This window comes from Pleurodeles waltl, chromosome 11 (genome assembly GCF_031143425.1).
Source record: "Pleurodeles waltl isolate 20211129_DDA chromosome 11, aPleWal1.hap1.20221129, whole genome shotgun sequence".
NCBI lineage: Eukaryota > Metazoa > Chordata > Amphibia > Caudata > Salamandridae > Pleurodeles > Pleurodeles waltl.
In genome coordinates, this window is record NC_090450.1 from 426,878,510 (window position 1) to 427,166,867 (window position 288,358).

General features: G+C 46.5%; 1 long non-coding RNA gene across 3 annotated transcripts; it reads left to right on the forward strand.

Annotated features, from left to right (window-relative positions):
* Positions 1 to 23,821: 23,821 nt before the first annotated feature.
* On the forward strand, positions 23,822 to 161,272 carry LOC138266628 (uncharacterized). Of its 3 annotated transcripts, none has more exons than XR_011199583.1 (5): positions 23,822 to 23,959; positions 112,260 to 112,316; positions 112,573 to 112,765; positions 145,664 to 145,796; positions 159,408 to 161,272. It is a non-coding gene; the product is annotated as an uncharacterized lncRNA (long non-coding RNA). The 3 variants fall into 3 exon arrangements; XR_011199585.1 differs by having other exon boundaries at positions 23,828 to 24,116; XR_011199584.1 differs by having other exon boundaries at positions 23,828 to 24,111.
* Positions 161,273 to 288,358: the final 127,086 nt, after the last annotated feature.

The window sequence follows — 288,358 nt, forward strand, 5'->3', positions numbered from 1 at the left end:
TTGAGAACTGTGTAGCAGTGGCTACAAAGCTGTTATTCTGACTATATATGGTTGGTTTCACATGGACCCGCAAACTTCGTAGAATTCTCTTCGGATTTTTTTTTTTAATCTGTTTATTAATTTTTGTCATTGTTTACATTAAGCTGAGCATATCACCACATTGTTATATCAATTTATCTTACATTTGGTATGTCTCTGTAGTTTACATGATGAATCAACAGATCGCTCAGTCTATATCCGATTAATAGTAAAACAGAGGAGAAAAAGGTTAACAATAAAAAGAGACGCCATAGATAAATTGAATTGCTCATGTATGGTTTCAGTCTGTGTCCAGTGATGTGGGGAGAAATAGCCCGGGGGGGGACGTGGGCGAGAGCAGAGAGAGGAAGGTGGGATGCGGGGGGAGAGGCAGGGGAGGAGGGGGGGAGCGGCGGAGACGATGTATAGAGCTAGATAGAGAGATAGAGGGGGGGGGCGTAGTAGTCAAGGGGGGGCCAGGTGATGGGGGGCGTGCGACCCAAGATCACTTGAGGAAGTGAGTTATCTGTTTCAATACTATCTTAGCGACACGGAGGGATGGCACAAGGGTATATCTACTCACGGGAAGCCATAGCTCTAGTTCAGGGTGGTCGGGTATCGTCTTTTTGTTCCAGCTGCTCTGTGATGGAGTCCCATATATCTACCCCTTTGACTTCCACCCCGCTGTCGCACAGTGTATGTAGCACTTGTGTTTCTGCTTTAGTCCAGTGTAACATCTCCTGTGTCCAACGGTGTATGTTTGGTACGCTGGGTGATTTCCACTGTATGGCTATTAAGCGTTTGAGTAAGATGAACGCGAGGTCAGCGCATCTGTGTTTTTGTTTGTCTTCCCCCTTTCGTGTGTGCACCCCTAGCAGGCAGGACTACGGGGAAGGGATTCGGGGTAATCTCGACCAGGTAGCTGTTTGTGTTGTTGCTTCCTGCCATATGCGATGTACCAGTGGGCAACTCCACGCCATATGTAAAAAATCTGCTTCCGGCAGCCCGCATCTCGAGCATTCCGGGTTAGACTGTGGGAACATACGTTTTATTCTAGCTGGAGTGAGGAAGGTCTGGTGTAGATAATTGAATTGCGTTTATCGGAAACGGGCATTACCCAATACCTCTTTTGTGTTTGCCAGTGCTGTGTTCCATTTTTTTGTGGGCAGAGGTGCGAGTAGAGTCATCTCCCATCTATTTTTTGCTTGTGTTTGGGCCTCTTCTGGGTGATTCTGTAGTATCCGGTATATCCAGGATATAGCTGTTTGCGTGCCTGCCCCTATCAGTAAGTGATGAAGTACTGGTGCGGTATTAGGTTCATTGTTGCCGTTTCCCTAGGTGTTGCGCACCACTTGTTGTAGCGGCCTGTGTGTAAAGAATTAACCCTTACCTAGGTTGAACCTGTCCGCTAGTGCTTCATATGATAGGAAGTGTCCCTCTTCGAATATGTCTCCAATTGTGTTAATACCTTTAGCGACCCAAGTTGCTAATTTAAATTGTTGTGTTATGTTGTTTAGTCCTGGGGTAGCTAGTAATGGGATTCTGGATGAGTATGGTGGTGTACGCCCCGTCGTCGCCACGTATCGACACCATATCCAGTCCGCCACTCCCAACAAGATATTGCTTTTATGTACTGGTTTGTCTTGGCCAATGAGCCAGTTTATAACGTCCGATTGTCCCAGCAAGGTACTCACCATTTGCCCTTTGAGCCATTTGGGTTGCATATCCAGTCCATCACCCAGTGTATTTGTGCCGCTGCATAGTATAATTCGAACTGGTTCAATTGCCAGTGCGAACAGTAAAGTTGACAGGGGGCAACCCTGTCTGGTGCCTCTGCCTATTTCAAATCTCTCCGATATCATACCGCCTGTCTTCACTCTTACTTTTGGGTCTGCATTTAAATGTTTTTATCCATCTTATGAATGTATTGCTGAAGCCCATACATTTTAGGGATCTCATCAGGTATGGCCAGCCCAGTGTGTAAATGCCTTTTCTATGTCCAGTGAGACCACTGTTCGTGTATAGTCTGACTTTGGGGTCTCGGCTATTAATTGTAAGAGGCATCTGATATTCATGTGTGTGCTGCGGCCAGGTATGAAACTGGACTGATCTGGGTGGATTAGTGTTGGCATCAATGGGAGAAGACGGTTTGCCAGTACCTTCACTAACAATTTACAGTCAGAATAACCTTTGACCCTGCTTCTGCAGGCAGGTCGCTCCCCGCTCCGCCATCCGCGCCACCTCCACTTCCTTTTTCCTAGTCCATTTTCCCGCTGCTGCATCCCCTGCGGCCCCTCTCCCCTCCCCATCTCTTTTTTCCTCGTTGTCCTTTTTCCTTGTTTTTCCCCGCCGCTGCGTCCCCTGCGGCCCCTTCCCCCTCCCACCTCTTCCTCACCGTCTCTTTTTTCCTCGTTGTCCTTTTTCCTTGTTTTTCCCCGCCGCTGCGTCGTCTCCCACCTCCCCCTCCTCCTCACGTCTCGTTTTTCCTCGTTGTCCTTTTTCCTTGTTTTTCCCCGCTGCTGAGCCCCCTGCAGCCCCTTCCGCCTCCCCCCCTCCTCCTCACTGTCTCTTTTTTCCTCGTTGTCCTTTTTTCTTGTTTTTCCCCACCGCTGCATCCCCTGCGGCCCCTCCGGCCTCCCCCTCCTCCTCACCGTCTCTTTTTTTTCTCATTGTCCTTGTTCCTTGTTTTTCTCTGCCGCTGCGTCCCCCAGTGGCCCCTTCCGCCTCCCCCCTCCTCCTCAACGTCTCTTTTTTCCTTGTTGTCCTTTTTCCTTGTTTTTCCCAGCCGCTGCGTCCCCTGCAGCCCCACCCCCCAGCCCTCTCATTCGTCAAGCCCTCCCTCCTCCCAGCTGCCACTCCCACCCTCTCCTACTCTTATAGCAGCCACGGGGTGGCGGCGCAGCGGACGCGCGCAGCAGGCGTGCCGCTGCAAGCCAGTCTGCGCCCGTCCGCACCAAGACTGCGTCCAGCACCAGTCCCCCTGGCCCTCTCAGACACACCTACTCCCCCCTCACCCTCCACTCTCTCAACCCAGACCCCCACCCCACATGCACCCCATCTAGCACCACACACACTCATGGCCCCTTCACCTGCCACACCTGTCACTTCTCCTGCTCCTCATCCCTCACACCACACACCAACCATAGCAACACCACCCTCAACAAACACAACACCCCCAGCGCAAGACTCACCCGCACTGCCCCCACCAACCAACCCCGCCGCACACCAGCCCACAACCAGAACACACCCCGCAACAACACCCTCACGCACCTCACCAACGCCGCCCACCACAACCATCTCAACTGCCTGCTCCTCAACACCCGCTCCCTGCACAAACATGCCACAGAACTCTGGGACCTCATCACATCACACTCACCTGACATCGCCTTCCTCACGGAAACCTGGACCAACCCCTCCTCAGAACCCGACATAGCCATCGCCACCCCCAAGGGATACAAACTCCAACACAAAGACCGCTTCAACAGGCCAGGTGGTGGCATCGCCATCCTACACAGAGACACCATCAAAGTCACCACCAGCTCCAAAGACACTATCGACAACACTGAACACATGCACTTCCTAATCCACATTAACAACAACTCCACCCTCAGATGTACACTTTTCTACAGACCACCAGGACCACGCCCCACCTTCTGCGACACCATCACCGACAGCATCAGCTCGCACACCCTCACCTCCACAGACTACATCCTCCTCAGTGATTTCAACTTTCACTTAGAAAACCTACAAGACCACAACACTACCTCCCTCATAGACAACCTCACCAACCACCATCATAATTCATCACCAACTTATACGCACCGCCAAAAGAGATCACTACAAGACACGCCTTGACAACAACTCTCAAAACAGCAAAGAACTCTTCACCATCATCAATGAACTTGCCAACCCAAAGCCAGCAACATAGACCCTGCACACACACAGCCCCAATGTGACGCCCTTTCCAACCACTTCCTCCACAAAATCCTGGACATCCACAACAGCTTCATACCACACACGCCCACCACACACCCCTCACCCACCCAACCCAACCTCCACGCATGACCCCCCCACCACACTCTCCACCTGGACCCCCACCACACACGAAGAAACCGAGAAAACCATGAACTCCATCCACTCTGGTTCCCCCTCTGAACCCTGCCCACATCGCATATACAACAAAGCCAGCCCAACCATCGCCGCCATACTCTACAACATAATCAACTCTTCTTTCGACTCCGCCACCTACCCAGACCCCTGGAAGCACGACGAAATCACTGCTCTCCTTAAAAAAAAAAAAAGCCGACCCGGAGATCCTCTCCAACTACCGCCCCATCTCTCTCCTCCCTTTCCCCGCCAAGGTTGCAGAGAAATTAGTCAACGCCCGCCTATCCCACTTCCTCGAAGCAAACAACACTCTTGACCCCTCACAATCCGGGTTCCGCAAGAACCACAGCACGGAAACCGCCCTCATCGCATGCACTGATGACATCAGGACCAAAGTCGACAAAGGCGAGACCGTCGCACTCATCCTCCTAGACCTCTCTGCAGCCTTTAACACCGTCTGCCACCACACACTCCGCACACGCCTCCACAACATAGGAATTCGCCACAAAGCCTTAGACTGGCTCACCTCCTTCCTCACCGACAGGACTCAGAGAGTCCGCCTTCCACCCTTCCACTCCAACACTACCAAGATCACCTGCGGAGTCCCCCAAGGGTCCTCCCTCAGCCCCACACTCTTCAACATCTACATGACCCCCCTAGCCAACATCCTCCGAGCACACAGAATCACTATCCTCTCCTATGCAGATGACACCCAACTCATCCTCTCCCTCACCCGCAACCCCACCACCGCCAAAACCAAACTACACGCTGCTCTCCTCAACACCGCCAACTGACTGACCACTAACCACCTCAAGCTCAACTCAAACAAAACTGAGATCATCATCTTCGGCCCCAACAAAACCACATGGGACGACTACTGGTGGCCCATCGCCCTGGGCCCCGCACCCACCCCAGGCAAAACAAGCACGCAACCTCGGCATAATCCTAGACCCCTCCCTCTCCATGACACAGTAAATCAATGCTCTAGCGTCCTCCTGCTTCCACACACTCTGCACTCTAAAAAAATCCTTCAAATGGATTCCCTCAGAAACCAGGAAGACAGTCACCCACACACTCATCAGCAACAGACTGGACTACGGTAACGCCCTCTATGCTGGCACCACACTCAAACTCAAACGCAAACTCCAGAGAATCCAGAACACCGCTGCACGCCTCGTCCTTGGCCTCCCCCGCCACGAACGAATCTCACCACACCTCAAATCCCTTCACTGGCTCCCCATAGACAAGAGAATCACATTCAAGATCCTCATCCACGCACACAAATCCCTCCACAACACCGGCCCAACCTACCTCAACGAAAGAGTGAACTTCCACACTCCCACACGCAACCTCCGATCATTCGACCTCGCCCTAGCCACAGTCCCCAGCATCCAACCCACCACCACAGGAGGCAGGTCCTTCTCCTACCTCACCCCCAAAACCTGGAACTCCCTCCGAACCGACCTTCGCAAAACCAAAGACCTCCTGGTCTTCAGAAACAACCTCAAGACATGGTTGTTTGATCAATGACCCTCCCTGCCCCCCCCTTGACTCTCCCCCCAGTGCCTTGAGACCCTCACGGGTAAGTAGCGCGCTCTACAAAATGTTTTGATTGATTGATTGATTGATTGAGAATTTAATAAAGACAAGGGTCGATAGGACCGAACATCTAGTGGATCACGCCCTTTTTTGTGGAGAACCACTATAATTGCCTCGCGCTGTAATTCTGGGAGGTGGCCTTTTTCAAATGCTTCTTGTAGCATTTCTAGATATGATGCTGTTATTTGCATTACGAGAACCTGATAGTACTCCGCCGGGAGCCCGTCGCCCCCTGGGGCTTTATTGTGCGCCATTTGTTTCAGCGCCTGTTGAATCTCATCCAGTGCAATGGGTTTTTCTAGGTCTGACAGCTGTTCTTCCATCAACCTAGTTAATTGGGGTGTCTGGAAGGATTCTCTTATTTGTTGTTGGTGCAGGGGGTCCTGCCTTGTAGAGAGTGGCGTAGTATTGTTTAAGGCCTCATTGATTTCTGACTGTGTATTAACTATGTTGCCTTCATCTGTACGAATGGCATTTATGGTAGAGTGTTGTTGTTCGCCTTTCATCAGCCAGGACAACAACCTACTGGATCGGTCACCTTTGGCATGTAGTCGCGCTGTGTAGTGTCGGTAATCAAATTTTCGTAAGAGCGCATCGGTTTCAGCCCATTGTTTTTTCATCTCAATCTTATTTCCCTCACCCTCCCAATTCAGTCCAGCTACCCTCTCTGCCTCCCTCAGCCCCTCTCGATGTCACATAACTCCTTATGTAATGTCTTACGGACTCCGCCTGACGCCGACACACTTGGACCCCTTATCACCTTCTTGTGCCCGTCCCATTCCATTGCCCTCGACGACGCTGTGTTTGTGTTTGCTTTAAAATATGAGTCTATCCCCTTTGCTAGTTCTTCTCGAAAGGGGGGGTCTCGTAATAAGGATGGGTGTAAGCGCCAGATAGGTGCGCGCGTGTGCGATCTACCCCATCTCACTGTAGTCACTAGTGGGCAATGATCTGATATAGTTTTAGCCAAGTAAGATGCCTTGACTAATAATTGAGTGAGCTCACTCGTATACAGCTGCAGATCTATACGGGTATGTAGTTGGTGTACAGGAGAGAAGAAGGAGTACTCTCTGTCCGTGGGGTGTAAGCTCCACCATACATCATGTAGTCTTCTATCTGACATCCATTTCCGTAGCGTTTGGGAGAGTCTTCTGCTCGAGGATCCCCCTAGTGGGTGGTGGGATCTATCCATGTTAACGTCTGGTACACAATTGAAATCTCCCCCCCATGCTGGATATCAATGGGTCCCATGTTAGAGCTGTATAAGTGGACAGCAGAAAATCCCCCTGTCTAATATTAGGTGCATATATTCCTGTGATGCTCAATTGTTTCCCATCTAGTTCTCCTCTTAAGTGGACATATCTTCCATCTTTGCCTATTTGTGTGTACTTAACTGTGTAGGGGACACTGGGGGCTATCCACATCAGCACTCCTCTTGTGTACGTCGATATGCTAGTGCCGTATACCTTTCCTGACCATTTCCTGTCTAATTTTCTCAGATCTTCAGTTGTGAGGTGTGTCTCCTGCAATATTGCTATGTGTATTGTATGGTGTTTAAGGTGATTGTATATTCTGTTGCATTTGGATATATTGGCCATCCCTCTCACATTCCAGGTTAAAATAATGTATGTAGCCATAGTGTTAGTTTTGCCTTACTTGGTAGTTTCCCCGCAGTGGTTATAAATCTCTGTTGTTTCAGAGCCCTCCCCCCGTATCCCCCTCCCCCTGAGCATATCAACTGTGACACCTGTCGGGATGTGTGTATTGGCGTACTAAGACTAACAATAACCAAAACCATAACAAAATGTGTGGCACAACCAGTGACATCGTTTACATTACTTAATCTTGGGTCCATTCGGTGATCCCTTTGGATGTTATGATGTGGTCAGAGAGGATCTAGGTTTATTAATGTTCGTGGCCCATGTGGATAATCCTGCGTCCCTGCTCATCTCGGTCGTCCAGTCTTGCATCTACATCGGGTTTCTTTAAGGCCAGTCTATTCTTGTTTGTCATTCCAAGTGTTAATCTGCTATCCTCTCTTCTGGGAGGGTGTAGCCTGTCCTGTGTATTTATTTATTTATATTAGCCTTGGGCTGCCCTGGATCGTTTAGATCTCGTGTTATTCTTTTGTGCCTCTGTAGATGTAGTGCCCTAGCATTTCCAAGTCTGCCTGCTCGGTTTCATATGTCGTCTGCTGCGCGTGGAGTCAGGGCGGGGCCAAACATAAGTGGCAACGCGGGGGGGCTTGGGCAGCTACGTGAAGAGTTTGAGTCTGTGTCCCTGGTTTCTTTTCTGGACAATGTTTGCGCCGTTGCGAATATGGTTGCCACTTTGAGGACCTGTGCCTGCACATCTGCGACCTGAGACTTCGATGGTCGGGTTTTGAGCCTGATGTTGACTGTATTTTTTCATCTAGGGCGTTGTTCCAGCCATTCACTGTGTCAATCGGGTTCCGTCACTGGGTCCACCAGTCCCTTAGCATGTAGCCATATCCACGCATCTGGACGATGGAAAGAAAAGAGTCCTGTCACCATCTATCACCCTAGATCGGGCCGGGAACAGGAGAGAGTAAGCGATGTTCTTGTCTCGAAGTATCTGTTTCACCCTGATGTAAGTGGCACGCTTGCGCTGAACTTCCATCGTGCAATCAGGGTATGCTGTTATCTCGGCGTTCTCCATTTGGACAGGGCATTTATTTTGGAAGCTTTGCAACACTTGGTCCCGGTCTCTGTAGTTTAGGAACCTTGCTATCAGTGGGCGGGGTGGGGCACCTGGTCGAGGTGGTCCGCCTGGTACCCTATGTGCTCGTTCTATACCAGCATCTGTGATGTGGCCTGAAGTAGCACCGTGTCCCTGAGCCATTGTTCTAAATAGTGTTCGGCATTTGGGAGTTCCGTTCGTTCCGGGACCCCCAGGAACCTTACATTATTCCTACGTGCGCGGCTCTCAGCATCTTCAGCTCTGCATTGTGGTGATGATATTTCGCTTTCCATTCGCTGAATTTGAGCCTTCATCTCGGCTATTGCCGGTTGGGTCGTTTCGAGTTCTGATTCAGTGATGGTGACTCTTTCTGCCAGTTTCCATTGATCAGTGCGGAGGAGATTGACTTCCAGCACCACTGAGTCTATTTTCCACTCTAATGAGGTCTTAGTGTGCAGTACCGCTTGCAGCACTTTGTCGAATTCTGCTGAGTGAGTGGCCAGGGTTTCAGACATCTTTTGCAGAGCGTCAGTTTGGGATCCTGTTTCTCCTTCGGGGAGAGGGGTCCCGGCTTCTGTATTTGTGTGTGCCTTCTGTGGTTTTGTTTTGCGTTATTTATTTGGTAAAGCATCAGTTGTCCGGGTCTCACCGTGTATTGTGTTTCATTTGATTGTCATAGCAAGACACAGAGTTCTCTTCAGGATCCCACACCCCACTTCTTTACCACTTCGTCCTGTTTCTCTTTTTCTCTCCCTTTTAATTTCTTTCCCTTTCTTTCTCATTCGCGTCCACTGCTCTGGTGAGGTCCTTTATATGCTGGACTGTGGTGCTGTTAAACGTTTGGGGAGAGTCTGGGTGGTTGTGAAAACGTAAGTGGTCAGCAATTTCCAGGGAGGTAGTTTTGTTCGTCTTATCTTAACGTTGGGGTCCTTTGGGCTTCACTGTTCTGCCCTTTTCTCCATTTTCCCCTTTCTCCTTTTTTTTTCCTTTCTCCTTCCCCTTCTTCCTTCTTGCTTCCGTCCTTCCCTTCTTTCCTTCATCCTTTTTCTTCTTCCCCCCCCCCCCAAAAAAAGGGGGGGGGAAGTCTTGGTGGTCCATCCGGGATGGTGTTTCCTCAGCTCACCTTTTCTTTGTGGCTCTTGCTTGATTTTTCTTAATGGTAGTCTCAGTCACATTTGTCACTTATATATACTTTTCTCTTAATGCTTCACTTTCTTGGCTTCTCTTCCTGTTCCCCCTTCTCTCTTCCTCTTGTTCTTCTTTCTCGTTCTCCTTCCTTCCTTTTCTCCTTTCCCTTTCCTTCTTTTCTTTCTTTCCTCCTTCTTTCCTCACTTTCTCTTCCTTCCTTCTTCTTTCGGCCCTTTTCCTTAGGGACCCGTTCACAAGGGGGGAGGGATTTGCCGAGGGAAACTCCACTTGTCTCCCCCCTTCGCCGCTGTGTCCGCTGGCCGGGGAACCGGCTGACACTCCCTGCGCGCGTCCCTGCAGCACCCGCACGCAAGGGTCACCACCAGCACCTCGCGAGTCCCGCGGAGGACAGCGTCTGTTTTGGATTGCCGCCTCACCTCCTCGCCGCGGCCCTGCGCGGCCACGTCAGGGCCCATCGCTGCTCTCACCGGTGAGCTCTGCCGGAGGGGGAAGGCCTCTCCCCTCGTGTCTGGCCTCAAGCGGAGCGTGGCGCATCCCGCACAGGTCGTCCCGAGCCTCGGGCAGGATATCGGTTGTCGCCGGAGACTCCCGGTGTCTCCGCGCAGCCGAGTCTAGTGTCTGGGCGACATCCATCTGGCAAGAAATATGGGTGACCTCTGCAAAACAATTATTTGCTAAAATGCTATGCAAAGAGCTATTGAGTTTTTGAAAGTATTGTCCTCCAAAGTTGTTGTTTTGTTTGTTTTCATAACTTTGTCCTACAATATACCTTCGCAAGTAAGAAGAGGTAAACAAAAGTCACTGATTCAGCTTGTTTTAAGTAAAATCTCAATTCAAGCAAAGCACAGAAGCTCAAAATGACACCAACAGGATTTTTAAAAGGTTCAGTAAGTATAAAACAGACAATGTGGCACTGGTATAAAGTTTAATGAACGTTAATTTTTTATCGTATAAAATCAATTGGCACTCGTAGCAGTAGAAGAAAAATCAACCAAGAAAACTACATAATATCGGAATGTCAGCATTGAAAAGGGACGTTCCCACATAAGGGAAACATCGTGTGTGTTGCTAGGGAGATGCATGCCTCTGTTCAGTAGGCAGTGCCTTGGTGCTGTTTTGTTTAGCAATATTATAATCAAGAGCTGAAGTAAGCATTCAGAACGTTCCTAAACATGCTTGCTACACAACTCGAGAGTGACAAAAATAATCTAGAAAAAACACCCCATCATGTGAGCTATTCAGTAATCTGACGATTTGAAGGCATACATTTATTGTCTCAGGGTGCCTCCATAAATCAGGGGATTCCTCCTTTTAGAAATGGTAAACACATAGTGCCGGGTTTATACTTTTTTAGCACCGCATTTGAATCATTTTTTGACGCAAAAGCGGTGCAAATTTACAAAATATAAACGAAATTTGTAAATTTGCGCTGCTTTTGCGTAAAAAAATGATGCAAATGCGGCTCTAAAAAAGTATAATTAAGGCCTTTACTTTTGGCGTCCCGAGGTGCAGAGTCATGTGGGAGGAAAGTGCATTATGGGAACTGTAGTTGTAGCTGGTAATTATGCTCCAATACAGCCGATCGGGGTTGCGCTGTGTAACTTCAAAACGCCATTGCGTGCGAAGGGCACAGACAAAAGGAAAAGTAGTTTGCTCTCGCTAAAGTATATGGTCGATTTTGCAATAATCCATGTAACAGTGTCTGTCCGCTAAAATATATTGGTGATCGTGCAATAATCCATGTAACAGGGTCAATCTCCAAGGTGTAACAAAACAGTCTCAAGGCGGGACAAACGTAAAGCCTTTAACAACAAAATGAAGATAAATTTGAAAAACAGGCTAAGGAACGAATAAAAGTGATGGGCATGAGATGGGCGTGCTAAAGCCCACTGAGTAGATTACATCACGTGGAAAAGCAGCGCTTGCACGCTGCTATGCTCAACCTAAAAATTATCTCCTGGTCGGCACCCTAACTGCAGAGGCAGTTATTCATTGTAGGTTGGGGCCAGGCCCTGCACCCTACCTGCTGCATTCCAAGCAAAGCCAGACACTTATTTTAGTGTTTGGCTTTGTTTGTGCTTTACATTTTTACAGTGTCTGAAAGTCGAAGTGATTTATAAGTTACACATAAAATGACCGTCAAGATCAGCACCTAAAATGTCTGCTTGCAAGTTGGCTTCGACTCATGATTTGCTCACAGAAAACTGTACTTTTTCATGATCTGAGCTGTCAGGTTTTGACATAAAGTGCCACATAAGAGAGTCTGGTAACATACCACAAGGAGGGGGGTGGAAAACAGGACAGTTGAGACTACTTCCATAGAGGACAATAGTTTGCAGCGTCTGGTCCAAAGTATGTTGCTTCTGCCTCCTGAGGATTGGAACTTGACTTTCTTTTTAGAGAGTTCAGAGCACTCACTGTAAAGTGGTATTGCACTCTTTTGCTTCATGCTATAGTTCGCAAATGTATATCTGTTCTTTCACCTATATTGCAGTTTCTGTTTATCTGTGCCATCGGTTTCCCTCATCCTTTCCCCTGTATTTACCCTTGTTTTTTCGTGGACTGATACTTTGTTTTCAAATCAGCTATAGTTTTATAGACTCCTGGCTTCCCCCCAGGATTAGATTTAACAACTTGGAACATGTTTATGTACATGACTATGGATTTATCATCTTTGGTTTGGCTTCTATGATTGTACTTTCCGGTAAGGAGGTGTTAATTTCATCTTCAGTTCTTAGGCAACTCTAATGGGAGAAATTAGGATTCCAATTGTTGTCCGTCAAGGCACAATGAAGGGTCATGACATGGGTACCCAAGGTCACTGCTCTAGGCTTGAGTTTTTAAATGGAAATATTCAAACGTTTTGACCCTTTAAAGCATGCTCTGGACGTTCTTTAAATGCTAATAAATCAAAAACTACTGAACCACATTTCTTGTTGTCTGATATTCCATCACATTACTTATTGTCTTTGGTGTAGTCACACGAGCTTCCGTTGCTTCAGAACATCACACTTTTTCAAACAAATACATTGTGTTGCTTGAAAACGAGAGAGAGGGACACAAGAATGCAGCAAGGGCATATTCTGTAAAAAGTCCATGCTGCCAAATCAGACCTTTTTGCACTGTGCACACAATAAAATCTGGCACACCAGGACATGAATTATGACATCAGCAGTTGGGCCAATGTCCAGGGTGTATACATATATTGCTTCCTGTTTGCTTCAGGTTTAAAAATATTTCGAGCAGCACAAACATATGCTATTCCTAGATTAGGTACCCAAGCTGATTGAAGCTTGTAAGCATTGTGGAACAGCTGCGCCCTCCAGACCTTAGCTTTCTTCTTATACAACCTTGTAACTAGTCTCAACATTGCACTCATCTGGGGCTACAAAGTAACCACTGCTAAGTACACAAAAGAGAGTTTTGCCTTTGCATAAGACACAGTCTATGTAAATGAAAATCTGGCAGGGCAAAATAACACTTGAAGGAATTATCTTCAGGCTCACATTGTATCGAAGAAAGAACCTAGCTGCAGCTTAAGTGTTGGACCTGGCCATTTTTGCAGGGGCATCCCCAATCTTGTTGTCTCCTTCCTCCTATGTTTTTACCAGTTTTTGTTGGCTTTAGGACTCTGGGCACTTTACCACTGCTAACTAGTGCTAAAGTGCATATGCTCTCTGTGTAAATTTGATTGGCCATTGGATATCCATGACTGGCAGATTTGATTTACTAGTAAGTCCCTAGTAAAGTGCACAAGAGGTGCTAGGGCTAGTAAATCAAATGCAACTAGTGGGCCTGCAGCACTGATTGTGCCACCCACATGAGTAGCCCTGTAAACATGTCTCAGACCTGCCACTGCAGTGTCTGTGTGTGCAGTCTTGCACTGCCAATTCGACTTGCAAGTGTACCCACTTGCTAGGCCCAAACATTCCCTTTTCATATATGTAAGGCACCCTTAAGGTAGGCCCTTGGTAGCTATATTAGCAGGGTTTAGTGTATGTTAAAGGTGGGATATGTACTGATGTGTTTTACATGTCCTAACAGTGAAATACTACCAAATTAAGTTTTCACTGTTGCTATGCTAATCTCTCTCATAGCTTAATTTGGGGGCTACCTTTAAATAACATTTAAGTGCAGATTTCATTTGGGAACAGATAGAAATACAGAGTTTGGTGTCTCTGAGCTCACAATTTAAAAATACATCTTTGGTAAATTTGGTTTTTAAATTGTCAGTTTGAAAATGGCACTTTTAGAAAGTGAGTTTTTTTTCCTCTTAAACCATTCTGTGACTCTTCTGCTTGTGTATTCCCTGTCTGGGTCAGACTGACAGTTGGGATGTTTGTGAATCCCCTCTAGACAGTGAGACAAAGGGAACTGGGGAGTAGACTGCATATCCTGATCGGCCATATGAACTAGAGTGGGGGGAGGAGTGGTCACTTACACCTGAAAGGGTTGTGCCTTCCCTCACACAATGCAGTCTCCAACCCCCTGGTGTGAGTCTGGGGCCAGGCCTGGGCAAGACAGGATCTTATGAACAACAGAGACTTTTGTTTGAAGTTTGCTAACTTCAAAGGCAGAAAGGGGTATAAGTAGTGGGCCTGAAACCCCACATTTTCAGATTACTTTTGGGATCAAGAGGAACCTCTGACAAGGACAGGAGCTGAGGAGATGTGCTGCCCCTGCCTGTGACTGTGCTTTGTTGGTCTATCCTGCAGTTGCTGCTTCTGCCTCTGAAGGGGGACAAAGACTTGACTTTGTTGTGCATTCCTGATTGAGAAGATTCTCCAAGGGCTTGAACTGAGCTTGTCTCCTGTTTTGAAGTCTCAGGGTCATCAAAGATTTCCTCTGTCAGCACATGATTCTCTGCTGAGACTCCTGCCCTGCCAAGTGGTGTCCTATCCAGTCCCTGGGCCCTTGAGAGGTGAAGTTGGCAGAACAAGGACTGAACCCCACGCACAGAACACAATGCAAGGAAATGTTTGATGCACTACCTGCAATGCTGCAGAAAAACAATGCGCCACCAGCTTTGCGGCAAAAATCGATGCTTCACCTGCATCACAGCTGGGAGATTGACACATTGTGGCTGGAGAAATGATGCAACACCTGCTTGCGGCTCCTGTTAACAACACAAACCCCACATAGTGCGGTTTTCCACCACCGTGCGGCCAGATTTCACATGCATCATCGCTGGGCGTCAAAAGTCAATGCAAGCCTGTGCGCATCTGAGGTGCCCGTCTGGAAATCATCACATCGCTCTCTTGCAGGAGAGAAAAATAAAGCATCGCCTACCTGATCGGAGAAGAAAATGAAGCACGGTCTCACTTGCAAGTGAGAAATCGATGCATCGCTGACTTTTTTGACGCACGCTTTTCCGTGCAGCTTTATTTTCAACACAAGCCAGGTACTTTGTGTAACAGCAAAGTTTCCATTGTTTTCTATGGAGTGAGATTCTTATTCTTTTGAAAATTTGTATCTTGACTTGTGTATGTTGGATTTTTGTTGTTTTGGTCTTGTTTAATTTAGATAAATATTACCTATCTTTTCTAAGCTGGTGTGGTGTCAATTCTATAGTGTTTTAATAGTATTACTGTGTGTTGGTACAAATACCTTACACATTGCTCCTGAGTTAAGCCTGTCTGCTCGTGCCAAGCTACCAAGAGGGTGAGTGGGGGGTAACCAGGTATGTTTCTCCTTTGCCCTGAATAGAGTGAGAGTCCTTGCTTGGAAAGGGGGTAACCTGACTGCCAATCGAAGACCCCATTTCTAACATTAGGTAATTGCAAAACTGTGCCAACCCACCTGTTCTTGTGTTTGATGCATGTCACAGAATTGTGAAGCAGCTTGAGCTCAAGGTCACAAAGCATGTGAGCTCTCTCTAGACCACTGCACTATGAACTGATGTAATGTCAAGTTATGTTGAAAGAATCAAAAGGTGACACAGTTTTAAAGTAAGACACGCAGTCTCACTAGGGGCTTCATTTGCAAGGCTCGTGGCTCAGGGTGGTGCATCATGTTCCTTGTTGCAGCTCCCTGTACCACCAGGAAAAGGCAGAAATTAGCTATATCTATAGGATACAGTGCATTTCTGTCCTCTTCCGCTGTGCTGGTGCACAAATTGCTGCCTATGCTAGCACAGGCATCCTTGTCCCATGGTGCAAAGGTGCCTCTGTTATGGGGATCATTGTTTTTGTGCAGGAAGGCACACCTTCCTTAACCAAAACAACCACAAGAGGTTTTTTCCTCTTTCTATGTGTGCTGCAGAATGTAGCACACATAGAAAGAGGAAAAACAGGGTGGTGTAGGAATCTGACGCATTCCCAGACTTGTAAATCTGTGAAAGCCTCAGATTCCTTAGGGTTCTACGGGTGTTGCTACGCTACACCCCAAGCAACACCCATGGAAAGCCCCTTTCACTCAGTGGTATGCATGAATGTGGTCCTTATTTACATGGCCATGAAAAGCCACCAAGGTGTGTGGCCTTGTAAATATGGGCTGGCACGCAGCACCACCAAAGCGTTATTTTATTTTTATTTTATTCCAGTGGCATAGTATTCATATTTCACCAAACACATAGATGTCTTCCGTATTTGGAGGTAAGGGAATGACAGGGTTTTAATGGCATAGCCTCAGTTGGCTCCTGTACTGGAAATCCTCGACCCACCTCCAGGTCACAGTGGCGGCCAAGCAGTGCTTAATTTGTAAATAAAAAAGTGCCGGTGCCCAAAGTCCTTCTCTTAAACATGCGGCTGCTGCGATTAAATGTGCGAACATGGAAATCTGAGGCACCGCAATCCTGAGGCCATCTCGGGTCTGTTCAATCCATTTAAAGCCCCTCCCTGCCCCTTCAGCTCACTCTTGCAGCCTTCTGCTTTCTCCCATTGTGACACTTTTTCGTTTTTCTCTTCCTCCGTCTTTCCCATATGTGTCTTTTGCTCGCAGTAAATGCTTGAGGTAGAAAAATAAGTGCTGGCCCTCAAAGATAACTGCTGGTGCTCCGCACCGGAAACAACAAGCACAAATTAAGCTCTGCTGTCAAGCCACCAAAATGCAGGGAGACTGTCACTGGTTTTGCGTGCCCGAATCTGTAACGAGTGTCATGATGAACCTGGTCAGGGAAAGCAACCAACAGCTCTCTTTGTGCAGGGAAAAAATGCATCTTTTTTGTTTGTTTTAATTTCAGTAAAGCAACAAATAATAATTCCTGACCAGCACTGTCTTCAGCAAATCCACAGCACCGATTTAGGCTCTGAAGACACAAGAAACACTGCATTAGGGGCAGAGGTTAAATTATCTGCTAGACTGGATGGCCACCAGACCTCCCCCACCCCATTTGTGATGTGATTTCTCTAAAAGCCAACAATAGCTATATTAAGTGTGTTGTCTACAAACCCATAAAACGTGAGTACCTTGGCCTGCATTAGATAAAGGAAACAGTGAGTAAATTGAAACAGTAAGAAAACAAATTATTTGCTAAGCAATACTTTTATACAGTCTTAAAAGGTTGAAGTAATGTGCCCACATATAGAAAAAGTCAGAAGGTGAGCCAAGATTACTTTCCCACAAGCAAACTACAGTTTACCAGATGTGAAGGGTTGGAGGGGTCACTTGTTCGGGGCACAGCAATACTCTGCCACATTCAGAATAATCCAAGTGAAACTATGGCACTACTCCTTCACAGAGGGCAAAGGCAGAACCATAACCATTGGGGAAGAAGCAGATAATGTTCTCAGAAGTAGGGAATCCATGCTATATATTTACACTTGTATGCCATCAACATTATAATGTGAACATTTGACCATTGGTGATCTCATGTAAGCAATTCTGACTGAGTGTCATCTACTAATTCCAGGAACTAGAATCAAGCCTTACTAGCTCTTTACACATACCTGGCATGGGAAGCATCAAGATAACCCTGGATACCATCTTATCTCCCTGGGATCTGGACAGTGGAGAACTAACTGGGAACTTTGTTTAGAATACTCCCAAATCTAGGCTATGCCTCACCAGAGAAGAACTACTGACATCGAAAAGAAGCTGAATATCAAACTCTTCTTGGCATTCAGTGTGAGGCAGTTCTGAGGTAAATCCTGAACTTAAAAGGTACAAACGTACTCCTTCCTTGTGTCGTGGCATGGCAGACACTACTGGTGGTGACTATCGGGCACGTTCAATATCAAATGCTCTCCAGCTGGAGGCTCTTGGTAGGTGGTTAGCATCAAGTGAGGGAGGAGGGTATGACAGTTGCCCTCTAGATCTACAGGCCTTCCTTACACAGTTGTTACAAATGCCTGAAGGGTGCCTGGGCCGGAATAACCACCCTTAGAATGTATTGAGGCACCAACAACTGCTCCTCATTCAGTACTGAAAAACAGAGTCCTCTACTTTCTTTGTTCAGTGTATGTCATTGTGCATGTTCCCTGAAAGACATTTTTCCATCCAGTGCAGATCAGCAGACATTATTTGAGCCTTTTGAGTTCCTTTGACTGGGCAGGAAGGCCTAGGAGGAAACCTTAAAACCATAGAATTGTGCACCAGCAGACCTAGACTACTGGGTAGAGTCTGGAGGGTTTTTGATGGTAGGAATGAGTATACAGGCCCCAAACAGTGACAATGTAAGGCAGTATTATGTACTAGTAACTGCAGGAAACAAGTTTGGAAATCATTTTATCGAATGTTGTTTTGTGGAAAATACATTTAGGGTCAAATTATGACATTTTGAAAAATGCCTCAAAAGGAGGGTCAGGTATCCTTTTCAGAAGTGCAATTACAGAAAAATTGTCAGTAACAAAAATAGTGCTAGATGGAGAGAGTACCACAAGGCCACCTGAATCTGCAGTCAAATTTTCATAAGACTGGTCTGGGTGGAGTTGGCGGAGTTCCACTCTGCGGAATACCGTGCAGTTCGTAAAAAACTCGGTGGAATTCTGGAGGTGGAGTTCCGTATGCCGGGGAGTGGCCCCCTCTCCTGAACGTGCCTGATCTCAGAAGCGCTAAGCAGGATCTAGCTGGTTAGCCAGGCCCGACCCTGCTTAGTGCTTCCGAGATCGAGTGTATTCAGGAGAGGGCCGTAGGCAGTGAAAGTTGCTGTTTCAGGCCTCTTGTGCACCAGCCTATCCTGTGTGCACTGCATACAGGACAGCCTGGTGCACAAGAGGCCTGAAACAGCAGTTTTCTTTTGCTGCCTAGGGTCCTGACCTGAATTCAGGCCGGGCTCGTAAGGCAGTGAAAGCTGTCTTTTCAGGCCTCTTGTTCCCCAGTGTGCACATACAAAAAATAAAAAAAAAGAGAACTCACCTGGGTCCTCGTTGCGGCAGCCTGGCGCTCAGCCTTCCTCTGCTCCTGGGTCTGGCCTGGGCTACTAGCAGAGGGAGGCCTGGAGGATCTGGTCCAGAACTGGTGCCAGCAGCAGCCTCATGCTGCTGGGCCACCACCAGGCCGAGAGTGAGCACTGCAGCCCAGTTATGGGCTGCAGTGCGTATTTGGCGAGCTCCGCTCCACTGACCGGGCTAGTGGAGATTTTGGACAAGTGCCAAAAACTCTGTTAGCTCTGCCAGCAGAGTGGAGCTCGCCGCCCACCCCTATATAAAACGCAGTTAGAGACCCTTGATGTCCAGACAAAAGATACTGGAACTAGTTTGAAATGCTTGGTTACTGTAAAGAATATGGGGACATATTTACAAGCCCCTAGCGCCATCTTGTGCTACCCTAGTGTCATTTCTTTTATGCTAAGGAGGTGTCCCCTGTGCCGTAATTTCAAAGTGGCGCAATGCTTGCATTGCGCCACTTTGTAAACCCTCGCTGCACATTATGCCTGCGCCAGGCATAATGTATTCAAGGGGGGGTGTTACCATATAGGGAAGCCCGAAAAAATAGTGCAGTGACATTTTTAACATTTCACTGCACCATTGTTTTTGTCATTTTTAACACCTGCTCAGAGCAAGCGTTAAAATGAGGCACCCATTTAATCAATGGGCCTCCCTGTGCTTTGCTGCACTAGCATCAATACTTTGATGCTAGTGCTTCAAAGAACCACATTAGGATCAAAAATGTTGACGTCATTGTCCTAACAACTGCCATTGTGCGCCATATTGTCAGCACAGCGCAACAATGGTGTCATTAGGTGGGGCAGGGGCGACGCAAGAAAAGTGGCACATCAGGATCGATGTGCTACAGTCATGTAAAAATGCCCAAAGGTGAGCACAAAATGTCTGACTTCAATGTAGGTATTATACTCTAAAGTAGAAGGAGGGAGATTTACAGGAAAGTGGTGCATTGGTCCCGATACACCACTTGTCTTGCGTCCCCCTACCGCCACCTAATGACACCATGGTTGCGCTGTATTTATAATACTGCGCACCATGGCAGTCGTTAGCGCAACAGAGTCAAGAAATTTTATGCAATTGTGACTCTTTGCTGCATTTGCATCAAACCTTTTGACTCTATTGCAGAAAAGCACAGGGAGGCCCATAGGTTATTATGGGTGCATCATTTTAACATCTGCTTTGGGAAAGCGTTAAAACTGAAGGAAAAAATGGCGCAGTAAAATGTTGTGAATTTCACTGCACCAATGTTTCGAGCCTCCCTATGTGGGAATGCCTACCTTGCATATATAATGCCTGACACAGACATTATGTGGCGCAAGGGGTCGCAAAATGACACAATGAAAGCATTGCACCGCTCTGTAAATCTGGTACGGGGAAAAGGATACGTTAGCACTGTCTTAGCATAAAAAAATGATGCAAGGGCGACACAAGGTAGCGCAGGGGGCCTGTAAATATGCTCCTAGGTTTTGAAAGGAATTTTGAAAAAATATTCCCTATCTCCAAGTACCAAATACCTGATTTTCATTAAGAAGTCTTGTTTGCCTGCTTGACAAGGATGCTTCTCTGTGTCTACTCTAGATAAGTTATTTTTTCTGGTTTCTTCCTGTACAAGTTTATATTGTTAGGATATATGCTGTGTAGTGAATCTGCTTTTGCTGTCCTCTTGTGGTCACATCAAGAACCTGGCCTTGCCCAGCAGGTTGATATTGTGTGGGTCTGATATTCGTTTAGAATACTGTGACACTTAGGGACAGATTTACAAGAAAGTGGGGCATCGATCCTGATGTGCCACTTTTCTTGTGTCCCTCTACTACCACCTAATGACACCATGGTTGTGCCTTATTTATATGGCGGTCATTAGCACAATAGCATCAACATTTTTGATGTTATTGTGGCGCTTTGCTGCACTAGCGTCAAAAAATTTGACGCTAGTGCAGCAAAGCGCAGAGAGGCCCATAGGTTATTATGGTGCGTTATTTTAACATCTGCCTTGGGCAGGCATTAAAAATGACAGAGAATGGTGCGGTGAAATGTTGTAAAATTCACTGCAGCATTTTTTCAGGCCTCTCTGTATAGGAACATCCTCCTTGCATACATAATGTCTGACACAGGCATAATGTGACGCAAGGGGTCACAAAGTGGCACAATACAGGCAATGTGCCACTTTGTAAATCTGGCGTGGCGAAAAGGCCATTTTGGCACTGCCGTAACTTAAAAAATGGCGCTAATGCAACACAAGGTGGCGCAAGGAGCTTGTAAATGTGCCCCTTTGAATCCTGTGACACACAAAGCCTGAGGCATTAGTATGAGTTATAGATTCTCAGGACCTCCATTAATAACCATTTAACGAAATCCACTCTCTCATCTAATATGGAATATTCAGCTCAATAACACTATTACGAAGTGTTATCTCAAGGATTTTTGGGGCCCTGGGAAAGACACATGTTGGGCCCTCTAATTGGATGGGTTGACCAGATTTTGAGGAGCAAAAACTGGGACATGTCAGACATATAAGAAGGACTTAAGAACATTACTCTCATTTTATATCTGGCCTGTCCTGTTTTTTTGCACAGCGTTGTGAATGTGTGTCTATACATGTGTGTGTGTGTCTCACACATACACACATACACACACATTTACAAGACTACGTACATAAAATTAGCTATGGCTTGACCTCGCGCCCTGCACCCCCAACACGCCCCTGTCCACCTCACTCTGCTCCCCACTCAGTCTCTCTGCTGGGAGCAGACAGGGGACTGTGTTGCCTGATAGTAACAGATAAAATACTTTAATTACTTCATACTTTGTAGGTGTCTTTAACTTATGCTTTCCTAGATGATCTGACCTTTGTCCCAGAAACCGGGACATTTATTTCATAATCTGATCTTTGCTCAAAAACCGGGACATTTATTAAAAATTAAGAGAGGCGTCGGGACACCGGGACAGTCCTCTAAAAACTGGGACTGTCCAGGGAAATCGGGACATCTGGTCACACTATATTTGGAACAAATTTAAATTTGACTATCCATTTTCTGCATTCATTGTATCTTTATGTTTCTGAGCTCTGGGGTAAGCAGCACATGGACAAACGTGGAGAATTTTATTGTAAATGCATGGGCTGTAGTCAGAGAAAAATGCACGTACCCTTCTGCGGCAGTGTAGTGGAGATTAGGTAACCCAATACGGCCACTGGTTTGGGTGCTACTCACGCACCAAGTTAAAACTGATGCCCCAGGTTTCAAAATTCACCAGGTGCAAAGAGTAACACCAGTTATGAGTTTGCCTCTTCAAAACGAGGCATACCGTGGAGGTTGGTGCTCAAAACACAAAAAAAGTCCTGGTAATTTCAGCAGGTTTGATTTACGGAAATTTGAAGGGGTACAAATCTGGACTGTGCCCAGTTTATCATGCCACTAGTAATTGCGATACCTGCGGAAACAAGTAACACATATCTCGCAATGTACAGGTCACTTATAATTGTAGCCTTAGGGAATTCACTGTGAATGTCCAGACCGGTGCCACTAGATCCACATCTCCACGTAGGAAACAGAACCACATCAGAGACAAGGCTAACTCTTGTATTGATGGTCTGTGACATTACATACACTCCCTCAGACTAGGACATCCCAACTAAGAAAAACACTCAATTCTCTGTAATTCAGGTGAGTGCTAAACCGGGCAAGTGCTCCCCAAAGATGTGAGTTAGAGTGCCTGGTAGGTAGCCAGTTTAGTGTGTATCTTTGGTTCTGTGTCCTGCTTCCTAGTGAGGTGAGTTTTAATACAGTCTTTCTGTGATTTATAAAGCTCTAAACCTCAGTGGCTTTACCTGCTCTGGAAGAAAGCTTTGGAATATTTTATTGGACTAGAACATAAACTGCTGCACCTGCAGGTGAAACACCTGAGTGAGTAAATCCCTCAAGGCTGAAATGCCAGGGCAACCTGCAGATTACAAGCCCTGTCCGTGGTAACTCAGCCTTTCTTCCTTTCAGAGTCCATACAAAGAATAAATCATTTTTGAGTTGTGTAATTGAAAATGTATTTCCTGCGCTATGATATGTAAACCTGTGGTGCCCTATGCCATAGTATTAGGCAGGGGCAAAGCTACGGGGGGTGGGGGGTGGGAGTGTCTGCGATGTTACACCTCCCTAATAAACGTGTTCACTAGTAAATAGTTGGGTACAGGGGCTTTCAGTCAGTTATGTTGAATGCCTGTCGTATTTCACCTAGGATTTTTATAGGCATACACAAACAAAAACACACACTCTCCTCACTGTTTGAAGTTCTTAAAACTGTTAGTTATTTAAAAAAGTGTCTTTTCAGTAACCCTAACAATCTGTACTATGATATGCCGGCGTGATTGTTGAGACATTTTAAGACCACCCCTCCTTGAGCTAACTGACCAATCTACGCCCCTGGTAGGAAAACATTTTCTTGTTGAAATTGCTGTCTGGCCTCGAAGAACCATTCAAAATGCACAGGTCTTTATATTTTCCTGCATTTTTTAAGATTGTCTCCAATTTAAGTTTGTGGCAACTGTTCTTTCTTTCATGTGATGTACTCCACCACTCCGAAGCCAGAACGTTTTACCACTTTGTCGCTTTACATTACGTTTTGGCACAGCCAATTTTCATGTATATATATATATATATCGCACTAGACTCTACCGGCAGGCAGGAACAGAGCCCCTAACTCGTGCAATGTGCGTGGTGTTATGTGGACGTTTGTCCGCAATTACTAAGTTTGTATTTAACTCCTCAGTCGAGAGGTGTGGGGAGCAGTGACAGTTAATGTTTACTTCCTCAACCTTTCGGATCCAAAAAGTCAGCATTTTGGTGTTCTGGTGCCACATGTGCAACTGCCGGTTTAGATTACATTTTACGATGATCCTGAGGAGGGATAGCCGGGCCCTTTCTTTATGTGGTTATTAAAAAACACAAAGCAGGCGCCACATGGTCGAGCTTTGGCGAACTCCGTGGCTGAAGGCTTTCATTTTGTGCAGCATTATATAACGACATGTCAGAGGTTCTTACCACACCTTGCCACTGAAGAAAACTGAGAGAATGGTGAGAAAAGACGAGGACAAATAAAGCATGAAAACGAAAACTGATTTGTGCAATGTGCCCTAATAATACCGTTTCGCCTTCAAGTATGAATCAGACAGGACTGCTGACTTGCCTCTCGCGGTGACCCCAACCAGACGCGCAAGCAACGACAAGTAAGGTGATGTGTGCTGGGCGGCGACGGGGCCCCAATTACACCCACTTACGTTATTGCATTTCATCCAGAGGTTACAGTGTGTAAAAACAAGCATTGGCTATGCCAATAGGTCTCGCATTTGTGAGAGTTAGAGCTACTGGTGTTGTAAATTACAATGTCTTTTATTTACGTTTTTGGTTTGGAGTGTAGTGGAATTTTGTGTTGTGTAGTGGAATTATGCGTTTTGTTTTGGAATTGTTAGTTGTGGAGTTGTGTGTTGTGTGTAGTTGATTTGTGTAATGGTATTATGTGGCTAGATAGGGTGAGATCTACAGAGAATAGATAGGAAAAGAGATAGTGATAGTTTGTGTATGAATTGGTGAATGATTGTAAGATGTAGTAATAGAACGTGTGTGTGGAAGAGTGAAAAAAGGGTAGGGTATGCAACGTATAAAGTAATAGTGTTTGTGTATGTGCAACTTTAAGAAGAGGAGTATAGTGTGTGTTTTAATGATGTTAAGTTTGAAAATATATAGGAATGAAAGTGTGTTTGAAATTTTGATTTACATTTTTTGAGAGAGGTGGGAACAGAGTGTGAGAGCGTGAGAGAGTATGAGAGAGAGAGACTGGTTTTGTTAATTAAATTGTATTAACTTATAAAGTTAGTGTGTTTGTGCAACTTTTTGCTACTTGTTTTCAACTATGAGAGAAAAAGTATGAAATGGTGTGTGTATGTTGTTGAGGGTGAGATAGTAAGCAATATATTTTTAGAGTGAGAGTTTTTCAATGACAAAGCAAATAAATATTTGTGCTAAATTAATTAATACAAAGAGTACAGACAGGGAGGGCTGCTTCAGGGAGTGGAGAGAAGAGAGAGGAGAGGAGGCTACTGCATGTGGAGGAGGGGAGAGAGGGATGGGGGTTATTCTGCAAGGAGCAGAGAGCAATGTGGGGGTCCTGCAGAATGGATAGTGTAGCTGGGAGGGTAAGTGAAGAGACGGACGATTTCAAATAGCGGGGGTGGGGAGGGGAGCTGCTGCTGTGGGAGACATGGCTGTCATGGGAAGCAGAGACACTGACTTATGCAAATCAGAGAAGCTCTGAGCGAAATCCATCAATATTTCAACCACAGCTGTAAAAATGGAATCACCATGTGTACTTAATGTTTGTCTGCCTACTATTAAAAGCGAAAGGAAGCCAATTGTAATATGCAGCTTCCCATGGAACAATAAAACATATTTATAATACTAAAACTTCTCTTAAAACAACGAAACTACAAGCCTGCCGGTAACTCTTACGCATGTGTCCTTTTACTCAGAAAAGGGATTCCCATGTATCAAGCTGATATGGTGAGCTGTACAATACAGTTAGCCGTGTTCCCTTTTAGTAAACTGTCCGCATACAAAGGAAGGTTATCTATCTACAGCTGCGGTTAAAGTACTGACGGATTCTGCACAAAGCTTTTATGTTTTCCATACTGACTTATTTTAATGTTCCTAAACAGTGGGCAGAAGTAACTAACTATATCCCGAACTATCAGCCCTGCAAAAAATAATGACTTTTACATCACAAACTGAACATCAATATTATTTACTTTTAGTAAATGTTATATTTGCTTTGGCATTAAAATGTGCTTACCGAGTTAATAAGCAAAGTGACTGATTTAGTCTCAACAGTACCAGTCCTTTGTTTTTACAACACGTTCACAGTAATGATTATTGGTTGCTTTACATTACGTTTAGCTGCGTTGCACTGTTAGTTGTCTGCAGCTAAAATGTATTAGAATAAATACACATTGGGTAGATGCTTGCGAAGGTCAAAGAACATTTACAATGGCAACCATATGGAGTTAACAAAAGTTAAGACGATCTGCATCTTGCTTTTCATTGTTTCCCAATTAAATTACATTAATTAGTGGACCATATGCCAAAGCAGACGAACAACCAGACACACCCTTTGATTGTTCCGTCTCTTTTCAGGAGGGGGTCGTCTCCATCCTAAAGCACCCTGCTCTGAATGGCAAAGAGGTGCGAACAATTTACTTTAAAGTAAGGTGAGAATAAATCCCAACACATTTTCCTGCCTCATAAACCTAATGCTGAGCGTGTTAAAAATAGAAAGAGCTAGAATGGATGGGTCAAATGTAAATTATTTTCAAATAGGGAACCGTATTTAAAAAAAAAAACTGAAATATGTCATTATCAAATTCCACAATATAATGGGCTAGAGTCTATCTTATGGGCAAAGATGTTTTCTGAAGGACTAGTGGGGTTGGCACGTAGTAAGTTCCGCTGTACATCTAAAAAATGAAACCAGAATAATTGGCCCTAAACTAACAGAGTTTCAGCCTTTTAGACACAAAAACGTAGTATCTACTCCTTTTGCTAACCCAACGTGTAACAAAATGTAAACACTAAAATGTGAAACCGTTTATTAAATGGAAGAGATATCACGTTCCTACCCCTGAAAGGCAGGAAGGGCTGGGACACTGTCAGTAAATCGCAAGTCACTGCCACACTGAACCTTTGGTACAGATCACTTGCTATGTCCCAACTCCATCAGCCATTCACAAACACCTTGCTTGTTTCTTCATGGACTCTCCAGCAAGATTTTTCACATTTAGTCAGTTATAAAATGTCTTTCTTGTGAAAGAGCACTTCCCTATTTAATAAGTAAGGTGATGCAGGCTCTTCCTCAAGGGCAGTACTTGGGCACAGTTATTCAAAGCACATTTTGGGTGAAGAGGAATGAAAGATGACAGAGGAGAGTGAACCCCTGAGCCTCTGCTTGCATTTAACTTTGTTCAGTGGTCTGTCACCAGAGTCAAAGCAAGCATTTTATGTATACTGCTGAAAAAACCTTCAAAACCTGATGACTTCCTTTTAAAGCACAAGGAAAAAATTAGCAATAGATCTGTTGCAGACAGTGCACAGTCACCACGTTAAATGCCCAGTGGAACTGCCTTTGTAATACATGATTTTTTCACTGAGATATTTGTTAAATGTTCTTTTAAAGCTCCTACTTGTCATTCGTTTTCCCAAAATGAATTGGTGGGGTTTCTGTCCCCAAGCACTTCTGCATAATTCATATCAAGTTGTTTACAAACGGTGTCTCCCTGGAAAGTGAACCCACGTGCTACAAACTTGCTAACGGTGCCTTTTAGCGCGGACTACACACACCAGCACCACTCTGTTAAATTCTATGTTTGCTCCCATTTAGTAGGGACAGGATGACATTTTATTGGCCGAAAACAAAACAGAAAGATGTTCGCCAAATTACCGATTTATCCTTGAAACACCGCTGCTTTTAATGATATGCATTTATTTACATTTGTTGCAGGCAAACTGTTTTGTTATAAAAACAAATCAACTTGAGATACAATATAATTAGAGAAGTAGCTAAAAAGAACAAAATATTCTGCAATTATTTAGTTGCCCTTTCAACTTCTGGTATATACATATAAAATATAACGCACACATCTTAAACAAGCATTTGCAATGCAATGGGTCTCGCGTTTACTAGAGTTAAAGCTATTGGCGTTGTAAACTCCTAGCTGGACTTTTCTTGCCACATATACTAAAAAGTAAAACAGTTTCACATAAGCGAGCCTACGGCCGCCATTAGTGCAAAGCAAACACACAAAAGGAAACAGAAGTTCCCTCGCAGTAAAATATATCGTCAAAAGTGCAATTATCCATGTAACCGGCAAAAGTGCAATTACCTATGTAACTGGAAAAAGCGCAAAAATCTATGTAACAGGGTCGATGTCATGCAAATTGCTCTACTACTGCCCAGTGAGATTGCGCTGCGTATGAAATAAAGAGAAAAAATAGTGTAGAAACTGTACGGAAAATATGGAGCCTCGTATGTTTTCAGTAGTTGACCAGGGCGCTCGAGGCAAGCTAAGCAAAGGAAAAGGCATGATGTATGCATGTCTTTCACTAATTAATGCACATGCATACGTCAAAAGGCAGTGTAGACAATTTTTGAATGGGTTTCCTTTAATAGTAAACCCGTTCCAGGACTGCCAGCTACGCATGGGCATTTGCTCACATGCCACTGGCAACAAGCTCTGGCAAAACAAATAGGTTGGTCTTTCAAAGCTGAGACATATTGGATTTTCCAACACTTGTTTTGTAATTGCATGAACTCCGTGTCTACCGAGCCCTAAAAATTTAACTTTTCTTTCTCTTAAACATTAACTAATCACTAACCATGTGTAATATTTTGTTTTAATGTAAACTCCCACACTTAAACTAATAAATCTCTTCCCTTTCTCACCAGATTGTTTAAATTACGCATTAAGGGGGGATAACTTCGGAGGCAGGCATAGGGCCATTTTCCTGAGCCCAATTGAGAAGGAGCACTGTCCTTCCTACACTAGAGTGTTGATGCGCTTTGACATTCACGGCCATCCGGTAATATAAAGTGCACAAAAACAGCTAAGGTCATTGTTAAGAATATATAACAGACTGCAAACAGTCTGTTGTGCAAAGGCACCCCTCAAAGGTACATAGCAAGGGAAAATTGTTACCAGGGTATTATAACACTGAACATGTTCGTCAGGAAAGAAATTCACACATGCGCTAATGTTCCCAGCAGAGTGATTTGGAAAATAATGTTATTTATAGAAGCCAGCCAGCACTTCTAGAACCGAGCAGACGCTGCACCGTGGTCTGCTGTCTTCATTCTACTAATCTATGCACTGCACTCGTAGTGTTGTCTGTATGTTTTTGTGCCTGTTTAACATTTTTTACAGTGTATTTAGTTTCTGTAAATATATTGCAAGTTGAATTTTCGCTGTATTCAAATGCAGGCTTGTGGGATCATACTCATACAAACATCGCACATTCAGTCACTAATCAGCAGGGCTCACTTGAAGCAGCTCCATACAGAGCATAGCAGCTGGTCTTTTACCGCTGAAGGCAACGAGAAAATTAAAGCTCTCCATTACAAGCCAAACGTGGGAGCTAAAATAAAGAAGGGGGACTTGAAAAACCCCTCTCTGCTGTTGATTTTGTTTGCAGAAGGAGCTGGTGGGGAGGAGGGACTGACCAGGCACCGACAGTGTAAGACCAACAGGCAAATTCTAAAGAAAAAAAGTCCCCTAGAGAAGAGATAAACAGGACATGGCGTAATTATATAGTACTTGGTGCTGCTCCCAAAGAGCAAAAGGCAGGACAAAGAGGCAGAACTGACAACTAGCAAGCAAGAATTTTTGAAGGACACTGGAACCAACAAATGAAATTGCTTGAATTTGCTTGAACCCATATTATAAGTATACTAAAAGTATACAGCACGTCAAACGCTATGCTTGACCTAATAAAAAATAAGTGCATGGTGAAGTAATCATTAGGAAATTTATTATTTTATGTTATGATAGCTGAAGTGACAAATATGATCACTCCTGATGTCAGTCAGTTAAGGGTTCTTTATTCACTACATTTCTGTAGCATAAAAGCACAAATAAAACAGCACATCATTAATCATACTAGGCAAGGGGTACCCTTCCCCCAGCTAATAAAAGCTTAAGAATGACACAATTTCAGCTAAAAACATCATTTCACTAAAATAAAATAGCACACAATCGAATTTCAATTGCCATTCATGACATCAAACTTTCTAGCAGCTTATTGCAGCTTAAGTTAAAATCTATCATAGAAAGAGCACATTAGAGTAGCAGACCAAAAGCAGTGCAGTTATTGTGCTTGTAATGCAGTGCCATCCTATCACCTATCAGCATAGGGTACACCTCCTTAGTTTTAGAATCTGTCATATAAAAGAGTGACAGACCAAAGGACAATGCAGTTGCTGTAGAAACAGCAATGCTGGTCTACACTGTTGAAATTTGCAGACTTTAAAAAGTGGCAGAATATAATTTCCTCTAGGGCCCTCAGTGTGGTCATCAGTGATAAATATGCTCCTCTTGAAGGGTTTCAGGGCTGTGATTGACTGGTCAACCCCCCAAATATTGAGCCTAGCAGCATTCGGGGAGGCTCCCAGTCTCCTGAAATATCCAGCATGAATGGTATTAACTCTTGCCCAATCAAGCTCGTATCTTGGAACAGTGCAGGTTTAAGGAATATGCTGGGAGTTCCCAATTGGCTGGAATTAGTGGCACATTTTACCACATTATATGTCTGCTAGAAACCTGGGAGGTTAATCTAAGGTATATTGATGAGTACAGTATGTACCACATGCCGGCCTGCCCCTCAAAAGCTGGCAGGGCCAAGGGGGGATTAGTTATCTTATTGTAAATACCTTTCCCAGGGAAGTAATCAATATTGGCATATTTCCACTACTGTTGTGTGATAACGTTTTGAAGGCCTGGGATCTGTTAATTAACTACTATAATAATTGCTTTGGCTGGAATGCCTCACAGGTGGTGGCAGCTCTGGAGGCAGTTACCCAGCAGATATGTAACGATCAGTAAAAACCAGTGAAGATGCTTTGGGTTTGGGATTTTAATGGGCATCATTGCGCAAAGTTTACAAAACCAGTCTGTGGTCTGGCAAGTAATAAAGAGGAAACCCTGGTGCACTTTTTACATGATGATTATGGCAGTGCCACAAAAAAAGTCTGGTGAAGCTTACCCCGGTGATGGTGAATGAGCTGATGGATTCAGCAGTTGGTCTTGCCCCTGTTATATTCTAAGTACGGACTCCTTAGGCACTCTAGTGGCTGATTTTGAGTCTGAATTTACAGGTTTCAGTGATCAAACTAATTTGTGTTGTAGGTTGAAGTTGGAGGGTGTGACCAAGTCCCATCCCAGTGTGGTGTTTAGGCTAACTGTAGGAAGGACAAATGTGATCACCATTAAGTGAGATAAGGTGGACAGGGTGAATTTCCTCTCTACTGTTCTCCATGATAAACAGGATGAGGTTGCTTTATGTCTGGATCCAGGAGCTGAGTCTTTGCAAATCATTGTGGCTTTTTCTGGCATTACAGCAAGTGTAAGGCAAGCTCTGACATGAGAAACCTGCCTCGTAAAGAACATTGTCGGGGTTGATTTGACTCATCCTGCACCAACTCCCTTGAAAAGTTACATTTGGGGTTACGCACTGAGCCGAGAGATAGAGCACTTATTAGAAAAGCACAGGCAGTATACAAAAAGACCCAGGAGGTGAGGATAAAGGAGATCAGGGAGAATGTGTGGGAGGCTTTCCAGACAGTTCATCCAAAAATGACAGCTCCACCTCTTAATTTAGGGAAGCTGCAGATCCCTCAACAGATGTACTTATTAAGGAATCAAAATGGGTGGAATAACTTTCTACTATCTATGCAAGCAAGTCAGGATCGCAGGATGAACTGACTCCCGTCCCAAGTTGAAAGTGGAATCCACCCCCACAGTCTTTGTTCTAGCAGAGGTTCTGAGGGCATTTGGGTAACGCTGTAGAGGAACTGCACCACTGCTGGATGGGGTTCCCGTTGATGTGTATTTAGACTGTCCGGCTTTGTGGGGATCCTTGATTATGGATGTTTCAAAGTCATAGTAAGGGGTGGTCCTCCTGCCACCTGGAAAATTTCAGTAATTGTCACAATTTATAAAAAAGGGGAGAAAACACAACCCAAGAATTATAGGCCTATATCGCTCCTGGATGCCACATCCAAGGTTATGGGACACATTTTGCTGCACAGATTGGAGGACTGGGCAAGTTAAAAAAACATTTTAGCAGACACTCAAAATGGCTTTAAGAAAGGGTTAGGTACTAATGACCAATGCTTGAACTTCAGCTTGCTAATAGGCAAGTAAGCTGTTGCCAAGAAGGGTTCCATCTTTTTGGCATTAATGGACTTGACGGTAGCATTCAACTGTGCCTCACAGTCTAAACTTTGGGTAATTATGTCTGAGATGGGTATAGAGGAGGGCATCATTAAATTCATAAGGCAGCTATACTCTGAGGCAAACACCTATGTAGGTTATGGAAGGAATGGTGAATGTATGGAAACATTTGATATAAAACTGGGAGTTAGGCAAGGTTGTGTGCTCGCCCCATCCTTTTCTCACTATATACTAACAGATTCGAATCTGCCCTTACATTGAGACCTAAAGACACTCCGTATCTGGAATCTCACCCCTTCCAATACTCCTCTATGCAGATGACACAGTTTTAGTGTGAGAACTGAGAGGGCGTTTCAAGGGCTAATTGAGGATTACATCATCTTCATGTGGGAGCTAGACCTACAGGTTAATGAAAGCAAACCCTTCACCATGACATGTGGAATGAGGTCCAAGAAAAGACCAGTGCACTACATTAATAAGATCAGTGTAGTTGAGGCTGTTTCTTTCTCCTATTTGGGGGGTCCGTTTTGAAAGCAAATATTCATGGAAACCGATGGTTTCAAACAGAATTGCTATGTTGTAAAAGACAATTTTGGGGCTGCAGAGTTTCTGTAAACAATTGAGCTCCAAGCCTGTGAGAGAGCTTCTGACCATCAATATATTGAAATCGGAGGTGATTGCAACATATGGAGGAAGCATCTGGGACATGGTTGATGCTCATGCCATACACACAGTGGAAAATGTTTTCAAAAACATTTTTAGCAGTCCCTCGCAGCTGCCTAAATGCTATTTGCCACAGTGAGTTGGGTGCTTCCTATATTGTGGAGAAAATAATACTCGCCCCACTTCTGCTCTGGCATTCCATGTGGTCAAAGGAGACTGCACTATTTAATCGACTTAGCGTTGAGGATTTCTTGAAATTGCATGCATCCCTTGGTATACCTTGGTTTGCTTATGTGAAATCGACTTTGGAGGAGATTGGGCTACCTGAATTAGTTCTCCACTCCAGATGTCTGTTTCTGTACCCAGATAGCAAGTCTATGACTGAAATCACTTTGAAAATGCAAGTCATTACTTTGAAATAGTATTACACTTACTATATGATAGGCTGCCACAAATTATATGGAGAGGCTTTAGTGTGTGCGTTTAAAATACATATTTGTAGTCATTCTCAAGCAGACTGTACTTACAACAAATCTTTTTTTTATGTATACGTTTCCATTGGGAGGATTATACATTCAAGAACTGAGCTGGTAACATCCTTACATTACCACTCAAATACAAAAAAATCTTTGTTTCCACAAAACCAGAAATGACTCCATTAATTAAAGCCAAATTCTGGTGCCTAAATGGCCTTTAGATTTACTGATTAGTCAATTGAACACATTTAATTTTTTTTCTGAAAGTAGGCATCCTGGTGAGAAGAATAGGGGTGGGCGATAACCTCCACTCCGCTGGCACAGCCAACGTAATTTTTGGCACTCCACAGTCCACTTGGAGCATGGAGTTTGACCAAAAACTCAGCCAGGCCTGCCAGTGGAGCGGAACGTGCACACTGCAGCCCACTCTGAGCTTGAGCCGTGTGGCTCATAACTGGGTTGCAGCGCACACTCTGGGCCGGCATGGAGCTGCTGCCTGCGACGGATCCAGGCCTCCCTCTGCCAGCAGCCCGGGAGCAGGGGAAACAGGGAGGCAGACAGCCAGGCTGCTGGGAACGTTGATGACCCCCTGGAGGACCCAGGTAAGTCCTCAGTTTTTTTTTTCTTTTGTGCACACTAGTCCACAAGAGGCCTGATATGGCAGCTTTTGCTGCCTATTACCCTGGCCTGAATTCAGGCCATGGCCAGAGGCAGTGAAAGCTACAGTTTCAGCCCTCTTGTGCACCTGCCTGCCCAGGCCTCTTGTGCACCCACCTGCCCCGTGTGCAGTGCACACGGGGCAGGATGGTGCACAAGAGGTGTGAAACAGCAGCTTTAGGCTGCCTACAGCCCTGTTCTGAATGAGCCTGATCTCTGAGATCGGGCACATTCAGGATTGCGTGCCACTAGGCCTGGGCAGGTGGCAGTGGCACTTCGCCACTCACGGACCTACGCCTCCACGGAATTCCACAGAGTTTTAAGTCAACTCAATGGAATTCCATGGAGTGGAACTCCGTGAGCTCCTCCCACGCCTAAGGAAGATGTGTTTCTCCTTTCGCTGTCTGAAACTCCCTTGGCTTCACAGCACAGATAGAGGAGGGTTAGCCAACAAATTAACAGGAAAGACAAGCCAAAAGTCTTGCTAGTCCCTAAGATCCCACACACAGACCAAGATTAAAAAATGTTTGGCCTGTTAATCAAACAACAAACATCATGCAAATATTCAAAATGTGTATTTCTTTAACATGCAGAAACTTTTCATCTTAGTACAAAAAATTATATAACTGCATTGAGAGGCATTTAGTAAAAGAGATAGTAATAATTTTTTAACATCAACTTTAAAGCACACCTTCCTTGACGCCAATGCCTCAAGAGAACCAAGAGGCACTTTAGTAGTCATGTGTGCCCTATATGTGCCCTTGAATCTTCTTATGCATGGAGCAACATTATAGTCTATTAAATCAAACACAAGAGTTTTTTCGTACATCACACATCCTGAACTCACACATTTGAAGATTCTCTCATATCTAATAGTGAAGAAAAGGAGGCTTGGTGAAATAAAATATTTGCCTACAATCACACAGTTTGGTCAAGCGGAAAAGTCAAGATTCATCCCAGGTTTTCTGGTTTGACACTGCAGTTGAGCCACTAGATTGATATCTCTTTTTCTCTCCTTTTTATTTACATTAGAAGTGACTATTTTGCTGTTATTAAGTTTTTTGTGTCTGAGGTAAGAGTGTGGTGGTAGGTAGAAGCCACGTGAAAGCTTGACTTGCTTTGGGATCAATGGTGCAAGAGCACCCTGAGATGAGCCGGAGCTTTATCCCTGCCTGTAGATACCATTCTATATTTTCGACGCCTGTACCCACCAAGCCACACTTCTGATATGGTCCTTCTTTTTTGTTGTTTCCTCTATTTGGAATGAGGCAGACAGCCAGGTTGCTGGGAACGTTGAGGACAGGCTTGGCCTGTGCAAAATAAAGGACCATTCCATGTTTAGCAAGGCTCTGATATTTGGTGAACGAGGTTACCAATGCAAAAACATTGCATATGAAAACAATGCTTTGTGCACCACTTGTTACAGCGTTACAATGTCAAAATTGGGTTCATGTTGTTTGCCTGGCGTCTCTTTTGTGCTCCATTCAAGGTTGTGCCTTTCTCTCCCTAAGCCTGGCTAATTGCTCCAATAAATATATACATTTAGGAATAAACAATATAGGAAATATGGTCATTCTTCTCAAAGAAATGTGTATCAAATTTTGCATTTCATTACGCCCACTATCCCCACAGGATTTAAAAACAAGATTGATATTTTAATGGATTTGACACATTATCTGCTGGAGGATTCAGAGCACAATTGAAAGTATGTGATTTTATATTTTTTAACACATTTTCTTAAGAGGCACAATTTCTGTCGTAGTGACCTCCTTGTGTGACCCTGATCTCATCAGCCACACATTCTATGTGTTCTGTAGCTTGAAGGAGTATTTGCACACTTCACATGCTAGAACACCATTCATTGAAAAGTTATTTTAAGGCAACTACATTTTTTGACTGTCCTTTAGGCATGTGGCTTTCTGCATGGATGTAGCTCACTCATTTCATAAGAGAACTGCTCTAAGAGGGGTGCTAACAACAAATATTTTTTTTTTTATTTAGAGTAACACACACCCCTGCCAGAGCAATTATCAGGCACTAATATTGTCAGGTGATTGTCACTCACTTTTTCAATCTCAGGATGAATGAAAACTTCATTAGGGATAAAACTCACGACCTGTCAGCCACAGGTGCGGAAATCTGTATGTTAACACACTAAGTTCTATAGTCTGAAACCTGTACATGTGCACAGCCTCAAACATGCATATGATGCAGTGTCTCAAAGAAGAGAAAGCATCTTTCCTTTCTGAAGAAAGAATTACAAATATTTCTTGAGCTCACTATCATCTCATAGAAGAAACTGGCATAAGGTTGTCTTGAAATAGCTCTGCAAAATTTGATTTTAAAGTGCTTTGTATTTGAAGTCCATAAAAACTGCTTAAAACAGTTTTTAAGCAGCGGGTGCACTGGCCAAGAGGGTTGAGAAACCTACCAAGACAGCCAAACATGGACTATGGATGTTTCACTATTTTCAAAAGTTCTGGCACTGTCACTTCTGAAAGCAAGACAGTTGCACTTACCGGTGTTAGGCACTCATAAACATACTGTATCAAATGGAGATACTTTATGGGTTTGAGTTATTGAAATTATTAAGGTAAGGATGATTGTGACATTTGCATCTGTATTGTCCAGGCTGAGTATTATTTGCCATCGAGTTTTCTGTGCTGATGGCATGTTATAAGGTAATGGGCTTTTGGGCAGCATTCATTTTCATTCAGTACAGGGGAGCATATAACACACCCCTACAGTGAGTGGCAGTGGGACCACCGAAGAATGTGTTTGGAGAGTTAGTTAATTCTGTCTTTTCAATAGCTAAGTAGTGAACTTTGTAAACTACATATAATCCAACTTAATTACTTAAGCTATGGGGTTTGGCACATTTTTTATGTTTTCATAGATCTTGTTTTATTGTTTTAAATTTTTTAGAGTACCTGGGCATAATGGTTAAAGAGTCATTGGTGTTTTCCGACATCTTGTATGTTTTCTGTAAGTTAAAATGTATCTTGGGCTATGGATAGCTTTTTTGGACTTTATCTAATTGAAGGCTCAAAGTAGGGTTTTGTGATTTTTTTTTAGATCGTGGTACACAAGGGACCCTGTTTCTCAGGTTTATTGGAACTATTATTTCAAAACAATTTATAGGTCATTAGACCCTGGAAAAATAGTATGTATGAAAACTCCATGGTGTAAATAATATTAGCGTCGGGTATTGGGTGTGCGTTTGCATCCGATTATGTTCTCGGTGATAACTAATGTGGAATAAAAAATTTTTTCAACCCTTCTGCCTACTTATTGCCGTTTTCCATTGGCAGTTTCCACCAGCTAAAATACTGTAGAAACTGCCTGAACAAAAGCAGGGGTGCAAGCCCAATTTGTGCTGAGCTCCTAACAGAAGCAAGGACTAAAGTGGCTCATACATATTACATGAACCCATGTCAGCATCTAATCAGGGTATACATGACCTTGTTACCGGTGCTTCAGCACCATTTTTTGACTCGTGTAGCTTGTAAATGTGTTACCTATTTGAAATACTGAACAGATAATGTAGAATCAAACTGTCATACAGTGAGATGTTTCACTAATAAAAATAGTATATTTTTTATTTTACATGTGACAAAAATATAACGATTATTACCATCACAATTTTCTATAGCTCTATTATCGAAGTTCCCCTCCTCCCCCTTGAGCAGAGATTTCATGAAGACTAAGGGTGACTGATTGCTTCACAAGTGTCTCACGAAATCAATGCATCTCTACTTACTAACAAGCATTTGTAATGCAAAAGGTCTCGCATTTGTGAGAGTTACAATTATTGGCGCTGTAAATTACAATGTCTTTTATTTATGGAAATTTGTGATTTGTATTTTAATTGTTACTTGTGGAATTGTGGAAATGTGCAGTGCGGAATTGTGTGGTCCAGAGAGTATTTCTGTTGTGGAATTATGTGGCGTAGTGAATATATATGGGTGAGCGCTGCATAGAATAGATTAAAAGGGCGATACAGAGGGATGGGTAGTTTGTTTGAGAACTGGTTCAAAATTCCCTCACACAGAAGGTACAATGCAAGCTTCCCTCACAGGGAAGGTACAATGCAAGCTTCCCTCACAGGGAAGGTACAATGCAAACTTTCCTCACAGAAAAGGTACATTGCAAGCTTCCCTCACACACAGCAGATACAGCATAGCAGCAGTGCTAGCTTCCCTCACAAACAGCACAGATACAGCACAGCAGCAGTGCAAGCATCTCTCACACACAGCCAATACAGCACAGGCAGAAGCAGTGCAAGCTCCCCTTACACATAGCAGATACAGCACATCAGCAGGGTAGCGTCCCTCTATGAGAATGTACAATGCAAGCTTCCCTTACACAGGGAACAGATACAGGACAGGCAGCAGTGCAAGGTTCTCCCACACACAGCAGATATGACACAGCAGCAGTGCAAGCTTCCCTCACATGGAAGGTACAATGCAAGCTTCTCTCACACTGAGGGTACAATGAAAGCTTCCCTCACAGTGAAAGTACGGTGCAAAGGTTCCCTCACAGAGAAGGTACAATCCAAGCTTCTCTCACAGAGAAGGTACAATGTAAGCTTCCCTCACACAAAAGGTACAATGCAAGCTTCCATCACTGAGAAGGTACAATCCAATCTTCACTCACACAAAAGGTACAATGCAAGCTTCCATCACTGAGAAGGTACAATGAAGCTTCCCTCACAGAGAATATACAATGCAAGCTTCCCTCACATGTACCAGCTATTAAAAAAATAAAAATTGTGAGGGACTCAACACTGTGTGTGTGCTGCGGGGCTAGGGATGAGAGTTAGCAGATGCATTACCCACACTGCCATGAGGCCGCAGCGTTATGACACTGTGGCTCTCTCAGTCAATCCTTCTCATGCAAAGTATCCACTATAGCTTTATTATTCTTATTGGTAATATGCTTGTGCAGCACATTAAGGACAGCATGCTTGTGACTTTGTTGCTTTGTAATTATATTGCAAATGTTTCATTCTGTTGAGATGGTTAGATATATATGTGCAAAATGTTGCATATGTGTGATTGTGTATGCAGTTTGTTTCTATTATAAATCATTTTTAGGTTGAGCATAGCAGCACGCAAGCACTGCTTTTCTGACATGTTGGTATGGATCTGGGCTTTTAACCATGCCCACCGCATGCCCATCACTATCACTCATTCATGGGCTTGCCTTTCAAAAATCCTTTCTTTTCGTTGGTAAATGCTTTACATTTGTCCCTCCTTAGGGGTGGTTTTGTTACCGCCTTGGCCATCGCCCCTGTTACATGGCTGATTGCACTTTTGCCAATAACTTTGACTGCGAGCAAACTTCTTTTTCCTTTTGTGTCTTCTTTGAATCGGCTAGTTTAATTACCTTGCCGATCAATCGTGTTTCCATATGTTTTGTTGTGACCACTCCCGTCTCACCTAGTTCAAGCACTATTTAGTAAAGGGTCACCTAACAGCTCAAGTTCCTCACACAGAAAAAAAACACACTCCCTCTGCTGCAGCTACTAACACAAACAGTGTTTACTTAACAGATGTGAGAACATCTGCAGATGTCACTCACTCAGTAACGTGAATAAAATATACATGTTGACACAGAAGACAAACCTGAAGTGCTTGCTGTGCAACCCTTGCTTTAAACAAGATCAAGTTTAGGCGTGCACCACTCTTGTTTTGTGCTTGATGCTAACTGAACATTTACAAGTGTGCCTGAAAGAAGACCCCCTCCACTGGTCCTAACGTGGTTTGTGCTAATGACACTGCAGCCCAAACAGACCAGGTTCAAGCAGGTAAACATGCACATCCCGCCTAGTTTCAAACTTCAGGCGCTTCCCTCTCTCTCTTTTTTTTAACCTAAGAGGGAGTTGCACTCTGGGACTTGTAGTTTCACTTTTCCCATTGTAACTATATGCTCCAGCATCAGGCATGCAAAGCGCTGTTTGTTAAACTGCCAGACTGACTGTAGGTAGGTAGTGACGTAAGAATACTTAAGGAGGTCCCCCTGCAATGTACCTTCAAGGGGCCTGCCACCCGTGCACACTATACTGTGCTGAGGGGGGCCCTGTAGTTTCCCCCCCCCCCCCCACCTGGCACCGTGGGGGCAACGGGGTCCTTTGTTACACTACACACTGTATCTCTTTTTCATAGTTGTCAAATTGACCTGTTTCCCGCGTGACATTTTCAGCACTCCTTGTCTTTTAGCCAACATTAGTCTGAATGCTGGGACTTGTAAACACACAAGTGTGATGGATCCGAACATAGAAACTGTATTTGGCATAAAAACAAGATTGGTAAATGCATCAGTAGTGACCATGGGGGCAACTTGATGCAGTGTCTGTTAAGGGTTAGTGATTACCTGAAGCAGTCACTTAAGCAGACAAGAGGGCTTTTATTTGGAGAGACAGAGTTGCGGTTTGTGCCTGAAACATAGGAATGCTTGGTGACCCCTTTGTCCATGTCATCCTAGGACCCGCAGACCCCTTAAGTTTCCCAGGTAGCTCAGCAAGTCCAGATTTTGAATCTGCATTCTAGTATTTGCAGTCCTGCTGAACCCAGTTTAAAACTAGGATTGCTAGTCCTAGAATGGAAAGAAAAGTCCTCAGCTAATTGTGTGACTCGTTCATGGGCCTCGGAGAGCTTTTGAACTGCACAAAGATTGTGGGGCTCTGTTTGAAATATCCTTGGCTGTAGGAGAGCCCCTACCCCAGCCCCACCCACTTTACATAGCCGCCATTTCTCAGTATGACATTTCCCATTAAAGCATTTCCACATACTGAATCTTGAGTGGGGGATTTCTGGCCACCCCGCGGTCCCCTCGTTTATGGCATACACCAGCTCTCTATTCCAAAATAACTCTAGGTCTTACCCACACTCTGCAACCAGTACTGGGCATTCCGTTGCAATTGTTTCCCATTGAAATGTGTAAGAACCACAAGTCGCAGAATGCACTAGCTTCATGACTGAAAACCCGCAGCTAGAAGCATGGCGCCTGACAACCCTGCGATATCTGTGTTCTTCCAACATATCACCAAGGGAACATTTTCCAGTCCTCAGCTTTTCACCTGCAAGTCATTGCTATAGGGAGTGCTAGTCTATTTTGATGGACACAAACCAAGACTACAATTCCCTGAACGCATTAGTCTGACGCACAAAACATCCCAGACTGGACACTCTGTCCATAATGACATGGAGTGCCTATGCCCCCCTAACTGTGATCCTTTCTGCCTGCACATTCTGCTCTCCAGCATCTGGATGCGGTTTAAATAAGTTAATTTGGACAGTACACAATGAACGCCAGCTGGCTCATGCCAAATTAGGTACTTTTACAGAAAATAGGACAAGTGTGGGGCTACAAGCACCAAGATGAAAAGAAAAAGAACTTGCTTGGTGAGTTAGTGACACCCGGTATGGGATAAGTGTTGAACTTGGCATACATTCACAACACCAGTAGCAGAATGCAAAGCAGTGTGAGCTAAACAGACAGGCTTACATGTGACAGGGAGCTTCTTGAAAGCCATGCCATCTGGTTGGATTGGGGTTTGCCTCTGCTGTAGGGTGGTCAGGCATCCCGGATTTGCCTGGACCGCCCCTGTTTTTGATTGTCACCGGAACGTCACTTTTCGTGATGCTGCGCTGGCGCTAACCATTGCTCCGTATTTACAAGGAAGTGTAACACCACTTTTTATGGCATTATGCCTCCTTGTAAATATGGGCCCCTCAGTTGCAGTTTTCTGCATCAAAGGGGCTTGCAATGGGTGTTGCTGTGAGATTTCCACTGCAACACCCATTGCTTTTGACACTGCCCCATATTTATGAGAAATCATAAATCTGTGGCAGCACCAAAAACTAACGCCACCCCAGGGGTGGCATTAGCATGGTGCAACCAGGAGAAATACTTGTATCCCTCCTTGTTTTTAGGGTTGAGCGCTCAAGCACTCTAGCCTGTTGTAATCTCTCTGTGGGCGTTTAACCACACCCACTTGTGCTATTCATTCTTTGTTGTGCTTTTCTTAAATGCTTCATTTTTAGGGTTAGGCCTGCGTTGCATACGCTTGCGCATGAGTTTCGCTTGCGAGACACTTTAGGAGTTAGAAATGGGGTCGGAGCCCCGTCCATGTCACGTCAGTGTCTTTCATTGGTTTGTGGGCTTGCCTGTTAAAATCTGCTTGCTTTCATTAGTGGAAGGCACGCATAAGTCATGCCTTTTCCGGTGGTTAGCCCACCTCGAGCGCAGCGACCAAGTACTGAAAAACATGCGAGGCTCACTGTTTCCTGTCAGGTTTGTGGACAACTTTTTATCTTTTTTCGCAGCTCGATCTTGCTTGGCATAAGTCGAGCGCTTTGCATAACATCGACCCTGTTACATACATAGTTAATTGCACTTTTGCCGGTTACGTAGATAATAGTACTTTTGCAGATTGGTTTCACTATGAGTGAACTGTAGCAGAACGATCGCGCTGTTTTTTTCCATTTTATGTGGCAAAAAAAATCCGCTTGCTCTAACTCGGAGAAATGTGAGACCCTATTGCGTTGCAAATGCTTGTTATTGGTGCATTTTGTGAATTGTCCCTCCTTTGTGTGGTGAGTTCTTTCCCCAGGCGATTTAACTAAGTGAACATTTCTGTTGGCCATCACACTACTTCACGCTTCCTCCTGTTACAGCATGTAATGGCCCCTACTCTGGTTTCAGTTTGCCTTTCATCCCAGCCGCATTCCTTTCTAGACATTCACACAGGATACCAATAACTCTCGTGCTCACGCTCATGAGGGCGATGGGCCTTTGAATCAGCTTGCTTCTGTCAACTGTTTAACTTTTCATTTTCAATTTATGTGGCAAGAAAAGTATGGTTAGGAATTTACAACGCTAATAGCTCTAACTCGAGCAAACGTGAGACCCATTGCATTGCAAATGCTTGTTTGAAGTTGGAAAGCGATTGTGTAGGCACATTGGTTGGGTCAATTGTTTCTCATTGGGGAAGAGAAACAGGCTGTCAGCATGCAGGCTGTTTGGTAAGCGCTGACACATTATTGTATTGGGAGTGAAAGGGTGCGACAAAGAGGGAGGGGTGGTGGAGGAGAGCTGAATAGGTTCTGGTTCAGTTGTGAAAGCAGACACATAGCTATAAAGATTACTATTGCTCTCTGCATTCGGTTTTATTTGGGAATGTTAACCTTTACTGGATAGTCCGCAATTACAGGATGGGAAACTTCCCACTGAGCTAAGTTTGGTGAAGCTAATAAACCACATTTGGTGTGTTTTACTTATATTTAAGTCTTTGTAAAGTAAATAGTTAAGTGTTTCCTGGAGGGGAACGTCCTTTAAGAGTATGTATAAAACTGCTTCTGTTTTCCTTTTTTTTTTTTTTTTTTGCAAATTAGAAGGAAAAGATAGGCTAGCTTTTAGATTCCCCTAAAGCATATTACCTTACAAGCATTTGGAAAAGAGACACACAACTTTTTAAATCGCATAAATGCACTCTAAATTGTGTAAAATTTAATAAATATGCACAAACTTTGTAGTAAAGCATAAACATAATGGTGAATGAAAATACTGTAGCAGTTTAGCAAACGAGGGAAAGAGACGCTGCCTTTCTATTTGCATCCACTTTTTGAGTTAAAAGGCAGGGTGTCTCTCGTGTTTGCTAAACTGCTACCATATTTTAATGTTATGTCGTGTTTGCACTTAATAAAACAGGTTTTTTTGGGGTGTATTTATGCAAACGGAAAGATGACGACTGGCAGATGCAGTGCAGGGCTGTTTAAAAATACGACTGAATGTCAGAGCGAGAATACTTTACCCAAAATTGCACCACTGAGGAAAGAAAATGAGAGATAAGCAGATAGAATTAATGTGCATTAGTAGCATGTGAGAGGCTGCGTGTCTTTCTGTTTTTCTTTATCTATGATTTTAATTTGCAAGTGATACATACCTAGGCAAGCACATTGTTTAAACAGTATACCTACATATGCAATATTTTCAATCTAAAAACATCACTTTGAAGGAAAACACGTTTCTCGGATATGGAGTGAAAATGCTCTTGCTGATTAAAAAAAAGCAAAAAAAAAGCAGGAAAGTGATAAATAACAAAAAATAGCCACTGACAAAAAGAGACACACCGCTATGTATAGGTGCCCTTGTGTGATTTGAAAGGAGGTGGCAGGCTTGGAACACGAGCAGCAAACTAACCAACCTGAACCAAGCAGTGTTATGGATCGCACTTCAGAAAACAAGCAGGAAAGTAATTAAACAGAAAATTAGCCCTGGTAGAGAAAGAAAACAGTCAGCTTGGCTGGTAGATGGAAGCAGAGTTCTGAAAATGAAAATTCAAGTAAAGGCGAAACACTGCTGTTAGAAATGGGCTTTTTGGTTGGCAATCAGGTTACCCTCTGTCCAAGCAAGAACCCTCACTCTAGTCAGGGTAAGTCACACACAATCCAAATTGTCCTGTGCCTACCCTCTGGTAGCTTGGCACGAGCAGTCAGGCTTAACTTAGAAGGCAATGTGTAAAGTATTTGTGCAATAAATCATACAATAACAGAATATAGCACCACAAAAATACACCACACAGTGTTTAGAAAAATATATCATATTTATCTGGATATTTGCAGGTCAAAACGAATAAAGATGCAATATGAAATTGTAGAGATATCACTGAAAAGGCCCTGTTTTATACCCAAATGTGCCTTTGAAGTGGGGGAGACTTCAAAGAGTGGCTAAGAAGTGCACCAGGTCCCCTTTCAGTTCAATCCTGTCTGCCAGGGTCACAGTAGGGGGTGTGGCAGTCCTTTGTGTGAGAGCAGGCCCTCCACCCTCCCAGCCCAGGAAGACCCATTCAAAATGCAGATGTATGCAAGTGAGGCTGAGTACCCTGTGTTTTGGGTGTGTCTGAGTGAATGCACAAGGAGCTGTCAACTAAACCCAGCCAGACGTGGATTGTAAGGCACAGAAAGATTTAAGTGCAAAGAAATGCTTACTTTCTAAAAGTGGCATTTCTAGAATAGCAATATTAAATCCAACTTCACCAGTCAGCAGGATTTTGTATTACCATTCTGGCCATACTAAATATGACCTTCCTACTCTGTCTTTAGTCTTTAAAAAGCAAACAAAGTATTTTTCAAGCAAAAAGTACCTGGTTTAAAGTGGAAAGTCTCAGCAAAGGGCCGCAGAGGAGGAGATACGTGAAAAAATGGTGTGTGCGTCGGTTTCGCCCCTTCACACATGGACTTGCATTGTTATTTTTCACACGGGAAAGTCGTGCGTCATTTTCCGGTGCGCGGACAGTCTCCTTCTGTGGTTCGCAGGATTACCAGATGCCCCGGGGTCTGTGCGTGGAATCCTAGGCTTGTTTTCCGGCTGCGCGTCGTTCCAGTGGGCTGTGCGTGGAATCTTCTCCCTCACGGCAGGCATTGCGTCGATTTCCTTTCTGAAGTCGGGCGGCGTTGTCCAGGCGAGGCCGTGCGTCGAAGTTCTGGTTGCACCACAGGCGTCGCTTCGAGCGGCGTTTTTCCGGATCGGCGTGCAGTGGATTTTTCACTGCGGAGCAAGCTGTGCATCTAATTTTTCGGCGCACAAGGCGTCCAAATGAAAAAGAGAAGTCTTTTTGGTCCTGAGATTTCAGGGAACAGGAGGCAAACTCTATCAAAGCCCTTGGAGAGCACTTCAGCAGCAAGGCAGCAGGGCAACAGCAAGGCAGCAGTCCTTTGTAGAAAGCAGTCAGGTGAGTCCTTTAGGCAGCCAGGCAGTTCTTCTTGGCAGGATGCAGGTTCTGGTTCAGGTTTCTTCTCCAGCAAGTGTCTGATGAGGTAGGGCAGAGGCCCTGTTTTATACCCAAATGTGCCTTTGAAGTGGGGGAGACTTCAAAGAGTGGCTAAGAAGTGCACCAGGTCCCCTTTCAGTTCAATCCTGTCTGCCAGGGTCACAGTAGGGGGTGTGGCAGTCCTTTGTGTGAGAGCAGGCCCTCCACCCTCCCAGCCCAGGAAGACCCATTCAAAATGCAGATGTATGCAAGTGAGGCTGAGTACCCTGTGTTTGGGGTGTGTCTGAGTGAATGCACAAGGAGCTGTCAACTAAACCCAGCCAGACGTGGATTGAAAGGCACAGAAAGATTTAAGTGCAAAGAAATGCTTACTTTCTAAAAGTGGCATTTCTAGAATAGCAATATTAAATCCAACTTCACCAGTCAGCAGGATTTTGTATTACCATTCTGGCCATACTAAATATGACCTTCCTACTCCTTTCGGATCAGCAGCTGCCACATCAATACTGTATGAGGGCAGCCCCAATGTTAGCCTATAAAGGCAGCAGGCCTCACAGTAGTGTAACAACGAAGTTAGGAGTTTTACATTACCAGGACATGTAAACTACACAGGTACATGTCCTGCCTTTCACCCACACCGCACCTTGCTCTAGGGGTTACCTAGGGCACACATTAGAGGTGACTTATATGTAGAGAAAGGGGAGGTTTAGGCTTGGCAAGTACTTTTAAATGCCAAGTCGAGGTGACAGTGAAAGTGCACACACAGGCCTTGCAATGGCAGGCCTGAGACAAGGTAACGGGGCTACTTAAGTGGGTGGCACAACCAGTGCTGCAGGCCCACATGTAGCATTTAATATACAGGCCCTGGGCACATATAGTGCACATTACTAGGGAATTATAAGTAGATTAAATAGTCCAATCAGGTATGATCCAAGGTTACCATGTTTAAAGGGAGAGAGCATATGCACTTTAGCACTGCTTAGCAGTGGTAAAGTGTGCAGAGTCTAAAAGCCAGCGAAAACAGTGTCCAAAAAGTGGAGGGAGGCAGGCAAAAAGTTAGGGGTGACTACCCTAAAGCTGTCAGGTCTAACAACTGCCATTTTGAAAACAGACACAAAGCCATTTATTACCTTTGTGAGATTGGAAAGGGGAAGGCAACCAGATGCAGTTCAGGGCTGTTTCAAAATCCGGTGTAAATATCAGAGTGAGAATTCTCTTCACAGTAAAAGAAAAGTGACACGCTGATAGAGTCCCAATTACGGAGCCAAACTCGAAAAACAAGCTGGAAAATAATAACACGAGCAGGAAATGAACTGAAACAACGAATGCAATGTTTTTTTTAAAATGTTGATAGCGTGCATTTGGGGCATTTTAAAGGCAGGGTGTCCATTCTTATCTATACTTTTAAATTGCAAGTGTTATTACGTATGCCTACATACGCAATGTTTTCAATTTAAAAACATCACTTTGAAGGAAACACGCTCAGCCAGGGAAACGCGAGTTGGAATTAAAAAAAAAGTTCCTGAACAGAAACTTGAGTAGGGAAAAGCGGAAGCCAACAAGTCCTGGGGCGTAATTAAAAAAGGTGCATATTCACCATATCATTATCCCTTTTGCACGTAATAAGCCATTTTAGCTGTGCGTTGCCAAACTACACAATACAAGCCAGAAGGGTCCTGCGTGATATTTGTTAATGACACGAAACTCACTGAGGGGTAATCTAGCTAAAACGTTTATTTTCTCAGAAATTACTCATCCCGTGCTTAGGTATATCAAATGACACAGTACTACTTTTCAATATTTGTCGGGTAGTAAGGGCTATATAAATGCAACTTCAAAACTGAATATCAAGGATATGAATGTTGTCATACAAGAGTATGCCCGACATAATATTGAAGACCAAAACGTCGAAAGGTAAGTGCGTATAGAGAAAGCTATTCCTATCTCACATCTATGTATCTTGATGATATATATGAGTGGCCCGTTGGAAGGCCTGGAGCCTAAATGTGTTGTCCGCTTATTTGTTTACATTGTGGTTTGCACTTTATGAGAATTTATGTGGGTGCTTATTAAATAAACATTTTGTAATTTTTGGCAGCAACGCTGGTTTTGGTTTCAATATCTTGTCCCTGATTTTCTTGTATCATGATATTCCAGCCTTTGATATTCGGGGGGCACGCCACCACACAATAGTCTGCTTCATCATGTATGCACCTTCTTCCATTTGGTGCTAGGATTTTATGCACAACCAGGTCAAGCTATGTTAGTTGTTATGATCTTGCTTGGAATCCTCTCTGTGTTTGTACTGTTCCTATTCCATTAAACCCATTTTGAATACGTTAGCAGAGGTTGGCACTCCGTAACACAAAGAGTTATTTGTAGTGTGAGTGCGTCAACTGAAAGCGATGACAAAGGTTTGCACAAAAAAGTTGCTTGGTGCTGCCATTTGCACTGCAAAGTACACCTTAGGCCTTGCAAGCTTCAGTGCTAAATGTTAGTAAATCAGAGCCATAGAGGTTTACCTCTACAGTAGGCAAAAGCATTCTGTTAAAAACACAGTTGAACACAGCATCGTATCAGTAACTATTTCTTGTGAGAAATTATAATATAAGAAATAATGCTAATAAAAAAAAGACTTGCACAAACTCATAATGAAATGCCAAACCTACACATTAACTTCATTCTAATATTTTACACTCTATATTTGTATTCAGAGGAAATAATGAGAATCACCGAACATCACTTTTCTTTAAATTGTGTAGAAGAATAGGTCAAAACAATTCCCTGGAAATATTTCGCTTCTTCTGATAGTTTGATATTTCAAATCTTTATTGGGAAAATAACTTTACAAAACAGCACTGCACATTAGGTTTAGCTGAATTACTGTGGGGTATAACCATCAAATCTAGAAAGGTTAACCTAAACTCACTATGTTTGCTGTCAATTTTGACTTTTTATTTTATTGCAAATAAACAGGAAAGTGCAGGGCAGGGCATGAGTAAGTTTTAATACATGTAATTCTCATGGGTTAGAGGCTTGGGTCTAGTCAATTTCTAAAGTGGTATGATGTTTGCAGTCTCAGCGCATTTACAACTTTATAATCACAAGCTCTGTCATGTCACTCCTCTTGTTACTAACACACGTCATAGGCCCTTTTGCCTTGTAAGACTGACACTCAGTGGAGTTCCAAATGGCCTCCAAACTAGGCAACATCATCGCATCTCGTACTAGGCATCAATTACATGCTTGAAGCACAGTCAGTAACACTTTGGTAACGCCCCCCAACCAATCTGGGACAGATTTCTATGAGAGACAAGTGAGAGTACAAAATGTGTGGGTGGAACTGCAGGGGATGGTGTCAAATGCACATACAATTCAAAATGAATTCTAACAATGGGGAGAGTCGTGTCTTCTTGGTAAATACCATAGGTGCGTGTAGGTGTATGAAGAGGGTGGGACACAGGGGTGGTGACAGCTGGAGGTCATTGCAAGCGGTCGGTAAAAATGCTTGCCCAGAATTTTACTAGGAAAGCAAGAAAAGCGAGAGTCTACATTTTTCCACGGAGATTTTGTTTTTCAAACGTTGTGCCAAATAGTGCATTTTATCACACAAACTCACAAAATTGCTAAAAATCATAGGTTTCAACGTGCACTCCTGAAATATTGTAATTCTTCATAGTGTGCCAAGCAAACCAATACTTCCTACCCTCATAATTGTTCGTGCTTCACATGGAAGTTTTGAGAAAATGGTGGCAAAATGGTGCATTTTTCAGAACAAAAATAAAAATGTGAGTAGCCATAGGTGATAACGATAATTTAGAAAATGCATGCCCTGTCATTTGTTATATTTTATATCCTATTGTTTTGCTAGCCTACCCCTTCGAAGTATATTGTCAATTTTAATTATGACTAACAATTTCGTTGGAAAGGGGAGGATGGAAAAATAAAACATAGTCCTCCTGCAGCGACCCCCAAGTATGGATCCACAAGGGAGACGTACCTCTAGAAAGGAGACATTGCGATTACCAGGGCCATGATATTTTCTCCTGTTAATGACTTTGTCAGGTTTTTGTCTAGAATGCACCATGTAGAACTGCAAATGAATACATTTGAATTATAAACTGCTACTTCTGTTGCTGTGCAAAGGTACATGTGGATGTGGACTTTGAAGATAGAGAGTCATCAAATGAACGTCGGGTACCTATGTATGATATCCTTTAATTAGGCCAAGGATGACCTTTAGAGGACAATAGCGTTTAAGAGATTCCTAGTAAATCCCACAACAAAGGAAAATTCTCAGACTCCCCAAATAGAGGTTAGATCTTCTCCTGGTAAGGAAACCACCTCTGAACACCCAGTCGTCCTAATCAATTTCCATTCTACTACTCACCATCAATGCATGGAAAATCATTGAGAAAGTAGTCACCACCCAGCTATGAGAGCACATCAGCAACAATAATTTTCTACAGGGCTACCAATCAGCTTCAAACTACGCAGATTTGAGACAGCCACACTTCAAACACCTTTGCCTACTGATCTTGCTTGACCTCTCTGTAACTTTCAACACAGCCGACCATCCAGCTCTGACCGACACCCTAAAAACATGCATGAGATTTTCAGTCACTATTAATACCTTGAGAACATGCATGGGATTTTCAGTCACTGTTGTTAATTGATTTACATGTTTTTGTATTGCAATTCTTTATTATAAGGCAGAAATAGTACAAAGGAAGGCTAAACAGCCTGTAGTATAAGTTGAGATACACCACAATGGTTATAGGTGTGATGGATACAAATTAAGGCTTATAACTTTTCAAACCGTTGGGGGAAAAGCAGTGTATTCAAGAGGAAAAAGGGGGAGGGAGGGAAGGGGGAGTGGGAGCAGTATAATATTATAAAAGTCAGGAGGGGGCTTGTATGTGAAGGTATGTATTCATGGGCTGATGTAAGTGGGCGTCACTGTGTGGTGTATCACGTCCTGGAAACTATTGCGCTTGAGTGGTTTTGTCGGTCCTGATGTGTTGTTTTCCATCATGGCAGTAAGGATAATAATCATGGCGAGTGACTATGTATCCACATACTAGTTTTGGCAGTGAGTGGGTCGGTCGGCCTATCTACCATTGCAAACGCTAAATGCTGGCTATCAAGTAGAGGTGTAAGGGAGGCAGGAGGGCGTTGAGAGCAATAGTCCGCGTCAGAGTGTGTCAACAGGACATGCCCTCTGGCTCGCAGGACAGGTAGTCCGTAACAGGGCTTATGGAGATCACTTGGTAGGTTGAGGGAGGGTGAGGAAGGGAAAGGAAAAAGGGAAGAAAAGAAGGAAGAGGACAAGGAAATGGACAGTAGACAGGTGGGCAAGTAAGTAGGTGGATGTATTTGGAGGCTGCAGCTGGGATTCTGTAACTCGTTGCATGGAATGTGGATGGGGGAGGGAGTGGCTTAGTGGCTGTAGGTTAGTGTTGTTAGTTTCTCGGGAGGGTAAGAGAGGATATAGAATTAAGGGGGAAGGAGGGGCAGGCGGGCATGCTGATGTCCCAGCAGTAGTGGCAGTGCCTAGGAAGGATGAGGAGTAAAGGTGGTCAATAATAAGCAAGTTATTGTACTCCTGTAAGGAAGGAGGTCCAGACCTGAATAAATAGGGCTGCCTGGTCCTGTAGATTATAAATAACCCATTCATGTGCAGCTATTTGGACCATTGCTGTCATCTACTCTGCTGGGGTTGGGGCAGCACTTGACCTCCAATGCATACGAATGCAGATCTTTGCTGTTGTGAGCGCGGTATGTAGAAATCACTGTTGCAGTCGCAATGAGGTGGGGAGAGGCCCTGTGTCATATATGAGGATGAGCGAGGGGGTAATCAGGGATTGGAGAAGCAAAGAATCTTTTCAGAGTGTAGCACACTACTTCCCATAGGGGCTGGATCGATGGACATTCACATAGGATGTGGAGTAGGTCCCATCGGGTCTCCGAACAGCGCCAGCAGTCCGCGTGTGGTAGGAGTCCTGCTCTATGCAATTTCAGAGGAGTCCAATACCAGTCGTGAATAACCTTAAAGAGACAAAATTTCAATCGAAGTTCTCAAGTGCCTCTATCGAGGGTGTCTAGGATATCTGACCATTCTTCCACAGTATAATCTGTCTGTAGCCGAGCCTGCCATTTAACCCCTTCATCGCCATAGACGTAATGGTTATGTCCATTACGTCCTGCGACTGGCCCTCGGGGAAATCACAGAGCCTCCCCCATCGTGCTGGAAGCTCAGCTTCCAGCGCGATCGGAAGAGAAATGCTTTGTCTTCCGATCACATGGGTGAGGCCGAGAGAGGCTTCAAAGGGAAGGAAAGTTATTTCCTTCCCTTTGAAGTCTCTGTCTGCGTTTTGGCAGCCGGATTGAAAGCAATACAGCTATCAAAACGCCCACTAGACACCAGGTTTATTTTTTATTTTTATGAAACTGACATAAGGGAGCGACCCCTTGGGCACGGGTCGCTCCCAGAGGGGGGCATTTTTTTTTAAGGCCCTTTCTGCCCCCGGGGGGGCAGAAACCTTTAAGCACCTGGGATAAAAAAAATGTTGTTTTGTTTAGTTTTTTTGTTTTAGAGGTGGGGAGCGACCCCTTGGGCAAGGGTCGCTCCCATAGGGGGAAAATTTAATTTAGGCCATTTCTGCCCCCCTTGGGGGCAGATTGGCCTATTTTTATGAGGCCAATCTGCCCCCAAGGGGGACAGAAACCACTAGACACCAGGGAGTTTTTTTTTTTGTTCGTGAATTTCCCATAATGGGAGCGACCCCTTAGGCAAGGGTCGCTCCCCTGGGGGGCAAATTTATTTTAGGCCATTTCTGCAGACCAGCCTATTTTAATTAGGCCGATCTGCCCCAAAGGGGGGCAGAAACCACTAGGCACCAAGGATCTTTTTTTTGCGCCGTCACGCAAGGGGAGCGACCTCGTAGGCAAGGGTCGCTCCCCGGGGGGTGGGGGGGCACATTTATTTTAGGCCATTTCTGCCCCCCTGGGGGCAGATCGGCCTGTTGTTATTAGGCCAATCTGCCCCCGGGGGGGCAGAAACTTCTAGGCGCCAGGGCTAAAAAAATTTGTGTGGTTTTGTTTTTGTTTTTTTGTTTTTCTAGAGATGGGGAGCGACCCCTTAGGCAAGGGTCGCTCCCCTGGAGGGGCAAATTGTATTTAGGCCATTTCTGCCCCCTTTGGGGGCAGATCGGCCGATTTTAGGTCAATCTGCCCCAAGGGGGGCAGAAATCACTAGGCACCAGGGATCTTTTTTTTTTGCGCCGTCACGCAAGGGGAGCGACCTTGTAGGCAAAGGTCGCTCCCCGGGGGGTGGGGAGGCAAATTTATTTTAGGCCATTTCTGCCCCCCCCTGGGGGCAGACCGGCCTATTGTTATTTGGCGATCTGCCCCCGGGAGGGCAGAAACCTCTAGGCGCCAGGGCAAAATTATTATTATTTTTTTTTTTTGTTTGTTTGTTTTTTTAGAGATGGGGAGCGACCCCTTAGGCAAGGGTCGCTCCCCTGGAGGGGCAAATTGTATTTAGACCATTTCTGCCCCCCTTGGGGGCAAATCGGCCGATTTTAGGTGACTCTGCTTGGCACCGGGGATCTTTAATTGTTTGTGCCGTCACGCAAGGGGAGCAACCTTGTAGGCAAGGGTCGCTCCCCGGGTGGGGTGGGGGAATTTATTTTAGGCCATTTCTGCCCCCCTGGGGCCGGCTGAGCTAGAGGCCAAAATCCACAGTTAGGCTCTTTGCAAAAAACACCTCTGTTTTCTGTAAAATAAATGGGATGTGTCCACGTTGTGTTTTGAGCCATTTCCTTTCGCGGGCGCTAGGCCCACCCACACAAGTGAGGTACCATTTTCATCGGGAGACTTGGGGGAACGCTGGGTGGAAGGAAATTTGTGGCTCCTCCCAGATTCCAGAACTTTCTGTCACCGAAATGTGAGGAAAAGTTGGTTTTTTAGCCACATTTTGAGGTTTGCAAAGGATCCTGGGTAACAGAACCTGGTCAGAGCCCCACAAGTCACCCCATCCTGGATTCCCCTAGGTCTCTAGTTTTCGAAAATGCACAGGTTTGGTAGGTTTCCCTAGGAGCCGGCTGAGCTAGGGGCCAAAATCTACAGGTAGGCACTTTGCAAAAAACACCTCTGTTTTCTGTAAAAAAAATGGGATGTGTCCACGTTGTGTTTTGGGCCATTTCCTTTCGCGGGCGCTAGGCCTACCCACACAATTGAGGTACCATTTTTTTCAGGAGACTTGGGGGAACGCTGGGTGGAAGGAAATTTGTGGCTCCTCCCAGATTCCAGAACTTTCGGTCACCGAAATGAGAGGAAAAAGTGTTTTTGGGCCAAATTTTCAGGTTTGCAAAGGATTCTGGGTAACAGAACCTGGTCAGAGCCCCACAAGTCACCCCATCTTAGATTCCCCTAGGTGTCTAGTTTTCATAAATGTGCTGGTTTGCTAGGTTTCCCTAGGTGCCGGCTGAGCTAGAGGCCAAAATCCACAAGTAGGCACTGTTTTCTGTGAAAAAATATGATGTGTCCATGTTGTGTTTTGGGCCATTTCCTTTCGTGGGCGCTAGGCCTACTCACACAAGTGAGGTACCATTTTTATCGGGAGACGTGGGAGAACGCTTGGTGGAAGGAAATTTGTGGCTCCTCTCAGATTCCGGAACTTTCTGTCACCGAAATGTGAGGAAAATGTGTTTTTTAGCCAAATTTTGAGGTTTGCAAAGGATTCTGGGTAACAGAACCTGGTCAGAGCCCCACAAGTCACCCCATCTTGGATTCCCCTAGGTCTCTAGTTTTCAAAAATGCACAGGTTTGGTAGGTTTCCCTAGGTGCCGGCTGAGTTAGGGGCCAAAATCTACAGGTAGGCACTTTGCAAAAAACACCTCTGTTTTCTGTAAAATAAATGGGATGTGTCCACGTTGTGTTTGTGGCCATTTCCTTTTGTGGGCGCTAGGCCTACCCACACAAGTGAGGTATCATTTTTATCGGGAGACTTGGGGGAACATAGAATAGCAAAACAAGTGTTATTGCCCCTTGTCTTTCTCTACATTTTTTCCTTCCAAATATAAGAGAGTGTGTAAAAAAGATATCTATTTGAGAAATGCCCTGTAATTCACATACTAGTATGGGCACCCCGGAATTCAAAGATGTGCAAATAACCACTGCTCCTCAACACCTTATCTTGTGCCCATTTTGGAAATACAAAGGTTTTCTTGATAGCTATTTTTTACTCTTTATATTTCAGCAAATGAATTGCTGTATACCCAGTATAGAATGAAAACCCACTGCAGGGTGCAGGTCATTTATTGGCTCTGGGTACCTAGAGTTCTTGATGAACCTACAAGCCCTATATATCCCCGCAACCAGAAGAGTCCAGCAGACGTAACAGTATATTGCTTTCGAAAACCTGACATTGCAGGAAAAACTTACAGAGTAAAATGTAGAGAAAAATTGATGTTTTTTTCACCTCAATTTCAATGTTTTTCTTTTTCAGTTGTTATTTTCTGTAGGAAACCCTTGTAGGATCTACACAAATTACCCCCTGCTGAATTCAGAATGTTGTCTACTTTTCAGAAATGTTTCGGTTTCTGGGATCCAGCATTGGTTTCATGCCCATTTCTGTCACTGACTGGAAGGAGGCTGAAAGCTCAAAAAAATCTTAAAAATGGGGTATGTCCAAGTAAAATGTCACAATTGTGTTGAAAAATTGGGTTTTCTGATTCAAGTCTGCCTGTTCCTGAAAGCTGGGAAGTTGGTGATTTTAGCACCACAAACCCTTTGTTGATGCCATTTTCAGGGAAAAAACCACAAGCCTTCTTCTGCAGCCCCTTTTTCCCATTTATTTTGAAAAAAACGAATTTTTCACTGTATTTTGGCTAATTTCTTGGCCTCCTTCTGGGGAACCCACAAAGTCTGGGTACCTCTAGAATCCCTAGGATGTTGGAAAAAAGGACGCAAATTTGGCGTGGGTAGCTTATGTTGCCAAAAAGTTATGAGGGCCTAAGCGCAAACTGCCCCAAATAGCCAAAAAAAGGCTTGGCACCTGAGGGGGAAAAGGCCTGGCAGCGAAGGGGTTAAAGCACAGAATTTCAAGGAGGCGTTGTGAATAGAGATGGGGCGTTATTATGTCATAGAGGACTGCCATTATGCCTTTGTGGCAGCCCCAGGTATGTAGATAGGCAACCACAGCTGAGGTCTTGAGCTCACAAGTGGCAGCCCCCATAGATCGTTGTAGGCAGTGTTTTAGTTGCAGGTAACGCCGTTCTTGCCTGGAATGGAGACTACTCCTCTTGTAGTTTGTCAAATTATTTGGGTATCCCCTTTTCTGTGACCTGGGCTATGCAATCAATATCAGCCAGGCTCCATTGTGGCCAACTAAGGGCAGTTCCCGTAGACTGTTATGACCCCGTATGGGGGCCTGAGCATGTAAAGACAGGTGTATTCCTAGTGAGCAGTGAGCCCGACCCTATGCTGCACGCGCCACTGCTAGGATCGGGTTAGCTGGGTTGATCTGTGAGGGACCTTCACAATACGGGCCATCAAGACCGCCACGATGGGCGAGCAGCAGTTTCTATGTGGGCTCCCAATTGCGGCTGTTCCGGCGATCCAGGTAACATGTATGTCAGTTGGGATAGCTGGAGAGCAAGGGAGTAATGTTCCACCTAGGGAAGTCTTAGAGCCCCGCAGGAGCGGCGTGCTGCCATCCTTGTCAGTGTCAAACGTGGGCATGTGGGACCCCACACAAAGGCCCTCAGTGCTGCATCTATCAGCCGAAGGGTTGAAAGGGGCACCTGGAGGGGAAGCGTACCAAGAACGTATGCAAATCGCAGGAGTGTGACCATTCTCACCGCCAGTACTCTACCCCACATGGAGAGGCCTAGAAGTGACCACTTCGCAAAGTCCATTTTCATTTGAGCAATGAGAGGGTCTGGTTTTTTGCAACCATGCGTTCTAAACCCCAATTGATTAGTATATCCAAGTATTTGAGATAGTTTGGGGTCCAGCGGAACAGGAGGCCGTGTATTGTGGCCTTCATCGTCATTAGCGAGAGGGGCAGTGCTTCACTCTTGTCCAGGTTCACCCGGTATCCAGATAGAATCGCAAAACCATCTACGGTCTCTAGTAAAGCCGGCAGGGATCTTGTTAAATTGGTTAGGGTAAGTAATGCGCCATCGGCGTAGAGATAGATTTTTGATGTCCCTCCTGCAAGGGGTATTCCTGTATTCTGCTGACAGTGGTGGATTTTTGCCATGAGGGGCTCCATTGCTAATAGAAACAAAAACAGCTACAGAGGACAACCCTGCCGCGTCCACCTATTAATTGGGAAGTGTTCCGATAAAAAGCCCCCACAATTGACCTGCGCCATAGGGTAATCATAGAGCAGAAGGACTTTGGAGATGAATTGTTGTCCCGAATTTTGCCAGGGTGGCGAACAGATATGGCCATTCAATACGGGTATATCCCTTCTTAGCGTCTAAGGACAGGGCTAGAACCTCTTCCGGTATGTTCTTGGCCTCCCACAGAGTATGGCAAAGAGTACACAGATGATTCCTAGAAGTATGTCCCGGTACAAACCCCACTTGAGTGTGGTGGATTAGAGACGGTATGACTTTAAGCAAGCGGGCTGCCAAGACTCTCGCCACTATTTTGATATCCCCATTCAGGAGAGATGTGGGCCAATAGCTGCGGCAGAGTAGAGGATTCCATCCTGGTTTTGGTATGACATCTATTGTTGCTCTATTAGATATTGCACCTAGAGAGCCCTCATGACACGCCTCGCTAAGTGCCTCGTGGACAGCGCTAATCGATTTTTCACCAGCCCATTTATTAAATTCTGCAGGGAAGCCATCTTCATCCGGTGATTTATGGTAGGGAAGATCAGAAATGGCTTGCACTATTTCTGCCCTGCTTAACTCCTTCAAGGAGGGCGCAGCCTTCAGCCGAGATGCAGGGTAGTTCAGCCTCAGTGAGGAAGGCCTTGATTTGGGCAGAGTCAGACACTGTTTCCTGGATATATAGATGTTGGTAAAACGCCGTAAATTCGTTAACTATGTCCTGTGGGCGTGTGAGTATCTCCCCGTTGGAGGACATTAGGACCGGGATAGTTAGGGCAGCTTCTCTTTGACGGAGCTGCACCACTAATAGTTATCCACCCTTCTCTCCTTGCTCATAGTGCCATCATTGCAGGTGTTGCAGCGCATATTCGACCTGGGATGTGTGGAGCTCGTTGTGCGCCATACGGGTGTGTTCCAAGGAGCGGCGCATTGGGAGAGATGGCTGGGTGGTGTACTGCCGTGTAAGACATTGTATGTCATCCTCAAGGGTCTTCTGACTGGCTTTCCTGTCCCTATTGGCTATTGCCGCATCGCGCATAATTTGGCCTCTCAGGGTCGCTTTTGCTACCCCCAGAGGGTCCTCTTGGAGGCGACAGTACCAACATTGTCACACATGTAAGTAGACATGTGGATCTGCAGCTGTACCTTATCCTGGGGGGATCGGTAACGTTGGACAGTGAAGAGCCAGGGTTTGCGGGCAGGGGACGTTAGGCCCATTTGGATTGCTAACTGAATCGGAGAGTGGTCAGAAAGACCGCTTTCCATTATGCGAGGGTCTTGTATTTGGGCCACTATAGTGTGACACCAGGAAGTAGTCCAACCAAGGTTGAGTTCCGTGAACAGGTGATAGGGAAGTGTATTCCTTATTGGGGAGATGTGTGAGCCTCCAGTAGTCCACTAATCCAGTATCTGCCTGCACGTCAATTTGAAGAGCTCTGTCATGATTATTACCCACATCGAGGGGACCAGTCCTATCCAGTACTGCATCGCAGGCTAGATTCCAGTCTCCCCCTATTATATAGCGGGTTGCTTCTATTTCGGTCAGAAGACAGTTTAATTGTAGGAAGAATAGTCGTTTAGGACCAGTTAGTGCATACACGGAACCCACTCATATTAATGAGTCTCTCCCCTTTAATTTGGCAAACACGTACCTCCCACAGGGTCATCCCACGATTTAATGACAGTTACGGGCAGGGTTTTGCAGAGAAATATCGCTACTCCGCATTTTCGTGGGGTGCCGCCTCTTGGCTCCTGTGGTTTAGGGTAGCAGCTGAAAAGTACCTTTCCCACCCAGTCTTGGTGTAATTTACTGGCTTCTACGCTGTCAAGATGTGTCTCTTGAAGAAGAGCTAAGTCAGCCCGCTTGGATTGGAGAAAGGACAGTATTTCTTTTTGTTTTACAAAGTGTGTCAGGCCATTTACATTCCAGGAGACTATCTCTAAAAGGTGGGACGCATGGGGGTCAGATCCAGACCTGCTGGTGGAGGAAATAAGGTGGGGGGGTAAATGTATGGATATAAACTATGCAGGTAGAGATGGGTGCGTGCAGGGCAGTGCAGACTATAGCCAGGTGGACTGGTGGAAGGGAAGCTGATGGACGTCGGACCGGCCCCTCTGGGGGGGAGTGTAAAAGTAGAGGTAAGGAGGGAGGGGGGAAAGGGTAGTGTGGGTGGGATTGAGATGGAGGGAGGAGAAAAGAAGAAAGAGAAAGAAAAGAGAGAGTGAAGGAAAGAGGAGAAGTAGTGGTGTATCGCTGAATTGATTCACATTTTATCTCATCAACTAGTGCCAGCTTATACAAATAGGCTACACAAGATCACAGACACATCCCCTCTCCTGCAGAATACCCGAGGCTACACCTTGTCTTCCATCATCTTTAGCCTCTGCCTCTATATGGAACCTCTTGGATCCATTCTTGTGGACAGCAACATCGAGAAGCATTTAGCAGTTGAGACCCAACTCTACCTAAAAAAATCCTCATCCATCGACATACCTAGACTTCAATCTTGCCTCATACTCATCTAGTTTTGGATGCCACCTAAACTCCTGAAGCCAAACCCTACAAGGGCTGAATTCTTCCTGGTGGTTAAGAGCACCAAAACAATCTCAGGCTCAAGACTGTCTCTCTGACTTCAACCTAAAAGGCTTTCCCCACCAGCTGAAAAGCCCTGCACAATCTTTGGGAATCACACTTGACAGACTTCTCATTTAAGCAACACACTGCAAGGAAGACTAAGAGAACTTGGTATTAACTCTTTTGAATATAGTGAAAGTGTTTCCCTGGAAGATGAATTAAAAACAACTGTACTAGCTTCAGCCCTCTCTAATCTGCCGACTAAGCAAGTATCACCCAGCTCAGGGGCCTTCCTGATACAGCCCTACCACCTCTGAAAGGTATCCTATATGCAGCAGCATGGCTACAATTATGTCACCACCTTGTTAAAAGACTTACATTCCCTCCCCATTCCATCAAATATAAAGCCCTCAACATCAAGACATTAGCTTACATGCAGACAAACTAGCCACATCTAGCGGACAGCAGCAGCCCATGAGCCTGGATAGCATCAGACTGGAAACAAAACATCGCAAGAGGGAAAACACCAAAAAGGAAAGCATTCTCTTTTCTTGCTCCCGGGATCTGGAACAGATTAGTACCAACTGTCCTATAATTCACACAAAAAGAGGGAGACACTTCTCTTCAAGAAGCATACCCCTTACTGAACAGCCTACCTTTAAACTTTCCCCAATAATAGCATGGTCTCAGAGACCAAGCTTCCTATTCCAAGCCCTGTTGCTTTCAAGCTAGGTATGTATACATGAAATAGCAACACATACATACAAAATACATTACAGAGGGGGGTCCATCGCAGAACCCTGGGCCCAGGGACACCACTGCCATGGGTCAAAATGTGGCCCCCTTCTTGGAGCCATAGATGGCCCTGGGGACTGCCACCGCCCAGGACTGCCTCCTGCACCCCCTGAGGTGCCCACCCTCCGGAGGTAGCTGTTTCCTTTTGCTGGGTGGGAGTTGACAGCTCACGCCAAGCAAAAGCAAACACTCTGGTTTCAGCAAGCAGGAGCTGTAAAACTGCTCCAGCTTGCTGAAAGAGTAGTTTTCATCTCTTTCCCTGCCTGCTAACTTGCAGGCAGGGAAAGAGATGAAAACATTGCTCCAGCAGGCAGGAAGCTGCTATTTGCAGCAGATCCTTGCATGCAGGAGCAATGCCTGCTTCCACAGTATGTGGGGAGGCGGCTAGGACCAAGGGGACCTTGAGGCTCACCGCGGTCCTGTCACTTCTGTCTATCTCTTTAATCCCATAATAGAATAGGAGAGAGAGAGAGAGAGAGACTGACACTTTAATGGCCTCTCCATACAATGATTTCAAAGCATCACACTAGCAAGATATTTGTTTAGAAAGGTATAATTACCTTTTGATGCAAAGCAGAACAGAGTCACCTCTAGTGTATTGGTAAAGCCCTTGGACTGTCACCTCAATAGGTTGAAGGTTCAAATCCTGCTTTCTCATGGGAGTGTGTCTGATTATTTACTCATGTTCTGAATGTTATACATTCCTAGTGATGGAAGTCTTTTTACCATCACCATAGAGATGTCTGGAGAGAGCTGAATAGGGAGTCACCTGTGGCCTAGTGGTTAAGGTCTCAGACCCTTTCATAGATGGTTGAGGGTTCCAGTCTAGGTGTGTCAGTTGTTATTTCTCAGCTTTAAAATATTTTCAACATCAGAAATGTAAGGTACGTACAGAAAGGTGATCTCACTCTTTTTATTTGTCAAAGACATTTTTTTCAAGGCAAGGCCCTTAGCCAACACCTGCTGTGCATGGCTGAATGTTGGGTGGTGCTAATTACCCCAGATATTACAGCTAATTACTCCAGATATTACAGCATTCATAACATCTTTGATAACATCATAGATAATATCAATGTAATAGTTGCAGTAATATGTTTGATCAAAAAACTGTCCAACGCGGTGGCACGAGTTATAGTTACCTTAGGGCACAAGTTATAGGTACTTAGGATAGCTCTGTCTATAACAGGTGAATTTCTATGGTTTGGTATTCTTAAAATGTGAGCCTAACTATAATGTCTCTGTAACCATGTGGACGTTATAGATACGTTCCAAATTTACACGCACAATGCAATAGAAATTCAGCAGTTATAGTTATGGTTATTTCTAGTAACGATAATTCATGCTCAAAGCAAATAACTCTTGCCCCCACAATGCACAGTTTTCTCTTCAGTAATTTGAATGGTAATGTTACATTGATATTTTTAATGATGTAATAAAAGATGTCATGAATGCTATAATATGAGGGGCAATTAGCAGGGCATGGCGAGGGCATGAGTAATAGTTACCTTAGGGTGCGAGTTATAGTTACTTGAAATAACCATAACTATAACTGCTGAATTTCTATGGTTTTGTGCGAGTAAATTCAGAACATAACTCTAATGTCCCTGTAGCCTTTGGGTTTTTTTTAAGTGAATTTCTATGTTTTAAAAACATTCTATTTCCTAACTATAATGTCCCTGTAATCTTTCATTGTTCAGTGAATTTGTATAGTTGTTTAATGTGCAGTAATTTTAATTACTATGCGTTAATCCAAACACTGCAGTGCACGGCCGGGCACTGTGCCCAATCCCCCGATAACTATCCTATCCCGTGCCACATACAGCCAAAGGTGGGGGTTGGCCACAGGACCTGTCTCTCTGGGTGTGAGAATAGATGTGTGAGGGTTTGTCTGGGTGTGAGAGTGTGTGTCTGGTTATAAGAGTGGGTGTGAGAGTGTCTATGTGGGTGTGAAAGTATGTGTGAGAGGGTGTCTCTTGTGAGAGTGGGTGTGAGAGTGTCTGTATGGGTGTGAGAGGGTCTGTGGGTGTGAGAGAGGGGGTGTGAGTGTTTGTCTGGTTGTTGTAGTAGGGGTGAGAGGGTGTTTCTGGGTGTGAGTGCAGGTGTGAATGTGTGGGTGTGTGAGTAGGTGTGTGAAGTCTGAGTGGGCCTGTGAGGGAGTGTTTAAGAGTCTGGCAGGGTCTGTAAGTGGGTGTGTGAGTGTCTGAGTGGGCCTGTGAGAGGGGGTGTGAGTCACTGAGTGGGTCTGTGAGCATATGTGTGAGTGTTTGAGTGGGTGCATGAGACACTGGTTGGGTATGTCAGTAGGTGTGAGTGTTTAAGTAGGTGCATGAGTCACTGGATGGGTCTGTGAGTGGATCTGTGAGTGTCTGTGTGTGGGTGTGTGAGAGTCTGAGTGAGTCTGTGAGAGGGTGAGTGAGTGTTTGAGAAGGTCTGTGAGTGGGTGCATGAGTTAGTGAGTGGGTCTGTGTGAGGGTCTGAGTGGGTCTGTGAGTGGGAATGTCTCGGTGGATCTGTGCGCAGCATGGGAACCGCCCCCTGCACCCCCCGGGGGCCGCCACCTCCCCAGGGCAGATTGTCAATAAGAAATGGGGGAGGCCGCCTGGCACCTCCCACAGCCCTGGGGACTGCCACCTCCCGTGACACTAGTTGAATTCCAATGCAGGGGGGCAGGTTGGCCCCAGGCACCTCCAGGGACGACCTTCCTGGAGCAGATTTTGTGATATGGTTATAGTTTCCTCAGGGCACGAGTTATAGTTACTTGAAACATTTGCAACTATAACAGGTGAATTTCTATGTTTTAAAAAAAATGTAATTTACTAACTATAATGTCCCTGTAACCTTCAGTTTTCTCAGTGACTATGTGTATATATATATATATATATATATATATATATATATATATATATGTATAAATATATATACACACACACACATATATATTTTCATATATATATCTATCTATATATATATATATACTTATATATATATATATATATGTTGGAAAGTGGAATTATTGGTAAGGGCAGGTAAGTACCTACACCTAACAATAGGCCACTAACACCCACTTAGGTCCAGTTAGGTCTCAATAAATTAAACCGAGCTAAACCCTTGGTAGCTTGGCAATGAGTGACAAGCCTTAACGTAGGAGACAAGTGTGTGAAGCATTTAAAAATCACAAAACAGCAAATAAGTAAAACCAAAAACACAATAAAAATTTAACACCAATTTATACAAATAGATTATTTTTTTATCTTTAAAATGATACCAAAATGATTACAATCAGATAAGGGGAACCGGAGATATGAATTTTGAAAGAATTAATGTTTTCTAGTGCATAGAAGCAACTAGCACTCAAAGGGTTAAAAAAGGTCACATTGGAAAGGGACAAAGTCCAGAGTTCAGGCCACCCACGAGGTAACACTGTTGCACTTACTTTCAGAAGTGTTTCTTGATTCGGAAGAGTGGTACACGGCACCAGCCAAGGGTTCAGAGGCTTTGGTTTGCCTCTTGGGATCTCAGAATTCAACTCCCATAATGAACCTCTTCAACTTATGGAGTTGCTCCAAACATCTCCAAACTTCTGGATCGTCTTCCAGAGATCCTTTTTGAGAAAAGCTCTGTGTTGCTCCCTGGCAGTTGGGACTACAATTCCCAGAATACACTTGGTCAGAAACCTTAAATGGCCACCAGACGCTGGTCAGCTGGGCTCTGCTTGCAGGACTTGATGCAGGGGACTCTGGGCAGCTCCTTTGTACCTGTAGTAAGCAAGGAGTCCCTTCTTGAAGCAGTAGAAGACAGGCAAAGTCCTTTAAATGGTGAAGCCCAAGTGTTCAGCTGTTCAGTCCTTCAGATTGCAGTGTCCAGGTGCAGGTCAGAGGTCCAGTAGGTCAGTCCTTCTTCTCTGTCTTGTTCCTTGTAGGGATCTGAGGTGTGGGTGCAGCTCTGCCATATTTATCCTTGCTCTTGGGTGGAAAGCAGGGGGGCTGGTTATCCAATCAGAGGCAAGCTCCTTCCCCTTTGATGACCACTTCCTGGGAAGTGTAGCAAAAATCAATCTCAGGGAGCAACATTCTTCAAAAATCCAACATGGCTGAAAGTGATTTTTAGAGGTTAGATCTGGTTGAGCCTACCCACTGGTGTGGCTAAAACTCCTAAACACACCCCTCTCCAGCCCTCTTCTATCTAATCAAGAGGGCTCCTAGCTGTCTGAGGTTGCAGGAAGTGGGGGAGGTCATGAGCTGCTCCAAATGTCCTTCCCTGACTTTGAAGACCAGTTTGTCCGCTCCCCCGCCATCCTGCTTCACCATCTGCTGAGGCAGATCTCCTCCCCCAGGCACATCCTTTGTGTTCAGCCCAGGCCACTTCAGACTTCATCAAGGCAGCCTGGTCAGACTTCCAGAGGCTGGCCAATCAGAGAAGGGCACCACAGAGCTGAAGTTGGCAACTTTCAGGTAGAGTTTTAAAACTCTTTACCTGAACTAGTAAAATTAAATCAAACAATTGCAAGTTGTGGGATTTATTATAACAATTAATTTGATACCAAACACAAGGTATCTGGCACTTAAGGGGACTTTCTTAATTATAATAAAGTCTCCCCATTTTGAGGCCATTCACTACAGTTAGGGAAAAACTAATTTGGCTATTTTACCTCACCAGGGATTATAAAACAATTTTTATAAGATCCCTGCTTAAAGGTACATGGAACCCAACCATAGGGGCACATTGGGCAGACCTTAGGGGTGACTTATATGTACAAATAAGGTAGTTTAAGACTTTAGAAGTACTTTTAATTCCAAAGTCGAATTTGCATATAACCTTAGTTTAAAAGCAGCCAGCAACGCAGCCTGCCTTTAAAATGACCCTGGGTACCTCAGCAGTGCACCTATGGGTGCACCACCTATGCTGGGGTCCCTAAACCTACATGCCTTACCATATACTGGGAAATATAGGTAGGTTGACATAGCCAATTATAATTAGTCTAATTTGCATACTCATTTTACCCAGAGCACAGGCCCTAGGACTGATTAGCAGTACCCAGGGCACCATCAGAGACAGGAAAACACCAGCAAAAAGTGAAAAATGGGGGCAAAAAGTTGGGGGGTCTCTGCAATAAGCCCTGTTTTTTCCTCACAATATATATATATACACACATATATATACACATGTATTTATATATATATATATATGTAGATATATATATGTACACACATACACACACACACACACATATATATATATATATATATATATATATATATACATATGTATTTATATATATTTATATCGATAGATATATAGATATAGATATCACAAGGAAAAAAGCTTTGTTCACACCAGTATCACGACGAGAAGGAGCGCTAGACGACTGGAAGAGCAGCCAGTCAAGTAATTCCAACCAACAAATGAAAGCATGGGCTGGGCTGGTTTGAAAAAATCCATGCATGGGGTAAACACGCCTCTCCCTGGATGGAATTTATTGTATTCTGGGGAGGTATATTGATGATATCATTTTGATTTGGAATGGGTCCATAGAACAACTTACCTTTTATCATGCCTTCCTTAACGATAATCCTTATAATGTAAAACTCAGTCTCCATTACAGTAGGGACACTATTGATTTTTTGGACATAAGATTTTTCATACAACATAATTCTATTCAAATTGTTCTTTACAGGAAGTCCACTTCTTGCAATAGCCTCCTACATGTGACTAGTGCACATCCTTCTTCGGTAATTAATAGTATTCCTTTTGGTGAGATGACACGGGTGCAGCGTAATTGCAGTACCAATGACCATTTTTGTGAACAGATTGGACTAGTCAAACAGAGATTTATCAACAGAGGCTATAATCACAAGATCCTTTCTAAAGCAGAACAACGTATTATGAGTACATCTAGAAAGGACACCTTGACCGTGAAAAATAGGGTAACATACATAAAACATACAGAACACTTGTCCTTTGTGACTAGATACACGGTCCACAGTCAGGGTATTTATAAAATAGTCAAACGTCACTGGCAATTGCTTACTCATTTGTCTGGACTCAAAGGGTCCCTTCACAAAGCACCTCAGATCACCTACCTTGAGGCAGGACACTGAGGGATTATCTGTGCCCTAGTTATGTTTCTGTACCTAATGCTACTACATGGCTTCCTGCCAAGCCTTCTGGTTTCTACACATGTCATGAATGTAATGTTTGCGTTTTTGGTCTGGACAAAACCAGTACTTTTTGTTACAACAACACTGGGATTTACTATTAAAAGATTCATTAATTGCAACACCAAATTCGTGATCTACATTGTAGGGTGTGCATGCAATAAAATATATGTGGGTAACACTTTAAGACCTCATAAACACAGAATACAGGAGCACGTACATGCCATTAAGAATAATGACAATAGGTACCCACTGTCATCACACATGGCACTGGTCCAACTCAATTTGGTTCCAGGGGATTGACCATATTCCACAAAACCCTAGAGGAGGAAACAGAGAACTGCAGTTACGAAGGAGAGAGGCAGCTTAGATAAGCCGTTTACGAGCAGTTGAGCTGGGACACAATACAGACCATGAATTTCATTATTACTTATAAGATGTTTTTGGTCCACCATATATTTACACAATTAGGTCTATTTGATCACTGAAATACACGCCCCTTTTTATTTGACTGTTGTGTATTGGAGTCTTTTGCAATCAATTCATTTGATTGACCATATGTTTTATAAGATCTCTTTCTATGTATGTGTTAATAGAAATGTAAATTCAATAATGTTACATGTATCTTCTATTTTCATGTAAGTTGGAGCTTTCCATAAAAATCTTTTTGGGGTTAATCAAATAATTCTTCATTTATTCTATTTTCCCATTATCATGTAAATTGGCTCTCTCTAGGAATAATTAAAAACTGTATTGTTATTTGTTTTGTAATTTCATATTTCTCTATTGATTTGGATGATATTTTTATGATAGCATTGTTGCCTTGCTGGGACCAGCACTGTCTCTTTTACTCTTCATTTTGTGCTCTTTCCTATTCTGGGCTCTTTACTGCTTCCTAGTTCTCCCCGTTCCATCTGCTCTTTTACATTTCACTATTTCTATTATGTATTTCTCCGTTTTAGATTTTTCAAGTCTTTTTCTATTAATATTCCTTTTGGTGTACTCCTCTTGGGTACGTTTTTCTTACTCCAATGTGGCCGCCACATATCGATCACAATCGGATGACCGTTTTTTCACAGTCCGTCTTCTATTTTTACAAGTCTCTTCCTGGCTTGGGCGGGACTTTAAAGCAACCGGTGTTCTTTCCATTAAACCTCACTTACCTGGACGCTGATCTTTTACACTACCAGCGGGATGGGCTGCACATGGCCGGGCCCAGCTATACTCTGAACTCCAGCCCCAGATATTATTTCAAGTGCAGCGCAGCAATTTACTTAGATATTTTTTTCCATAAACGGTGGAACAGGCGGCTTACGACCGGGCCCGTCTGGCTTTTCAATTACCGGTCTTGGATATTACTTCAACCGGCGCGCAGCAGTGTATTGCAGGATTCTTTCGCAGGTAGGGCTGAAGTAGTCTTCACCTCTAAACGCGGCTAAAACCTAGCAACTCGAATTTGTCTGTCGATGGTGCTGTTTGCGTGTTTAATTTATGTTGATTTACTACACACTGGGGAACATAGTTTTTACAGTGGTCCCTCTAGTTATTACTGGCACTTATATATCTAAATGCCCGTACTTTTCGCCCTCCTTATTTCCTCCCTTTTTCCTTCTATCTTGACTTGCTTTTTGGAAGGATAATGCCATACAATTTTTGTCCGGTTTTGCAACTAGTGACTTCTGCTTTAGATTACCTATATTGTTATAGGTTTGCTCTTTTCTTTTCTTTCCCATTAGGATTACTTCATGTTTCCGAGCACTTGCATATTGTGAACCAAACAATATTTTGTCTCATTTGGAGTAAGACTTTGGTACGTCTTTTGACTTGAGAATAATTCTTGTTATTTCACATTGCTTTTCTGGCCACTAATGGGAATCTGGACCTTATGGCACTGGGATGTTTCTCTTGTTTCTCTATAACACCATGCGTGCTTCTTTCCTTATGAGAAAATTCGCTCTATTATGTTTTCGTATACAAATTTCTTACGTTGTACTTCTTGAACTTCTGACTCCTGCACTGATCCTTGCCAGTTCTGTCAATCATGCATGGTCGGGACTATTATATTGTCGATATTTTGTCTCTTTGTTTTATTGCTCTACATTTACAAAGTAATTTTGTGTTTGTTACATATATGCAAAGTAGCATTCTCTATGTTATAGTGTTTTTGTTCTTGTTACTCTGTTCATGTTATTTTTATTTTTATCTTACGTTGTTGTGGTTATATATCACTTTGCAGCCCTGAAGAAGCCCTTTTGTATTGGGCGAAACGCGTTGGCTGTTTCTTTTCCATGACCCTATGCTGTAACAAGTTCCTTACACTAATTAAAAGTCTTCAGGAAGAAATCTACAGAAGCCTCGCACTGTTATTTACTGAATACTATTGGACTTTTTACATTTACTGTATTTTATTGGATATTTTGGAGTGATGCACCGCCTACACATTCTGTATTGTTGGGGATCTCTGTTGCCCCTTAGGCTCTTTTTTGCAGCAGGGGGCCTTGGTGGAGTTGCACACCTTAGAGTCTATATAGCCACTATTGTTACACGTATTGTGATTCACTGGGTACGAATAGGGATTGTTGCGTTCTCTTTAGGCCTGCTGCAATTGGTCTTTTTAAATTCAACAAAAGAAAGCAGTGGCGCTCACACATGGAGGGTGAGGACCCTTTTTTATTCACTAAGGCCACAAGATGCGTTTAAGCCCAGCTGGGCTTTGATCAGTTGACTTCGTGTTACCCAGGTTGCCTCGAAATAGGCAAACAACCATTAACAGAAAAGAAATACACCCAATGGAAAAGTGAAATGAAACAAGCGCATACTTGAAGGGAGCACAAAGATGAAGATGAAATACAAAGCACATCTCCTGATTAAACACAACTTTTGCTAGTCACAAATGTATAATGTGCTTAAATACAAGACAATTGTATATATTTTTAAATTTTTTGAAACACTTTTATACATTTTATGAAATTATTTTATTTTATAAAATTGCCTTGTTTGTTAAGCACATTATACATTTGTGAGGTGAAGGGATCAAGGGCCGGCTGAGCCGAAACACTTCTTGTTGAGTAAAGACAGATTTCCTCCCCCTCCTGGGGTGAGCACTACTACTCTCTTTCTGTTGGTTAGATATACACATGCACACTTCTAAATCTGGTCCCTATTAAGGGCCAGATGTATGAAAGCATTTTGCATTCGCAAACGGTGCGAATGCCCATTTGCGAATGCAAAATGGCATTTCAGAATGTATGAAAGACATTCTGAACGCAATTTTAAGGAATCACTAAAATAGCGATTCCTTAAAGTTGCGACCCTGTTTAGCGAGTCGCAAATTGCGACTCTCTAAATAAGAAATCGCAAATAAGGAATCCTTATTTGCAATTCCTTAGCACATGTATGAAGCAATTCCTAAATGCGATTTGGGCATTTAGGAATCGCTATTTACCACCAAGTTGAACTTGGTGGTAACCATGTGCAAATTAAAAAAATGCATTTAAAATGCATTTTTAAAATTTACATGTAAAGCAGACATGCCCTTTTGGCATGTGTGCACCTTACATGGTGAAAAAAATAATGTTGGGGTGCAGCAGAGGGGGCCTTAGGCCCCCAGCACCCTGGGGTTTTGCATTTCCAAAATTGCGATTTCTAGTTAAGAAATCGCAATTTTGGAAATGCTAAAAATTCGCAGATATGGGCCAACAGGCCCATAGGTGCGAATGGGGCCAGTATTGCAATTTGCGATTCGGTAATAGCATTTGCTATTTTTAACCCCTTCGCTGCCAGGCCTTTTCCCCCTCCTGTGCCAGGCCTTTTTTTGCCTATTTGGGGCAGTTCGCGCTTAGATCCTCATAACATTTTGTCCACATAAGCTAACCAAGCCAAATTTGCGTCCTTTTTTTTCCAACATCCTAGGGATTCTAGAGGTACCCAGACTTTGTGGGTTCCCTTGAAGGAGGCCAAGAAATTGGCCAAAATACAGTGAAAATTTCGTTTTTTCAAAAAAATTGGAAAAAGTGGCTGCAGAAGAAGGCTTGTGGATTTCCCCCTGAAAATGGCATCAACAAAGGGTTTGCAGTGCTAAACTCAGCAGCTTCCTAGCTTTCAGGAACAAGCAGACTTGAATCAGAAAACCCAATTTTTCAACACAATTTTGGCATTTTACTGGGGCATACCCCATTTTTGCAATTTTTTGTGCTTTCAGCCTCCTTCCAGTCAGTGACAGGAATGTGCATGAAACCAATGCTGGATCCCAGAAACCTAACCATTTCTGAAAAGTTGACAAAATTCTGAATTCAGCAAGGGGTCATTTGTGTAGATCCTACAAGGGTTTCCTACAGAAAATAACAGCTGAAAAAGAAAAATATTGAAATTGAGGTGAAAAAAACATCAATTTTTCTCTACGTTTTACTCTGTAACTTTTCCCTGCAATGTCAGATTATGGAAAGCAATATACTGTTACGTCTGCTGGACTCCTCTGGTTGCGGGGATATATAGGGCTTGTAGGTTCCTCAAGAACCAGAGGAACCCAGAGCCAATAAATGAGCTGCACCCTGCAGTGCGTTTTCATTCTATACCGGGTATACAGCAATTCATTTGCTGAAATATAAAGAGTAAAAAATTGCTATCAAGAAAACCTTTGCATTTCCAAAAAGGGCACAAGATAAGGTGCTGAGGAGCAGTGGTTATTTGCACATCTCTGAATTCCGGGGTGACCATACTAGCATGTGAATTATAGGGAATTTCTCAAATAGATGTCTTTTTTACACACTCTCCTATATTTGGAAGGAAAAAATGTAGAGAAAGACAAGGGGCAATAGCACTTGTTTTGCTAATCTATGTTCCCCCAAGTCTCCCGATAAAAATGATACCTCACTTGTGTGGGTAGGCCTAGCGCCCGCGACAGGAAACGCCCCAAAATGCAACGTGGACACATCCCATTTTTTTTAAAGAAAACAGAGGTGTTTTTTGCAAAGTGCCTACCTGCAGATTTTGGCCTCTAGCTCAGCCGGCACCTAGGGAAACCTACCAAACCTGTGCATTTCTGAAAACTAGAGACCTAAGGGAATCCAAGGAGGGGTGACTTGCGGGGCTCGGACCAGGTTCTGTTACCCAGAATCCTTTGGAAACCTCAAAATTTGGCTAAAAAAACACATGTTCCTCACATTTCTGTGGCAGAAAGTTCTGGAATCTGGGAGGAGCCACAAATTTCCTTCCACTCAGCGTTCCCCCAAGTCTCCCGATAAAAATGATACCTCACTTGTGTGGGTAGGCCTAGCGCCCGTGACAGGAAACACCCCAAAGCGCAACGTGGACACATCCAAAATTTTGGAAGAAAACAGAGGTGTTTTTTGCGAAGTGCCTACCTGTAGATTTTGGCCTCTAGCTCAGCCGGCACCTAGGGAAACCTACCAAACCTGTGCATTTCTGAAAACTAGAGACCTAGGGGAATCCAAGATGGGGTGACTTGCGGGGCTCGGACCAGGTTCTGTTACCCAGAATCCTTTGCAAACCTCAAAATTTGGTTAAAAAAACACGTTCCTCACATTTCTGTGGCAGAAAGTTCTGGAATCTGAGAGGAGCCACAAATTTCCTTCCACCCAGCGTTCCCCCAAGTCTCCCGATAAAAATGATACCTCACTTGCGTGGGTAGGCCTAGCGCCCGCGACAGGAAACACCCCAAAGCGCAACGTGGACACATCCAAAATTTTGGAAGAAAACAGAGGTGTTTTTTGCGAAGTGCCTACCTGTAGATTTTGGCCTCTAGCTCAGCCGGCACCTAGGGAAACCTACCAAACCTGTGCATTTCTGAAAACTAGAGACCTAGGGGAATCCAAGGAGGGGTGACTTGCGGGGCTCGGACCAGGTTCTGTTACCCAGAATCCTTTGCAAACCTCAAAATTTGGCTAAAAAAACACATGTTCCTCACATTTCCGTGGCAGAAAGTTCTGGAATCTGAGAGGAGCCACAAATTTCCTTCCACCCAGCGTTCCCCCAAGTCTCCCGATAAAAATGATACCTCAGTTGTGTGGGTAGGCCTAGCGCCCGCAACAGGAAACACCCCAAAGCGCAACGTGGACACATCCAAAATTTTGGAAGAAAACAGAGGTGTTTTTTGTGAAGTGCCTACCTGTAGATTTTGGCCTCTAGCTCAGCCGGCACCTAGGGAAACCTACCAAACCTGTGCATTTCTGAAAACTAGAGACCTAGGGGAATCCAAGGAGGGGTGACTTGCGGGGCTCGGACCAGGTTCTGTTACCCAGAATCCTTTGCAAACCTCAAAATTTGGCTAAAAAAACACATGTTCCTCACATTTCTGTGGCAGAAAGTTCTGGAATCTGAGAGGAGCCACAAATTTCCTTCCGCCCAGCGTTCCCCCAAGTCTCCCGATAAAAATGATACCTCACTTGTGTGGGTAGGCCTAGCTCTGGCGACAGGAAACACCCCAAAGCGCAATGTGGACACATCAAACATTTTGGAAGAAAACAGAGGTGTTTTTTGCGAAGTGCCTACCTGTAGATTTTGGCCTCTAGCTCAGCCGGCACCTAGGGAAACCTACCAAACCTGTGCATTTCTGAAAACTAGAGACCTAGGGGAATCCAAGGAGGGGTGACTTGCGGGGCTCGGACCAGGTTCTGTTACCCAGAATCCTTTGCAAACCTCAAAATTTGGCTAAAAAAACACATGTTCCTCACATTTCTGTGGCAGAAAGTTCTGGAATCTGAGAGGAGCCACAAATTTCCTTCCACTCAGCGTTCCCCCAAGTCTCCCGATAAAAATGATACCTCACTTGTGTGGGTAGGCCTAGCGCCCGCGACAGGAAACACCCCAAAGCGCAACGTGGACACATCCAAAATTTGGGAAGAAAACAGAGGTGTTTTTTGCGAAGTGCCTACCTGTAGATTTTGGCCTCTAGCTCAGCCGGCACCTAGGGAAACCTACCAAACCTGTGCATTTCTGAAAACTAGAGACCTAGGGGAATCCAAGATGGGGTGACTTGCGGGGCACGGACCAGGTTCTGTTACCCAGAATCCTTTGCAAACCTCAAAATTTGGCTAAAAAAACACATGTTCCTCACATTTCTGTGGCAAAAAGTTCTGGAATCTGAGAGGAGCCACAAATTTCCTTCCACTCAGCGTTCCCCCAAGTCTCCCGATAAAAATGATACCTCACTTGTGTGGGTAGGCCTAGCGCCCGTGACAGGAAACACCCCAAAGCGCAACGTGGACACATCCAAAATTTTGGAAGAAAACAGAGGTGTTTTTTGCGAAGTGCCTACCTGTAGATTTTGGCCTCTAGCTCAGCCGGCACCTAGGGAAACCTACCAAACCTGTGCATTTCTGAAAACTAGAGACCTAGGGGAATCCAAGGAGGGGTGACTTGCGGGGCTCGGACCAGGTTCTGTTACCCAGAATCCTTTGCAAACCTCAAAATTTGGCTAAAAAAACACATGTTCCTCACATTTCCGTGGCAGAAAGTTCTGGAATCTGAGAGGAGCCACAAATTTCCTTCCACCCAGCGTTCCCCCAAGTCTCCCGATAAAAATGATACCTCAGTTGTGTGGGTAGGCCTAGCGCCCGCGACAGGAAACACCCCAAAGCGCAACGTGGACACATCCAAAATTTTGGAAGAAAACAGAGGTGTTTTTTGCGAAGTGCCTACCTGTAGATTTTGGCCTCTAGCTCAGCCGGCACCTAGGGAAACCTACCAAACCTGTGCATTTCTGAAAACTAGAGACCTAGGGGAATCCAAGGAGGGGTGACTTGCGGGGCTCGGACCAGGTTCTGTTACCCAGAATCCTTTGCAAACCTCAAAATTTGGCTAAAAAAACACATGTTCCTCACATTTCTGTGGCAGAAAGTTCTGGAATCTGAGAGGAGCCACAAATTTCCTTCCGCCCAGCGTTCCCCCAAGTCTCCCGATAAAAATGATACCTCACTTGTGTGGGTAGGCCTAGCTCTGGCGACAGGAAACACCCCAAAGCGCAATGTGGACACATCAAACATTTTGGAAGAAAACAGAGGTGTTTTTTGCGAAGTGCCTACCTGTAGATTTTGGCCTCTAGCTCAGCCGGCACCTAGGGAAACCTACCAAACCTGTGCATTTCTGAAAACTAGAGACCTAGGGGAATCCAAGGAGGGGTGACTTGCGGGGCTCGGACCAGGTTCTGTTACCCAGAATCCTTTGCAAACCTCAAAATTTGGCTAAAAAAACACATGTTCCTCACATTTCTGTGGCAGAAAGTTCTGGAATCTGAGAGGAGCCACAAATTTCCTTCCACTCAGCGTTCCCCCAAGTCTCCCGATAAAAATGATACCTCACTTGTGTGGGTAGGCCTAGCGCCCGCGACAGGAAACACCCCAAAGCGCAACGTGGACACATCCAAAATTTGGGAAGAAAACAGAGGTGTTTTTTGCGAAGTGCCTACCTGTAGATTTTGGCCTCTAGCTCAGCCGGCACCTAGGGAAACCTACCAAACCTGTGCATTTCTGAAAACTAGAGACCTAGGGGAATCCAAGATGGGGTGACTTGCGGGGCACGGACCAGGTTCTGTTACCCAGAATCCTTTGCAAACCTCAAAATTTGGCTAAAAAAACACATGTTCCTCACATTTCTGTGGCAAAAAGTTCTGGAATCTGAGAGGAGCCACAAATTTCCTTCCACTCAGCGTTCCCCCAAGTCTCCCGATAAAAATGATACCTCACTTGTGTGGGTAGGCCTAGCGCCCGTGACAGGAAACACCCCAAAGCGCAACGTGGACACATCCAAAATTTTGGAAGAAAACAGAGGTGTTTTTTGCGAAGTGCCTACCTGTAGATTTTGGCCTCTAGCTCAGCCGGCACCTAGGGAAACCTACCAAACCTGTGCATTTCTGAAAACTAGAGACCTAGGGGAATCCAAGATGGGGTGACTTGCGGGGCTCGGACCAGGTTCTGTTACCCAGAATCCTTTGCAAACCTCAAAATTTGGCTAAAAAAACACGTTCCTCACATTTCTGTGGCAGAAAGTTCTGGAATCTGAGAGGAGCCACAAATTTCCTTCCACCCAGCGTTTCCCCAAGTCTCCCGATAAAAATGATACCTCACTTGTGTGGGTAGGCCTAGCGCCCGCGACAGGAAACACCCCAAAGCGCAACGTGGACACATCCAAAATTTTGGAAGAAAACAGAGGTGTTTTTTGCGAAGTGCCTACCTGTAGATTTTGGCCTCTAGCTCAGCCGGCACCTAGGGAAACCTACCAAACCTGTGCATTTCTGAAAACTAGAGACCTAGGGGAATCCAAGGAGGGGTGACTTGCGGGGCTCGGACCAGGTTCTGTTACCCAGAATCCTTTGCAAACCTCAAAATTTGGCTAAAAAAACACATGTTCCTCACATTTCCGTGGCAGAAAGTTCTGGAATCTGAGAGGAGCCACAAATTTCCTTCCACCCAGCGTTCCCCCAAGTCTCCCGATAAAAATGATACCTCAGTTGTGTGGGTAGGCCTAGCGCCCGCGACAGGAAACACCCCAAAGCGCAACGTGGACACATCCAAAATTTTGGAAGAAAACAGAGGTGTTTTTTGTGAAGTGCCTACCTGTAGATTTTGGCCTCTAGCTCAGCCGGCACCTAGGGAAACCTACCAAACCTGTGCATTTCTGAAAACTAGAGACCTAGGGGAATCCAAGGAGGGGTGACTTGCGGGGCTCGGACCAGGTTCTGTTACCCAGAATCCTTTGCAAACCTCAAAATTTGGCTAAAAAAACACATGTTCCTCACATTTCTGTGGCAGAAAGTTCTGGAATCTGAGAGGAGCCACAAATTTCCTTCCGCCCAGCGTTCCCCCAAGTCTCCCGATAAAAATGATACCTCACTTGTGTGGGTAGGCCTAGCTCTGGCGACAGGAAACACCCCAAAGCGCAATGTGGACACATCAAACATTTTGGAAGAAAACAGAGGTGTTTTTTGCGAAGTGCCTACCTGTAGATTTTGGCCTCTAGCTCAGCCGGCACCTAGGGAAACCTACCAAACCTGTGCATTTCTGAAAACTAGAGACCTAGGGGAATCCAAGGAGGGGTGACTTGCGGGGCTCGGACCAGGTTCTGTTACCCAGAATCCTTTGCAAACCTCAAAATTTGGCTAAAAAAACACATGTTCCTCACATTTCTGTGGCAGAAAGTTCTGGAATCTGAGAGGAGCCACAAATTTCCTTCCACTCAGCGTTCCCCCAAGTCTCCCGATAAAAATGATACCTCACTTGTGTGGGTAGGCCTAGCGCCCGCGACAGGAAACACCCCAAAGTGCAACGTGGACACATCCAAAATTTTGGAAGAAAACAGAGGTGTTTTTTGCGAAGTGCCTACCTGTAGATTTTGGCCTCTAGCTCAGCCGGCACCTAGGGAAACCTACCAAACCTGTGCATTTCTGAAAACTAGAGACCTAGGGGAATCCAAGATGGGGTGACTTGCGGGGCACGGACCAGGTTCTGTTACCCAGAATCCTTTGCAAACCTCAAAATTTGGCTAAAAAAACACATGTTCCTCACATTTCTGTGGCAAAAAGTTCTGGAATCTGAGAGGAGCCACAAATTTCCTTCCACTCAGCGTTCCCCCAAGTCTCCCGATAAAAATGATACCTCACTTGTGTGGGTAGGCCTAGCGCCCGTGACAGGAAACACCCCAAAGCGCAACGTGGACACATCCAAAATTTTGGAAGAAAACAGAGGTGTTTTTTGCGAAGTGCCTACCTGTAGATTTTGGCCTCTAGCTCAGCCGGCACCTAGGGAAACCTACCAAACCTGTGCATTTCTGAAAACTAGAGACCTAGGGGAATCCAAGATGGGGTGACTTGCGGGGCTCGGACCAGGTTCTGTTACCCAGAATCCTTTGCAAACCTCAAAATTTGGCTAAAAAAACACGTTCCTCACATTTCTGTGGCAGAAAGTTCTGAAATCTGAGAGGAGCCACACATTTCCTTCCACCCAGCGTTCCCCCAAGTCTCCCGATAAAAATGATACCTCACTTGTGTGGGTAGGCCTAGCGCCCGCGACAGGAAACACCCCAAAGCGCAACGTGGACACATCCAAAATTTTGGAAGAAAACAGAGGTGTTTTTTGCGAAGTGCCTACCTGTAGATTTCGGCCTCTAGCTCAGCCGGCACCTAGGGAAACCTACCAAACCTGTGCATTTCTGAAAACTAGAGACCTAGGGGAATCCAAGGAGGGGTGACTTGCGGGGCTCGGACCAGGTTCTGTTACCCAGAATCCTTTGCAAACCTCAAAATTTGGCTAAAAAAACACATGTTCCTCACATTTCTGTGGCAGAAAGTTCTGGAATCTGAGAGGAGCCACGAATTTCCTTCCACCCAGCGTTCCCCCAAGTCTCCCGATAAAAATGATACCTCACTTGTGTGGGTAGGCCTAGCTCCGGCGACAGGAAACACCCCAAAGCGCAACGTGGACACATCAAAAATTTTGGAAGAAAACAGAGGTGTTTTTTGCAAAGTGCCTACCTGTAGATTTTGGCCTCTAGCTCAGCCGGCACCTAGGGAAACCTACCAAACCTGTGCATTTCTGAAAACTAGAGACCTAGGGGAATCCAAGGAGGGGTGACTTGCAGGGCTCGGACCAGGTTCTGTTACCCAGAATCCTTTGCAAACCTCAAAATGTGGCTAAAAAAACACATGTTCCTCACATTTCTGTGGCAGAAAGTTCTGGAATCTGAGAGGAGCCACAAATTTCCTTCCACTCAGCGTTCCCCCAAGTCTCCCGATAAAAATGATACCTCACTTGTGTGGGTAGGCCTAGCGCCCGCGACAGGAAACACCCCAAAGCGCAACGTGGACACATCCAAAATTTTGGAAGAAAACAGAGGTGTTTTTTGCGAAGTGCCTACCTGCAGATTTGGGCCTCTAGCTCAGCCGGCACCTAGGGAAACCTACCAAACCTGTGCATTTCTGAAAACTAGAGACCTAGGGGAATCCAAGGAGGGGTGACTTGCGGGGCTCGGACCAGGTTCTGTTACCCAGAATCCTTTGCAAACCTCAAAATTTGGCTAAAAAAACACATGTTCCTCACATTTCCGTGGCAGAAAGTTCTGGAATCTGAGAGGAGCCACAAATTTCCTTCCACCCAGCGTTCCCCCAAGTCTCCCGATAAAAATGATACCTCAGTTGTGTGGGTAGGCCTAGCGCCCGCGACAGGAAACACCCCAAAGCGCAACGTGGACACATCCAAAATTTTGGAAGAAAACAGAGGTGTTTTTTGCGAATTGCCTACCTGTAGATTTTGGCCTCTAGCTCAGCCGGCACCTAGGGAAACCTACCAAACCTGTGCATTTCTAAAAACTAGAGACCTAGGGGAATCCAAGGAGGGGTGACTTGCGGGGCTCGGACCAGGTTCTGTTACCCAGAATCCTTTGCAAACCTCAAAATTTGGCTAAAAAAACACATGTTCCTCACATTTCTGTGGCAGAAAGTTCTGGAATCTGAGAGGAGCCACAAATTTCCTTCCGCCCAGCGTTCCCCCAAGTCTCCCGATAAAAATGATACCTCACTTGTGTGGGTAGGCCTAGCTCTGGCGACAGGAAACACCCAAAGCGCAATGTGGACACATCAAACATTTTGGAAGAAAACAGAGGTGTTTTTTGCGAAGTGCCTACCTGTAGATTTTGGCCTCTAGCTCAGCCGGCACCTAGGGAAACCTACCAAACCTGTGCATTTCTGAAAACTAGAGACCTAGGGGAATCCAAGGAGGGGTGACTTGCGGGGCTCGGACCAGGTTCTGTTACCCAGAATCCTTTGCAAACCTCAAAATTTGGCTAAAAAAACACATGTTTCTCACATTTCTGTGGCAGAAAGTTCTGGAATCTGAGAGGAGCCACAAATTTCCTTCCACCCAGCGTTCCCCCAAGTCTCCCGATAAAAATGATACCTCACTTGTGTGGGTAGGCCTAGCGCCCGCGACAGGAAACACCCCAAAGCGCAACGTGGACACATCAAAAATTTGGGAAGAAAACAGGTGTTTTTTGCGAAGTGCCTACCTGTAGATTTTGGCCTCTAGCTCAGCCGGCACCTAGGGAAACCTACCAAACCTGTGCATTTCTGAAAACTAGAGACCTAGGGGAATCCAAGATGTGGTGACTTGCGGGGCACGGACCAGGTTCTGTTACCCAGAATCCTTTGCAAACCTCAAAATTTGGCTAAAAAAACACATGTTCCTCACATTTCTGTGGCAAAAAGTTCTGGAATCTGAGAGGAGCCACAAATTTCCTTCCACTCAGCGTTCCCCCAAGTCTCCCGATAAAAATGATACCTCACTTGTGTGGGTAGGCCTAGCGCCCGTGACAGGAAACACCCCAAAGCGCAACGTGGACACATCCAAAATTTTGGAAGAAAACAGAGGTGTTTTTTGCGAAGTGCCTACCTGTAGATTTTGGCCTCTAGCTCAGCCGGCACCTAGGGAAACCTACCAAACCTGTGCATTTCTGAAAACTAGAGACCTAGGGGAATCCAAGGAGGGGTGACTTGCAGGGCTCGGACCAGGTTCTGTTACCCAGAATCCTTTGCAAACCTCAAAATGTGGCTAAAAAAACACATGTTCCTCACATTTCTGTGGCAGAAAGTTCTGGAATCTGAGAGGAGCCACAAATTTCCTTCCACTCAGCGTTCCCCCAAGTCTCCCGATAAAAATGATACCTCACTTGTGTGGGTAGGCCTAGCGCCCGCGACAGGAAACACCCCAAAGCGCAACGTGGACACATCCAAAATTTTGGAAGAAAACAGAGGTGTTTTTTGCGAAGTGCCTACCTGCAGATTTGGGCCTCTAGCTCAGCCGGCACCTAGGGAAACCTACCAAACCTGTGCATTTCTGAAAACTAGAGACCTAGGGGAATCCAAGATGGGGTGACTTGCGGGGCTCGGACCAGGTTCTGTTACCCAGAATCCTTTGCAAACCTCAAAATTTGGCTAAAAAAACACATGTTCCTCACATTTCTGTGGCAGAAAGTTCTGGAATCTGAGAGGAGCCACAAATTTCCTTCCACTCAGCGTTCCCCCAAGTCTCCCGATAAAAATGATACCTCACTTGTGTGGGTAGGCCTAGCGCCCGCGACAGGAAACACCCCAAAGCGCAACGTGGACACATCCAAAATTTTGGAAGAAAACAGAGGTGTTTTTTGCGAAGTGCCTACCTGCAGATTTGGGCCTCTAGCTCAGCCGGCACCTAGGGAAACCTACCAAACCTGTGCATTTCTGAAAACTAGAGACCTAGGGGAATCCAAGATGGGGTGACTTGCGGGGCTCGGACCAGGTTCTGTTACCCAGAATCCTTTGCAAACCTCAAAATTTGGCTAAAAAAACACATGTTCCTCACATTTCTGTGGCAGAAAGTTCTGGAATCTGAGAGGAGCCACAAATTTCCTTCCACCCAGCGTTCCCCCAAGTCTCCCGATAAAAATGATACCTCACTTGCGTGGGTAGGCCTAGCGCCCGCGACAGGAAACACCCCAAAGCGCAACGTGGACACATCAAAAGTTTTGGAAGAAAACAGAGGTGTTTTTTGCGAAGTGCCTACCTGTAGATTTTGGCCTCTAGCTCAGCCGGCACCTAGGGAAACCTACCAAACCTGTGCATTTCTGAAAACTAGAGACCGAGGGGAATCCAAGGAGGGGTGACTTGCGGGGCTCGGACCAGGTTCTGTTACCCAGAATCCTTTGCAAACCTCAAAATGTGGCTAAAAAAACACATGTCCCTCACATTTCTGTGGCAGAAAGTTCTGGAATCTGAGAGGAGCCACAAATTTCCTTCCACCCAGCGTTCCCCCAAGTCTCCCGATAAAAATGATACCTCACTTGTGTGGGTAGGCCTAGCGCCCGCGACAGGAAACACCCCAAAGCGCAACGTGGACACATCAAAAATTTTGGAAGAAAACAGAGGTTTTTTTTGCGAAGTGCCTACCTGTAGATTTTGGCCTCTAGCTCAGCCGGCACCTAGGGAAACCTACCAAACCTGTGCATTTCTTAAAACTAGAGACCTAGGGGAATCCAAGGAGGGGTGACTTGCGGGGCTCGGACCAGGTTCTGTTACCCAGAATCCTTTGCAAACCTCAAAATTTGGCTAAAAAAACACATGTTCCTCACATTTCCGTGGCAGAAAGTTCTGGAATCTGAGAGGAGCCACAAATTTCCTTCCACCCAGCGTTCCCCCAAGTCTCCCGATAAAAATGATACCTCAGTTGTGTGGGTAGGCCTAGCGCCCGCGACAGGAAACACCCCAAAGCGCAACGTGGACACATCCAAAATTTTGGAAGAAAACAGAGGTGTTTTTTGCGAAGTGCCTACCTGTAGATTTTGGCCTCTAGCTCAGCCGGCACCTAGGGAAACCTACCAAACCTGTGCATTTCTGAAAACTAGAGACCTAGGGGAATCCTAGATGGGGTGACTTGCGGGGCTCGGACCAGGTTCTGTTACCCAGAATCCTTTGCAAACCTCAAAATTTGGCTAAAAAAACACATGTTCCTCACATTTCTGTGGCAGAAAGTTCTGGAATCTGAGAGGAGCCACAAATTTCCTTCCGCCCAGCGTTCCCCCAAGTCTCCCGATAAAAATGATACCTCACTTGTGTGGGTAGGCCTAGCTCTGGCGACAGGAAACACCCCAAAGCGCAATGTGGACACATCAAACATTTTGGAAGAAAACAGAGGTGTTTTTTGCGAAGTGCCTACCTGTAGATTTTGGCCTCTAGCTCAGCCGGCACCTAGGGAAACCTACCAAACCTGTGCATTTCTGAAAACTAGAGACCTAGGGGAATCCAAGGAGGGGTGACTTGCGGGGCTCGGACCAGGTTCTGTTACCCAGAATCCTTTGCAAACCTCAAAATTTGGCTAAAAAAACACATGTTCCTCACATTTCTGTGGCAGAAAGTTCTGGAATCTGAGAGGAGCCACAAATTTCCTTCCACTCAGCGTTCCACCAAGTCTCCCGATAAAAATGATACCTCACTTGTGTGGGTAGGCCTAGCGCCCGCGACAGGAAACACCCCAAAGCGCAACGTGGACACATCAAAAGTTTTGGAAGAAAACAGAGGTGTTTTTTGCGAAGTGCCTACCTGTAGATTTTGGCCTCTAGCTCAGCCGGCACCTAGGGAAACCTACCAAACCTGTGCATTTCTGAAAGCTAGAGACCTAGGGGAATCCAAGATGGGGTGACTTGCGGGGCACGGACCAGGTTCTGTTACCCAGAATCCTTTGCAAACCTCAAAATTTGGCTAAAAAAACACATGTTCCTCACATTTCTGTGGCAAAAAGTTCTGGAATCTGAGAGGAGCCACAAATTTCCTTCCACTCAGCGTTCCCCCAAGTCTCCCGATAAAAATGATACCTCACTTGTGTGGGTAGGCCTAGCGCCCGTGACAGGAAACACCCCAAAGCGCAACGTGGACACATCCAAAATTTTGGAAGAAAACAGAGGTGTTTTTTGCGAAGTGCCTACCTGTAGATTTTGGCCTCTAGCTCAGCCGGCACCTAGGGAAACCTACCAAACCTGTGCATTTCTGAAAACTAGAGACCTAGGGGAATCCAAGATGGGGTGACTTGCGGGGCTCGGACCAGGTTCTGTTACCCAGAATCCTTTGCAAACCTCAAAATTTGGCTAAAAAAACACGTTCCTCACATTTCTGTGGCAGAAAGTTCTGGAATCTGAGAGGAGCCACAAATTTCCTTCCACCCAGCGTTCCCCCAAGTCTCCCGATAAAAATGATACCTCACTTGCGTGGGTAGGCCTAGCGCCCGCGACAGGAAACACCCCAAAGCGCAACGTGGACACATCCAAAATTTTGGAAGAAAACAGAGGTGTTTTTTGCGAAGTGCCTACCTGTAGATTTTGGCCTCTAGCTCAGCCGGCACCTAGGGTAACCTACCAAACCTGTGCATTTCTGAAAACTAGAGACCTAGGGGAATCCAAGGAGGGGTGACTTGCGGGGCTCGGACCAGGTTCTGTTACCCAGAATCCTTTGCAAACCTCAAAATTTGGCTAAAAAAACACATGTTCCTCACATTTCCGTGGCAGAAAGTTCTGGAATCTGAGAGGAGCCACAAATTTCCTTCCACCCAGCGTTCCCCCAAGTCTCCCGATAAAAATGATACCTCAGTTGTGTGGGTAGGCCTAGCGCCCGCGACAGGAAACACCCCAAAGCGCAACGTGGACACATCCAAAATTTTGGAAGAAAACAGAGGTGTTTTTTGTGAAGTGCCTACCTGTAGATTTTGGCCTCTAGCTCAGCCGGCACCTAGGGAAACCTACCAAACCTGTGCATTTCTGAAAACTAGAGACCTAGGGGAATCCAAGGAAGGGTGACTTGCGGGGCTCGGACCAGGTTCTGTTACCCAGAATCCTTTGCAAACCTCAAAATTTGGCTAAAAAAACACATGTTCCTCACATTTCTGTGGCAGAAAGTTCTGGAATCTGAGAGGAGCCACAAATTTCCTTCCGCCCAGCGTTCCCCCAAGTCTCCCGATAAAAATGATACCTCACTTGTGTGGGTAGGCCTAGCTCTGGCGACAGGAAACACCCCAAAGCGCAATGTGGACACATCAAACATTTTGGAAGAAAACAGAGGTGTTTTTTGCGAAGTGCCTACCTGTAGATTTTGGCCTCTAGCTCAGCCGGCACCTAGGGAAACCTACCAAACCTGTGCATTTCTGAAAACTAGAGACCTAGGGGAATCCAAGGAGGGGTGACTTGCGGGGCTCGGACCAGGTTCTGTTACCCAGAATCCTTTGCAAACCTCAAAATTTGGCTAAAAAAACACATGTTCCTCACATTTCCGTGGCAGAAAGTTCTGGAATCTGAGAGGAGCCACAAATTTCCTTCCACCCAGCGTTCCCCCAAGTCTCCCGATAAAAATGATACCTCAGTTGTGTGGGTAGGCCTAGCGCCCGCGACAGGAAACACCCCAAAGCGCAACGTGGACACATCCAAAATTTTGGAAGAAAACAGAGGTGTTTTTTGCGAAGTGCCTACCTGTAGATTTTGGCCTCTAGCTCAGCCGGCACCTAGGGAAACCTACCAAACCTGTGCATTTCTGAAAACTAGAGACCTAGGGGAATCCAAGGAGGGGTGACTTGCGGGGCTCGGACCAGGTTCTGTTACCCAGAATCCTTTGCAAACCTCAAAATTTGGCTAAAAAAACACATGTTCCTCACATTTCTGTGGCAGAAAGTTCTGGAATCTGAGAGGAGCCACAAATTTCCTTCCGCCCAGCGTTCCCCCAAGTCTCCCGATAAAAATGATACCTCACTTGTGTGGGTAGGCCTAGCTCTGGCGACAGGAAACACCCCAAAGCGCAATGTGGACACATCAAAATTTTGGAAGAAAACAGAGGTGTTTTTTGCGAAGTGCCTACCTGTAGATTTTGGCCTCTAGCTCAGCCGGCACCTAGGGAAACCTACCAAACCTGTGCATTTCTGAAAACTAGAGACCTAGGGGAATCCAAGGAGGGGTGACTTGCGGGGCTCGGACCAGGTTCTATTACCCAGAATCCTTTGCAAACCTCAAAATTTGGCTAAAAAAACACATGTTCCTCACATTTCTGTGGCAGAAAGTTCTGGAATCTGAGAGGAGCCACAAATTTCCTTCCACTCAGCGTTCCCCCAAGTCTCCCGATAAAAATGATACCTCACTTGTGTGGGTAGGCCTAGCGCCCGCGACAGGAAACACCCCAAAGCGCAACGTGGACACATCCAAAATTTGGGAAGAAAACAGAGGTGTTTTTTGCGAAGTGCCTACCTGTAGATTTGGGCCTCTAGCTCAGCCGGCACCTAGGGAAACCTACCAAACCTGTGCATTTCTGAAAACTAGAGACCTAGGGGAATCCAAGATGGGGTGACTTGCGGGGCACGGACCAGGTTCTGTTACCCAGAATCCTTTGCAAACCTCAAAATTTGGCTAAAAAAACACATGTTCCTCACATTTCTGTGGCAAAAAGTTCTGGAATCTGAGAGGAGCCACAAATTTCCTTCCACTCAGCGTTCCCCCAAGTCTCCCGATAAAAATGATACCTCACTTGTGTGGGTAGGCCTAGCGCCCGTGACAGGAAACACCCCAAAGCGCAACGTGGACACATCCAAAATTTTGGAAGAAAACAGAGGTGTTTTTTGCGAAGTGCCTACCTGTAGATTTTGGCCTCTAGCTCAGCCGGCACCTAGGGAAACCTACCAAACCTGTGCATTTCTGAAAACTAGAGACCTAGGGGAATCCAAGATGGGGTGACTTGCGGGGCTCGGACCAGGTTCTGTTACCCAGAATCCTTTGCAAACCTCAAAATTTGGCTAAAAAAACACGTTCCTCACATTTCTGTGGCAGAAAGTTCTGGAATCTGAGAGGAGCCACAAATTTCCTTCCACCCAGCGTTCCCCCAAGTCTCCCGATAAAAATGATACCTCACTTGTGTGGGTAGGCCTAGCGCCCGCGCCAGGAAACACCCCAAAGCGCAACGTGGACACATCCAAAATTTTTGAAGAAAACAGAGGTGTTTTTTGCGAAGTGCCTACCTGTAGATTTTGGCCTCTAGCTCAGCCGGCACCTAGGGAAACCTACCAAACCTGTGCATTTCTGAAAACTAGAGACCTAGGGGAATCCAAGGAGGGGTGACTTGCGGGGCTCGGAACAGGTTCTGTTACCCAGAATCCTTTGCAAACCTCAAAATGTGGCTAAAAAAACACATGTTCCTCACATTTCTGTGGCAGAAAGTTCTGGAATCTGAGAGGAGCCACAAATTTCCTTCCACCCAGCGTTCCCCCAAGTCTCCCGATAAAAATGATACCTCACTTGTGTGGGTAGGCCTAGCTCCGGCGACAGGAAACACCCCAAAGCGCAACGTGGACACATCAAAAATTTTGGAAGAAAACAGAGGTGTTTTTTGCGAAGTGCCTACCTGTAGATTTTGGCCTCTAGCTCAGCCGGCACCTAGGGAAACCTACCAAACCTGTGCATTTCTGAAAACTAGAGACCTAGGGGAATCCAAGGAGGGGTGACTTGCAGGGCTCGGACCAGGTTCTGTTACCCAGAATCCTTTGCAAACCTCAAAATGTGGCTAAAAAAACACATGTTCCTCACATTTCTGTGGCAGAAAGTTCTGGAATCTGAGAGGAGCCACAAATTTCCTTCCACTCAGCGTTCCCCCAAGTCTCCCGATAAAAATGATACCTCACTTGTGTGGGTAGGCCTAGCGCCCGCGACAGGAAACACCCCAAAGCGCAACGTGGACACATCCAAAATTTTGGAAGAAAACAGAGGTGTTTTTTGCGAAGTGCCTACCTGCAGATTTGGGCCTCTAGCTCAGCCGGCACCTAGGGAAACCTACCAAACCTGTGCATTTCTGAAAACTAGAGACCTAGGGGAATCCAAGATGGGGTGACTTGCGGGGCTCGGACCAGGTTCTGTTACCCAGAATCCTTTGCAAACCTCAAAATTTGGCTAAAAAAACACATGTTCCTCACATTTCTGTGGCAGAAAGTTCTGGAATCTGAGAGGAGCCACAAATTTCCTTCCACCCAGCGTTCCCCCAAGTCTCCCGATAAAATGATACCTCACTTGCGTGGGTAGGCCTAGCGCCCGCGACAGGAAACACCCCAAAGCGCAACGTGGACACATCAAAAGTTTTGGAAGAAAACAGAGGTGTTTTTTGCGAAGTGCCTACCTGTAGATTTTGGCCTCTAGCTCAGCCGGCACCTAGGGAAACCTACCAAACCTGTGCATTTCTGAAAACTAGAGACCGAGGGGAATCCAAGGAGGGGTGACTTGCGGGGCTCGGACCAGGTTCTGTTACCCAGAATCCTTTGCAAACCTCAAAATGTGGCTAAAAAAACACATGTCCCTCACATTTCTGTGGCAGAAAGTTCTGGAATCTGAGAGGAGCCACAAATTTCCTTCCACCCAGCGTTCCCCCAAGTCTCCCGATAAAAATGATACCTCACTTGTGTGGGTAGGCCTAGCTCCGGCGACAGGAAACACCCCAAAGCGCAACGTGGACACATCAAAAATTTTGGAAGAAAACAGAGGTGTTTTTTGCGAAGTGCCTACCTGTAGATTTTGGCCTCTAGCTCAGCCGGCACCTAGGGAAACCTACCAAACCTGTGCATTTCTGAAAACTAGAGACCTAGGGGAATCCAAGGAGGGGTGACTTGCAGGGCTCGGACCAGGTTCCGTTACCCAGAATCCTTTGCAAACCTCAAAATGTGGCTAAAAAAACACATGTTCCTCACATTTCTGTGGCAGAAAGTTCTGGAATCTGAGAGGAGCCACAAATTTCCTCCCACTCAGCGTTCCCCCAAGTCTCCCGATAAAAATGATACCTCACTTGTGTGGGTAGGCCTAGCGCCCGCGACAGGAAACACCCCAAAGCGCAACGTGGACACATCCAAAATTTTGGAAGAAAACAGAGGTGTTTTTTGCGAAGTGCCTACCTGCAGATTTGGGCCTCTAGCTCAGCCGGCACCTAGGGAAACCTACCAAACCTGTGCATTTCTGAAAACTAGAGACCTAGGGGAATCCAAGATGGGGTGACTTGCGGGGCTCGGACCAGGTTCTGTTACCCAGAATCCTTTGCAAACCTCAAAATTTGGCTAAAAAAACACGTTCCTCACATTTCTGTGGCAGAAAGTTCTGGAATCTGAGAGGAGCCACAAATTTCCTTCCACCCAGCGTTCCCCCAAGTCTCCCGATAAAAATGATACCTCACTTGTGTGGGTAGGCCTAGCGCCCGCGACAGGAAACACCCCAAAGCGCAACGTGGACACATCCAAAATTTTTGAAGAAAACAGAGGTGTTTTTTGCGAAGTGCCTACCTGTAGATTTTGGCCTCTAGCTCAGCCGGCACCTAGGGAAACCTACCAAACCTGTGCATTTCTGAAAACTAGAGACCTAGGGGAATCCAAGGAGGGGTGACTTGCGGGGCTCGGAACAGGTTCTGTTACCCAGAATCCTTTGCAAACCTCAAAATGTGGCTAAAAAAACACATGTTCCTCACATTTCTGTGGCAGAAAGTTCTGGAATCTGAGAGGAGCCACAAATTTCCTTCCACCCAGCGTTCCCCCAAGTCTCCCGATAAAAATGATACCTCACTTGTGTGGGTAGGCCTAGCTCCGGCGACAGGAAACACCCCAAAGCGCAACGTGGACACATCAAAAATTTTGGAAGAAAACAGAGGTGTTTTTTGCGAAGTGCCTACCTGTAGATTTTGGCCTCTAGCTCAGCCGGCACCTAGGGAAACCTACCAAACCTGTGCATTTCTGAAAACTAGAGACCTAGGGGAATCCAAGGAGGGGTGACTTGCAGGGCTCGGACCAGGTTCTGTTACCCAGAATCCTTTGCAAACCTCAAAATGTGGCTAAAAAAACACATGTTCCTCACATTTCTGTGGCAGAAAGTTCTGGAATCTGAGAGGAGACACAAATTTCCTTCCACTCAGCGTTCCCCCAAGTCTCCCGATAAAAATGATACCTCACTTGTGTGGGTAGGCCTAGCGCCCGCGACAGGAAACACCCCAAAGCGCAACGTGGACACATCCAAAATTTTGGAAGAAAACAGAGGTGTTTTTTGCGAAGTGCCTACCTGCAGATTTGGGCCTCTAGCTCAGCCGGCACCTAGGGAAACCTACCAAACCTGTGCATTTCTGAAAACTAGAGACCTAGGGGAATCCAAGATGGGGTGACTTGCGGGGCTCGGACCAGGTTCTGTTACCCAGAATCCTTTGCAAACCTCAAAATTTGGCTAAAAAAACACATGTTCCTCACATTTCTGTGGCAGAAAGTTCTGGAATCTGAGAGGAGCCACAAATTTCCTTCCACCCAGCGTTCCCCCAAGTCTCCCGATAAAATGATACCTCACTTGCGTGGGTAGGCCTAGCGCCCGCGACAGGAAACACCCCAAAGCGCAACGTGGACACATCAAAAGTTTTGGAAGAAAACAGAGGTGTTTTTTGCGAAGTGCCTACCTGTAGATTTTGGCCTCTAGCTCAGCCGGCACCTAGGGAAACCTACCAAACCTGTGCATTTCTGAAAACTAGAGACCGAGGGGAATCCAAGGAGGGGTGACTTGCGGGGCTCGGACCAGGTTCTGTTACCCAGAATCCTTTGCAAACCTCAAAATGTGGCTAAAAAAACACATGTCCCTCACATTTCTGTGGCAGAAAGTTCTGGAATCTGAGAGGAGCCACAAATTTCCTTCCACCCAGCGTTCCCCCAAGTCTCCCGATAAAAATGATACCTCACTTGTGTGGGTAGGCCTAGCTCCGGCGACAGGAAACACCCCAAAGCGCAACGTGGACACATCAAAAATTTTGGAAGAAAACAGAGGTGTTTTTTGCGAAGTGCCTACCTGTAGATTTTGGCCTCTAGCTCAGCCGGCACCTAGGGAAACCTACCAAACCTGTGCATTTCTGAAAACTAGAGACCTAGGGGAATCCAAGGAGGGGTGACTTGCAGGGCTCGGACCAGGTTCTGTTACCCAGAATCCTTTGCAAACCTCAAAATGTGGCTAAAAAAACACATGTTCCTCACATTTCTGTGGCAGAAAGTTCTGGAATCTGAGAGGAGCCACAAATTTCCTCCCACTCAGCGTTCCCCCAAGTCTCCCGATAAAAATGATACCTCACTTGTGTGGGTAGGCCTAGCGCCCGCGACAGGAAACACCCCAAAGCGCAACGTGGACACATCCAAAATTTTGGAAGAAAACAGAGGTGTTTTTTGCGAAGTGCCTACCTGCAGATTTGGGCCTCTAGCTCAGCCGGCACCTAGGGAAACCTACCAAACCTGTGCATTTCTGAAAACTAGAGACCTAGGGGAATCCAAGATGGGGTGACTTGCGGGGCTCGGACCAGGTTCTGTTACCCAGAATCCTTTGCAAACCTCAAAATTTGGCTAAAAAAACACATGTTCCTCACATTTCTGTGGCAGAAAGTTCTGGAATCTGAGAGGAGCCACAAATTTCCTTCCACCCAGCGTTCCCCCAAGTCTCCCGATAAAAATGATACCTCACTTGCGTGGGTAGGCCTAGCGCCCGCGACAGGAAACACCCCAAAGCGCAACGTGGACACATCAAAAGTTTTGGAAGAAAACAGAGGTGTTTTTTGCGAAGTGCCTACCTGTAGATTTTGGCCTCTAGCTCAGCCGGCACCTAGGGAAACCTACCAAACCTGTGCATTTCTGAAAACTAGAGACGAGGGGAATCCAAGGAGGGGTGACTTGCGGGGCTCGGACCAGGTTCTGTTACCCAGAATCCTTTGCAAACCTCAAAATGTGGCTAAAAAAACACATGTCCCTCACATTTCTGTGGCAGAAAGTTCTGGAATCTGAGAGGAGCCACAAATTTCCTTCCACCCAGCGTTCCCCCAAGTCTCCCGATAAAAATGATACCTCACTTGTGTGGGTAGGCCTAGCGCCCGCGACAGGAAACACCCCAAAGCGCAACGTGGACACATAAAAAATTTTGGAAGAAAACAGAGGTTTTTTTTGCGAAGTGCCTACCTGTAGATTTTGGCCTCTAGCTCAGCCGGCACCTAGGGAAACCTACCAAACCTGTGCATTTCTGAAAACTAGAGACCTAGGGGAATCCAAGGAGGGGTGACTTGCGGGGCTCGGACCAGGTTCTGTTACCCAGAATCCTTTGCAAACCTCAAAATTTGGCTAAAAAAACACATGTTCCTCACATTTCCGTGGCAGAAAGTTCTGGAATCTGAGAGGAGCCACAAATTTCCTTCCACCCAGCGTTCCCCCAAGTCTCCCGATAAAAATGATACCTCAGTTGTGTGGGTAGGCCTAGCGCCCGCGACAGGAAACACCCCAAAGCGCAACGTGGACACATCCAAAATTTTGGAAGAAAACAGAGGTGTTTTTTGCGAAGTGCCTACCTGTAGATTTTGGCCTCTAGCTCAGCCGGCATCTAGGGAAACCTACCAAACCTGTGCATTTCTGAAAACTAGAGACCTAGGGGAATCCTAGATGGGGTGACTTGCGGGGCTCGGACCAGGTTCTGTTACCCAGAATCCTTTGCAAACCTCAAAATTTGGCTAAAAAAACACATGTTCCTCACATTTCTGTGGCAGAAAGTTCTGGAATCTGAGAGGAGCCACAAATTTCCTTCCGCCCAGCGTTCCCCCAAGTCTCCCGATAAAAATGATACCTCACTTGTGTGGGTAGGCCTAGCTCTGGCGACAGGAAACACCCCAAAGCGCAATGTGGACACATCAAACATTTTGGAAGAAAACAGAGGTGTTTTTTGCGAAGTGCCTACCTGTAGATTTTGGCCTCTAGCTCAGCCGGCACCTAGGGAAACCTACCAAACCTGTGCATTTCTGAAAACTAGAGACCTAGGGGAATCCAAGGAGGGGTGACTTGCGGGGCTCGGACCAGGTTCTGTTACCCAGAATCCTTTGCAAACCTCAAAATTTGGCTAAAAAAACACATGTTCCTCACATTTCTGTGGCAGAAAGTTCTGGAATCTGAGAGGAGCCACAAATTTCCTTCCACTCAGCGTTCCACCAAGTCTCCCGATAAAAATGATACCTCACTTGTGTGGGTAGGCCTAGCGCCCGCGACAAGAAACACCCCAAAGCGCAACGTGGACACATCCAAAATTTGGGAAGAAAACAGAGGTGTTTTTTGCGAAGTGCCTACCTGTAGATTTTGGCCTCTAGCTCAGCCGGCACCTAGGGAAACCTACCAAACCTGTGCATTTCTGAAAACTAGAGACCTAGGGGAATCCAAGATGGGGTGACTTGCGGGGCACGGACCAGGTTCTGTTACCCAGAATCCTTTGCAAACCTCAAAATTTGGCTAAAAAAACACATGTTCCTCACATTTCTGTGGCAAAAAGTTCTGGAATCTGAGAGGAGCCACAAATTTCCTTCCACTCAGCGTTCCCCCAAGTCTCCCGATAAAAATGATACCTCACTTGTGTGGGTAGGCCTAGCGCCCGTGACAGGAAACATCCCAAAGCACAACGTGGACACATCCAAAATTTTGGAAGAAAACAGAGGTGTTTTTTGCGAAGTGCCTACCTGTAGGTTTTGGCCTCTAGCTCAGCCGGCACCTAGGGAAACCTACCAAACCTGTGCATTTCTGAAAACTAGAGACCTAGGGGAATCCAAGATGGGGTGACTTGCGGGGCTCGGACCAGGTTCTGTTACCCAGAATCCTTTGCAAACCTCAAAATTTGGCTAAAAAAACACATGTTCCTCACATTTCTGTGGCAGAAAGTTCTGGAATCTGAGAGGAGCCACAAATTTCCTTCCACCCAGCGTTCCCCCAAGTCTCCCGATAAAAATGATACATCAGTTGTGTGGGTAGGCCTAGCGCCCGCGACAGGAAACACCCCAAAGCGCAACGTGGACACATCCAAAATTTTGGAAGAAAACAGAGGTGTTTTTTGCGAAGTGCCTACCTGTAGATTTTGGCCTCTAGCTCAGCCGGCACCTAGGGAAACCTACCAAACCTGTGCATTTCTGAAAACTAGAGACCTAGGGGAATCCAAGGAGGGGTGACTTGCGGGGCTCGGACCAGGTTCTGTTACCCAGAATCCTTTGCAAACCTCAAAATTTGGCTAAAAAAACACATGTTCCTCACATTTCTGTGGCAGAAAGTTCTGGAATCTGAGAGGAGCCACAAATTTCCTTCCACCCAGCGTTCCCCCAAGTCTCCCGATAAAAATGATACCTCACTTGTGTGGGTAGGCCTAGCTCCGGCGACAGGAAACACCCCAAAGCGCAACGTGGACACATCAAAAATTTTGGAAGAAAACAGAGGTGTTTTTTGCGAAGTGCCTACCTGTAGATTTTGGCCTCTAGCTCAGCCGGCACCTAGGGAAACCTACCAAACCTGTGCATTTCTGAAAACTAGAGACCTAGGGGAATCCAAGGAGGGGTGACTTGCAGGGCTCGGACCAGGTTCTGTTACCCAGAATCCTTTGCAAACCTCAAAATGTGGCTAAAAAAACACATGTTCCTCACATTTCTGTGGCCGAAAGTTCTGGAATCTGAGAGGAGCCACAAATTTCCTTCCACTCAGCGCTCCCCCAAGTCTCCCGATAAAAATGATACCTCACTTGTGTGGGTAGGCCTAGCGCCCGCGACAGGAAACACCCCAAAGCGCAACGTGGACACATCCAAAATTTTGGAAGAAAACAGAGGTGTTTTTTGCGAAGTGCCTACCTGCAGATTTGGGCCTCTAGCTCAGCCGGCACCTAGGGAAACCTACCAAACCTGTGCATTTCTGAAAACTAGAGACCTAGGGGAATCCAAGATGGGGTGACTTGCGGGGCTCGGACCAGGTTCTGTTACCCAGAATCCTTTGCAAACCTCAAAATTTGTCTAAAAAAACACATGTTCCTCACATTTCTGTGGCAGAAAGTTCTGGAATCTGAGAGGAGCCACATATTTCCTTCCACCCAGCGTTCCCCCAAGTCTCCCGATAAAAATGATACCTCACTTGCGTGGGTAGGCCTAGCGCCCGCGACAGGAAACACCCCAAAGCGCAACGTGGACACATCAAAAGTTTTGGAAGAAAACAGAGGTGTTTTTTGCGAAGTGCCTACCTGTAGATTTTGGCCTCTAGCTCAGCCGGCACCTAGGGAAACCTACCAAACCTGTGCATTTCTGAAAACTAGAGACCGAGGGGAATCCAAGGAGGGGTGACTTGCGGGGCTCGGACCAGGTTCTGTTACCCAGAATCCTTTGCAAACCTCAAAATTTGGCTAAAAAAACACATGTTCCTCACATTTCTGTGGCAGAAAGTTCTGGAATCTGAGAGGAGCCACAAATTTCCTTCCACCCAGCGTTCCCCCAAGTCTCCCGATAAAAATGATACATCAGTTGTGTGGGTAGGCCTAGCGCCCGCGACAGGAAACACCCCAAAGCGCAACGTGGACACATCCAAAATTTTGGAAGAAAACAGAGGTGTTTTTTGCGAAGTGCCTACCTGTAGATTTTGGCCTCTAGCTCAGCCGGCACCTAGGGAAACCTACCAAACCTGTGCATTTCTGAAAACTAGAGACCTAGGGGAATCCAAGGAGGGGTGACTTGCGGGGCTCGGACCAGGTTCTGTTACCCAGAATCCTTTGCAAACCTCAAAATTTGGCTAAAAAAACACATGTTCCTCACATTTCTGTGGCAGAAAGTTCTGGAATCTGAGAGGAGCCACAAATTTCCTTCCACCCAGCGTTCCCCCAAGTCTCCCGATAAAAATGATACCTCACTTGTGTGGGTAGGCCTAGCTCCGGCGACAGGAAACACCCCAAAGCGCAACGTGGACACATCAAAAATTTTGGAAGAAAACAGAGGTGTTTTTTGCGAAGTGCCTACCTGTAGATTTTGGCCTCTAGCTCAGCCGGCACCTAGGGAAACCTACCAAACCTGTGCATTTCTGAAAACTAGAGACCTAGGGGAATCCAAGGAGGGGTGACTTGCAGGGCTCGGACCAGGTTCTGTTACCCAGAATCCTTTGCAAACCTCAAAATGTGGCTAAAAAAACACATGTTCCTCACATTTCTGTGGCCGAAAGTTCTGGAATCTGAGAGGAGCCACAAATTTCCTTCCACTCAGCGTTCCCCCAAGTCTCCCGATAAAAATGATACCTCACTTGTGTGGGTAGGCCTAGCGCCCGCGACAGGAAACACCCCAAAGCGCAACGTGGACACATCCAAAATTTTGGAAGAAAACAGAGGTGTTTTTTGCGAAGTGCCTACCTGCAGATTTGGGCCTCTAGCTCAGCCGGCACCTAGGGAAACCTACCAAACCTGTGCATTTCTGAAAACTAGAGACCTAGGGGAATCCAAGATGGGGTGACTTGCGGGGCTCGGACCAGGTTCTGTTACCCAGAATCCTTTGCAAACCTCAAAATTTGTCTAAAAAAACACATGTTCCTCACATTTCTGTGGCAGAAAGTTCTGGAATCTGAGAGGAGCCACATATTTCCTTCCACCCAGCGTTCCCCCAAGTCTCCCGATAAAAATGATACCTCACTTGCGTGGGTAGGCCTAGCGCCCGCGACAGGAAACACCCCAAAGCGCAACGTGGACACATCAAAAGTTTTGGAAGAAAACAGGTGTTTTTTGCGAAGTGCCTACCTGTAGATTTTGGCCTCTAGCTCAGCCGGCACCTAGGGAAACCTACCAAACCTGTGCATTTCTGAAAACTAGAGACCGAGGGGAATCCAAGGAGGGGTGACTTGCGGGGCTCGGACCAGGTTCTGTTACCCAGAATCCTTTGCAAACCTCAAAATGTGGCTAAAAAAACACATGTCCCTCACATTTCTGTGGCAGAAAGTTCTGGAATCTGAGAGGAGCCACAAATTTCCTTCCACCCAGCGTTCCCCCAAGTCTCCCGATAAAAATGATACCTCACTTGTGTGGGTAGGCCTAGCGCCCGCGACAGGAAAAACCCCAAAGCGCAACGTGGACACATCAAACATTTTGGAAGAAAACAGGTTTTTTTTGCGAAGTGCCTACCTGTAGATTTTGGCCTCTAGCTCAGCCGGCACCTAGAGAAACCTACCAAACCTGTGCATTTCTGAAAACTAGAGACCTAGGGGAATCCAAGATGGGGTGACTTACGGGGCTCGGACCAGGTTCTGTTACCCAGAATCCTTTGCAAACCTCAAAATTTGGCTAAAAAAACACATGTTCCTCACATTTCTGTGGCAGAAAGTTCTGGAATCTGGGAGGAGCTACGAATTTCCTGCCACCCAGCGTTCCCCCAAGTCTCCCGATAAAAATGATACCTCACTTCTGTGGGTAGGCCTAGCGCCCACGAAAGGAAATGGCCCAAAACACAACGTGGACAGAACATATTTTTTCACAGAAAACAGAGGTGTTTTTTGCAAAGTGCCTACCTGTGGAGTTTGGCCTCTAGCTCAGCCGGCCCCGGGAGGGGGGGGGCAGAAATGCCCTAAAATAAATTTGACCCCCCAAACCCCCCCTGCCCCTGCCCGGGAACAACCCTGCCTACGGGGTCGCTCCCCCTGCATGACATTGGCGCCAAAAAACAAATCCCAGGTGCCTAGTGGTTTCTGCCCCCTTGGGGGCAGATTGACCTAAAATCGGCCAATCTGCCCCCAAGGGGGGCAGAAATGGCCTGAATACAATTTGCCCACCAGGGGAGCGACCGTTGCCTGATGGGTCGCTCCCCATCTCGAAAAAAAAAAAAAAACACAACAAAAAAATTTGCCCTGGTGCCTTGAGGGTTCTGCCCCCCCCCGGGGGCAGTTCGGCCTAATAATAGGCCGGAAATGGCCTAAAATAAATTTGACCTAAAATCGGCCAATCTGCCCCCAGGGGGGCAGAAATGGTCTAAATACAATTTGCCCCCCAGGGGAGCGACCCTTGCCTGATGGGTCGCTCCCCATCTCTAAAAAAATAAAAAAAATAAAAAAAAATTGCCCTGGCGCCTAGAGGGTTCTGCCCCCCCCCCCTGGGGCAGTTCGGCCTAATAATAGGCCGAACTGCCCCCAGGGGGGGCAGAAATGGCCTAAAATAAATTGCCCTCCCCACCAGGGAGCGACCCTTGCCTAAGGGGTCACTCCCTTTGCGTGAAATTCACGCAAAGAAAAACCTCCCTGGTGTCTAGTGGTTTCTACCCCCCTTGGGGGCAGATTGGCCTCATCAAAATAGGCCAATCTGCCCCCAAGGGGGGCAGAAATGGGCAAAATATAATTTTCCCCCAAGGGGAGCGACCCTTGCCTAAGGGGTCGCTTCCCACCAAAAAAATAAAAAATGAAACATAAAAAAAAATAAAAAAAAAATTGGTCCCTGGTGCCTAGAGGTTTCTGCCCCCCCTGGGGGCAGAAAAGGCCTTCCCGAAAATATGCCCCCCCTGGGAGCGACCCTTGCCCAAGGGGTCGCTGCCTTTTGTCAATAACAATAAAAAAATAAAAAAAATCCTTGGTGTCTAGTGGTTTCTACCCCCCTTGGGGGCAGATTGGCCTCATCAAAATAGGCCAATCTGCCCCCAAGGGGGGCAGAAATGGCCAAAATATAATTTTCCCCCAAGGGGAGCGACCCTTGCCTAAGGGGTCGCTCCCCACCAAAAAAAAAAGAAATGAAACATAAAAAAAAAAATGGTCCCTGGTGCCTAGAGGTTTCTGCCCCCAGGGGGGGCAGAAAAGGCCTTCTCAAAAAAATGCCCCCCCTGGGAGCGACCCTTGCCCAAGGGGTCGCTCCCTTTTGTCAGTTTCAATAAAAAAAAAAAACATCCCTGGTGTCTAGTGGGGTTTCAAAGGGAAGGAAATACTTTTCCTTCCCTTTGAAGCCCCTCCGGGCCTCCCAAGTGATTGAAAAAGAAATGCTTTTGCATTTCTTTTTCAATCGCGCTGGAAGCAGAGCTTCCAGCGTGACTAGGGAGGCCCCTGTGACAAATCAGCGCGCGCTCGCGCGCTGACGTCACAGGGGGGGGTGGGGGGGTGGGGGGGGGTCGGGGGTGGAAGGGGAAGGTCTTCCCCTTCCATCCCGACTTGGGGGGGGAGGGGGGTGCACGGGGGCGCGCTAGCGCGCCCCCAAGTTCCCCTGTGCCATGGACGAGATGATCTCGTCCAAGGCACAGGGGAACTGTAGCCTTGGACGAGATCATCTCGTCCAAGGCACAGAACCGGTTAAGAAATCACTATTACTGGTTCGCAAATGTGATATATTGCATTTTGCGAGTCGGAAATAGTGATTTCTGAAAAATCGCTATTTCCGAATCGCAAAAGGCCTTCATGATACATCTGGCCCTAAATATCTACTTTTTGCATTGCCACTCTCTTTTCCTTTTTCTTCCGCCTCAGAGATCTTCTACAAATTTGGGTGGCCTAGCGCACAGCCTAAAAGCAGGGATATATTTTGTGATGTCTCATAGTTGTTTAAGGATGTGGATAACATGGTAGTTGTCTAACGTAAAGTGGTTTCACAGCTGTGTTTTTGTTCAGCTTTGCACGCAATAAAACTTATTGAAGCACAGAGCACAAATATTTATATTTGAGGACAAACATGCTTTTTCCGGAAAATGATAACCTATGTTTGGGAGAACTGTGCTTACTATTCAGTGGCAGAACACCTGTATTTGCATATTTTAAGAAAACTTTAAGCTAATATTTTGTGCCAAATATGTGCATTTCCAAAAATATATTTCTGTGATTACCACTACTTGTATTTGAGACACTTGCAAGTAAGATTAGTGGATCCCCTGTAATGTCTGGACATGTACGCAGTCCTTAAACTGCTCAATAGACCTGATGTACGATCATTTAAAATCTGTCTGCTGCTGTTTTCTGCCTGGGATCTACCACTAGTGCCAGGATTTTTGTTTTGTGGGGGGAGCAACCACTCTGGGCATGGGCAAGTAATTTTCCCAAGAAAAAAAAAATATTGCTCTACTCCTTTGGGGAGGGGAATTTTTGAGAATCAACAATAACTCTTGGAGAAAGAAAGCACAATAGGTGCTAGGAATTTTGTTTTTGGGGCGAAGTGCTACCTGGCCACGGACAAGTTCTCTTCCCTCTCCCCACAAACTTCATATACATGCTTATCTTTCTTCCCCATGGGGTAGCAATTGGTGGCTTACCAGCAATATTCCTCCTTCATGGGAGCAGAAAGGGCACTGGTCATCAGAGAATTTAGAAAAAAATAGTGTGAGGGCAGCCTATGCAAGTTTTGGTCCTTGCCTTCTCCTCAGAGCAAACCCAGCAGTCATTCCGCACCACAGGAGGCAGATTGGGGGGTTACCTTCAATCAAGCCACCCATGTGATCTAACCAGTTTTAAAGTGCTTGCGCTTTCATAGTGCAGGGTACATGCTATTTAAAAAAGTAGGAAATATTTGCTTAAGTTTTACACTTCTTAACAGTGAAAACCCCCTAAAGTTGTTTTCACTTTGGAAAGTTTATCTCTCCTACAGTCTAACACTAGGTGACCTTAATACATTCAATATGTTAGACCTTCAGTTTGGAAACATATAGAGAAACACTTCTTCCACTCATCTGAATCATAATTTAAAATCCTCTTTAATGGTAAAGTCATGTTTTAAGTTACCATTCTCAAAATGCCACTTTTGGAAAGTTGTAATTTTCCTGCCTAAACCAAATGTGCCATTCTGCCCGTGTCCAGGGTCACATGACTTTGAATGGATCTCCTGTTGTGCTTTGTGTATTGCTTACAGACATGGGGACAACAGGGGTCTGGATAAAGAGGGAAAGGGACTTCCTGACAGGATGGCTGGGGATCAGTTATACCCTGCCCTGATTACACTTCAAAAGACCCTGCCTGCAGCACTCACAATGGAACCTGACACTAGGCCTCCACTTACCTTTAAAACGCTTGAAAGTTTTGAGGGAAACTCCAGGGAAGGGAAGGAACTGGTCAGAACTAGTTTGGGAATAGACCAGGGATTGCCCTCCCCATACACACAAAACAATGGACACTGGGTATAAGAATAGCACTCTCAGAAACTCTCATCAGAACCGTCCTGGACCTGTTGAAGATTCAGAAGAAAGATGAACCTACTGTCTGAAGAAGGAAGACTGGACCTGCTTGCCTTGAACCCAGGATTCACAGACGTGACCCTAAGGGTTAGTTGACTGATCAATCTGTTTCATCTAGAGGGACATATCAGAGGCCTCCCTACAACTCCTCAACTAACCAGCACCAGCAGGACTTGCCTGAGCCCTGCTGCTGGCCTCTGCTGGAGTGAGTCCTGATGTCAAGCTATGCCCCACATGTCCTGGATGCTTGATTGGCATCAGAGTGTACACCTCCTGCTTCAAATCTAGAAAGCTTACACTCCAGGTGAAATTTCAGACGTTTGTGGCTCTTTGCGACTGCGAGTGGACTCCTCACACCAGCAACCTTTTTCACATCTCCCACTAACAAAACTTTTCGATGGAGACCTCCTCTTCACGCCAAACAACATCCGCCCAACTCCTGCGAAAATATCCAGCAACAACCATTCCTCGCTCTGATATTGACCTTTTCGCGCCAGCAATAGTTATCAGCTCACCATTTCCGACATTAACCTGCTCTTCACTCCATAAAAAGACCACTTGCATCTCCAGCCAATGCACAGCTTCAGTGATGACTGCTTGTGAGAAAGTAGCCTCTTTCTAGTATGATTCCCCCCACTTTTGGCCTGTTTGTGAGTGTGTGTCAGTGTGTTTTCACTGTGTCACTGGGATCCTGCTGGCCAGAACCCCAGTGCTCATAGTGAAAACCCTATATGTCAGTGTGTTTTGCCTGTCTCACTGGGATCCTGCTAGCCAGGACCCCAGTGCTCATTGTTTGTGGCCTAATATGTGTGTTGTCAGTAGTGCTAAACTGTGTCACTGAGGCTCTGCTAACCAGAATCTCAGTGCTTATGCTCTCTCTGATTTTAAATGTGTCACTATAGGCTAGAGCCTTCATTTACCAATTTCAATTAGCACAGTGGATCCCCTTTATATGTCCCTAATATATGGTACATAGGTACCCAGGGCATTGGGGTTCGAGGAGATCCTTATGGGCTGCAGCATTTCTTTTGCCACCCACAAGCAGCTCAGACAAACCCTTTCACAGGACTGCCACTGCAGCCTGCGTGAAATAGTGCACACATTATTTCACAGCCATTTTCACTGCACTTAAGTAACTTATAAGTCACCTATATGTCTAACCTTCATTTAATGAAGGCTAGGTGCAAAGTTACTACGTATACATATAAGAGCACCCTTGCACTAGCAAAGGTGGCCCCACATAGTTCAGGGCCAATTCCCGGGACTTTGAGAGTGCGGGGATGCCATTACAATCGTGCACTACATATAGGTCAATGCCTACATGTAGCTTCACAATGGTAACTCTGAAAATGGGCAACTTAAGGTGTCTAAGATCATGGAAGTGTCCCCTCATTCCCAATCAGGTATTGGGAAGCCAATTCCATGCATCCTGGGGGCTCCACTATGGACCCCCAGTACTGCCAAATCAGCTCTCAGGTTTGCACTGCAGCTACAGCTGATGCCACCTCACAGACAGGGTTCTGCCCTCCAGGGGACTGAGCAGCTCAGTCCCAGGAAGGCAGAACAAAGCATTTTGTTTGGGAGCAGGGTGTTATACCCTCTCCCTTTGGAAATAGATGTTACAGGCTGGGGGGGGGGGGGGGGTAGCCTCTGGAAATGATTTGAAGGGCACAGATGATGCCATTCTTGCATAAGTCAGTCTACACCGGTTCAAGGACCCCCAGTCCCTGCTCTGGCATGAAACTGGACAAAGGAAAGGGGAGTGACCACTCCCCTGCCCATTACCACCCCAGGGGTGGTGCCCAGAGCTCCTCAAGTGTGTCCCAGACTTCAGCCATCTTGTTTTCCAAGAAATAGGGACACTCTGGAGGCCTCTGAGTGGCAGTGCCAGCAGGTGACGTCAGAGACCCCTCCTTATAGGTCCATACCTGATAAGGTAGCCAATCCCCCTCTCACAGCTATTCAGGGTCTCTCCCTTGGGTTCTTTTCAGATTCTACTTGCAAGTTTCCAGCAGGAAGCCTCTGCAACTTCTTCTTCATCCTCTGAGCTCGGATCAACCGCAGACTGCTCCAGGAACCGCTGTAACAGCAGCAAAGTATCCAGAAGGGCTACTTTTACGCTGGAACTTCAGCTACAACCAGCAACAGCTTCCATTATGTGCACGCTCTGGTGACTCCCTGTCTTCACCCTGCACCAGAAGGACTGAAGAAATCTCCTGCGCCTTCTAAGTCGACAACCGGTTCTCTTGGACTCCTCTCCTGGCGACGAGCATGCTCCTTGGAACAAAGAGGGTGGACCCCATCAACACAGACTGTCCTGAGGTCCTACTGTCCCAATTTGGAGGTGGTAAGACCTTGCCTTCCCCGAGAACGACAGTACCCCTTTGCACTGCGTCTTCTTCACCTCTTGAGGCCTCTGTGCACTATTTGCAAAATTCCTTCATGCACAGCCTGGCCCAGGTCCTCAGCACTCTATCCTGCAATGCTCAACTCGCTGAGTTGTTCTCCGGTGGCGTGAAACCTTCCTTTGTAGTGCTTCACCAACCACATTTTGCACCTCCTTTGTCCCCTTGCCCTGGGACTCCCAGGGGTGCTATCTGGTATTCTTCTGAGGGCTGTCTAAAGTGCTGAGAGCCCCCTCGTCCTCCTCACACAGAGTGAGGCCCCCAGGTCCCTCCTGGGTCCAGATAGCGACAACTTAATGCAAAATGTGACTTTGCTGGAACCAAGGCTTGTTGAAGGAATCCAGTGCCAAAACTCACCTGCATCCAACTTCTCTTTGTGGGAGATCCAGTGCACCATGCAGGAACCTGCTGACATCTTCCTTGGGTGACTTTCTGCAGTCTTCGTCCAACCGGGGACTCTTCTTTTGCACCCTCTTCTGGGTTGGCAGGGGTTCCTGTCTTTCCTGGAACTTCTTTCGACTTCTGGACTTGGTCTCCTTCCCTTGCAGGTCTTCAGGTCCAGGAATCCACTATTTGTTGTTTTCAGTCTTGCTTGTTTCTTGCATTAACTCTAATCATGACTAATGTGTCCTAAGGAAACTTGCAGTACTTTACTCCTGCTTTTTTGGGCTCTGGGGTGGGATAATTTATTTACCTTTACTGTATTCTTACTCTCCCAGCGATTCTGCACACACTACACTTGTGTAGGGGGGGATTCGTGATTTGCATTCCACTTTCTTAGTATATAGTTTGTGTTGCCCCTAGACCTATTTTTTCCAATTGCATTCTATAGCATTTCCTATTGTTTGCACTATCCTATATCTAATTACTTACCTTATTTTCGTGTCTAGTGTATATATTGTGTATAATACTTACCTCCAGAAGGAGTATTGCCTCTAAGATTTTTTTGGTACTGTGTCACCCAAATAAACTACCTTTATTTTTTGGTAACACTGAGTATTGTCTTTACTTGTGTATAAGTACTGTGTAACTATAAGTGGTGTTGCAGGAGCTTTGCATGTCTCCTAGTTCAGCCTAAGCAGCTCTGCTATAGCTACCTCTCTCAGCCTAAGCTGCTAGAATACTATTACATTTCACTAATAAGGGATAACTGGACCTGGTGTAAGGTGTAAGTTCCCAAGGTACCCACTACAAACCAGGTCAGCCTCCTACACTGCTCTTTGTGCTGACATTGACCTCCTCGCAAGCCCCACCATGGCGGAGCTCGAGCTGAGGTTCCTCGCATGGACCTGGGCTTTGAGAAGGTAAACTCTTCACTAGAGCAAACATGGCCTCTATCTCACACTTGCTCCATAGTGGTCTGCCGGAACTTGTGACTTTGCCCCAGCCAAGCGCAACCAGATAACTGCGAGTGGTGCTTTTTGCTTCTTTCTGTTATTTTTACCTGAAACTATAAAAAGTCATAATTACAAAACTACTGATTGGAGATACTTGTTTTGGTGTCATAAAATGTTACTCTACTTTTCTAAATTGGATGCAATTTTTCTTGTGTTGTGTTTTCACTTTATTGCTGTTTGAGTGCTGCATAAATACTTTATACATTATTATATTTTATACATTGCCTCTTAGTTAAGCATAATTATTTTTGTTCCAAGCTACCAGAGGGTTAAGCACAGGTTTATTTAGTGACTTTTGTGGTCCACCCTGACAAGGAATATGTTTTTTATCTGAGTTGGTCCTCCACCTCCAACAACTGATTACAAAGTTTCTTGCATACAAATATTCCATTTAATGGCAAAGTTGAATTTGAGAAAATATACATTATAAAAGGTATATTTTGCCTGCCTGAAACCTATGAGGTCTTTCAGTGCCTTCAACTGTCACCTAACAGCTGTTATCTTCCCTGTGGGAAAGTGGGAACTCCTTCCAGTAGCAAACAATAGGATGACCTGAATGAGCGGAGATGACCCATCTGAACCTGATAGAATATGCAGCGGACGCTGTGAGTATTCTCTTTTACATTAAAGTGACAATTACTGCTTGAGTACCACATCCTGCCTGACAGGTCTGCTAGGATTTTTCATATGACACTTGGGGCACACTTCAAAGAGGTGTCCCATGTTATAGGCAAATGTTAGCTAGCACTTAGGCAAGGCAATTATTTTGTCCTCTCAGTAAATTAGGCCCTAATCACAGTGGGACTCTCTTTGACATTACAGTGTCACAGCCTGTTTCACAGGTTTGTTGGGTCTAAATAGAATCTTTTGGGCCCACTACAAAGAAGGGAGCCGATATGATGAATCACATAGGTGGTAATTACAACCCTGGCGGTCGGTGTTAAAGCGGCGCTAAGACCGCCAACAGGCCGGCGGATAAAAAAATTGAATCACGTGGCGGAAACCGCCAACATAGACAGCCACTTTAACACTCCGACCGGTACAAACAAACAGCATGGCGGTCACCACCAACAGACAGGCAGAAGACAATGTACCGCCCACAGTATCACAACCTAGCAATCCGCCACCCGCCACCTTTTCCGGGGCGGATTCACCGCAAACAAAATCACGGCGGAAACAGGACTTCGAAGGGAAAACGCTCACCTCTACACACCCCAACGAGGAATCCGGACGCCATGGAACCCAAGCTCCAGATCCTGCCAGCCCTTATCTTCTTGCTCCTCTACCAGGAGCATGAACACCGGGAACGAAGACCACAGTGAGTACTGCACCTACGACACAGGGGAGGGGGGAGGGAAAAAACAGGGACACACACGCAACACCCCCACCCCCACCCTCACCCACTACAACACACACACTAATGCAGCATGATACATTACAGTTACACCCCCCAAACCCCCTGGAAGAATGCAAAGACACAAGCACATGAGTGTAACCATTGTAATATATTAAAACCCAGTACGCAAAAATATATATACACTATAAACAAATATATACACCAAGAATAGTAGTCCAGGTAGTGCTCCATTGAAGTCCGTGGAACACTGGGCCCACACGGCATGGGCGAGGCCCACACTCAATACCCGATCAAAACGGAGAGAACACTGCAGGGGCATCAGATAGCAATAAAACAGGCACCTCAGAGGGAAGGGAAAGGGGGGGTACCTCAGCTGGTTGAGTGCACGATGCCAAATCCATGAGTGGGCCAAATGCCCACTGTTCAATCCTGGGGGGTGCAAACCACAGTCTCTCAAGTCTCTACAGTGGGTGGGTTGCCCACTGTTCAATTCTGGGGAGTGCAAAGCCACAGTCTCACAAGTCTCCACAGTGGGTGGTTTGCCCACTGTTCAATCCTGGGGAGTGCAAAGCACAGTCTCTCAAGTCTCTACAGTGGGTGGTTTGCCCACTTTTCAATCCTGAGGACTGCAAAGCCACAGTCTCTCAAGTAGATGTCATTCTCCACTGGTTCTGGAGGGGGCCTTGTGCCCAGAGTGCTTCATCCTGCCAAGGACTGAGGTAGTGGATGTCATTCTCCACTGGATCTGGAGGGGGCCTTGTGCCCAGAGTACTTCACCCTGCTAAGGACTGAGGGAGTGGATGTATCTCTCCACTGGTTCTGGAGGGGGCCTTGTGCCCAGAGTGCTTCATCCTCCTCATGACGGACTCAGTAGCGTCAGTGCCCTTGGCGCTCATGGGCCAGCGGTGCTTGTTGCAGCAGTGTCCTGTTCAGCGGTGCTTGTGGCGGCGGTATCCTTGGCAGCGGTCCTTGTGGCGGTGGGGTCCTTGGCAGTGACTCAGCTGCTGACTGTCCTGTCTGGCCCAGCGGGGCTGGTGCTGGCGGTTCTTTGTGGCCCAGCGGGGCTGGTGCTGGCGGTCCTTTATGTGCTGGCGGTCCTTTATGGCCCAGCGGGTCTGGTGCTGGCGGTCCTGTCCTGGGCAACTGGGCTGTTGCTGGCGGCCCTGTCCTGGGCAGCTGGGCTGGTGCTGGTGGTGGCCTCCTGGGCAGCGGGGATGATGGCGGTGGCCTCCTGGGCAGCGGGGATGATGGCGGTGGCATCCTGGGCAGTGGGGCTGGCAGTGGCCTCCTGGGCAGCGGGGATGATGGCTGTCTTCTCCGCCGTGCTGCTCTTCCCAAACTTGCTGAGTCTCTTGTGTCCCTTCCCCACCTTGGAAGGTGTTGCAGCTGGCTCCACACTCCCACCTGTACCCCGGGGAGCGGCTTTGGTGGCTGGAGTCTTCCCCCTCTCCTGCCGGACACTGGCCAACTTTTGATGCTTGACAGGTGTGGGACTGTCCCTGCTGTGGCTCCGTGCCACACTGGCTGCCCTGCTGCCCGGTGCACTCCAGTTTCCGGTGACTACAGGAGGACAGAGTGGAGGCAGTGGATGTTGGTGTGTCTGCATGTGTGTGATGCTTGCGTGAGTGCCTGTGGGATGTGTGGTGCTTATGTTTGCCTGAGCTTCCCTTGTGTGTTGATGTGTGTGCATGCTGGTCTGAAGGTGTGCTTGGGATAGGCTGAGGTAGAGGGGATTGGGTCTCGGTGGTGGAAGTTGGAGGGGGGAGGCTAGAGACAGGGACAATAGCTGCCATCAGTGCTGAGGCCAGAGTCTGAAAAGCTCACTGAAGGGCTGCCTGACCAGAATGGTACACCCTGTTGGAGGGGGGAGTCTAGAGACAGGGACAATAGCTGCCATCAGTGCTAAGGCCAGAGTCTGAAAAGCACGCTGAAGGGCTGCCTGACCAGAATGCTACACCCTGGATGGCATTCAAAATGGTAGACTGCCCAACAGTGAGGGACCTGAGGAGGTCAATGGCCTCCTCACTGAGGGCAGCAGGGGTGACTGGGGCAGGGCCTGAGGTGCCTGGGGCGAAGGTGATGCCCACCCTCCTGGGTGAGCGGGCACGAGGCAAAGGCTGAGGGGCTGCTGGGAGGGCAGTGCTGGTAGGGGGGTGGCGGCTGTACCTGTAGATGAGGGGGCAAAGATGTTGCCGCCACCACAAGGGAGCTCCCATCAGAGGACGAGTCTGTATCACTGGTCTCAGCTCCTGTCCCCGCCGTGGAGCTCCCCTCGCCCTCCGTCCCACGGGTGAATTCCGAGTCCGTAGTCTCGCCCTCCAGGGCCATGTGGGATGCAGCTCCCTCCTGCTCCGGTGCCACTGCTCCTCCGCCTGATGATGCTAATGCACACAAGAACAGGGAGACCACAAAAAGGGGGGGAACGACAAAAGAAAGACATGTTGAGTGCATGCATTACTGCTAGCGTTGGCGGACACGACAGACACAGAAGCCCCCTGCACTACGCTGCACACTTGGGGTCCACTATTCAATCCCAGGGACATGGCCTACAAGGATATGGCCAACATCTGCACACATGGATGTCACAGGAGCCTGACTAGGTGTACTTGGAACTGTACACAGGTGGGGTGCCACAGGGTCTGCCAGAACAAGGAAACCTAACTAGCACACTCGCCCTGGCCTAGGGAAACCCACAGCCCACCTCCCCCACCCAGACACCTCCACTGCGCTCAAAATCAGCAGATTGAAAGTGTACTCACCCCCTTGTGGCTGCTGTGATGCCCTCAAGCACCCATCCAACTCCGGGTACACCACCGCCAGGATCCTGAACATCAGGGGGATCATGGTGCGATGGGCACCCCTCCCACGTTGGGAGGCCATCTCCAGCTGGGCCTCCGCCGTCTTCTTGCTCCTGCGGCGAATGTCCTCCCATCTCTTACAGCAGTGGGTGCTCTGTCTGTGAGAGACCCCCAGGGTCTGGACTTTCTTGGTGATGGCACGCCAAATATCCTTCTTCTGGTGGGCGCTGACCTACAGGAATAGCACAGGGGAAAAGGAGAAGATATAACCATCCGCACCGTCACAGTCATTGGCCCCCTTCCCCACCCTTGCCATGTGGCACATGCACTCACCGTCGTTTCATGCACACCTCAATCTCCCCCCCACATCTTTCATCAACCCCACTCCACAGAGGCATAGCACATACAGCATGCTCCCAGTGTACTTGTCTGTTTATCTGTAGGACCGTAGAGTGGCGTGTACTGGGGGAGGACCCCATCCACGAGTTTCTCCAACTCCTCCGATGTGAAGGCAGGGGCCCTTTCTCCAGACGCACGAGCCATTGTCTCTTCCAGACCGAGGTCACAGCAGCACTTGCAGTGTAGGTCCTCTCCTGTCAAAGATCAGGTATTGAGTGATTGAAAAGATAGAAAATGTCAGTCACGTCTGTGGCGGTGCGTACCGTCAGCGCCGGTGTACATCGTCATTGGCTCCTGGGACCCATAGGATCCAATGTTAACCAGTGCAGAATTGCGCCGCGGTCTTCGACCGCCTACCGCAACGGTGTACAACGCCAGTGCAGTTACCTCACATCCCATTGTCCCATGTTACAGGTCAGGCATCTGCCATTTCAGGGGCCCACATGGCTAAATTTTTAACTGCGTCACACATACCTAGGCCTTGCCTCAACACTCATACAGGCCAAATTTCGGTTTATGAATCGTGCTCTGTGTAAGCTGTGTGTACGTACCTCTGAGTTGTTTGACTCTGTGCTCGCTGTTGTCCTTCATAGGCACCATCCGCTGGGATATGTGAGGAGATGACGGCATCCTCCCGTGTACAGATCGCTGGTGGATCTGTCGACAATGGAGGAAAGACATGTGATCATCACCTACAGGCTTGATCGTGCCACAACCCTGGAACTGTGTGCCTAGCTGGAGCCAGACCTGATGTCAGCTATCCGCCATCCCACAGGAATCCCCGTTCTAGTGCAGGTGCTGTCAGTACTCCATTTTCTTGCAAGTGGGTCATTTCAAACAACAGTGGCCATAGCATCAGGGATGTCCCAGCCTATGTTTTCCAACGTGTGTCCAGAGTGTTGTCTGCCCTGCTGAAACACATGCAGAGCTACATCGTTTTCCCTCAGGTGGAATATTTGCCTACAGTGAAAGGTGACTTCTATGCCCTGAGACATATCACCAACATCATAGGTGCCATTGATGGGACACATGTGGCTTTGTACCCCCCCACATGAGTGAACAGGTGTACAGAAACCGGAAGAGTTATTATTCTATGAATGTGAAGATGGTGTGTTTGGCAGACCAACACATCTCCCATGTGAATGCCAAATTTCCTGGCTCAGTGCATGACTCTTACATCCTGCGGAATAGCAGCATCCCTTATGTGATGGGGCAACTCCAGAGGCACCGTGTGTGGCTATTAGGTGAGTATCTGGAAGCAAGTCAGTGGGAGTGGTTGTCTGGGTCTGAGGATATCCCTACAGGTTAGTGTGTGTCTAACAGTTGCCCTCGCCATTTGCAGGTGACTCTGGTTACCCCAACCTGTCATGGCTACTGACCCCAGTGAGGAATCCCAGGGCAAGGGCAGAGGAACGCTACAATGAGGCCCATGGGCGAAGTCGGCGGATTATAGAGAGGACCTTCAGCCTCCTGAAGGCCAGGTTCAGGTGCCTCCATATGACAGGTGGATCCCTGTTCTACTCACCAAAGAAGATGTGCCAGATCATCGTGGCCTGCTGTATGCTTCACAACTTAGCTTTGCGACGACAGGTGCCTTTTCTGCAGGAGGATGGTCCAGATGGCAGTGTTGTGGCAGCTGTGGAGCCTGTGGACAGTGAAGACGAGGAAGCAGAAGAAGAGGACATCGACAACTGGAACTCGGTTATCCTGCAATACTTCCAGTGAGACACAGGTAAGAATACAAACCTGCCTACTACATGTACTTTAACACTACTACCTCTCTACTGTCTGTCGTTTTCACCCAGTGTATGGTCACTGGGTTTTCACTTTCCCTTACGATTTCACAGATATGGGTCCCACTGTGTGACATCTGCTTTGTTTCCTCATGGACTAGAGCTGTGTGACATAGGTATGTTGACATTACAATTGAAAGAGCATTTTGTCCCTGTAATTGCTAATACACTATTTCGAAATCACAGACAGACTCCAGATTGTTTTGTGCTTTAAAGGTGTTTATTTAAGTGCTCAAGATTGGAGGGGGTTGTAAAATGGTGACGGGTGATGGTGGAGGAATGTCAATGGCAGAGTCCAGTCTATTAGTCTCACAGGTGCATTGCCCAAATGGGCATAGGAAGTGGAGCTGGGGCAGTTTGAGGATGGACAGGGTGACAAAGTGCGACAGAAGTATGACATTCAGGGTGGTCTCATTTCTTGCCGTGGATCTTGGCATCGTTCTCTGTCTTTGTTCTGGATCTCAGGGACCGTTTGCGGGGTGGTTCTCCCTCTGCAGGGGGTGGGGTGCTGGTGTGGTGGTCCTGTGGCTGTGCCTCCTGTCCACTAGCGCTGGTTCATCGTCCAGGCTAGTGTCAGGGGCCCCTTGTTGTGCCACAGTGTCCCTCCTGGTGTTGAGGACTTCCTTCAGCACCCCTACGATGGTGCCCAGGGTGGATTTGATGGATCTGAGTTCCTCCCTGAAGCCCAAATACTGTTCCTCCTGCAGGCGCTGGGTCTCCTGAAACTTGGCCAGTACCATATAGCTGTGGCTCTACCCAGACGATTTCCTCCACCATGACCCTGAGCTCCTCCTCAGAGAACCTGAGGTGTCTTTGCCGTGCCATGGGGTGGTGTGGGTGATGTGTGGGGTGTTGTGTGTAGTGATAAGTGGGGTGATATTTAGTGGTGTGTTGTGTGAGGTGCGTGGAAGTAATGTGGGTGATGGTATTGTGTGCCTGTGGATGCTTGGTAGTTGTTTGTAGTGTCTCTCTCTGGCCTTCTCTCAGTAATTTTGTCGTAGGGGTTTGTGGGTGATGTGGGTGTGTGTTTTATATTGTAATGGGTGTGTGGGAGTGGTGTGTGTATGCGTATCAGGTGTGTGTATTTGGAATTGTCCAATGTGGTTGTGTTTTGTAAATGTGTGTGTATTTTGAGCGTGGCGGTGTGTACCGCCAATGGAATACCACAGTTGAAAGACCGCCGCGTGGATTCATGTGTCGTGATAGTGTGGGTGTATTTCTGTTGGCGTGACGGTGGAGGTTTTGTTATCGCCAGTTTATCACTGACCTTTGGTGTGGCAGACTTGTGTGGGTGTCTGAATTTTGGCGGATTTGAGCAGTGGGTCATAATGACCGTGGCGGAATTCCGCTGCCCGGCGGTGTGTTGGCTGTATTCTGCACGGCGGTAAGCGGCTTTTACCGCCAATGTTGTAATGACCCCCTTTGTGTGTCCACTGTCTTGTTGCTGAAAGCTCAGCTTTCATTTTACCAGCCTTCTGTTTCTGAGTTTATTTGGGATGCAAGGACTGCCTAAAAATGTTAGTGTTAGTTGTGAGAGGACACCTGGATTACCATGGTGTACTCCTCACACACACCCAGCTCTCAGAGCCCAGGTTCAATGTGTCCAAAGACTTTGGCCTTCTTACACCATTTGTTAAGATGTCCCCAGGTGTCATGCCAACTCATTAGCTTGTGCCAATCATAAATGTGGTAATTATGGACACTCACTTCAGATCACTCCTGGATCTGTGGAAGGTCAGAAGAGGAGTGAACCTGATGTCTGAGACCTGATAAAAGCCTATTGGGCAGGACCTTCTCTCCTCCTTGTACCTAGGGCAAAGAAGTGGATTCCAAGGGTCATAAGGCTAAGAATATTTGCTGTCTGCCGAATACTAACACTCATTGTTGTCAGCTTGAAATAACAGCACAGATTTGAGCATGTGTTGGACAATTGTTATTTTAACAATGTACTATGAGCATCTTTGTTACAGTTGAGTTTTATGTATAATTTTTGTGATACCAATCATTGCCTATGATAAAAAACACTCAGTGCTTGGCACAATCTAGTTTCAAAACGTGAATCAAAGGTCTGTTATTTCCATGTTCAACTGTCACTGTGATGTAACAGTGATGACACAAATTACATACGAAAGTGAGCTTTAGTATATTAGCCTTGTGCTCTTAGTGTGGTTAAAACACTGAACTGTGTTCTTTCCGATAATAGCACGCTGTGCTGATTAATCCCTGAATATTTGAGATATCTAAATACTTAAGAATTGATTTTCATTCTTTTCACCTGTTATATGTCTATAATTGTGATTGTAATTGTGTTTTAGAAAGTCTCATCAAGACCCAACAAGCAAGACGTAAACTGAATTTCTGGAACACTTTAGGTAGGTCGTTCAGTGGGGCCACATTGACTTTGGAACAAGGTGTGAATACATGTAGATAGTGTATAGGGCTAAACATTGTATCTGGTTGCAAGTTCCATACTGTTTCTTGAAGATCCCTAGAGAAAGGGGAGAGCCATCAAAAGCAGGAAAGGGGACCCTGACAGGTACACCTAGTTTGTGGAAATTGGCGAAGATTAGTTTTAGTATATCGGTTACATGAAAAGTGTTATTTGACTAAATGTTTAATTCATCACAGGAGATATCTGCTCTTCGTCATCGCTAGCTATCCTGATCTTGCCACATGAAGTCCTGACTCCCTGTCATCCATCACCTTTCCCCTGGAAAGCTCAGCTGCTGATCTCAAACAAGGAAGTGGGAGGCATGCAACTTCTAGGTGGAGTTGGCAACAAGTAACTTGGGTCAGCATTGTGTCTCCGTGGGACGAACAGGTTAGTGCTTGACAGCTCCATTGCGGTTAGTGTCAGGTTACACCTAGGTACTGTTCTACTGCAACCATTGACTTTGATTGGCACTTTCTGCATCTTGATGCTAGTTTTACTTAAAAATTTAAAAAAATCATATCTTAGGTTCCCCTTATTGTTTTTTCCTCACTTTGATATAATTTTGTTTATTACATTTCACTTTATTTGTCTAGTTCCTTTTGGGATTTTCATTGATTTGCATTTAGATTTTATTACGGTTTTAGTAATGCATAAATACTTTACATATCACCTCTAAACCTGTCAACTCTGTGCCATAGCTACCTGGGGTTTGAGTTCATATATATTTAGTGACTTTAGCGGTCACTCTGACAAGGTCTGTGATTATTAGTTGAGGGGAGTACTTACCCTTCTCCCTCAACTAATAACACAATTTCTTACAACAACCTTGTGATTTATTCCTTTTCATTTATTCCTAACTTTACATTATTTGTTAATTCAATGGTTAGTTTCTGTATATAAACCATGAAAATTCTACATAAGATGCACCACGCTGAATTTTGCATGTTGTCTACTTTTAGAAAAGTATACGTTTCCCAGTTTGACACATGATTTCTATACCTATTTCCACCACTAACTGCAAGTAGAGAGACACTACAAAATAGTAAAATGCCAAGACTGTCTTAAAGAATATTGGTTTACAACTCTGCTTGTTTCTGGTAGCTGGGAGGAGACTATCCTTACCACATTTTTTGACACCATTTTTAAAAAACAATACACTTTAAAAAAAATCCAAAATGTTCCCATAAATTGGCTATTTTCTGCAGTTCATCAAGGGAATTAATAAACCCTGTAAATTATCAGAGGGGGGGAAAAGGATGCAAATTTTAAATGGGTGCTCATATGAAAAAAGTAATGAAAGTTTAAAGATCAAACACAGGCTCAGCACTGGGAGGATCCCTCTGAAGGGATTAAGGGCTGAATCCACCTGTTTCTTTCCTGGAACAGCTAATGATGCATCAAGGCCAGAGTGGATATATTTGACAGTTTCAGAAATATAGGGTCAGATTTATCATAGTGTTGCGTCGACTTTGCACCACACAAGAGGGTGCAAGGGCAACAGAACACTAAATTCAGATTCATCAAGCCACACAAGGCCGCCTTGCATGGCCCTGCCTGGCTTGATAAATGTGGAGTGACGCAATGTAGTGCAAATCTCTGCCTTGCATTAATCTGCCCTAGGGAGGCATCCCATTGGTGGAGTGCAGGTGTTCCCATGCATCCACCCGAGGATTTTGGCACATTCCCAGATTTACCATTAGTGGTAGACCTGGGACTGCATCAAAATGCTACGCGTCTCAATGCAAGAAGTAACAAGAAGTTTCTTTATTTCCCCTCCTTATCTTTTCTTTCAATGTGTGCTACGTTATGCCCCACACATAGAAGGAGGATAATTCCTCTTAGGATTGTTGTTGTGCGGGAAGGTGTTCCTTCCTGCACAAAAACAATCCTGCCTGCAATGCAGGCACTCTTGCGCCATGAAGCAATAGATAGCCAAAAGTGCGCCAGCACAAGGAAAGGACAGGCATACACCGCAGAATGGTAAATATGATACATTCCTGCCCTTTTCTTTTCACGCAGCGCATGAAGGTGGCTTGCTCCTTTGCACTGCGTGAAAGTATGATAAAACTGGACCACCTGTAGAATGTGATGTTGCATCAGTGACACAACTGGTGCACTGGGGTGAGCGACATGGCTGCTGTCTGCAGGGGTGAGCTACTAGTTTCACCCATGTTGTGGACTCCTGTGATTTAGCCCAGAAGTCACATGTTGATGTCAATAAAAGTAGAGTCCTGATGGGTGGGGTTAGTTAGACCCGATGAGTAATTACAGCACTGCCGTGTGTGACTGTTTATTTGGCCTCGGCCCTGCTGTGTTCAATTATGCCCCTGCCTACACCGCCTTTCGGGTACCACGGACCAGATGTTCCACGTTGGTTGCCAACTGCCGGTATCAGCCAGAAACACAACAAATTAGATCCATGGCACCCGTGTACGGTGGCTGCGTGCTCCATTAGGAGGCACAGTGGTCGTGCCGTGCTGGACATTCACACAGGAGCTGCAAACTGGTGGGAGAAGGAATCAACTGCATTGCAAGGCATGCAATGTGCATGGTGACCTCGCCAGTGGTACAAAGCACACCCCATGTGAGCATGTGAAGACAGCAGCAGGGTGCTCCAATGATCCTACTCACTGTGAAAGTGTGGTGGTAGGTGATACCCCATCCCTATAGCCATAGAGAGCCCCACAAGGGATCAAGGCCATCCACACAGCAGACACTGGCACAGAACACATACTGAGGGTAAGGCAGACCACACTCTGAATCAGCTCAAGGCCCAGGTGACCTACAGCAAGTCCCAGAGAGCAAAGCAGCAATTGGAAGGGTGAACAGCTCTCAATACAGGCGAGACAACAAGTTGCCCCTCTTGAGGACTAAGCCAAGGATAGTCTACCCCACGAACCACACCTGCACAGGCATTAGACTAGGAAGGCTGAAGGGAAGCACAAGCTGGTTACCCTCATTGCTCACACATGACACAGCAATACAAGCATACCACAATGACCAACATCCCTTCCATTGAGCCTTTCCTCATTGAAGGTGCCCCATCTGCACAAGCATGCAGGTGGAAGGACTGAGTGGAACAAGTTGATCTCTATTTTGATGCAATGAAGTTAGAAGACAATAGGAAACAAGCCATGATTCTTCACCTAGGAGGCAGGGCGCTACACTGAATCTCTAAAAAACTCCTTGAAGGGACCCCCAAAATGTGAATGACCCTCGTGGAGGTGCTCAGTTTATACTTTGCACCCAAGGTCAACCAGGACTATGAGTGATTCATTTTCTGGCAAGCCAGGCAACAAGCGGATGAGTCCCTTGACATGTTTCACACAAGGCTGAAAGAGCTAGCAAGCAAGTGTAGTTTCACCGATGAGTGAGAGGAAATTTGTGGCCAAATCACCCAGGGCTGTGAGTCAGCAAAACTGAGGGTGATCATACTGGAAGAATCTGGCAAATCCCTAGCAGATATTCTAGTGATGGGCAGGAACTAAGAGCTGTAGGAAGCTTGTGCCGCTCTCACATGGAGGCAGCCCTCCAAAAGACTGTAAAGATGGAACCAGTCAACACTATCATGTCAACACCTCCCGCAGGAAACCCACAGCAAAGGGGCCGGCACTGAAGTTCTGTGGATATTGTGGCAGCCCCACACATCAACCCACTGACTGCCCAACAAAAGGAAAAAGATGTGCTGCCTGTGGCAAGTACAACTACTTTGCAAAGGTATGCCGCTCAAACAAAAAAAGGCCAACCCAAGCCACAATCGATACAATATGTGACACACCTGAACCCCGCAGTGACATTGGTGTTGATTAAGAAGTCGAACACACAGTCCACTCAGTATTTACCGTGGGGACAGTGACACAAACTCCATGCCACCGCTCGCAATGTCACATACAAGTGGGTATTCACCGAGTACTTGCCATGGTAGAACCAGGAACATCTATTAACCTACTGCCCGCTGAAGCATACCAGAAGTCACGACTGTCACTGCTTCTCCAGAAACCAAGATTAAAGTCTTCACATATGGACAGCACCAACCACAAGTCATTCGTTGGAAGTTCTGCACACCCATCACCCATGGGACTGAGTCTCTCGATTACCTCATACACATCATGGAAGAGGGTCGCGACATGCTGCTGGGGTGTTGCACGGCTAAACCACTAGGGATCATCACTTTTGCCCTAGGAGTCCACCAAGAAGGAGCGCATGTACTTGAGTGAATAGGATGCTTAAAAGGTAAAGAAATAACACTTCACGTTGACCTGCCAGTGCAGCCGATAGCCCTGCGACACTGGAGAATAGAGTTTCACTTGAGGACCCAAGTGGAAAAATAACTTGAAAATTTTGAAGCAGTGAGGATAATAGAAAAGGTGTCAGAACCCGAAAGCTGAAACAACCAGGAGAGGTGCGCATACGTGTGGACATGTGGCTACCTAATGTAGCAATCAAAAAAGAGTGGCACCTCATACCCACTGTTGATGACCTGTTGGAGGAGTTGAGTGGAGCCTGTTGGTTTTTCAAGGTCGACCTCCGTTCTGGATACCACCAGCTCACTCTGGCAGATGAATCACTTATAAATCACCACCTTTTTGACCCATGTAGAACTGCGGCAGTATTTCAGGTTGAACTTTGGCATTTTCAGTGCTGCTGAGGTCTTTCAGAATACCATAGGAAAAATACTCTGTGGTCTTCCTGGTGTGATAAAAGTCAGTGATGACATTTTGATATATGCAAAATCGCTCCAAGACCACAACAAGCAACTACGAGTAGTCCTCCAAAGGATCAAGGACTCTGGACTCACACTTCATCAGAGCAAGTGTAATTTTTTAAAGCAAAGGATCAACTTTGTTGCATAACCTTCACCTTCAAAGGAGTAGCCCCAGACCGCAACAAGATACGGGACATCAAAGAAGCAGTTCCCCCTGCCACAGTGTCAGAACTTCACAGCCTCTTAGGGATGGTGAACTATTGTGGTCGGATCATCCCCACTCTGCCCACCCTAACACAGCCTCTACAAGAAACTCACAAAATCCGCCACTCTTTGGCACGCAGGGGGTGCACAGGAGAAAGCATTTTTAGCCACCAGAGATGCGCTGTCAGCTGACACCACCCTCGTGTCGTATGACCAACAAAAGGAAACCACCATTGTGGTGGAAGCAGGTCTGAAAGGACTAGGGGCAGTTCTGATACAATGGCGGGAGTGCGGAGTCTGGGCGTCAGTAGCATTTGTGAGCTCTCTGGCTCACAGATAGAAAAACAAGTGATTGCTATCCACTGGTTGATGCAGGCGCTTTCATTTGTATGTCTACGAACGGCATTTCGTGGTCACCACTGATCATAAACCCCTCATTCCCCTCTTCCAAGGAACAGCATTGAAGCCACCACTGAGAATATAAAAATGGATGCTGCAATTGCAAGAATATGACTGCCAGGTGGAGTACCGGACCAGCTCCAACAACCCTGCAGACTACCTGTCCAGGCATCCCAAGACGGCGACTCCAGGGGCAGAAGATGAAGCCAATGAGACAGAAGAATATGTCTGATAAGTGGCTGACAGGTCTTGTCCCTTGCAGATTTCAATGGAATAGAAACAAAGAGCCACTGCTAAGGATGTACGCCTGCAGTAGCCATTGGAGGCAGTAAGAAACAATTGATACAACCAGTTCAAAGACAGGTGGGCACAGAAAATGTCAGAGGCATGACACATCATGGAGAGTCTATACCATGTCTGGAGGATGTTTCTTTATTGGGCAGCGGTTCATCATTCTTGATAGCCTTAACGACCAGGTTGTGCAGCTGGCACACGCAGGCCATCACGGGAAGGTCAAGACAAAGAATTGCCTGTGCACAGAAGTGTGGTTTTCCCTCATGGATGAGCAGGTAGAAACCCTTGTAAGATCCTACCCCTGGGTTCAGGCCACTGGTCTCACCCTCGCCCCTGCCTCAGTGATGCCTGAAAGAGGAACGCAGCAAACCTGGGTATGCGCCAACCTAGACTTCGGCAGTCTACCCGATGGATGATGGTCATTGATGACTATTCCAAGTATCCAGAGGTGGAAATCATTGCATCCCAAGGAGCCCATGAATTGCCACTGAAGCTGGAGAAAATCATGGCTACACATGGATTGCTGCAAGAACTGAGAATGGATAGTGGTCTGCCATTTTATGGTGAAGAAGTAGCTGAGTACCTGAAGTCCCTGAACATTGTCCCTTAAAGAATCACCCCTTGCTGGCTGCAAGCCAACGGGGGGGGCAGAGCCGATCATGAGGACTCTGAACAAGGTGATTAGATTTTCTCATGCAAACCAACAACCCTATGACTGGACAATACATGCGTTCCTGCGCAAGTACCGCCAGGTGCCCCATTCCACTACATTCCACTACAGGACAGGCCCCAGAACAACTCGTCATGGGAAGAGTAGAGCAAGACTTTGTCCCATCATTCTATGAAGATCCCAACTCTGGTGGAAAACCAGTGAGTCCTAGCCAAGCGTCACAGTCCAATGCCCATGCCAGCCAACACCGTTGAGCCAAACAGTCCACACTCAAAGTTGCCTTTTGAACGATCCTGATGGGTCATTACCACATCCACAGCACAAAAGTGAACGCCCTGAGGGTTGATGAGGAAGTAATGAGAAACATTTGCATTTTAAAAAGTTCCATGCACCAAGCTACCCCGTCTCAGAACAGATGTTGGGAACAACTAGGACAGAGACGATGTCTCCCTTTCGGACAGCTCTGTAGAGTCAAGGAGTGACGAAGGTGGGGTGGACATCCCCAGTGATAGCCGGGAGGAGCAGGAGCAGAGGACGCCTCCTGTCATGCCTTGAGGTGAGACGAGCACACCTGACACCATCTGAGAAGCAACCCGGTTCCATCCTCTCGATTAAAAGACCATGTGGTATACCCATGAGTCAACCAGACAAGACTACTCTGTATGTGAGCCATTCATTCATTTTGAGTTGGTGTAATCATTCCAAAGTAAGGGAGGGATGTGATGTCACGCCAGTGACACACCCGGGGTGTGGGGGTGAGCGACATGGCTGCTTTCCGCAGGGGTGGGCTATTAGTGTTACCCATGTTGTGGATTCCTGTGGTTTAGCCCGGGAGTCATGTGTGAATGTTAAAAATAATTGAGTGCTGAAGGGTGGGGTTAGTTAGACTCTTCGTAATGACGAGTAATTACAGCACTGCCATGTATGCATTTGTTCATTGGGCCTCTGCCCAGCTGCGTGCAATTGTGCCCTGCCTACACCACATTCAGCCTACCGCGGGCCCAGATACTTTGTGCTGGTTCCCGGCCACTGGTGTCAGCCGGCTACACAATATCGGGCAGCTCAGTTTCACTTCCTTTCAAGGACTACATTGCTTGACATGAACCTTATTTTCTTATATTTTATGTGACTTTGTTCATTCAAACAATTTAACATCATTTTATAGTCCAATAAAATAGCAGCTACAGCTTTAATTGCCTATACATTTTCCTAAATATTTTATTGTTTTGTGCAGTGCCCACCTAACATTGCAGGTTTCATAGTGCTTTACAACACACAGAATCATTTTTAGATCTAATATGTGTAGGGCATCTGGCTTCTGACTTGCTGTCCTTTGATAAAATGTGGACATGTTAGGGCCAGCTACTAAAATGTGGGATGTGAGAGAAGTTATAATTTTTTAGAACCTTGAAAATGTTGAAGTCTGCAAAGTTATAAAAACATATAAGGAGGTACAGCTGTAGCAGGGAATTGTTCCTGCTGTAGCAAAGCTCATACATTGCAGCAGGTGTGTTATGACCCCTCACTGGCAGTCCCATATTGTCAGTTCTAGGCTCCACACTGGCCATGTCTGTTTCAGCTTCCCCATCGAAAACCTCCACCACCTGAGCTCCATCCTGCCATTTCCACCACCAAAACTGCATTCCCCACTGCCACTGTGCACACTTTCCAGTTGTGCTCCCCTCACTTCCCTACCTGGCAGAGAGAGGTTGCATTGTCTGCCTTTGGCATTTCATGCCACATGATGTACCACCCACAGGACACCTTGCAGCAGGAAATCTGGTACACAAGCTGACCTGGATTGTTTGGCTACCCCTCCTGTGAAGCAAATGTTTCCCTACCAAACAAGGTCAAACCCCTTCCAATCCCCCGAACAAAAAATGATGTTTCTCTTAGCGGTATAGGTTACTAAGAACAAGAAAGGGATGTTGGATTTAGGGCTAAGGCAGATGTTGCAGCACTCCTGATAATCTTGAAAGAGTGCAGATGAAGAATGTGCTAAGAAAAGGTCCTTGAACTGTTTTCTTCTGGCAACATATACTATTTTTTCAAAGACGGGCTACAAGGTCTCAGAGGACCTTTTCTGACAAAGAAGCTGTAATGTTTATTTTACTTGGGCACTTGCGTTTTATCTTATTAGAATTTGACTAAAAGATGAGGAACATTTGTACCATGAACCTAGTGATATCATCAGCAGTGTTAACGAGTGTGTGAAAGGCTCGGTCTTCACCATGACATGGGTTTGCTTACACCAGCAGCATGATACATTTTGCCACTTAACTCTAAAGTGTGATGGAGACAAAGATTTTAGTTGGATCAGATCAAGATATATAACATTGTGATGTGTTTGTGATGCATGTAAGAATAACATTGTTGATTGCTTATTTCTCTATTTTAATGTTTTCCATTTTTCATTTACAATGAATACAATTTCAGACCCAAAAATTGCTGGTTTTTACAAGAGGCAAGTCCTGTATAGCATTCACATACAGTGCCATTTACCTTCCATTAAACATATTGTCGCCTACTTATAGTGATGCTACCACACATATACCATTTGCAGTGGAACTGTTTGTATGATATTTTTTATTAATTCTGTGACATGGAAAGGAAAACAGTTAATTGCCAAAAAGAAGCATCCCCTATTATCACCTAGAAAATGCTGTATGTAGAATTAGAAGTTAAAATGTGTAAAAATTGTGATGCAGTGCTGATAACTGCTATGCCTTTTTTTTATCCGAAAATGCTAAAGTAGAAGGTAAAGCTCATATTAAATGTTATTCCTACAATTGGAGTTTGTCTTGTGGTTTAGCACTGTTCAAAATGAACACTTTTGTGTTTATCTTTTAATGTTGTTGCCTGGGATATTGTTGGAATCTGTCCATGCAGATTCTTGGTGCAAACTCAAGTACAAGCTGCAGTTGCCCACATGGACCTTTAGTCAGGGGCTGAGGTATAACATCAACAAAGCAACAATGCATCAATACCAGTTCAGCACATATGGCCACACAAGGATGACAGAGGCTAGTAGATGTGCAAACCGTTGAGGTTTATAAGCAGATTAGTGAAGTTTCATACTCAAATCATTCAGATTAATCATAGATTATTAGGTAAACATTGATGGTCAGTATAATTCAAAGTGATTTAAATATAGTAAATAGAAAGACAAACTGTTTAAAGTTTTCATATGCAAATCTAGTCATTTTTATTTTCCCCTGATGGAAAATGTCCTAATTATAACCTAGGAAATTAAAAGAATGGGGGAAATTGAGCAGAAGGTTTTTGCAGTTATGGCCTCTAAAAGGCAGAATCAAATGAATATTTAGTCAGTTAAATGAGAAAAGATATGATCAGGAGTCTAACCTTGTGAGCAGGAGTAAAGGCAAGTAACAAGCCTCCAGAGTGTGGAAAGGGGCATCTTTTCTAAAGCAAGTGGAAAGCATATCTAGACCTAACTAGATCAGCACTGCACAACTAAAACATACAATTCTGTACAATCTGCAACACTGACCACAGTTTCCAAGGCGTGGGGACTAATCAAGATCCATTGTTTCCAGATATTATGGCTTTGCCCTTCTTTCTAGTGATCAAACAATTGGAAGATTTCAGCTTTAAAAGACATCTCGTACTACGATGGTACATCATGTTTAGCTTGTTAAAGGCACAGGTGTGGAAATTCACTATTCAGTCTCTTATAGAAACCAAAACACTTGCAACAATTTTAATTAATTCTAACTACTCTAGCTTGGCTTCTAAAACAAGAGAAAGGGATGACAGAATCATAGCAGGCGAAATACATTTTGAATGTTAGCATGAATTGTTAAACTGAGGCCTACATTAACAATGGCTAACATAACTTGAACACACTTTAGTTATGGTCAACGTAACATGAGAATCACATTTTGAGTATATATATATATATATGTTATGCAAATTAGTATATGTTACGCAACCCACAAAAAATAGTGACAGAGCGTCACTCATTCTATTCTCTGATGAGTCGTGGTCATCACACAAAACAGTTGGATGTCCCATTGTGACTGATTTTTCAAATGCCAGTTGTTGACTTCTTCTGTGTATGTCTAGACTCCACTGCAACCCTCAACTTGTCATACAGATGACTCTGTGTTAGAAATTGGGTTTATGGGTGACCGAGGTATGCACCTTGATCAAGCAGGAACCACAGTCCTAGTCAGGGTAAGTCATAAGCACACTCCAAATTAGCTTACCTTCTGGTAGCGTGGCACAAAGCAGTCAAGCTTAACTTGAGAGTCAATGTGTAAAGTATTTGTGCAACACTTTAAACAGTAAAACAGTGAAACATCACACAAAACGATTCCTCACCTGGTTAGAAAAATAGAACTTCATTTAGTAAATAAAACAAGGCCAAAAAAACAAAACTCCAATAAGTAGAACTTGAGATATGATTTTTTAAATAATAAACTGTACAATAGCGCTTAGAAACAAGAAGCGCAAACCGGGGCTATCCGGTTGCTCCAGACCCGGACAATGTCAACAGTTCAGGTCGACCACAAAGGAGCTCTGGCTGGCTAGAGGGACCCCGTTGGGCCCTCTGAACAAAAGTACTGGTTGCGTTAACATCAAAGATGCAGGGAGCAGGCTAAAGAGATGCATCGGTGTTGATCGTCACAGTGGAGGTGATGAGTCAATCTTTCCCACGCAGTACTGACGATGTGTTGATTTTCTTCATGCAACAGCGGTGATACATCGGGCCTGAGATGCGGCGGTTCTGAAGTCGATGCCTCAAGATTGATCTGCGCTGGAGAGATGCGCTAAATTCTGACCCATGCAAGGGGGGCCGATGCATCAGTTCTGAACCTCACCAAACGGGCGATGTGCCGGTTCTGATTCAAGCAGCAGTGGCGATGCATCATTTCAGCTGCAGCAGACACCTTACTGAGCATCTTGTGTCATCAATGGCACCAATGGGTCATTGATGTGTTGGACCAGGACTGAATTGCAAGACAAATGCAAGGTCTCCAGATTCTTTTGCATTCCTTGACTGAAGATTGAGGGGCTTTCTGTGTAACCCTGTGGGACTCATCACCATGCCAGAACCTTATTTTTCAATCGGAAGGCAATAAAGAACTTACTGTCCCTAATTCAGAGGAATGGAAAAGAATGCTTGGCACAGGTGGATGACCATGGGTGACCTAGCATTTCAGGAGATTTGGAAGAGTATCACAGCAGGATTCGATACCGAGGGACAAAATGAGAAAACACTGTTATTGACCTTTCGCAGGTCCTGCACTATTCTCCACTTTTTATTTGGTTTCTGCAAACCCAATTGCAAGGACTACTCGTATCTCTTTTAAGATGCCTTGCTCTAACATGAAATCAATAATAGGGGTAATTCCAGCCTTGGGCCCGGGGGAAAAGTTGTATTGGGGTGTTTGGGATACACTGCATTCTGCTTGATTGATATTCTCACAAATTCAACAAATTTGATCAGCCCAGTATCTTTGCCGGGATAATCCCCGACTTCCTCCTTCATAGAGTCCTTTAGTCTGCGTACGTCTTCCGTCTTCAAAATCAGTGGAGCAATCCAGAGGCTTTTGTGTGCTCAGTTTAAAGTCTGAATCCTCACTGTATTTCTGAAGCTTGACACCATTCGATATATAATAGATCACACAATTTAACTTTTATAGGAGATCCCTGCCCAGTAGATTGCCTCAACTCAAATCACATAACACAGACTGATTGTCTTCTTCAAAGGGACCTATCTTCACAGGAAGTTTAGCCAAAACAGTATTCACAATCTGATTATTGGGGAAGAGTATAACTTTGACTTGTTTTCTCAAGAGGAGGTAGGTTTGGCACTTCTACAGTTCTTACAGTGGAGCAGACAGCACTTGATTCAATAAGAAAAGATACGGGTGGCCATTCACCTCTTCATCTACATATGGGCCACAGTGGATCATCTCAAAGACTACGAGAAGCATGCAGCCTCCCTATCCTCTGAGGCACCATCAGTGAGATTGAGCAGAACCTAGATCTCCAAAACTGTTGAAGACACAGAATTGTTGGAAACTGTCAGGGCTCATGCAAGTGGATTGCTGGACGTGGGAGTTTGGGGTTGCATTAAACTTTGGATCATTTACATTCAGCAGTATCAGTAGGGTTTGGGGCATATGAGCATGCTGAGGTCTTTACATGTGCATGTTTTGTATCAGCATCACTTTCATATTTGGAATCTGACCATCAATTTACATTGTATTAGTATTTAACCTACATTCCCACCTCCAGTGGTCTACCTTCTTACAATAATGACACTGAGTAGTCTTTTTCAACATTGCAATGTCCATCTTTGAATTTGGATCCTCTGACATTCCTTGTCCCCTACCATGAGGTATACCATCCCCTTTCTGCATCATCTGACCACTGCCATAATACCAACTCCCTGCATTCCTGCCCCACCAATAGGACCATAACCTGGGTTTGGCACTCACAGGCCAGTCTGAAATCCTTTTTGTGATAACCTTGTTTGAGTCAGCATAAATTTCTCCTTGATCCTCTTCTTTCTCGCTTCCAAATCATCACTGCAACACTTTGCATAAGGCAAAATTTCATACAAAGGCTTTGACTGCCAACAAATCACAGTCTGCTGAATATGCAAGCTAATCTTTAGGTGCAAACCAAGAATGAACTAAAACACAAAATTAAAGAGATTTCATCTTTCAGGATTTTTGATGCCATTATGTTGATGAAATGCCTGCATCAACCTCTCATAATAGGCATGCACAGACTCCTCAGACTCTGGGGTAGTCCTTGCTATTTTCAACCAATCAATCTCTTTCTGTGGAACTTTATTTTTTTAAATGTTAATCACCTGATTCTATTTATCCATAACAGTAGGAGAAGGGGTATTCATTTAGGCCACTCTTGACAGTTCCTCTCTTGGTCACTGCATTGATACCTTACACATGGCCCACATCTCTATGGACCACAATTATAAAACAAAGTGTTCAAATCCTCCCACAGCACCTTTGAAATTTACACAAACCGGTCAACCTGTGTGTATCAAAGGTCAGGATTTCCTCTCAGGTTTGGAAATGTATTTATAAATCTGAAAAGAACACTATGACTCAAAGGTACATGCACATCCACCCCATGCATCCCTCTCAAAGGGGGAGTTTTGATCTCTGCATCATTCTGGGCACCCTCCTCATCAGGTCCTCTAGAATTGTGTTTCCTTTTGGTTTTCTTCTCTTACTGAGCCCATTGTTCTTTAATCTTTTCAACATCACTCCATCTTTGGATGTTACCAACTAACTCCCTCAAGTGTAATTTTAATCCAGGCACTTGCATGTTGTCAAGAATCTTGTCACCTCTGAATATCCTGGAATTTTTCTTTAAACTCTGAATTTTGGACAATTGTTCCCAAACTCCATGACTAATTTTTCTGGAGTCTCATGAGCCTTTATGAACCGAATACCAGTTTTTCTTTAATACTTTCGTCAAAGCAAATGCCCAAGGCTCTTATTGGAGCATCCTCCTATGGGGTTTCTAACCCAGTGCTTTCCTCAACCTCTACAACAGACACACTCACAAGATATATTTAAGGTCATGTTCCTGAATCCAAGGTAGCACAAATGCTTGGTGTCATGGGACTGTCATAACTGTGGATGCACCTGCAGTTCCTGATGGTGGAAGTGGTGAAACAAGGGGAAAACCAACCTTAGTGAGTCCGTGATCAATAGACGCAGTCACAACTTCATTAAAAATAGCTGGGGGCCCTCCGGCTTGTTGAATCCCTCAAGCCTGATAAACAACTTAATATGGAGGTGTTTGAGTAGGCAATGGAGTCACTATCACGTGTTTCATCTTTATTTCTTGAATTCACCCCATCTTGTATTTCTTCCTCTCTGCACTGTCTCTTCTTAGTGTAGGATACATTCTTATACCCCCAGTTACATTCTCCTTCCATTCTTGCTGTTCTACATCTATTCTTGCTTGTATCCAACTATGGACCTTATTCTTTGTTTGGATCTGATACTTTTCCTTCTCTTTCACATGCATACAAAGCCTCTTATTAAGCCAGACTGGATGGGTGTTTCATCTCCTACAGCACTTTCCTCAAATTCTCTATTATTCTCAAGTTAAAGGTACCACGTGGGGGAAACTTAAAGAACACTTCATTCACAGTGATCTTATTCAATTGTTTAATCCTGATACTAGTGCGTAAACTAACCTTAGTTGTCATCTAATGTGTGAGTGTACTTTTGGGAGGAGGCTAATCTCCCCCACAGACCCGTATCCTGACATCATTACTAAACAAAGCTCTTAATTTCTTGAAAAATGTCATCTTTATTTTTTATGCGGCACAACACAAAATTCATGAGCTTCAACTGAAATATCCAGCAGTTCTAAGCAAATCACAATGCTAAAAGCATCAATACTATTCCTTAGTTGCACATGATGACTAAATACAAACATGCAAAAGTAGGCAGATCAAGGATTCATTTGCTACGAGAGTTTGTGAATGCTCACATACTGGACAGTTTGTTGTCATTCAATCTCTTTTCTCTGGCCTTTTTTATCCATCTTGAAAATGGTCAGAGAGTTGCTTCAGCAAAGGGCTTCTACTTATCCCATTCTGAAGAACGAAGGTGAAAATAACATCTGGAAGCTTTGTAGGGGTATAAGGGAAGGGATTGGCTAACATGGAGATTTGTTTTGTGGAGAAAAAAAAGCAAAAAGAAATTAAATGTGCAGTCATGCAATGGGTATTGTTGCTATCTTCTCTAACAATAAAATACAGAACTGAAGCCCCACCAAAATGAAAGTGACACAATATTTTGCAGCATTGGTTTTTTTTTTACAAAAGTAAGTTCATATACATACACAATGATTTAATTTTGTTTTTACTCACCACTTGTTACCACAATTGTGAAGTTTAGTAGCAATGTTAAAGGGAGATATGGTCACTCATCTCAGTGGTTTTAATGTATTTAACTAAGAAAAACAAAAGGTTCAGCAAGATTCAAATGTAACCTTCTGGTTCTCATCTGCTAAACACGTCTTGAACATTGATTGAGGTATTGTAAAGAAATATCTGTTAGACCACTGAACCTACTGCTATTATGACTTAGAGGTTTTAAAACACCAGCAGCAGAGATATTTGTAATCAATCACTCAATCCATTGGTCAGGATTTGTATGGCGCACTTATTACCTGTGTCAGCTGCGTGGAATCTAGTCCGGGAACCTAGTTGAAACACTAGGTCTTGAATTGTCTTCTGAAGTCCAGGATGGAGGAGGAGGACTTTAGGTGAATAGGCACATTGTTCCAGGAGTTTGCTGCCAGGTAGGAGAAGGTGCATCCTCCGTAGTTGATCTTCCAAATGTAGGGTGTGTGGGCGAAGTAGAGGGATGCTGAGTGAAGGGGTCTGGTGGGGTGGTGAAAGTTTAGCCGGTGGTTGAGACAGGCTGGCCTTTGGTGGTGCAGGGCTTTGTAGGTCAGGATCAGCAGCTTGAATTGGCATTGCTTGTGTATGGGGAGTCAGTGGAGGTTCCTGGGGTGTGGCGATATGTACATACTTCTTATGAGGTTATGGATGAGACTCGGTGCTGCATTCTGGATGATATGGAGTCCTTTTGTGAGTTGTGCTGTGAGTCCAGCATAGAGGACGTTTATGTAGTCCAGTCATCTGGTGATGAGGGCCTGAGTGAAGGTGTGCCTGGTGTCATTTCAGAGCCATTTGAAGATCTTTCATAGAAGGCAAAGGCCTGGTTGATGTTTCAGTAATCATAAAATATTGTACAGCATCAAAGTACCTGCTGTAAAACAGTGCCTGTAACCTGTAGACCACATATTCAAATTCCAGTATTATAGTATAGTGGGTTTCAGCGTTGAGGTACTTGTGCATCATGCAACTCACAAGGTCCTACTCTACTTAGTAATTAAGTGGGTTATGTGCCTGCTGAAAATATGTATTTTTAAGTTCATCTACAGTATTGTAAAACTCGATTGCCCAGAGTTATCCTGGTTCTATTACCCTGAAAAAGAAACTGTGCCCAATGCTAGTTAAAAAAAATGCTACTGAAAGAGCATTGTTTTCAAAGCTTTTTTCGAATTCATATAGGGGCATATTTATACTCCATTTGCGCCGAATGTGCGTCAAAATTTTTGACGCACATTCGGCGCAAACCCTGCCCCATGTTTATACTTTGACGTCCGACGCAGCGGGCGTCAAAGTTCCACCATGTGCACCATTTTTTGGAAGGGGGAACCAGCCTTGCGTTAATTATATGCAAGGTAGGCGTTCCCTTCCAAAAAATGACTTTAAGGCCTGTGCGCCTTATTTATACTGTGACGTCATTTTGACGCACAGGAGGGGGCAGGCCTTAAAAAACGGCGCCCAGCCTGATGGGCGCCGTTTTTTAACGCCTGGGTCAGAGCAGGCATTAAGGGACCTGTGGGCTCAGAAGGAGCCCAGAGGTGCCCTCCCATGCCCCCAGGGACACCCCCTGCCACCCTTGCCCACCCCAGGAGGACACCCAAGGATGGAGGGACCCATCCCAGGGAAGTTAAGGTAAGTTCAGGTAAGTTTTTTTTCCGTTTTATTTCCAGTTTTTTTCCTGTGGCATAGGGGGGCCTGATTTGTGCCCCCCTACATGCCACTATGCCCAATGACCATGCCCAGGGGACATAAGCCCCTGGGCATGGCCATTGGGCAAGGGGGCATGACTCCTGTCTTTGCTAAGACAGGAGTCATTTCAATGGGGGTTGGGCGTAAAAAAAAATGGCGCAGATCGGGTTGAGGCCAAAATTTTGCCTCAGACTTGACTTGCCCCACTTTTTGATGCTCAAGCTCCATTTTCCCCTACGCCGGCGCTGCCTGGTGTGAGTCATTTTTTTTGACGCACACCAGTCCGCAGCGCCGGCTAACGTCATTCAATAAATAAGGCACCCGCATGGCGCTTTGGAATGGCTTTAGCCGGCGGTAAAAGTTTTGACACACAACTACGTTGGCGCAGTTGTGCGTCAAAAAGTATAAAAAAGGGCCATGATATTTTATCGAGGTTCGATGGGTAAAGAATTTCAGAGGTTGGAAGTCTGTGAAAACAAAGTACAATGACATTGGTGTATCTTTTTTAAGTGGGTGTTCCCCAGTGGCGGCTGGCTTGTAGTTACAGTGGTGGGGCAGGCACAATACTGGTGGTACAATAATAAAAATAAAAAATATGGCACTTTCTGGCTTGCCGCATGGCCTCCTCCTGGTCTCTCCTCGAAGCTCCAACACGGGACCCAAGAAACTGAACTAAACAATCCTGGTGCTGCTGTAATGCTGTTAAACAGCATGAGACAAGTGTTAGGATTGGGGTAATGGCCTCTTTCAGCGCTCTTAAGAGTGCTGGAGGCCTGTGCATTCTCTAACCCAGCTGTCCTATGATAGATGGGTTAAAGAAGTTTAACATGCTCATGTCTAGCTGGCCGCCACAAAACGGCCGGCCAAAGGGACATGAGCACTTTAGACTTAAGTGCAGAACTTCCTGCAGCCACTCAGCAGCAATTGCCCCGCCACGCCTTGACACTCGGTTCAGGATGGGTTGCTGAAAAATAAAATGGTAGTAAATAAACTTGATTACTATTTTATTTTTAAGCTCTGGGTGCATTTTTTTAGCGGGCAGTTGAACATTTTAGTCAGAACCTTAAGCAGGAAAAAGAATGAAGTTCTGTGCCTCCTGAGTTTTGGGTGATAATTTATCATCAGAGTAAACTCGCACGTTTTTACTGTTTGAGAGGGAATGGCACAACGGCTTAAGGCATCCATGCACTAGTCGGATGGCCAAACTGCTTGTACCCAGCAAGACATACGTTTTACGTACCTGTAGATTCAGTTTGGATTCTATTAACAAAGCAAAGTGGGTCCATTTAGCACAGTGGGTGTATTTTTAAACGATCTCTTTGCAGCCTGAAGGTATATGTTTTAATTTTAATGCTAGCAGTGCTGACTCAGAGTCCTTTTTCGGACGTTGATGAAATGAGTGTCATTGTGTAGGGTAGCAATTATCATAGCAAATCAGATGCTGCTAACCTCTGTAAATAGATGGAATTACTATTACCATTATATTGCCACTCGCTTTACATCTCAGAAGGTCTAGGAGACTAAGTTTGCTTTTTCAGGGCTCAATCTTGGGACTGCACATCACCAAGTTTTCTCAAGTCATCCTCTCACCTGCACAAGATGCCAAATTACATTAAATATGCATGGCAAAACTTGTTATTTTTCATATAAAGACAAACAGCTGTAATGTTGCAGTCAGTTACTACTCTCTCACTCCAGTTTGTCTGGTGTCATCACAAACATTTTTAGTGGAAATCCTTTGCATATTTTAAAGAGTGTGCATAGTTTTAATATTTGTTTACTTATCCATCAACTTTGGACTTGAGTGTCCAAGGGCCTGGTGGGTGTGGAGGATGTGTTAGCATCAAGCTGCGCTGACACCCCTCTTGACCAAAGGCTCTGCCTACGAAGTGGACCCCAGGGGAGGCTTCGCAAACCCCCAGAGGTCCCCGTACCACAGGTTAGGAACCACTGGCCTAGCATGAGAAGCATTCTCATTTTTTATCCAATATCAATTTATCAAGGCCACTTCTTCTCGTAGCACCCTAATTCTTCTGGGGCTCATTTGTGTGGAATGAGAATTTTGTCAAATAATACATAATAATATTTCTTATGGAAATAAGTAGGTCTTTTGAACCTGCGAAAGACTAATGCTTCCAGTGCTTTGCTGAAAGTTTTGAAGTACATTGCAATATCCTGCTGTCTCTATAAATTCTTTTTTTTAAAGATTTGTTGCTGGTTTTATTTTTGTAGTTTTATATAGTGAGAACTCGGCCCAAGGTAATTTGAGCACTTTATATGAACATCAGTTTCATTACTGACCATCAGATTCATTAGGTCTTGGCTAAACAGTGCATGTGCTGTCTCTTTAAGACCATTGTATTCTTACAGTGGGCTTAGAGCCCACCCAATGCTTACCATTTGTTGGCATGCTTGACACTCATCTTTACAGCCCGTAATGGGTAATTGCAGACCAAGCATAATTTCCGTTTCTGTCTGAGGCGCAGGGACCAAGTATTGGTTGATTCAACACAATCAGTGCCCGTCTGCTGCTCCCCTCGTGATTGAGGGACTTCTTTTTAACTTCTAGGGCCCTGCAAACAGAAGGTGTGTGACTGGCAAAAACATGCCCAGCAGGACAAACACATTTTTTATTTTCTATAGCTAACTCGTTTCTTTTATTTTGCCAAGCCATCTTTTCTCACATTGCACTCATGTGTTGTTTTTGCTCATTGGCGCTATTCTCAAAAGATGACAATGACATTGTCTTATTCTGAAGGTTCTTTCATATGTGTAACTTCCAAAATAATGCTTTAACACATAATTGTGCAGTACACCCAATCCACCCCACTCCAATCCAAACCCCCACCCCAATCAATGCCAATCCTCCCCAACTCATCCACACACCAATCTACCCTCAATCCAATCCACCCCACTCAGTCTAATCAACCGCAGACTAATGCAATCCACCCATTCCAATACAAACCATTCACCCAAATCCACTCCAATCCACCACACTCCAATCCTCCCAAACCACACCACTCACATCTGCCTCAGTCCAATCTGCACCACTCCAATTCAAAACAATCTTCCCCACTCCAACCTGCCCTACACCAGTCCAAAAATCTGCCCCACTCTAATCTAAAACAATCTGCTCCACTCCTATTTACCGCACTCCAATCTAGAACAATGTCACACTACAATCCAAAACAATCTGCACCACTCCAATCTAAAAGAATCTGCCCCACTCCAAATTGCCCGACTCCAATCCATAACAATCTGTCCGACTCTAATCTGTCCCCTCCAGTTTAAAACATTGTACCCCACTCCAATCCAAAACAATTTTCCCCACTCCAGTCCAAAACAATCTGTCCTGTTACAATCCAATACAATCTGCCCCACTCCAGTCTGCCCCACGTTAATCCAAACCAATCTGCCTACTCCGATTGAAAACAATATGCCCCACTCTAATCTAAAACAATCTGCCCACTTCAGTCCAAAACAACATTCCCCAATCCAATACAAAACAATCTGCCCCACTTCAATCGAAAACAATGTGCCCCACTCCATTCCAAAACAATCTGCTCCACTCCAATCCAAAATCATCTGCTCCACTTTAATCTATCTGACTCCAATCCAAAACAATCAGCTCCACTCCAATCTGCCTCACTCCAATCCAAAACACTCTGCCAATTAAAAAAAAACAATCAGCACCACTTAAAACCTAAACAATCTGCCCCACTACTATCCAAAATAATCTGCCATACCATTATCTAAAACAATCAGCCCCACTCTAAACTAAAACAATCTGCCTCACTCCAAATCAGAGCAATCTGTCCCACTTCAGGCAGCCCCAATCCTATTCAAAACAATCTGCCTTACTCCAATCTGCTCCAATCCAATCCAATCCAATCCAAAATAATCTGCCCAGCTTCAATCTGCCCCACTCCAATCTGCCCCACTCCAATCTAAAACAATCTGCCCCACTCCAATTCAAAACCATCTGCCCAACTCCAATCCAAAACAACCTGACCCACTCCAATCTGCCCTACACCAATCTGCTGCACTCGAATCTACCCCACTCGAATCTGCCCCACTCTAATTCACCAACTCCTATACATCTAATCCAATCTGCCCCACTTTAATCCATTTCACCTCTCCACAATCCAATCTGCCCTAATCCACTCCAATCCACTTCACTCCACTCCAATCCAGTCCACTACAATCTACCCTACTCCAATCCAAACCAATCTGCCCCACTCCAATCCAAAACAATCTGCCCACTCCAATATGTCCCACTCCAATTCAAAACATTCTTCCAAAACATAAGCCCCTCTGCAAAACAAACTATCCCACTCCAAAACAATCCACCCTACTCCAATCCAACAAATCTGCCCACTCCAATCCTAAACAATCGTTCCCACTGCATTCTGCCCCATTCTAATCCAAAACAATCTGCCCCACTCAAAACTGCCCCACTCAGTTCAAAACAATCTGCCCCACTCAATCTAAAACAATCTTCCCCACTCCAGTCTGCCCCACTCCAATCTGACCTATTCCAATCCAGAACAATCTACCCCACTGCAGTCCAAAATAATCTGCCCACTCCAATCCAAAACAATCTGCCCCAGGCCAATCTGACTCACTCCAGTCCAAAACCACCTGCCTACTCCAATCAGCCCCACTCTAATCCAACAAATCTGCCTCACTCCAATCGAAAAAACCTGCCCCACTCCATTCCAAAATAATCTTCCCACTCCATTCTACCCCACTTCAATCTGACCCACTCCAATACAAAACAACTACCCCACACCACTCTAGCCCACTGCAGTCCAAAACAACCAGCCCCACACCAATCGGACCACTTCAATCCAAAACAATCTGCCTGACTGCATTCTGCCCCACTCCAGTCCAAAACAATCTGTCCCACTCCAATCTGCCCCACTCCAATTCAACCCACCTCACTCCAATTCAATTCACCTTACTACATCCCAATTCATCCCACTCCAATCCACCACAATCTTCTCCACTCCAATCCCATCCATCCCACCCAATCCAAACCACCCCATTTCAGCCCAATCCAATCTACCCCACTCCAATCCAATCCGCCTCACACCAATCAAATACACTCACTCCAATCTACCCCACTCCAATCCAATCCATATCAAACCACTCCCCTTTCAATCCAATCCACCCACTCCAGTCCAATTCACTCCACTCCAGTCCAAACCACCCCACTCTAGTCCCCCCACCTAACTCCAGTACACCCCACTCAAGTCCAATCTACACCACTCCTGTCAAATTCACCCCATTCCAATCCAACCAACCCCATTCCAAGCCAATCCACCATCACACAATCCACCCTCTCCAATCCACCCACCCACTCTAATGTATCCCACTCCAATCCAACTCATTTTATTCCACCCCACTTCAGTCCAATCCAGTTCAACGTAATCCACCCAAAACCAAACCACCTTAATTCATCCCACTCAAGTCCACCTCACCCCACTCCAATCCACCCAACTCCAATCCACCCCACTTCAAAAATTCACCCCATCCCAAAACATCCACCAGACTCCAATTCAATCCACCCTGTTCCAATCCATCCCACACCAGTACAATTCACACCACTCCAATCCATCCCACTCTAGTACAATCAACCACAATCCACCCCACTGAAATCCAGTCCACTGAAATCCAGTCCACACCACTCAAATCAAAGCCACCCCACTCCAATCCAGTCCAAACACACTCCAATCCCATCCACTCAGCATCAATCTAATCAACCCACCACACTCCAATCAACTCCCCAATCCAATCCAATCCACCCACCTCATTCCACCCACTCCACTCCACCCCACACAGTCCACCTGTCTCATTCCACCCCACCCCAATCCAATCCACTCCATTTAATCCACCACACTCATCAAATTCAACCCACTCAAATCCAATGTACCATACTCCAATCCATCCCACACTAGTCCAATTCACACCACTCCACTCCAATTCACCCCACTCCAATCCACTCCATCCCAATCCAGTCCAATCCAATCCACAAACTCCATTTCACCCCACTCTGTTCTGCCCCACTCAGGCCACCCCCCTAGTACAGCCCACTCCAATCCAATCCACCCCTTCTAATCCACCCCACTTAATTCAATTCAACCCATTCCAATCCAATCCACCCACCCCACTCCAATCAAATCTACCCCAATCCAATCCACCCCAATCCAATCCAATTTGCCCCACTCCAATCTAAAACATTCTGCCGCACTCCAATCCAAAACAATATGCCCCACTCCAATCCAGAGCAATATGCCCCACTTCAATCCAAAACAATCTGTCCCATTCCAGTCCAAAACAATCTGCCTCACTCCAACTCAAAACAATTTGCCTTACTCCTATCCAAAACAATCTACTCCCTTCAATCCAAAACAGTCAAACCCACTCCATTCTGGGCCACTCATTCCCAAAAACATCTGCCCTAATCCAGTTTGTCACACTTCAATCTGTCACACTCCAATCCAAAACAGTCTGACCCTGTCCAATATGCCCCACTCGAATTGAAAAAATCTGCCCCACTCTAATCTTCCCCACTCCAATCCAAAACAATCTGCCTCCTTCCAATCCAAAACAATCTGGCCTATTCCAATCTGCCCCACTCAAATCCAAAACAATCTGCCCTATCCCATATTGCCTCACTTCAATCCAAAACTATCTGCCCCCACCAATTCAAAACAATCTGCCCCACTGCAATCCAAAACAATGTGACCCACTCCAATCCGTGAACGCCATTCCAAAACAATGTGCCCCTCTCCAATCAAAAACAATATGCCCACTCGAATAACAAAATGCCCAACTCAATCAATCAATCAATCAGTGATTTCTAAAGCGTGGCTAATCACCTGTACGGTCTCAAGGCCCAGCTCCAATCTTCCCCACTCCAATCTGCCCCTCTCCAATAAAAACATTCAGCCCTCATCCAAAACAATCTGCCCCACTCCAATCTGTCCCAGTCCAGGACAATTTGTCCCACTCCAATCTGCCCTACTCCGATCTGCCTCACTGCAATCCAATCTACCTCACCCCTATTCAAACCCCCCACTACACCCCAATTCACCCAACTTCAATCTACCACAATATACAAATTCAATCCAATCTACCCACATCAATCCAAACTACCACAATCCTGCCCAATCCAATGTACATCACTTCAATCCAATCCACATCACACCATTCCGATACACTCACTGCACTCCACCCCAATCCACCTTACTCCACTCCACCACAACCAACCCTACTCCAATCCAATCCTCCCTACTCCAGTCCAATCTGCCAAACTCCAGTCCAACCCACTCCACTCTAGTCTAAGTCACCCCACTCCAGTCCTATGCACCCCATGCCACCCCATTCCAATCCAACCGACCCCACTCTAGTCCAATCCATCTCACCTACTCAAATCCACTTCACCCAATTGCAATCCAATCAACGCCACTCTATTCCAGTCCAATCACATCCAGCCTACCCCACTCCAATCAACCCAACTCCAGTTCACCCCACTCCACTCTGATCCACCCAATCCACTCCACCTCACTCAGTCCACCCCACTCCAATTCACCAGTTCTAACCCACCTCACTCAGTCCAATTAACCCCACTACAATCCAATCCACTCCACCCTTTCCAATCCAGCCAAACCCAATCCAGTCCACCCCACCCCACCATACTCAATCCAATTCACCAATCCAAATAACTCTGCCCCACTCCAAGAAAACCAATGTGCACCACTCCAATCCAAAACAATCTGCCCCACACCCATTCAAAATGATCTGCCCCTCTCTAATCTAAAACAATCTGCCTCACTCCAATTTAAATAATCGGCTGAACTCCAATATAAAACAATCTACCCACTCCAATCTGCCCCACTCTAATCCAAAACAATCTGCCCCACTCCAATAAAAACAGTCTGCACCACACAAATCCAAAACAATCTGTCCCACTCCAATAAAAAACAATCTGCCCCATGCCAATCCAAAGTGATTTGCCCCACTCGAATCAAAAACAATCTGCCTCACTCCAATATAAACAATCTGCTGAACTCCAATATAAGACAATCTACCCCACTCCAATCTGCCCCTCTCCAATCTAAAAGAGTCTGCCCCACTCCAATCCAAAACAATCTACCTCACACCCACCCAAAACAATGTGCCCCACTCCTATCCAAAACAATCTGCCCCGCTGCAATCCAAAACTTTGTGCCCTTGTCCAATCCAAAACAATTTGCCCTCTCCAATACAATACATCTGCTCCACTGCAATCCAGAACCAACTGCCCCACTCCAATCTGCCCACTCCAATCCACACAAACTGCCTCACTTGAATCTGCCTCCCTTCAATCCAAAACAATATGCCCAACTTCAATCTACCCCACTCCAGTCCTAAACAATCTGTCCCACTCCGATACAAAACAATCTACCCCACTCCAGTCTGCCCCACTCCAAACCAAAGCTATCTATCCCACTGCAATCCAATATATTCATCTGCAATCCTAAACAATTTGTCCCACTTCAATCTTTCCCACTCCAATTCAAAATAATATGCCCAACTCCATTCCAAAAACATCTGCCTCACTCCAATCCAAAACCTTCTGCTCCACCTCCATCTGCCCCACTTCAATCCAAAACAATCTGTCCCACTCCAATCCAAAACAATCTATCCCACTCCAATCTGGCCCACTCCAATCCAAAACAATCTGCCTCACTCCTGTATGCTCCTCTCAAATCAAAAATTATCTACCCCAATCTAATCTTTCAAACTGCAATCCAAAACAATATGCCCACTCCAATCTGCCACAGTCCAGTCCAGAACTATATGTCCCACTCCAATCTGCCCCACTCCAACATGCCCCATCCAATCTAATCCACCTCACCCCAATCCACCCCAATGCTTCCCAACTCACCCCACTCCAATCCACCGCAATCCACCCTAGTCAATCCAATCCACCCCACACCAATCCAAACCATCCCAATCCAGCCCCAAAATATCTACCCAACTCCAATGTAATCCACCTCATACCAATCCAATGTACTCACCCTGCTCTACCCCAATCCAACCCACTCCAAACCAACCCACTCCAATCCAATCTAAATCACCCCACTCAAGGCCAGCCCACCCTATTCCAGTACACCACTCTCCAATCCAATCCACCCGACTCCAGTCCAATCCATCCCATTCAAATCCAACCCACCCCATTCCAATCCAACCCACACCATTCCAGTTAAACCCACCCCACTTCAGACTAATCTAACCCACCCAGTCAAATCCATTCTGCCCCATTCCAATCCAATCCACCCCACTCAAAATCAGCCCACTACTTCTATTCACTCCACCCCACTCTGCCCTATTCCACCCCACTCCACTTTGCTGTATACCACTTCACTCTATAACACTTCACTCCATAACACTTTGTCACTGAATCACAGAACTGTATCCCCTCTACTCAACTCTACGACACTCTATTACCTCTATTCCACTCTATGACACTGTACTGTAATGAATCCAATATATGGCACTATTTCCCACTCCATGCCACTAACTTTTATCCATGCTGAACAGCAGCCACACTGGTGTAGAACATGGCAAAAACACATTGCCAAGCCAATAACTCATGTATAGACAAGACCTATTGCCTTTGGCAATGCTTGTTCTTTTAGGTACTGGGAGATTAGGGCCCTCATGCATGAAGCTCTTTTATGGTTGGTAAGGCTCAGATTCCTAAAATCAGAGCCTTACCAACCACAGATTGGCAGTTTTTTAAAAATTCACTAAACCCAATTTGCTATTTGGTACGATAATACTGAATCTTACCATGTTGCTAATTGGGTTTGGGAATGAATACCAATTTGGTATTTTGGGTGGAGAGGGTGTGTAAACAGCATCTCTTGCAGATACCAAATCTTTAAGTTATATATTAATGCTTTCAGACCAAATCTGGTCACAAAACATTAATATTTTACCACTTCCTTAGAGGAGGTAGTCAGTCATTTACAAATGGGAAGGGGTACTCTATGTGAAAGTTCACACCAATGTTTTTATAAGCAGACAAAGGTTCTTGAGCCCACTGCCTGCTCATAACAAAAGTAAAAAAGGTTTGTGTATTTTAAGTTTAAACACATCCTGCTTTCCTTTAAGGAAAAGAGGCTTTTTTTATTTTTTAGAAAAGGTTATTTTATTCTAAAGCAGTCACAGATATGATAGTCTGCTGGCCCCAGCAAGCCACAATGCCTGCCGTTGTAGCCAATCATAGTGGATATTAATTTACAGACTTCCTCATGCATATTAATGAGGTTGGTCGAACTGCAGCCCTCTTGAAACAGTATTTTGAGAACCGACTTATGAAAGCTCTAAGTATTTGGCTACTGCAAATACTATCACAGCCTTTGTTTCATATTTAAGGATTCTCGGGGCTTCCAATAATGTCTAACACTCAGAAGCTTACAGACCGCATTTATTAATTTTCTGCTTGGCTGTGAGTGCCGGGGACAGAAAAAAAGGAAATGATCTTCAGTTTCTTTTTCCAATGGGCAGAAATGACAAAACATTGAGGAACCTTGCTTATCCCATTTGGCTGTTACGGGTCTTAAAGGTAAGGACCCATATCTAAATTGAAGACACAACCGTTTGGCAGTGGGCTGATAAATGTCATCCATAAAATCTTCTTAAAGTGGAGAGCCTTTAACATTTAGAAACTGCCCAGTCAGATTCTCATTATCATAATTCAACCAAATCTGTTCCAGGGCAAAATTCCAATACACACGTTTCATTTTCTGAGTGGCTCACTTAGCAGCAACTGCTGGCGAATTTCAGAGATTTATCATTTCCAGCTTCTTGCACTGCATTTTAACATTTTTCAACCAGAGCGTAACTACCTGTGAATCACAAGAGATCAGATCACTTAGGAAGTCCGTAAAAGGTATCAACTCCTCAGTTGATCACAACCTTGCACAGTACAGTAAGGATTTTATAGCTACTACCAAGTTTATAGGATTAAGTGCAAAATCCAGCCTCAATGGGACCAGAGGTGTACCCTTTGATAACTTAAAGAAGCCCCTTCTAAAATTGTTCTCAACCATTTGGAAGGCCATTCCATCAGCAAATCCCCAGATTTCGGGCCCATAAGTGGCTGCCGGTAAAGCAGCAACTTTATAAATCTGAAGGACCGGGGACACCGCACCCCCACCCTTTGTCTTTTGTTTCCTACTGATCGGATAGGCTCTCTGCCTAAGAAGATTTTCACTTTTCTCTTTTTGATGGGTCCAAGTCTTTGTATTGAGCAGCCGGATCCCTACATAATCAAAATGTTTAGCCTGTTCGATTATGGAGCCATCAATTAACATTCTTCCCTTGAATGATTTATGGGTGTTTACATCCATACATTTTGTTTTCAGTGGGTTAATGTCAAGGCCCCACATCTTACAGAAAGCCACAAAGGAGTCCAGCTCAGCCTGATGACCCATAGGGGTTCTAGAAATAAGCAAGGTGTCAGCCGCAAACATTAGTATTGGGAGTCCAGTTCCAGCTAGCTTAGGAGCATCATGCATACACTGAGAAAGCCATTTAACTGCCCCATTTATATAAAGGCTGAATAATGTTGAGGCCAATACACAACCTTAATTTAACCGCCCTCCCCGATGAATCAGAATCTTGCCTGTTAGGTCCCCACCCATGGACCACCTCACTTTTGCAAAGGTATTTGTATGAAGAGCTCTTAAAATCCATAGTGATCGCATAGGACCCCAAAAGCTTCATGTACCTTCCACAGACTATCCCTTGGGACTAAATCAAATGCCGACCTAAGATCTAAAAAGGCAACGTACAAATGATATCTTTTCAGTGTAACATACTTCCAGCACAGCAGCTTAAATCAGAAGACCTGGTCAAGGGTACTAGTATTGCACCTAAATCCTGCCTGAGCATCCTCAAGAATGTGATTATCTTTAACCAAAGTTTGTAACTTTGCCAAGACCTGTCTGCAGAAAATATTTTGAGAGTTAACCAGCAAACTTTGTGGTCTATAGTTAGAGGGTAAGTCTTTTCTGCCTTTTTTATAGATTGGCACAATAACCGCTCCAAGCCAAGTGGGCAAAATGTCCTTACCCTTTAAAATGGCATTGCTAAGAGCATTAAGATAGGGAGTTCACACCTCTGGTTTAGATAGAACAAGGTCATCCGGAATACCATCGAGCCCAGGGGCCTTTTCCTTTTTCATTTGCCCTAATACTACCCTTGTTTCTTCCAGGGACAAGTAGGAGGACTCTTACTCAGTGTTAACCACCTTCTGTGGAGAGTTAGTTGAAACCACTGGAGCAACAAGACAACCCCATTTGATGTACTCCTCCTATACACTCCCATCCTGCTCCTGCTCCCTGTCACTGTACAAGGGCCCTGAAGTGTTCTAACCACCCTTCAGGCTGCACTACAATATCAAGATGATTGTCAATTATCTTTGAACTGGATGCTACCAATTTCCAGAAACACTTTGTATTCTTACCATTGAGTGCATTAGTAACCTCATCCCATTGGTCAGTCTCCAAACTTCTTTTTCACATTGGTTAGAGTAGCCTTATAATGTTTCCTTGCAGAGGTTATTTTTGTCTTAATGCCCAACTTCAGAGCTTCTAGGAGCCTGTTCTTAGCATTCTAGCATTCCTTGGTAAACCACCCTGGGGCAATTTTGGGGGGACGTCCTCTTTTCCTGATTTTTATGAACAAGGGTCTTAATTGTTCCATTAGTTGACAATGCACAAGGACCATGTCCATCTTACGTCCTCCCACATTAATTACCTCAGCTACGTTATCCACAAACAGCTCATAAATTTGAGTTTTGGATAGCTTTATTATCCATAGCTTCCGCCAATTTAACGCGCTTCCTACTGTTAATGGTCTCTACCAGACTCATATTGTCTACTGGATATAAGTTACAACTTGTAAACAAAACCAGTGCAAATACGGCACTTAAGGCACCATGGTCGCAATCCACTATAGAGACAACAGCCATGTCAACTAGAGAAGGCCACACATCCTGATCCACCAAAAGGTAATCAATATAAGATTTTACAAAACCTCTTTTAAAGGTTGGCTTAGGAGTGGTGTCAGAACTTGTGTTACCAATTGCATTTCTTAAGCCATTCTCAGAAATCAGATCTTCCAATTGGGCTGTAACCACACTCAAAGATTTTATTATTTGATCAGGCACCCTATGGCTGTCCAATGAACTAAGGGCATGCATTGGATAAGCTAGCCTCCTCAGCCTTCTTCCAAGTGTTGTATTGCAGTCATCAGCTATAAGTTTTAAAGTGCCACCTTTTAAACTCTGCAAGATATCAGAAAGGGGGGCCACTGTGGAGGAGGATACATTATGGGGAACAGATCTAATGTAAACATTAATAATAGAAATGTGTTGCACCCCCATGGGAGTTTTTACTTTTACTTCTAACCCCAGCAAATTCTTATTCCCCATTACAATTTTTTCCACTAACAGGAAAAGATCTATTTTCAACCAGATAAGCAGGCCACCAGAAGCTCTTCCCGAGGTGGAAGGAACAGCATTTGCAGTGAAAGTGATATACCCACATCTCAAAGCCAGAGCCACTGCCCACATCTCCTGCAGAGATGTAATCTGGTGAGCATCAATGAACTCTCCCCACTCTGGGTCTGCTAGCTTTCCCAGCACACCTGCCACATTCCAAGATAATCCTGTTATTACATATTCGCCAGATGACCCACTCGAACTCGTCAATCCCCGGTTACTAACACCCTGGACTTCCAGGATACAGTTCGCCTCTACATTTAAAGCAGTATCCCTTCACTCATTTCTCTTAACACCTGGATGCTTAGTCCTGTGTAATCGGTTCTCCAGGAAACTCATCCAAGTCACCATGTGATAGTTGGTTAAGGACGAAAGATGTCCTTATGTTTCCCTACTGTCAATCAACCTCTGTTAAGTTGGAACACTCAACTATGTTAGTAGACCAGTGTAAAGGAGCTGAAGAATTACGAGCTGCTTTAATCAGGTGGTCCCTTGTGGAGTTGGGGACAGTAAGTTTAAGTATTACATTCAAGCTTGAATTGGGCCTCAATCTTAACTACATATCTATCAACTCATCCACAACTTTGTGGTTCCTAAGTTGTAGCCCTATGTAATCAGTTTGAGATACTAGTGGGCTACAGTGAGTAGCACATAGGATATCATCATTAATTACAGATGTACATCCCCTGGTATGACGTAGCCAATGAATTGCTTTGTTCACGCAGGAATCTTGTGTTTCTCTACCTCCATGCGGGAATCTAAGGACATTTATCAAGTAGATGTCACTAGACATAAGCGTGACCTCCATATTATTACTTAAGCCATGGTACCGAGGGGGATTCTGGCCTCTCTGGCTGGTGGTTGTCTAGTTGGGATGTGTTCTATTCTGTTTAAGAGTATATCTTCCCTCAACAAGCTCACCTTTTTCAAAGCTAGAGGGCAATATGGATACTTTTCCAAGAAAGCCTTCCTTGCCCAACGCTAACTGAATCCATTTCATGGTATGAACTTGTCAGCAATTTTTTCCTACTATGCTGGGTCACTAGTTTGTTAACACCTACTTTGGTGCAAATGATTTCCATCAATACTGAAAGTTTGGCCACCTTCTGGTCTAAATCACTAAACAACCTGCTCATGCACTCACTCAAACCTTTTATCTCTCCCATTAGGAGCTGGAACTGTGCAAGAGATTCCCCTAATTTAGCCTGGCTAGCATCACTTAAATCTATAGACTTTGTCAGGTCAGGTGGGTCTTTCTCATCTGATAAATATGCTATTTCAGTGACTAGGGGAGGAAAGGAATTGGAGCATTCAATATTAATTACAAACATACTTTCCAACTGGGATTGCCCCATATAATGGGCTTTGCTAGCTACTGACATGCATTCTGCTGAAGGCTCTTCACAAGTAGCAGGGCTGGCATTCTGCCTTAGACCAGCCACGACTAGAGATTTTTTTAAAGTATGAATGAATGCCCTTATGTGGTAAGCCTCTCGACCCCTTGCGCTGGGAAAAATCTGAATTATTCAATGCCAATATACCCTTCACTTCCACTATTAAATCATCTATTTCATTTAGGGTACAGTTTTCTGCTGAATGCCTAGGCATCTTACTAATGCCTGCTGCCCCCGAAGGTTTCTCAATAGCTTTACGCTTGGCCATAATAAAAAGGGCACGAAACAATATCAAATATACTAAACACTAGCTCAATCAAAAGGTCCCTAACTAGTGTGTTCCGGTCACAGACAGTTTCTAGCATTAAATGTGAGATACCAACTTACATTCTTATACCCAAGCAATGCTAGCAGTCATTTGTAAAGGGCACCCGGACGATCAACAGTGTAATAATCTTCAAGACCGAGAGGATGATAATAATTCCTTGTTGCGAAGCAGTCTCGAAGTTAACAAAGTTCATAGGCAGCCCAAATAAACCTGTTCTGTTTCCTAAAGCGCTCAACACGTACCACTCACGGGGATACATACAGGAAAGGTGAGGGGGTGGCCCTGCCCTGCCTCTTTCTGTCACTGACGGGCGCAGGATGGGCCCGTCTTTGGCCCGGGCACATCCCGTGCTGGGGGAGAATGAAAGAGTTTTAATAGCGCAAAGTCAAGTCAGATGTGCTGGTGGGCAGAGGACCACCTCCTGGGGCCCACTGCCTGTTGGTTCATGAAGTCCTCACCCAAGGAGTGGTGAAGTAGGGCATCCTGCACCGCGGGAGAATGAAAGCGCTTTAATAGCATAAAGTCAGGTCATGTGTGCTGGTTGGCAGAGGACCGCATCCTGGGGCCCAGTTCCTGCTGGTTCATGAAGTCCTCATCCAAGCAGTGGTAAAATAGCGCGTCCCGTGCCACGGGAGAGTGAACGTTTTTTTAATAGCGCAAAGTTAGGTCAGGTGTGCTGGTCGGCAGAGGACCTCCTCCTGGGGCCCATTGCCTGCTGGCTCATGAAGTCCTCACCCAAGCAGTGGTGAAATATCTCATCCCACGCCGCAGGAGAATAAAAGGGCTTTATTAGTGCAAGGTCAGGCCAGGCGTGCTGGTGGTCAGAGGACCACCTCCTGAGGCCCAATGCCTGCTGGCTCATGAAGTCCTCACCCAAGCAGTGGGGAAATAGAGCTTCCCCAGTATACCAGTGGATACATGTTCATAGCAATATTCTGTCACAGAACAATTCTAGTTCTCTCTTGCAAATATAGTGAACTCCGAAAACCACCTGACACATACCCATCTCACTACTAGGAGGAAGGGATATAAGGTAATTGGGAATTGTGTCATCTTTATTGCTGCTCACTTTTTAGGTTGTTGAGTACTAAATACTTGTTATTGTTTTTCTGTAGACACTGAGAAGGCAAGAATCTGAAGTTGTCAAGTGACACCTGGAGTTCACATTACCCATCCATCATCCCTTCGTCCCAGTGAGTCAGACTAGATCAACTTTATGGTCTGCTGGGCTTGCAGGGCTGTGAAAAGGTAAGAGCCTGACATTATTTCCTCTTCAATTTGAATATGTACCTCAGTTCCTGAACTTTCCTACAATAGCTTAGAAATAGACTCACCAAATCTGCTAATTTTAGCATTTCTAGTTTGGCAATCAGTTGACAGTGCACCTGCTGCAGTACAAGCTTGATATATGTTTGAAAAAATAATAGACATCTAGTGCCCACAGAGCCTAATATTTCCAGGCAACTTGGCAAAATCAACATCTGCCACAATACTGACAAATTAGTGTATATTACAAAATGAGCTTTTGAGTAATAGAGATTAATGGCCAACACAAGTTTTATGACATCATTATCTGTCTTCATGTTATTGGGAATTGGGTAGACTTGAACATTTGTCATAGTACTGTGAGCAGAAAGGATTTTAGAATATTTATTGATATCTATTTAACTGCAAATTCCTATTACATGTGTTGTGACGTGCGTGACGTGTATTTTAGGAAGCCTGCAGGAGAGAACTGAGCCTTGATAGTATCTCTGGTCTGACAAACCCTTTAACAATTGCCTTTCTTTCTAAAGGCTTTGCAGTTACTCATGTAGACATGGCAGTCACCAGTATGCAGTAGTTGATAGCCACATTGATTGCGCTCCTTCCCTGAATTCTAAGAATAAATGTGAGTGCCTTTCACTAGTCATATTCCAAAGTGTCATTGAATCAGAGTTTTTCTGATGAGTCCTAATTTTCACCTGAACATTGGCAGAAGGCATCACATGTGTCAAGGCCAGAATATCTTCAAGTTCCATGGACATCTGATGCCATTTCTTCTACAACACCGATATTCACAAACTGCATTGATTTGTAATTTTAGAGCTTCATTGCATTTCTCGAAATCACAAACTACAAATAGGCTTTCAAACCCATGAACAAAAACGTCCACCAATTCCCAAAGACCTGACACATGGAGTGAAACATGAACCTCCCATACTCCAAATTGTCCTGGGGCTAGAAGTATTTAATGAGGCTGCCCTTGAAGTCCTCATACTATACAGTGTCTGAAGCAGAAAGTGCAAATACATTGTCTTGGGCAGCCCGTCCTACAGAGGATAGCTGGGGACATCTCTTGTGCTCATCATGCAGAGAGTAGTGGCGTATATGTTAAAATGCCTGACAGTCCAGGTCTGCCACAATTACCACATTTCAGAATTGCTGGTGTCAAAACAGAGAACCACAGCCCAGGGCCATTGTTTTGAATAGGATGGATGGACTGGCAACCTCATCTCTATGCTTCTTCAGCCCTTCAATGCTGCTGGTCAGTGGCACGGGGTCCTTCTTGGGATCAGGACCTCCATCAGAATCAACAAATAATACCTTCCTTCATAGAGCAGCAGGTACCTCTGGTAGAAGACTTTACACAGATCAGCATTGCAGTACGTTCCTGAACACAGGCACTTTCTCATTGCCAATGTACTGTCCTAGAATAAGTTGTTTTGCAGTCTACTGACACCTATGACTATTAACTATTTACGTTGACAGCTAGACAGATTGGTGATTTCATGTTTGGACTAGAAGGGAAAAGACAGTCCATTCTGCTGTTCAGTCTTAGCCTGTATGTCTGTGTTCTTTTTTTCCAAACTCTTCTCATGAGATCAAATATACTTGAAATTAGGATCCCTCTACGGACATGGCACATGCTTGTCACCCAGGACTATATAGAAGAAACTGTGCAATGGTCCTGGTACAGATATGCACTGGCGGCTGAGGAGAACTGCACTCTAGATCTGCAGTAATCTTCATTGAACAGTTGCACCTGCATAACTAAGCACAAGAGCTCCAGGTTGCTGCTTATACCTTAAATCTATATGCAGGAGCTTAGCGGCTACTATAGAGAAAGGCCTTCACATAAGCTTCTGCCAAGCCATGGCCACCTCAGCTTTCAGGGATTCTTTGTGCTACTCCTTCAGGGATAGGAGTAGCACAAAGCTGCATGAAAGATGATCATTGTTTGGTGCTGACAAGAGTCCACCTAAAAGAGTAAGACCAGCATCTGCTAGATCTCACACAAAATAAATAAATTAAACCTGTGCTCAATCTCTGGTAATGTGACACAAAGCAGTCATGCTTAAATTAAAGGTAATGTGTACTTAAGCCATAAACATTAGCAAAAGTCACACAAATCACAGTAAAACTCCACAGCTAATTTGAAAATAAAGAGAAAACGTTTATGAGTAAAATAAGACCAAAATGACAATAATCCAAAAAAAGGAACCAGAAACATTAATGTAAGTTGTTGTAGACTGGGACCACCGTTTAATTTCAGGCTGACTACGATGGAACTCCAGTCAGATACACCAAGCAGACTGGAAGTCAAAAAGTTCAAAAACACTTTTAAGTCCCACATCAGAAAAGGACTTTGTCACTTTCTTGAAAAAAAATGCTACAACTTCCTCTAAGTCCCAATGCAGAATGGGACTTTGTCACTTTTTGAGAAGAAAAATTCTCTCCAAGTGGGTCGCAGCTAAAACTGTAGTCCCATTGGTGCTCTGGAGCTTTTGAAGTTTCTTCCTGAAAATTTTGCAAGTGGCCTTCCAATGCCACATTAGCAAAGAAAAGAAATGACACTAATGCGGCGCAAGAATGGCGCTAGGACCTCTTCAGCTTTGTTATGTTCCTGGTGCCTCCCATGGTACATACCTTATGGCCCTCAGAGTTTTTTGTATTGTTGGATTTAAAGTGACATTGAGTTCAACCTTCACAGATCCTTCTTATGGGTCACAGATGCCAAGTGCAGTAGGTTTAGTCCATCGGGTATCCTTTCACAAGTCCAGCAGTGTTCACGAGGAAGGCTGGGTGGAGGTCCAGCTTTGTAGGGTTCACTACCCTGTGGGTGGGGGATACCCTAAGTCACTTCTAGTCCCTTTCTGACCAATGAAATAAATGTTTGTAGGGCCTAGCCTACCTACGTTTTCAGTGGTTTCTATTTGCCTGACTCCAAACAGGTACAAAATGCAGTGTAGCATGGCCAGTCCAAGATGGCCAAAGTTTTTAACCACTTTAAACCTGGGCTCTGAGAACTTGGATTGTGTAGAGGAGTTGTCGCGTGGGCTCTCATTATCCTAAATGAGACTACTGGATTTCTAGGCAGCAGGATCGATAACGGTGTGGGAGACTGAGTCTGACCCACGTGTAAGGAACTCTGTCACCCTAAATCAGTTTTTTTGCTCCGGCTAACTAGCAGTGCCTCATTTCTCCCACGAGGAAGAGATGATTGGGCAGCCGAGTGCATGGCATCTTTGGAACTTCTCAGGGAAGTCGTGGTCACTCAGATCCAAACCAACTCTCTCATTTACAGTATGATCTCATATACAAATGACAAAGGCAGTATAAGTTTTATATAATGGTTTAATAAAACGACTGCATTTTAGATAATACGGCGTGAGACGCAATAACCAGAACCATACAACACAGTAGGATTGAAATAGTCACCAGGAGAGTAAAACATAAGAACAAAGCTATCATCGTGTCTAATAGTTTCTACTCTCCCTCTGCTTGTTCTGTTTCGAGCACGGCATGTTAAGCGTCTAACTTGCCTTTCTGAATCACTGGGGAGACATCAGCCCTCATACCTGAGCAAAGGCCTGTGATCTTGGTTCAGCATCTGCAACGAGGCAGTCAGCATCTAGTTGTGGTTCCCTGGTCGGAATCTCCCTCTTGCGTGTATTGGGACAAGGAAGTGATTTTATAACTAACATGTCAGCGTGATCACAAATTGTCCCTACGCAGGAATGCCAAAGACTAAACTCCTACCATGTCTATCGGCAATGTACCAGACTGTATCCTTGACTGAAGCACAGAGTGAACAGGAATGTGTTATGGAGAACTCCAGTGCTGAAGTAGGCTAAACAGTGTGATATGAATAAAAAACAAGACCGTAGAACTAGCTATTTGAAAAATAACAGTACGAAGCGTAATAAAAAGCATTTAGAGCAAAGTGCACAGAGGCTCTAAGCTGCAAGCAAATGAATAAAATACATCCAGGGCAAAGTGCACAAAGGCCTAAAGCCTGAAGCTAATGCGCAAAGGATACGTAAAACTAACCACACTACAGAGTGTACTATGAAAACTACTAGTGTCCTTTCACATCTAACACTAAATTACAGTTTGAAGCCGGCTCTGAACCTACAACATAATATGGGACTATCTAGTAAGACAAAGCATGATTGTTTAGCAACCAGGCAGGGGATAATCAACAACTGTGATGTGGACCCGTTTGATCTCTATCAAAGGCGCAAAAGTTGTACATATGCCCCAGACCTGCTTGTCAATGCAGGATTTGACAATGTTGTGCCAACAGGAAGGGCAACAAACCTCAACCTGAATATTCTACGGAGCTCAGATGTGTCATTCCTGCCCATTAAGGTTAACCTGTCAATCAAATTGGTCTTTTATGTGGCTCCTGCGAGGAATTTGACACCTGATTACAGGCAGTGCAGCAGATACAGGCTAAGGCTAGTTAGCATACAGTGACTCAGGCAAGTCAATATAACTTTTCCTGAAATTATAATTCCTAACTAGTTAGAAAGAAACAACTTTACCAATGAATTGAATTTTGAAAAACAGTTAAGAAAGGTTCCTACACTCTTTTTGTAACTGTTTCCTACAGGATAATGCAGATGTAGTGATTTAATCTGCTTTACAAGTTTTTCCTATGGGAGCAGCTAAACCTAAAATAGTGAGCATAGGTTTTGGTGATTTATTTACTACATACTAACATTAATGTAGGCATGTACCACTTCTAGACACTCTTCATCCTACCTTATGGACAATAGGGTTGTTAGAAATGGGATCTTTGGTTGGAAGTCAGGTTACCCCCTGTCCAAGCAAGGACCCTCACTCTAGTCAGGGTAAAGGAGAATAACCCTCAGTTAACCCCCGCTCACCCCCTTGGTAGCTTGGTACAAGCAGGCAGGCTTAACTCCAGAGCTTAGATGTAAAGTATTTGTACCAACACACACAGTAATTCAGTGAAACACTACAAAATGACACAACACAGGTTTAGAAAAATATGAAATATTTATCTAAACAAAACAAGACCAAAACAATAAAAATCCAACATACACAAGTCAGGTTATTATTTTAAAGGCAAAAGAGTCTTAAATTCTTTTGTAAATAGGTAAAATACTGTTAGCGATGAAAAGTCCCTGGATAGCATCAAAATAACACGCACGGGTGAGTATGCGTCGAAAAAGATAAGCGGTGTGTCGATTTCTCACCCGCAAGAGAGACCTTGCGTCATTTCTCCTTCTCCAGTCGGCATGCGTAGGTTTTCCTCCGCAGGAGAGCAATGCGTCGATCAGGGCAGCACTCGGGTCTGGGCAGGCGTTGCATCATTTTTCCACACCGAGCAAGGTTTGCGTCGAAAATCCTGCCTCACGGTGTTAGCAAAACCGCGCTGTGTGGGTTGCGATGTTACCAGCCTCCGTTAGCAATGCAGCACATTGTTTCTCCAGTCACGTGCATCGATCTTCCAGCCGCGCTGCAGGCAGTGCGTTGATTTCAGCCGTGAAGCCGGTGGCGTGTCGTTTCTTCAGCCGCGTCTCAGAGGTTGCGTCGGAAATTTCCCCGCACAGCATCTGGTGCGTGAATTTTCAGTTTTGGTCTGCCAGCTTCACCTGTCAAGGCCCCAGGAACTGGATAGGGCACCACTTGACAGGGCAGGAGTCTCAGCAGAGAGTCCAGGTGCTGGCAAGGGAAGTCTTTGATGGCCCTGAGACTTCAAAAACAGGAGGCAAGCTCAAGGCAAACGCTTGGAGATTTCTTCACAAGCAGGAAAGCACAACAAAGTTCAGTCTTTGTCCCCTTTCACCAGGCAAAAGCAGCAACTGCAGGATAGCTCCACAAAGCACAGTAACTGGCAGGGCAGCACTTCTCCTCAGCTTTTCCACAGGCAAAGGTTCCTCTTGATGTCTAGAAGTGATCTAAAGTCTGTGGTTTTGGGTGCCCTTCTTATACCCATTTTGCCCTTTGAAGTAGGCTTACTTCAAAGGAAGTCTCTCTTGTTTGTGAAATCCTGCCTTGCCCAGGCCAGGCCCCAGACACACACCAGGGGTTTGGAGACTGCATTGTGTGAGGGTAGGCAGAGCCCTTTCAGGTGTGAGTGACCACTCCTCCCCTCCCTCCTAGCACAGATGGCTCATCAGGATATGCAGGCTATACCCCAGCTCCCTTTGTGTCACTGTCTAGAGAGAGGTGCAAACAGCCCAACTGTCAAACTGACCCAGAATGGGAATCCACAAACAGGCAGGGTCACAGAATAGTTTAAGCAAGAAAATGCTCACTTTCTAAAAGTGGCATTTTCAAACACACAGGGGGTTATTCCAACTTTGGAGGAGGTGGTAATCCGTCCCAAATGTGACGGATTTACCACCAGCCGTATTACGAGTTCCATAGGATATAATGGACTCGTAATACGGCTGGTGGTATATCCGTCACTTTACCGTCACTTTTGGGACGGATTACCACTTCCTCCAAAGTTGGAATAACCCCCACAATCTCAAAATCAACTTTACCAAAAGATGTATTTTTAAATTGTGAGCTCAGAGACCCCAAACGTCTATTCGTTCCTTAAAGGGAATCTACGCTTTAATCATATTTGATGGCAGCCCCCTTGTTAACCTATGAGAGGGATAGGCCTTGCAACAGTGAAAAACGAATTTAGCAGTATTTCACTCTTAGGACACATAGGTGGTCATTACGACCCTGCCGGTCAGAGACCGCCAGGGGTAATGTGGCATCCGTACCGCCAACAGGCTGGCGGTACGGAGGCCCTTATTACGACCGCGGCGGTAGCGCCGCAGTCGCACCGCCGGGGCCGGCGGTTTACTGCCGTTTTAGCCCCGGCGGTGATAATCTGCCAGGCAGCGCTGCAAGCAGCGCTGCAAGCAGCGCTGCCCTGGGGATTATGACCCCCCTACCGCCAGTTTGTTTCTGGCAGTTTGCACCACCAGGAAGAGGTTGAGGTGCTGGAGAAGTAGCTGACCTACTGGGTGGTGTACTCACCAGGTGAGGGAGGTGAGGAAGAGGAGGCAGTACAGTTGCATCTCCTAGCCTAATATTCTATGCAAACACAGGTCCAGTTTTGCAGTTGGGGAACCTTATCAGATTCAACATGGTTAACATGGACTATTACTTTGTAGGTAGTTTAAAGATGTGTCTGCTAGTGAGTGAATGTGAGGCTGAGAGCTCTAGCCCTTTTACCATCTCTCCCTCTTGCATATTACCAAACATCCTCTCACTCTGGACAATCTTGTCATCTCCAGCCACCCAAAGAAGGTTAACGATGATATAATTGTGTAATGTGGCCCAAAAGTACATACTTTCAAATAGCCCTTCTTTCTACCATCACCTCATCCTGAACTGCATAGCTTGTGAGCCAGAGTTATGATATACAAATACCAATACATATGAATTATTGGAAATGAAAACATGAAAACATGAGTAACACCTGCAGAGGACTAAAACAAGGGCCATTTAGTGTTAAGTGGAGTGGGAGTCGTGCCATAAACTGGTGGTCCTCTCACCCTACCAAACCTACCATTCCCTGACCTCATTTAGAGTTGGTGGAACCGCCACGTTTCCAACACCGGAGGCTCAGCGGGCTCCACTGTCGAAAATGCACAACTTTGCAACCTTTCTCCCACAGGGGCACTGGGCACTATTTAGAGTAGGGCTTCTGCCACTGATGATTCCTGCTCAGGATCACCCGGCAGCACTATCAGGAAACTTGAAAAATGTTCCTGAGTGAGTGATTTAATGAATATATGTGCCCAAAGGGATCTTGTTTCTCAGACTGACACAAATAGCACAGGGAAAAGAACAGATACAATTCTAAGGGACTTTCTAAACATATCTCATTTTTTTATTTTGCTCCGAGCAAGAGACACAGCTTCCAGAGAAAGAAAGCAAGACCAGAGAAGGATCACTTTCGTTACCTGAATTTCTTAAAGGCGGGACCTGAGAGGAGAAGGGAAAAAACAGAAAGAAGGAGTCACTCTGGTGTGTGTCTTAAAAAAAAGGATAGGAGCACCGTGGGTCTGCTTTGCTAAAAGGCTCTGTAAGCTAAACATAATGTTGAATACTTTGACTAGTCGCATCCAGGGCAGCATGTAACAGGCTTTGAAGGTAGTTAACTTTCAGAAGTTTGAAATAGCAGGATGAAAATGCTGTATTTATCTCAGTGATCACCCTGAGTCCTCTGTCTAACCAGAAGCCTAAGTTCTTTGCTTTGTCAACTAGAGTCGGTAGAGTACCCAGACAAGAAGGTCAGTAACTAAAGCGCCACAGAAAGTAGGCACCTAGCAGCATTGGCTTTGGTTTTAGAAGTATTAAGACTGAGGTTGTTCTTATGCAATGTAGAATAGCAGGAATGGGTGCATAGGGTGTAGTGAAACTCCCTGTTGGACTCTGCAACTGACTAGGATATGTAATAGAAAGATGCAAGACTCAGGGAACAACTTCCTTCATTGAGAATGTGGACAAATATTGGCCAAGATTCCTAGTAAACTACATCACCTGCACGCTGGACCAGAAGGTTGTGGTCCACCATACCAAATCTGGTGGACAAATCTAGCAGAATGAGAGGGGTGAAGATACCCTCATCCAAATCTTTCTTAAGCTAGTTTACTATGGCAGCCTGAGCACTTGGTACCTAGGCCTGACCTAAAGCCCAATTTTTTCTAAGAGTAGATGGTCATCAAGATGGCTTGTGATCCAACCCACAAGGAGCTTCTCCCCAAAATTGGAAGCAAAGACTGATAAAACTGTAATTTGCTTCAGTCTGAAGGTGCAGATTGTTTTTATGAACAGAAGGCTTTACCATCACGGTCTTTCTGTTACTGGATGGTGTCAGCAGAGAAGGAGGACGTGAGAACAGAGGTATGTGCAGGCATGATAAATACAGCCAGAGATTTAAGTATCGTAGTTGAACAAACACCTGTAATGGAACAGGATTGAAACAGGGAGTGTAGCAACCTCCTTTTGAGTAACACTAAGGAAATCTGTGAGCACAGCACTTTTAAAAAGCTTTAACTTCAGCTCCTTGTCAAAGAAGAGTGATGAGGTCTTGGCAATACCATTATGAATGGCCCTAGCTTTCACGTGAAAAAATGTAGCTACTTTGTCACACTAATGTTTGAGAGGGAGAGGTGGGAAGATCACTGCTGGATGCACTTTTGGCACCAAAATCCCCATCAGGCATTTGGGAATCTCTAGATATGATAGGTAGTCTTCTGGTGGAGGCGATGGCCTGTGCCGACCAGGTAGACTAGCCTGCTGGGCAATAAGTGAGCCCTTCAGTCATTCTTTTATTATATAGGGGGAGCTGAGGGATAAGCAGATATAAGGCAACAAGCAGTTTCCCAATCTCACATGGCACTGCACTGTTTTTTTTTAATGTGTTTATTAGTTTTCTGCGTAGTCAAGAAATCCAATTTGTGGCATGCAATAATAACACTCCGTATCAAAGGAAGAAAGCCCATTACATTTCAATGGTGTCTGATCATATTACCCTCTAATACAAAGCGTGGGGTTTGCCCACTTCCCAAACAAAACTCTTCTATTCCTTGGGAGGCGGAATGACCGGTCGGAGTAACATTAGACATTGGCTTATGACAAGCGTAAATCACAGTGTAAAGGAGAAGGCAACTGTAGTAATTACATTCACATTGCAAAATGAACAGCAAAAAAAACAGAAAACGCAAATGTACTACCCCTCTAAACATATGTTTGTGTGGGTGTGTAATCAGTCCTTGTCCCTCCCAGCATCCTGTTTCTCCTAACGCCCCACTCATTACCCAAACATGCATGACTGGATGTCTTTTCGGTAGCGACACTAGTTACGTCCCTTTGGGCCTCGCCGGTACTCATGTCCTTCTGACCCCTCACCCTTTCCAAGTGGCTAACCGTGGCGCTTGCGAGGTGCAGTCCCTGTACTCGTGGTGTTAGCTAGGTGCAGTCCCTGTACTCCTCAACTGCCTGGAGCAGGCTGCAGTGTTGTCATGGGGGGCAGTCATCTGCTTTCCCCTCTAATGTTTCTAAATAGGTCTCCCAGCCCCTTCTTGCGTGCAGTTTTCTGTGTACCACCAGTTCAGCCTGTGTCCATTTACACAGTTCAATCTGCCATGGTTCTGTGGCAGAATTCCACACCATAGTAATAGAGCTCTTGGCCAAGATCAGTGCCAGGTTTTGGAACTGCAACAGACCTTTTGATTTTCTTTGTGGCGTGCCCTACATCAAGTACACACCGGATAGTGTCCAGTGGAAACAGACAGCGAGTCATGTCTGACACCGTCTGTATGACCTTCAACCAGAAGGGGCGTATCACCCTGCATGACCACACCATGTTTGGGAAGTCTGCCTCTTCTTTTCCACACCTCAGAAATGTACTATTTGCTCCTGCAAACATCCTCCCACTCTTCTGCAGGGTGAGATATGCATGATGGAGATAATGGAACTTAATGAGGTGGAATCGGGGATTGTGTGTCACCTATATAACGGACTGAAGGCACCGGACCCATATTTTGTCTGGGATATCAATCCCAAGTGCCAGTTTCCACAAGTCTTGCAATTTCCCCAAATGGCTGTCGCTGCAGTATTGAGTATAGACAAGTGATGGCCTTGGTGGAGTGTCCACCTGTCAAAACTGTCTCCGCCATTCACAGTCTGACCCCTACATCTTTCGCATCACATCCCTGAGGCCTGAGTATAAGAGGAATTGTTACGGGCCTAGCCCTTGATCTAGTACAAGATCATCAAAGGTGTATAACCCCTCCTCTGGCACCACATCTGCCCAGGACCTAATCCCCGATTCTTCCCAATCCCTGGTGCGGTATGTCGCTCTCAGTCTCGCACACTCTGGCATGACCCAGATAGGTAGACTGAGCACATAGGGCATGGATCTCATGCCCTATCAGGCATACCATCTTGAGACATAAAGGGCCGTTCACAGTAGTACACTGTTCGAAGTCCTAGGGGGGAAGAGTCTAGGAGTCTGTGCAAGAGTTGTCATCCCGCCAGCTCAATTAGGATCCCTGAATATTTGTGTGGAGGTACACCCACTAGCCATCTCATTTGGCACTGTAATTCTTCTGCCACATAAAAAAACTTGTGGTCGGGAGCATTTAGTCCCTCCTCTTCCAAGTGGGCATAAGGGAGCTTGCTAAGGGCTTCACATCACCCACCGGTGCCCCATATTAGGCTCATCAAAATCCCTCTCAGTTCCCTAAAGAATGTCTTCCTCAGTACCAATGGGATGTCTGCAAAAGTAGTATAGCAATCTGGAAAGACCAGCATTTTAGAGATGACAATCCTGACCATTGGTGACAGTGGCAGCTCAGTCCAGAAGGGGAGCGACCGGCGGACGGAGGCCACCACTTCTCCCAGGTTCCCCTCCATTGGGGCATGGGGATCATAATAAACCTTCCCCCCCCAAATACTTGGTGGAGTCAAACTGGCAGGCCAATTCCATCTGTGGCAGCGCATCCCTCTGATTGTCTGGCAGTGGTGTGAAGGGGAATAAGCAGGATTTAGCCCAATTAATATGGAATTCTGACATCCTCCTGAAGTCATCAAGCACCGTCATAACCCCAGGCAATATGTTGTGGTCTGCCTTCACATAAACTAGTGCGTTATCTACAAACAGGAATATGATCTGGGGGTGTCCAATTATCATGAAACCCCCACGGCGCATATTCCTGTATCATGCAGCTCCATTTCCAAGATGAAGATCCACGGCAACAGAGGGCAGCCCAGTCTGGTACCTCTGGCCACTGGGAACAAGTCAGACAGCACCTCCCGGTGCGATATGTACGGATGCCATCCATCTGAGTTAGCGCTGTCCAAAACCCTTATGCTTCAAGACAGAAATGGAATAAGGACATCCCAAGGTGTCCATTGCTTTTTCTATGTCTAGGTATGCAGCCTAAACTGCCGACCCTGTGCTCCTCGCACAGTCCATAGTATGGAACAATCATCCTAGGTTAAGGAAAGTTTTACGCCTGGCATAAAGCCATTTTGGGAAGAATGCACCAAAGACGAAACTAACTTGGTAAGGTGATTGGCCAAGATCTTGCCAAGAACCTTATAATCCAAGTTCATAATGGACAAGGTGGAGATAAGATGTTACATTTAGAGGGTCATGAGCTGCCTTTGGGAGGACAACGATCACCTTCTCCCTCATGGAGGTCGGTAGGCACTTGTGGGCCATCGCCTCTTCATTTACCCTCAGTAGCCTAGCTGCCAGCTGGGCACTGTAATGTGCCTAAAATTTGATTGGTAGTTTCCTAGTGCCTGGAAACTTCATGTGGGCTATCAGTCCAATCACCTCCTTCATCTCCTCTAAAGTGATTGCTCTGTCCAACTCTTGTTGCTGTAGGGGACTAACCATACATGGCACTGCACTATTCACGTTAATGCTGCTTCCACGTGAAACTCTGTACTCTGCAGTGGTTATTTTCTAGATATATAACTGTATCATTAATTTGTTAGGAGGTCCATTGTGAACTCCTGCTGATGCATCTATGTAATGGACAGGGGGTCCACCTTCACTATATATCTTGTACATATTCCGAATAGTTTGCAGCACAAGCACCTCCAGCTACATAGTGATGGTCCAAACCCAAACCTAGAAAAATAGTTTGATGCCTAAAAAGCACAGCGACCCTTGAGGGAGTAAAATTGCAACAGGACGTTATACAATAAGACTCTGCAAACAGTGCTCTGTCTATGCTCTCAGTTTTGTCAGTCTGTACATGGTCAACTTCTATAAAGGACAAAATATCAATGACCCGTATCAAAACATCACACAGAGCATGCCTTGCACCCCTAGATACAGAACACCTCCTGATGTGAGACCACAGATGCCCTCTTGCCTAGGGATGCAGAAAATATAAGTTTGGATAACCAATACATCAGCTGCACGAGGCCTGAGCCAACACAGCCAGCAGAGAAGCATTATTCAGTGGTGGTAAATAACAAGGCAAGTAAGAAAATTAAAGAGTATGCTTACAAAGGTATGTGTGCCACCACTTTCAAGATTACATCTGGAAGGCAACCAGGAAAACTGCCATCTGGTCCAAAAGCTCACTCATGCAAGTTTCCCAAGCCAGAGGAAGGATGATTTCTGTATTCTCTAATTGGTGCTTAATTGCCAACAATTTGCTCCTGCCAGAAATTCCATTGGTCTTGAACAAGCACATCATTGACCTACAAACACAGAAGCAGACAACCTATGTGAACTGCTTTGCAACTCTTGTGCTTTCAGCAATGTGACTACCAATTTTTAAATGTAGGTACCTCTTTAGCTATTGCTAGCTTTAAAAGCTTATTGTCTGTGTCTGTCAATCACTGTTGACTGCTAACGTAGAGTTTCAATTGAAGATTGTTTAGAAGATAATGGCCAAGCATCTAAGTTAAATGGTCTGTAATGAACCTTCCGGTGATATCATCAGGCAGCTTATGACTTTTCATTGCCTACCCCAATCTATTCTGTAACATCAAGCTATTGATTGAGTGCAATTACTGAACTGCAAGTCTCTCTTTAAATGCTCTGGGATCTGAACATTTTCATACTTTTCAATTTCTTTGCAGGTGCACCTTGCAGCTGAATATGAACATAAGAAACGGGAGCACAGTTTCTGTGTTCAAGCTTTTAGGGTTTTCCGAGTCTTCAGATGTGCAAGATGCCCTGTTTGTTACTTTCCTGCTTGTTTATATCATCACTGTTTTGGGGAATCTGATCATTATTGTACTCATTACAATCACTCCAAAGCTGCATACACCCATGTACATATTTCTGTTGAACTTGGCATTCCTTGACCTTTGTGCTTCTTCAGTAACAGTCCCAAGAATGTTGGTGGATCTCCTGCTGAACCAGAAATACATTACTTTTGGGGCATGCCTTACACAAGTGTTTGCGTATATTTTCTTCGGTGGCACCGAAGTCGCTCTCCTCAGTGTCATGTGTTACGATCGCTATGTTGCCATCTCCAAACCCTTTCAGTACATGATTATCATGGGCAGAAGTTTTTAATTCCTATTACTTGGTGTCTCTTGGATGTCTGGTTTTATGATCTCCTTTATTCTCACTGTGCATGCCTCTCAATTACCTTTCTGTAGAGACAATGTAGTTGACAATTTCGTCTGTGAGATCCCCAATTTGCTAAAGCTGGCATGTGCCGACACCCTGCCCAATCAGATTGTGATCTATGTCCTGGCTGGTGGCATGTCTATGACCACCTGCCTGATAGTCTTCTTTTCCTATGTGCACATTATCAGGATAATTCTGAAAATTCCTTCAGTGGAGGGAAGGAGAAAGGTCTTCTCCACCTGTTCTTCAAACCTAATAGTTGTCTTTCTGTTTTTTGGGACTGGAATGGGAACACACCTCAAACCTTCTAGCAGATCTTTGGGGCAAGAAAAACTGGCGACACTGGTTTACACAGTTTTTACTCCAATGTTGAACCCAGTCATCTATTGTCTTAGGAATGAAGATGTGAGAGGTGCTGCGGAAAAAGTGTTATTCCAAACACAATATAATATGAAGTTTTCTGCACCATGTGTACCAAGGAAAGTGAAATAAAACCTCTTGTGTGACATGGGAACACCTTAGAATCCCCTGTTAAATTCAGATTTCTCTGAGTCTGAATCTTCAATGTTGTCTTTTCTACCCTTGTTCATGTAAATGATTTTGGACACGTGAAACCACCTAGATAACCTGCTTCTAGCTTTGTTCATGTAGATGATGTGGAATGCAGTGGGTTCAGGATTCTTTGAGCGATTTGTTTTTACTATTTGCATGTGTCTTTCTGAAATATGTTTGGTCTCTTCTTTCCGGTCTTGCTAAGGCAGTTTACACTCAGGATCACATCCATCTCGGAAATACAGAAAATAACAAGCCAAGATGACCGCTTCCCACTAGTGATTTTGTGAAATCTTGTGCAGCACTAGCAAAGCCAATCCTAGTACCCAACAAGCATAGGCCACGGAAGAGTGATTGCTTTGCCCATGCTTGTTGCAACCTGAGACTGACTTGTTTAATCACAATGTTAGCTCGTCATTTTATGTCTGTGTATTCAGTGAGCAACTTGAAATGCAGGTGAGTCACAGGAGAGACTCCTATTATTAGTAATGTTTTGAGGACTAAATGGCTGTTTGATACATGCTAACACATAACACCTCATTGTGAGTGGCTCAATGATGGAGAAAACAGGCACAAATCTGTATGACCAGGTCAGTGCGTAAACTGTAAAACTGTGCAAAAAGTGTCATAAAAACTGTACCAAAAGTTATTTCTGCTTCCCATTGGGAAACCAGAAAAGAGGGCTTCCACTGCCTGGGAAAATGTGATGACTTTGAGATAATAAATCATTCTAAGGCTGCACTCAGAATGAGACTATTAGCATGATCGGCACTCACAAAGTGTGTTAGTTGCTTCTAGACTGAACATGACCATAGTGTTTCATCATTTCCGTGACTCAAAATGAATTTTTATATGGACAGCTGTCTGGGCACCATACTCGGTGATTTTTTACGATACACAACAGTTTGCAACAGAAGATAATCACTGTAACTGTATATACTAATTGAGGATTCTGGAATAGCCAACTCAACACATAATTGCAGTTCATTCACTCTGGGAAAACAGAAAGGGGTCTATTCACAAACTGCTGTTTGTGGTATGTTTAGTTCTATAAAATGCAATTCACAAACATACATTCAGAGGTCTTCTTGCCCACCCACCCATAACTTTTCTGGAGAGAGATCTCCTCTCTGATTGTGGAGACTTCCACACACGTACGCAAGGTGAATACCAAAAGTATACTAAAGGAATAGAAACAAGTAAGGTTTTACTATGTTGCGTAAACATTGGAATGGCAGACCACAAGAAACCTACAGTGGAATCTTGGGTTGAAAGTGAACCTGGAATTCAGGGAGGAAGCAGGACCAATACCAAAAGGTAATTCAGAGGTAAATCAGAGTTCAGGCAACCATTCACTAAATACAGCCAATCATAAATCAAAGAGCAAGTCAGAATTCAGGCTACATGGTTAGAGAACCGAAGGAACCGAATGGAAACGAAGCAAAAAAGGTGAGGGACACAATAACATTGAACAAACTGTAGCAAACTGTAGCATACAACACTGAAAGTGACCAGGCACCTTCCTAAAGGAAGTGAATGTTTTATAAAGCCCTGCTACCGCTTAGGACCTGGATGCCTCTCCCCTTGACCTCAACCAGTGTTGAATTAGATGCCCCAACCTCCATACACTGTCCTACATAGCCTTTCTTTCTTTTTAATACAAGTTCTATGGTGACCAGTCCTACAGATGACTCCCCAAGTCCACATAACCCCCTTGTTTCTGACAAATGGACACTGGTTTTATATAAAAAATCGTAGAGTATTTTTTTTTCTTTTCATAAATGTGTTAGGGTAAAGATAACATTTTTTACAAAAGTTATTTGGGGAGTTTATCCTATTACTCTGTACAATACTGATGATGAGATTGAGAGTGTAGTTGTCTTGTGAGTGGTTACATTAGTGAAGGTTGAGTTGGTGGTGGAGATTGAGGTGATAGAGGTTGAGGTGGTTTATGTGGAGGTAGTGCAGGTTGTTGTGGGAGAGATGTGAGGTAGGTAGGTACAGTGTCCCTTTTAGGGGGTTTTGAGGTGCATTTGTATAGTTGTGTGCATGCATTGACCATGAACAGTGACACTAGTATGTTTTGTTACTGCCTTTATCACTTTCATGGCCAAGGCATGTTGCTTTGCACTTTCCTACCTAAAACTTCAAATATGATCTATGTACATCTTTGTCTTGTCTTTGTAGCATTTTTCAATGTTTTCTAGTGCATTGGTCTTTCTGTCAATCATTTGATAGAGTCCTTTAAGGGAGGTAACTATATCATGAAGAGTAGCCCCATTGTATGAATATCTGCTACTGGAAAAATAATCCTTTTAGGCAGCAGAATTAGACTATGCCAATCCCTCACTCCCATGCATGTGTGACCATGTGAAATGGCCAACAGATTGTCCAGCATCGAGAGGTGTGCCATCTGAGCAGTTGTGGGGAAGAGAATGATGAATGGTAGATTTGTGTTCCTTAGCAGGGGTGTTATGTCCCTCAGATAAATTAGAGAAGACAGGAGATGCTCCTTCATGAAAGGTCTGTATAGGAGAATGTACAGAGGTACCTATTGGTTGTGGGCTGTGTGGAGGTGAGTTGTGCATAGAAAGATAAATAATCCATAGCAGCTTAGCTATTTGCTGGAAACTGACAATCCTTTTAAGTGATTTTGGAGGAAGGCTGCTTCTTGCCCATGAAGTAGCCTTCTTGGAAGGGTTCTGTGTGGAGGCATCAATGTCCTCCTGCTCACCTTGGTTCTCCTCCTCCTCAATCATCTCCTGCTCCTCCTCATCAGCTCACACAGTGTTGGCCACTGAGATAATAACTTTAACAAGGATTGGACTCCTTGGATTGCCCACAGCCCTCCGATTGTAGATAGGTTAGTATCATCCACCACAGTGTCCCCTCACATATAGAAGAAGAAGGTGCAAACAGTTGATGTTCTTCAAATGCAGTATTGTATTTAAAGTTCAACACACAAAATCGTACAAGAAGATGCTATTTAGATGGTTTAAAAGATAATTTTGACACCCACAAAGATTTCTCTCTTTCAAGTTAAGACAAGGCCTAACAGACATCTTACAGTGCTTCCTCTACATTGCCAAGGTCAATTTTATAAGGCAGTGTATAATTTAGTCAACAATTTCACTACATATTGAACTGTGGGAAAATAATGATGTGTGACAGAAGGCATACAGCTACTGTTTGGGTATACAAATAAAGAGATTAAACCCATGTCCAAAGAGCTAACAAGGAGGGGTCATTATGACCCCAGCGGTCGGTGTTATAGTAGCGGTAGTACCGCCAACAGGCTGGCGGGACATACCTTCATACTATGACATTGGTGGTTTGGCAAAAGCAAACCGTCAATGTACCACACCGACTGCCAAGGAGATAACGCCCACCGGGCTGGAGACTGTGGTCTCCAGCCCGGCGGCCGTCATTAGGCCACCCACGGTAATATGACCCTGCTCACCCCCATGGTTTCCGTGGCTTTTTTACTGCCACGAAAACCATGGTGGTAGCCACTATCAGTGCCAGGGAATTCCTTCCCTGACACTAACAGGGGTCTCCCCCACATTCCTCCCCCTCCCCAGAGTCCTCCACCAACGCCCTTCTGACACCCTCGACATATGCACACCTACATGCACAGACATACACACGCATATACAGACACATACCCACATTCACCCACGCATTCATACATCCATGCACACACACATCCACACACACTTACATACATACAAGCATACACGCATTTGCACATCACAACATACGCGTACACTCACATCCATTCATGCACACACACATTCCAAATGCCCCACACCCGCATGCACGCACACAGAAACATGCACACATACACACAACACCCCCCCACCCCCTCCCCTTTCAGAGCACCGGACTTACCTGCTTTCAGGGGGTCCTCCGGCAGGAGATGGGATATGGTGATGCTGCCAGCAGCAACGTCCAACAGCAGAACACTGCCAGGCCGTATCATGGATCATGATATGGTCGTCGGCGGTCTACTGGCGTGGCGTTGCTGCTGGCAGCAGCGCCACCTTACTGCCGCCCGCCGCCATGACTGCAGCTGGAATTCCGCCATCCTTATGGCGGAATTCCCGCTACAGTCATAATATGGCGAACGGTAGGTAGCCACGGTGACGGTCTTGTGGCGGCCGTCGCCATGGCTGTAGGCGGCATTTACCGCCTATGTCATAATGAGGGCCAAAGTGTCTTACAAATCTCTGCCATCCGTGTGCTGTGTAGTGACATTTCGGGGTTTGGTGCAGTGCTGGAAGCAGAAGTCGATGTTGCGACAATTGGCGAGTGGGACAACAACACAGGGTCTTAAGAGGGTTAAAAAAGTGAGTATAATTTGGTTTAACAATATAAGTGTCAAGGTCAAATTTTACAATTATAGGTGATTACAAAACACATTGTAAAATCTAGTGTTAGGTTTTCACAAATCAAGTGATAGAGATCCCCAATAGTGCGTTAGTGATTTTTTTAAAACATAATTATATATCTGTGTGTGTAGGTGGGTTGAGTTACACGACTTGCTCTGTGTGATGCCCTGTTGCATTTGCAATGAGTGCTTGTAGGAAGGTAGCCTCTTTCTAGCCTTGTTACCACCACTTTTGGCTTGTTTGTGAGTATATTTCAGGGTATTTTCATTGTCTCACTGGGATCCTGCTAGCCAGGGCCCAGTGCTCATAGTGAAAACCCTATGTTGTCAGTGTGTTTGTTATGTGTCACTGGGATCCTGCTAGCCAGGACCCCAGTGCTCATAATTTTGGGGCCTATATGTGTTCCCTGTGTGGTGCCTCACTGTCTCATTAAGGCTCTGCTAACCAGAACCTCAGTGGTTATGCTCTCTCTGCTTTCCAAATTTGTCACTAACAGGCTAGTGACTAAATTTACCAATTCACATTGGCATACTGGTACACCCTTATAATTCCCTTGTTTATGGTAGTGAGGTACCCAGGGTATTGGGGTTCCAGGAGATCCCTATGGGCTGCAGCATTTCTTTTGCCACCCATAGGGAGCTCTGACAATTCTTACACAGTCCAGCCACTGCAACCTGAGTGAAATAACGTCCACGTTATTTCACAGCCATTTACCACTGCACATAAATAACTTATAAGTCACCTATATGTCTAACCTTCACCTGGTGAAGGTTAGGTGCAAAGTTACTTAGTGTGTGGGCACCCTGGCACTAGCCAAGGTGCCCCCACATCGTTCAGGGTAAATTCCCAGGACTCTGTGAGTGCGGGGACACCATTACACGTGTGCACTATCCATAGGTCACTACCTATGTATAGCGTCACCATGGTAACTCCGAACATGGCCATGTAACATGTCTAAGATCATGGAATTGTCACCCCAATACCATTCTGGTATTGGGGTGACAATTCCATGATCACCCGGGTCTCTAGCACAGAACACAGGTACTAACAAACTGCCTTTCCGGGGTCTCCACTGCAGCTGCTGCTGCTGCCAACCCCTCAGACAGGTTTCTGCCCTCCTGGGGTCCAGGCAGCCCTGGCCCAGGAAGGCAGAACACAGGATTTCCTCTGAGAGAGGGTGTTACATCCTCTCCCTTTGGAAATAGGTGTGAAGGGCTGGGGAGGAGTAGCCTCCCCCAGCCTCTGGAAATGCTTTGATGGGCACAGATGGTGCCCATCTCTGCATAAGCCAGTCTACACTGGTTCAGGGATCCCCCAGCCCTGCTCTGGCGCGAAACTGGACAAAGGAAAGGGGAGTGACTACTCCCCTGACCAGTACCTCCCAGGGGAGGTGCCCAGAGCGCCTCCAGTGTGTCCCAGACCTCTGCCATCTTGGAAACAGAGGTGTTGGGGGCCCACTGGACTGCTCTGAGTGGCCAGTGCCAGCAGCTGACGTCAGAGGTTTCTTCTGATAGGCTCTTACCTCTCTTGGTAGCCAATCTGTCAGATCTGTCAGGAGGTCCAAATTCTCGGGATCTGCACGATGCTGAGTAAGGGTCCCACTTCCAGGCAACACCAAAGTCAGATGCTGTTATAGCGCTGAACTAAGGAGGGGCCCAGCCGGGGGAAGGGGTTTATGGAAAGGGACTGCCAGGAAGGAGATCTGAAAAGGAAAAAGTTAATACCTAATCCAATAATAACTTTTACACAAATAACACATTGCTCAAAAAAACAATCTCACTAATATCTTTTTCCTTTTTGGAATGACGGGATTCTCCTACGGTTGATTTCTCCAGTTAAATTCTACACAAAAAATATTTCACAAGAAAATTGTCTCATTATCCTGAACCACTAAAACAACATAAATCCTTTGAATTCCTTTGTTATTAAAAGATAAAATATAATGTAGTAGTCTTTTTCTTAAATATTAAAAGAATCATTATCTTTCATGAATAAACAGGATTTATCTTAAAACACTTTCCTTTTAAAGAAACACACTGATATAATCTCTAGTAACACTCAGAAAACAGAACATCCATTTATCACAGTTCCTGGAAAGAACAATTTGGCTGTTCATTGACAAAAGCTTCAATTATTTCCACTAGCAATTCCTTTAAACAAAATCAATAACTCAGGACTACAAGGTTTATAGCGATTCCACTATAAACTAAAGAATGCAAGGTTTTACCAGAAACACTCAAGATAATTGCTTTGTAAATAAACTCCAAGAGAGGAGTTTCATGAAACTGACAGAAAATCAATAATTCAAACGGCAAGGTTTAAATCGTATTGCTTTACAAATAAACTCCAAGAACGGAGTTTCATGAAACTGACATAAAATGAAAAGCTCACCGCCGTGAGCCGGCTGCGAGCTTTTGATCAAACGAAGAAGTCTTGGAATCTCAACAGCAAGCCCCGAAACGAACTCCATGCAAAACGCTCTGAATAGAAGGCGTTTGTAGCGAGGGTGTGGCAGGTATTTATAGTATGGCCACACCCAAGACTAATTATGGCCACACCCAAGACTAATTCGTTTCTAGAGAAGGCTGGGAATTGTAGTTCTTCTGATTTCCTGATTCTTTTTAGACTCTATTTTATATTATGCTATAGGAATGTTTATTTCAATTATACCACCAATGGCCTGATCTTTTGGGTAAATGGCTTTTACCACACCACATGTATGATGCTAAAGAAACATTGGCAGTTTTATAGGACATCTTGCGTACATTGCGCGCATTACGCCCACGCATGACTGAAGTCTTGACAGTACACCCTCTCCCCAGGCGTGGGCGTGGACCTGGTTTGTTGGGATAACGAGCATGAAATTGACGTATCAATTGTGAAGCATGAATTTGTGAAGCAGGTTCCCAGGAGTCTTCCTCCATACCATAACCTTTCCAAGCTACTAAATACCATAAGGAATTTCCATGAAATCGAGAGTCTTTAATTGCTCTTACTTCATATTCCCATTGATCTTGAACAAGGATTGGTGATGGTTTTGTCTTGCTTTTTGTATGAGCAGGTTTTAGTAATGAAGTATGAAAGACAGGATGAATCTTCAAAGATGGCGGAAGTTTCAATTTGTATGTTACAGGGTTAACCTGTCGGAGGATTTCATAGGGTCCTATGAATTTTGGATGAAATGTATTCTTGTCTTTGAAGGTTAAATTTTTTGTAGATAACCAAACCCTGTCTTTCACTTTGTATTCTGGACCAGGTTGGTGTTTTTCATCATATTGTTGTTTGTATTTTAGTTTGGCTTGTTGAAGATTTTGTTGAAGTTCTACGTGAATCTTTTGTAAGTGTGATAACATTCCTTGTACTGCGGGCATATCTTGTGTAACCCTTGGTAAATTGACTGGTAAAACACGAGGATGTTGACCATAAAGACCATAGAATGGAGTATTCTTAGTAGAAGTATGACAAGAATTATAATAGGCTAATTCAGCAAGCCATAATAATGTAGTCCAGGAAGAAGGGTCTTCTGCTGCGTAACAACGTAGATATTGTTTTAACGTTTGATTTAATCTTTCTGTCTGACCATCCGTTTGAGGGTGATAGCTTGTGGATAAATTAGCATCAATGTGTAACGCCTGACACAATTTTTGCCAAAAATGTGCCGAAAACTGAGACCCTCTGTCTGACAGAATAACCTTGGGAAGGCCATGAAGACGCACCACATTCTGTAAAAGAAGAGTAACTAGAGCACTTGATGTGGGGAGTCCTTTACAAGCAATAAAATGCGCGTACTTAGTAAGGCTATCAATGACTACTAAGATTGAGTTTATCTGATTGACTTCAGGGAGACCTGTAATGAAGTCCATTGAAATATGTTCCCATGGGTACTCAGGGGTTGGTAGAGGTATTAATAACCCCTTTGGTTTAACATGAGAACTTTTGTATTGAGAACAAGTTTCACATACTTTTACCATTTGTTTGACGTCTTTAATTAGAGTGGGCCACCAAAAATATCTTTTCACCAGTTCTAAGGTTTTCTGAGGTCCTGGATGACCCGCTATTGGATGTGCGTGCAACCATTGAAAAACTGTGTCTTGTAGTTCTCTTGTTGATAAAAATATTTTTGTTCGGAAAAAAGGTAAACCTTGTTGTATTGAGTAATCAGCACCTTTTTTAAGCCATTTTGACCATTCTGTAATGTGAAAATGGGAACAAATGGAATCTAGAAATTCGTCAGCAGCTATTAGGCATATAACTTTGGAGGGATCAATGATTGGCATTGGTTGAGGTTTTTCATGCACTAAGGTAGAATCTTGTCTGGTTAATGCATCTGCTTTTCTATTATCGCTGCCTGGTCTGAAAGTAACGACAAAGTCAAATTCAGCAAAAAACAACATCCATCGCAATTGTCTAGGAGTTAATACTCAAGCTGAACTCATGAATTGTAAGTTTCTATGATCAGAATAGACTGTGATGCGATGAGTAGTTCCAGATAAGTAATGTCTCCATTCCTTGAATGCTTCACGAATCTCTAAGAGTTCTTTTTCCGCAATGGTATAATTCTGTTCTGTTGAGTTAAGTTTTTTGGACATATAAGCCACTGGATGTAACTGTCCTGTAACTGGATGTCGTTGTGAAAGGATGGCTCCTAAGGCTACATCAGAAGCATCTGCTTCTACAATAAATGGATCTGAATTTCGAGGGTGAGCTAAAATAGGAGCAGTGGTAAAAGCTTGTTTCAACGTTTGGAAAGCTTCTTCAGTTTGTGGTGTCCATTGAAACAGAGTATTTTTACGAAGTAATCTTGTAATGGGAGCCACCTTTTGCGAAAAATGATCAATAAAACGCCGATAAAAATTGGCAAACCCCAAAAAACATTGAACATCTCGAACGGATTTAGGTGTGGGCCAATTTAAGACAGCTTGGATTTTTCTATTTGTCATTTGCATTCCCTTAGGTGTCAAAGTGACTCCCAAAAATTCTACTTCCTCCGTATGAAACTCACATTTACTTAGCTTACAGTACAGATGATGTTTTCGTAGAGTTAAAAGTACTTTCTCAACATGTTCTTCATGACATTCTCGAGTACTAGAATATATTAAAATGTCATCTATATAAACAATGACAAATAAATCTAAGTATTCTCTTAAAACGTCATTGAGGAAGTATTGAAATGCTGCAGGAGCATTACAGAGGCCGAAGGGCATTACTAGATATTCAAACAAACCATATCGGGTTTTGAAGGCTGTCTTCCATTCGTCTCCTTCTCGTATGCGTACTAAATGATAAGCTCCTCTGAGATCAAGTTTTGTGTAAATAACAGCATCCTTGACTTGGTCCAATAATACTGGAATTAGTGGTAAAGGATATTTATTTTTTACAGTAATTTTGTTTAGAGCTCTATAATCAATACAGGCTCTCAAATCTCTATTCGCTTAGGGAACGAAGAACAGAGAAGAAGCTGCTGGTGATCGTGAGGGTCTAATCAAATTGTTTGCTAAACATTGGTCCAGATATTCCCGTAAGTACTGATTTTCTTTTTCAGAAAGAGCGTAAATTCTACAAGTAGGGATCACAGATCCTGGCACCAAATCAATTTGACAGTCATAAGGTCTATGGGGTGGTAACGTGCCAGCTGCTTGTTCACTAAATACATCTGCAAATGTGGCATATTGAGAAGGTAATGTTATCTCCTTTTCTGCTGCGGTAGCTATCTGTTGAATCATAGGTGTAGTGAAAAGACACTGTTTTAAACAATGCGCGGATGAAAATGTTAGGGTATTTTTTTTCCAATCTATGTGTGGATTATGCGATCTTAGCCAAGCCATTCCCAGAATAAAACCATATTGCGGTGCTCTGATAACATCAAATTGTATTTGCTCTAGGTGTTGATGACCATTGGAATTACAACATGTTATTTGAATTGGGAAAGTATGAGAAGAGATTGGGCCTCCAGTAAGTTCACTACCATCCACAGCCTGTACCTTTTCTGGAATCTTTTTCTTTTGACAAGTGAGTTGTAATCGAGATACTGTTTGGGAGTCCACAAAATTCCCAGTGGCCCCTGAATCAATTAGTGCAAAGGCCTCTTGCCATTTATCTAAAATCAAAATTTGTATTGGAATACGGAAATGTCTATTATGCGGATGTGAACAGGAATGTACAGAAGGGATTGCAAGAATACCCAAGGGATTCCCTCCTCTATCTCTTGGGTTCACTAGTTTTCCTCAACATGTCCTACCGAAGCAACTTGATTCTTGTTATTAGTAAAAGTGTCACTTTTGTTCTTTGGTTTTACTAAGCAATCCCTTACAAAATGACCTTTTTTTCCACAATATAAGCACAATCCTTTTCGACGTCGTTGTTCTTTCTCCTCTTTGGTTAAAGGTTGACGGAGAGTTCCAATTTCCATTGGTTCACTAACCATATCTGACAAAGTGGAGGAAGGAGAAGGACAATATCTGTGTTGGCGCCATGTATTACGATCTGGTCTCTTTCTTTCTCCTTTTCTCTCAGAAAGTCTATGATCAAGTCTTAAAGTTAGGTTGATCAGATCCGTACATGATTTGGGCTGAGGATCAATTTGCGCTAATACATCCTTTAATTCTTCCTTAAGACCTTGATAAAAGAGTGCAGCTCTCTTTTCTTCGGGCCAAGCTGTTTCTACCACTAAGCGATTAAACTGGGAAAGATAGGAAATAAGGTCCTTGTTTCCTTGTCGTAGTTCCAATAATTCTTTATCAGCCGACATTGTAACTGCTCGTCGATCAAACACTTTCTCAAACTCCTCCACAAATCGACGCCAATTATATAGTAGAGAACTATCTTGTTGCACTAGGGGAACTGCCCAATTTGCTGCATCTCCAGATAAATAGGAAATTAAAAAGGCAATCCTAGACTGTGGATCAGGGAAGGCCGCTGGACGACAAGTGAAATGTAACTCTACTTGGGTAAGGAATATTTGAACTTTGTTAGCATCTCCTGAAAACCTTTCAGGAGCAGCTAATGGTATTTGTGTGGGAATATTAACAGACACATTGGTGGGAGATGGAGGTAATCGTGGTAAAGGTGTTCCTCCTGGACTGTCTATTTTAGCTTGTAACTGAGTAACTTTGTTAGCTAAAGCTGCAGTGTCATTCCTAGACTCTTGTAACTCTTTTTGCAATTGCGTTAATGCTTGCATGACAGTGTCTAGAGTAGTCATTTTGTCAGCTATCGTGCAGATCAAGAGAAAAGAAAACTTGTGGGCCTTCTATTCTGTCAGATCTGTCAGGAGGTCCAAATTCTCGGGATCTGCACGATGCTGAGTAAGGGTCCCACTTCCAGGACACAATCCTCCTAACTTGGTAGCCAAACCTCCTTTTCTGGCTATTTAGGGTATCTGCTTTGGGAAATTCTTCAGATAACGAATGCAAGAGCTCACCAGAGTTCCTCTGCATCTCCCTCTTCACCTTCTACCAAGGATCGACCGCTGACTGCTCCAGGACGCCTGCAAAACTGCAACAAAGTAGCAAGACGACTACCAGCACCATTGTAGCGCCTAATCCTGCCAGCTTTCTCGACTGTTTCCTGGTGGTGCATGCTCTGGGGGTAGCCTGACTTCACCCTGCACCAGAAGCTCCGAAGAAATCTCCTGTGGGTCGACGGAATCTTCCCCCTGCTAATGCAGGCACCAAAAGACTGCATCACCGGTCTTCTGGGTCCCCTCTCAACCTGACGAGCGTGGTCCCTGGAACACAGCAACTCTGTCCAAGTGACTCCCACAGTCCAGTGACTCTTCAATCCAAGTTTGGTGAAGGTTAGCCCTTGCCTCCCCACACCAGACTGCAAAGCTGTGTACTGCGTGATTTGTAGCTGTTCCGGCTCCTGTGCACTCTTCCAGGATTTCCTTCATGCACAGCCTAGCCTTGGTCCCCAGCACTCCATCCTGCAGTGCACAACCTTCTGAGTTGTCCTCCGACGTAGTGGGACCCCCTTTTGTAACTTTGCGTGGACTCCAGTTCACTCTTCTTCTAAGTGCCTGTTGGGGTACTTCTGTGGGTGCTGCCTGCTTCTGTGAGGGCTCTCTGAGCTGCTAAGTGCCCCCTCTGTCTCCTTCACCAAAAGGCGACATCCTGGTCCTTCCTGGTCCTCAGCAGCACCCAAAAACCTCTACCGGAACCCTTGCAGCTAGCAAGGCCTGTTTGCGGTATTTCTGCATAGGAACACCTTTGCAAACTTCATCACGATGAGGGACATCTGTCTTCCAAAGGAGAAGTCCCTAGGCTTCTTCTTTCTTTCAGAACTCCAAGCTTCTTCCATCCAGAGGCAGCTTCCTTGCACCTTCATCCGGGGTTTCCTGGGCTCCTGCCCCCCCGGACACTGTCACAACTATTGGACTTGGTCCCCTTGCCTTGCAAGTCCTCAGGTCCGGAAATCCATTGTCAGTGCACTGCTGGTGTTTGTTCTTCTTGCAGAATCCCCCTATCACGACTATTGTGCTCTCTGGGGGTAGTAGGTGTACTTTACTCCTACTTTTCAGCGTCTTGGGGTGGGGTATCTTGGACACACTGACTGTTTTCTTACAGTCCCAGCCACCCTCTACAAGCTCCCATAGGTCTGGGGTCCAATCTTGATTCGCATTCCACTTTTGGGGTATAGGGTTTGTGTTGCCCCTATACCTATGCTTGCCTATTGCAACTTATTGTATTTCTACACTGTTTGCATTACTTTTCTTGCTCTTACTTACCTAAATTTGGTTTGTGTACATATAACTTGTGTATAGTACTTACCTTATTACTGAGGGTACTCACTGAGATACTTTTGGCATATTGTCATAAAAATAAAGTACCTTTATTTTTTGTAACTCTGTGTATTGTGTTTTCTTATGATATTGGGCATATGATATAAGTGGTATAGTAGGAGCTTTGCATGTCTCCTAGTTCAGCCTAAGCTGCTTTGCCATAGCTACCTTCTATCAGCATAAGCTGCTAGAAACACCTCTTCTCTACTAATAAGGAATAACAGGACCTGGCACAAGGTGTGAGTACCTTTGGGACCCACTACAAGCCAGGCCAGCCTCCTACATTGCTGCTCCATCGGAGCAACCAACCTGCTCAAAACAGCGGCTGATACGCAGTGAAATTTATTTCCTCTTGAGAAGTGGGATCTGCATTTGTCGATCAGAATGTGGTGGATTCAGCTGCTAGTAGATGTAGGAAAGGATACTTCTGCTACTCTAATCCATGCAGTTATCAAGTTCCTTTTGGCTGCATGGTATATACAAATTTGCTTTTTAAAAACATTGTAATTTGTGAATATGTATGTTCTAGGGTAAACACTGAGAGTTTTTTTATTGGTTTTATTGTTAGCAATGAATGGTGTTTTACTGTCCCATTATTTATTTTTTATTTTTTAAATTTCACTTGCAATATGTAATTACATGGAGTATTGTTTACTGCGTTGATGGTTTTTAGTTTCCGAATAAAGCTTGTGTTAGAATAATAAGATGTAGGAAAGTACAATCTTTCTTGGCATGTTATTCCCAATTTATACCTGTTTGTTAGTAAGTTTTGCCTGTCTCACTGGGGTCCTGCTGGTCAGGACCCCAGTGCTCATAGTTTGTGGCCTAATGTGTGTGTTGTCAGTAGTGCTTAACTGTGTCACTGAAGTTCTGCTAACCAGAAACTCTCTCTGCTTCCAAATTAGCCACTATTGTTTAGTGACTTCATTTACCAATTCCAATTGGCACACTGGACCCCCTTTATGAGTCCCTAGTATATGGTACATAGGTACCCAGGGCATTGGGGTTCCAGGAGATCCTTATGGGCTGCAGCATTTCTTTTGCCACCTATAAGGAGCTCAGACAAACCTTTTCACAGGAGTACCACTGCAGCCTGCATGAAATAGTGCACACACTATTTCACAGCCATTTTCACTGCACTTAAGTAACTTATAAATCATCTATATGTCTAACCTTCATTTACTGAAGGCGAGGTGCAAAGTTACTAAGTGTGAGGGCACCCATGCACTATCAAAGATGCCCCCACGCTGTCCAGGGCCAATTCCCCGGAATTCGTGAGGGCAGGGATACCATTACAAGCGTGCACTAGATATAGGTCAATACCTATATGTAGCTTCACAATGGTAACTCTGAATATGGCCATGAAAGGTGTCTAAAATCACAGAATGGTCCCCCCATTCCAAATATGGTTTGGGGGGCATTCCCATGCATCGTGGGGGCTCCACTGTGGACCACCAGTACTGCCAAACCAGCTCTCTGAGGCTTGCACTGCAGCTACAGATGATGCCACCTCACAGACAGGGTTCTGCCCTCCTGTGGTCTGAGCAGCTCAGTCCCAGGAAGGCAGAACAAAGCATTTCCTTTGGGAGGAGGGTGTTACACCCTCTCCCTTTGGAAATAGATGTTACAGGCTTGGGGGGTAGCCTCCCAGAGCCTTTGGAAATGCTTTGAAGGTCACAGATGGTGCCCTCCTTGCATAAGCCAGTCCACACTGGTTAAGGGACCCCCAGTACCTGCTCTGGCACGAAACGGGAGAAAGGAAAGGGGAATGACGACTCCCCTGTCCATCACCACCCCAGGGGTGGTGCCCAAAGCTCCTCCAGTGTGTCCATGGCATTAGCCATCTTGTTTTCAAAGGTGTGGGGACACTCTTGAGATCTCTGAGTGGCCAGTACCAGCAGGTGACATCAGAGACCACTCCTGATAGATGCATACCTGGTTAGTTAGCCAATCCCCCTCTCAGGGCTACTTAGGGTCTCTCCTGTGGGTTCCTCTTCAGATTCAGCTTGCAGGTTTTCCACCAGGAATCCTCTGCAACTCCTGCTTCATCCTATGACCGTAGGATCAACCACAGACTTCCCCAGGAATCGCCGCAACTGCAACTAAGTATCCAAGAAGGCTACTGTGACTCTGCAACTTCAGCTCCAGCCAGCAACTGCAACAGTTTCCAAGGTGTGCACACTCTGAGTACTCCCTGTCTTCACCCTGAACCAGAAGGACTGAAGAAATCTCCCGTGGAGTGACGGAGTCACTTCCCTGCTCCAGCAGGCACCTTCTAAGATGACGACTGGTTGTCTGGGACTCCTCTCCTGGCAACGAGCATGCTCCCTGGAACATAGGTGGTTGACCTTTAGACCTAGATTGTCCTAAGGTCCAGCTGTCAACATTTGGCGGAGGTAAGAGCTTGCCTTCCCAGTTTGCGACAGTATCCCTGTGCACCACATCATCTCTAGCTCCTGCGGCCTCCGTGCACTATTTGCAAGAAACCTTCATGCACAGTGTGGCCCAGGACCCCAGCACTCTATCCTGCAATGCTCAATTAGCTGAGTTGTTCTCCGGCGGCGTGGGACCTTCTTTTGTAGTGCTGCAGCAACTGCAATTCACACCTTCTTTGTCCCCGTGTCCTGGGACTCCAATGGGTGCTGCCTGGTCATCTGCGGGTTCCCACCAGGAGCCCCCTCTGCCTCCTCAGTCCGAGTTGAGATCCCCAGGTCCCTCCGGGGTCCAGGCAGCACCATTTTGATGCAAACAGCTTGAACCAAGGCTTGTTGGATGAATCCAGTGCTGCAACTCACCTGCATCCAATATCTCGATGTAGGACATCCGAGGCATCACGCAGGAACCCGCAGCCATCTTCTTTGGTACTCCTCTGCAGACTTCTTCAAACCGGAGAATCCTCTTTTGTACCATCTTCTAGGTTGGCAGGGGCTCATGTCCTTCCTGGAATCTTCTGCAACTTCTGGACTTGGTCTCCTCTCTTCACTGGTCTTCATGTCCAGGAATCCACCATTTGTTGCTTGCAGTCTTGTTTGGTTCTTACAGTAATTCTTATCACGACTTGTAGTGTGTCCTGAGGAAACTTGCAGTACTTTACTTCTACATTCCTGGGCTCTGGAGTGGGGTATTTTATTCATCTTTGTGGTTTTCTTACACTCCCAGTGCCACTCTACACACTACACTTGCCTAGGGGAGAATTTGTGATTCACATTCCACTTTCTTAGTAAATGATTTGTTTTGCCCCTAGGCAAATTGCTTCCTGTTGCATTCTATTGTATTTTCAACTGTTTGCACAATTCTGTGACTATTTACTTACCTGATTTTGGCCTCTTGTCTATATATTTTGTATAATACTTACCTTCAGATGGAGTACTGCATGTAAGATATATTTGGCTTTGTGTCACTAAAATAAAGTAGCTTTTAGTAACACTAAGTATTGTCTTTTATTGTGTATAAGTAATGTGTAATTATAGTGGTATTACAGGTGCCTTGCATGTCTCCTAGTTCAGCCTAAGCTGCTCTGCTACAGCTACCTCTAACTAGAAGCTAGAATACTGCCAATTTTGTGTAATTTACATACCATTTTCCATAAGGAGGCTTTGATTGGTATTCAAAGACTTTCATCTATACAAACGTGCAGCTCAGTTTTAAGTTTTATTAAATCAGCCATTGTTATCAGGAATCAATATGAACTGGTCGATGTACCTATTTAATAACATAATTTCTACTATTTACGATTTTACTCTGTTGATTGGGATTCTAATGTTTGCAAACTATTATATTCCCTTCTAGAAGGGTTGCGGGATATTTTTGATATGTTTTGATAAATAGCCTTGCAATTTTAGTTGGATGAAGATGTTTGTATTTTGTTCTAACTTATAAGGATTGTATTTTAATTATTTATATTCCATGTCATGTATATGTGCTTTTATGGCAAAATGCAGAATAAAGATCTTTTGACTGACTGACTACATTTCACTAATAAGGGATAACTGGACCTGGTATAAGATGTACGTACCTAGGGTACCCACTATAAACTAGGCCAGCCTCATACAGTAGTCAGTGAGGAAAAAAGCAAATCTTATGGTGTGGGTACTATTTTGGGTTGTCGGAAGAGAATGGGTACCAGGTGTGAATGAATTGGTCCAGGTGTGAAGAAATCTGCTACTTCTTTAACTACACCAGAGTCATTGGATTAATTTTGGCAATTTTGCGTTACTGTTTTGATGCAAAATTACCAAATATTACATGATTACAACAGTTTGCATAATTACGAGTAATTTGGCACAAAAATCCTACCGCTCAAGTACAGGAACAATTAACTTAGTGAACGTGAGTGGCTGCTGACTGGTACTGTTCATGTTCGGTTGTATTTAGCGCTATTTTCTTAGCCCAAAATGTATTCTCTTGTCCATTTTGGATGCAAGTGTACATTTTGTGCTACAAAAAAGTGCTAAAGGCTGATTTACACTCCTTACACTCCTCAAATGAATCCACATAGTATGCATAGTTTGCTGTAATTTCATGCATTCATGAAAATGTCTCCAGCCCAATCGTGAAATCTCTGCTAAGTGTACAAAATGTAAAATATGTTTGTAAAGTTGCTAGTAGTAATTTTATGGTTGTGTTTTACATTTATGTAGACTCCACCCCATAAACTGAGGGGGTGGATACATGTAAGTCTACATTTTGTAGTAACTTTACACTCAGAAATGGTGAATAGCCAAAAGTAGTGAAATTATTACAAAACATGAGTAAATTTACATATGTCGTGTTCTCACATAAACATCTACCTTTGTGAATATGCCACAATTAGGTATTCAAATTTCTCACCTTCTTGTCCTAGACATTTAATGGCACGCATACCTTGATAAATCAGTTTGATGATTCTTCATAGTTTTGGCTGGAGCACTTCCACCCTTAATAGCAGTGACACAGAAAGGTCTTACACCTGTTCTAGGGTGTTGTCCATCAGTATGAGGTTCCATTTCTCCAAAGTCCACCATATTACCCGATTAGTGTTGAGCTGCACTTTAAGTCCCATGCCTCCCTCAGCTACAATTATAGCTTCCTCATGTTCATGGGGGGATTACACATGCACTGAGGGACACTTACGGCCTCAATCCGAGTTTTGCAGTCTCAACACGGACACCTGGAGCGCAGCGGTCCAACCACCAATGCAAATATGGCGTCCGACTCCCACACTCGTAATAAGGCCCTAAATTTGCTTTGGTGGATGCTCTCAAAACAGAACATGCCCTGGGCAATCGACATCTTGGAAGGATAGAGAATTAAAACCAATTAAGAAGGAGGCAAACTCCATTTCTGCATGGGGGATTTCATGAGGGACCAACCTACATCACTGGGAGAGAGGGCCTTATTCCCATGCCATATGCAAGGCATGGACTATTCTTGGCACTGTGCAATATAATTTTGCTATGGCCACACATGCTGAATGCAACTCCATCTCCAGCTTTTTGAAGTGGTGGGGTTGAACAACCTTATTTTTGCCAAATGAAAACTGCTCCTCAAGGAGACATATTTTCTGCAATTCCATTGTAGCATGAGCACCCCCTAACCAGAAGACTGGCCCTAACCATGCTGAGAATCCCCCACCTTCCGACCCTTTGTAGTATCTGGGGGAAGGGTGAAACTATCCCACAATCCCTTATTAAGATATAGAGGGAAATCATGCCTTATATGAACTTTGCTATCAAAAGTACACAAGACCTTTAGTCATATCACTTGAAGGCTACAAAGAGCGGTCTAGGGCACACCTAAATGTAGTGAGCAAAAGTGCACTGCATACAGCAACGCTAGGCACACTAGGGGTGGCCTGCTGAATGTGTTATACGCAGAGGGCATGGACTTTAGCCATTAATTGGTTTGCTATATGAAGGGGTGTGAGGCAGAACAGGCATGGCCTCCTTCACAAATAAAATATAATTGGAGATGCCTAGTGAAATGTCTATGGTATTTTTATGCCATCTGTAATGTGAGGTGTGAGGTCACAAGCAGTGTATCTTGTTGGGAGTTACGGTTGCTTAGGAATTGCACCAAATGGAGCCTTAACCTCTCTTAAACTGATGTTTTTTTTCTTGAATTTTGTTTAGTGAGGATTTTATAAACAGCACACATTATATTCTAAGGGAAGAAGGGAGCACTCCATCAGCCAAACATAGCATTGCAGAACAATAATTTCACATACAGCAGTACACAACTTCCTGAGCACATTGGGGGGGCATGATTGTTGTAGGATAGCCCATACGGGGAGGACACCCCAGAAAGTGATGTATCTAAAATGAGGGAGTGGGGGAACAAACAAGTCAACTAAACTAAGGTCAACATGAGACTAGCTGGTTTTTTTAACACAACACAGTATGCATGGTTAGTTGAGAGTCTTAAAGGGATCATGCAGTGTAAAAAAAAAAAACAGGTCTCTTAGGTCAGTTCTTCATGTCGAACAATCAGCAAAAATAGTAATTCTAGAATGCTTGTTTGATGATGTCAGCTGGGGTTTTGAGCTCTATAATGATATCTTACAGTGGATGGCTCCTGCTGCTAGAGGAAAACATTTTAAGTACATTTGATGAGTTTTATAATTATGTATTTTGACCGTGCCTTTGGGGATGTCCTACATGTAGCACTGACAGGGCAATTGGCACACATGGCTTTATCTGAAGCACTGCCAAGAGACAGGTTCATATATGGTCACCTCTTCTGTGTGCTGTGTTCAGAGATTTTGGGCAGACATAGCATGTCCTGCAACTGCCACTTTCCCTCGTGTGCTGTAGGAATGACTTTAAAATATACGTAGCGATTGTTACACATGAGAGTATAGCACATTTCCTTATGTAACATACAGAGCATGGCCTCTAGGCATGGTATATCTGGACTACTCGCAGTGGCATACTGCATACAGAATTACCTTGGCCTTTGCACCTTACATTCAGTAACATAGGACACGTGTGGTGTGTACTTACTTATGCTACATAAAGACAGTTCATAGTGGCAGTCCTTGCAGCAGCACCGATTATAGCTTTCATTCACATGCCCTGCCTAAGATGACTCCCTAAGCATGGTATATACAGAGCACATGGCACATCACCAAATTCTGAGGCCTTGGCATATTTGTAGAGTTATCTGGGGATGTTCTATAGCATGCACATCTTTGAACAACCCCCTAATGTGCTACATACAGTGTTAAAATGCTGGGCAATTTATGTTATGCACACAAGTTATAGCTTACATGTTTGGTAAGAATGAGGTACACCGAAGAAAACCATACGTCCGTAGCTATCATCACTCTTTTCCAAAGTGCAGATCTAGCATTTTTGTACAAAACATTAGATTGGGTTAGTCTCAACTGCTGTTCTATTTGGTTCAGAGGATCAGAGGGATCCTGTTGGATGGGTGAGTGTGTTGGGGGCCATATATATCCATCTCATATCGGTTGTATTGATATTGAAGTTGTGTGCCAATGCATGGGCCATTATTTATAGGTCTTACAGTTCTCCAGAGGTTTTTGGCCCTGCTTTGTGAGGAGTCCCACCAGCCATATGGTTGAATCTTGAGACAATTGCATGTGATGCATAAGAATGTGCAGATAGAATCTTGGCACATGTGCACATAAAGGGTGTTCCCGTATTCCAAAGTTTCTTGGGGGGTGTAATAGCTTTTTTGGAAGTAGTTCAACCGTACCTGGCTGATATGGCCAGAGTGCTTGGAGCCATTTTATCCTCTTTCCATGATCTTCAGCGGAACACAGGTTTTCATCCAAGCCAGACAGCTTTAATTAGATCGGGTAGCAGGTGTGTTAATCACTAGGGAAAAAAAAAAGCTGTGAAATGCTGTCCTTATCCAACATTTCTAGAATCGGTTTGGATTGTTAGGGATTTAATTTTGGGAGATAGATCTATTGTCTTAATTGAAGGACATGCAAGAATTTGGAATTGTGCAGCCTGAATTCTGCTTTAATGTCTTCTAAGGATTTCATGTAGTTCCCTGCCCATGTCTCCCAACATGGAATTCCCTATGTTGTCCAAGTCCCCTAAATCTTTATAGCTTCAAGTCCTTGTGGAGCAAATCTTCCTGCCTCAAAGAGGTTTACTGTGGGGGGTTTCTGGTGTGACCCAATATGTTTTAGGGCATTATGCCACACCTTTATAGTAACTTTTGGAACTTTGGATGGAGAATGCTTGGGCCTAGTCCTGTATATATCTGTGAAGAGGCAGTTCCATCTGTGAATAGGTCCGACACCATATTGTGGGCTGGTCACCCTGCTCCAGGAAACACCAGTTGTTGATGGATGTCTTTTGGGCTGCCCAGTAATAAAGTTACATTTCTGCTACACCCACTCACCATCATAGACAGGCTGAGTGCATTTACAGAACAAGAGTCTTGGTTGTTTACCCGCACTAAAGTAACCCCTTATGCCTCATATCAGTTTGTTGAAACAGTTATTTGGAAAAGTGTTTGTGTAGTTTTGGAAGGATGAGCATTCTGGGGAGAGCAACCATTTTCTAAAGCACGGTCCTTCCCATGATTGAAGGAGTCAGAGAAAGCCCATCTGCACAAATGTCTGCCCAGTGTGCTCATCAAGGTGTGTTGAAATCCAAGATCTCTCAAGGGCACGCATATGTGGATTCCCAAATATATTAAACTACTGGTCAACACCCAGAGTTTTGTAATCCAGTAATCCATTGTTACTCCTCTGCTGTGACCCCACCAGGACCAGAGATGATTTGTTCCAGTTTACAGTCAGACCAGAGGCACCTCCATATGAGACTAGCATTTTCATTATTAATTCACTGGTGGTTAGGAGGCCATTTAGGAAGAGAAGAACATCAATATGCATAGCAATATGTGATCTTCAGTCAGTCGACCCCATTGAGAATTTGTCAGGCGTGCATCTCTCCTGACCAAATAAGCTAATGGCTCATCTGTCAGGGCAAAACAGGTGAGAAGTAGACAACCTGCAGCATACCTCATTTGGTCATGAATTGGTCCAATAGCTTGCAACTGACTCTCATTTGGGCTCATGGTACTGTGTATATTGTTTTCTCTTAGGCTATGAACTGAGGACCAAAATTTATCTTGCCTAGGACTTTGAAAAAAATGCCTGGAAAATGTGAATGAAAGCTTTTTCATAGTCACTAAGGATGAATGAATGCAGACATTCACACTTATGGCTTCTGACTAGTGATAATTGTCGGCGTGTTAGGCTATACGTGGTGTGGCACCCAGTCATAAATGTGTTCTTGTCTTGGTGTAACAGAGACATGATAGCATTTTAAAGCTGGTTTTCCAGGATTTTTGCAATAAACCTTGTCTACAAATCAAAAAGGAATTTGTGCTTGTTAGAAATTGGGTTACTGGTTGACCAGGGCATGAGCACTGATAAAGCAGCAACCATAATCTAAATCGGGGTGTGGTCAACCCACTGGTAGCTTGGCACAGTCAGTCAGGCAATAAGTAACAGATTTGTGCAAGTCTTCAAACAATAAAGCAGGCAAAACACCACACTAAAAGATCCCACACCAAGTTAGAAAAGGAGAGCAAAATGTAATACAAGACCTCAATGACAAAAATGCAATCAGTAGAACTGGAGGTGTGAATTTTTAAAGAATAAAGTGTAAAATAGCACCTAAAGGTACAAAGCACCAACCACAACTATCTGGTCGCTCTGGACCAGGTCAAAGTGAAAAGTTTGGGTCAACCGTGATGGAGCTTGGGTCATATACAGTCCCAGATTAGTCAAGCTGAAGGTTTACATTCTAAAGTTATGTGCCAAGAGTCCCATTTGTATTGGGGAGGGTCAAGGGGAGCTAGGAAAGCTTTGCGGGTCTTAGTCAGTGTGGTATCAATAGCAGGCTGGGCATCACAGACAGGTGGGCTAGAGCTTTGCGCTGGTGGTCCTCCGCAGGATGTCGATGCTATTGTGTGAAGTGATGGGCTGCTGGCGGCTTGTGAGTGGCGCAGTCTCCGTGCAAATGGGCCCAAACGCTTGTTTTTAAGAACCTGTGAGCCACACCAAGTGTCCAGGACCTCCAGGTGCTGGTTGGGAGCTTTTTATGCACCTGTGGCTCAGATCAGGAGGCCAGCAGACTAGCCCTTTGAGGCATTCCTGGGTCCTGGGTTCAAGGTGAAGTTGCAGGTCCAGTTATTCTTCCCCATAAAAGAGGACAGCAGGCAACAGGTCAGTACAGCAGAGCAGCAGTTTCTTTAGAGCAGCAGTCCAGCATAGTGGCAGTCCTTGTAGCAGCACAGCAGCCCTTCTGCTTGGCAGAGTATAGACAGGTCTAGAAGTGTACTGAAGTAGTGGTGTCTGAGGTATTTCTTTTATACATAGTTGTGCCTTTGAAATGGAGAGAAGCTTACAGAGGCATGCCTTTAAAGTGCACAGTTGCCCTGCCTTCCCTAGCTTTAGACTAACAACAGCGGGTATGCAGCCCTTTGTATGGAGACAAGACAGAATCTATTCAAGTGTAAGTGGGGCTGTGCCCAGCTTCTCCATCCCATCATTCCAGTGATGGTCCATTCAGTCACACTCAGGGTTTCATTGTGTGTTGCTGTCTAGGATAAATGCTCAAAGTCAATCTGCCCACTACACCCGGGCATGTGACAATAGATAGGCTGTGGGCACCAAATGACTAAGGCAAGAAACTGCCAACTTTCTAAAACTGCCATTTTCAGAATTGCAACGTAAAATCTGACTTCACCATAAGTTTTCCATATCCTACTTTTTAAATACATTGCACCCTGCCGACCGAGCTGTCCCGGGTATAAACCAGGCGTGACCTATATACATTAAAATGGAAGGTTTTGGCCTGGTCAAATGTTTGTTTTGTCAGCTCACATTGCAGTTTAAACTGCACATACAAGCTCTGCCATGACAGGTTTCAGACATGCTTAAAGAGCTACTTAAGTGTGTGTCACAATTAGTGCTACAGGCCCATTAGTAGCATTTTATTTACAGGCCCTGATCACATATAGTGCCACTTTACTAGGGATCTATAGGTAAATGAAATATACCAATTCAGTATAAGCCAATGTTACCATGATTTAGGGAAAGAGCACAAGCACTTTAGCACTGGTTAGCAGAGATAAAGTGCACAGAGTCCTAAGGCCAGCAAAAAAGTAGTCAACAAAAACAGGTCTGAAAGCAAAACATTAGGTGGAACTACGCCACGTTTGCCGGGTCTAACTGTGCTGATAGGAGGCAGAAAGCTCAGGAGGCCTACCTTGTTTCAGGGGTTATGGGGCTGCCCACTTCCTTGTGGTGTGTAGTGTTTAACAGCTTGACTGGTAGGTCTTTTAATTAACAGCTTGAGCTGTTTTGTTTCAGGAGGAGGTCTCAGTGCATAGAATGATTTATCCAACATTGTGAAGGCTTCTGCTACCTCCTTCATCTCAGTTAGGATATTTCCACCTGTGTTCTTCATCTTGAAAACTATTCTGTCCGACATCTTAGATTCTTAACAATGAATACCAGGGCACACCGATATAGTCCACAATGTCCATACAGGTAGCAAAGTAAATACCAAAGTCGAAAATGCATTTTCGTGGTTGGTGAGGATTTTTTCTCCTTTGAACACAGTATATTCCAAACATGCAGCTGACACGTGTTTCATCATCTAGACTTTCTCAAGGTATATATTTTTGATACAAAAACTCTACTTCGCGAGGCACACAAAACTACAGATAAGGCTTATCATGGCCCTCTCCTACAGATCCCCCTTTTTGAATTAAAATAAACTTTTCGTTATTTAGAAGACAGATCGCCAAAGTGTTTTCTGGCTGTCTTACTTATCCTATTTTGGGGAATATATTTCTTCCTATACACTTGGACACTGTCATCAAAAATCTATGCCTTGAGAAAGCCTAGATGACAAAACATGTGTCAGCTGCATGTTTGGAATATACTGTGTTCAAAGAAGAATAAATCCTCACCAACCGCAAAAACTCTTTTTGGACTTTGGTATTTACTGTGCTACCTGTATGGGCATTGTGGACTATATTGGTGTGCCCTCCTATTCATTGTTAAGCGTCGCAGTTCTGATTGGCCTTCCAACCAGTACAACTTACACCCTTGGTGGTTGGGTATAAAACTAGTACGGCACCCACTATTTAATTTATTTGTACAGAACAAGCAATTTCCCCAGAGAACCAAATATACACGTTGGATGTGCAAACCTACTAGCACAAGCCACCGTTTTTTCTTTTCGACATCTTAGATTAATTTACCCACTTTATCCCTGGAGTCATAAGGCATCCTATGGGTGGCCATCTAAATGTTTCCTAAGGATATCCAGATCAGGAACATAAATAGGTATTCGGAAGAGCACCTCGTATGGAGTGTGACCTCCTAATGCCCCTTGAGGCAAGTTATTTAGTGCTCTAGACTCTTTAGAGATGATCGATCCAACTAAGACCTGAACTCTACACTTGGGTCGTTATGGCATGCTTAAGTGTCTAGTTAGCATGTTCTAGCTGTAAGGACATGCTTAAGTGTGTAATTAGCACATTCTACTAAACAATTTCTGTTACTTTTGAGTCAATTGCTGAATTACAGACACACCCTCAACAAACTCATTGTATCCTTATAAGCCTTTGAAGTGAGTGCTGGACCATTTTTCGAGTGGAATATTTGTACTGGCCCTCTGGCAATCAAACACCGCAAACCCTTTATGCCATCTGCAGATCTCTCAGACTACACCCATAGAAACCAAGACCATCAAGTACTGCAACTAGAATGTATTTTAAGCAGTTATCAGATTGGAAGGGACCACAATGGTCCAGATACAAAATTTGAAATAGGTTATTGGAGATCGGTGAAGCTGTCTGCTCTGGTCTTTTAATAATCAAAAGTTTTATTTGCTGGCAAATATTACATTGCTGCACAAATTCTATAGTTTGCTCTGGTAAACCTGGCCACCGGTAACATTGTTGTAGCAATGAAACTGTGGCACACATCCTAGCATGTGTAGATGCCAAACCCTCAAGAGCTGCCCTACCTAGATCTAGACAGCTTATTAGGTATCAATCTATCTCCCTTTCCAGGTAAGCACACAAATAGAGTGTTATATGAAATAAGGATGTAGGAGTATTTTCAAGGAAGTCCTTCTGGAGGTGTTTCACTCTTTGAGGTTGCCTCAAAGGCAGCCAGTACATTCTTATAGGTTCTTGTGGTTCTTGTTTGAGATTGGGACACAGTGGCTATTTTTACAGGCTGAACTGCTGCCTTCGCTGCAGGGTCACCTAAAGCATGAAAACCATCATGCTGGTGCCCCAATGTGTGTTTCTCATTGTTAGAAATGGGATCTTTGGTTGGCAGTCAAGTTGTCCGCTGTCCAAGCAAGGACCCTCAATCTAGTCAGGGTAAAGGAGAATCACCCTCAGCTAACCCCCGCTCATCCCCTTGGCAGCTTGGCACAAGCAGGCATTCTTAGCCTCAGAAGCAATGTGCAAAATACTTGCACCAACACACACAGTAACTCAGTGAAAACACTAAAAAATGATACAACACAGTTTCAGAAAATAGATAATTTTTACCAAAACAAAAAAAAAACGAAACAACAAAAATCCAACATACACAAGTCAAGATATGAGTTTTGAAAAGAATAAGAGTCTTAGAGTTTCATTATGACCCCAGCGGTGAGTGTTAATGTGGTAGTATGACCGCCAACAGGCTGGCAGTACATACCGCCACATTATGAGATAGGCTGGTTGGCTGCAGCCAACCTGCCACTTCTCTACTCGTAGCGCCATGGCGGTGTGAGCTGCCGGGCCGGATATGTGTATCTCCAGGCCAGCGGCCTGCGTAGTATCGCCGGCAGCATTATGAGCCTGCCTACCACCATAGTTTTTGCAGAGTTAGCAATGCCACAAAAACAATGGCGGTAGGCCCTACCAGTGACAGGAAATACCTTCTCTGTCACCGTTAGGTGGTTCCGCCACCCCCAACACTTACCTGACATCCCCACCCCCCTCCATTCAAACACCCCGCCCCCTCCGATCCTCACACACACCCATGCCATTCGATCCTCACACACACACCCCACTCCCTCCGATCCCCAGACACAATCCCCACCCCCCATACATGCACACACCGTAGACACCTACCACACATACATCCAATCACTCACACTGGCATACACTCATTCATACATGCATACATCCAGACATGCTCACACACATTCTTACAACAATCACACTGACATGCAGACACACACTCACTTCACCACTCTTAAAGTGCATTCACTCACACGCAAACAACCACACAAACAACACAACACACATAGACACATTTACACACTCACTCACACATTCATGTACACACTCAGACACAAACGCACAACACCCTCCTCCCCTGTCGGAAGCCCGACTTACTTTAAGTGAGGAGGTCTTCTGGCAGAGAAGGGGCACTGCTACCGACAGTAGCACCCCACCAGCAGAACACCACCAGTTCGTATGAATTGTCATAATACAGCTGGCGGCATTCTACTGGTGTGGCAGTGCTCTTGGTAGCAGCGCCAACGTACCACCGTCCACCACCAGGACACTGCTGGATTTCCGCCCTTCTTTTGGCAGAATTCAGGAAGTGCTCATAATATGGTGGACGGATGGTAGCTGCGGTGGCGGTATTTGGCGGCTGTCACCGCGGTGGTAGGTGGTTTTTACCACTGATGTCATAATGAGCACGTCAATCCTTAGAAAACAGTGAGAACGCAGTTAGCTCACAAAAGTACCTGGGTGGCGTCAAAATAAAGCTGCAAGGGCGAATGTGCATCGAAAAAGGCCAGCAATGTGTTGATTTATCACCCTCAAGCGAGAATGTGCGTTGTTCCTCTTTTCGGTTGGGTGAGCGTGCATTGCTTCTTCTCTCCCACAAGAGAGTGATGTGTCGATGTGGATGGGCACCTCGGGTCCGGGAAGGCTTTGTGTTGATTTTCCAAACCCAGCAATGTTGTGTTGAAATCAGGTCGCATGGTGTCATGAAACCGCGCTGCATACAGACTTGCGTCTCTAACAGCAGCCGCTGCAGGTGTAGCACGTCTTTTCTCCAGCCGCGTTACTCCTATTTTCCAGTTGCGATGCAGTTGGAGCATTGATTTTAGCCGCGAGGCTTGCAGCGTGTCGTTTATCAGCTGTGAGGCAGGTGGTGAGTCGAAAGTTTCCCCGCACAGGGGTCTTTGTGTGGATTTTCAGTTTTTATCTGCCAGCTTCACCTCTCAAGGGTCTAGGTACTGGATAGGACATCACTTGGTATTTCAGGGGTCTCAGCAGAGAGTACAGGTGCTGGCAGAGGAAGTCTTTCATGGCCCTGAGACTTCAACAATAGGAGGCAAGCTCAATTCATGCCCTTGGAGATTCTTCTCAAGCAGGAATGCACAACAAAATCCAGTCTTTGTACCCTTTCACAGGCAGAGGCAGCAACTGCAGGATAGCCCCACAAAGCACAGTCACAGGCAGGGGTAGCACTTCTTCTCAGCTCTTCAGCTCTTCTTCTTGGCAGAGGTTCCTCTTGATTCCAGAAGTGTTCTGATTTTGAGGGGTTTTGGGTGCTCTTCTTATACCACTTTCTGCCTTTGAAGTAGGTCTACTTCAAAGAGAAGTCTCTGTTGTTTTCAAGATCCTGCCTTGCCCAGGCCAGGACCCACACACACACTAGGGGGTTGGAGACTGCATTGTGTGAGGGCAGGCACAGCCCTTTCAGGTGTAGGTGATCACTCCTCCCCTCCCTCCCAGCACAGATGGCTCATCAGGATATGCGGCTACATGCACGCTCCCTTTGTGCCACTGTCTAGAGAGAGGTGTAAACAGTCAAGCTGTCAGACTGACCCAGACACAGTCACAGAATGGTTTAAGCAAAAAATGCCTACTTTCTAAAAAGTGGCATTTTCTAACACACAATCTAAAAACCAACTACACTAAAAGATGTATTTTTAAATTGTGAATTTAGAGATCCCAAACTCCACATGTCCATCTGCTCCCAAAGGGAATCTGCGCTTTAATACCATTTAAAGGCAGCTCCCATGTTAACATATGAGAGAGACAGGCCTTGCAATACTGAAAGCTGAATTTGACAGTATTTCACTGTCAGGACATGTAAAACACATAAGTACATGCCCCACCTTTAACATACACTGCACGCTGCTCATCAGGATACCTAGGGCCTACCTTAGTGGTGCCTTACATGTAGGAAAAGGGAAGGTTTAGGCCTGGGAAGTGGGTACACTTGCCAAGTCGAATTGACAGTTTAAAACTGCACACACAGACACTGCAGTGGCATGTCTGAGCCAGGTTTACAGGGCTGCTAATGTGGGTGGCACAACCAGTGCTGAAGGCCCACTTGTAGCATTTGATTTACTGGCCAAGGGCACCTCTAGTGCACTTTACTAGGGACTTAAACCAGTAAATCAGGTATGCCAATCATGGAAAACCATTTACACATTCATTTTGCATTGGAGCACTTGCACCTTAGCACTGGATTGCAGTGGTAAAGTGCCCACAGAATCAAAAACAGCACAAAGTGAGTCCAGCACACATCAACAACCTGGGAAACAGAGGCAAAAAGTTAGGGGAGATCACACCAAGGATTACAAGTCTAACACATATGCACTAACGGGAGTGCATCTTGCAAGATGGTGACCTTTTCTGAAAGCTGTTCATTTTTTATTGGTTTCCCTTATGGATATTTGAATCTGTTCATTCTCCAGTGTGATAAATCCACATTATATGTGTGAATGTGGAAAGGAGAATCAGACACAATTAGTGTGGGAACTACTGGCTCAGTCTTCTGAGCGCAAGCATCAGTTCATTTATCTGTGTGGTTCTGTCATCTAATGATTGAGTGCGTGTGTTGCAGCTCAAATTTACCATCTTTAAATATATTCCCTACACCACTGCACAGGCTTCTGAGTATTTCTGTTTTGTTTCAACAGATGGCTGTGCAGAGACATCTGTACAGATGAAGCTCTTGTAGGTCTCAATCGGTAAGGCTACTGCAGTCATGAGCTATTTCTGTTCATATTGGAGAAATTATTGTGCTCTTACTATAGGATCACATGAATGAGGAGAAATACTTTTATTTCTCCTTGTTTTTTGTTCTTTCTATATTGTCCCTTCATGCACAAAAGCAACCACCCCACAGTGCAGGCATCCTAGCACCAGTATTAATTGGTGAATTGCAAGGGGCTTTTATGCCCTGGCATTATGATTGTATGAGAATTGCTTTTATCTTGCACTTAGCCTGTAGTTTTATTGGGTATTAAGCCTGGAACGTTTTTGGATTCTACATAGAACTGGAGCAAGTTTCACAGCTGTTAGAAATTGGGTTTCTGATTGGCAGAGGTATGCACCCTGTCCAAGCAGGAACCACAGTCCTACTCAGGGTAAGCCACAAACACACTGTAAATTAACCTTTGCTCACCCCATAATAGTTTTGTGTATGAAAGTACCATCTTTCTTGGCATGTTACCCCTAATGTCTGCCTGTCTGTCAGTATGTTTTGCCTGTCTCACTGGGATCCTGTGTAGGAAAGTACCATCTACCATCTAGCCTGGCATGTTACCCCCATATTTCACTGTTTATATGTTGTTTTAGTGTATGTGTCCCTGGGACCCTGCCAGCCAGGGCCCCAGTGCTCCTAAGTGTGCCCTGTATGTATTTCCTGGGTGATGACTAACTGTCTCACTGAGGCTCTGCTAACCAGAACCTCAGTGGGTATGCTCTCTCTGCTTTCCAAATTGTCACTAACAGGCTAGTGACCAATTTCACCAATTCACATTGGCATACTGGAACACCCTTATAATTCCCTAGTATATGGTACTGAGGTACCCAGGGTATTGGGGTTCCAGGAGATCCCTATGGCCTGCAGCATTTCTTTTGACACCCATAAGGAGCTCTGACAATTCTTACACAGGCCTGCCACTGCAGTCTGAATGAAATAACGTCCAAGTTATTTCACAGCCATTTACCACTGCACTTAAGTAACTTATAAGTCACCTATATGTCTAACCTTCACCTGGTGAAGGTTGGGTGCAAAGTTACTTAGTGTGTGGGCACCCTGGCACTAGCCAAGGTGCCCCCACATCGTTCAGGGCAAATTCCCCGGACTTTGTGAGTGCGGGGACACCATTTCACGCATGCACTATACATAGGTCACTACATATGTATAGCGTCACAATGGTAACTTCGAACATGGCCATGTAACATGTCTAAGATCATGGAATTGTCACCCCAATGCCATTCTGGCATTGGGGAGACAATTCCATGATCCCCCGAGTCTCTAGCACAGACCCAGGTACTGCCAAACTGCCTTTCCCGGGGTTTCACTGCAGCTGCTGCTGCTGCTAACCCCTCAGACAGGTTTCTGGCCTCCTGCGGACCAGCCAGGCCTGGCCCAGGAAGGCAGAACAAAGGACTTCCTCAGAGAGAGGGTGTTACACCCTCTCCCTTTGGAAATAGGTGTCAGGGCTGGGGAGGAGTAGCCTCCCCTAGCCTCTGGAAATGCTTTGATGGGCACAGATGGTGCCCATCTCTGCATAAGCCAGTCTACACCAGTTCAGGGATCCCCCAGCCCTGCTCTGGCGCGAAACTAGACAAAGGAAAGGGGAGTGACCACTCCCCTGACCTGCACCTCCCAGGGGAGGTGCCCAGACCTCCTCCAGCGTGCCCCAGACCTCTGCCATCTTGGATTCAGAGGTGTGCTGGCACACTGGACTGCTCTGAGTGGCCAGGGCCAGCAGGTGACGTCAGCAACTCCTTCTGTTAGGCTCTTACCTTTCTTACTAGCCTATCCTCCTTCCTAGGTAGCCAAACCTCCTTTTCTGGCTATTTAAGGTCTCTGCTTTGGGGAATTCTTCAGATACCGAATGCAAGAGCTCACCAGAGTTCCTCTGCATCTCTCTCTTCACCTTCTGCCAAAGGATCGACCGCTGACTGCTCAGGACGCCTGCAAAACCGCAACAAAGTAGCAAATACGACTACTGCAACCTTGTATCACTTCATCCTGCCGGCTTTCTCGACTGTTTCCTGGTGGTGCATGCTCTGGGGGTAGCCTGCCTCCTTCTTGCACCAGGAGCTCTGAATAAATCTCCCATGGGTCGACGGAATCTTCCCCCTGCAACTGCAGGCAACAAAAGACTGCATCATCAGTCCTCTGGGTCCCCTCTCAGCACAACGAGCATGGTCCCTGGAACTCAGCAACTCTGTCCAAGTAACTCCCACAGTCCAGTGACTCTTCAGTCGAAGTATGGTGGAGGTATGTCCTTGCCTCCCCACGCTAGACTGCATTGCTGGGTACCACGTGATTTGCAGCTGCTCCGGCTCCTGTGCACTCTTCCAGGATTTCCTTCATGCACAGCCAAGCCTGGGTCCCCGACACTCTAACCTGCAGTGCACAACCTTCTGAGTTGTCCTCTGGCATCGTGGGACTCCCTTTTCTGACTTCGGGTGGACTCTGGTTCACTACTCTTCCAAGTGCCTGTTCTGGTACTTCTGCGGGTGGTGCCTGCTTCTGTGAGGGTTCCCTGACTTGCTGGGCACCCCCTCTGTCTCCTCATCCAAGTGGCGACATCCTGGTCCCTCCTGGGCCACAGCAGTATCCAAAAACCCTAACCGCGACCCTTTGCAGCTATCAAGGCTTGTTTGCAGCTAGCAAGGCTTGTTTGCCGTCTTTGGGAACACCTCTGCAAGCTTCTTCATGAGGTGGGATATCCATCCTCCAAAGGGGAAGTTCCTAGTCCTCTTCGTTCTTGCAGAACACAAAGCTTCTTCCATCCGGTGGCAGCTTCCTTGCACCCTCTGCTGGCATTTTCTGGGCATCTGCCCACTCTCGACACTGTCGCGACTCTTGGACTTGGTCCCCTTGTCTTACAGGTATTCAGGCCCGGAAATCCAGTGTTGTTGCTTTGCTGGTGTTGGTCTTTCTTGCAGAATCCTCCTATCACGACTTCTGTGCTCTCTGGGGGTTGTAGGTGCACTTTACACCTACCTCACAGGGTCTTGGGGTGGGCTATTTTCTAACCCTCACTGTTTTCTTACAGTCCCAGCGACCCTCTACAAGCTCACATAGGTTTGGGGTCCATTCGTGGTTCGCATTCCACTTTTGGAGTATATGGTTTCTGTTGCCCCTATACCTATGTGCTCCTATTGCAATCTACTATAACTTTACATTGCTTGCATTACTTCCTTTTGCTATTACTGCATATTTTTGGTATTGTGTACATATATCTAGTGTATATTTGGCATCCTCATACTGAGGGTACTCACTGAGATACTTTTGGCATATTGTCATAAAAATAAAGTACCTTTATTTTTAGTATATCTGTGTATTGTGTTTTCTTATGATATTGTGCATATGACATCAGTGGTATAGTAGGAGCTTTGCGTGTCTCCTAGTTCAGCCTAAGCTGCTCTGCTATAGCTACCTTCTATCAGCCTAAGCTGCTAGAAATACCTCTTCTACACTAATAAGGGATAACTGGACCTGGTACAGAGTGCAAGTACCCCTTGGTACCCACTACAAGCCAGGCCAGCCTCCTACATTGGTTGTGCAGCGGTGGCATAAGTACTTGCAACTACTTACCACTTTGTCATTGTGTACTTTTCATAAGAGAATAATATACAAAACAAGTTCAGTGTATGTACACCTAACCAAAAAGTTTTGCTTTTCTTCTCTTACACTTTCTGCTAAGTGCTGAAAAGTACTCCTAAACTTTCTAAAAGTTTCAAAAAGTTGAAAAAGTTTTTTTCCTGTTCTTTAAAAAGTCCTTCTCTCTTTTATCTGTCTCTAAACCTTCTTCTATCATGTCTGGTGTAGGAACTCCTCTTAATTTGGTCAATACAACATATGACAATCTTAACTTTAAGAGCCTAATGAGTCTCTGCATTGATAGAGGTTTAGTGGTAGGAAAGAACCCTTCTAGAGAATTTCTATCTAACATGCTCATTGAGAATGATAAGGCCCAGGGTGGGACTTCATCAGAAAGGTTAGTAGATAGCTCACACTCTGACCCAGGGGAGACCCTTGAGGGAGGTGTACAGGGTTCTCTTCCAAACCTGACCCCTAGCAGACCCTTATAGCAATGCTGGTAGTAATAGAAGCTCCCATCATAGTAGGGATGTTTTTGTTCCTGAAGGCCAGGTTGTTAGAGTGCCAACTGTTAGGGACAAGTCTCCCTCTGTTCATTCCAATATTTCTTCTGTGTCAAAACATTCCCAACCCACCCACCCTGATGACAAAATGTTAGAAAGGGAACTCAACAAGTTGAGAGTGGAAGAGACCAGGCTGAAGCTTAAACAGCAACAGCTGGCTCTAGACAGGGAACCACTAGACTTAGAGAAGGAGAGACAGAGGTTGGGGTTAGGACCCCATGGTGGCAGCAGCAGTATTCCTGATAGCAATCCTGTAAGAGAGCATGATTCCAGGAATCTGCACAAGATAGTTCCCCCTTACAAGGAGGGGGATGACATTAACAAGTGGTTTGCTGCACTTGAGAGGGCCTGTATGGTACAGGGGGTCCCTCAAAGGCAGTGGGCTGCTATCCTATGGCTATCTTTCAATGGAAAGGTTAGGGATAGGCTCCTTACTGTGAGAGAAAGTGATGCCAATAATTTTGCAATTTTGAAGGATGCACTCTTGGATGGATTTGGCTTAATCACTGAGCAATACAGGATTAAGTTCAGAGAAACCAGAAAATAGTTCTCACAAGACTGGGTAGACTTTGTTGACTATTCAGTGAAGGCCTTGGAGGGGTGGTTACATGGCAGTAAAGTTTCTGACTATGAAAGCTTGTACAATCTAATCCTGAGAGAGCATATTCTGAATAACTGTATGTGTGATGTGTTACACCAATATGTAGTGGACTCAGATCTGACCTCTCCCCAAGAATTGGGAAAGAAGGCAGACAAATGGGTCAGAACAAGAGTGAATAGAAAAGTTCATACAGTGGGTGACAAGGATGGCAAGAAGAAGGATGGTAAGTCTTCAGACAAGGGTGGGGACAAATCTAAAAATGAGTCTTCATCAGGCCACAAAAACACTCTGGTGGGGGTGGTGGGTCCAAATCCTCTTCTAATCAAGTAAAAAAACCTTGGTACTATTTATGTAAAGTAAAAGGCCACTGGACAACTGATGTCAGTTGTCCAAAGAAAAGCACCAAACCTCCCACTACCACAACCCCTACTGCAACTTCTAGTGCCCCTAGAAATAGCAGTGGTGGTGGGAGCAAACCTACTAATAGCCAATCCAAGGGAGTAGCTGGGCTCACTTTTGGTAATTTAGTTGGGGTTGGTCTTGTTAGGGAGACCACAGAGGCTGTGCTAGTCTCTGAAGGTGCCATTGATTTGGCCACCTTGGTTGATTGTCCCCTTAATATGGATAAGTACAAACAACTTCCCCTAATAAACGGTGTTGAGGTTCAGGCCTACAGGGACACAGGTGCCAGTGTTACCATGGTAATAGAGAAACTGGTACACCCTGAACAACACCTACTTGGTCACCAGTACCAAGTTAAAGACGCTCATAACAACACTCTTAGCCACCCCATGGCTGTTGTGAATCTCAACTGGGGGGGGGGGGTTACTCGTCCAAAGAAAGTTGTGGTTGCCTCAGATTTACCTGTAGACTGTCTACTAGGGAATGATTTAGAGACATCAGCTTGGGCAGAAGTGGAGTTGGAGGCTCATGCAGCAATGCTGGGCATTCCTGGGCATATTTTTGCTTTGACAAGGGCTCAGGCCAAAAAGCAAAAAGGACAGGGTGACTTGGATCCTGGAACAATGGACCAAGTGCTCCCTAAAGCTAGGGTTAGTAAGGGTAAATCCCAGCCCACTATCCCTCCCTCTACAGATGATTCAACTTCTGAGGAAGAAGAATTTCCCCCCTGTGCAGAACCTTCACCAGAGGAGCTGGCAGCAGATACTGCTGAGCTTTTGGGTGGAGGGGGGCCTGCCAGGGAGGAAATGAGTGTGGCACAGCAATCTTGTCCCACATTAGAGGGTCTCAGACAGCAAGGTGTCAAACAGAAAAATGGGGATGTCAGTGACTCACATAGAGTTTACTGGGAGGACAACCTCTTGTACACAGAGGCAAGGGATCGAAAACCTGAACAGTCAGGAGATTGGTCATTCCCCTGCAGTACAGAGAGTTCCTCCTAACTCTGGCACATGACATTCCTTTGGCTGGACATTTGGGTCAGATTAAAACATGGGAAAGGCTTGTCCCCCTGTTTCACTGGCCTAGGATGTCAGAGGACACAAAAGATTTCTGTAAGTCTTGCGTGACCTGCCAAGCCAGTGGCAAGACTGGTGGCACTCCAAAGGCTCCCCTTATTCCACTGCCTGTTGCTGGGGTTCCCTTTGAAAGGGTAGGGGTTGACATAGTTGCCCCCCTTGACCCTCCTACTGCTTCAGGCAATAGGTTTATCTTGGTGGTAGTGGACCATGCCACAAGATATCCTGAAGCAATTCCTCTAAGGACCAGTACAGCACCTGCAGTGGCAAAAGCCCTACTAGGAATCTTTTCCAGGGTTCGTTTCCCAAACGAGGTTGTATCAGACAGGGGTAGCATCTTTATGTCTGTATACTTAAAGGCCATGTGGAAGGAATGTGGTGTAACATACAAATTCACCACACCTTATCATCCACAAACAAATGCACTGGTAGAGAGGTTTAATAAAACTCTCAAAGGAATGATAATGGGACTCCCTGAAACACTCTGGAGGAGATGAGATGTCCTGTTACCTTGCCTCCTTTTTGCTTACGGGAAGGTATCCCAGAAAGGAGTGGGCTTCAGCCCCTTTGAACTCCTCTTTGGGCACCCTGTAAAGAGGTCCCCTAACACTTGTGAAGGAGGGTTGGGAACAACCTTTAAAAGCTCCTAAGCAAGATATAGTGGACTATGTACTCGGCCTAAGATCCAGAATGGCTGAGTACATGAAAAAGGCCAGTAAAAACCTTCTGGCAGGCCAAGAGCTCCAAAAGCAATGGCATGACCAAAAGGCTGTTCTGATTCAGTACCAACCAGGGCAGAAGGTGTGGGTATTGGAGCCTGTGGCCCCAAGAGCACTCCAGGACAAATGGAGTGGACCCCATCTCATTGTTGAAAAAGGGTGAGGTCACCTACTTGGTTGACCTGGGCACTGCCAGAAGTCCCCTTAGGGTGCTTCATGTCAATCGCCTAAAACCCTACTATGACAGGGCTGATCTCACCCTGCTCATGGCAACAGATGAAGGACAGGAAGAAGAGAGTGACCCTCTCCCTGATCTCTTCTCTTCCACAGAAGAGGATGCTCTAGTGGAAGGTGTAGTTTTGGCAGACTGTCTTACTGCTGAGCAAAAAGACAACTGCATAAATCTCCTAGGTCAGTTTTCTGAACTCTTTTCAACTGTGGCAGGCACCACATCTTGGTGTGAGCACACAATAGATACTGGAGACAGCATGCCTGTCAAAAGTAAAATCTATAGGCAGCCTGACCATGTCAAGGACTGCATGAAACAAGAAGTTCAGAAAATGCTTGAACTAGGAGTGGTTGAACATTCTGAAAGCCCATGGGCCTCTCCTGTGGTGCTTGTACCAAAGCCTCACTCAAAAGATGGAAAAAGGGAGATGAGGTTTTGTGTAGATTACAGAGGTCTCAACCAGGTAACAAAAACTGATGCTCACCCTATACCCAGGGCAGATGAGCTCATAGATACACTGGCATCTGCCAAGTATCTAAGCGCCTTTGATTTGACTGCAGAGTATTGGCAGATCAAGTTATCAGAGGATGCTAAAGCAAAAACTGCATTTTCGACTATTGGAGGGCACTACCAATTCACCGTAATGACCTTTGGTTTGAAAAATGCACCTGCCACTTTTCAGAGGTTGGTGAATACAGTTCTGCAAGGGTTGGCGGCTTTTAGTGCAGCATATCTGGACGATATAGCTGTCTTTAGCTCCACCTGGGATGATCACCTGTTCCACCTGTGGAACGTTTTGGAGGCCCTGCAAAAGGCAGGCCTCACTATCAAGGCTTCAAAGTGCCAGATAGGGCAGGGGAAAGTGGTTTATCTGGGACACCTGGTAGGTGGAGAACAGATTGCACCACTTCAGGGGAAAATTCAAACAATCATTGATTGGGTTCCTCCTACAACTCAGACCCAGGTGAGAGCCTTCTTAGGCCTCACTGGGTATTACAGGAGATTCATGAAAAACTATGGCTCCATTGCAGCCCCACTTAATGATCTCACCTCAAAGAAGATGCCTAAAAAGGTATTGTGGACAGCTAGCTGGCAGAGAGCTTTTGAGGAGCTGAAACAGGCCATGTGCACTGCACCTGTCCTAAAAAGCCCATGTTACTCCGAGAAATTCATTGTTCAAACTGATGCATCTGAATTAGGGGTAGGGGCAGTCTTATCACAACTCAATTCTGAGGGCCAGGATCAACCTGTGGCTTTTATCAGCAGGAGGTTGACCCCTAGAGAAAAGCGTTGGTCTGCCATAGAGAGGGAGGCCTTTGCTGTGGTCTGGGCACTGAAGAAGTTGAGGCCATACCTGTTTGGCACTCACTTCATTGTTCAGACACACCACAAACCTCTACTTTGGCTAAAACAAATGAAAGGTGAAAACCCTAAATAGTTGAGGTGGTCCATATCTCTACAGTGAATGGACTATACAGTGGAACACAGACCTGGGAGTACCCACTCCAATGCAGATGGACTCTCCAGATATTTCCTTTAGACAATGAAGACTCATCAGGTCATGGCTAGTCTTATTGTCCTTCGTTTGGGGGGGGGGGGGGTTGTGTAGGAAAGTACCATCTTGCCTGGCATGTTACCCCCATATTTCACTGTATATATGTTGTTTTAGTGTATGTGTCACTGGGACCCTGCCAGCCAGGGCCCCAGTGCTCATAAGTGTTCCCTGTATGTGTTTCCTGTGTGATGACTAACTGTCTCACTGAGGCTCTGCTAACCAGAACCTCAGTGGGTATGCTCTCTCTGCTTTCCAAATTGTCACTAACAGGCTAGTGACCAATTTCACCAATTCACATTGGCATACTGGAACACCCTTATAATTCCCTAGTATATGGTACTGATGTACCCAGGGTATTGGGGTTCCAGGAGATCCCTATGGGCTGCAGCATTTCTTTTGCCACCCATAGGGAGCTCTGACAATTCTTACACAGGCCTGCCACTGCAGCCTGAGTGAAATAACGTCCACGTTATTTCACAGCCATTTACCACTGCACTTAAGTAACTTATAAGTTAGGTTATGTCTAACCTTCACCTGGTGAAGGTTGGGTGCAAAGTTACTTAGTGTGTGGGCACCCTGGCACTAGCCAAGGTGCCCCCACATCATTCAGGGCAAATTTCCCGGACTTTGTGAGTGCGGGGACACCATTTCACGCGTGCACTATACATAGGTCACTACCTATGTATAGCGTCACAATGGTAACTCCGAACATGGCCATATAACATGTCTAAGATCATGGAATTGTCACCCCAATGCCATTCTGGCATTGGGGAGGCAATTCCATGATCCCCGAGTCTTTAGCACAGACCCGGGTACTGCCAAACTGCCTTTCCCGGGGTTCACTGCAGCTGCTGCTGCTGCCAACCCCTCAGACAGGTTTCTGCCCTCCTGGGGTCCAGCCAGGCCTGGCCCAGGAAGGCAGAACAAAGGACTTCCTCAGAGAGAGGCTGTTACACCCTCTCCCTTTGGAAATAGGTGTCAGGGCTGAGGAGGAGTAGCCTCCCCCAGCCTCTGGAAATGCTTTGATGGGCACAGATGGTGCCCATCTCTGCATAAGCCAGTCTACACTGGTTCAGGGATCCCCCAGCCCTGCTCTGGCGCGAAACTGGACAAAGGAAAGGGGAGTGACCACTCCCCTGACCTGCACCTCCCAGGGGAGGTGCCCAGAGCTCCTCCAGCGTGCCCCAGACCTCTGCCATCTTGGATTCAGAGGTGTGCTGGCACACTGGACTGCTCTGAGTGGCCAGGGCCAGCAGGTGACGTCAGAGACTCCTTCTGATAGGTTCTTACCTTTCTTACTAGCCTATCACCCTTCCTAGGTAGCCAAACCTCCTTTTCTGGCTATTTAGGGTCTCTGCTTTGGGGAATTCTTCAGATACCGAATGCAAGAGCTCACCAGAGTTCCTCTGCATCTCCCTCTTCACCTTCTGCCAAAGGATCGACCGCTGACTGCTCAGGACGCCTGCAAAACCGCAACAAAGTAGCAAAGACGACTACTACAACCTTGAATCACTTCATCCTGCCGGCTTTCTCAACTGTTTCCTGGTGGTGAATGCTCTGGGGGTAGCCTGCCTCCTTCTTGCACCAGGAGCTCTGAAGAAATCTCCCATGAGTTGCCGGAATCTTGCCCCTGTAACCACAGGCAACAAAAGACTGCATCACCGGTCCTCTGGGTCCCCTCTCAGCATGACAATCCCTGGAACTCAGCAGCTCTGTCCAAGTGACTTCCACAGTCCAGTGACTCTTCAGTCCAAGTTTGGTGGAGGTAAGTCCTTGCCTCCCCACGCTAGACTGCATTGCTGGGTACAGCGTGATTTGCAGCTGCTCCGGCTCCTGTGCACTCTTCCAGGATTTTCTTCGTGCACAGCCAAGCCTGTGTCCCCGACACTCTAACCTGCAGTGCACAACCTTCTGAGTTGTCCTCTGGCGTCTTGAGACTCCCTTTTCTGACTTCGGGTGGACTCCAGTTCACTCCTCTTCCAAGTGCCTGTTCTGGTACTTCTGCGGGTGCTGCCTGCTTCTGTGAGGGCTCCCTGACTTGCTGGGCACCCCCTCTGTCTCCTCATCCAAGTGCGACATCCTGGTCCCTCCTGGGCGACAGCAGCATCCGAAAACCCTAACCGTGACCCTTGCAGCTAGCAAGGCTTGTTTGCGGTCTTTCTGCGTGGGAACACCTATGCAAGCTTCTTCACAAGGTGGGACATCCATCCTCCAAAGGGGAAGTTCCTAGTTCTCTTCGTTCTTGCAGAGCACAAAGCTTCTTCCATCCGGTGGCAGCTTCCTTGCACCCTCAGCTGGCATTTCCTGGGCATCTGCCCACTCTCTACACTGTCGCGACTCTTGGACTTGGTCCCCTTGTCTTACAGGTACTCAGGCCCGGAAATCCACTGTTGTGGCTTTGCTGGTGTTGGTCTTCCTTGCGGAATCCCCCTATCACGACTTCTGTGCTCTCTGGGGGTTGTAGGTGCACTTCCTACCTTACAGGGTCTTGGGGTGGGCTATTTTTCTAACCCTCACTGTTTTCTTACAGTCCCAGCGACCCTCTACAAGCTCACATAGGTTTGGGGTCCATTCGTGGTTCGCATTCCACTTTTATGGTATATGGTTTGTGTTGCCCCTATACCTATGTGCTCCTATTGCAATCTACTGTAACTTTACATTGCTTGCATTACTTCCTTTTGCTATTACTGCATATTTCTGGTATTGTGTACATATATCTTGTGTATATTTGGCACCCTCATACTGAGAGTACTCACTGAGATACTTTTGGCATATTGTCATAAAAATAAAGTACCTTTATTTGTAGTATATCTGTGTATTGTGTTTTCTTATGATACTGTGCATATGCCACCAGTGGTATAGTAGGAGCTTTGCATGTCTCCTAGTTCAGCCTAAGCTGCTCTGCTATAGCTACCTTCTATCAGCCTAAGCTGCTAGAAACACCTCTTCTACACTAATAAGGGATAACTGGACCTAGTACAGAGTGTAAGTACCCCTTGGTACCCACTACAAGCCAGGCCAGCCTCCTACATCCTGCTAGCCAGGACCCCTGTGCTCATAGTTTGTGGCCTATGTGTATTGTTAGTATGCTTGACTGTGTCACTGAAGTTCTGCTAACCAGAACTCCACTGCTAATGCTCTCTCTACTTACCACATTTGTCACTATTGTTTTGTGACTCCAGATTCCAATACTGATGGGCACACTGGACCCCCCTTATAAGTCCCTAATATATGATACCTAGGTACCCAGGGCACTGGGGTTCCATGAGATCCTTATGGGCTGCAGCATTTCCTTTGACACCCATGAGGAGCTCATACAAACCTTTCTTCATGACTGCCACTGCAGCCTGAGTGTAATAGTGCACACAATATTTTACAGCCATTTAACACTGCACTAAGTAACTTATAAGTCACCTATATGTCTGACCTTCATTTACTGAAGGCTAAGTGCAAAGTTACTAAGTGTGAGGGCACCCTTGCACTAGCAAAGGTGCCCCCCACGTTGTCCAGGGCCAAATCCCTGGACTTTGTGAGTGCGGGGATGCCATTACACGCGTGTACTACATATATGTCAATACATATATGTAGTTTCACAATGGTAACCCCGAATATGGCCATGTAAGGTGTCTAAGATCATGGAATTGTCACCCCATTCCAAATCTGGTATTGGGGGGCCAATCCCATTTACCCTGGGGGCTCCACCATGGACCCCCAGCACTGCCAAACCGTCTCTCTGAGGTTTCCACTGCAGCCCCAGCTGCTGCCACCTCACAGACAGGTTTCTGCCCTCCTGGGGAATGAGCAGCTCAATCCCAGGAAGGCAGAACAATGCATTTCCTTTGGGAGGAGGGTGTTACACCCTCTCCCTTTGGAAATAGGTGGTACAGGTTTAGGAGGGGTAGCCTCCCAGAGCCTCTGGAAATGCTTTGAAGGGCACAGATGGTGCCCTCCTTGCATAAGCCAGTCTACACTGGTTCAGGGACCCCCAGTCCCTGTTCTGGCACAAAACTGGACAAAGGAAAGGGGAGTGACCACTCCCCTGTCCATCACCACCCCTGGGGTGATCCCCAGAGCTCCTCCAGAGTGTCCCTGGCGTCAGCTAGCTTTGATTCCAAGGTATGGGAACCCTCTGGAGACCTCTGAGTTACCAGTGCCAGAAGGTGATGTCAGAGACCTCTCCTGATAGGTGATACCTGGGTAGGTAGCCAATCCCCCTCTCAGGGCTATTTAGGGTCTCTCCTCTGGGTGATTCTTCAGATTCTGTTTGCAAGACTCTGTCAGAGTCACCAGATCCTCGGGGTCTGTGCACGTTGCCACTTCCACCACAAGACAGCTCCAATACTCTGATTAGAATTGTCACAGAGTCTAAGAGACTCCAAGTGGGGAAAAGGGGATTAGGAAGGGAACAGCTGGGAAGGAGACCTGTAGGAAGCAAAAAGGTTAAAACACACAATATCAAGATTATATCATATGAATCAATACTATGCTATGACTCTAAGCATTGTCATTCTGAAAACATGGACAACCCAAGCATAGACTTAAAATGACTAGGCTTCAAGATGACTGGATACCTGTGAGGGAATCAAGAAAGGTTAAATGCAGCTTTCAAATTCAAATATTATCCTTTGCATGAGGAACAGGAAACAATCCAAATGATCTCTAAACCATCACATGAATTGTGTTTGAGAAACTTGTTATGTACAGCACAACATTGCATCTAGAACTCTAGCTTTTTTGTTCTCTCAAATTGCCGGAACATGAATTGCGCATATTGCAGATCTTTACATGGGTTGTAAATACCATAGAATGATTGTGCACCATGAATAACACAAATTAGACTCGAGAAATAAATCACGCGTCTTGCCAACTCGAAAGCCACCAAGTAAATGCCTTAAAATGGTAGCGCATAATGAACACTGTGATTTTAAACACAGAAAAGGAATTGCGCAGCTTGCCGATTCGAATGTCACCATATGAATGTCAGGAAATGGTAGTGTACAATGAATATCAAGAATTACACACAGGAAATTAATTGTGCGTCTTGCCGATTCGAATGCCACCATGTAACTGCCAAGAAATGGCAGCGCACAATGAATATCAAGGGTTAAAGCACGAGAAACGAATTTTGCGTCTTGCCGATTCGAATGCCACCATGTAACTGCCAAGAAATGGCAGTGCACAATGAATATCAAGGGTTAAAGCACGAGAAAAGAATTGCGCATCTTGCCAATTCGAATGCCACCATGTAACTGTCAAGGAATGGTAGCACACAATGAATATCAAGGGTTAAAGCACGAGAAAAGAATTGCGCGTCTTGCCAATTAGAATGCCACCATGTAACTGCCAAGGAATGGTAGCGCACAATGAATATCAAGGGTTAAAGCACGAGAAACGAATTTTGCGTCTTGCCGATTCGAATGCCACCATGTAACTGCCAAGAAATGGCAGCGCACAATGAATATCAAGGGTTAAAGCACGAGAAAAGAATCGCACATCTTGCTAATTCGAATGCCACCATGTAACTGTCAAGGAATGGTAGCGCACAATGAATATCAAGGGTTAAAGCATGAGAAACAAATCACGTGTCTTGCCGATTCGAATGCCACCATGTAACTGCCAAGAAATGGTAGCGCACAATGAATATCAAGGGTTAAAGTACGAGAAAAGAATTGCACGTTTTGCTGATTCGAATGCCACCATGTAACTGCCAAGGAATGGTAGCGCACAATGAATGTCAAGGGTTAAAGCACGAGAAACGAATCGTGCGTCTTGCCGATTCGAGTATCAGCATGTAAATGCCATGAAGCGCACATTCACACGCACAAGAGTAAAATTGTTTATCATGCACAATTAGGCCCAAGAACTCGAAAGTCTTCGATAACGGGATCGGGGGCCCAGCCCGACCTCCGTCTTACCGCCTTGATCAAGAATCACCAACTAAGTAAAAAGGGCAAGGCCTGGAGGATCAAAGTAGGCCGCCGGAACAGGAGCTCAGGAAGTTGCTGCTGCTCTGCACCGGAACCTCTGAATAGTGAGCACGTGGAGCTGAGCTGGCTCCCTTATATAGGCCCATATTTATACTTTTTGACGCAAAACTGCGCTAACGCAGTTTTGCGTCAAAAAAATTCGCGCCGGCTAACGCCATTCTGAAGCGCCATGCGGGCGCCGTATTTATTGAATGACGTTAGCCGCCGGCGCCGTCTGGTGTGCGTTAAAAAAAAAGACGTACAGTAGGCAGCGCCGGCTTAGGGGGATATGGGGCTTGGGCGTGAAGAAATGGGGCAAGTCAGGTTGAGGCAATTTTTTCGCCTCAACCCGATTTGCGCCATTTTTTTTTCACTCCCAACCCCCATAGAAATGACTCCTGTCTTAGCAAAGACAGGAGTCATGCTCCCTTGCCCAATGGCCATGCCCAGGGGACTTCTGCATGTAGGGGGGCACAAATCAGGCCCCCCTATGCCACATTTTTTTTTTTTTTTTTAAACTTACCTGAACTTACCTTAATGTCCCTGGGATGGGTCCCTCCAGCCTTGGGTGGGCAAGGGTGACAGGGGGGGTCCCTGGGGGCATGGGAGGGCACCTCTGGGCTCCTTCAGTGCCCACAGGTCCCTTAACGCCTGCCTTTTGCAGGCGCTAAAAAACGGCGCAAAAGCGGCCGTACGTCATTTTTTTTGACCCGCCCACTCCCGGGCGTGATTTTTGCCCGGGAGTATAAATCCGACGCACATGCCTCGGAGTCGATTTTTTAGACGGGAACGCCTACCTTGCATATAATTAACGCAAAGTAGGTGTCCACGCTAAAAAATGACGCTAACTCCATGGACTTTGGCGCTAGACGCGTCTAACGCCAAAGTATAAATATGGAGTTAGTTTTGCGTCGGAATTGCGTCAAAAAAACCGACGCAATTCCGGCGCAAACGGAGTATAAATATGCCCCATAGAGTCTTGGCCCAGCCCACAAACCACACCCAGGCATGCTGCAGGGAAAGCTTCTAGAAGGCCCTGGAAGGGGACCACACCCAGACACAGTCTGAAAACCTGCAGCAGTACATTACATGTGAACAGCATTTATATGCATGCTGAACATGTCTTCAAGATTAAACTCTGCAATGCAAAAGGTTAAACAACGTCATATCAGAACAATGCATAAATTATGTTAGCTTGAAATTGTTAGGATTTTGCATTCTAGTCGCCTGAAGTGCGTGCACTGCCCTGATGTTGACAGACTCCTCCAGGTCTCCTCTGCATTCTCTGCTTCAGTTTCTGACCGTCGGATCAACCACAGACTTCCACAGGAACCGCTGCAACTGCAATAAAGTATCCAGGACGCCTCCAGTGACCTGCAACTTCAGCTCCAGCCAGCATTTGCAACAGTTTCCAAGGTGTGCACACTCCGAGGACAGCTTTTCTTCATCCTGCACCAGAAGAACCGAAGGAATCTCCCGTGGAATGATGGAGTCACTTCCATGTTTCAGCAGACACCCTTCTGCAACGACAACCGGTCCTCTGGGAATCCTCTCCTGATGACGAGGATGGTCCCTGGAACACAGGTGGTGGACTGAAGTGACCCAGGCTGTCCAAAGGCCCAGCTGTCCAAATTTGGTGGAGGTAAGAGAATGCATCCCCATGCTGCGACAGTACTCTGTGCACTGCGTTTTCTGCAGCTCCTTGGGCTTCTGTGCACTTCTTCCAGAATTCCTTTCTGCACAGCGAAGCTCAGGTCCCCAGCACTCTATCCTGTGATGCTCAGCTCCCTGAGTTGTTCTCCGGTGGCGTGGGACCTTCCAGTGTAGTGCTGTAATGACTGCACTTTCCATCTTCTTTTTCCCCATGTCCTGGGGCTCCCGTGGGTGCTGTCTGGTCAACTGAGGTCTCTCTAAATTGCTGAGAGTCCCTTCTGTCTCGTCAGTCCCTTCTGGGCCCGGGCACCACCATTTTGATGCAAACCGCAACCTTACTTAAACCAGGGCTTGTTGGAGGAATCCAGTGCCGAAAACTGCCTGCATCTAATGACTCAACGTGGGCCATCTCTTGCACCAAGCAGGAACCCGCAGCCATCATCTTTGGTGCAGTTCTGTACTTTTCTTTTAAATGGAGAATCCACTTTGCACCTTCTTCCAGGTTGGCAGGGGCTCCTGTCCTTTCTGGACTCTTCTTTGACTTCTGGACTTGGTCTCCTCTCTTCACAGGTCTTCAGGTCCAGGAATCCATCGTTGGTTCCTTACAGTATTGCTTGGTCCTTGCAAAATCCTTTATTACAACTTGTAGTGTGTTCTGAGGTGCTTTATTCATGTTTTCCTGGGCTCTGGGTGGGGTAATCTACTTACCTTTGGTGTTTTCATACACTCCCAGCGCTCCCTCTACACACTACACTTCCCTGGGGAAAAATTTGTTATTCACATTCCACTATTTTAGTATATGGTTTGTGTTGCCCCTAGGCCTATTGCAATATATTGTGTTTTTCACTATTTGCACTATTTTCTTACGGTTTACTTACTTGATTTTGTTTACTAGTGTATATATTGTGTATAATACTTACCTCCAGAAGGACTATTGTCTCTAAGATATTTTTGGTCTTGTGCCACTAAAATAAAATACTTATATTTTTGGTAACACTGAGTATTACATTTTATTGTGCATAAGTACTGTTTAACTATAGTGGCATTGCAGGAGCTTTGCATGTCTTCTAGTTCAGCCTAAGCTGCACTGCTACAACTACCTCTAACAGCCTAAGCTGCTAGAACACTGACTACATTTCACTGATAAGGGATAACTGGACCTGGTATAAGGTGTAAGTACCTTAGGTACCCACTACAAACCAGGCCAGCCTCTTACATTGGTGGCAGTGGTGGGATAAGTACTTGCAATTGCTTTACCACTTTGTTACTGGTGCTTTTCACAAGAAAAGTGTACTCCAATACTTAGAGCTATATACAATTATATGTAGCAGTCATTTTTTCACTTTCAAAAAGTTCTTTTAAACTTTCTATAAGTTTTCAAAAGTTCTGCAAAGTTTTTCTTTGCCTCTAAAAAGTTAGGTTAAATAGTTTACTAACTTTCTACTCTTCTCCCTAACCTTTTCTTTCACTATGTCTGTGGTAGAGGCTACCCCCAGTGTTGTTAGGACCATTTTTGAAAGTCTGAATTACAAATTTCTGATGGGTCTCTAATTGAAAAGAAGCTTAGGGATTGGGAAGAAACCTAATAAAGAATTTCTCTTGAATCTCCTCTTGCAAGATGACCAGGAGCATCCTACTGGTCAGGTACAATCAGAAAGGAGATTCCACCCAGGTAGATACAGAAGAGGGTCCTGAGGATCCAGGGGAGGGTCCTTCAGCAGATCTTTCCCTTAACAACCCTCTTAGTGTAGCTGGTAGTGGGAGGGGGTCAAACACAAGTAGGGCACCTGTCAGAGAGACCAGATCCTCGGGGTCTGTACACGTTCCCAACACGTCCACCACTAGACAGCTCCAATACTCCGATAGTTAAAATCACAGAGCCTGAGAGAGTCCAAGCGGGGGAAAAGGGGATTAGGATGGGAACAGCTGGGAAGGAGACTTGTAGGAAGCAAAAGGTTAAAACCACACAATATCAAGATTATATCACATTTATTTTCACTAGACTATGATTCTAAGCATTGTCATCCTGTAACCATGGATAACTTAAGAAAGGACTAATAACTAGGCCTAAAGACTTCTGGGTACCTGGGAAGGAATCAAGAATGATTAATACAACTTCTTAATGAAACTTTTCATGAAATGTTACACAATTGTCTAGGATTATAAGAACCTTCTAGAATTATGTTTTCAGAACAAACATGATCTTTTTACACGAGGACAAAAAAGTAATCTGAACTTTTCCTGGAACACAATAGGAATTCTATTAAGGACTTAATATGCACATATAATGTAACATCTTGAATTTTAACACCTAGTTTAAAATGCGAGAACTGAATCGCGCACACTGCCGATTTCAACAAAGATATGTAAATGCCATGAAATGATCGTGCACTCTGCAAGCGATCTTAAACATCGGTTTTAAATGCAAGAAATAAATCTCGCATCTTGCCGATTCGAATACCACCATGTAAATGCCAAGAAATGGTCACGCACAATGATTATCAAAGTTTTAATGCAAGGAATGAATCGCACGTCCTGCCAATTCGAATGCCACCATGTAAATGCCAAGAAATGGTCGCGCACACTGATTATCAAAGTTTTAATGCAAGGAATGAATTGCGCGTCTTGCCAATTCGAATGCCACCATGTAAATGTCAAGAAATGGTTGCTCACAATGAATATCTAGAGTTAAATGCAAGGAATTGAATTGTGCGTCTTGCCGATTCGAATACCACCATGTAAATGCCAAGAAATGGTCACGCACAATGATTAGCAAAGTTTTAATGCAAGAAATGAATCGTGCGTCTTGCCGATTCGAATACCACCATGTAAATGCCAAGAAATGGTCACGCACAATGATTATCAAAGTTTTAATGCAAGGAATGAATCGCACGTCCTGCCAATTCGAATGCCACCATGTCAATGCCAAGAAATGGTCGCGCACACTGATTATCAAAGTTTTAATGCAAGGAATGAATTGCGCGTCTTGCCAATTCGAATGCCACCATGTAAATGTCAAGAAATGGTTGCTCACAATGAATATCTAGAGTTAAATGCAAGGAATTGAATTGTGCGTCTTGCCGATTTGAATACCACCATGTAAATGCCAAGAAATGGTCACGCACAATGATTAGCAAAGTTTTAATGCAAGAAATGAATCGTGCGTCTTGCCGAGTCGAATGCCACCATGTAAATACCAAGAAATGGTTGCGCACAATGAGTATCAAGAGTTAAATGCACGGAATGAATTGCGCGCCTTGCTGATTCGAATGCCACCATGTAAATGCCAAGAAATGGTAGCGCACAATGAGTATCAAGAATTAAATGCAGGGAATGAATCGCACGTCTTGCCGATTCAAATGCCACCATGTAAATGCCAAGAAATGGTAGCGCACAATGAGTATCAAGAGTTAAATGCAAAGAAATGAACCGCGTCTTGCCGATTTGAATGCCACCATGTAAATGCCAAGAAATGGTAGCGCACAATGAGTATCAAGAGTTAAATGCAAAGAAATGAATCACGCGTCTTGACGATTCAAATATCAACATGTAAATGCCAGAAACCATGAGCACATTCACACGCACAAGGAAAAATCTTCCAACATGAAAACTAGGCCCAAAAACTCGGATGCCTTCGAAAACGGGATCGGGGGACCAGCCCGACCTCCGTCTTTCCGCCCTGATCAAGGATCACCAATTCAAATAAAGGGCAAAGGCCTGGAAGATAAAGGTAGGCCTCCGGAACATGAGCTCAGGAAATTGCTGCTGCTCTGCACCAGGACCTCTGAATAGTGAGCACGTGGAGCTGGGCTGGCTCCCTTAAATAGAGTCTGGCCCAGCCCACAAACCACACCCAGTCATGCTGTAGAGAAAGCTTCTAGAAGGCCCTGGAGAGGGACCACACCCTGACACACTCTGAAAGCCTGCAGAAATACATTGCAAATGAACAGTATTCACAAGCACCTTGAATATAAGTCTTCAGGATTAAACTCTGCGATGCAAAAGATTAAACAACAGCATATCAACACAATGCGTGAATTACGTTATCTCATAAGTGCTGGGTTTTTGCATTCCAGTCGCCCGTAGAGCACACACTGCCCTGATGTTGACAGCACCCTTCACACCTAGAGGCCAAGTCACTAGAGTAACTCAAGTTAGGGAAAGGTCAACCTCTGCTCTTTCCCACGTCACTTCTGTATCAGAAGTGTCCCACACATCCAACCCTGAGGATTAATCCCTAGATAAGGAACTCAGAAAGCTGAGTTTGGGGGAGGCCAGAATGAGGCTGCATCAGCAACAGTTGGCCTTAGATAGGGAAGCCCTAACTGTGGAAACGGAAAGACAGGGGTTGTGGTTAGTTCCCCATGGTGGCAGCAGTAGTTTCAGAATTTCCAGTGTTAGAGAAAATACATTTGATTCTAGAAACCTGCACAAGATTGTTCTCCCTTACAAGGAGGAGGATGACATTTACAAGTGGTTTGCTGCACATGAGACGGCTTCTAAAGTTCAGAGGGTCCCTCAGGTACAGTGGGATGCTATCCTGTGGTTATCTTTCTCTGGCAAGGTGACAGATAGACTCCTTACTGTTAGAGAAGATGACTCAAGCAACTACAATGTTCTGAAAACTGCACTCTTGGATGGATTTGGCTTTACCACTGGACAATATAGAATCAAGTTCAATGAGACCAGAAAAGAGTCTTCACAAGATTGGGTAGATTTTGTGGACTGTTCAGTGAAGGCCTTAGAAGGTTGGTTACATGGCAGCAAGGTGTCTGACTATGAAAGCTTATACAATCTGATTTTGCATATCTTATCAATTGTGTGTCTGATTTGTTGCACCAATATCTTGTGGACTCAGATCTGACCTCTCCCCAAGAATTGAGAAAGAAGGCAGACAAAAGGGTCAGAACAAGGGTGAGCAGAAAAGCTCATACAAGGGTGACAAGGACAGCAAGAAGAAGGATGGTAAGTCACATGACAGGGGTGGGGCCAAAGATAAAAAGTAATCAGATACTTCATCAGGCCCACAAAATCCTCTGGGGGTGGTGGGTCCAAATCCTCTTCTAATCATCAGAAAAGCCTTGGTGTTATTTGTGTAAAACCAAAGGCCATTGGGCAAGTGACCCCACTTGTCCCAAGAGAAACACCAAGCCTCCCACCACCACAACCCCCACTACTTCCAATGGTGCCCCTAATAAAAACAATGGCGGTGGGAAAAACTCTACAAATAGCTAAACAGAGGGTGTAGCTGGACTCACTTTTGGTAATGTACTTGGGGTTGGTCTAGCTAGGGAGATCACTGAGGCTGTTTTAGTCTCTAATGGTGACATTGACCTTGCCACCTTAGTTGCTTGTCCCCTTAATGTGGATAAGTACAAGCAACTACCCTTAATAAATTGTGTTCAGGTTGAGGCCTACAGTGGCACTGGTGCCAGTGTCACTATGGTGATGGAGAAACTGGTTGCTCCTTAGCAACACCTACTTTGTCATCAGTACCAAGTTACTGATGCCCATAACAACACTGTTAGCCACCCCATGGCTGTTCTGAATCTCAACTGGAGGTGGGGGGGTTACTGGTCCTAAAAAGATTGTGGTATCCTCTGACGTACCTGTAGAGTGTCTTTTGAGGCAATGATTAAGAAACTTCAGCTTAGGCTGGAGTTGAGTTGGAGGCCCATGCAGCTATGCTGGGCATTCCAGGGCACATCTTTGCTCTTACCAGGGCTCAGGCCAAGAAGCAAAGATGACAGAGAAACGTGGATCCTGGAACAATAGACAATTGGGGTTATTACAACTTTGGAGGAGGTGTTAATCCGTCCCAAAAGTGACAGTAAAGTGACGGATATACCACCAGCCGTATTACGAGTTCCATAGGATATAATGGACTCGTAATACGGCTGGTGGTATATCCTTGTCCACTATCCCTCCCTCTCCAGAAGACTCCCCTAGACACCAAAATAAGGTAAGTAATTAGTGAAACAATAGGAAATGCTATAGAATGCAATAGGAGAAATTTGTCACTGTAGGCCACTGACTTCATTTACCAATTTCAACTGGCATACTGGACTCCCCTTATAAGTCCCTAGTATATGGTACCTAGGCACCCAGGGGATTGGGGTTCCAGGAGATCCATTTGGGCTGCAGCATTTCTTTTGCCACCCATAGGGATCTCAGATAAACCCTTGTACAGGCCTGCCATTGCAGCCTGCGTGAAATAGTGCACCCACTATTTCACAGCCATTTTCACTGCTCTTAAGTAACTTATAAGTCACCTAGATGTCTAGCCTTCACTTGCTGAAGTTTAGTTGCAAAGTTACTAAGTGTGAGGGCACCCTTGCACTAGCAAAGGTGCACCCACATAGTTCAGGGCCGTTTCCCCGGACTTTGTGAGTGAGGAGACGCCATTACACGTGTGCACTACATTTAGGTCAATACCTATATGTAGCTTCAGAATGGTAACTCTGAATATGGCCATGTAACATGTCTAAGATCATGGAATTGTCCCCCCATTCCAAATCTTGAATCGGGGAGCCAATTCCATGCATCCTGGGGGCTCCACCATGGACCCCCAGTACTGCCAAACCAGCTCTCCGTCTTGCACTGCAGCTACAGCTGCTGCCTCCCCACAGACTGGGTTCTGCCCTCCTGGGGTCTGGGCAGGCCCAGTAACAGGAAGGCTTAACAAAGCATTTCCTCTGAGAGCAGGGTGTTACACCCTCTCTCTTTGGAAATAGGTGTTACAGGCTGGGGAGGGGTAGCCTCGCCCAGCCTCTGGAAGTGCTTTAAAGGGCACAGATGGTGCCCTCCTTGCATAAACCAGTCTACACCGGTTCAGGGACCTCTTCTCCCCTTCTCTGGCAGGAAACTGTACAAAGGAAAGAGGAGTGCCACTCCCCTGTCCATCACCACCACAGGGGTGGTGCCCAGAGCACCTCCAGTGTGCCCCAGAATTCAGCCATCTTGCTTTGCAAGGTGTGGGGGCACTCTGGAGGGCTCTGAGTGGCCAGTGCCAGCAGGTGACACCAGAGACCCCTCCTGATAGGTCTATACCTGATAAGGTAGCCAATCCCCCTCTCAGGGCTATTTAGGGTCTCTCCTGTGGGTTCTCTTAAGATTCTGCTTGCAAGTTTCCTTCAGGAATCCTCTGCAACAACTTCAGACTCGTCTGATCTCGGATCAACCGCAGCCTGCTCCAAGAAGCACTGCAACTGCAACAAAGTGTCTACAAGAGAAGCTTTTGTTCAGCAACCTCAGCTCCAAGTCAGCAACTGCAACAGTTTCCATGGTGTGCATGCTCTGGGGACTCCCTGTCTTCATCCTGCACTAGAAGGAGCGAAGCAATCTACTGTGGAGTGATGGAGTCACTTCCCTGCTCCAAGCAGGCACATTCCAAGGTGACAACCTGTACCCTAGGACTCTTATCATGGCAACTAGCGTGCTCCTAAGGACACAGAGGGTGGACATCATTGACACAGACTGTCCTGAGGTCCTGCTGACACAATTTGGAGGAGGTAAGACCTTGCCTTCCCTGAGAACGTTGGCACCCCTGTGTATTGTGTCTTCTTCGCATCCTGAGGCCTCTGTGCACTCTTTGCAAAATTCCTTCATGCACAGCCTGGCTCAGGTCCCCAGCACTCCACTCTGTGATGCTCCACTTGCTGAGTTGTTCTCCAGCGGTGTGGGACCTTCTTTTGATGTGCTGCATCAACTGCATTTTGTACCTCCTTTGAACCCAGATCCTGCAGCTTCTGGGGGTGCTGGCTGGCAGCCTGTGGGCTCTCTAAAGTTCTGAGCACCCCTTCGTCCTCCTCACGCAGAGTTGAGGCCCCCGGGTCCCTCCTGGGTCCATCCAGCACCATTTTTCTGAAAAATGCACTTTTGCCGTAGCCAAGGTTTGTTGGCACCTTCCAACACGAAATCTAATCTGCAACGATCTTCATGTTGTGCGACATCTTTTGCCTCATGCAGGAACCCATTGGCATCTTCCTAGAATGTATTTCTGCAGTCTTCTGCTAACCAAGGACTCTTCTTTTGCACCCTTGTCTGGGTTGGCAGGGGCTCCTGTCCTTCCTGGAACTTCTTTCAACTTCTGGACTTGGTCCCCTTCCTTTGCAGGTCTTCAGATCCAATAATCCAGCAGTTGTTCTTTGCAGACTTGGTTAGCTGCTGCAAAATCCCAAAATCGATGTGTAGTGTGTCCTAAGGAAACATGCAGTACTTTACTCCTGCTTTTCTGGGCTCTGGGGTGGGGTAATGTATTTTCCTTTACTGTATTCTTACCCTCCCAACGATTCTGCACACACTACACTTGTCTAGGGGGGAATTTGTGATTCACATTCCACTTTCTTAGTATATGGTTTGTGTTGCGCCTAGACCCATTTTCTCCCATTGCATTCTATAGCATTTCCTATTGTTTGCATTGTTCTATGACTATTTACTTGTCTAATTTTGGTGTCTAGTGTATATATTGTATATAATACTTACCTCCAGAAGGAGTATTGCCTCTAAGATATTTTTGGTACTGTGTCACCCAAATAAATACTTTTATTTTTGGTAACACTGAGTATTGTCTTTACTTGTGTATAGGTACTGTGTAACTATAAGTAGTATTGCATGAACTTAGCATGTCTTCTAGTTCAGCCTAAGAGGCTCTGCTACAGCTACTTCTATCAGCCTAAGCTGCTAGAACAATAATATTTCACTAATAAGGGATAACTGGACCTGGTAAAAGGTATAAGTACCCAAGGTACCCACTACAAACCAGGCCAGCCTCCTACACCAACAGGGTGACCAAAGAGGAGCTCAAAGAGGCTGTAGCCCACTCCTGTTTTAGGTACCTCCGTGTAGGCGAGAAGGAGGCATGGTAACAGGACATCCCATCTCCTTCTCAGTTTCTCAGAGAGTCCCATGATAATGCCTTTGAGAGTTTTATTAAAACTCTCAACCAATCCATTTGTTTGTGGATGATAAGGGTGGTGATTTTGTATGTTACACCACACTCTTTCCACATTGCCTTGAGGTATGCAGACATGAAGTTACTACCTCTGCCTGATACAACTTCCTTAGGGAAACCCACCCTGGAAAAGATTCCCAGGAGGTTTTTTGCCATTGCAGGTGCTGTAGTGGTCCTTAAGGAGATAGCTTTTGGATACTTTGTCGCATGGTCCCCTACCACAAGGACAAATCTATTACCAGAAGTTGTTGGAAGGTCAAGGGGCCAAATATGTCAACCCTGACCCTCTCAAAGGGCATTCCAACCACTGTCAGTGGGATTAAGGGGGCCTTTGGGGTGTCACCAGTCTTGCCACTGGCGTGGCAGGTGACACAGTAGCAACACAACTTCTCTGTGTCCTCTGACATTTGAGGCCAGTGAAAATTGGGAACAAGTCTATCCCATGTTTTCCTTTACCCCAAATGTCCAGCCAAGGGAATTTCATGAGCTAGATTTAGGAGGAATTCCCTACACTGGAGGGGGATGACCAGTCTTCTGGTGGCACCAGGTTTAGGGCCCCTTGCTTCAGTATAGATTAGATTATTCTCCTAGTAAACTCTGTGGCTGTCATTGACATCCTCATTCTGCTATTTAACAGCTTGCTGTCTGAGACCCTCTAGTGTGAGACAGGTCTGCTGTGCCACACTCAGTTCCTCCCTGGGATGCCCCCTGCGCCGAAAAACTCAGCTGTGTCAGCTTTAAGCTCTTCTGGGGTAGGTTCTGCATAGGGAGAAGACTCCTCCTTATCAAAAGCGGTATCATCTGGAGATGGAGGGATAGTGGGCAAGGGTTTGCCCTTCCTACCCCTAGTTTTTGGGAGCACTTGGTCCATTGTTCCAGGATCCTAGTTTCCCTGTCCTCTTTGCTTCTTTGCCTGAGCCCTAGTAAGAGCAAAGATATACCCAAGAATGCCTAGCATTGCTGCATGGGTCTACAACTCCACTTCTGCCCAAACCGAAGTCTCCAAATAATTTCCTAAGAGACACGCTACAGGTAAGTCAGTGGATACCGCAACTTTCTTTGGACCAGTAACCCCCCACCAGTTGAGATTCACAACAGCCATGGGGTGGCTAACAACCCCTGAGCAACACCATTTGGTCATCAGTACCAAGTTGAAGACGCCCATAACAACACTACCAGTTTTTCCATCACCATAGTGACACTGGCACCGGTGTCTCTGTAGGCCTCAACCTGAACACCATTTTTCAGGGGTAGTTGCTTGTACTTACCCATATTAAGGGGACAAGCATCCTGGTCACCCTTCAGGAGAAGATTTCAAAGGAATTTCTTATTGGGGATCTTACCAATCCATAAACTCCTTTCAATGCAGAGACCCCTCAAACGTTTAAAGTTTAGATTCTCATATGTTGTCTTCACAACTCTAGGGGTATCTTCTACACCAGACATGTTGAAAGAAAAAGAGTTTAGGAAAAAAAGTAAAAAGTTAGTTTACTAGCAGGCCTAACTTTTTAGAGAAAACAAGAAACTTTTCAGAAACGTAAAACTTTTGCAAAGTTTAAAGAAGTTTTTAGAAAGTTAGAAATTACTTCTAGGTACAATTATGTATATCTCTAAGTACTGGAGCAAGCTTTTCTTGTGAAAAGCACTAGTAACAACGTGGTGAAGCAATTGCAAGTACTTATCCCACCGCTGCACCACCAATGTAGGAGACTGGTCTGGTTTGTAGTGGGTACCTTGGGTACTTACATCTTCTACCAGGTCCAGTTATCCCTTATTAGTGAAATGTAGTAGTGTTCTAGCAGTTTAGGCTGATAGAGGTAGCTGTAGCAGAGCAGCTTAGGCTGAATTAGGAGACATGCAAACCTCCTGCAATACCACTATAGTTACACAAGTAAACACAATACTCAGTGTTACCTAAAATAAAGGTATTTTATTTTAGTGACACAAGGCCAAAAATATCTTAGAGACAATACTCCTTCTGGAGGTAAGTATTATACACAATATATACACTAGACACCACATAAGAAATGCTACAGAACGCCAGAGGAGAAAATAGGTCTAGGGGCAACACAAACCATATACTAAGAAAGCAGAATGCGAGTCACAAATTCTCCCCTAGACAAGTGTAGTGTGTAGAAAATTGCTGGGAGAGTAAGAATACCATGAAGGTGAGTACAATACCCCACCTCTGAGCCCAGGAAAGTAGGAGTAAAGTACTGCAAGTTTCCTTAGGACACACTACAAGTTGTGATTAGAGTTATTGCAAGAAACAAGCAAGACTGCAAACAACAAATGGTGGATTCCTGGACCTGAAGACCTGTAAAGAGAGGAGACCAAGTCTAGAAGTCACAGAAGATTTCAGGGAGGACATGTGCCTCTGTCAACCTAGAAGGTGCAAAAGAGGAGTTTCTGGTTGGAAGAAGACTGCAGATATGCAGCAAGGGAAGATGGCTGCGGGTTCCTGCGTGGTGCAATGACTGTCTGTTGGACTGTTTTCCTTATGCAGGGTCATCCCCAATCTTTTTGCCTCCTGCCTCCTATTTTGTCTGACCTGTTACTATTGGCTTTTGAACTCTGAGCACTTAACCACTGCTAACCAGTGCTAAAGTGTATATGCTCTCTGTGTAAATTGTAAGGTTGATTGGTTTATTTGATTTACTGGTAAGTCCCTAGTACAGTGCACTAGAGGTGCCCAGGGCCTGTAAATCAAATGCTACTAGTGGGCCTGCAGCACTGGTTGTGCCACCCACATTAGTAGCTCTGTAAACAAGGCTCAGACCTGCCACTGCAGTGTCTGTATGTGCAGTTTTAAACTGCCAATTAGACTTGGCAAGTATACCCACTTGCCAGGTCTAAACCTTCCCTTTTCCTACATTTAAGACACCCCTAAGGTAGACCCTAGGTAGCCCCATGGGCAGGGAGCAGTGTATGTTTAAGGTAGGACATATACTAAGGTGTTTTATATGTCCTAACAATGAAATACTGATAAAATCGGTTTTCAACGTTGCAAGGCCTATCCCCCTCATCGGTTAACATGGGGGTTCCCTTTAAATCTGATTAAAGTGTAGATTCCCTTTGGGAGCGGATAGACATGTGGAGTTTGGGGTCTCTGAGCTCACAATTTAAAAATACATCTTTTAGTAAAGTTGATTTTAAGATTGTGTGTTTGAAAATGCCACTTTTAGAAAGTGACCATTTTCTTGCTGAAACCATTCTGTGACTCTGCCTGTTTGTGGATTCTCTGTCTAGGTTAGTTTGACAGTTGGGCTGTTTGACACCTCTCTCTAGACAGTGACATAAAGGGAGCTGGGGTGTAGCCTGCATATCCTGATGAGCCATCTGTGCTAGGAGAGAGGGGAGGAGTGGTCATTCACACCTGAAATGGCTGTGCCTGCTCACACACAATGCAGTCTCTAACCCCCTGGTGTGTGTCTGGGACCTGGCCTTGGCAAGGCATGATTTCACAAACAAGAGAGACTTCTATTTGAAGTAAGCCTACTTCAAAGGGCAAAATTGGTATAAGAAGGGCCCCCAAAACCACAGACTGGAGTTCACTTCTGGAAACCAAGAGGAACCTCTGCCTGGAGAAGAGCTGAGGAAGAAGAGCTGCCCTGCCTGTGACTGTGCTTTGTGGAGCTATCCTGCAGTTGCTGCTTCTGTCTGTGCAGGGGGACAAAGATTGGACTTTGTGTGACTTCCTGCTTGTGAAGAACTCTCCAAGGGCTTGAACTAGAATTGCCTCCTGTTGTTGAAGTCTGAGGGACATCAAAGACTTCTCTCTACCAACACCTGGAGCCTCTGCTGAGACTCCGACCCTTCCAAGTGGTGCCATCAAGTTCCTAGGACCCTGAAAGGAGAAGCTGGCAGAACAAGAGTAAGAAATCCAAGCACAGACTGTTGTGCGGGGAAAAGATCGACACAACTCTGAGACGAGGCTGAAAAACCGATGCACCGCCAGCTCCGCTGCAGAAATCTACGCTCGCCTACCTCGCGGCTGGAAGATTCACGCATGCGGCTGGAGAAACGACGCCCAGCATCGCTGACAGAGCTTGGTGAGATCGCAACCCGCAGTGCGTAGTTTTCAAAACACCGTGCAGCAGGGTTTCCGACACAAACATCGCTGGGTGTGTAAAAACAACACAAGGACGGCCCGGACCCAAGAGTGCTGTTCGGATCGATGCATCGCTCTACTGCGGGGAGAATAAATGACGCATGGTCTCGTTCGTGAGTGATATTGACGCATCCAAGCCCCTTTTGATACACACTTGCCCGTGCAGGGTTATTTTTGACGCACCCAGGTACATTTCCACGCTAACAGCGTTAGCATTGTGTTTAAAATCACATGAAGACTCTTTTTGGATTTTTATTGATAACTTGTGTATGGTGGATTTTTGTTGTATTGGTCTTGTTTTGTTTAGATAAATATTTTCTATTTTTTTGAACCAGTGTTGTGTCATTTTGTAGTTTTTTCAATAATTTACTGTGTTTGTTGGTACAAATACTTTACACCTAGCACTCTGAAGTTAAGCTGCCTGCTCGTAGCAAGCTACCAAGGGGGTGAGTGGGGTTAGCTGCGGGTGATCCTCTTTTACCCTGACTAGAGTGAGGGTCCTTGCTTGGACAGGGGGTAACCTGACTGACAACCAAAGACCCCATTTCTAACAATGTCCCACGTAGAGATGTTGGATGCAGGTGAGTTTCGGCGCTTGATTCGTCCAACAAGCTTTGGTACAAGCAAAGTCGCGGATTGCGTCAAAGTGGCACTGCCTGGACCCAGGAGGGTCCTGGGGGCCTCAACTCAGTCTGAGGAGGCAGAGGGGGCTCCCAACACTGGAGGGAACCCACACATAACCAGGCAGCACTCACGGAGGTCCCAGAACATGGGGACAAAGAAGGTGCAAACTGCGGTTGTTGCAGCACTACAAAAGAAGGTCCCATGCCGCCGGAGGACAACTCAGCGAGTTGAGCATCGCAGGATAGAGTGCTGGGGACCTAGGCCAGGCTGTGCACAAAGGATTCTTGCAAATAGTGCAGAGAGACCTCAGAAGGTGAAGATGACCTGGTGCATAGGGGTACTGTCACAAATGGGGAAGGCAAGCTCTTACCTCCTCCAAATTTGGACAGCAGGACCTTAGGACAGTCTGTGTTGAACGGTTCCACCACCTGTGTTCCAAGGAGGAGGCTCGTTGCCAGGAGAGGAGTCCAAGAGAACTGGTTGTCGTCTTAGAGGTTGGAGCTCAAGTTACAGAGGAAAAGTAGCCATTCTGGATACTTTATTGCTGTTACAGCAGTTCCTGGAGCAGTCTGCAGTCAATCCAAGGTCAGGGGATGAAGTAGTAGTTGCAGAGGATTCCTGCTGGAAACTTGCAAGAAGAATCTGAAGAGAAACGCACAGGAGAGACCCTAAATAGCCCTGAGAAGGGGGATTGGCTAGCTCATCAGGTATGGACCTATCAGGAGGGGTCTCTGACATCACCTGCTGGCACTGGCCACTCAGAGGCCTCCAGAGTGCCATCACACCTCTGGATCCAAGGTGGCAGAGGTCTGGGACACACTGGAGGAGCTCTGGGCACCACCCCTGGGGTTGTGATGGACAGGGGAGTGGTCACTACACCTTCCTTTGTCCAGTTTTGCACCGGAGAAGGGACTGGGGGTTCCCTAAACCGGTGTAGACTGGCTTATGCAAGGAGGGCACCGTCACTAGCAAAGGTGCCGCCGCATTGTCCAGGGCCAATTCCCCGGACTTCGTGAGTGCGGGGACACAGTTATGAGCGTGCACTAAATATATGTTAATACATAAATGTAGCTTCTCAATGATAACTCCAAATATGGCCATGTGAGGTGTCTAATATCATGGAATTGTCCCCCCCATTCCAAATCTGGTATTGGGGGGCCAATCCCATGCATCCTGGGGGCTCCACCATGGACCCCGAGTACTGCCAAACCGGCTCTCTGAGGTTTCCACTGCAGCCCCAGCTGCTGCCACCTCACAGACAGGTTTCTGCCCTCCTGGGGATTGAGGAGCTCAATCCCAGGAAGGCAGAACAATGCATTTCCTTTGGGAGGAGGGTGTAACACCCTCTCCCTTTCGAAATAGCTGTTTCAGGCTCAGGAGGGGTAACCTCCCAGAGCCTCTGGAAATACTTTGAAGGGCACAGATGGTGCCCTCCTTGCATAACCCAGTCTACACCGTTTAGGGACCCCCAGGTGACGTCAGAGACCCCTCCTGATAGGAACATACCTGGGTAAGAAGCCAATCCCCCTCTCAGGGCTATTAAGGGTCTCTCCTCTGGGTATTCCCTCAGATTCGGTTTGCAAGACTCCTCCAGGACTCATCTGCATCCTCTGCTTCAGCTTCTGACGGTTGGATCAACCACAGACTGCACCAGGAACCGCTGTAACTGCAACAAAGTATCCAGGACGACTCCTGTGACCTGCAACTTCAGCTTCAGCCAGCATTTGCAACAGTTTCCAATGTGTGCAGGCTCTGAGGACTGCCTGTCTTCATCCCGCACCAGAAGAACCGAAGGAATCTCCAGTGGAATGATGGAGTCACTTCCCTGCTTCAGCAGGCACCATTCTGCGACAACAACCTTTACTCTGGGACTCCTCTCCTGGTGACGAGCATGGTCCCTGGAACACAGGTGGTTGACTGAAGTGACCAAGACTGTCCAAAGGTCCAGCTGTCCAAATTTAGTGGAGGTAAAAGCTTGCTTCCCCATACTGCGACAGTACCCCTGCTCACCGTGTCTTCTGCAGCTCCTTGTGCTTCTGTGCACTTCTTCCAAAAATTCCTTTGTGCACAGCGTAGCCCAGGTCCCCAGCACTCTATCCTGCGACGCTGAGCTCCCTGAGTTGTTCTCGGGCAGCGCAGGACCTTCCATTGTAGTGATGCGATTACCGCACTTTGCATCTTCTTTGTCCCCATGTCCTGGGACTCCAGTGGGTGCTGTCTGGTCATCTGAGGGCTCTCTAAAGTGCTGTGAGCCCCTGTGTCTCCTCAGTCCATGTTGAAACCCCAGGTCCCTTCTGGGCCCGGGAAATAACATTTTGACACAAACCACGACCTTGCTTGAGCCAAGGCTTGTTGGAGGAATCCAGTACCGAAAACTGCCTACATCCAACGACTCGACGTGGGACATCTCTTGCACCAAGCAGGAACCTGTAGCTATCTTCTTTGGTGCAGTTCTGCACTTTTCTTCCAACCGGAGAATCCACTTTTTCACCTTCTTCCAGGTTGGCAGGGGCTCCTGTTCTCCCTGGACTCTTCTTCTACTTCTGGACTTGGTCTCCTCTCGTCACAGGTCTTCAGGTCCAGGAATCCATTGTTTATTTCTTTTACTTTTGCTTGATCCTTGCAAAATCCTTTATCATGAATTGTAGTGTGTTCTGAGAAAACTTGCTGCACTTTACGCCTGTTTTCCCTGGCTCTGGGGTGGAGTATTTTACTTACCTTTGGTGTTTTCTTACACTCCCAGTGCCCCTCTACACACTACACTTGCCTAGGGGGGAATTCGTTATTCGCATTCCACTAATTTAGTATATGGTTTGTGTTGCCCCTAGGCCTATTGCAATCTATTGTGCTTTTCACTGTTTGCACTATTTTCTTACTGTTCACTTACTTGATTTTGGTTACTAGTGTATATAGTGTGTATAATACTTACCTCCAGAAGGAGTATTGCCTCTAAGGTGTTTTTGGTCTTGTGTCACTAAAACAAAGCACCTTTATTTTGGTAACACTGAGTATTGTCTTTTATTGTGTATAAGTTATCTGTAACTATAGTGGTATTGCAGGAGCTTTGCATGTCTCCTAGTTCAGCCTATGCTGCTCTGCTACAGCTACCTCTAGACAGCCTAAGCTGCTAGAACACTGCCTACATTTCACTAATAAGAGATAACTGGACCTGGTATAAGGTGTAAGTACCTTAAGTACCCACTACAAACCAGGCCAGCCTCTTACACTTGGCATAGAGCATTCAGGCTTAATTTAAGAGGCAATGTGGAAAGTATTTGTGCAACACTTCAAACAGAAAAACAGTGAAAGCCCCACACAAAAATATTCCACACCAAGTTTGAAAAATAGAGCTTAATTTAATGAAGAAAGCAAGACCAAAATGATACAAATTGATAAAATAGAACCAGGGTTATGAATTGTTTAAAGATTCAAATAAAATTTAGTGCTTAAAAGCAGAAAGCGGCAACTGGGGCTATTTGGCGGTGCTAGATTGGGTTAAATCCATATGTTCCAGCGAACCGCAATGGCTCCGAGGTCGGATACAGTCCCAGATAAGTCCTGCTGAAGCTCTACCTTCTCAGAATTGTGCCAAGAATCCCATTTGCAGGGAAGAAGGTCACCGAGAACAAGGTGAGCGTTGCTGGTGGTGGTCTGTGCACATGAAGCCAGCCGGGCATCGTGGATGGGCGGGCTGGAGCCTCGCAGTTGCGAGTGACGATTCTTACTGTGCAAAGAAACAAACTTTTGGCAGTTCACATGGATTCTTTGGGAGAGCGGATCAGTTCTGGTGCAAGCTGGCCTGTTCATAATAGGGGAGAGCCCAAAACTTGATTTAAGCCAAATAATCCACTTCCAATGGTCCAGGACCAGCGAGGCGCCTCTTGGACATCAGGAGCTTGTTGAAGATGGGTTCAAGCTCTGTGAGAAGCCTGTTATGTCCCTGGGGCTCAGATCAGGAGACCAGCAGACTAGCCCTTGCAGTCACTCTGGGGTCCAAGGTTCAAGATGGAGGTTTCAGGTCCAGTTCTCCTTCCCCAGGCAAGAGGACACCAGGCAGCAGGTCAGCACAGAATCTCAGCAGTACCTTATAGAGCACAGCAGTCCGTCTTCCTGGCAGAGCATCCACAGGTCCAGAAGTGTACTGTTTTATTTGTGTCAGAGTGTAGGAAAGTACCATCTTTCCTTGCATGTTACCCCCATTTTTACATGTATGTAAGTTTGTTTTTGCCTGTCTCACTGGGATCCTGCTAGCCAGGACCCCAGAGCTAATAGTTTGTGGCCTGAATGTGTATACCTGTGTAGTGACTAACTGTGTCACTGAGGCTCTGCTAACCAGAACCTCAGTTCTTATGCTCTCTCTGCCTTTAAATTTGTCACTATATGCTAGTGACTACTTTTACCAATTTCAATTGGCACACTGGAACACCCTTATAATTCTCTAGTATATGGTACCTAGGTACCAAAGGTATTGGGGTTCCAGGAGATCCCTATGGGTTGCAGTATTTCTTTTGCCACCCATAGGGAGCTCAGACAAACCTTTACACAGGACTGCCACTGCAGCCCGAGTGAAATAACGCACATGTTATTTCACAGCCATTTTCACTGCACTTAAGTAACTCAGAAGCCACCAATATGTCTAACCTTCACTTGCTGAAGGTTAGGTGCAAAGCTAATAAGTGTAAGGGCTCCCTTGCACTAGCAAACATGCCCCCACATAGTTCGGGCCATTTCCCCGGACTTTGTGAGTGCGGGGACACCATTACACGCTTGCACTACATATAGGTCAATATGTAGCTTCACAATGGTAAGTCAATATGTAGCTTCACAATGGTAACTCCGAATATTGCCATGTAACATATCTAAGATCATGGAATTGTCCCCCCGTGCCAAATCTGGTATTGGGGTGCCAATTCCATGCATCCCCGGGGCTCCACTATGGACCCGGGTATTTCCAAACCAGCTCTCTGGGCTTTTCTCTGCAGCTACCGCTGCTGCCACCCCACAGACAGGGTTCTGCCCTCCTGGGGCTGGGCAGCCCAGTACCAGGAAGGAAGAACAACGAATTTCCTCTGAGAGAAGGTGTTACACCCTCTCCCTTTAGAAATAGGTGTTAAAGGCTGTGGAGAGGCAGCCTCTCCCAGCCTTTGGAAATGCTTTGAAGGGCACAGATGGTGCCCTCCTTGCATAAGCCAGTCTACACTGGTTTAGGGAACCCCGAGTCCCTTCTCTGGCATGAAACTGGACAAAGGAAAGGGGAGTGACTACTCCTCTGTCCATCACCACCCCAGGGGTGGTGCTTAGAGCTCCTCCAGTGTGTCCCAGACCTCTGCCACCTTGGATCCAGAGGTGTGATGGCATTCTCCTATGGGCTTTTCCTCAGATAACGACTTGCAAGAATTCACCAGAATTCCTCTGCACTTCTCTCTTCGACTTCTGCCAAGGTTCAACCACAGACTGCTCCAGGACGCCTGCAAAACTGCAACAAAGTAGCAAGAAGACTACCAGTGACATTGTAGTGCCTAATCCTGCCTTCTTTCTCAACTGTTTCCTGGTGCTGCATGCTTTAGGGGCTGCCTGCCTTCATCCTGCACTGGAAGCCATGAAGAAATCTCCTGTGAGTCAATGGATTCTTCCCCCTGCTTCAGCAGGCACCAACTTCAGCGTCACCAGTGCTCTGGGACTCCTCTCATCCTGATGAGCGTGGCCCCTGGCACACAGGTGGTGGACCCAAGTGACCCAGACTGTTCAGTGGTCCAACTGGCCAAATTTGGAAGAGTTAAGTCCTTGCTTCCCCTCTCCAGACAGTAATCCTGTGTACCACGTGAACTTCAGCTACAAGGGCTTCTGTGCACGTCTCCACAAATGTCTTCATTCTTGCCCCTAGGCCTATTGCATCCTAATGTATTATACAGTGTTTGCACTACTTCCTGACTGTGTTACTTACCTGATTTTGGTTTGTGTGTATATTTTGTGTATTTTACTTACCTCCTTAGGGAGTATATCCTCTGAGCTTTTTTGGCACATTATCACTAAAATAAAGTACCTTTATTTTTACGCTGAGTATTGTCTTTCTTATGATATAGTACCTATGTGATATAAGTGGAAAGTAGGAGCTTTGCATGTCTCCTAGTTCAGCCTAAGCTGCTCTGCGATAGCTATCTCTATCAGCCTAAGCTGCTAGAAGACTACTTCTAGAAGACTACTAATCTACTAATAAGGGATGTCTGGACCTGGCACAAGGTGTAAGTACCATCAGGTACCCACTATAAGCCAGCTAGCCTCCTACACAGAGGTCAAGTACTTATACCCAGTTTGGCCTTTAAAGTGGGGGAGACTTCAAAGACAGGCCTTTGAAGTGCACAAAAGTCTTGGCCGTTCTACCCTGGAGCCTGACTCAATACAGCAGGTTATGCAGCCGTTTGTGTGCCCAGCTGCTCCCTCTCACCCTGCCCAGGATATTCCATCAGGATGTGTGTGGCCCAGCAAGTCACACTTAAGCTCCCATTGTGTGTGGCTGTGTAGTGGTAATATACAACGCTCAGTTGTCACCCACCCCAGACAAGTGATCAGAGGCAAGCAGTAGGCAGCAGGCACCAAATAGCTAAAGTTAAAAAATGCCAAATTTCTAAAAGTGCCATTGTCAGAATTATAAGTTAAAATTCAACTTCAACATAAGTTGTGATTTTAAATTGTGATTTCAGAGACACCAAACTTGTAAAACATATCACTTCCAAAATGTGAATTACACGTTTAAGATGTAATAAGGTAATTCCAATGGTATCCTATGAGAGAGATAGGCCTTCATGTACTGAAAAATGACTTTGGGCCTTTTTTACTACCAGAACGTATAAAACTGCCTTTTAAATACATTGCACCCTGCCCTCTGGGTTGTCTAGCGCCTACCTTAAGGGTAACGTATATATGTAAAAAAAGAAGATCTGGGCCTGACAACAGGGTTATTTTGCCAAGTCGACATGGCAGTATACATTTCACATTCAGGCTCTGCAATGGCAGGCCTGAGTCATGAGTGGGGGATAATTAAGTGTATGGCACAATCTGTATCGAAGGCCCACAAGTATTACCTAATTTACAGGTCCTGGGTGCATGTGGTGCACTGTACCAGGGACTTATAAGTAAATTAAATATGCCAATTGGGGATAAGCCAATATGACCATGTTTAGGGGAGAGAACACAGTATCTTTGGCCCTGGTTAGCAGTGGTAAAGTGTACAGAGTCCTAAAGGCAGCAAAAACGAGGTAAGAAAAGTGGATGAGGTAGGCAAAAAGTTGGGGGGGAAGACCACCCTAAGGTTGTCAGGTCTAACAATGGCCCACTCTCTGGAATTGATTTCCTTGATGTCCTCAGGTACTATGAGGGAAAAGACTACTCTAATCACCTCCTCTCCCTGGAGTGCTTCCCTAATACAGCCAGTCCTCCTCTGCCAAGATTATGGCCCTCATTTCGACCTCAGCGGTCTTTTTTAAAGACCGTCGAAGTTCTGCTGCGCTGAAGACCGCCAGTGCAGGCGGTTTTCCATGCAGGGTATTATGGTGTGTGTATGTGCATGTTGGAGGTGGGGGTGGGGAGCGGGGTCCTGCCACCTTTGGGGTGTGGCAGTGGTGTGGGGGGAGGAATCAGGATGGGGAAGGGGGTGTTGGAGACCCCTATCAGTGCCAGGGAAGGAATTCCCTGCCACTGATAGTGCCTACCGCCATGGATTTCCTGGCGGTTCTAAACCACCCGAGATCCATGGCAGTATGCAGGGTCCTGATACCGCCGGCGGTCTGGTGACGACCGAAGTCTCCAGCCCAGCGGTCGAAGTGGAGAAGTGGCAGATGACCATGGCGGTAACCGCCATTTTGTTTCCGCCGGCCTGTTGGCAGTAGTACCACCACTTCTCCCTCGCCCGCCAGGGTCGTAATGAGGCCCTATGTCTTAGGAATCAGATAAATGTGACTAGAAGACTGCTTTCAATGTGTGTAGCATATATACCCTTCTATTTGCATTTCTACTTTGTAATCCCTAACTGGTGGACTTACATGACTATCTGGAGTTTCAACTTTTAGGTACCCCTTATTTGGATTCGCCACCTGTAAAGAAATGGCTCCCTGTTGCAGTTACCCCCCACTTTTTGCCTGATATTGATGCTGACTTGACTGAGAAGTGTGCTGGGTCCCTGCTAACCAGGCCCCAGCACCAGTGTTCTTTCACCCAAAATGTACCATTGTCTCCACAATTGGCACAACCCTGGCACCCAGGTAAGTCCCTTGTAACTGGTACTCCTGGTACCAAGGGCCCTGATGCCAGGGAAGGTCTCTAAGGGCTGCAGCATGTCTTATGCCACCCTAGGGACCCCTCACTCAGCACAGACACACTGCTTGCCAGCTTGTGTGTGCTGGTGGGGAGAAAATGACAAAGTCGACATGACACTCCCCTCAGGGTGCCATGCCAACCTCACACTGCCTGTGGCATAGGTAAGTCACCCCTCTAGCAGGCCTTACAGCCCTAAGGCAGGGTGCACTATACCACAGGTGAGGGCATAGGTTCATGAGCACTATGCCCCTACAGTGTCTAAGCAAAACCTTAGACATTGTAAGTGCAGGGTAGCCATAAGAGTATATGATCTGGGAGTCTGTCAAAAACGAACTCCACAGCTCCATAATGGCTACACTGAATACTGGGAAGTTTAGTATCAAACTTCTCAGAATAATAAACCCACACTGATGCCAGTGTTGGATTTATTAAAAAATGCACACAGAGTGCATCTTGGAGATGTCCCCTGTATTTTACCCAATTGTTCAGTGCAGGACTGACTGGTCTGTGCCAGCCTGCTGCTGAGAGACGAGTTTCTGACCCGATGCGGTGAGAGCCTTTGTGCTCTCTGGGGACAGAAACAAAAGCCTGCTCTGGGTGGAGGTACTTCACACCTCCCCCCTGCAGGAACTGTAACACCTAGCATTGAGCCTCAAAGGCTCAAGCTTCGTGTTACAATGCCCCAGGGCACTCCAGCTAGTGGAGATGCCCGCCCCCCGGACCCAGCCCCCACTTTTGGCGGCAAGTCCAGGAGAGATAACGAGAAAAACAAGGAGGAGTCACTGACCAGTCAGGACAGCCCCTAAGGTGTCCTGAGCTGAAGTGACTCTAACTTTTAGAAATCCTCCATCTTGCAGATGGAGGATTCCCCCAATAGGGATAGGATTGTGACCCCCTCCCCTTGGGAGGAGGCACAAAGAGGGTGTACCCACCCTCAGGGCTAGTAGCCATTGGCTACTAACCCCCCAGACCTAAACACGCCCTTAAATTTAGTATTTAAGGGCTTCCCTGAACCTAAAGATTTAGATTCCTGAAACTACAAGAAGAAGAGGACTGCTGAGCTGAAAAACCCCTGCAGAAGAAGAACAGAAGACACCAACTGCTTTGGCCCCAGACTTACCGGCCTGTCTCCTGCCTTCCAAAGAAACCTGCTCCAGCGACGCTTTCCAAAGGACCAGCGATCCCTGAATCCTCAGAGGACTGCCCTGCTTCAAGAAAGACAAGAAACTCCTGAGGACAGCGGCACTGCTCCAAAAGAACTGCAACTTTGTTACAGAGGAGCAGATTTAATGACCCCTGCAAATCCCTGCAAGAAGCGTGAGACTTGCAACACTGCACCCGGCGACCCCGACTCGACTGGTGGAGAACCAACACCTCAGGGAGGACCCTCCGGCGACTCCGAGACCGTGAGTAACCAAAGTTGTCCCCCCTGAGCCCCCACAGCGACGCCTGCAGAGGGAATCCCGAGGCTCCCCCTGACCGCGACTGCCTGAACTCTACTTTCCCGACGGCTGGAAAAGACCCTGCACCCGCAGCCCCCAGCACCTGAAGGATCGGAACTTCTGTGCAGGAGTGACCCCCAGGAGGCCCTCTCCCTTGCCCAGGTGGTGGCTACCCCGAGGAGCCCCCCCCTTGCCTGCCTGCACCGCTGAAGAGACCCCTTGGTCTCCCATTGAAAACTACAGAGAACCCGACGCTTGTTTGCACACAGCACCCGGCCGCCCCCGCGCTGCTGAGGGTGTACTTTCTGTGTGGACTTGTGTCCCCCCCGGTGCCCTACAAAACCCCCCTGGTCTGCCCTCCGAAGACGCGGGTACTTACCTGCTGGCAGACTGGAACCGGGGCACCCCCTTCTCTCCTTTGAAGCCTATGTGTTTTGGGCACCTCTTTGACCTCTGCACCTGACTGGCCCTGAGCTGCTGGTGTGGTGACTTTGGGGTTGCTCTGAACCCCCAACGGTGGGCTACCTTGGACCCAAAACTGAGACCTGTAAGTGACTTACTTACCTGTTAAAAATAACAATACTTTACCTCCCCCAGGAACTGTGAAAATTGCACTGTGTCCACTTTTAAAACAGCTAAATGTGTTTTATGTAAAAAGTATAAATGCTATTGTAATTATTCAAAGTTCCTAAAGTACTTACCTGCAATACCTTTCAAATGAGATATTACATGTAGAATTTGAACCTGTGGTTTTTAAAATAAACTAAGAAAATATATTTTTCTATAACAAAACCTATTGGCTGGATTTGTCTCTGAGTGTGTGTTCCTCATTTATTGCCTGTGTGTATGTACAACAAATGCTTAACACTACTCCTTTGATAAGCCTACTGCTCGACCACACTACCACAAAATAGAGCATTAGTATTATCTCTTTTTGCCACTATCTTACCTCTAAGGGGAACCCTTGGACTCTGTGCATGCTATTCCTTACTTTGAAATAGCACATACAGAGCCAACTTCCTACACCACCAGAAACTCTTGTGGAGTCTGATGCACTGTTGTTAATTGTGCTGCGCTGCCTAGAAGCGTTTGTGTCCATGTCCTGTTCTACAGATGTTTCCATAGTATACATGGCATACTTTTTTAGAAAGGTTGTCTACTTTTTTTTTTACATGTTTTGCGGCCATTCATAGATTATATGGAAAAATAATCTGCCTACTACACTAAACTTGTTGGAACACTTTACGTGTTGTGCTGAGTTGCATGAAATGAAGAGAGCAGAAATGCTCCATATTTATAAAGATATAGAGCATTCTGCTCACCTTGTGCTTGAGGACTCTGTGCTGCTTAGAGCCAACACAGACATCCTTGCACCATAGTGCAAGGGTTCATGCTTTACAGGCAGGATTGTTTTTGCGCAAGAAGGGACACATTCCTCCACAAAAGCAACCATTAGAGGCATATTCTTCTTCCAATGTGTGCTGCAGAAGGCAGCACGCATGGAAGAAAGAAGTAGCCTGGAAGAATAAAGACATTTCTCCTCATTGGGCCGTTGCAGGGTAGACATACCAGTTTCATGCAAACTTAGGTCTACAAGTCTTTGTAATTCTGTGTTTGCATTAAAATGCATGAGTGGATGCATGGGAAAGGCCATGTTCCACTTATTTAATGCCTACCCAACCCAATGTAATGTTAGGTAGTGTTATGCAAAATAGGGTTGAGTGGCTCAGTAAATGTCAAAAATTATTTTGGATCGGGCTGCACCACAAATGTGACGTAATCAGGAGGGGCTCCTCCGTGAGAGCAGAGGAGTGTCGCCATGCTAAAAAAATGCTCCAGAGCAGTTGACAAATAAAATGGTAATAAAGTTTATTTATTGCCATTTTACTGTTCAGCAACCCATCCTGAACCAAGTGTCAGACAGTTTGGGGCAGTTGCTGCTGAGTGGCAGCAGGAAGCTGTGGATTTATGTTTAAAGTGCACGTCAGCCAGACATACACATTTTAAACTTCTCTAACCTACCTGTCTTAGACATCTGGGTTAGAGAAAGCACAGGCCTCCAGGGCTCTTAAGAGTGCTGAGAGAAGCCACTCTCTACAATCCTGGCACTTCTCTCACACTGTTTAACAGCATGACAGCAGCGGTAGGATTGGGTAGTGCAGTTTCCTGGGTCCAAGCTTCGAGGAGATAAGACATCCGAGGGAGGACATCATGCAGCAAGTCAGAAAGGTAATTGGCATTTTTAAAATTATTTTAATATCATTTGTAATTTACCCGCCTCACCACTCTAAATACATGCCAGCCGGCACTGGACGTAACCCTAATGTAAAATCTTAGTAAATCGTGCCCACCATGATTAGTTGTAGCAATTCTCAAAGGATTTAAGTATGTCTGGTGCAGGTAACACTGGATGGATTGAATCCTTGAATTTCCAGTAACCTTTGGTGTTTCTTCTGTAACTTTCATCCCAAACTATTGGCTAGTGGTACATTTGTGGACTACTTTCTCTCCTCATCTCAATTCAAATTTATCAATAGCATCACAAAATACCGGGGCCCCTGAGTGATATAAAGTTGTCACTGCATGTCTACCTATGCCAAATGTCAACAATGTCACTAAAAGTTCTATCTTTGGAGGTCTGTTGTTTTCTTCACTTCAAGTCGCCCTTTTAGCCCTAATTAATACATTGTGTGAGAAATGAGAAATTGTCTAGCATCCAAATGACATTCCTCTCTGAGCATGCCATAGTTGTGCACCGCACTGTTCAAACAGTGCACCCACTGTCTCTTTTCTAGCTACAAATCATGGCAGTCTGTCATGTATCTTCAATAGTTTTTTAAAGTCGCCGCCAGCAGTGTCTAGTCATCCTCAGCGATTTCGGATGACATTTGGTCAATGTTGCTTCATGCATGTATAACTTCCCATGCAGGCATTTATATCTATTTTATCTGGAATTGGGCTATGCTGCATCCGCCTCATAGCCCACAGTAACTTAGCCAAGAGGTAGTAGACCTCAAAATGTCATGCTCCTAAACCCCCATCCAGTGGTCGCAGAACTCAACATATAGCCACTTGCGTTGTTGTCTTGCCCCACGTCAAATTGTTTAGGGAGAATTCACTTCTTTAAAGAATGTCCTGAAAAGGCTTATGGACAGTGGCACAAATGGCATAATAGCCTTCGGAGTATCAACATCTTTGTGAAAACAGCCCATCCCAGCCCTTACAGAGGTAGTCCATACCAAAATGAGAGTTAGGATATTTACCACATTCTTCCTGAGGTTGCCTCACACGAATACTCACTGTTGTGATAATTGTGCATAAGTAAGTATTTAAAGGTTCCAGATTCCCATTTCATAGGCAGGCATGCAGTCCATGGGTATTCTGTTTGATCTGTGAATTTAAGGGGGAACAGATAGGACTTTTCTTTGTCAACCCAGAGTTCTGATATCTGACAAAATCTGGGCAATATTGCCATTGCTTCTAATATGCTATGTTCCTGGTTCCTTAGAGAAAGAAGAATGTCATCAGCACATCAGTATGCAATGAATTTCGATGGTGTTGGTGTTGTAATTTAATTTTAATACCCAGGCAACTCCTTTTCTTCATAGGACAAAACTTGAGGGCTCCATAGCTAATTTAAACAGATGTGACAACAGGAGGCAAACTCGTCTCGTTCCTCTGTGTATGTCCATTGTCTAGAAAGCACCAGACCGATGCCAACTCTAGCTAACAGTTGTGTATACAGCAGTTTTATCCATCGTTACATAAAATTGTTAACTCCACCTTTCAATGTACCGCAAATAAAATTGGCCAAATTAAAGGATGCATGTAGCATATCGTTACATGGAACAAAAGTCTAAGATTAGAGTGAATGTTACATCCTGGAACAAAGCCATTCTGACACCCTCATCAGCGACTGTATCTTATTTGCTATTAATTTCCCTAGAATCTGCTTACCTGTATTTAAGAAAGACAAGGCCTACATTTATAGGATCTTGCACTTGAGTCTACAACTACGGGTTTCTTCGGAGCAACACCCTCCTATTGTATGCCTCCATGTACATTCCTTTAAGTTTGGGGCCAGCTTCATTATGAATGTAACATAAAATTCCAGAGGCAAAATAGCAGATCCAGAGTCTTGCCTTTGGCCAACTGTTTAATTGTATTCATTATTTGATTTGTACTGATGGGTTCCTTTAATGTGTCTGTGTTTTCCCTCATAAGTTGGGGGATGGTAACGTCTGGCAGGTAGTTTTCAATATCTGCCCCAGGCTGCGTAAGAGAGGCCTTAGATAAATGACCACAGTATTTGTTAAATACATTGCTAATCCCTGCAAGAGTGTTAACCATCTCAACAGAGTCAGTGTGACTGGCACCTATTGATTTTAAAGCGTATTCTGTGTTCAACAGCCAGGCCAGCAGTCTCCCTGTCCTATTGCCTTCTTAGTGTTGTTTGGCCACATATTCAGGGCAACCAAATACTTCTTGTTAGAAATGGGGTCTCTAGTTGGCAGAGGTAAACACCCTTGTCCAAGTAGGGACCACAATCCTAGTCAGGGTAAGTCACACACAATCCAAATTATCCTGTGCCCACGCTCGGGTAGCTTGGCACTGAGCAGTCAGGCTTAACTTAGAAGGCAATATGTAAAGTTTTTGTGCAATAAATCATGCTATAACATAATGAGAACACAACAGAAAGACACCACACAGATTTAGAAAAATCTAAGATTTATCTGATTAAATGCAGGTCAAGACGATCAAGATTTGAAAGTACACGTTGAAATATGACTTTTAAAATGATAAAAAGAGTCTTTAGTTTATAAAAGCAACAATGGTCTCTTACAAGCACAAAGTACCTGGTTTGGGTCAAAATTATATGCACGAAGACTGCAGAGGAGGAGATTCGTGGTGTGCGTCGGATTTCTGGGCATTGATTCCTTTCCATGCGGTAAGGGCTTTGCATCAAATTCCGATGCGCAGGTTTGAATCCTCTATGCGATGTGGGGTCTTTTGATGCCCAGGGACGATGGGTGAAAATTCCGGATGTGCTGGACAAAGTCACAGGTGCGGTGTCTATCCAGTGGGTGATGCAATTAAGTTTCTGTTGCATTGCTGATGCTGTGCCGATTCCTCTTGCAGAAAGTCGGGCTGCGGTGTTTCGGCTCAGCGATGCGTCTATCTGGTAAGCTGTGCATCGAAGTTCTGGTTGCAACTCTGGCACAGTGTTGATCTCCACTTGGGGAGCCAGGCTGCATCGTTCCGGTGATGCAGTGATTGTCTCACTGCTGGACAGGCTTTGAATTGATTCTGGCAGGCTGTGTGTAGATTTTCACCGCACAAGGAGTTTCTTTGCAGAGATGAAGTCTTTTTACCCCTGAGACTTCAGAAAACAGGAGGCAAGCTCAACCCAAGCCCTTGGAGAGCACTTCTCAACAGAGCCAGAGGCCAGCAAGGCAGCAGGGCAACAGCAAGGCAGCAGTCCTTTACAGCAAAGCAGTGCAGGTGAGTCCTTTGGGCAGCCAGGCAGCTTCTCTTGCCAGGTTGCAGGTTCTGGTGCAGAATGTCTTCCCATGAAGTGTCTGAGTTGGTAGGGCCAGGGACTCAGTTTATGTACCCAAATGTGCCTTTGAAGTGGGGGAGACTTCAAAGAGGGACTTGGGAGTGCAGAAGGTCCCCTTACAGTACAATCCTGTCTGCCAGGGTCCCAGTAGGGGGTTTGTCAGTCCATTGTGTGAGGGTAGGCCACTGTCCTTTGAAATGTAAGTGTCAGGCCCTCCACCCTTCGAGCCCAGGAAGACCCATTTAGTATGCAGATGTGTGCAGGTGTGACTGAGCAGCCTGTGTTTATGGTTGTCTGGGTGATATGCACAAGGGAGATGTCAACTAGCCCAGCCCAGATGTGGATTTGAGACAGGCTGTAAGGCACAGAAGGATTTTAAGTGCAGAGAAATGCTCACTTTCTAAAAGTGCCATTTCTAAAATAGTAATATTACATCCAACCTCACCAGTCAGCAGGATTTTGCATTACCATTCTGGCCATACTAAATGTGACCTGTTTACCCCTGTCTAATCAGATTATATACCACTCAAACAGTTTATGAGCGTAGGCCTAATGTTAGCCTATCAAATGAGCAGGCCTCATAGCAGTGGAAAATGAATTTAGGAGTTTAACACTACCAGGACATATAAAACACACAGATATATGTCCTGCTTTTACCTACACAGCACCCTGACCTCTGGGTTATCTAGGGCCTACCTTAGGGGTGACTTATATGTAGAAAAAGGGAGATTAAGGCTTGGCAAGTACTTTTAAATGTCTAGTCGAAGCGGCAGTGAAACTGCACACACAGGCCTTGCAATGGCAGGCCTGAGACATGGTTAAGGGGCTACTTATTTGGGTGGCACAACCATTGCTCCAGGCCCACAAGTAGCATTCAATCTACAGGCCCTGGGCACATGTAGTGCACTTTACTAGGGACTTACAAGTATGTAAAATATGCCAATTGGGTATGAACCTATGTTACCATGTTTTAAGGGAGAGAGCATATGCACTTTAGCATTGGTTAGCAGTGGTAAAGTGCACAGAGTCCTAAAACCAGCACAAACAGTGTGAAAAAGTGAAGGGAGGACGACAAAAAGTTGGGAGTAACCAACCTAAGGCTGTCAGGTCTAACACTTCTTATCTTCATAATAAAACATTATAATTTTTAAATGTTGCTAGGTGAATTGCACAGGTCTCTACTATTGGCATTCTCTTTTCTCACTCAGGTAACTGTTGTTCCTCAGTTAAAATATCCATCTGCAATGCCATTTTCATGTTGTATATGGTCTTAATACATAAGCCAATTTACCACTTTGAATGCATCCTATTCAACAGCAAGGATTCTTGCAATGCCCTTTTCATGGAAATATTTGTCTATGTATTCCTGTATTTTACATCGGAATGGCGTGTCACAGAGCACCTCTATACTAGTTGACACTAAATAGAGTTCATTGAGAGGTGGTTCTGCTCCATTACATAGTGAGCAGAATTATGACTCCACTTCTCTCCCCTCCCCACAAACTATGGGGCATATTTAATAGAGACTTGTACAGCCATCCAGTCCTTCCTCCGCACAGCAGCAGGAGGTAGGGCAGGGCAGCAGACAAGCAGTTCTTCCAGAGCAGCATCCCAGAGTGGCACACTTTGTAGCAGCAGCAGTCCTTCTTCTTGGCAGAGTTCTTCACAGTGCCAGACGTGTACTTATTTGGGAGGGTCAGAGGTCCAGTACTTATACCCAGTTGTGCCTTTAAAGTGGGGTTGACTTCAAAGAAGAATATATGAAGTGCACAGAGGTCCTTCCTGCCCGGGTTCCAGGCTCACTACATGGGGTAGCTTTGGACCAGGACACTGCACATTCATGTGTAAGTGTCAGTTCCTCCTTACATCCTGCCCAGCCATCAGTCACATCTAAGCTCCCTTTGTGTTTGGCTGTCTAGAGGGAATGGCCAAAGTCCTACTGTCGCCCAGACGTGTATTGGAGACAAGCTGCAGGCACACAGGGCTAAGAGGATGAAAATGCCAACATTCTAAAAGTAAGCAAACACAAATGATGGACAGAATGCAGAACCAATCAAACATTCACTCCTAGTCACAGATCTGGATTTCATCCATCAATTCTTTTGCTCACCACGCCACCCCAGTTTGGACCCAGCCATATGCAAATCTGTGTTGACCCTTTTCCCATGGCAACAGTACAGCCTAAACTGCCAGAACATGTCCTCTCTGGACGGGAAACAAGCATCCTGAGGCTGGTTTCACAGTATCGCTTTCATCAGCCAGGCTGGCTTAAATCCAGTGGCATAGTGAGCCCGGGGCCCATGTCTAGGCATACCCGGTGCATTTAGGGCAACAAAAGCAAACAAGCACAAATGATGGACAGAATTCAGAACCAATAAACCATTTACCCCCAGTCACAGATCTGGGTTTAATCTATCAATTATTTTGCTCTCCACGCCACCCCAGTTTGGACCCAGCCATATGCAAATCAGTCCTAAAGCTGTTCCCCATGGGAACAGTCCAGCCTGAACTGACAGGTCAGGTCCTTCCTGAACCAGAAACAAGCATCCTGGAACCAGTTTCAGGGTATCACCTTCATCAGCCAGGCTAGCTTGAATCCAGTGGCATAGTGAGCCCGGAACCCACGTCTGGGCATACCCGGCGCACTTAGGGCAACAAAAGCAAACATACAAAATGCACTCCATCCATCATGTGTTCTTTTTGCAACTTTCTAAAAGAGGCATTTTCATAGTTTAATTAATAAATCCAACTTTACCCTCAAAGAGGGTTTATTGCTACAGTTCCCTTGGTACTAAACATGATGTTGGACCTGGCCCTTTTTGCAGGTTTATCCCCAAACATTTTGCCTCCTTCATCCTATTTTTTTCTGACGTCTTGTTATTGGCTCTGGGACTCACTGCTGATCAGTGCTAAAGTGCAGATGCTCTCCCTACTAAAGTTGGTATGATTGGCTTACACCTAATTGGCACAGGTAATTTACCTGTAAGTCCCTTGTACAGTGGTATCCCTATACCCAGGGCCTGTAAATTAAATGCTATTAGTGGGACTGCAGTACTGCTTGCAGCACCCACTGAAGTAGCCTTTCAAACCTGTCAGAGGTCTGCTAGCGCAGGGGCTGCATGCACAGTTTACTGCCGCAGGGACCTGCCATCTAAATTTATTTGTCAGGCCCAGAACTTCCCATTTACTACATGTAAGTCACCCCTAAGGTATGCACGAGCTAGCCCTATGGGCAGGGTGCTATGTATCTATAAGGCAGGACAGGTCCCTGGTTGTGTGGCCTGTCCTGGAGGAACCTATTTGGTTTCTCACTGCCGTGAGTGCTGCCTTGCTCATAGGATTGCTTTGGAAATGCCCTGCCTGATGACTAGGGGTTAATTTTTGATTTATGATGGGTAGCATAGGCATATTTGGTATGGTTGTAGTGGTATTGAGAAATGCTGCTTACTTGTATAGGTGGATTATTTATTACCATTATAGAAATGCCACTTCTAGAAAGTGAGCATTTCTCTGTGCTTATGACTCTGGTATTCTGCAGCTTGACTCCAATCCCCATCCGGAGAAGAGTGACAGCTGGGCTTTTTGCTTACTTTTCAGACAGCCTGTACACAGGTGGGGTGGAGGTGTCACAGAGGTGCATCTGCATATTGAATTTTCTTCCTGGGCTGAGAGATGGGAAGGCGGGCACACCTGCATTTGTAAAGGCTGTGCCCTGGCTTCCCACAAAGGGCTTGTTTACCCCCATCTGATGTCTGGAGCCTGTGTTGGAGGAGAGAGGGGAAACTCCTAGAACCAGTTGTAACTGGTTGGAACCTCTTCTCCCCCTCTTTGTGAGTGCCTTGTGAAACTGAGTACAAGTGTAGGGGATTTTCCTCATGAAGTGTCAACAAGAAACGTTCTTGGAACTGGACACAGAATGCTGCTAGAGGGACTCACCAGGAATCGCCTTGGACTGCTGCTGCTGTGCCGTCCTGTGACGTGCTGGGTCACTGTTGAACTTGGCCCTTTTTGCAGGGTCATCCCCAACGTTGCGCTACCGGCCTCAGTGCTAAAATCAATGCTCCACCCTCCTTGCAGCCGGGAGATTGACGCAATGTGGCTGGAGAAGCAACGAACAACACCCACAGCAGCTGCTGTTTACGACGCAAGCCCACACACACAGCAGTTTCTTGACACCACGCAACCAGATTTCAATGCAACATCACTGGGAGCGGAAAATCAATGCAAAGTCTGCCCGGACCTGAGGTGCCTGTCCAGATCGATGCATCACTTTATTGTGGGAGAGAAGAAACGACGCACGCTGACCCAACCGGAGAAGGAACAACGCATGGTCTCTCTTGTGAGTGAGAAATCGACTCATCCCTGACCTTTTTAGACACACACTCCCCTGTGGAGCTTTTACTTTGACGCTACCCAGGTACATCTGTACACTAACAGCATTCTCACTGTTTTTCTAAGGATTAAGGCACATATATTTATACGTTTTTAGCGCCGCATTCACATCATTTTCTAATGCGAAAGTGGCACAAACTGTCAAAATATAATTGTATTTTGTAAATTTGCGCAGCTTTTGCATCAAGAAATGATGCAAATACGGTGCTAAATAAGTATAAATATGGGGCTAAGACTCTTATTCTTTTTAAATTTCATAACTTGACTTGTGTATGTTGGATTTTTATCATTTTGGTCTTGGTTTGTTTGGATAAATAATATCTATTTTATAAACCTGTGTTGTGTCATTCTGTAGTGTTTTCACTGAGTTACTGTGTGTCGTGGTACAAATACTTTACACATTGCTTCTGAAGTTAAGCCTGTCCGCTTGTGCCAAGCTACAAATGGAGTGAGCGGGATTTAACTGAGGGTGAGTCTCTTTTACCCTGACTAGAGTGAGGGTCCTTGCTTGGACAAGGGGTAACCTAACTGCCAACCAAAGACCCAATTTCTAACTCTGGCGATCAGCGGTTGGGATTCAACTTGTATTTGTACATGACATACCGTGGTTAAGTGTACACTGCTGTTTTGAGTGCAGACCATTACGTGACCATATACCACTTGTCTTTGTGATTTTTGCTTTTTCTCTTTTTTTGGATGTTTCCCTACTACCATATTTGGTGATAATCCTCTCTTGATATAACTAGTTTTTCTGCCTTTGGAACTTTTCATTTTTGACTCTTCATCATGTCTTAATCTGGAGATGCACCAGCTGGAGCTGCTTTTGATTTAGGGAAACTGGAGAGTTATAGAGTTGCCCAGTTGAGGCAGTTCTGCAAAAACCTTGCTTGTCCCATTAAGGGCTCCACCAGGAAGGAAGAGTTGCAGAAGGCACTGAGGGCCTGGGTAACAGCAAAGGAAGCTGAGAGGCACACAGAGAAGGAGGATGAGTGTGACAAAGTGCAGAGTATTCACAATAGGGTAGTGGATGTACCTGTTACGCCTGGTGGGAGTGTCTCTAGGATACGTAGCAGTGTGTCATCCAGAAGTCTGACTCCTGAAGATCTGCAGGACAGACAGGAAGAGAGGGTTCACCAGTTGGAGTTAGAGAAGCTGAGGATGGCCATAGAAGAGAAATGGATATTCTTGGTTTATGAGCTAAGATTGAGGAAGCTGGAAGTCATTAGGGCTGAGTTCAGCTTAGATGGTGGCAGCAACAGTTTTATGTTGAGTACTGATGAAGGATTGCACATGCCCAGAGACTTGGTGCCCAACTTCAAGGAGGGGTTAACATACACCAGGAGGTTCGGGGGTATGAAGAAGCTCCAGTGGCTCGCAGGGTCCCTGAGGTGGATTGGGAAACTGGCATGGGGAGTCATATTCCTAGTGATGGGAGGGACACTCTACTGGGTCTGAGTGACAGGGAGACGGGTTCCCCCCAGGAAGAGGTCCTGGTTATGGAATGTGGAGACACCCCAGAAGAGTGTGGGTTGAGTGTCAGGGACAGTCAGGGGCTCAGTCTCAGGAGGGTGGTGTTGGGTACTTTTTCAAGGCTGAGTCACCGGATGGTTGGGTGAAGGGTAGTTTGGCTAATTCATGTGAGGGGCTGTGTGATGTGATTGCTGGAGAACATATGTTCAGTCTTTGTTTTCCAGAACTATGCCAACACCAGGTGGAGTGTGAGTTCTCTGACCCCAGGGAACTTACACTGGAGGCAGACGTCTGGGTGAGTACTAGAGAGTCTGAAGAGGCATTTGGGGGTGCTCCTGAAGGGAATGGTCTAGGTGTTTCCCAACCAGGTGAGGTGGGAAAGGCTTGCAGTGTCCCAGGTAGGTCCCAGTGTAGTGGGATGGGTGAGGGATCCCATGCCCAGTCTCAGAGGAGAGGGAATGGGGTTGGGCTGAGTCCTACGGTGTCCGAGATCCAGTCCCAAGCCCTGGAGGGCTCCATGAGTGAACACCAGACGGGGACACCAGAAGGGGAGAAGGGGGGCCTAACCTGTACCTTAGGGCCATCTGCTGATGCAGTACCACTCCTGGTAAGGGGGTGCAGAAGTCCAGACAGAGGGTTGAGAGGGGGTTGCATGCCCCAGTAGAAAACCTGAAGGGTCAGGGATTAGCTCTGAGGTCAGATCCCCCCCAGGAATGACCTTGGTGATACAATGACTGAGCTGGGGGGAATCAGGCTCTCCCAGGTGGGCAGAGGTCAGGGGAGTAGCGCCAGTCAGACTCTCATGTGGCCCTTAGGGAAGATGTTTCTCTTGTGGGGGTTAGGTGTGCTCTCCAGGAAGTCCTGACTTGCCAGGCAGTGGTCCCGCCTGAGGGTGGCGACTCTAGGTTGGATGGCCAGGTTCAGGGGGTAAGCTCTGACCTGATGGGGGTAGGTGTGCTCCCCAGGAAGTCCTTCCTTGGTTACCAGGCAATGGTCCAGTCTGAGGGTAACGATCTTAGACTGGAGGATTAGGTGCAGAGTGTAAACTCTGACCTGATGGAAGGGGCGGGGTTTACCAATGTCAGGCTGTCATCCCTGACCTGGTGGAGGGGAGAGTGGTCAAAGAGTACCAGGCACCTGGGGCTACAGCCCCCCACTATCTACAGTCACAGTGGTGGACAAGCCTTGAAAGACCTGGGGACTGGCTGTCATCCCTGACAGTTGTCAGTGACCACTGTGGCTTGCTTTTCTGGTGGACAGAATCACACCCCATGGGTAGAGTGGGCCACACCACAATGTTGACCATGGAGGTATTGCCATCCCCCTGGGATACATTTGTGAGCAAAGTAAGGTTAGGTGCTGCACAGATGGTATCTGCATGTGAGGAGAAGGGTTCCCCATGGGTTAGCTTAGTAGCACTGAGAGTATGGACAAATGGATCCAACTGGAGTCAGGAAGGCATAGAGCTGGAACATGCCCCTGCTGTTGTGGGCCTGGGTCCCTGTCAGGGAAGTCCATCAAGGTATTGATTTATCTTCCCTGGCTTTAGACTGGTGGGGGGTTGTGTTGGACTTGGCCCTTTTTGCAGAGTCATCCCCAATCTTTTTGAATCCTTCATCCAATTTCTTCTGACCTGTTGTTGGCTTTACAACTCTGGGCACTTTACCACAGCTAACCATTGCTAAAGTGCATATACTCTCTATTTAAATTGTATTATTGATTGGCTTTCCATGATTGCCATATTTGATTTACTAGCAAGTCAATAGTAAAGTGCACTAGAGGTGCCCAGGGCCTGTAAATCAAATGCTACTAGTGGGTCTGCAGCACTGGTTGTGCCACCCACATTAGTAGCCCTATAAACATGGCTCGGACCTGCCACTGCAGTGTCTGTGTGTGCAGGTTTAAACTGCCAATTCGACTTGGCAAGTGTACCCACTTGCCAGGCATAAACCTTCCCTTTTTATCACGTAAGGCACCCCTAAGGTAGGCCCTAGGTAGCCTCATGGGCAGGGTGCAGTGTATGTTGAAGGTAGGACATGTAGTTATGTATTTTACATGTCCTGACAGTGAAATACTGACAACTGTGTTTCTCATTATTGCAAGGCCTATCTCTCTTATAGGCTAACATGGGGGCTGCCTTTAAATGTTATTAAAGTGCAGTTCCCTTTGGGAGCAGATAGAGATATGGAGTTTTGGGTCTCTGAACTCACAATTTAAAAATACATCTTTTAGTGAAGTTGGTTTTTAGATTGTGTGTTCGAAAATGCCACTTTTAGAAAGTAGACATTTTCTTGCTTAAACCATTCTTTGACTTTGCTTTTTTGTGGAATCTCTGTTTGGGTCAGTTTGACAGTTGGGCTGTTTGCACCTCCTCCCTAGACAATGACATAAAGGGAGCTAGGGTGTATCCTGCATATCCTGATAGGCCATCTGGGTTGAGGAGAGGGGAGGAGTAGTCACTTACACCTGAAAGAGCTGTGCCTACCCTCACACAATGCAGTCTCCAACCCCTTGGTGTATGCCTAGGGCCTGGCCTGGGCAAGGCAGGATCTTGAAAACAACAGAGACTTCTCTTTGAAGTAGGCCTACTTCAAAGGCAGAAAGGGGTATAAGAAGAGCACACAAAACCCCTGAAAATCAGATTACTTCTGTAACCAAGAGGAACCTTGCCAAGGCAAAGAGCTGGGAAAGCTGGAACACTGCCCCTTTGCCTGTGACTGTGCTTTGCTGGTTTGGCCTGTAGTAGCTGCTTCTACCTGAGAGAGGACAACAACTGACTTTTGTATGACTTCTCAATGGTGTAGGACAGTCCTCCTTTTTGCCCTGGTCACCCCCAAACTTTTTGGACAGATACTGGTGGTTACTGACTCTTGGCTGTGCCCTGGGTACTGCTTACCAGTCCATGAGCCAGTGCTCTGTGTAAAGTGGATATGCAAATTAGGCTAATTATAATTGGCAAAATTAACCTACCTATAAGTCCCTAGTATATGGTAGGGCATGGAGGTTTAGGGACCCCAGCATAGGTAGTGCCCCATAGGTGCACTGCTGAGGTGCCCAGTGTCATTTTAAAGGCAGGCCTGCCTTGCTGGCTGCATTTAAATTAAAGTTACATGCAAATTCGACTTTAGAATTAAAAGTAGTTGCAAAGTCTTAAACTACCTTTTTTTTACATATAAGTCAACCCTAAGGTGTGCCCTGGGTGCCATGTAACTATAAGCAGGGACCTTATAAAAATAGTTTTATAAGCCCTGGTGAGGTAAAACAGCCAAACTCGTTTTTCACTCATTGTGGTGAAAGGCCTCCATAGGCTAGAATGGGGCGACTTTATTTTAATTGTAAAAGTCCCCTTAAGTAACATATACCAGAAGTTTTGTATCAAATTAATTGTTATAATAAATCCAACAACGTCCAGTTGTTGGATTTAATATAACTTGTTCAGGTAAAGAGTTTTAAAGTTTACCTGAAAAGTTGCCAACTTCAGCCCTGCAGTGTTTTTGCTGCTGTGCTGTGATTGGCCAGCCTCTGGCAGCCTGGCCAGACTGCCTTGATGAGGTGTGAAGTGGCCTGGCTCCATACAAAGAGATGTGCCTGGGGAGGAAATCCCCCCTCAGCAGATGGTGAAGCAGGAAGGGGGAGGGCTGCCAAACTGGTCTTCAAAGGCGGAGAAGGACATTTGGAGCAAGCCAGCAACACCCTCACATCCTGTAAACTCAGACAATTAGGTGCTCAGCCAGATGTAACCTCCAAAAATCACTTTCAGCCATGATGGATTTTTGAGGAATGTTGCTCCCTGGGAATGATTTTTGCCACACTTCCCAGGAAGTGGTCATCACAGGGGGAAGGACCCTGCACCTTATTGGAGAACCAGGACCCCCCTGTTTTTCACCCAGGAGCAGGGATAAAACTGGCAGACCTGCACCCACACCTCAGATCCATCCCCATCAGATTCCAACAAGGAAGAACTGCAGGAGAAGAAGGACTGCCCTGCTAGACCCCTGGCCCACACCTGGACCCTGCACTCTGAAGGACTGCACCAGCTGCACACTTGGGCTTCACCACAAGAAGGACTTTGCCTGGCTTCAACTGGTTCAAGGAGGAACTCCCTGTTTGCTACAGGTGAAAACTTGCTAACCAGAGTCCCCTGCACCAACTCCTGAAGAAACCAACCAGCTGACCACTGTCCAGTGGCCAAAAAGGAATTTGTGCCAGTTGCATTCTGGGAGTTGTAGTCCACACCCCCAAGGAGCATCTCAGAGCTTCTGGAACCTTGGGGTGAGCTGTGGACCCCAAAAGAACCTTAAAAGAACATCTGGAAGAAGATCCAGAAGTTTGGAGAACTTTGGAGAACTTTTGGAAGAAAGCTCCATAGAGGGACCGACCTGCCACGACAACTCTAGCCAGCTTGCCTCAACCGCGACCCGGCCTGACTTGCAGGTTCGTCCAGATGAAGAAAATCTCCAAAAAAGAGACTAAGTCCGAATGTAGGAAGTTGACCGGGACCTCCCAGCCAGCGTATCTGATGAGGGCTCCAAGGACATTGGATCAAGATCCAGGTTTGCCCTGTTCAAAGAATTTTCACCTCGAAAAAACGACTACGTCTGAAGGTAAAAGTCTCCACCCAGGGCTCCTGCGACGCGTATCCGAGGAAGAGTTCCAGGAGGTCAGATTGGACTGGCAGGTTCGTCCCGCTGAAGAAAATCTTCAGAAAAAAGACTAAGGTGGTCATTCCAACCTTGGCGGTAAAAGCCGCTTACCGCTGTCAGAAGACCGCCAACATACCGCTGCGGCCGCGGTAAACCGCCACAGTCATTTTGACCCACAATAGGCAAACCGCCAAAATACAGAAATCCACAAAAATCTGCCACACCAAAGGGCAGCGAGAAACTGGCGATGACCAAACCTCCACCGTCACGCCAACAGAAATACGCCCACACTATCACGACACACAAATCCACGCGGCGGTCTTTCAACCGCGGTATTCTATTGGCGGTACACACCGCCGCGCTCAAAATACACGCACACTTACAAAACACAGCCACATTGGACAATTCGAAACACACACACCTGATACACATACACACACCACTCCCACACACCCAATTAAATATAAAACACACACCCACATCACCCACATCACCCACTAACCTCCTCTCCTACAGAATCGGGACCACGCACAGAGAAATAGAGATCCGAGCACCCAGACGTGCATTTTACATTCACCCAGCAATATTACCACGCACTTCACACAACACACCAATACACATCACCACACTTAGCACCACACAATCCACCCCACACATCACCCACACCACCCCATGGCACCGCAAAGACACCCCAGGTTTTCTGAGGATGAACTCAGGGTCATGGTGGAGGAAATTGTACGGGTAGAGCCACAGCTCTTCGGGACACAGGTGCAGCACACCACCATTGCCAGGAAGATGGAGCTATGGAGCAGAATAGTCGACAGGGTCAACGCTGTGGGACAGCACCCAAGAAATAGGGACGACATCAGGAAGTGGTGGAACGACCTATGGGGGAAGATGCGTTCAATGGTATCCAGGCACAACATCATGGTGCAGCGGACTGGTGGCGGACCCCCACCTCCTCCCCCAGAATTTACAACATGGGAGGAGCAGGTCTTGGGGATCCTGCATCCTGAGGGCCTCGCAGGAGTATCCGGAGGAATGGACTCTGTAAGTCTCATCTTCACTACTTCATCCCCCCCACCAGCATGCCAACTCATACCCCCACCCTCACCCTCACCCCATCACACCTACTCCTTGCAAATGTCTCACCATCACAACCCACCCATCCCAACCCCTGCATGCGACCACAAAGCATGGACACCCATCACCAAAGCATGCCCACTGCACATACCCATCCCCCCCAAACCACCGTCACAAAAGCCCCCACACAGGAATGCCAGCACTGGGGTACACGGGCACCCATCCATTGCATGCTATGGCACACACAGATGCAATAACCATCCTTTTATACCCCTGCAGGACCCGAACGCCACGTCACTGAGCAGGAGGGTTCACAAATGTCCACTCCACCCCCAGAAGAGGCCCACAGTGATGACAGCACCTCTGTCGACCTGGATCTAGATGACCAGCCCGGCCTATCGGGGACCTCGGGACAGTCGGTTCCCCTCAGACAGCCACAGGCCACAGCAGACCTTGCCCCCTCTGGGAACACCAGCACAGCACCCACCCAGCGGGCCCATCCCTCTGTCCCCAGGACACGTCAATCAGCGGTGTGTCCACCACTACAGGGCACCCAGGTTAACCCACCACCCCAACAACAACAGGGACCTGGGGGCAGTGGTAGTGGGCACACGGTCCAGGGGACAGAGGCCCAGGGAAACAGGGGAACTGGGAGGGCTGCTATGCGACAGGGGGGGACAGGCCCAGGGAACCCACTCTCCACGAGGCCCATCTCCTCCATCATGTAAGCCTAACATCATTCCCAGGTGACGATGGCGACGGTCCTTGCCAGGTTTCAGGAGATCCAGCTCCTGCATTAGGAACAGTATTTGGGGTTCAGGGAGGAACTACGAACCATCAGTTCCGCCCTGGGCACCATTGTAGGGGCTCTGAATCAGGTAGTCACCACATTGCGGGACACTGTGGCACCACAAAGGGCCCCTGACACTAGCATGGACCAAGAACTGCCTACCACCTCTGCCGGCACTAGTGGATAGGAGGCCCTACCACAGGACCAACAGGCCACCAGCACCCCACCCCCTGCAGAAGGAGAACCACCCCGAAAGCGGGCCCTGAGATCCAGGAAGAAGACAGAGTAAGATGCCAAGACCCCCGTCAGGAAAGGATACCTCCCTGATTGTCATCCCACTGTCCCACATTGTCACCCTGTCCATCCTTAAACTTCCCCTGCTCCACTTTCCACAGGCATTTGGACAATGCACCTGTGATACAAATAGTCTGAACTCTGCCATGGACAATCCTCCACCATCACCCCTCACCGATTTGCAACCACCCACCAATATAGAGCACTGTAATAAACACAGTTATTGCACAAAACAATCAGGAGTCTGGCTGTGATTTTGTACAAATGTATTAGACATTACCGTGCCAAAATGCTTATTTACATTGTGATGCCAACATACCACTGTCACACAGCTGTAGTCCATGGGGAAACAAAGCAGATGTCACGCAGTGGGGCCCACATCTCAGAAATCGGAAGGGAAAGTCGCAACTCAGTTACCATACACTGGGGGAAAAGGACAGACAGTAGAGAGGTAGTAGTGTTTAAGTATATGTAATATGCCGGTGTGGATTCGTACCTGTGTGTCATTGAAAATACTGCTGTTTTACTGTGTTCCTGTTGTCTATGTCGTCCTCTTCGGCTTCCTCGTCTTCACTCTCCACAGGCTCCACAGCTGCTACAACACCACCATCTGGACCATCCTCCTGCAGAAAAGGCACCTGTCGTCGCAAAGTCAGGTTGTGAAGCATACAGCAGGCCACGATGATCTGGCACACCTTCTTTGGTGAATACAATAGGGATCCACCTGTCATATGGAGGCAGCGGAACCTGGCCTTCAGGAGGCCGAAGGTCCACTCGATCACCCTCCTAGTTCGTCCATGGGCCTCATTGTACCGTTCCTCTGCCCTTGTCCTGGGATTCCTCACTGGGGTCAGTTGCCATGACAGGTTGGGGTAACCAGAGTCACCAATTAGCCACATACGGAGCCTCTGGAGTTGACCCATCATGTAAGGGATGCTGCTATTCCGCATGATGTACGCGTCATGCACTAAGCCAGGGAACTTGGCATTAACATGGGAGATGTACTGGTCTGCCAAACACACCATCTGTACATTCATCGAATGATAACTCTTCCTGTTTCTGTACACCTGTTCACTCCTGCTGGGGGGTACCAAAGCCACATGTGTCCCATCAATGGCACCTATGATGTTGGGGATATGTCCAAGGGCATAGAAATCACCCTTCACTGTAGGCAAATCCCCCACCTCAGTGAAAACGATGTAGCTCTGCATGTGTTTCAGCAGGGCAGACAACACTCTGGACAACACCTTGGAAAACATAGGCTGGGACATCCCTGATGATATGGCCACTGTTGTTTGAAATGACCCACTTGCTAGGAAATGGAGCACTGACAGCACCTGCACTAGAGGGGGGATCCCTGTGGGTTGGCGGATTGGTGACATCAGGTCTGGCTCCAGCTGGGCACACAGTTCATGAATAGTGGCTCGGTCAAGCCTGTATGTCAGTATGACATGTCTTTCCTCCATTGTCGACAGGTCCACCAGTGGTCTGTACACAGGAAGATTCCTCCATCTCCTCGCATGTCCCAGCGGATGGTGCCTATGAAGGACAATAGCGAGCACAGAGTCAATCAGCCCACAGGTACGTAACCACAGCTTGCACATAACACGATTCTCAATCCATTGAATGGTTTGTATGAGTGTTGATGCAAGGCCTAGGTATGTGTGACGCATTAGAAAGTTAGCCATGTGGGCCCCTGAAACGGCGGCTGCCTGACCTGTGAAGTGCAACAATGGGATGTGAGGTAAATGCGCTGGCGTGGCACACCGTGGCGGTAGGCGGTCGAAGACCGTGGCGCTAAGCAGCATTGGTTAATACTGAACCCTAAGGGTCTCAGGAGCCAATGACGATGTGCGCCGGCGGTCGCGGTACGCACCGCCGCAGTACGCACCGCCACGGGCGTGACCGCCATTTTCTATCTGCTTAATCACTCGATACCTGATCTTCGACAGGAGAGGACCTACACTGCAAGTGCTGCTGTGACCTCGGTCTGGAAGAGACAATGGCTCATGCGACTGGGGAAAGGGCCCCTGCCTTCACTGCTCAGGAATTGGAGAAACTTGTGGATGAGGTCCTCCCCAGTACGCGCTACTCTACGGTGCTCCAGACCAACAGGTAAGTACACTGGGACCATGCTTTGTAGGCAATGCCTGTGTTGAGTGGGGTGGATGAAAGATGGTGGGGAGGGGAGCGATTGAGGCATGGATCAAACGACGGTGAGAGCATGTGCCACATGGCAAGGGTAGGGATGGGGGGCCACTCGCATTGAGCATGCAGAAGGTGATGACTATTTTTCTCCCCCTGTACATTTCACATAGGTCAGCGCCCACCAGAAGATCGATATTTGGCGTGCTATCGCCAAGGACGTCCGGACCCTGGGGGTCCACCACAGACGGGGCACCCACTGCCGGAAGAGATGGGAGGACATCCGCCGCTGGAGCAGGAAGACGGCGGAGGCTCAGCTGGGGATGGCCTCCCAACGTGGGAGGGGTGCCAGTCGGACTCTGACCCCCCTGATGTCCCGGATCCTGGCGGTGGCCTACCCCGATTTGGATGGGCGCGTCAGGACATCACAGCAGACACAAGGGGGTGAGTACACTCTCATCCTGGTGACTTTGCGCGCAGTGGAGGTGTCTGGGTGGGGGAGGAGGGCTGTGGGTATCCCTAGGCCAGGGCGATTTCTGTAGGCTAGGCCCCTCCGTAAGGCATGGCCCTGTGCCCCCGCCCCCCACCTCTGTAGGGTGCCAAGTACAGCTATTCATGGCCCTGTGTCATCTATGTGTGCAGATGTCGTCCATAGGCTTTTAGGCCATGTCCCACGGATTGAGTAGTCGACCCCAAGTGCGCGCCGTAGTGCAGGGGGCTTCTCTGTCTGTCCTGTTCGCCAACGGTGTCGCCAATGCATGCACTCAACATGTCTTTATTTCCCCCCCCCCTTATTGTGGTCTTCCTGTTCATGTGTGCATTAGCATCATCAGGCGGAGGAGAAGTGGCATCGGAGCGCGAGGGAGCTGCATCCCACATGGCCATGGAGGGCCATGCAACGGACTCCGAATTCACCAGTGGGACAGAGGGCGAGTGGAGCTCCACAGCGGGGACTCGGGCAGACATCAGTGACACGGACTCGTCCTCTGAAGGGAGCTCCCTTGTGGTGGCGGCAACATCTGTGCCCCCGGCAACAACAGGTACAGCTGCCACCCACCGCACCAGCACCGCCCTTCCAGCAGCCCCTCAGCGTTTGCCCCGTGCCCGCTCACCCAGGAAGGTGGGCATCTCCTTCACCCCAGGCAACTCAGGCCCTGCCCCAGTCACCCCTGCTGCCCTCAGTGAGGAGGTCATTGACCTCCTGAGGATGCTCACTGTTGGGCAGTCTACCATTTTGAATGCCATCCAGGGTGTCGAAAGAGAGGTGCACCAGAGTAATGCATACCTAGAGGGCATTCATTCTGGTCAGGCTGCCCTTCAGCGATCGTTCAACACTCTGGCCTCAGCACTGATGGCAGCCATTGTCCCTGTCTCTAGCCTCCCCCCTCCAACTTCCTCCACCCATACCCTATCACCTGTACCTCTGCCTATCCCAGACACACCATCATACCAGCCTGCACACACCTCAACACCCAAGGGAAGCTCAGCCAGACATAAGCACCACACATCACACAGGCATTCACACAAGCAACATCCACATACAGACATACCAACACCCACTGCCTCCACTGTGTCCCCCTTCTCCTTGTCTCCCTCCTCCCTCCCTGTCACGTCTCCACTCACACCTGCATGCACAACATCTTCAGCTACTATGTCCATCACCAGCACACACACCAGAACCCCCCACACACGTGCAGTCACCACCCCCACTACCATTTACACGTCCCCTGTGTCCTCTCCCAGTGTGTCTGTGACCCCACTCTTCCAAGATACACAAACGCAGGCAGCCACCCACCCAACAGCCATCCACCTCACGACAGCCTCCAGCCCAAGCACCTGCACCCAAAGACACCAGACTTAAAACTCCTACAACCACAACCTCTTCCTCCACTCCCATACCCACTACACCTACCCGTCTCACTGCTCCTAAAAAGCTTTTCCTGTCCAAACTTAACCTCTTTCCACCAACTCCCCCACCCTGTCCATGTCATAGGACTACAGTCAGCACCTCAGCCACGACAAAACCGGCCCCTGTCATGACAGTCCGCCATGGACTGTGGAGTGACCCACCCTCCAGGGCAGCCAGTTCGGTACGAAGCCAAGACACGGGCAGCCCACCCCCGGAGAAACAGAAACATCCCAATATAGGCAGTGGCCGGCGCGAGAGGGTGAAAACACCAGGGACTAAAACCCCTACCATGGCTCCGGCAGGAAGTGTGGAGACAGCTGGCACACCGCCCAAGGTGGGGCTTGGCCACAGGCGATTAGGGAAGGCTGGGAAGGGCAGCACGCCCGACAACACCGCCATCAGCCCAGCTGGCCAGGAGGGCACCGCCAGTCCCATGGACAGGTGGCAAATGACCTCCACGCCATGGCCGGATCCGCTGAACTGGGCCCTTCATCCCAAGCACCGCTGCACTGGGCATCGCCGTCTCAAGTACTGCTGCACTGGGCACCGCCGTCTTAAGCACCGCTGAACTGGGCCCTTCATCTCAAGTACTGCTGCACTGGGCACCGCCGTCTCAAGTACCGCTGCACTGGGCACCGCCGTCTCAAGCACCGCTGAACTGGGCCCTTCATCTCAAGTACCGCTGCACTTGGCACCGCCGTCTCAAGCAACGCTGAACTGGGCCCTTCATCTCAAGTACCGCTGCACTGGGCACCGCCGTCTCAAGCACCGCTGCACTGGGCCCTTCATCTCAAGTACCGCTGCACTGGGCAGTGCCGTCTCAAGCACCGCTGCACTGGGCCCTTCATCTCAAGCACCGCTGCACTGGGCACCGCCGTCTCAAGCACCGCTGCACTGGGCACCGCCATCTCAAGTACTGCTGCACTGGGCACCGCCGTCTCAAGCACCGCTAAACTGGGCCCTTCATCTCAAGTACCGGTGCACTGGGCAGCGCCGTCTCAAGCACCGCTGCACTGGGCCCTTCATCTCAAGCACCGCTGCACTGGGCACCGCCGTCTCAAGCACCGCTGCACTGGGCACCGCCATCTCAAGTACTGCTGCACTGGGCACCGCCGTCTCAAGCACCGCTGAACTGGGCCCTTCATCTCAAGTACCGCTGCACTGGGCACCGCCATCTCAAGCACAGCTGAACTGGGCCCTTCATCTCCAATACCGCTGCACTGGGCACCGCCGTCTCAAGCACCGCTGCACTGGGCCCTTCATCTCAAGTACCGCTGCACTGGGCACCGCCGTCTCAAGCACCGCTGCACTGGGCAGCGCCGTCTCAAGCACCGCTGCACTGGGCCCTTCATCTCAAACACCGCTAAACTGGGCACCGCCATCTCAAGTACCACTGCACTGGGCCCTTCATCTCAAGTACCGCTGGCCCATGAGCGGCAGGGGCTGGCCCGCATCTGTGTCGGGCAGGGCTGCACGAAGCACTCTGGGCACCAGGCCCCCTCCAGAACCAGTGGAGACAGTTATCCACTTGTGAGACTGTGGATTTGCACTCCCCAGGATGTAACAGTGGGCAGCCCACCCACTGTCTGGACTTGTGAGACTGTGGCTTTGCACTCCCCAGGATGTAACAGTGGACAGCCCACCCACTGTCTGGACTTGTGAGACTGTGGCTTTGCACTACCCAGGATTGAACAGTGGGCAGCCCACCCACTGTCTGGACTTGTGAGACTGTGGCTTTGCACTCCCCAGGATTGAACAGTGGGCAGCCCACCCACTGTCTGGACTTGTGAGACTGTGGCTTTGCACTCCCCAGGATTGAACAGTGGGCAGCCCACCCACTGTCTGGACTTGTGAGACTGTGGCTTTGCACTCCCCAGGATTGAACAGTGGGCAGCCCACCCACTGTCTGGACTTGTGAGACTGTGGCTTTGCACTCCCCAGGATTGAACAGTGGCCATGGAGGCCCCTCGTGGATCTGGCGCCGTGCACTCATCTGGCTGAGGTGCCCCCCTTCCCTTCCCCCTGAGGTGCCTGTAGTTCTGCTATCTGATGCCCCTGCAGTGTTCTCTCCGTTGGAGTCAGGTATCCTGTGTGGGCTTTGCCCATGTGATTTGGGCCCAGTGGTCCACGGACAATGCCTGCTACAATGCTCGGACTTGTATATTTATGTATATAAGACTTTTTGATGTGTATATATATTTTTTGGCCAGTAATACAATATATTCCAATGTTTAGAATCATTTCCTTTTGGATTTGCATTCTTCCGGGGGTGTCACTCTGATGTGTTGCTATGCATTGATGTGTGTGTGTAGTGGGTGAAGGTGAGGGTGGGTGTGTTGCGTATGTGTGTACCCGTAATAAATTCCCATCCCTCCTCCCCTGTGTCGTAGGTGCAGTACTCACCGTTGTCTTCTGCGCCGGTGTTCGTGCTTCTGGTAGAGGAGTAGGAACACTATCGCTGGGAGTATGTGGAGTTCGGGTTCCATGCTGTCCTGATTCCTCGTGGCCTGTATGGAGGTGAGCGTTTTCCCTTCGAAATGGCTGTTTCTGCCGTGTTTTTATCGGCGGGGCTACCGTCCCAGAAAAGGTGGCGGATTAGTAGGTTGTGATACAGTGGGCAGTACATTGTCTCCTGCCTGTCTGTTGGCAGTGACCGCCGCGCTGTTTGTTTGTGCCGCCGTGGCGGGCGGTGTGTTAATGTGGCGGTCTCTGTTGGCGGTTTCCGCCAGGGTCGGAATTCCATTTTTTTTCCCGCCAGCCTGTTTGCGGTTTGGCCGCAGCTTTAACACCGACCGCCAGGGTTGGAATGACACCCTAAGTCCTAAGGTAAACTTTTGACAGAGGTCTCCCGCGGGCTGTAGCCGAGCCGGGCTCCATCACGTTTTCCCCGGTCGAGGTGCGACAAGATGACCAGATTGGCGCTTTGTGTTTCTATGTGCTAGAAAACAATAATTCTTTAAAAATTCATATCTCCAGTTCCCCTTATCCGATTTTATTCATTTTGGTGTCATTCTAAAGATAAAAATATGATCTATTCTTTTTAAATGATTTTGGATTTTTAAACTGTTTCCTGCTTTTTATTTAATTACTGTTTTGTGATATTTGAATGCTTTACACTCTGTCTCCTAAGTTAAGCCTTGTTGTGCGTTGCCAAGCTACCAAGGGTTAATCTGGGTTTAATTTACTGAGACCTAACTGGACCTAAGTGGAGGTTAGTGGCGTATTGCTAAATGTAGGTACTTACCTGCCCTTACCAATAACCCATTTTCCAACATGAAGAATCTTCAAGGGCTTGAACTGAGCTTGCCTCCTGTTGTTAAAGTCTCAGGGACAACAAAGACTTCTCTTTGCCAGCACTTAGGCTTCCTGCTGAGAGTCCTGACTGGCAAGTGGTGCCCTAAACCTTTCTCTGGGCCCTTGAAGGTGCAGCTGGTGGACAAGGACAGACATCCACACAAAGACAGCACCACCCGCCATGCGGATGATAAACGACGCTCCGCCAGCCCCGCGGGTGAAACTGATGCTTCACCTGCATCGCGGCTGGGAGATCAATGTAACGCTGCTCGAGAAACGACGTGCAACACCCGCAGCGGCTACTGCTAATGACACAAGCCCCCAAGCAGTACAGTTTCTTGACACTGTGTGACTGGATTTCAACGCAAAATTGCTGGGCATGGAAATTCAACGCAAAGCCTGTCCAGACCCGAGGTGCCCGTCCGGATCAACGCATTGCTCTCTTACGGCAGAGAAAAAACGTAGCATGCTGACCCGACGGGAAAAAGAACAATGCATGGTCTCGCTTACGGGTGATAAATCGACGATTCGCTGACCTTTTCGAGGCACACTCGCCCATGCAGCTTTATTTTAATGCTACCCATTTACTTCTGTGCAATAACAGCATTCTCACAGTTTTTCTAAGGAGTAATGGCCAGATGTATCAATCTTTACAATAGTGATTACCTAATTGCGATTTTTTGTGAATCGCAATTAAGTAATTGTTATTGGAGTGTATGAAACTCCAGGAGTTTCATACTGCGATTCGCACGGGCTCACAAATCGAATTACCTCATCAATATTCATGAGGTAGGTCGCAATTTGCGAGCCATTGCGAATGGCTACAATCACAGGGATGGTGGCCTGCTGGGCTCAGCAGACCACCATGTCTGTGATTGCTTTTCAATGAAGCAATTTTTTTTTTTTAAATGCAGCCCGTTTTCCTTAAAGGAAAACACAATGCGTTTAAAAAAGAAATATGAAAAGTTTCCTTTTCATTTTTTAAGAGTAGGCAGTGGTCCGTGGGGCCACTGCCTCATCTTAAAAAAAGTTTTTGCATGCATTCATAAAGGGGCCCCCTTCCCCTTTGCAAGTGGGTTACCACCTACTTGAAGTAGGTGGTAACTGCAATTGTTTTGCGACCGCATTCACGGTCACAAAACAATTATACATACTTCTGCAATTCGGTATTGGGATGGGACGCCCTTGACACACCCTTTCCTAATACTGAATGGATGTGTAGTCGCAAATCCAATTTGCGATTCAGTAACAAGTTACTGAATCGCAAAGTGGACTTGTTGTAGCAAAGTAGCCTCTTTCTAGCATGGTGACCCCCACTTTTGGCCTGTTTGTGAGTGTGTATCAGTGTGTTTTTACTGTGTCACTGGGATCATGCTAGCCAGGACCCAGTGCTCATAAATAAAAACCTATATGTCGGTGTGTTTTGCCTGTCTCACTGGGATCCTGCTAGCCAGGATCCCAGTGCTCATAATTTGTGGCCCAATATGTAGGTCTGTGTAGTGCCTAACTGTGTCACTGAGGCTCTGCTCCTGGATCTATCCAGCACCATTTTCATGAAAAACACATTTTTGCTATAGCCAAGGCTTGTTGGCGACTTCCAACATAAAAACTCATCTGCAACAATCTTCACGCCGTGGGACATCTTTTGCATTACACAAGAACCCACTGACATCTTCCTAGGGTGCATTTCTGCAGTCTTTGACTAACCAGGGACTCTTCTTTTGCACCCTCTTCTGAGTTGGCAGGGCCTCCTGTCCTTCCTGGAACTTCTTTTGACTTCTGGACTTGGTCCCCTGCCTTTTCAGGGTTCCAGGTCCAATAATCCAGCAGTTGTTCTTTGCAGACTTGGTTGACTGCTGCAAAATCCCAAAAATGAGACGTAGTGTGTCCTAAGGAAACTTGCAGTACTTTACTCCTGTTTTTCTGGGCTCTGGGGTGGGGTAATTTACTTACCTTTACTGTTTTCTTACTCTCCCAGCAATTCTGCACACAATACACTTGTTTAGGTGGGAATTCGTGATTCACATTCCACTTTTTTAGTATATAGTTTATGTTGCCCCTAGACCTATTTTCTCCCATTGCATTCTATAGGATTTCCTACTGTTTGCATTGCTCTGTGACTATTTACTTGTCTAATTTTGGTGTCTAGAGTATCTATTGTGTATAATACCTACCTCCAGAAGGAGTATTGTCTCTAAGATATTTTTGGTACTGTTTCACCCAAATAAATACCTTTATTTTTGGTAACACTGAGTATTGTCTTTACTTGTGTATAAGTACTGTGTAGCTATAAGTGGTGTTGCAGGAGCTTTGCATGTCTCCTAGTTCAGCCTAAGCTGCTCTGCTGCAGCTACCTCTATCAGCCTAAGCTGCTAGAACACGACTACTTCACTAATAACTGGACCTGGTATAAGGTGTAAGTACCCAAGGTACCCACTACAAACCAGGCCAGCCCTCTACACTTGTAACCTACCAAAACACATTTTAGAGATCGCAAACGGGATCACAAAAATGTTTGATACATCCGGCCCTAAGACTCTTATTCATTTTAAATGTCATAACTTGACTTGTGTATGTCGTATTTTTATCGTTTTGGTCTTGTTTTGTTTAGATCATTATCATCCATTGTTATAAACCTGTGTTGTGTCATTTTGTAGTATTTCCAGTGAGTTACTGTGTATGTTGGTACAAATACTTTACACATTGCTACTGAGGTTAAGCCTGCATGCTCGTGCTAAGCTACCAAGGGGGGGTGAGCGGGGGTTAACTGAGGGTGAGTCTCCTTTACTCCGACTAGAGTGAGGGTCCTTGCTTGGACAGGGGGTAGCCTGACTGCCAACCAAAGACCCCATGTCTAACAGTCACTAAGAGGAACTGACACTGACAGCATCCCCTTTGTGCTGGCCTGTTGTTAGGCCTTGCCACCCTGTCCTTGACTTGTGTCCCTAGAGGCTGTGTGCTGAGGACCCTGACCCCTGTGACTATTGGCTTCGTAGGGCAAGGACAGCACTGTGTGTGAAGCCCCCCCCCCAAAGCAGCTGGTGAGCGCTTTTCTTTATTTTCTATGCTCCTTGATAGCGCTGTGGTTTTTATGGCTAAAGTGCCTGTAGAGTGCTTTCTGTGATCCTTCTGCCGGGGAAATCACCACCGTGACCCGGGCACTCTTATGTATCGAGTGCGTCCAAAGTGCGCTGTGTCTTGTGCCCCCTGGGCACTGAGTATCGAAAGTGGAGGCGCTTTTAGCTGTACCCGCACTACGGAGAGCACTCCTGGGGCACCAACCAGCCCTGATGATTGTCAGATTTCATAGCTGTGGCCCGGGAAGCAGATAACACACTTGGGTGCCAGATCAGGTGCTGGCAAGTGGACGGCAGCGGTCCCAGGAGGGAGGGAGACCTCATCAGAGGTCGCTCCGGATTCCAGGGCCGCCCTGAGAGCAGGACACAGGGGAGGTGAGGGTCTGTCCCCTCTTCCATCGTCAATGCCAGAGGAGTGTAATGTTCTGATTTCTGTCCCTTGTTTGTCTTTGGCTCCCCTGTTTATGTTGCAGGATAACCAGTAACCTACTTGTGGTATGTGACTAGTGCTGGTTTTTGCAGAGTAATAATACTGTGTAATGTTCTGACAACTGCTTGGGTAGCAGAGTATTACTGACATGTTTTGTTTGGTCTACTGATGTGTACAATACAGTTTATTTTGATATAACTTGGTTTTGTGTTTCCTTTGTGGTGGGGATAGTGTCTTGTGTGTGTTGTGTGTGTTGTGCAAATGCTTTACACATTGCCACTGGGATAGGCCTGACTGTTTGTGCCAAGCTACCAAGGGGGTCAGGAGGGGTTATCTTGAGTGTGTAACTCCCTCGCCCTGAATAGAGTGGGTGGGTTCTGCCTGGCTTAGGTGCATACCCTAGCCAACCAGAAACCCCATTTCTAACACATGACATATCTACTCTTCCACAGTTAGGAGTTACAGCTTTGTAAAAGTAATAAGGAATCCCCAGTGTTAACCTATGAGAAGGGTAGGCCTCACAGAAGTGGAAAAAGGATTTGGAAGGTTTTTCACTACAAGGACATGTAAAACCTAAAATAATATATACTGCTTTTTAATTACATAGCCCTTCCCTATGTGCTACCTAGAGCCTACCTTAGAGGTGACTTATATATAATAAAAGGAGAGTTTAAGGTTTGGCAAGAGGTTTTAAATGCCAAGTCCACGTGCCAGTGTAACTGCACATACAGGCTCTGCAATGGAAGACCTGAGACATGTTTAAGAGCTACTTGAGTGGTTGGCACAAGCAGTGCTGTGGTCCCACTATTAGCATTTAATTTATAAGCCCTGGACACATGTAGTGCACTTTATTTGGGACGTATAAGTAAATTAAATGGACCACTTGTGGATGTACCCATCAAACCATGTTTAGTGAAGAAAGCACATGCACTGAGCACTGGTCAGCAGTGGTAACATGCTCAGAGTCCTAAGGCCAACAAAACTAAAGCAGCAAAAATATGAGGTACACAGGCAAAAGGTTTTGGGGAAGACCTCCCTAAGGCTGTTAGGTCTAAAAACCACCTCTCGCAGCACCGCTGGCAGTCAAAAAAGCCATCACCAGGGCACTGTCCCTTTGCCTGAAAACCCACCCCCCACCAGGGTTCCCAGATATAGGGATGCAACCTATCTCCCCACTTTATAGGGCAGTATATACTCACGGGGTAGGCCGGCAGCACAACTTTCTGTCCATTCGTTCTCTGATCTGTCTTGGACCTATGTAACCTTTTCTCTAGACTGTTCCCTTGCATTACTACATCCTCCTAGATTAAACATCTCCTGCCCCTTCCCCCAACAACTCCGACACCCATAAAGCACCACATAACATTTAAGCCACCAATGTAGTGTATAAAACTGCTTCCTCATCCCTGTTGCTGACCTCAAGGTAAATTTGAATCGCTTGCTAAACTAGTGCCAAGCCAGCAGCTTCCTTTTAGCCCCCAGTGACCCTTTTCCTTGCCAAACCTTCCAACATTCTTTTCCCTAATTCTCCTTCCGACGGTACATAACCCCAGAACAACTTCCCTATAAACACAATGCCTGCTAGCTGCCCTGCAATCGTGACTTGTGATAGCCCCTTCTCTGTTAATGCAGAATAAATTGAACTACATCTCCCATTCTACTTCACCCCTCTGGCCTCTTCTGTGTACTTTTATTAAAAGATTATGTGCATATGACCTTCTGGTAGGGTAGACTCAGCCAATGACCCTACCACCAGCTGGAACATCCTCTGTATCCTATTGTCCAAAGACTCTGTTGACACTGGTGTCCTGTCCCTCTCCACCCCTGTGGCTAGCCAATGGAATCTCTCCCAATGTGAATGAGACTAAGCAGACACATTGTCAACGTCCACACGGACACATGCTTCACCTTAAACAAAGCGTCATAATTCAAAGATTCCAACACAGAGATCCATAACAGCTTCAGCACCTGGGCATCCCCGGCTGACTACCTGTTCATAATTTGTACCACTGCCATGTTATTAATCCTGTTAAGTACTTTCTAATGGATCAACTCTGAACCCCACACCGTAACTACTACCACTGGTGGAAAAAACTCCAGAAATACAATACTTTGACCCCCCCCCCATTTCGAAGGTTCTGTCCATTCTTCTGCATGCCACCACCCCTGTCAGTACAACCTGAAACCCATGCCACCTGCAGGATCAGAATGTATCTGCACATCCCACTCGAACTCTCTCGGAGTGAGCAGTGGAACAGCATTGAATGAGTCAATAAAGAAATCATGCACAGGTCATCCCTCACCCCAGCTAACAACCTCACACGATGATGTGTAGAGGCAAACAGGACAGCGACATCCCCAACCACTGATAAAAAGTCCTGCCTGCCCTCAAAGGCCCAATAGCACCTGTATAAATTTGGCCTTTGCCACTATAGTCTCCAACAAAATCTGCATTGTCATCCTCTTGTCTGTCAGTAAGCATGCTTCCATGGCTATAGAATCAAGTTTTATTCCCAAAAAGGAGAGCATTGTACTGGAATCCACTGTCTTTTATGGCACCAAAGGAACCCCAAGTCCTTCATGAGTTCCTGTAAACTTACTAGCAGCTGCTGGCAGTCAGCTGAGACAGGTTGGCTTACAAAAAAGAAGTCATCCAGATAATGTGCAACACACACATGTCCTGTGCACCATGAGAACAGCCACTGGAGGAAGGAACTGAACCTCTCAAATAGCGCACAAGAAATGGAGCACTCCATTGGCAGACACTTGTCTACATACCATTGACCAGGGTGCACCAGCAACAACCAGAAAGCAGAATTAATGTCACTCTTGGTCATTTCTGCTCCCTTCCCCACCTGTTACACAAGGGACTTCACCGCATCAACTGAAGAGTATGACACTGATGCCAGTTCCTCCACTAGGAAAAGACTAACTGATCTCCCGTTGGGTCGTGAAAAATGTTGTATCAATCTAAACTGCCTCCTCTTTCTTTAGATCGACTCCTATTAGGGACACAATCAAATAAACCATTGGCCAATCATTGAATAGGTCTGGCATCCTGCCCTTTTGTATTTCCTTGTGTAGTTTGTCCTGTACCACTTGTGTATGTTCTCTGACTGATTTCGATTTTCTGTCCACCTTATCGTTGGGCTTTCTAACCCAATCTGAATCCCCAACGAACCCTCTCCCTCAGCACTCTAGCATCCTCTTCCTTGTCATAGAACTGCAGCCAAAATTCTAACCTTGCCAATTTAAGCAGCATATGAGTGCTTTCCCACTGGTCCCTGTGCTCCCTTAACACCCCTGTAACCTGTTGAGTGAGCAGTTTGTTGTGAAACTGGGTCCCCTTGATGCTGTTGTCCCTGCCCGGTCTGTGCTCCGTCGCATCCCCCTCTAGGCCCAAAACAGTATATGAGTGCATGCCTCCCTGTGCATTTTGAGCACTCGTGCCTGAACTTACAATATTCCCTCGTGCATAATCCTTTATTGAAGTCCCAAGTATGCTCCCCACGTTCCACCCTACCCCTTTGCTGTTGTCCCCACCTCTCCTGCCCTTAAAAGGGCCAGCACACAATTGGTAAACCACTGGCCTTAAAAATTGTTTTGCCAACCTTGAAGGTCCCCATCATATACTGTCACAAGTCAGAATCAATCCTCCCCCACCAATGTTGCTTCAGTTTCAAGCGCCATACATGCTTGAAACTCATTATCTTATTGAGAACATGCATACCCACACATGTGATCTGCTCCTTCTGAATCACATCCATTCATTTCAATAAAGCAGCGCTTTGGTTAGGGAACGTTTCACAATATACGCTTGCATATATCAAAAAGGCTGCTGTCTAGTTTTCAAAATAGTCATCAGCACCCTGGGTTGGTTGGACAATTCACATTTCTCTTCCTTTGGCCCTTCTTTCACCCTGAGCTCCCTATGTAACAATTTAACCATTCTAAAATATTTCCCTCTCCATAACTTCTCCTTTGTAGACAAGATTAGGTGTGCCCATAACGGCTTCATCACACCCATGTACAGCAACTTTGTTTTCAATTTCTTACTTTTGTACCCTCTGTCTTCTCCCCACTTAGCACCCCCTTACTCCACACCTGCTCTTTTCTCTTTGTTGCTATCCAAGAGGCCATGCTGATCCCCTTCAGAGTTCTCTGCACCTGTGCTTGACAGACCATATCCTTGTTTGCTCCACTACTTATGCGTGTTTCCTTTGTCCTTGTTCTCCTATCTATGCTCCTCCATGCCCACCCCGGTATCCTTCACATACAGGCCTTTCAATAAACTTGCACCTTCACTCTCCTGTTCCCTCCATGCATCCACCCCTGTCAACACCATCAAAGGAACCATCTCCATGGCCTCCTTTGCCTTACATGGTGTCAAGGTCGGTGCCTTCTCCGAAACCTGCTTCCTAATAAGTTAAACATGTCTGCCAGGTACACTTGTGTCGCTGTGGCTTGTCTGTGTATTGATGACACCCTGCATAACAGTAGGCAGAAAATGGCTACAATCCTCCCCCACTTTTCTGTTCCTTGATGCCACCACCTCTGTTCTACCTCCAGTGGGACGTCGCTGTCCAATACCTTTTCCATCTTCTAAACTTTCATCCTCATAGTCTAGCTGCATGTCATCCGCAACCTCATTCTTCAATGCCCCTTTAGAGTATGATAGATCCCTCCACCTTTGTTGTACATTGTGCCATAACACTGGGAAATGGTCCTCCTTGTTCTGAGTGGCTGCTACGGACCCTCCCATCTACTCTGCCGATGCAGGCTATCATGACCCATACCTCCGCCCAACGGAGGCTGAACCTGCTTTCATAAAGCACTGATGAGGCCTCACAGGACCTTCTTAAGTCAGTGGTAGCCCCCTTCCACGATGCCGTCTGGATGGCTGCACCATGCCTTGCCTTGACTTTCCCTCAGCATGATTGAGCTGCGCCATGCTAGCCTGAGTTTGCTGCTTTGTAGGGTTTTGTAACCTGCTAAAAAGAAAATAGGTCTCATCTGCTGGGCCCATGCGCCCTTAAGTTCTGCCTTGACCCACCTTTTTGCAACCAGCATCATCTACTGTGCTCCACAAAAGCTTCTGTCTGTGATCCAACCTCTTTGTCAGCCTCCATCTCCAGGTAAGATACCTGTGGGCATCCAAAATCTACCCTTCCTACAGTACCTGCTGTACTTAAATGTACCCCACTCCGCGTGGATGTAGAAACCCTTCCTTGCCTCTGGGAGAATACACTTTCTTTGGATGTAGCACTCCTGTTCTCTGGGTCTGGAGTGCCTATCCTACTTCCAAATGCTTCTCTGTCTCTTCGCCCTCTGACCATCCCTCCTCCCCATCACTCAATTCTAAGAGTGCAGCCACCATGCTAAGGCAGCACCCCTATTTGCCACAGAAAACAAATCCTGGGCCAGTGTTCTTGCTGGATCCCCACTCCTCAATGGCCCTTGATGCTTCCATACCCCTCCCCAGGTGACCCCCCTGCCCATTGTGATATCAGGCACCATTGGGCCATGCTGGTATGCCTCAACCCCCACCTCGAGTGTGCCTCTATGCCCAGACCTGCCTCTGTACTGCATATGCCTTCACACTCCAGCACTGTTAGCACCATAATCTCCTACTACTCTATCCAACCCCTCCAACTTCCTCCACCTGCAATCTGCTGTTGAGTGCACATGCACTCGACCACAGGCTGTCGGCTTCGATGATGGTGCTTCCAGTCTCAAAATGGAGCCCAGTCACTCATTGCTTCCCAGTCTTGCGGGCTACTTCCCCTCCCTACATCCATTCTGTACTGGTTACATCCCCACCCGCATTCTGATGCACTGCGCTCCGCCACTGGCTGTTAGCTTTTGCGACAGAGCCTTGTGTGTTGATTATGAGGCAAGCCTTTCCCTGCTCTCATATTCCGCAAGCCTCTACCCCTCCCTGAAAACACTCTGCAACAGTTTCGGGGCTCCCTGCTTAACTCTCAAGCATCCCCTGACACCTACTTTTGCTCCTCTCTTTGCTCCCAGCGGAGACCTCTGGGGTGGCGAGCATGCCAATACCGTGGCACATACCCCTTCCAACACCCTGTGCACCTTGTGTCCAGAGCTAGAGTCTGTGCCCTCCAGCAATAAATCCAAAACACTTCCCAACCCTGCTCCTAAGCTGCCACTAGTTAACCTATTGCCAAAATGGTGGGGTGGAGCCCAAAATGGCTGTCTATATAACTTCGGCTACATCCTTTAACGGAAAGCAGCCCAAAACTACTTGCAGTCTCCTGGACTGCACCAGCTCCTCCAGTCTTCCCATGGGGTATACCTACCCCTGGTCGACAGCCCCCCAAAACCCTATTGTCAACAACCCAGCGTTATTTTCGATTCTCTACAATACTTTCTTTCGCAATGGGGGGGAGAGTTGCACTTTCTCATTGATTCCATATTCATAGAACACTGTTTCTCCTATGTTTTAGGTTCTGCTGTGATGGTTGTTAAGGCACAATTGTTAGTGCTTTTATACGAGCCTAATGATTCCTTTAACCCAAATAGAACTAGTTGTAGATTGGGGGTCCACCATTCTAGTTCACAGGCCTGCTTCACAGCGCTGAACTAGTGTACATCTATCTGCTTTAGGAACATCACAGCCATTCAGAAAAAGGGGGGATGTGAAAGAACCCCTGGACCCTTCCCAGCCTCTGTGCCAGTAGCACTCACGCAGTTGGTGCTCACCCGTACCTCAAGCGATGATCCTTGGTCTGCTGCAGTGTCTCCATCTGTTGTGTCAAGCCCCTTATGTCATCCACAGTACACTGGCAATGGCCTTACATTCACCCCCCCATATCACGCCTGAGGGCATATGTCCTTCATGTTGCTCTCCCGCTTTGTCCTGTGTAGCTGCCCACCAGAGGCATCCATGAGGTTCGACTTCGCTATCTTGGATTCTCCCTTGTGTAATCCCGGGTGAACAAACTGTGCTGCAATCAGCCTCAGAGATTAATTCGTTCATGTCATGCATGTCACTGCCCTGTCACAGATGGCATGGGAGCCAAGGACAGGCCCTCTCCATCACTCTGGACTGAGGATTAATGAGGAACGGGATGTTGGGCTTGAGAGCAGTACCCTGTCATGATTTGCTCCATTCTGTGTTTGGCCATGCCCCTCACTAAGACAGAAATTGTAAAGGGCTATTATTGTGTACAAATTACATTATTGTGCTTTAGGTCCTTGTGCAATATTTAAAATTGTTGTTATTTTTATATGCATGACCTTTTTTCTGGTATGGAATGATGTGGCTGTGGGACAAATAAATTAATATCCTATACACTTAAGCTCCCACTGATTCACAGAGGTAACTTATGCTTTTTAGCAATTTACACTTTTGAATAAATGTATTGTTGCATTTATTTTTTAATTCAAAATAGGGCATTGAGGGCCTTATTTATACTTTTTGGTGCAAAACTGCACAACGCAGTTTTGCACCAAAAGGTTTTGCACTGGCTTGCACCCTTTTTTAGCACCAGCTGGGCACCATTTTTATGGAATGCTGCAAGCCGGTGCAAAGGGTAGGCTAGCGTAAAAAAATGGCGTTAGGCAGGTTAGAGTCAAAATAAATGACTCTAACCAGATTAGCGCAATTTTTTGACTCTAAGGGGCATATTTATACTCTGTGTGTACTGAATTAGCATAATTCTTTTTTTACTCTAATTCGGTGAAAAACTAACTCAATATTTATGCTTGACGCTAATTTGGTGCAAACAGAGTATAAATATGCCCCAGAGTGTAAATATGCCCTTAAATATGGCGTTAAGGCCATAGAGTCATTTTTTGCACGGGAACGCCTACCTTGCATCTCATTAAGGCAAGGTAGGTCTCCACTTCCAAAAAATGACTTTAACTCAGAAATTTGGCGCTGACAGGTCTAGCACCAAAGTACAAATATGGAGTTAGTTTTGCACTGAATTAGAGTAAAAAAATGACACTAATTCGGTGGAAAAAGAGTATAAATATGCCCCTAAATATTTAAAATAATTCAACATTATTTCCCATGGGATTATACTTTAATTCCCTATCTCCATTATTTTGTAAGGGAGGGTTTTGAAGAACCAGTGGTTGGCCATGTGTGGTGCTTGTTTTACTACTGTTGTTTTAGTAGCAATGTACACTTTTGGGAATAGCTACAAAGAAGTAAACTTACTCAAAAGTGTAAATTACTCAAAATTGTAAGCAGTACTTTATTTCTAAAATAATATGTTCCAGTGCCTAAAGCTCAGTTTAGAACCCAGCACCCGGAGTTGTCTATTACCAGAGTCCTTCTACCCCTCTTTCTGACTCTTGCAGGTTTCTACTTTGCCCGTTAGTGATAGTTTTCTGTCTTTCCCTCGCTCCTTCTTTTGTCTTTATATGTTTTTCTCTCTTTTACTCAATTCGGTTAGCAGTTTACAAGAAAGGTTTTTCCACTCATCAGAGAGATATCCCCACTGTTTACTACTCACTATGCGGCCGATGGATCTTTGTCGCTGGCTGAGATTAACTTGTGGCCCATCATGAACGTAATGGTTACGTCTGTGGCTGCGGCCCTCAGGTGCCACGGACGTAACTATTATGTCCAGGTACCGGCCGTCGGGGGAAGTGCTAGCGCTCCCCCTGAGGGCACCCCACTACCCCCCCAGAGCAGGGCTGAAAGGGGAATCGCTTCCCCTTCCACCCCCTATTCCCCCAGTGACGTATGATGAAGTCAGCACGCGATTGCGTGCTGACCTCATCAGAGGTCACCTCCCATTCCAGCGTGATGCGGAAGAGAAATGCTTAGCATTTCTCTTCCACTTGGGAGGAGGGGGCTGGCAGAGGCATGAAAGGAAAGGAAATGCCTTTCCTTTCATGTCTCTGCAAACATTTCTGTTGCCCGATCGCGATGCAATAGGGCAGCAGAAATGCCCACTAGAAACCAGGATTTTTTTTTTATAGGTAATTGTCAAGAGGGGAGCAACTCCTTGCGCGAGGGCTGCTCCCCAGGGGGCCAAATCATTTTTAGGCCATTTCTGCCCCACCTGGGGGCAGATTGGCCTACTATAATTAGGTCGAAATGCTCCCGGGGGGTGGGGGGCAGAAACTCCTAGACACCAGGGCAAATCTTTTTTTTTTTTATATGTGGGGAGCAACCCCTTAGGCAAGGGTTGCTCCCCGGGGGGCCAAATAAATTTTAGGCTGTTTCTGCTCCCCCTGGGGGCAGATTGTCCTAATATAATTAGGCTGCTCTGCCCTGGGGGCGCAAAAGCCACTAGACACCAGTCATTTTTTTTTTATACTTACACATAAGGGGAGCGGCCGGGGGCAAAATATTTTTAGGCCATATCTGCCAACCCCTGGACACCAGGGATAAAAATTATTATTATTATACATTTTTTATTTTTTTTTGTATGTGGGGAGCGACCCCTTAGGCAAGGGTCGCTCCCAGGAGGGCCAAATTATTCTTAGGCCATTTCTTCCCCACCTGGGGGAAGATCGGCCTAATATAATTAGGCCGATCTGCCTCCAGTGGGGAACTGACACCACTAGACCCCATATTGGGCAGATTGGGCAATTACCCCCGATCCACATCCTGGGGGGGGGAGAAAGTCTACTAGATGCCAGGGAATAAAAAAGAAAATAGTGGGGTGGTGGCTACCAACCAGTATTGGCCTGGTTATGCCCCCACTCCAACTGAAGAGGGTAACAGTCTTTAAGCTCTCCTCCCGCACACTAAAACATCTTATCACACAGCAAGCAAGAGGACATTTGATTATTTTGGGTTTTGGTTTTACATTTGGGCCATGAGAGCTTGGTATCTCTCAAAATCGTCCCACTTGGAATGGTGAGGGCTGCACTTTTTGGACTTTGGGACGCTGCCATGTAGAAAAATCCTCAAGACCTAGACACATCTGAAAACTAAACATCTAGTTGATTTCAGGGTGGTGTGCTTCACATGCACCCGCACCATTTTCTTATTCACAATGCCCTCCAGACCTTCAACTTTGATAGAAATCACACATTTTTCCCACATTTTTGTGATGGAACCTACCGTAATCTGCAGGAATCCACAAAATTCCCACCACCCAATATTGTGTCATCTATACCAATAAAAATTCTGCTGCACTTGTCAGCCTAAAAGTGTTTTTTTTCAAACTGCCCTTTTAGACTCGCTTTGCTTCCCCCTCAATTTTGACATGTTTTTGGCTCTTCCCAGTCACAGGCACTTGGCCCACCTACACAAGTGAGGTATCATTTTTACCGGAAGACTGAGGGGAGCGTTGGGTGTTAGGAAATGTGGGAAAAATGTGATTTTTTAGTTAAATTTGAGGTTTGCTGAGGATTCTGGGTAAGAAAACATTGAGGGATGCACTCAAGTCACACCTCCCTGGACTCCCTTGGGTGTCTAGTTTGTAGAAATGTCTGGGTTTGGTAGGTTTCCCTAGATGGCTGCTGAGCCCAGGACCAAAAACGCAGGTGCCCCTCCCCGCAAAAACAGGAAGTTTTGTGTTTGATAAATTTGATGTGTCCAGATAGTGTTTTGGGGCATTTCCTGTTGTGAGCACTTGGCCTACCCACACAAGTGAGGTACCATTTTTATCAGGAGACTTGGGGGAACACAGAATAGCAAAACAAGTGTTATTGCGATCGTCTTTCTCTACATTTTTCCCTTACAAATGTAAGACAGTGTGTAAAAAAGACATCTTTTTGAGAAAGGCCCTGTAATTCACATGCGAGTATGGGCACCCCAGAATTCAGAGATGTGCAAATAACCACTGCTTCTCAACACTGTATCTTGTGCCAATTTTGTAAATACAAAGGTTTTCTTGATACCTATTTTTCACTCTTTATATTTCAGCAAATGAATTGTTGTGTACCCGGTATAGAATGAAAACCCATTGCAAGGTGCAGCTCATTAATGCCTCTGGGTACCTAGGGTTCCTGATGAACCTACAAGCCCTATATATCCCGGCAACCAGAAGAGTCCAGCAGACGTAACAGTATATTGCTTTGAAAAATCTGACATTGCAGGAAAAAGCTATGGAATAAAACATGGTGAAAAATTGCTTTTGTTCACCTCAATTTCAATATTTTTTCATTTCAGATGTTATTTTCTGTAGGAAACAGATTACCCCTTGCTGAATTCAGAATTTTGTCTGCTTTTCAGAAATGTTTTGCTTTCCCAGATCCAGCACTGGTTTCACACCCATTTTTGTCACTAACTGGAAGGAGGCTGAAAGCACAAAAAATAGTAAAAATGAGGTATGTCCCAGTAAAATGCCAAAATTGTGTTGAAAAATTGGGTTTTCTGATTCAAGTCTGCCTGTTCCTGAAAGCTGGGAAGATGGTGATTTTAGCACCGCAAACCCTTTGTTTTTGTTTTTTTTCAAATCTTTTTATTGGTTTTTGAAATGCAATAGAGAATACGAAATATAAAACATTTCCTCTCAGGGAGGGTATTTCGAGTAATTGATGGCAAATTACAGCAGTTTGAAGGTAGTGTATCTATTCGTTAGATTTTCTAGTCATCATCTGGAGTGACAATCGCAACTACCATGAAATCGTAAACTGTACATGAATTTTCAGTTAAGGTAAGGCCAGTGACGTGCAATAGTATATGAAGCCTTCCGCCTGCTGCTATAGTGTATTCCCCTCCCCAAGGGAATCAAACTTCCCCCCTATCTTTTCCAATTGCCGCTCAAGTGCCTGGTTAGTGCTGCGTATCAGTAAATGTCTAGGAGACTGTCGCTCCGTGAGGGGTGACAGGTTATATGTTCCGTTCATGTATATGGTCAGTGTGTCCCTGTCTGAGTGTATTATTGCTTTCCAACGAAGTGTGTGGTTTCGGGGGGGCTGCGCTGCAGGCCAGCAGTCCTTCAAAGCAGTCAGACGTCCAGTGCTTCCTCTCCTTGCTGTACCCAGTCACTCACCAGAGTGCTCCAAGCCCTGGCCCTCTCTATGGTGCCTTGGCCCCTCTGCGCCTCCCGGTGCCTAATCGTCTCTTCAGCTTTAGCCCATTTAAGGACTTCCCTTCTCCACGTTTGTACACGTGGTCCTGTTGCTGCTTTCCACGTCATTGCAATCTCTCTTTTGGCCAAGACTAGGGCCAAATCTTGGACCTGATTGGTGTATTTATGTTTGGGTTGATGTTGATATCCTCCTAGAAAGCAGTGTCTGGGGTTCTCAGGCACTTCTCGGTCAATAATGTCAGAGAGGAGTTGTGTTATCTCGTGCCAGTACTCCCGTAAAGTTGGGCAGACCCAAAACATATGAATACATTCAGCGCCCTCCTCGTGGTATCTGCGGCAGCTAGTCCCCAGGGCCCCGAAGTGCCTCTTGATTCTGTCCGGGTCAGCTATGCTCTATGTAGGACATATGTGTTGAACAATTTAAAACAAGCATTCCTAGAGGCCCTCGGGATCCAAGTCAGTATTTCCTCCCAGTCTCTGTCCTCTATGGTGGTCCCCAGATCCGTTTCCCATTTTTGTTTGAGGACTGTCAGTGGGAGTGTCAGTTTGGTTCCTATTTTTTTGTAAAGATAGGTCACTGCTCTATTTGTCCCTGTTGCGCTAGCAAGGTATTGTGTCATCTCCGAGATAGGTGGTACCGTATTTCCAGTGTGCCAGTGTCTACCCATTGTGTTTGTAGTTGCTCTGTGAAGCAGGAAGTTCCCTGCTGGAATCTGATATCAGCTTTGAAAGTCCTCGAAGGGCAGCAAGGAGTCTGCCTAGTACAAGGTACCCAGGGTGGTGTCCCCTGCCCTTTCCCAATTCTTTATTCCACCCCATTTACCCTTATGTGGAAGCGTTAATAGGCACTGCATCAGCATCTCGGGGGCATAGGGTCTGGGACATTTTGTCTTACGTAGGTGTTGTCTCCAACATTTATGGATTATTTCCAGTGCCTGGGATCTAGGAGGCACAGGTGGGTAGAGGCCTAAAATGACTCTAGCCAATGAGGGCAGTTCGGGGGTAAACGGTAATATATTTTATGTTTGGGTGTCATACGGTCTGCCATCCATCTGGTCAGCCAGAGCAGTTGGCTTGCTATGTAATAAGCCTCAAAATCCGGGACAGCCAATCCTCCCTCTTCAGTAGGCCACCGCATCACTGTAAGTGCTAGTCTCTTTCTGCCCATTCCCCAGATAAATCCCGTAATCAGAGAGTTCAGGTCTTTAAAGAAACTGTCTGGGATCCATACCAGCAGGGTAGTGAAAAAATATAAAAGTCTGGAGAGGGTTATCATCTTCAGAAGTGCCACTTTGCCCATGACCGAAATGGGCAGTGTAGCCCAAAACCCCATTGAGCCCTTAATGCCCCTCAGCGCCCGCTGAATATTACCGTCAAACAGGTTCTCGCAATCATGGTATACGTGGACCCCTAAATATTTTAGACAGCTGGGTTCCAATTGTAATTCTCCTATATTTGGGGGAGGGTTCCTCCCTTCCTTAGTTTGAAAGAGACTGGATTTCTGCCAATTCACTCACCGCCAGACAAATCAACAAGGGGGTTATTCCAACTTTGGAGGAGGTGTTAATCCGTCCCAAAAGTGACGGAAAAGTGGCGGATTTACCACCAGCCATATTACGAGTCCATTATATCCTATGGAACTCGTAATACGGCTGGTGGTATATCCGTCACTTTACCGTCACTTTTGGGACGGATTAACACTCCTCCAAAGTTGGAATAACCCCCAAAGTCTTTCAGTAGCACCCGAGCGCTCTGTAGATCACTCTCCGTATCCTTCCGGAAGAGCAGGAGGTCATCTGCGTATAATGCTATATGATGGGTCTGATCCGCCAGAATGATAACCCTGTATGTTCCGTCCTCCTGAGCCTTTCAAGCCAATGGCTCAATTGCTGATGCACATAGCAGAGGGGAAAGAGGGAAGCCCTGTCTAGTTCCCCTCGCCACTCCATAGCTATCAGAGATGGTGGTGCCTGTTCGGACTCTAGCCGTCATCCTAGAATACTGTAGTTTTGTCTAGGCTATAAAACGTTTTCCCACCCCAAACGTGTGGAGAACCTCATATAAGTATTGCCACTCCAGACTGTCAAACGCTTTTTCAAAATCAATGGCGAAAACTGCCGCCCTACCTTTATCATATCCATTACCCTGTATTAGAGTTAGGAGGCACCGTATATTCTGTGCTGTTTGGCGTCCTGGAATAAATCCAGCCTGATCTGTGTGTATTAAATGTGGCATATGTCGCATGAGTCGAAGCGCTAATATTTTACTCAGTATCTTATAGTCTGTGGTGAGCATCGACAACGGGCGGTAAGAAGCCACGTCCGTCGGTGACTTCCCCGGTTTTTAAAGCGGTATTCTATTGGGAGCCCGTCTGGGCCAGGTGTTTTATTACGTGCCATAGAGGTTATAGCTTCTTTCACTTCTGTCAATGTGATAGGCGCATCCAGCTCGGTCACGTCCAAGGCTGACACCGTAGGGAGTGGTAAATGTTGTAAGAAGGCCTGTATTTCCTCTGGGGGGATGTGTCTTGCTTGTGTACAGATCTGTGTAGTATTTCCAAAATTCGTCATTAATAGCAGATTGGGAGTGAATACAAATACCTGCAGGTTGTGTGAGTTCAACTATTACCGAGCCCCTCTTTGCCGAGTTCACCAGCCATGCCAGTAGTGAACTCGCTCGGTCACCCTCCGCGTGTGTTCGTGTCAGAAAGGATCTATAATCGCAACAATGCAGTCTGTCATTTGCTATTATAATGTTTTCACATGCTGATGCGAGCGATGCGAGCAAGTCTGGAGTTTTGGGGCATTGTCGCGCCAACTTTCTCTGGTTGCTTTTAGCCTCCTCTATGTCACGCAGCAGCGCACTTCTCTCCCAGGCTGCTGCAGAAAGACATTTCCCTCTGATGACCGTCTGGAACGCGTCCCACTTTACCAATGTGGAAGTAGTCGATCCCTCGTTAGTTTCGAAGTAAGTGTCTATTGCCAGACCAATGGTGTGTTTAAACGCCTCATCCTCTAACATACAAGATTGAAGCCGCCAAGGAGGTATTCGTGTCTTTGCCCAGGTCCAATTCAGGGTGAAAAGAAGAGGATTGTGGTCTGAAAGTGTGCGAGTAAGATATTTGCTTGCATGTGCTAGTCTATGTATGTCTGGTGAGGAGAGGAAGGAATCTAATCTGACGTGTAAATCATGCATGGGAGAGTAATATGAATAGTCTCGGTCCGTTCCGTGTTGTACGCGCCAACTGTCTACCAATCCTCAGTTTTGTTGCCATGTCCGGAATGAGTGAGCCATTCAAATGGTTGGGGAAGAGGGTAAGGGGGTGTGTGATCTATCCAGTGTTACATCCGCTATGCAGTTGAGGTCTCCGCCTAAGACTATCGGCCCGTTAGATGTCCTGCCAGCTTTGTTGACAAGGAGGTCAGATAGGCTCCTTGTTCTAGGTTGGAGCCATATATACTCAGTGTTATCTCCCTACGATCTAGTTTTCCTGAGATCACAGTGAATCGACCCAGTGGATCAGTGATGGCTGACGTATGTTGGTAAGGTACCACCGCCCTAATCCAAATCAGCATCCCCCTAGCGAAGGCGGAGTAGGTGGTGCAGAAGACTTAACCCCTCCAGCGCTTTTGGGGAGCCTGACTCTCTTTAACATCTAAGTGTATCTCCTGGAGCATCACTATGTGGACTTCCCGTCGAGCAATAAAGGAGAATACCTTGTGACGTTTGGCCATAGAGCACATACCCCTAACATTCCACGTAAGAAAGTTCAATGCACCACTCATCAGACATGTAGTAGTCTCCCCTTGACCTAAAAATATGCATCTTGCCCAGGCAGCACGGCGTATTTTGTAATATAACTGAACAACTGATTCATCATCTCCTCTTCCCTGGGACAAAGGACATAGGTCCTCATTACAACCCTGGCATTCGGTGGAGAAGTGGCGGTCATACCGCAAACAGGCCAGCGGTAAATAAAATGAAATTACAAGCATGGCGGTGACCGCCATGCAAAACCGCAACTTCTCCACTCCGACTGCCAGAGTGGTAATGGCCGCTGGGCTGGAGACTTCGGTCTCCAGCCCTGCGGCTGTCACTACACTACACCGCCGACAGTATCACGACCCCGCATACCGCCACAAAATCCATGGCGGTAGGCACTATCAGAATTCCTTCCCTGGCACTGATAGGGGTCTCCCCACTCCCTCCCCCTCCACAGAGTCCTCCCTCCACATCCACAACCCCCCTACCACCGCCAAAGGTGGCAGGATCCCCATTCCCACCCCCCCAACATTGACATACACCCCCCCTACATGCAGACTCACACAACTACTACACAAACACGCTGACATACACGCACACATAAACACAGACATACATACAGACATACACACAGACATCTGCGCACACATTTCCCATACACACACCACACCCCCGCATGCATACACGGACTCACACACCCCCTCTACACACTCACATGCATACCCCCATGCATGCATACAACACACCACACCCCTCACCCCCTCCCCTAACAGACGATTAACTTACCTGGTCCGGTGATCCTCCGGGAGGGAACAGGATCCATGGGGGCTGCTCTGCCGCCAGCACCCATCACCAGAACACCGCCACACTGAATCCTGGGACATGATTCGGTGGGTGGTGTTCTGATGACGTGGCGGTGGAGGTGGAGCAGCCTCCACTTCACCGCTGACCGCCAGTATGGCTGCTGGCGGCTCTCCGTCCGGAAAAGGGCAGAGGGCTGCCAGCAATCATAATACGCTGTGCGGAAAACCACCTGCACTGGCGGTCTTCAGCACGGCGGTACCTCAGCGGTCTTGTGAAAAGATCGCTGAGGTCCAAATAAGGCCCATAGGGGGTGATTCTAACCCTGGCGGTCGGTGATAAAGCGGCGGCCAACCCGCCAACAGGCTGGCGGTCCAAAAAATGGAATTCTGACCCTGGCGGGAACCGCCAACACAGCCCGCCACATTAACACTCCGCCCGCCACGGCGGTACAGACAAACAGCGCAGCGGTCCCCGCCAACAGACAGGCGGCAGACAATGTACCGCCCACAGTATCATAACTCACCAATCCGCCACCTTTTCCGGGGCGGGAGCACCGCCGATAAAAACACGGCGGAAACAGACTACGAACGGGAAAACGCACACCTCTACGCACTCCACGAGGAAGGAGGACAGCATGGAACCCGAATTAAACATCCTACCTGCTCTCGTCTACCTGCTCATCTACCACGAGTACGAACGCCGGCGCAGACGACAACGGTGAGTACTGCACCTACGACACACGGGAGGGGGGAGGAGGAAAGCCTGACTCTCTTTAACATCTAAGTGTATCTCCTGGAGCATCACTATGTGGACTTCCCGTCGAGCAATAAAGGAGAATACCTTGTGACGTTTGGCCATAGAGCACATACCCCTAACATTCCACGTAAGAAAGTTCAATGCACCACTCATCAGAAATGTAGTAGTCTCCCCTTGACCTAAAAATATGCATCTTGCCCAGGCAGCACGGCGTATTTTGTAATATAACTGAACAACTGATTCATCATCTCCTCTTCCCTGGGACAAAGGACATAGGTCCTCATTACAACCCTGGCATTCGGTGGAGAAGTGGCGGTCATACCGCAAACAGGCCAGCGGTAAATAAAATGAAATTACAAGCATGGCGGTGACCGCCATGCAAAACCGCAACTTCTCCACTCCGACTGCCAGAGTGGTAATGGCCGCTGGGCTGGAGACTTCGGTCTCCAGCCCTGCGGCTGTCACTACACTACACCGCCGACAGTATCACGACCCCGCATACCGCCACAAAATCCATGGCGGTAGGCACTATCAGAATTCCTTCCCTGGCACTGATAGGGGTCTCCCCACTCCCTCCCCCTCCACAGAGTCCTCCCTCCACATCCACAACCCCCCTACCACCCCCAAAGGTGGCAGGATCCCCATTCCCACCCCCCCAACATTGACATACACCCCCCCTACATGCAGACTCACACAACTACTATACAAACACGCTGACATACACGCACACATAAACACAGACATACATACAGACATACACACAGACATCTGCGCACACATTTCCCATACACACACCACACCCCCGCATGCATACACGGACTCACACACCCCCTCTACACACTCACATGCATACCCCCATGCATGCATACAACACACCACACCCCTCACCCCCTCCCCTAACAGACGATTAACTTACCTGGTCCGGTGATCCTCCGGGAGGGAACAGGATCCATGGGGGCTGCTCTGCCGCCAGCACCCCATCACCAGAACACCGCCACACTGAATCCTGGGACATGATTCGGTGGGTGGTGTTCTGATGACGTGGCGGTGGAGGTGGAGCAGCCTCCACTTCACCGCTGACCGCCAGTATGGCTGCTGGCGGCTCTCCGTCCGGAAAAGGGCAGAGGGCTGCCAGCAATCATAATACGCTGTGCGGAAAACCACCTGCACTGGCGGTCTTCAGCACGGCGGTACCTCAGCGGTCTTGTGAAAAGATCGCTGAGGTCCAAATAAGGCCCATAGGGGGTGATTCTAACCCTGGCGGTCGGTGATAAAGCGGCGGCCAACCCGCCAACAGGCTGGCGGTCCAAAAAATGGAATTCTGACCCTGGCGGGAACCGCCAACACAGCCCGCCACATTAACACTCCGCCCGCCACGGCGGTACAGACAAACAGCGCAGCGGTCCCCGCCAACAGACAGGCGGCAGACAATGTACCGCCCACAGTATCATAACTCACCAATCCGCCACCTTTTCCGGGGTGGGAGCACCGCCGATAAAAACACGGCGGAAACAGACTACGAACGGGAAAACGCACACCTCTACGCACTCCACGAGGAAGGAGGACAGCATGGAACCCGAATTAAACATCCTACCTGCTCTCGTCTACCTGCTCATCTACCACGAGTACGAACGCCGGCGCAGACGACAACGGTGAGTACTGCACCTACGACACACGGGAGGGGGGAGGAGGAAAGCTTACGGCACACACATATGCGACCCCCACCCCACCAAACTATGTACACACCAATGCAGAGCAACAAGTCACAGTGACACCACCCAAACCCCCCTGAAAAATGCAAAGACATAATTAAATTGTGAATAAAAATTTATGTACAAAATAGGATCTGAAAAGTATTGGTCAACTAGCCAAAAAATCAATATCAAAATAATTCTATATACAGTGAATGGATAACCGAGGCAATTAGTCCTGCACATCAAAAGAAAATCGAAGTGTCCGTGGGCCAAAGTGTAACAACACAAGGGCAAAGCCCACACAGGAGACCTGAGTCCTTTGGAGAGAACACTGCAGGGGCATCTGATGAAAAAACTACAGGCACCTCAGGGGGAAGGGAAGGGGGGGGGCACCACAGCCACATGAGTCCACGACGCCAGATCCACGAAGGGGCCACCATGCCTACTGTGCCATCCTGGGGAGTGGAAAGCCACAGTCTCTCAAGTCTATACAGTGGGTGGGTTGCCCACTGTACCATCCTGGGGAGTGCAAAACCACAGTCTCTCAAGTCTATACAGTAGGTGGGTTGCCCACTGTTACATCCTGGGGAGTGCAAAGCCACAGGCTCTCAAGTCTATACAGTGGGTGGGTTTCCCACTGTACCATCCTGGGGAGTGCAAAGCCACAGTCTCTCAAGTCTCTACAGTGGGTGGGTTGCCCACTGTTATATCCTGGGGAGTGCAAAGCCACAGTATCTCAAGTCTATACAGTGGGTGGGTTGCCCATTGTACCATCCTGGGGAGTGCAAAGCCACAGTCCATCAGGTGGATTACAGTCTCCACTGGTCAAGGAGGAGGCATGGTGGGCACAGTGAACCGTTAACAGTGTATGCAGGAAGGGCCGAGCGGAGCGGTGCTTGAGACGGCGGGGCCCAGCGGAGCGGTGCTTGACAGGAAGGGACCAGCGGAGCGGTGCTTGAGACGGCGGGGCCCAGCGGAGCGGTGCTTGAGACGGCGGGGCCCAGCGGAGCGGTGCTTGAGACGGCGGGGCCCAGCGGAGCGGTGCTTGACAGGAAGGGCCCAGCGGAGCGGTGCTTGAGACGGCAGGGCCCAGCGGAGCGGTGCTTGAGACGGCGGGGCCCAGCGTAGCAGTGCTTGACAGGAAGGGCCCAGCGGAGCGGTGCTTGAGACGGCGGGGCCCAGCGGAGCGGTGCTTGACAGGAAGGGCCCAGCGGAGCAGTGCTTGACAGGAAGGGCCCAGCGGAGCGGTGCTTGAGACGGCGGTGCCCAGCGGAGCGGTGCTTGAGACGGCGGGGCCCAGCGGAGCGGTGCTTGTGACGGCGGGGCCCAGCGGAGCGGTGCTTGACAGGAAGGGCCCAGCGGAGCGGTGCTTGAGACGGCGGGGCCCAGCGGAGCGGTGCTTGAGACGGCGGGGCCCAGCGGAGCGGTGCTTGACAGGAAGGGCCCAGCGGAGCGGTGCTTGACAGGAAGGGCCCAGCGGAGCGGTGCTTGAGACGGCGGTGCCCAGCGGAGCGGTGCTTGAGACGGCGGGGCCCAGCGGAGCGGTGCTTGACAGGAAGGGCCCTGCGGTGCTCTTCTGCACGGCGGGGCCCTCTTCAGCGGTGCTCTTCTGCACGGCGGGGCCCTGTTCAGCGGTGCTCTTCTGCACGGCGGGGCCCTCTTCAGCGGTGCTCTTCTGCACGGCGGGGCCCTCTTCAGCGGTGCTCTTCTGCACGGCGGGGCCCTCTTCAGCGGTGCTCTTCTGCACAGCGGGGCCCTGTTCAGCGGTGCTCTTCTGCACGGCGGGGCCCTGTTCAGCAGTGCTCTTCTGCACGGCGGGGCCCTCTTCAGCGGTGCTCTTCTGCACGGCGGGGCCCTCTTCAGCGGTGCTCTTCTGCACGGTGGGGCCCTCTTCAGCGGTGCTCTTCTGCACGGCGGGGCCCTGTTCAGCGGTGCTCTTCTGCACGGCGGGCCCTCTTCAGCGGTGCTCTTCTGCACGGCGGGGCCCTGTTCAGCGGTGCTCTTCTGCACGGCGGGGCCCTCTTCAGCGGTGCTCGTCCAGTAAGTCAAGGGAGCCAGACCTGGCCTGGACTCCCTGCTCAGTCGCCCTTCGACCGTGCTGTTGCTGGACCCTTCGGTGATGGAGTCCTGGGCCCTTTGGTGTCCTCCCTAACACCCGGGATGGGGCTTGTGGGGCCCTCCTGCTCCGCGCTCCTGCTGGCTGACTTCTCCGCCCTGCTGCCCTTTCGCTCCTTAGATGGGGCTCTCGGGCCCTTGCCTCCCCTAGAAGTTGTGGCTGGTGAAGTGGGCGAACTTTGCTCCTTGGGGCAGCCGTGTCAGTCATCTCACGGCGGCCCTTTAGTTTCCTGGTCCTCTTGCCTGGGGGGGGGGGCTGGCTGTCCCCTGGCTGCTGATTGAAGTGTCACTGCTGGCAAAGGGTGGACTCCAGAACCCATGCACCACAGTGACACTCGAAGCTGGGCTGGTGGTGGCTGAGGTGCTCTTGGGACTCTTTGCAGATGGAGGGGGTGGGTCAGGGGAGGGAAAGAGTTTAAGATTATTGAGGAAAAGTTTTTTAGGACCAAAGGTAAAGGGTAGGAGAAGTGGTGATGGGAGTGGAGGAAGAGGATGTGGTTGTAGGAGAGTCAGGTGTGCTGTCTTTGGGTGCAGGTGCTTGTGCTGGAGGCTGTCGAAAGGTGGATGGCTGTTGGGTGGGTGTCTGCCTGCGTTTGTGTGTCTTGGATGAGGGGGTGACAGACACAGTGGGAGAGGACACAGGGGACGTGTAAATGGTAGTGGGGGTGGTGACTGCACGTGTGCGGACTGTACTGGAGGGTGTGCTGGTGATGGAAGCACTGGCTGATGGTGGTGTGCATGCAGGTGTGAGTGTAGACGTCACAGGGAGGGAGGAGGGAGACGAGGAGGAGGGGGACACAGAGGTGGTAGTGACTGTTGGAATGTCTGCATCTGGGTGTTGCTTGGGTGAATGCTTGTGGGTTCTGTGGTGCTTGTGTCTGGATGAGCTGCCCTTGGGTGTTGAGGTGTGTGCAGGCTGGTCTGATGGTGTGGATGGGATAGGCTGAGGAACAGGAGACAGAGACAGGGTGGAGGCAGTCAGAAGAGGGAGGCTGGAAACAGGGACAATGGCTGCCGTCAGTGCTGAGGCCAGAGCATTGAACGATCGTTGATGGGCGCCTGACCCGAATGAATGCCCTCCAGGTAGGCATTGCTCCGATGCACCTCCCTTTCAAACCCCCTGGATGGCATTCAAAAGGGTAGTCTGCCCAACAATGATGGTCTGAAGGAGGTCAATGACCTCCTCACTGAGGGCAGCAGGGGTGACAGGGGCAGGGGCTGAGGTGCCTGGGGCGAAGGTGAGGCCCGCCTTCCTGGGCGAGCGGGCACGGAGCATAGGCTGAGGGGCTGCTGGGAGGGCGGGGCTGGTGCGCTGGGTGGCGGCTGTACCTGTAGAGGCGGGGGGCCTGGATGTTGCCGCCACCGCTAGGGAGCTCCCATCCGAGGACGTGTCGGTGTCGCTGGTGTCACCACCGGTCCCCGTTGTGGTGCTCCCCTCGCCCTCCGGATCACTGGTGCCCTCGGTGTCTGTTCCTGGGCCCACCGGGGCCTTGTGACTTGCAGCTCCCTCGTGCTCCGATGCCAATTCTCCTCCGCCTGATGATGCTAATGCACACATGCACAAGAAGATGAAGAAGAAGGGTGGGGGGAGAAAAACGAAGACCAGGTTGAGTGCATGCAATGTCAACTCCGTTGGCGGAGAGGACAGACACAGGAGCCTCATGCACTAAGCCGCGCATTCGGGGTACACTACTCAGTACTTCTGACTAGGACAACAGGTCTAGAGACGACAAACGCGCACATGTGTGATGCTGGACCATCGATAGCTGTACTTGTCACCCTACAGAGGTGGGGGCCGGGAGCACAGGGCCATGCCTAAAGGAGAGGACTACACTACAGAAAGCGCCCTGGCCTAATGTCACCCACAACCCTCCTCCCCCACCCAGATGCCTCCACTGCGCAGAAAGATAGCAGAATGTGCTGATACTCACCCCCTTGTGTCTGCTGTGATGTCCTCAAGCGCCCATCCAAATCGGGGTAGGCCACCGCCAGGATCCGGGACATCAGGGGGGTCAGGGTACGACTGGCACCCCTCCTAGGTTGGGAGGCCATCCCCAGCAGTGACTCGGCGGTCTTCCTGGTCCCGCGGCGGATGTCCTCCCACCTCTTGCGGCAGTGGGTGCCCCGTCTGACGTGGACCCCCAGGGCCCGGACTTCCTTGCCGATGGCACGCCAAATGTCCACTTTCTGATGGGCGCTGACCTATTTGACATGTACAGGGTGGGAAGGAAAAATTCATCAATTTTCTGCATGTTAGATGTGATTGGCCCCCCTCCCCAACTTTGCCATATGGCACATGCTCTCATCTGTCGTGCGTTGCACTCCTCATTCGCCCCCCACCCCACCAACTTACATCCACCCCACTCCACACAGGCATAGCCCATTCAATGTGCACCCAGTGTACTTACCTGTTGGTCTGGAGGACCGTAGAGTAACGCATACTGGGGGAGGACCCCATCCACAAGTTTCTCCAACTCCTCAGACGTGAAGACAGGGGCCCTTTCCTCAGTCGCAGCAGCCATTGTCACTTCCAGACCGAGGTCACAGCAGCACTTGCAGTATAGGTCCTCTCCTGTGGATGATCAGGTCTCGAGTGATTAAGCAGATAGAAAATGGCGGTCACGCCCGCGGCGGTGCGTACCGCGGCGGTGCGTACCGCGACCGCCGGCGCACCTCGTCATTGGCTCCTGAAACCCATAGGCTTCAATGTTAACCAATGCGGCTTCGTATAGCGGTCTTTGTCCGCCTACCGCCACGGTGTGCCACGCCAGCGCATTGACCTCACATCCCATTGTCCCACTTCACAGGTCAGGCAGCCGCCATTTCAAGGGCCCACATGGCATAATTTGTACTGCGTCACACAGGCCTAGGCCTTGCATTGCCACACATACACGCCTTTCAATACATAGATAATCGTGTGCTAGGCATGCTGTGGTGAACGTACCTGTGATTTGCTTGACTCTGTGCTCCATGTTGTCCTTCCTAGGCACCGTCCGCTGGGACTTGCGAGGAGAAGGATGAATCCTCGCGTGTACCGACCGCTGGTGGACCTGTCGACAATGGAAGAACGCCATATCATACTACGATACCGACTTGACCGAGCCACTATACATGAACTGTGTGCCCAACTGGAGCCAGCCCTGATGTCCCCCATCCGCCAACCCACAGGAATTCCCCCTCTAGTGCAGGTTCTGTCAGTCCTCCATTTTTTGACAAGTGGCTCATTCCAGACAACAGTGGCCATGTCATCTGGAATGTCTCAGCCTATGTTTTCAAATTTTTTGTCTAGAGTGTTGTCTGCCCTGACGAAACACATGCGGAGCTACATTGTATTCCCTGAGGAGGTTGATTTGGCCACTGTGAAGGGTGATTTTTATGCCCTTGGACATATCCCCAACATAATTGGTGCCATTGATGGGACCCATGTGGCTTTAGTACCCCCAAAAGACGATGAGCAGGTGTACAGAAACAGGAAAAGTTACCATTCTATGAACGTCCAGGTGGTCTGTTTGGCTGACCAGTACATCTCCCATGTGAATGCCAAGTTCCCTGGGTCAGTGCATGACGCGTATGTGATGCGTAATAGCAGCATCCCTTATGTGATGGAACAGCTACAGAGACACCGTGTGTGGCTAATTGGTGACTCTGGTTACCCCAACCTGCCTTGGCTATTGACCCCAGTGAGGAATCCCCGGACCAGGGCAGAGGAACGGTACAATGAGGCCCATGGGCGAACTAGGAGGATCATAGAAAGAACCTTTGGCCTCCTGAAGGCCAGGTTTAGGTGCCTGCATATGACAGGGGGATCCCTGATGTACTCACCAAAGAAGGTGTGCCAGATCATCGTGGCCTGCTGTATGCTTCACAATCTGGCATTGCGACGTCAGGTGCCTTTCCTGCAGGACGATAGTCCAGATGGTGGTGTTGAAGCAGCTGTGGAGCCTGCGGAGAGTGAAGAGGAGGAAGACGAAGAGGACGACAGAGACAACAGGGACAGAGTTATCCAACAGTATTTTCAGTAGCACACAGGTAAGAATCACCCACGCCATTTAACATTTCCTGAAAGCCCCCTGCATCTTTACTTTGTGTATTTCCCCCCAGTTCTTTTAAACTGATGTTTGATTTTCCCTTCCCTTTTTAGTGCTGTATGACCCACTGCGTGACTTCTGCTTGGTTAGCCCATGGACTAATGCTTATTGACATCGGTATGTTGTCATCACAAAAATAACAGAACATTATTGATCAGTAATGTGTTATACATTTGTAAATAATACAGGCTGACTACTGAATGATTTCAGTGCAATGAGTGATTTATTTTTAGTGCTAGATATTGGTACATGATATTAAAACGGGGATGGGTGAGGGTGGAGTTATGTCCATGGCAGAGCCCAGTTCTCAGTTTCACAGGTGCATTTTCCATATGCCTGTGGAAGGATGGAGCAGGGGCAGTTCAAGGTTGGACAGGGTGACACTGTGGGACAGTGGGATGACATCAGGGGGTATCTTATGCTGGTGGGGGTGTTGGCATCCTACTCTGTCTTCCTGTGAGATCTCAGGTTCCTCTTGCGGGGTGGTTGTTCTTCAGCAGGAGGTGGGGTTCTGGTGGCCCGTCGTTCTGTGGGGGCCTCCTGACCACTAGCGCCGGCGGAGGTGGTAGGCTGTTCCTGGCTAGTGACAGGGGCCCTTTGTGGTGCCACATGGTCCCGCAATGTGGTTTCTATCCGGTTGAGGGCCTGGACTATGGTCCCCTTAGCGTTAGCGATGTTCCTGAGTTCATTGCTGAACCCCATGTACCGTTCCTCCTGCTGTGCCTGGATCTCGGTGAACCTGGCCAGTACCGTCGCCATCGTCTCCTGAGAGTGATGGTATGCTCCCATGATGGTGGTGAGGGCCTCTTGGAGAATGGGTTCCCTGGGCCTGTCCTCCCCCCCCTGTCGCACAGCAGCCCTCCCAGTTGCCCTGTTTCCCCGGGCCTCTGTCCCCTGGACGGTGTGCCCACTACCACTGCCCCCAGGTCCCTGTTGTTGTTGGGGTGTTGGGTCAGCCTGGGTGCCCTGTAGTGGCGGACACACCGCTGATTGACGCGTCCTGGAGACAGAGGCATGGGCCCGCTGGGTGGGAGCTGTGCTGGTGTTCCCAGAGGGGGTTGGGTCTGCTGTGGCCTGTGTCTGTGTGTGGGGAACCGACTGTCCAGAGGTCCCCGATGGGTCGGGCTGGTCATCAGGTTCTAGGTCGACAGAGCTGCTGTCCTCGCTGGGGGCCTGTTCTGGGGGTGGGATGGACAAATCTGGACCCTCCGTGGCGGTGTGTTGGCGTTCGGGCCCTGCAGGGGTAAAGGAGTATGGTTATTGTTTCTGTGTGTGCCATGGCGTGCATTTTGAGTGCCCTTGTCCCCCAGTGCTGGCATTCCCTTGTGGGAGGTGTTGTGAGGGTGGTGGGGGGGGGTGTATGGGTATGTGCAATGGTCATGCTTTGGTGGTGGCTGTCTATGGTTTGTGTTGGCATTCAGGGGTTGGTGTGGTTTAGGGTGGGTTGTGCTGGCGAGACATTGGCAGGGAGGTTGTGTGCTGGGGGGTTGAGATTGGAGGTGAGGGGGGTGGGGTTGGCATGCTGGTGGTTGGGGGGGGGGAGTAGTTGAGATTCGACTTACCAGAGTCCATTCCTCCGTGTACTCCAGCGAGGCCATCAGGATGCAGGATGTTTACTACCTCTTGCTCCCATGCTGTGAATTGGGGTGGAGTGGGTGGGGGTCCGCCGCCAGTCTTCTGCACAGCGATGTTGTGTCGCGACACCATCGAGCGCACCTTCCCCCGTAGGTCGTTCCATCGATTTCTGATATCTTCCCGATTTCTGGGATGCTGTCCCACAGCGTTGACCCTGTCTACGATCCTTTGCCATAGCTCAGCCTTCCTTGCTATAGTGGTGTGCTGCACCTGTGTGCCGAAGAGCTGGGGCTCAACCCTTATAATTTCCTCCACCATGACCCTGAGTTCTTGGTCCGAGAACCTGGGGTGTCTTTGGGGTGCCATGGGGTGGTGTGGATGAGGTGTGGGGTGGTGTTTGTGGTGATGTGCGTGGTGATTTGTGGTGATGTGTGCGTAAATGTGGTGTGGGTGATGAAGTTGGGTTCCTGTGTGTGTTGGGGTTTTCGATTGCTGTGCTCGCTCTCTCTATCTCTATCTCTATCTCTATTGCCTTCTCTCCGATTTCCAACTAGTGGGGGTTTGTGGGTGATGTGGGTGTGTGTTTTATAGTTGATTGGATGTGTGGGAGTGCTGTTTGTATGTGTGTCAGGTGTGTGTATTTCAAATTGTCCAATGTGGCAGTGTTTTGGAGCTGTGTGTGTATTTTGAGCGTGGCGGTGTGTACCGCCAATGGAATACCGCGGTTAAAAGACCGCCGCATGGATTCGTGGGTCAGAATGGCATGGGCGTGTTTGTGTTGGCGTGACGGTGGAGGTTTGGTCATCTCCAGTTTTCCGCGGCCCGCTGATGAGGCGGCCTTCCTTGGATGTCGGGTTTTTGGCGGTTTCACAGTTGGTGGTCAGAATGACCGTAGCGGTTTACCGTGGCCGCGGCGGTAGAATGGCGGACTTCTGACCGGCGGTAAGGGCCTTTTACCGCCGAGGTCAGAATGACCCCCATAATGTCTTCACCCAAACTTTCAAACAACAACAGTGTTCCAACCATGAGCATAGTCTCCACTGTGTGGCCCACAGCGGTTGTGGGGGTGACGTGCTCAGTTACCCTCAGATGGAAGCCCCGGGATTCCTCCGGGCCTGCCCCTCCACGCCATCCATCAAAGTAGCGGGTAGTGTAAGGTAAAAGTTTCTCATGTAATTTGTCAACCTTGAGATTATGGGCGAGATGCTCTTCGCCCGCCAAACCATCTTATCATATGGAATTTCTGCTAAATTACTCTGTTTAGCGGTGGTGATGTAGACTGTACCAGTACTTTTTATTCAGATTATTTAGGGGGTCATTCTGACCCCGGCGGTCAGAGACCGCCGGGGCCAGGGTCGGCGGGAGCACCGCCGACAGACCGGCGGTGCCCCGCAGGGCATTCTGACCGCGGCGGTTCGGCCGCGGTCAGATGCGGGAAACCGGCGGTCTCCCGCCGGTTTCCCGCTGCCCTGCAGAATCCTCCATGGTGGCGGAGCGCGCTCTGCCGCCATGGGGATTCTGACACCCCCTACCGCCATCCTGTTCCTAGCGGGTCTCCCGCCAGGAACAGGATGGCGGTAGGGGGTGCCGCGGGGCCCCTGGGGGCCCCTGCAGTGCCCATGCCAATGGCATGGGCACTGCAGGGGCCCCCGTAAGAGGGCCCCACAAAGTATTTCAGTGTCTGCTATGCAGACACTGAAATACGCGACGGGTGCCACTGCACCCGTCGCACCTTCCCACTACGCCGGCTCAATTCTGAGCCGGCGTCCTCGTGGGAAGGTTGATTTGCCCTGGGCTGGCGGGCGGCCTTTTGGCGGCCGCCCGCCAGCCCAGGGCAAATCCCAAAATACCCTCAGTGGTCTTTCGACCGCGGAGCGGTATTTTGGTGGGGGTACTTTGGCGGGCGGCCTCCGCCGCCCGCCGAAGTTAGAATCACCCCCTTAATGTGCTGTTCTAGGGGTAATCATAGGTAGGAGAACACTCGATTGGGTAGAGGTCGCAGTCTCGTTATCAGAATCCGAATGGTCATCTTCTTTCTGTGAGCTCGAGGGCGAAGCCATGTTCGATTGGGTTAGGT